Source organism: Schistocerca serialis, chromosome 1 (genome assembly GCF_023864345.2).
Source record: "Schistocerca serialis cubense isolate TAMUIC-IGC-003099 chromosome 1, iqSchSeri2.2, whole genome shotgun sequence".
NCBI lineage: Eukaryota > Metazoa > Arthropoda > Insecta > Orthoptera > Acrididae > Schistocerca > Schistocerca serialis.
The window spans coordinates 1,159,936,389-1,160,183,564 of NC_064638.1; the positions used below are offsets into that span (position 1 = coordinate 1,159,936,389).

The 247,176-nt window shown below is 41.2% G+C and overlaps 1 protein-coding gene across 1 annotated transcript; it reads left to right on the forward strand.

Annotated features, from left to right (window-relative positions):
* The first annotated feature begins 73,804 nt into the window (after window positions 1–73,804).
* Window positions 73,805–200,593, forward strand: LOC126456171 (uncharacterized). The gene is made up of 14 exons (XM_050091928.1): window positions 73,805–73,976; window positions 76,077–76,199; window positions 86,223–86,386; window positions 89,415–89,531; window positions 89,604–89,719; window positions 131,828–132,001; window positions 137,493–137,648; window positions 141,421–141,674; window positions 151,607–151,861; window positions 170,995–171,139; window positions 174,577–174,728; window positions 180,609–180,755; window positions 184,666–184,868; window positions 200,282–200,593. Exons 1-14 carry the CDS (start codon window positions 73,805–73,807, stop codon window positions 200,591–200,593), a joined length of 2,490 nt encoding a protein of 829 aa, XP_049947885.1.
* Window positions 200,594–247,176: the final 46,583 nt, after the last annotated feature.

Below are 247,176 nucleotides of genomic sequence, written 5' to 3' on the forward strand. Positions count from 1 at the left end.
TTCTGGAATATTTACTTCGTCTTCTTTGGTGAAGGAATTTCGGAAAACCGTATTTAGTATCTCCGCTTTAGTGCCACTGTCATCGGTAACATAACCTTTCTCTATCGTGCGGTAAAGGTCATTGATTTTGTCTTTCCACTCTACGGCCAGAAACTCTTTGGATTTTCTGCCAGATTTCGAGACAGACTTTTGTTGTGGAAACTATTAAAAGCATCTCGCATTGAGATTCGCGCTAAATTTCGAGCTTATGTAAAACATTGCCAGTCTTGAGGATTTTGCTTTATTTTAAATTTGCCATGGCTTTTCTGTCTTTCTGCATCATTGTCCTGACCTGCTATGTGCACCATGATGAATCAGTATCATCTCTTATTAGTTTATCTGATACAAATCTCTAAATCGCTATCGATACTATTTTTTTGAATTTAAGCCACATCTGGTCCGCTCTTTCATGGTTAGCTCGGAACGAATGGAGGCTGTCTCTTAGGCAGATGCCAAGTGAATTTTTATTTGCTTTCTTAAATAGATATATTTTGCGTTTATTTTTGGAAGGTTTTGTGTCACGGTATTCATTCTCGCTACAACCACCTTGTGGTCACTAATCCCCGTACTCATCATAATGCTCGTTGTTTGCTCGCGATTATTTGTTGCTAAGAGGTTGAGTATATTTTCGCACCCGTTTACACTTCGAGTGAGCTCCTGAGCTAAATCTTCAAAATAATTTTCGGAGAAACCATATAGTACGATTTCGGACGATTTTTTATGCCTACCAGCGACTTCAAACATATCTTAAGTGTGTGGATGAGGTACCTATTTGCAATGAAACTAAAATCTTCTTTGAACTGTTCAGCAACTGTTTCATCTGAGTCGGAAGGTTGGTAAAAAGAAACCAATTGTTAATTTATTCCGGTTTTCAGGTATAACTCTACTCATACGAACTCAACAGTAACAATCTACTACAATTACGTTACAAGTAAGTCGTAAACAATCCAATTGGGAGACTGACCTCATTTCCCTAGCATTCTACCAATGAACCGTAGTCTGCTACCTGTTTTACCTACGATTGAGCATCTGTAACCAATCCATTTCATATTCCCACAAAGTGTGTGTCCCTTTTATTTTGCACAACATTTTATTTGTTGATTTGAACGCCATATATAGAAGCTGCAGATGACAGAAATAACTTACTTTCTTGAGCAGCAGTGACGCTATTGCGACGAATAAGAAGTGCGTCCCTAATTCGGAACGCAGGCTTCGAAACTGGCCACGCCATATGGTACTGAAGTACGCCAGTAACATGGTCAACTATGGGAAAGTGGTGAGAGTTCTATCTTTACTACTTGGTTCTCTAATTATCTGTTCTAATTTATTTTCGATCAAGACTTTCAGAATAATGCCACACGGATCCCTGTCTTTGGTACCAGTTTCGATAGCATGATTTTCCCAAATTATACCTGAACAGGTGAAGTCACTCCCTGTAACCACGGCATGATCGGAATACTAACGATATTCTGAAAGCACTCCACCACTGCAGACCCTAACCCAGGCGCTCTTTAAGCATCCGGTTACCACTGCTGCCGTTCTTCGATGCTTAACTTTACCCAGATTAATTCACATTCGGAATCCGTGATAACGTCGCTAGATATTATCGAGTTCTTTATTGCAATAAATACGTCGCTACCATTGGCGACTAATCTATCTTTACGATACGTATTCCAATCTGAAGTAAGGATTTCGTTGCTATTCACTTCCGGTTCCAACAAACTTTCTGTTCCTCTGATCTTACGTTAAATAAGTAAGTGGCTCGAAACAGCATATCCAGACACTCCGGGATGATGATGGCATTGAAACAGAGGATGACACGCGTAAAGCTGAAGTACTAAACACCTTTTTCCGAAGCTGTTTCACAGAGGAAGACCGCACTGCAGTTCCTTCTCTAAATCCTCGCACAAACGAAAAAATGGCTGACATCGAAATAAGTGTCCAAGGAATAGAAATGCAACTGGAATCACTCAACAGAGGAAAGTCCACTGGACCTGACGGGATACCAATTCGATTCTACACAGAGTACGCGAAAGAACTTGCCCCCCTTCTAACAGCCGTGTACCGCAAGTCTCTAGAGGAACGGAAGGTTCCAAATGATTGGAAAAGAGCACAGGTAGTCCCAGTCTTCAAGAAGGGTCGTCGAGCAGATGCGCAAAACTATAGGCCTATATCTCTGACATCGATCTGTTGTAGAATTTTAGAAAATGTTTTTTGCTCGCGTATCATGTCATTTCTGGAAACCCAGAATCTATTCCGTAGGAATCAACATGGATTCCGGAAACAGCGATCGTGTGAGACCCAACTCGCTTTATTTGCTCATGAGACCCACAAAATATTAGAAACAAGCTCCCAGGTAGATTCCATTTTCCGTGACTTCCGGAAGGTGTTCGATACAGTTCCGCACTGTCGCCTGATAAACAAAGTAAGAGCCTACGGAATATCAGACCAGCTGTGTGGCTGGATTGAAGAGTTTTTAGCAAACAGAACACAGCATGTTGTTATCAATGGAGAGACGTCTACAGACGTTAAAGTAATCTCTGGCGTGCCAGAGGGGAGTGTTATGGGACCATTGCTTTTCACAATATATACAAATGACCTAGTTGATAGTGTCGGAAGCTCCATGCGGCTTTTCGCGGATGATGCTGCAGTATACAGAGAAGTTGCAGCATTAGAAAATTGTAGCGAAATGCAGGAAGATCTGCAGCGGATAGGCACTTGGTGCAGGGAGTGGAAACTGACCCTTAACATAGACAAATGTAATGTATTGCGAATACATAGAAAGAAGGATCCTTTATTGTATGATTATATGATAGCGGAACAAACACTGGTAGCAGTTACGTCTGTAAAATATCTGGGAATATGCGTGCGGAACGATTTGAAGTGGAATGATCATATAAAATTAATTGTTGGTAAGGTGGGCACCAGGTTGAGATTCATTGGGAGAGTCCTTAGAATATATAGTCCATCAACAAAGGAGGTGGCTTACAAAACACTCGTTCGACCTATACTTGAGTATTGCTCATCAGTGTGGGATCCGTACCAGATCGGGTTGACGGAGGAGATAGAGAAGATCCAAAGAAGAGCGTCGCGTTTCGTCACAGGGTTATCTGGTAACCGTGATAGCGTTACGGAGATGTTTAGCAAACTCAAGTGGCAGACTCTGCAAGAGAGGCGCTCTGCATCGCGGTGTAGCTTGCTGTCCAGGTTTCGAGAGGGTGCGTTTCTGGATGAGGTATCGAATACATTGCTTCCCCATACTTATTCCTTCCGAGGAGATCACGAATGTAAAATTAGAGAGATTCGAGCGCGCATGGAGGCTTTCAGACAGTCGTTCTTCCCGCGAACCATACGCGACTGGAACAAAAAAGGGAGGTAATGACAGTGGCACGTAAAGTGCCCTCCGCCACACACCGTTGGGTGGCTTGCTGAGTATAAATGTAGATGTAGATGTAGACATTATAAACTTCAATAAGCGGTAGTGACTTTGGGACCTTCCCTTGGATCTTCTGCATTTTATTAATATCATATTAGTCTTTTCTATGAGAACACTGTGGCTGATGTTAATTCGATTTTTTCAGGCAATTCGTCTCTCATTCCAAGGGGATGGAGTTCTCTAACCTAAAAAGAAACCATGTGCACGCCACATATCTGATAACATATTACCTCGGGAGTTTAAACGATTAAAAAACTTCAGCTGAAAACTCGTAGAAATTGGAAATTTGATGAAGAATCAAAGATTTTTCTGCACCACGAGGATTTGCTTTTGACAACGACTGAGTTTTTGCAAAGGGCTTGTTGTACTCCGCTCACGAAAACAGAACATTATGTGCAAAAAAGTTTAAGGGTAGTTAGTGCACAGCGACAAATTTCACAGATTTCAAATACTGTTGGTCCTGGCTTAAAATTGTTCGAAGATGTTAGTTCAACTTGTTCTGATGCCTCATTATTTAAGTTTCCGTAAGCGAGCCCACGCCGGCCGGTGTGGCCGAGCGGTTCTAGGTGCTTCAGTCTGGAGCCGCGCGACCGCTACGGTCGCAGATTCGAATCCTGCCTCAGGCATGGATGTATGTGATGTCCTTAGGTTAGTTAGGTGTAAGTTGTTCTAAGTTCTAGGGGACCGATGACCTTAGATGTTAAGTCCCATAATGCTCATCCCGCTCCCGGGTTCCCGAGTTCAATTCCCGGCGGGGTCAGGGATTTTCTCTGCCTCGTGATGACTGGGTGTTGTGTGATGTCCTTAGGTTAGTTAGGTTTAAGTAGTTCTAAGATCTAGGGGACTGATGACCATAGATGTTAAGTCCCATAGTGCTCAGAGCCATTTGATCCATTTTGCACCATAGTGCTCAGAGCCATTTGAACCATTTGAAGTGAGCCCACAAGACGTAAACATTGCCAGGTGAGCAGACATATTATAGTTGGTGGCTTAAATTCTCTTGAACAGCACAGCTGCCAAAACTGCTATGGTTTCACTGCTTTGCGGGACTGATAAAAGCAAAAGATGTGCATTTCAAATCATGCTCAAAAACGGCGACTTCACACTTTGATTCCACTTTATTGGCCTGTGATAAAGAAAGCATTTGAGTTTATTGTTTCAGATTGGTTGAAACTGCATGAACGCTAAAAAACGAAAAGGGCATACGGGCAATGTCAGACACCGTTCTTTCCTGAGGAATAAAAGGGCGAATCAATAGTATTTTTTAGGATGATAAATTCTGTTCACTTTGTCTTTGTATGAAGAATTGTGTATGTGTTAGAATTGGCGATTAAAAATTTAAAGGCAGAAGAAATTACTCTTGGCCAATTCAAAAGAAGTGTTTCTGATATTCCGTAACGAGCTTGCTGCAGAAAACTGATTTCCAAAATTTCGTAACTTAAAACCAAAACTGTGTGCTCTGCTGGAATGCATCCATCTGTGAGTGCATTGTTCATCAACATGTATAACTTTCTCTTTGTTAGCTCTGCTCAAGAAGTCTACAGGTAAAATTGCAGATCTTTCAATCTACAATGTCGTGTCAAAGCAACAAACTCAGTACCTAAGAGTGGTGCAAGAAAAACCCGAAACATGGAGAGACAGTGAGACTAGAGGATTTTGCAGAAATTATTTGTTTGTTGCTGTTCAGGTTTTCACTTGGAGAACAACTAGGTAACTGTTCATCCGGATATGTGAAAATCGCACCCAGTGAAAATCGCACCTATCCAGAAATCTGAGAAATTCGCACATAGTTTTGCTAGAAGCTACACAATGTGATCAAAAGTATCCGGACACTTGGCCGAAAATGACTTACAAGTTCGTGGCGTCCTCCATCGGTAATGCTTGAACTGAATATAATGTTGGCCCACCCTTAGCCTTGACGACAGCTTGCACTCTCGCAGGCATACGTTCAATCAGGAGCTGGAAGGTTTCTTGGGAAATGGCAGCCCATTCTTCACGGAGTGCTGCACTGGGAAGAGGTATCGATGTCAATCGATGAGGCCTGGCACGAAGTCGTCGTTCCAAAATATCCCAAAGCTGTTCTATAGGATTCAGGTCAGAACTCTGTGCAGGTCAGTCCATTACTGGGATGTTATTGTCGTGTAACAACTCCGCCACAGGCCTGCATTATGAACAGGTGCTCGATCGTGTTGAAAGATGCAATCGCCATCTCCGAATTGCTCTTCAACAGTGGAAAGCAAGAAGGTTCTTAAAACATCAATGTAGGCCTGTGCTGTGGTAGCGCCACGCAAAACAACACCATAACACCACTGCCTCTGAATTTTACTGTTGGCACTACACACGCTGACAGATGACGTTCACCGGGCATTCGCCATACCCACCCCTGCCATCGGATCGCCACATCGTGTACCGTGATTCGTCACTCCACACAAGGTTTTTCCACTGTTCAATCGTCCAATGTTTACGATCCTTACACCAAGCGAGGCGTGATGTGTGGCTTACGAGCAGCCGCTCGACCCTGAAATCCAAGTTTTCTCACCTCCCGCCTAACTGTCATAGTACTTGCAGTGCATCCTGATGCATTTTGCAATTCCTGTGTGATGGTCTGTATACATGTCTGCCTAATACACATTACGATCCATTTCAACTGGCGGCGGTCTCTGTCAGTCAACAGACGAGGTCGGGCTGTACGTTTTTGTGCTGTACGTGTCCGTTCACATTTCCACTTCACTATCACATCGGAAACAATGGACCTAGGGATGTTTAGGAGTTGGAAAATCTCCTGCACAGACGTATGACACAAGTGACACCCAATCATCTGACCACGTGCGTGAGTTCCGCGGAGCGCCCCATTCTGCTCTCTCACTATGTCTAATGACTACTGAGGTCGCTTATTTGGAGTACCTGGCAGTAGGTGGCAGCACAATGCATCGGAATATGAAAAACCTATGTTTTAGGGGGTGTCCGGATACTTTTGATCACATAGTGTACATGCTAAAGGGCAGAGCCTACCTACGCCCCCGGGAGTTGTCATTCACCGGAAACGATCCCTGTACGGCACGACCCACATGCAATCGGGAAAAAAAATGTTCAAATGTGTATGAACTCTTATGGGACACAACTGCTAAGGTCATCAGTCCCTAAGCTTATACACTACTTAACCTAAATTGTCCTAAGGACAAACACACACACACATGCCGCACAGTCCATGACTGCAGCGCCCTAGACCGCTCGCGCACTCGGCAAGTCCTCGTCCACTCAAGTGACTGACCGCTTGGCTAGCCACTGTCAGTGTGAGTCTACAGAGTATTCAGCTCGTTGGCCTTGTGTCTCTGCTTGCTTTTACGTTCGATGTGGAACTTTCAATCACCACCCACGGTAAACCATGTGCCCACTATGATGGTTACTCGTACATAGTAAAGAGAACCAAAGCTGATGGGACTGTGATATGGCGCTGTTCGAAACATAGGACAACATATTGCCTAGGAATGTATAAGACGAAAGACTGTATCGTGCTTAGTTCAAACGTGCATCAATGTGGGACACCGGATGACGCTCGCTTAGAAGTAAATAGGACGATGAACCAGGCGAAGAAGGGATCCCGAGAGGAAAAGACTTCGAATTCTAAAATATAAACCGAAACGTTAGGCGACTCGCACAGTTAAGGGTATGATTTTGTTACCGAAATGCCAGAACAGCAAGCAATGAAGAGGATATTATACATGCAGCGGGCCAAATCTCACGGCAATCAGAAAGAGCCAGAAACACAACAAGAAGTTGATCTTCAATCAGAGTTACTAACCACTAATGACGGCAGCAGTTTTCTCTTCGGTGATGATAGCTTTCGAGATAGGATATTAGTTTTTGGCGGAAAAACAGACTTCTGAAATTCCAAGTACGGAACAAGCATCTATACGTGGCTTTTGAATTTTTACCAAACACAAGAAAACAAACATATATATTATTATCTCGAGCAATTAAACAGAGAACCGACTCGTGCAGATAACATCTTGGACCTACTGATAACAAACAGACCCGAACTTTTCAACTCTGTAAGTGCAGAACAGGGAATCACTGATCATAAGGCCGTTGCAGCATCCCTGAATATGTAAGTAAATAGGAAAACAAAAAAAGGGAGGAAGTTTTATATGTTTAGCAAGAGTAATAGGAGGCAGATTTCAAACTACCTAACAGATCAAAACGAAAATTTCTGTTCCAACACTGACAATGTTGAGTGTTTATGGAAAAATTTCAAGGCAATGGTAAAATGCGTTTTAGACAGGTACGTGCCGAGTAAAACTGTGAGGGACGGGAAAAACCCACCGTGGTTCAACAACAAAGTTAGGAAACTACTGCAAAATCAAAGAGAGCTTCACTGCAAGTTCAAACGCAGCCAAAACCTCTGAGACAAGCAGAAGCTAAACGATGTCAAAGTTAGCGTAAGGAGGGCTATGCGTGAAGCGTTCAGTGAATTCGAAAGTAAAATCCAATGTACCGACTTCACAGAAAATCCTAGGAAGTTCTCCTCTTACGTTAAATCAGTAAGTGGATCGAAACAGCATACCCAGACACTCTGGGATGATGGTGGCATTGAAACAGAGGATGACACGCGTAAAGCTGAAATACTAAACACCTTTTTCCAAAGCTGTTTCACAGAGGAAGACCGCACTGCAGTTCCTTCTCTAAATCCTCGCACAAACGAAAAAATGGCTGACATCGAAATAAGTGTCCAAGGAATAGAAAAGCAACTGGAATCACTCAACAGAGGAAAGTCCACTGGACCTGACGGGATACCAATTCGATTCTACACAGAGTACGCGAAAGAACTTGCCCCCCTTCTAACAGCCGTGTACCGCAAGTCTCTTGAGGAACGGAAGGTTCCAAATGATTGGAAAAAAGCACAGGTAGTCCCAGTCTTCAATAAGGGTCGTCGAGCAGATGCGCAAAACTATAGGCCTATATCTCTGACATCGATCTGTTGTAGAATTTTAGAAAATGTTTTTTGCTCGGGTATCATGTCATTTCTGGAAACCCAGAATCTACTCTGTAGGAATCAACATGGATTCCGGAAACAGCGATCGTGTGAGACCCAACTCGCTTCATTTGTTCATGAGACCCAGAAAATATTAGATACAGACTCCCAGGTAGATGCAATTTTCCTTGACTTCCGGAAGGCGTTCGATACAGTTCCGCACTGTCGCCTGATAAACAAAGTAAGAGCCTACGGAATATCAGACCAGCTGTGTGGCTGGATTGAAGAGTTTTTAGCAAACAGAGCACAGCATGTTGTTATCAATGGAGAGACGTCTACAGACGTTAAAGTAACCTCTGGCGTGCCACAGGGGAGTGTTATGGGACCATTGCTTGTCAATATATATATAAATGACCTAGTAGATGGTGTCGGAAGTTCCATGCGGCCTTTCGCGGATGATGCTGTAGTATACAGAGAAGTTGCAGTATTAGAAAATTGCAACGAAATGCAGGAAGATCTGCAACGGATAGGCACTTGGTGCAGGGAGTGGCAACTGGCCCTTAACATAGACAAATGTAATGTATTGCGAATACATAGAAAGAAGGATCCTTTATTGTATGATTACATGACAGTGGAACAAACACTGGTAGCAGTTACTTCTGTAAAACATTTGGGAGTATGTGTACGGAAGGATTTGAAGTGGAAAGATCATATAAAATTAACTGTTGGTAAGGCGGGTGCCAGGTTGAGGTTCATTGGGAGAGTCCTTAGAAAATATAGTCCATCAACAAAGGAGGTGGCTTACAAAACTCTCGTTCGACCTATGCTTGAGTATTGCTCATCAGTGTGGGATCCGTACCAGATCGGGTTGACGGAGGAGATAGAGAAGATCCAAACAAGAGCGGCGCGTTTCGTCACAGGGTTATTTGGTAACCGTGGTAGCGTTACGGAGATGTTTAGCAAACTCAAGTGGCAGACTCTGCAAGAGAGGCGCTCTGCATCGCGGTGTAGCTTGCTGTCCAGGTTTCGAGAGGGTGCGTTTCTGGATGAGGTATCGAATATATTGCTTCCCCCTACTTATACCTCCCGAGGAGATCACAAATGTAAAATTAGAGAGATTCCAGCGCGCACGGAGGTTTTCCGGCAGTCGTTCTTCCCGCGAACCATACGCGAGTGGAACAGGAAAGGGAGGTAATGACAGTGGCACGTAAAGTGCCCTCCGCCACAGACAATTGGGTGGCTTGCAGAGTATAAATGTAGATGTAGATATATCCGTATTTTCCGCAGAGTTATGGATAATGTACCTGAGTGGAATCCTAATAATGTCACTGTTGATTTCGAATCAGCTGCAATTTCTTCGCTAACAGTTGTGAGCCCGTCGGTTCAGGTGCATGGCTGCCATTTCCATACGAAGAAATCTGTCTGGAGAAAGTGCAAGAGTTGGGACTTATTTGCGAATACAGAGAAAACGAAGAAGTAAGGCTGCAGATCCTCATTTGTGCTGCTCTGGCGTTTCGACCTGAAGATGTCTGCGATAGCTGGCTCGTAATAAATTAATAATCTTATCGGAAAACCGAATCCTAAAATCAGACACATGATCGAGTGTATGAATACAGAAGCAGAGAACTCGGTATGTGCATTAATGAGGTCAGAATTAAGTATGGAAGGTAAACGAAAGAAAACAACTTTTACGAAACTTGATGAAAGGTTGAAAAAAATGGTAGAGAAGTATGAAGAGGATGGTGACATCAGGGCTTGTTTGAAAGTAGAAGTGGTTATATCTTTAAATTCTGTGTTTGTAAATTGGTTTATCTGTTTTCAATTGTAGTTCAAATGGCTCTGAGCACTATGAGACTTAACTTCTGAGGTCATCAGTCCCCTAGAATTTAGAACTACTTAAACCTAACTAACCTAAGGACATCACACACATCCATGCCCGAGGCAGGATTCGAACCTGCGACCGTAGTGGTCGCGCGGTTCCAGACTGTAGCTCCTAGAACCACTCGGACACCCCGGCCGGCTTCAATTGTAGTCTCTGAAGATATAGTACTAAACAAAAATCATCTAATAGAAAAAAAGGATTACTTCTCATAATAAGAAATGTGGCATTACGAATCTTATTCGATCATCACTAGTCCTCTTCACCAGAACACCACGTAAAAGTACGTTTACGCAGACTGTGACAATTGGCTACTGCTGACAATATGGGCCGGCAGTGTTGTATGGAAATATCACGGCTACATGAATTACAGCCAAACATACAGCAACATTGCCGGTTACTGTTGCCCGGCAATGTTTGCGGCAAAACATTTCCGGGCTAAATGTGTTTACAAGAGCCACGTTATGGCCGCATAATTAACAAAAGCAAGATAGTGGATATGAGTGGAGCTCTGCTACATTTACATACCATTAGGAAAAATTAGCAAGAACAAAAGAAATAGGGCATCATGGATACCTTCTTTTTTTAAAGCAGGCGAACTGCTTCCAAAACTTTAGCCTGTTAACTGATACTGGGAACATACCTTTTCCGGAATGCTGAAATCTGATTTCGAATATATCATTTAAAAGTAATTCGTCCGAGAATTGGTAAAACCAATACCACTATTATCTACTACATACGGGTTGCAACCGTTCAGTTTTCGGCTAGTGGAAGTTGATACAAAGGTCTGATACTCCTCTTTCAAGAGCTGAAAAAAAAAACATTTTTTAAAAGTTTACACCAGAGCTGCTAGTTATTTAGTGTTGGCTGACAAGTTTCAGGCTTTGCCTATTTTCAGATGCCACCTGTTACAGAGAATAAAATTTATAATGAGTCGATGCGTCGAATGTGGATAATACAACTAGTTTATCAGCAATAGTGTGTTTCATATGGTAGCTACTTGCGTATTTTGTATTTAGGATGTGTTTGGTGTGGACAGTTCTATTTATGTCATAACACTTACATGTATCTAAGACCTGTGTCAAAATATGTCACAATTGTAGTTACACCTTACTGTATTATGTTAGTATATCTGCATAATATATATTTTCCTTAACAGTTGTGCCTTCGTTACCCAGCATGATGTGATTCACGAGACAACGACATTTCATATACAACGGAGAAGTTCCTCACTGAACTATACTGTGCATCACTCTGGCTTATTTATCGTAAATACTATCACAATTTTGACAGATGTTGGTGCAACGAATTTTATTATGTCTTATATAATCTTTGATGTATTCAGTCTACTTCGTTATTGTATTTAGATCAATGTCTATACCCAGTGTAAGACAGTGTCCCATCACATCACAGTTGTACAATTACTATTTCATTTCCTTTCAGCAAACTTATTGTTTAATTAGTATGTCAATTAAATCTACATACAATAGTATTCTGCTGTGATAATTCTCGCTGTATAGATTGCGATGCATATGCTGATTAAGGTATTCTTGAAGGTTTCTATGAATCGTCTGTAGTCGCGTATTTGATGATTAATGCATGATGGAGTGCCTTTCATGTGCTGATTGAGGTGCTATGGAAATTTTCTATGAATTTTCTGCTGCGTGATTCTGTTTGTTGATTTAACATTTGTTCTGGGAGCGTAGTGGTGGAATGTAGATTTGTACAGGTGTTTATCCTAGCATGTCCATCATTTGGCCTTCGAAGACATATGTAAAGTAGTGAAATTTCTCTCGATATTTTCAATGGAGTGTGTATTGTTCTCTGAGGTGCGTGCTGAGAATTGAAAAGTTATTTTCGCTTCTGTTAACCTATCCCGTATGTCTCTTTTTAAGGGCGCCTGGAGTTCAACGGGGTGCATATCTACGACTCTCTTTCATCGCGTGTTACTCTTGATCTAGATCTTGATCTAGAATGCGAAGGAAGCTGCGGTTTTGTACCAACACTGAATGACATTCACTAAAGCTGTACAAGGAAAGCTGTTTAATTATCTGTTATAAAGAAATACGATATTCTGTATAACGGACGGTTCACTCTGTCGGAATTTGGTGAACAAAGTCAAATCATTGTGAAAATTATGTACCTAATGTCCTGAAAATGTAGTTTCGAGAAAACGAGAAAAGATTGTTCTCAGTGTTTTCGACTCACCGTATGTGTCTTTACGATCATTCCAGCAGCATTATTCTTGCTGGCCAGCTGCTTCTTCATCCTCTGCAGACTTTTTCAGGAATCTTTTCCTTACTCTGACCGTTAGAGCTGACTTTCGCAATCTTTTCAGCTTCAACTACTTCCTGACAATCTGTGGCATCCAACACAACTAACATCATATTATTTACTGGCTGGATGCCTAATATGTCCATTAGTTTTGTCTTGCTAATTATACCGTCACTGAAACAGATGACAGCATCCATTGCACCTGAGTATTGTCAATCGAACAAACTCTGTTTTTGGTATTCTTTGCACACGCAGCTGTTGCAACTTTCATTAGGGTTTCGTGTATGGTCAAGCAGACATCTGCTAAGCAATTTTGTATCTGCGAGGTCCCTGTATATTGGCTTTATTGTTTCCATGACTGCGGCAGGCAAGAAATGTTTATGGTGATATTCCTTGCCTGTCGCATGAGCATAGCTGGTTCGCAGACATTTGCTCAAAGAGCGTTTAAGACGAAATCAACAACTGGAAAGTAGATAAAAAATATATTTTTTGAAACGAGAGAAAGTGGTGACAAAAACATCTTTCCGAAACTTTCAGTCATTTCACGTCCAGGTCTCCTTAAACGTCCGTCTGTCCAGCGTAGGCTTTATTACATTCGTTGAATTCCTTCTTTTAACTGCCACAATAGTTATATCGTCATGTTTTGGCTACTTTATAAATTATGTTGGTGTCGAGTGTGTTACTATCAAAACTGTGATAATACCTGCAATAAATAAGCCAGCGTAATCCAATGAGAACAAATTCTCCACTGTATATGAAATATCGTTGTCACGTGGATCACATCATGCTGGTTAATGAAGGTACCACAATTTATATATATGTGTATGTGTGTGTATGTGCGCGCAATATATATATATTGCACATACATTAACATAATACGGTACAGTAAGGTGTAGATACAATTGTGACATCTTCGAACGCAGGTCTGAGATACATTCAAGTTTGGTGGCATAAATACGAGCGTTGGAACTTTAATAGTGGCAACTATAAATACGTACTTCAAAGTTTTACTGACCTTCAAAGTAGTCACCAGCATTGTGTATAACCCGTTGCCAGCGATGTGGAAGTCGTAGGATACTCTTAGCAGTGCCAGTCGTGTTGAAAGTTCGAGTGCCGCGGTCTAGTGCCCGACGAATTTGTAGCAGTTATGAAGCAAATGCCGTGAAGTGTTTCCTTCAGTTTAGAAATCGAGTTGAACTTACGAGGGCTTAAGTCAGGGGAGTGCAGTAGGTGGTATAGTACTTAGCAGCCCCATCAGTCAAACAAATTAGTAACAGCTTGCACTGTACGTGGCTGAGCTTTGTCCTGTAAAATGATGGTCAGGTCCAGCAGAAAGAGTCATCACTTCTGTCTCTAAGCTGGTCGTAGGTTGTGTTCAAAAAAATGAATAGCATAGAGACAGAAGTGATGACACTTTCTGCAGGACCTGACCATCATTTTGCAGGACAATGCTCAAGCACGTAAGTGCAAGCTGTTATTGATTTGTTTGACTGATGGGTCTGCTAAGTGCTGCACCACCTACTGCACTCCCCTGACTTAAGCCCTCGTGAGTTCAACTCGATCTCTAAACTGAAGGAAACAATTCACGGCATTCGCTTCAGAACTGCTACAAATTCGTCGGGCAATAGACCGCGCCGCTCGAACTGTCAACACAACTGGCACTGCTGAGAGTATCCTACGACTTCCACATCGCTGGCAACGGGTTATTCACAATGCTGGTGACTACTTTGACGGTCAGTAAAACTTTGAAACACGTATCTATTTTGCACGAGCTGTAAATAAATAGTTGCCACTATTAAAGTTCCAATCCTCGTAGAACTGTCCACACCAAACACATCCTCAATTCAAAATACTTAAATAGTACCCACATAACCATATTATTTATGATACCTTTATTTTCTACAATCAACGCATCCACTCGTAACAGATTTTGTTCTGTGTAAGGAGTGGATGGCGAAAATGGGCGAAGTCCGAAACTAGTCAACCAGCACTAAATAATTAATTAGCAACTTTGTTGTAAATGTTTAAAAAGTATTTTCTTCCACATTTTTGAGCTGCCAGACGCGACACACTGAAAAATTTTACATCTTTAAAGTTCATTTCTCATCCATATGCTTCTTGGTACAAGGCATTTGCATTGCTTTTGTGGAAGGGCTCAAAGAATTTATTAAAGTAGTAGACCAGAATTATACGGCGTGAAAAGTAATGTATACAACTATCGCAATAAATTAATAACAGTTGGCAAATTGATGCCCATTTAAAACGAATGGTGAAGCTTCAGAAACGTTCAGGCGTCTTAATAACCGACGTAGAATAAAATTTCTGTTCAGTACTGCAGATCTAAAACGATAGCTGCGAGAACGAGCTCTTTCCGAATTCGCTGTTTGTGTACATTACTTCCTGTTTCTTTCTCTCTAGTTGTAGATGCATTTACCACGTTCATGGATTTCTCGTTGTTCGTCTCGTTTTCCCAATTTTACATACTTCTAGCTGCTTCTGTATTCTTGGAACAGTGGTTCGTGTAATTCATTAGACGAACCTAATCTCCAAGAACGAAATTATGCTGTTTCACGTGACTTGACACACCAACACTATCGGCTGAGGGAGAAGAATCGAGGCTAAGATTGAAAGGCAAACACATACAGACAAGAACTAAGACACTTCCTGGCAGATTAAAACTGTGTGCCCGACCGAGACTCGAACTCGGGACCTTTGCCTTTCGTGGGCAAGTGCTCTACACTCCGCTGCAGAGTGAAAATCTCATTCTGGAAACATCCCCCAGACTGTGGCTAAGCCATGTCTCCGCAGTATCCTTTCTTTCAGGAGTGCTAGTTCTGCAAGGTTTCGCAGGAGAGCTTCTGTAAAGTTTGGAAGGTAGGAGACGAGATACTGGCAGAAGTAAAGCTGTGAGGACCGGCCGTGAGTCGTGCTTCGGTAGCTCAGTTTCATATCATATCAGCGCACACTCCGCTGCAGAGTGAAAATCTCATTCTGAAGAACTAAGAAGGATGTGGCCTGGGCATTGAAGCGTTGCAGCAATGTTGCTGGAAACGCTATTGCGGCCACGCACTGCCGTAAAATAAGACCTTCGGCTATCCTAGTTGCCGAGCGGCGATTCTACGTGACGGGCGGAGATTGGATGGAGAGATTAGAGGACCTTTACTCGACATTTTCTGGTTGCGAATTTCAGGACACCGTTCATCCTGATACTTTGTCAAAAATGAACAGTTGCAGCGGAAAAACTTGTGCGTGGGTCTGCAGCCGAGTACAGGAATTTGAAGATTTTTTTTTAAAAAATTTGTGCTATCATTTTGAAGATTTTAGAATTCGAGCTGAATGGGTTTATTTTTTAACCAGCTACGGAAAATCACTTTTTAGTAGTTGTAGTGGCATAGCAGAGTGATTGGCTACTTGAGCAAGTTTGTAGCGACAAAAAGAGAATTGAATTATCACACCATTTGACCCGCACAACAAATTTTATGACGATATTTTGAGAGATATTAAATTCGTATTTGTTGAAAATTCTAAAATTGAGCGTTATTGACCTGCTCAAGAAGAACGGTTTGCATTCGCTTCCTCCGCTAATGGAACAAGGAAAAACCATCAGCTTATTCTTGTCGATTTACTCAGGAGTCATGTGTGTAGAATTCCAGACGTCTCGAGTGCATAAATTTTATGCATCCTTGTGGATAATCACGTTCTTTCCAATGTCCTTTGAGAATAGATTTATCCCGCATTCCTGACCAGGATCTTTTGGTAACTCTTGCTGCACCGGCTAGTATCTCTATGGGCCGTGAGACACTTTGGTCAAAATTTGGGCAGCAATTTAAATTTCTTGAGATGATAAGTAAGAGATGCATCAGAGGCTTGGAGGCCTTGGTTTAAAAACAAACTGCAAACTTCAGAGTCTCAGAAAAGTGCGCCACTCGTGACTATACTTATTGTAAGACGTCGTGGTCTCCTGACCTTCATTGCTTACATATTCCGCTCTCACAATCATATTCCGCACATCAAGACGCTTCATTCGAACCCAAACTCGATAAGATAAAGTCAATGTTGTATGAATTCATGTAAATGATACGCAAATAACAAGTGCGCACGGGGGTTGAGTTACTCGAGGCTGGCGTACACACACACACATTCAAGACACGACGGTCACAAGAGCTTTTAGTTCAGCAGAGGCGGACCACACGCTGGGAGGCCGGTCCCTTCGGAGGACGATTCAGCCTATCTACGTTGGACAGCGACCAGCCATGGAGCAGGCAGCGTTTGCCTGAGTGAAAGGGGAGAATGACCCCGTGTTCGGCTTAAAAGCAAATTCCGCTACATTGTGTGGGAGCGACCAGCCTACGCATTCTTTACAAACATAGCATGCAGTTTCAGAGGTTTTCACAGGGAGACAGCAAACGCCAAACGCCGATGTTACAGATTTCCGGATTGGTCGCCTTAAAAGAAACGTCATTCTCCAGTTTTAGAAGAGCAATGCTGATTGGCAGATGATATTCCTGACGCCTTGAGCTGAAGGAGTAATGGAAGAGACCGAAAGATATACCCCTCCACGTCTGGCGTGAAGAGGGGCCGTTCTGTTGTCCTCTTGGAGCGAGAACATGTAACGAGAGCGTGTGCGCTCGTAAGTGTACTCAAAGAGCGAGGAACAAGTCTCTCCTCAGTACTTCACTGGGAGAGCACCTATGTCGAGAGTGAATCAGAGTGCGACTCTATATTGAGTCCTTGCAATTAAGCATTGTTCACTGTGCTGGCCGCCACACTTATTGTGCGGTGTGAACAGACAGAGTTATAGTTAAACGCCTGCGAGCGAATTTTTGAGTGGCATCGCGGTGGACTGGTTATCTGACTGGTGTATCACGCCAATAGTTAGACTAGGGGCGAATAGGAGTCCTTGACTTCATCAAGGCGTAGGGAGAGTTTGTTTGGCAAAGGTCAGTCCAGATATAAGAAGAGTTATCTTATTTGTGAGCAGCGAGCAGCGAGCAGCGCAGACAGCAGTCATCGCAGCTTATGATATTGTGCGCTACAGCTCTTGCGAGCCCCATATTTCCTCCACAACAAAACACTTCACTGCATTTCACACGTGACAGCCTCGACCATACCTAGCAACATTCTAACGGATAATTATTCAAGTTGAGCAGGCGCAGCTCTCAGCCATTCTGCCAAGTCAATAACAATCTTAAACTTTGTATAGAAATTTCATTAGCGAATCCTATCCTTAAGAGGTAACTTCACATTCTGAAAAGAACCCAGAAATAACTTGTTCAGTTCATAACTAAAAGTGCCATTGTGATTTCTCAGAATTTTTGCAAAATAAATAATAATTTTTGTTAGTTTCATGTTTTTCTTATACTAACAGCACTACTCCAGTACTCAAGTATGCCACTAGTTATGTAAGAAATTTTGTGAATTTTTGTGTCATTTCCTCACAGCGGACGACACTAGAAGATATTTATTGCTGTCTGACTTCTGTAGTAGTGTGGGGGTGGAAATTGTATCTTGCAGGAGCCACAGGGTAAAGGGTACGTCTCAGATTAATCCGTTGCGCAGAATGACAGAATAGCACGCACACGCTCACATTACTTAGCTAACAAGCTTGGTGATGAGGAAGACAAGTTTCAAAACCTGATACTGACCATCGCAAGCTTATTTTCCATTCACAGAGCGAGTCCAATATCGAGCTCACGACAGCATTTTGGTAGTCATTACGTTTTGTCATTTCAAGGCTATTCCCCAATCGTCCTCAAAAAACAAATTATACATTCTTGTAGAAAAAATTAGCATAATGTTCTATCCATATTTACTTCAAATAAATATCAGTACAATGTTTCTCCAAAACTGAAATTTGAGAATAGATCAGATTAGATTCAGCTTTCGTTCCATAGAACCAATAAATGAGATGGTTCTCGTGGCTGTGAAACGTGTCAGAAAGTATAACATAAAAACATAAAAAATTTGAATATAATACTTACTACCCTGATAATTCATCAGGAGATTGTCGAAATAGGTGAATACAATGCGCTAAACTGGAACAACTAATATTTAAAGAATTAACACGCTGTCAGAATGAAACATTGTTATGCACTATTAATAAATTTATCATACACAAAATACCTAATCTTGACTGTTGTGATCAAGTGCTGTCAAAACTGAAATCTAACAGACATTTGTACTTATGCTGGCTTAACAGTCTCTGTTGAGATATTCATCTATACAGTCGAAGGAGTTGCATTGCCTATCAAAAAGTCTTTCATACTCTGTTTAAACCGCGCTTTATCTGAAACCAAGTTTTTAATGGTTACTGGCAATTTATTGAAAATGTGTGTTCCTGAATGTTGGACCGCTTTTTGGACCAAGGTAACCGCTTTTAGGTCTTTATGTAGATTGTTCTTATTTCTAGTATTGATACTATGTATTGAGCTATTGGTTAGAAATAGAGAAGTATTACTTGCAACAAATTTCTTTAAGGAATAAATATACTGAGAGGCAGTGATTAGGATACAAAGTTTGTTGAACAGGTTTCTACATGATGTTCTTGAATTTACATCACAAATGATTCTTATCAGTGCTTTTGCACCCAAAAAGTTTTGCTCAATTTGATGAGTTGCCCCAGAATATGATCCCATATGACATAATACATTCATGCTCATAAAGTAAGGATAACTGCAGAATGTGGTGCCACACAACGTGGCACTACACAAAACTGGCGCTAATAGCATAAGCACATAGGGAACACACACTACACAGATCTGCAAGTCCGCGGTGTTGGTGATAAGTTGAGAAAACAGTCTCGAAACACATGGGCTACAAAACGTCCTGTTTCCTGCACATTTGCCCCGACATCAATATGGCTGCACAACGGATTGGCATACTCTGGATCAGGTGGTCAAGCAGCTGCTGGGGTATAGCCTCCCATTCTTGCATCAGTGCCTGTCGGAGCTCCTTAAGTGTCGTAGGGGTTTGAAGACGTGCAGCGATGCGCCGACCGAGAATATCCCAGACGTGCTCGATGGGGTTTAGGTGTGAAGAACAGGCAAGCCACTCCATTCTCCTGATATCTTCTGTTTCAAGCAAATTTGTGGTATGCCCTTCCCAACTGAATTTATTATCGAGTTCTAACCCCAGAAATTTAACACTGTCAACCTCTTCGATCTGCAGGTCTTCTTATGTTATACACATGCTGGGAGGAAATCTCTTACAGGTTCTGAACGGCATATAGTGGGTCTTCTCAAAGTTTAATGACAGTGAATTAGTTTAAAACCACTTATTAATGTCAGTTAAAACTGATTAGCAGCTATTTCTAAATCTGTACTTGACTAGCCGCTTATTACAATGTTTGTATCATATGCAAACAAAACAAACTTAGCATCTGGCAACATAACAAGTGAGGGATCATTAATGTACACAAGAAAAAGCAATGGACCCAAGATGGAACCTAAAGGAACACCACATGTAATTAATTCCCAGTCAGATGAAGACTGACTGCTGCTTACTGCACATGTATTTCGCAACGACACACTTTGTTTCCTGTTAGATAAAACTCAGACCATTTTGCATCATTGCCAGTGACACCATAACCAAGAATCAAAGACGCGGGCTGCAAATGATATATATAGAACGCGCGATTCTGAATCGATCACGCGACTGTGTTGGCGGGCGTTATGATAGATTATTTGTGAGATGCTATGTAAGCCCAAACGACTTATGACGGTAGTGAGTGGGATGTCTGGTATTGGAGACGTTTCTTCGGCCTATTGCCTCACGTGGAAGAATCTAATTCCATGCTCATGCAATGTAGAAAATTGTTTGAATTTTTGCCGGAAATGTGACACTCCACACATATTTTTAAGTGACATCGGCAGAGTCTACCCTGGCTCTGGCAAAAAGAAAATGCTTCCCGTAGCACACACATCAAACGGACTTTCTCATGATGACAAGACGACGAGTGAGGTAAGACGTTTCCTTTGCAACTATTTTAGTAACGCTCTTCTTTGGTCGTTGCTGCAGTGATCTCTATAAATATGATCATAACGCCCGCCACCACAGTAGCGTGATCGATTTAGAATCGCACATTCGATATCTGTCGTTTGGAGCTCGCGGCTTCGATAGACAAACATTCTTGGAAAGAATAAGATATTAGTTTGAAATATTGTAACTGAATAAGGAGCCATAAATGTCAGCTAAAACTTAGAGAACTGAAGTAATTCGCAGGATGACAGCTTTTGATGTGTCTTCACAGTATCAATTTATCAGCGATTATCTCGAAAGGCAATCCACTGATGTAAATTTGTATGAAGCAGTAAAGAAAAATTTCCAAAGCGTAAAGCACTGATCACTTACGAAAACTGAGTACTGAGAGAAGTGCTACTTGTTATAAGTCTCAAAAACACATTGGCATCGAATAGAAATTAATAGAGCTATGAATGAACCATTATGTTCCAGGTAGTGGGTATGAGCTTACACAGGTTCACCGTCTGTATTGTATCAGGTCTATATCATTTTTCGCTATTCAGTAACTGTAAATGTAAACTTCTGTAACAATACTGAGCCAAGCGTTCTCTTACTGCTGATACTTACTTGCGGTATATGAGGCCACAAGAGTTGTCGTCCCAGGCCCACACACCCGCCGGGTTGATCGAAACCTTTTTGGAGCTTCTGGTGGACATCGTTGTAAGCAGAACTACGTTAAAAATGTAAATAACTACATAAAAAAACCAAGCCCTCTACGTATGGGGCTCAATAAACGGCAAACAACAAAATACTGTCGCCTACAAAAATATGATCTTTGATGCAGCGCATGTTTTCTCATTTATAACCAAAGACTAAATTAATGTGAAATAAATGTAAAAATAGCCAAATATTATTGATTCAGTGGCATAAACTACAACTTATTCATGAATAAGTACTTTCGAATATCTGTATGATTGCAACTTACTCTACTGAAAGCAAGAGAATATAAACAAATATTTCATACCTGAGCATCATATATTTCTGTTGTTGCCTGTTCCTTCACTGCAACGTAAAAAAATGTTATGGTGTCTAACAATTTGCCCATTCTTCCGGCTGACCTAACTTTCTAATACATGAATAATTTTGTAAATGAAATTGCTTTTGCCTCAGAAGCGAATATGTTGGAGATTCTTGCCGTTTGTGGTTCAGATTTAACAATTATCGTGGAATTGGTTTCTTTTGTGTTGGGAAACAGTTTTATTTCCTTCGACATTTTACTGTCGCGTCTGTGAGGTTTCTGATTCGGCTACACCTGTAGTGGCTTATATTGTACGTTAGTTAGTGGAGGTATTAAAATCCGTACAAGTTTCCTATGTTCCACGTTCACTAATTTGGTGAAAGCGTAGCGAACAAAACTTCGCGTTGTTGGGCACATATACGCCATCTTTTTGCAGAAGGCCAGGTCTTCTGGTGCTTGCTAACAAATTTTTGTTATGAAAGGAGAGTGACATTCTTCAGTAAATATCTGTACGTTACAAGAGAATCAGAACGTGACGTTTCGTACCTCCCAGGGTCCTTAAGAAACTTATGTGCTGTCATTTTTAGTTATTGTCGGTTTTTATTGCTCTACGTATTCTGCCTATTAAACTATGTTACAAATCAATATAAACCATAGTATTCTCACTAACGCGATACTGCGCGCAGAAGTGTCGCTCGCTAGCCGCTTAGCGCGTACCTGTCACAGCGGATAACAAAAAATAGTGTCGCGCCTCTTACATCACCTCACGGTGGCTTGCAGAGTGTAGATGTAGATGTGGATCTAGCTGTAAACTGTTATCTCAGACTGTGGTATTGTCCGGGCAGAACGGAAGTACGTACTGAAAACAAGTGGTGGCTCCTCTTACGGATATTTCCTGAACTAGTCACAGATGCTGTGTCTCTTGCGGAAAATAAATAACTAAATGAGATTTAGAATGAATTTTTCTCTCTGTAGCCGAGTATGTGCTGACAGGTAGGCTGACCAGACGTTCCGGTTTTGCCGGTACAGTCCCAGTTTTCACATAAATGTCCTGTTGTCCCGAGTAAATCATTTGGGACACTTAGCTGTCCTGGTTTTTAATCGAGAAATAAAATGCGTGCAATAATATTTTAACTTAAAACTAAATGTTTGTGAAAAATAAGTTTTCTTGAAGTAGAACGCTATAAAAATATATATATTCACACAATATAGGCCTGCCGCATTTGGTTAATTCGTCTTATGCATAAAGAACGAGTTAGAGATATTTGAAAAGCAAACTAGGTGTACCTATCCCCACCTCTAATTTGCAGACCTTCCACTTTATTGTGCTCTAGACAAGTGAAACCAAAACCAAAGGAGGTATAAAGGAGCGCTACTTAAATTATTTCTCCAAACGGGACTGCAGCCATGTGACAGTTAATTTGGTGACGAATGTGAGCGACGTGCTTTCGTAAGCAGTGCTTATTGAATATTGTTTGTCACGTATGCACGTTTGCCCTAACAGTCTGAAATCTTACATTTTAAAACGAAATATTTAATTTGTACCTTATTGCCTGATTAGTACTATTACATAGCTTTTGGGATTAACAAATTGTACCTAAGCACTTAGTGAGTGACGAAACATTGCAGAAAATATATGCAGGCGGTTCCAATAAAAAGTATCTAGATCAGTCTTTTTTATTTCTGATGGAAAGAATTTTATTTGTGTAACGTACTTACGTTTTCCTTTCCAATACACAAAATGAACATACATTCTTCCTGCTGGGTTTTTCAACTGCTGCTTATTATCGATTTCAAAATATACCACGATAGACGACAAGGAAGGTAAGAGTAAGTGTAGTAATGATTTGTTCGTGGATTTATTGGATATTATTTCGTAAAATATGCAATATTTTGAGTTGCAGTGATACGTTACTCTGTAACGTATATAATGAGTTTTTTTTTCTTCTCTGGGTTGTTGCCAATTAGCACATCTTAAATTGCCACGTGTGATACGAGGATCTCTGATACTTACAGCCATGAGTGTCACAAACATTTCGCAGTTCTTTGAAAATGTGTCGCAATTACCGAGGTAATGGCTAGGGTGGCATCTAAGTTTGCCGCTTCTTTCAGAATATTGCGATGTGGTGGTTAGGAGCACATCTTAAATTTATTTGCACATTTGGCGCTATCACGCCATACATATTTGTATTTCACTGCGCCGCCATGCGTCTTGCTAGTGGTGACGTCACAATAACGTATATGGTATACACAATTATTTTATTATTTGTCTAGATCGCAAATTCATACAGCGATGTGACCGGTTTCGATTGTAGTAGCAATTAACTTAAAACACAAAGTAGACAGAAAAATGTGTTCGTGAAAATAAGTATAATACAAAAATAAAAGAAATTGACAGAGAACATACCATAAGACTATCGTTATCGTAACTTATCACAAACTGTACAGTCAAGTACTGGGACATTAAAACTACTGTGTGGTCTGTAACGCCGCTGTTTGAGATGGAGGCAAACTTACATCTGCTAGAGAGCACCAATGTGAGCTCAATAAAAGAATAAAATTGATCATCTTAAATTAAAATTAATCAAAATACAATAGAAGAAAAATGTTGGCAGTAGGGTTGTTGATAAACTATCAATAAATCGATAAATCCGTCTTTCCCAGAAACATATCGATAGATATCGACAACATCTCTTTCACTGACATATTGATATCGAAGTAACAATATCGAGTGGCCATACTATGTTTTATATTATATTTTTTTCGGCATTTTCGTTAAATATTTGAAGTTGTTCTTTTGAAATTGCAGTAAAAAAAATTTTAATTTCACTGTGTGAAAGAGTCTTATTACTTTTTGAGTTTTCATCATGTCCAGTCTTTCTCTTTGACTGTGTGGAGCAAGTATAGATGGCACAAAGAAGAATTACTATAAGTCCGATCGCATGGGGAGGGGGGAGGGTGAATGGAATAACAAGAATTCTGATGTGAAGAAATAGCACACCAGATAGCACACCAGTTGCGTTAAAAAAACATTTTTTAACGAAACTTATGTGCTACGTCTTCCCATGAGCAGTCTTCAAAAACAGTTGCTGAAACTGGTGAACAAACATCTAACTGAGAAGATTGGTCTTTGCTGTGGGCGGAGATTTGTGAGGAAAAATGTTGACGGAATCGGCGCTCGTCGCTATCAAAAGAAACTTCAATGTTTAACTTCAACATGCAATTTTGACACTGCAGCTGCTAGGTCGCTGGCGTTTGCAGAAATGAAAAACCAGGAAATCAACATGAAGTGTTTCTGACAAATCCGATATGTGACGAAACCGAAATACGGACCGGTCTGACAACTTTTAATATGCGACTTAACCTGCAGTTACCATTGTTAGCTAGGTGGTTATCGCCAAGCGTGTACGTGAATCGTTTTTCTGTCAATTCTTGCTCTAAGAGGGATAAGCAGGCTGTCAGCTTGTTGATGTACGAAATATCTAATAATAAATCAATACTTAAATATGCAACTCCAAAAATGACAGTATATTTACAATGTGCAGCAAATTTTGTTTTGGCCGGTATGTCGATATTTTTCCGTCTGCATATCGATAATTTTTTCTATGCGTCGAGTGCCGATAGTGATACAGTTTTAAATATCGATATATCGGGTACCCGATTTCTTTAAAAATATATCAATGGTCCTAGCTGACAGAGTAACATGATAGTAAAAAGAGTTCAATTACTGAAAATAATAAAATGTGGGCAGAGTGCCTATATGCGAAGATGAAACATTATTATTATAATGAGCAGGCTGCTAAGTGATAATTGTAAGGCGCACGTCAGTAAATTACGAAGTTATTTAAAAAATGAAATGATAGGTGCAAAAAGACAAAAAAGAGATGTTGCACCATCGAATACGATATTTTAATTAAGTGATGGTGCATACAGTGATGCACTCTATCAAATGTATGTTTGTTCCTATCTTAAAAACCAGTATCATAGAACACACAACAGTTTTAATGACTCAGACTTGGCTTACACACGGCTAACGATAATTTTATGGTATGTTCTCTGTCACTTGCTTTTTTTTTTTTTTTTTTTTTTAGCTCAACGCAATCTGACTTTCAATAATCCCTACAGAAGAATGACCCTGACTAACCTATACCTTTCATGACTCACTCCCCTCACAAAAACCTTCGTTACTCGAACTACTGCAATACAGCTAGCGCCAATACTGTCAGCTAAATAAAAGATTCTAACTACTGAAGGCACTAACTACTGATAGGCATACTTAGCAAATGAAAGATTTTTAGCTTAATAATGTTCCAAAGTCATCATATATATATATCAGTTCATGATACCCAGTATTACAAATTTACTCTTTCTGATGGACACACGTCCAGATCGTCCGCTCTCAAAATTCTGCTATCTCTCTCGCCACATCCACCACTGCTGGCGGCTCACCTTCAACTGCGCAACGCTATAATAGCAAATATTCCAACAATGCAAACCAACCACAGACTGCACACAGCACAGTCAGTGATTTTCATACAGAGTACTATGTGGCGTTACCAACATAAAAACCTGAACAGCCTACTTACATAGTCCCCATGCTCCCCACAAAAAACTTTACAAATTGTTTTGGGCATTGGACAATACATATTTGTTAAAAAAATTTTATATTAACGCTAACAAATATATCAAATGCGCACACTTATCGATACAATGGTGGTCAAAAGCAAAAATTTTCTCACAGTCCATAAAGACAGTCCTAGTTTTACTACTGATTTATCTTTCTTGTTGCTGCAAATTGGCTCACATTAGTTGTCATGTTGAATTTGCTTTGCTAATTTAGATATACTGCTGCTTGCTTTGTCAATTTGCATTTTTTTGTCATTGCTGTTTGTGTTAATGCTTGTGTGCTGCTGCATTGCCTCGTCCCTTAGTATATATATCTGAGCTCAGTAGATTTAAGTTAGCTTAAGAGGGGGTAAGCTATATAAGAGAATGAGTTGTGATGAAGTGGAAGAAATGCATTGAGAAGTTATATGAAAAAGATTTGGGCCAAAATGAGTAATGTACAATGAGAAATAATTATTTTGAAAGAGGGTATGATCCAAACATTAGGGTTTGGGAAAAACAGGTATAGATAGAACTTTTTGGGAATAATGATGAACGAAGGGAGATCTCCAAGAAGTAAAGAGAGAAATGTCTGAGTACGTTCAGTTTTGCTCATCTGTTTGAAAATCAAATAACGTAAGAGGTTTATCAGCACAGTCATTTATAATTTTTCTAAAGGGACGTTTCAACTGCACTCCTATTAGGGAGCGCGACGGTTCAAATCCGCATCCGGCCATCCATATTTATGTTTCCCGTGATTTGCCAAAATCGCTCCAGGCCAATGCCGAGATTGTTCCTTTGACGTGGCACAGCCGATTTCCGTCCCCATCCTCGAAACAATCCGAGCTTCTGCTCTGCCTCTAATGACTTCGACGTCGTCGGAACGTTAAACCCTAAGCTTTCTTCCTTCTGTCTTCTGTCGAGAGCACTCCGGGCAGGGTGACCCTGTCGGTAGCTATGGCGCAGCTCTCGACTTCACCGAAGTGCTCAAACCCTCCGGCACCGAAGGTGCCTTCGATAAGGCAGTGACCCTGCGAGGGTTATATACTCCAAGAAGAAAAAATAATAATAAAATAAATACAACCGACGAAAACCGAAGGAGTTATCCGAATGGGACGGAAATCGGTGGATGTGATGCACGCGAACAGACAAACAAATAATTACATTTCAGAAAAATTGAATGATTTATTCAGGAGCAAGAGCTTTACAAATTGAGCGAGTCAGTAACATGCTGTTCCAGCTCTGCTTTTCATGCAAGCAGTTATTCGGCTCTGCATTTATTGATAGAGTTGTTGGATGTCCTCTTAATGGATATCGTACGAAGTTCCAATTCCAATTGGCGTAAGATCGTGAATGTCCCAAGCTGGTTGCAGAGTCCTGCCCATAGTGCTCCAAACGTTCTCAATTGAGAAGAGATCCGACGCCCTTGCTGGCCAAGATAGGATTTGGCACCCGCGGAGACAAGCAGTAGAAACTCTCTCCGTGTGCGGGCGGGGATTATCTCGCTGAACTGCAACCCAGGATGGCTTGCAATGAAGGGCAACGAAACGTGTCGTACAATATCTTCGATGTACCGTTGTGCTGTAAGGGTGCCGCAGATGAAAACAAAAAGGCTCCTGCTATGAAAAGACCATCGCTCCTAATTCTAGGTCTGTGTAGCTTGGTACCCCACCGCTATCCAGGGCGTCTCCAGACGCTTCACCGCTGGTCATCGGAGTTTAGTTCGAAGTGAGACTCATCACTGAAAGCGATATTGCTCCAGTCGATGAGATTCCAGGCCCAAGGCTTGTCTGGAACCTCCAGACAGCGGTGGGATACCAACCTGACTGTTGCCTGCCATACGGCCCAACGGCCAGTAGTGATGGTCTGGAGAGTCATTTCTTTTCATAGCTGGACCGTTTTCGTTGTCATCCGCGGCACACTTACAGCACAGTGGTAAGTCGGAGATATTCTGAGCCCCGCTTTGTTCTCCTTCATGGCAAGCTGGCCGGGGTGGCCGTGCGGTTCTAGGCGCAACAGTCTGGAACCGCATGACCGCTACGGTCGCAGGTTCGAATCCTGCCTCGGGCATGGATGTGTGTGGTGTCCTTAGGTTAGTTAGGTTTAAGTAGTTCTAAGTTCTAGGGGACTGATGACCTTAGAAGTTAAGTCCCATAGTGCTCAGAGCCATTTTGAACCATCCTTCATGGCAAGCCATACTGGGTTTACATTTCAGCAAGATAATGCCCGCCCGCCTATTGCGAGAGTTTCTGCTGTTTGTCGCCGTGCTTGACCAGCAAGGTCGCCTGATCTCTCCTCAATTGAGAACGTTTGGAGCACTATGGGTAGCGCCTTCCAACTATCTCGGAATTTTGACGATCCACCGCACCAATTGGACAGAATTTCGTATGACATGCCTCAGGAAGATATCCAAAAACTATCAAAAAATGTTCAAATGTGTGTGGAATCTTATGGGACTCAACTGCTTAGGTTATCAGTCCCTAAGCTTACACACCACTTAATCTAAATTATCCTAAGGACAAACACACACACCCATGCCCAAGGGAGGACTCGAACCTCCGCCAGGATTCTAAAAACTATCAATTAAGGCCAAGCCTAGTAACTGCTTGCATTAGGACCAGAGGTGCGCAAAAGCTTTACTGACTTGCTCGTTTTTTGAAGTTCTTTCCACAGATTTCCGTCACATTCGGATAATTCTTCTGTGGTGCGTAATTTTGTATTGAATATTAAGAACGATTTTCTACACGCTTGACTGTGTCAAGTGTGTATAAAAAGCGATTTATAGAACAGACTTCTGTCATTGGATCCGCCATCTCATGTAATCTTACATCTCTCGTTGTCAACCGCTATTCCGTAGTTCGTATATTTTCCTTAAAATATAATTTTCAGTGTGCAGTGAGACACACAATTTATGGTGTAGGCATACTGCTTGATTGGAACTTTAATAATGGCAACTATTTATTTACAGCTCGTACAAAATAGATATGGTTCAAATGGCTCTAAGCACTATGGGACTTAACATCTGAAGTCGTCAGTCCCCTACATTTAGAACTACTTTAACCTAACTAATCTAAGATCCATCACACACATGCATGCCCGAAGCAGGATTCGAACCTGCGACCGTAGCAGCAGCGCGGTGCCGGACTGAAGCGACTAGAAGCGCTCGGCCACTGCGGCCGGCCAAAATAGATACATGTTCAAAGTTTTACTGACCTTCAGAGTAGTCACCAGCATTGTGTATAACCCGTTGCGAGCGATATTGAAGTCGTAGGATTCTCTTAGCAGAGCCAGTTGTGTTGACAGTTCAAGCGGCGCGGTCTATTGCCCGACGATTTTATAGCAGTTCTGAAGCGAATGCCGTGAAGTGTTTCCTTCAGTTTAGAAATCGAGATGAACTCGAGAGGGTTTAAGGTAGGGGAGTTCAGTAGGTGCTATAGCACTTAGCAGCCCCATCAGTCAAACAAATCAGTAACAGCTTGCACTAAATGTAAATGTCGTGTGACTGGGGCCTCCCGTCGGGTAGACCGTTCGCCTGGTGCAGGTCTTTCTATTGGATGCCACTTCGGCGACTTGCGCGTCGATGGGGATGAAATGATGATGGTTAGGACAACACAACACCCAGTCCCTGAGGGGAGAAAATCTCCGACCCAGCAGGGAATCGAACCCAGGCCCTTAGGATTGACAATCTGCCGTGTTGACCATTCAGCTACCGGGGGAGGACACAGGTTGCACTGTAGTTGCTTGGGCATTGTCCTCAAAAATGATGGTCAGGTCCCACAGAAAGTGTCATCATTTATGTCTCTAAGCTGGTCGTAGGTTGTGTTCCAAAAATGAACAGCATAGAGTCAAAAGTGCTATACACAATGCTGGTGACTACTTTGAAGGTAAGTAAAACTTTGAAACACGTATCTAACATAATAATATTTTTGCAGTGATGCCATTAGCACAAACAGCGGAGTATAAAGAATAACTGGCAGCTGTATAATTGCGGCGAAAAGAAAAGTGTTATTATTTTCGTAAAACATTCTTGCATATAATTGTGAGCTGCGCAGCATCATGAAAACGAGATTGCAATTGTTCGATGCCACGTAGCGCGGTGATGTGCCTGAGCTGCCACTGGTCTTATGTTCTTTTCATCTTCCCATCGACACATCAGTTCAACAAGCTTATTATCTGTTTACTGCAGATAGTTTAATTGGCGTTGTGGAGGTCTGAAGCCCAAAGACTGGTCTGATGCAGCTCTCCACGCTACTCTATCCTGTGTGAGCCTCTTCATCTGCAAGTAACTACTGCAACCTACAATGGTTCAAATGGCTCTGAGCACTATGCGACTTAACTTCTGAGGTCATCAATCGCCTAGAACTTAGAACTAATTAAACCTAACTAACCTAAGAACATCACACATATCCATGCTTGAGGCAGGATTCGAACCTGCGACCGTAGCGGTCACGCGGTTCCAGACTGAAGCGCCTTTAGCCGCACGGCCACACCGGCCGGCCTGCAACCTACATCCTTCTGTATCTGTTTAGTGTATTCATCTCTTGGTCTCCCTCTACGGTCCCCCCCCCCCCCCCCCCCACACACACACTTCCCTTCCCTCCAGTACTAAACTGGTGATCCCTTGATGCCTCAGAATGTGTCTTACCAAGCAATCCCCTCTTTTTGTGAGGTTGTACCACAAATTTCTCTACTCCCCAGTTCTATTCAGTACCTTTGCCATTAGTTACGTGATATATCTAATCTTTAGCATTCTTCTGTAGCACTACATTTCGAAAACTTCTATTCTCTTCTTGTCTAAACTGTTATCGTCCTATTCCACATCCATATATCCATATATCGCTACACTCCATACAAATATACAAATATTTCAGAAAAGGCTTCGTGACCCTTAAATCAATTTTCGATGTTCACAAATTTCTGTACATCAGAAACGCTTTCCTTTCCATAGCCAGTCTACATTTTATATCCTTCCTACTTCGATCATTACCAGTTATTTTGCTTCCCAAACAGCAAAACTCATTTACTACTTTAAGTGTCTGATTTCCTAATCTAATTCCCTTATCATCACTTGATTTAATTTGACTACATTCCATTATCCTCCTTTTGCTTTTGTTTATGTTCATCTTATATAATCCTTTCAAGACACTGTCCATTCTGTTCAACTGCTCTTACTAGTCCTTTGCTGTCTGTGACAAAATCACAATGGAAACGGCAAACCTCAAACTTTTTATTTCTTCTCCCGTGACTTTAATTCCCACTCCAAATTTTTCATTGGTTTCCTTTACTACTTGCTCGATATACGACTTGAATAACATCGGGAATAGGCTATAACCCTGTCTCATTCTCTTCTCAGCCACTGCTTCCCTTTCGTGCCCCTCGTGTCTTATAGCTGCGATCCACTTTCTATACAAATTGTAAACAGCCTTTCGCTACTTGTATTTTATCCCTGCCACCTTTAGAATTTCAAAGAGAGTATTCCAGTCAACACTGTCAAAAGGATTCTATGAGCCTACAAATGCGAGAAACGAACTCTTACGGAAACTGGCGAAATGCCGTGACCAATGAGGGTAATGGGCAAGCGGCACTACATTAGTAGTCTGCAGGTAAGCTGAGAATTTGGCTCTGATGGGGGACGTGCGAGGGTAGTCCGTGCAGTCGCACTGACCACTGTGTCTGAATGGCTTAGTGGTCTGGAAACTGAATACGATCCATCATACTTCACCCAGCTGCTGGCAGCTCATCAAGACCACGTCGACGCCGTAGTGCATATCACTCTGCCCTGTCATGGAGGGTCCTCTGCGCGAAGCCTATTAGCCTACCCTCCGGAATGCCTTGGTTAGTTACGGAAGGAGGGTCGCGGCGAAGCGGCGATGAACCAGGCTAACTGCCTCACCATTCTCCGGGAATGTACTAACGTGCATTGTTTACCGGAGCATCACACGGTAGTGAATCATAAAAAATGTTCAAATGTGTGTGAAATCTTATGGGACTTAACTGCTATGGTCATCAGTCCCTAAGCTTACACACTACTTAACCTAAATTAGCCTAAGGACAAACACACACACCCGTACCCGAGGGACGTCTCGAACCTCCGCCGGGACCAGCCGCACAGTCCATGACTGCAGCGCCTAAGACCGCTCGGCTAATCCCGCGCGGCAGTGAATCATACCTAGGCGGCGTTCATGCCACTCTGTCGGTGTCACCTTGAAGGAGCTATGGTCAGGGTGCACACACACGACGGATTAACGCAGGAGGCCGGCTGCAGTGGTCTCGCGGTTCTAGGCGCGCAGTCCGGAACCGCGCGACTGCTACGGCCGCAGGTTCGAATCCTGCCTCGGGCATGGATGTGTGTGATGTCCTTAGGTTAGTTAGGTTTAAGTAGTTCTAAGTTCTAGGGGACTGATGACCACAGCTGTTAAGTCCCATAGTGCTCAGAGCCATTTGAACCATTTGATTAACGCAGGAACAACCTCCATGTATCTTGCCATACAAGAACAGCGCCAGCATCAAAGGACTTTGATTAACGTTCTTATGACTGAGGAGAGCGGTGCTTAGATACCCTATGCGATATTGACTCTGCCCTCCATTTACTCAACCAACACGGAGTGCTTTGCATTGGGGGCCATTGACACTGTACACGGTGGTAGCCAGTCAAGGAATATGTTAGGGAATTGATTTAAAATTTTTATTTCAAATGCCGAGTGAAATGTTTACAAGTTTTGCCCCAGAGCAACCTCCATTGTGCCTAGGTGACACAAGTTGCCTGCTTTTAGAACCGAGGTAGTTCTGTCCAGTTAAAGCTGCTGACAAGAGGCGCCTTGAGCACTCCGCTGAAACTGCTAGCAAACTCACGCCATTGGCTTTAGCCAATAGTGAGCGTGGGATACACGTCACGTGTGTAGACTCTGGAGGACTCTGCAGTGCCGAACGCAGTTGTTTCTCTCTTGTGATCTAGACCTCGAGCAGAACACATGTCGTTTTTGGAGGCAGATCCTCTGGCTCTGCGTTCCAGGACCGGCCACCGAAATCAGTTAACATGAATCGCCTCCCCATTCGTTGTACAATTATTTATTTGCTCGACCTCATAGACTGTCCTCAGCCTGGTGACTTCCGACCCGGATGCGCCCTTTGTATTCCGTACACTGAACAATATTCTCTTTATTTTACCTACTTTCCTGTCGTGTCACTTAACGGCAGCCCTGGACGCCCACTCGCAAGCTCCGACCGCTCGACTTCCTGTACATTGTCGTCGTAACCAGAATCCAACAACCTTTTCCCCCCTTCCCTGCCCATGTACAACAGCCATGAGACCATTTCTACAACAAGTTCCTCTGTGTCACTCACTTGCGATCGACTCTTTTATTCGCGCTACATGCTTACTTTAAAATTTGTGTTGACATTTCCTGTCACTTGGTCTACTCGCCTAGATGAAAAAACAAACGCCCTTACAAATCGTTTTAACCGCATTACTATGTGCACCAACACAGCATGTGTCCGGAGACGCCTGCGTAGCTCAACGACTCCCAGCGAGAGGCTTATCTGCATTTCAGACTACAACATGTTTGCTGATGCCGCACGAGAGATACAGCTCTGCCAACAGGACTCCAATAAATGTCATACCTTGCCAAATTTAATGAGCAAACAGTAATTCACCTTACAGGAGCGAAGAATTCCTGCTGCATATGAGAGATCCAAAGATATTACAGAGACTGATATCGTAAGTATAATATTATGTCCTAAATTCAAGAAAATACTATGAACATGCGTCATAAGACTGTTAAAATGTAAGTTTCGATTACTTAAAAATTCTTAACTCCAGTTTCTCATAATACTCCTACATAATCGACGATAAAATATTTCAGATTAACCAGTGGCAAGTTGAACAAATGAGTCGATGTTTTAGGCGTGATAACGTCATTCAATAAGGAGAACGTTGTTCGTGTTAGCTAACTGTCGTGGTTCGACACTCAGGCCGGTGCACACTTTGAGCTTGACACATCCGATTAATTCAGCGCATATCCGCTGGGAGGGAATTACCAAATAGGACTGACGAAGGACATCTAAAACGTCCGAACTAGGTTGGTTGATATGGGGGAGGGGGGGGGGGGGGGGGGGCGAGGGAACCAAACAGCGATGTCATCGGCCCTCGGTGTCGTCGGATTAGGGAAGGAAGTCGGCTCTGCCCTTTCAAAGGAACAATCTCGCTATCTGCCTGAAGCGATTAAAGGGAGATCACGGAAAACGAAAATCAGGATGGCCGGATGCGGTTTTGAACCGTGGTCCTCTCGAATGTGGGTCCAGAATGTTAATCACAGCGGCACCACGCTCCGTCGTCCAAACAAGGGCAGTTCGTTTTGTATTATAGCGGAACAGAGGAGAGAGTGCTCGGATATGATACGCAAGCTGAAGTGCCAGTCATTCAAGCAAGGAATTTTTCGTTGCGGCGAAGTCTTTTTACGAAATTTCATTCAACAACTTTCTCCTCTGAAAGAGAAGGTATTTCATTGTCGCCAGCCTACATAGGGAGAAATTATCATCGTAATAAAATAACGGAAACCTCATATCGTACAGAAAGATTTAAGTGTTGGTTTTTCCTGCCGGCCGCGGTGGTCTAGCGGTTCTAGGCGCTCAGTCCGGAACCGCGGGACTGCTACGGTCGCAGGTTCGAATCCTGCCTCCGGCATGGATGTGTGTGATGTCCTTAGGTTAGTTAGGTTTAAGTAGTTCTAAGTTCTAGGGGACTGATGACCTCAGATGTTAAGTCCCATAGTGCTCAGAGCCATTTGAACCATTTTTTTTTATTTTTCCCTCGCGCTGTTAGAGAGTGGAGCGGTAGAAAAATAGTCTGAAGGTGACTTGAAGAAGCCTGTGATAGTCACTTGAGTGTGAACAGCAGATTAGTCATGTAGATTGAAATGCAGTAATGATGATTAACAATTTTTACAAATTATTTAAAATAAAAAACTCTTATAACTTAAGAAAGAGTAAAGTGATAAACGTGAATTTAAAATTGTTCTCACCATCGCTATACCGCACAAAACCACCAAATACAAAACGGAAGCACTATAATCTGAGTGTGTTATCTGTACAGACTCCCACGACCAATTGAGTTTGGGGTCTCTGATGTGTTGGACAGAGAAAGAGCGTATGTGTGTGTGCGTGTGTGTGTGAGAGAGAGAGAGAGAGAGAGAGAGAGAGAGAGAGAGAGAGAGGGAGGGAGATAGATAGAGATAGACCAACACCGGCGCAACATATCACACGTGACTCAACTCGAAAAGAAGTTACGGAATTGATTTTTTTTTCCATTTTCTAGGAACCCGTCTGCGTTTACGGTACACAATGAAATCCCCGCGCCACAATACCCTACCACGGCGCTATAGAAGCCGCACGCAAAATGGCGCAGCACTTTGATAAAGAACGGTAATTTGTTTTCTGAATTTGAAGGGGAAGAGCACTGCAACATCCTATGCTCGTGGAAGCGTGTCCAGAGACACGGAGACTCACGGACACCGGAGATTGCGAACACGGAGGTTAGGTAACAATACGCAACGCGGTAGCAGCTTCTGGTGGTATTGTTTAAGCTTCACACATCAGTGATACGCGACGTCACTCCCGCATGATTAATATGGATACTGGAATTTACATGAAAATGCTGAGAGACAAAGCGGTCGTTTGGATGCACTTCAATAACCTTCTGATGTCTTGACTACATTTTTTATTATTTCCAAAATCGTCTTATCCACTTCGACGTTCCGTCATTTTCCAAGGCTACAAAATACAACACAATACTTATAAGAAAAGATGTGAAAATATTTTACATTTCACCAATGATTAGATACGTAGTATAACGAGTAGCATTTGGCCTTCTAGCTTACCAGTGCTATGTCAATCATATAAAGTTGTTGCTTAGAAACATTGTATCTCGTCAATATTCTCAGTACCGAGACAAGTGCACACTGCGCTCAAGGGACAAACTGGAAAACAAGTGGGTAAACCGCTAGGCGGTGCTGGATGCGTGGTACACGCTGCATTTGTTTTTTTACACTGTGTTTTCATCGTTACATTGTATAAAACAATTTCATCAGTAAACCATTCACGGAAATCACTTAACAGTCTTTTTCAAAAACATATTTCTTTACAAAACAATTTGTAAGAGATCTTTTGAGTGGTCGAAAATAATGCAGGGTGTATCAAAAAAAAAACATCCGATTTTAAAAAAAATAATCATAACTATTATGATATCTGAGATGTACGAGAACAACATACTCTTGGAAAGAACAACCCACAGTCTAACATAACAGTCGCGACACTCACTGCTGTAAAAGTTGTTGTCGTTTGACAGATGGAGCGACACTAGCGCTCCAAGCGGCGGGTAAGGTGAACGTCAGACGCGTCGTAAGCATAATGTTTGTTTGCATCCATTTCCTACGTAATTTCCGATTTATTCGAGCTATTTTCTTGCCTCCAAGAGTTTGTGTAGTATCAGAAGGCATATACGTTTCTAAAAATGATTCTAAAATATGCGGAAGTATGGACAAAAACCATGAATAGAATGGCAAGCTACAACACATTCGTGAAGAAACACTTGTAACATTGGACAGAATTGCAGCTTACCACGTTGATATCAAAAGAATATAAACACACAGATTCACATGTAAGAAGCACAGACACGTACCTCTACTTGCAAAAGCGATCGTCAGCTCGTTTATCGTTCTGTAAGCTTACTGTGTTTGTCATTGTCGCCTGTTGCCACAAGTATGACCTTCATCTTTATATTATTCTAAGTGGGACAAGCAACTGCCAAATAGTGGGAGACATATGCTGAAAACACTATAATGAGCTGATTACATTACATTTCACGAAAAACCAAATATTTGAATAATTTTCAAACAATCTCTCTGTAGGCACTTTCCTTGTCCCGTAATAGTTTCGCTTCTGCACATTCTGACACTTCACAAGCTTTTGTAAGACACGAACAGCTGCACTTAATTTAACCACTTCATCGTCAAAGCAGGTCTGTGTTGGTGATTCACACGAATCTGGCACTGATACATGGAGAGTCGAACTGGCTGCTTCTGTGTCATAGGACTGTTTTACAGCTTTAGATTGACTGTCGAATCTTTGTGGCAGTTTCTTCTTCATCGTCAGTTGAGGGGGTTTATTTGGAATGTCAAACAGTGTGGGTACTGCATTCCAAACGAGTTTGTTATTGTCTGCGTTCATGAACCGGTTTTGTTCGAAATGTAGCGAACAAAAGCTAATATTATTATACAGGTAAACTGGGTCTTTCTTCATAAGGTCTTCTCGTCTGCTATTAACTAGCCATTTTCTGCTCCTAAAACGAAACATTCATCATTTATACACATATAGTTTGCAAGTGAATCCTGACGATACAGTTTAGTAACATGATGGTATATACCTCCCAGGATCCTTAGGAAACCTAAAAAAAGACAGCTGTGGTGTCTTCTTCCTGTTGTTGCTGCAATTTATTGCGCTACAAACGCTCCCGATGGTAAAAACCATTGTATAAATCAAAATAAACAATCACTATTCGCTTTCACGATCGCGCCGAACTCACAGTTCAACCTACCGGCCGCTTGGGGCGCTGCTGGCGCTGTAGCAACAAAATAGAGGCGAAGTGTCGCGACTGTTATGTTAGACTGTGGAACAACCTCTCGAGTTTTACATGGTTCCCGCTAGGTAGCAGCAGTGTGCGCCCACTTCAGTTCTAGGAAAAATGGTGTCGGGACAACAGGAAGCGTTTTGTGTTCTACGTTTTGCGCAGTGCGGGTAAGTGATAACTGTTCAGCGTCACTTTCGTACTAGGTAGGGTGTGCATCCTCCTACAGCACAGAGTATTAGACGATGCCATGAAGAATTCCGAGAAACAGGTTGTTTGTGTAAGTGCAAATCGCCGGGCCATCCCCGAGTGTCTAACACACAGATGTCGAACGCATCTGCCATATTTTCACAAGGAGTCAGCAGAAATCCGTTAGCTGTGCAGCTCGACATGCTCGAGATGTCCGTCTGGCGTGTGTTGCGTCGACGTTTGCACATGAAACCGCACATAGTTCAGCTAGTGCAAGCCTTTCGTAGATGTGACAAGCAACAACATGAGGAGTTCTGTAATTTCGTTCTTGGCAAGATGGAGGATGACGGTTTTCTTCCACGCTTAGTGTTTAGTGAAGAGGCAACATTTCATTTAAATGGAAAGGTGAACTGTCATACTGTGAGAATATGGGGTATGGCACAACCTCATGAAGTTGTACAACATGAGAGGGGTTCCAAAAATTTAATGTGTTTTGTGCAGGTTCGTGGAAAAAGGTGTGTAATCCATTTTTCTTTGCCGAGAACACTGTTACACGAAGCACATATCTCGATATAGTTGACAACTTTCTTTTCCTACAGTTGGAGACCGATTCGAACGACTTTATTTTCCAACAGGATGGGACACCGCCACACTGGCCTCTGGAAGTGTGGGAATTTTTAAATCGAAGGATTACTGAACGATGGATCAGTCGCACTGGACCAAATGATTCAGCTTTACATTACTGCCCTCCAAGGTCACCACACTTGACTGTGTGTAGTTATTTCTTGTGGGTGTTTGTAAAAGACTCTGTTTATGTGCTTCTGTTACCGACAACAATGAATGAAATGAAACATCGCGTAACAGCAGCTGTGGAAGCTGTAACTCAAGGCATGCTCGCAGCAATGAGGGAACAATTTGAATACTGCATTGACATATACCGTGCATCTCAATGGAAGCATACTGAAAATCTATGGTCCGCAGCTCGTGGTCGTGTGGTAGCGTTGTCGCTTCCCGCGCCCGGGTTCGATTCCCGGCAGGGTCAGGGATTTTCTCTGCCTCGTGATGACTGGGTGTTGTGTGATGTCCTTAGGTTAGTTAGGTTTAAGTAGTTCTAAGTTCTAGGGGACTGATGACCTTGGATGTTAAGTCCCATAGTGCTCAGAGCCATTTGAACCATTTTTTAAAATCTATGAAAAGGTATGAAAAAAATGTTTTGAGTTTCCTGTTCATCAAAAAATAAAAATCGTTGCATATGTTTATTAGTTTCAGAAATATAGATGTGCCAAATCGAATGTTTCTTTTTGATACACCCTGTGCATTGGAGGAGTCCGCTGAGTGGCGCTAGCATACATGAGGCCAGTCATCTGTTTACAGTTTTTGACAATTTACAGCGTATAAATTACTAGTATCAGTAAAAGTTTATAAATACCAGTTTATACGAAGTTGCAAAGTCTAGAAATAGCAGTTGAGGCATGTAGCATTCACGAAGAACGGGTGGCGGCCATGTATTGCTATTTCTGCCCATGGGAGCAAATGCACATCTACAGGAATTTCAAACAATTGGATAAGGCGCGGTCTTGGAACCCAGTATATGACAACCATCCCAGGTTGCCTTATCTAATTGAAACTCCTTAACCCCCTAACATCAGTTTAACCACAGCACCATGCAAAATACAGTTGTACAAAAAGCAGTGCAACACCACTGCCAATGGTAGGCCTGTATTAGCAATTATGTAACCCCACAAAACCTGGTCTCCTCGTCTCTTATGTTATATGTTACAAATTTTTTCTAGGGATCAAATACCACTCTTACAGAAACAGCTCTAACTACATAACAAACCGTAAGCCGAAATTGTATGTATGGCAATTGAAAAATTAATTAAAAATTAAAAAGTTATAGATATTAATAGGGGGTGGGAAGGGAATAGATTTGAATTGGAAATAATAAAAAGTGTGGTCAGGACATCAGAAACTTATTAATATGATTGTTTTGTAAATCTTGCTGCAACTTAATTTATTTTTCCCAGGCGCGTTTCGCCTTTGTCTTCCTCTAAGGTATCTTCAGTGGGGTCTATAACGATACAGTTTCGTTATTTTTAGATTATCAAACAGTTCACTTCGCGTTTTTTATGTAAATAAGTGATTACAGTTTGTTGTGATTGCGTTTCCTCTGATCTGGTCTGAAGGTCGCACTACCACTTTATTTCCGACACATAACGACAATTTTGTATCCCGACGTTTTTCACACTGTTCACCATGTTTCTCCTTCTTTTTCGTGGTGTGTTATTATTCTTTTACCGCAATTTTTACCACTTTTTGTTCGAACACTGTGCTTTCAATAACGTAAATGTAGCTACATGATGTGTTTCCTCCTCTTTGGTTGTTTACCTACATGTCGCCAACCTAACTAAGTATATGTCCAAAACGAACCTCTTTTCATGATATTTATATCTGCATATGTGTGTGTGTGTGTGTGTGTGTGTGTGTGTGTGTGTGTGTTTATGACAGAGAGAGAGAGAGGGAGTGAGCTGAAGAGTATGTATACTTTTTTTGTAGTGCGTGTGTGTGTGTGAGGGGGGGGGGGGGGTGTTGGTTTGAGTTGTAGGGTGTTGAATATGAACGTAATAGCTGTAAGAGAATGGTTGAAAGCTTTGGTGACAGCTGATTTGGCTTTTGGTTTCAATGCCCTGTGGAGCGATTCACGGATAAGTGAGTGAAAAGGTGTTGAGTGGTATTATTATTAATATTATATTAAAACTGAAGTAAGTTCCTCTCGAACAGGCCATGAAGGCCGCCGCGTCATCCTCAACCCACAGGCGTCACTGGATGCGGATATGAGGGGCATGTGGTCAGCACACCGCTCTACCGACCGATTATTATTATATTGGCTGGTATTATTATCATTATATTAACCCTTTTGGGATCGTTATTCCATTATTTTATCTATTAGTGAAAACAATGAATTGTTTGGCATGTGTACTTGATCATTCAACAGGATTTTCTTTTCTACTTTGGTTTTCTGTATGTGGTAATTGTCTTACAGGGTTAGGAGTTTATTTTTATTGTTGCATCTAACTATTTTTATGTCTTCTTCTCTAGTGGTTGGTTTGTGGATATGTTTTCTTAGGTGTTCTGCAAATGTGGAGTGGTTTGTCCCATTAATTTGGATACGTCGGCGTGCACTGATCAAGTGTGCACATTTTACGATTAATATGTTACAGGTCTGGAGCGAACCTTGTGATGAGGTTTGTGAATGGGCCCGTCACAATCGGGCATGGTCACCATTGACAAGATGTTGGTAAATAAACTTTTTGTTTATTCTTTACTTAGCACCACAAGCTCCCCACAGATAAAATTAAGGAGATTCCAGTGCATACGGGGGCTTACAGGCGATCATTGTTCCCGCCAACCATTCACGACTGGAAAAGGAAGTGGTACTGGTACACAGTGCCATCCGTCACTTTTTGCAAGGTGGCTTGCGGAGTATAGATGTAGGTATAGGTACTTGAAACAATTAGACCATACCGTGTCATACGAACTTACAATTAACGCGAACTAAATGTTGCTGCGAGTGTCCAGTTCCGAGAGTCATTCGTGATAATTTCGTGAAACTGACGAACGTTTTGCAGACTGAGACTCAGTGTATATACACGGTGTACTGTTCGAAGTGGAAGCAGTTTTCAGCAGCTGCGATGTGGAATACTACTGTGATTTAATTCGAGAAGTTACAGCTGTGTCTTAAATCTTAAAATGAAACCAACGTATGAGAGAAACACGATATTACAGAACCTGTGTTGGTAAAAAGAACTATGTCATGTTCCTTCAGCCACGCATATCCGAAGGAATAGCCACTGCGGCGACTAGAACCGTTATGAATTACGTGAAATGTATTCACTGTTGTGAATACGAATAACCATCAGCTGTATAAGGGAACGATGACAATGAAAATTTGTTCGGGATCGGGACTCAAATCCGGATTTTCCGCTTCACGCGAGAGGTACTTAATAGCTTTGGACTCTCCATGGACGACTCAGGGCCACACCCAAACGTCCATACCTCGCCGTTCTTGCGTCATAACCCGTACTCGTACACAGATTTTATATTTCCCGTACATTGGAGTCATTTTAATTGAAAGTCGCTTCCTCGTAACGGCGCATAAATACGATATTGCAGTGCCTGTGTTGTTCCGAATTACGTTACAATATTCCTTCGGACATTCATGCATTCGAGTTCTAGTCCCGGTTAGGCACAAATTTTCATTGTAGTCTTTCCATTATACAGCTGATGGTTGTCCATATTTGCATCTGCGAATATATTTCATGCGTTTCATAACGACTGTACTCGCCGCAATGCCTGTTCCTTCTGACATGCTGAAACTTCTTTGCTTAGTAGTTTTTTACTTAAATTGCAATAATTGAGAAGGTGAAACTTCTACGTTATCTAATCCTAAAACTGCTGAGTGAAATTGAATACAAGTGTCACTTTGCTATTTTTTAATCATTTCACTGCTGACCTACAGAATTTGCCCTGACAAACACAACTCGAACTTCTCCTATTCATTAATTACCCACATTATTCAAGGATAACGTGATCTGACTGATTTAAAATTAACTCAAAAGAGTGGCCCTGAATTAGAAGAAATGCTAACAATAACCCATTCATTTCATAAATCACTTACCTCACAGAAAATCTTCATTACACAAACTACAGCGATACAGCAAGCACCAATACTGCCAGCTAAATAAAATATTCTAACTACTGTAGGCTCTAACAACTAATAGACATGAGGTTAGCAAAGGAAAGATTTTGTTGCAGAGCAAATAATGTATTTAGCAAATTTTATCTTAATAATGTGACATCCAGTTCAAAAAATATACATATAATCGCCCGTGGCATCCAGTTCTAAATATTATATAATCGTCAACAATATTGCATTTCCATGACGCTTGCGCTAACACTTCAGACCCCTAACCTCCATCACTGTTAACTATAAACTTCTAACCTCCATCACTGCCTGCTGTTCCCTTCTGAGTTCCATCACTGCTGTCTGTTAACTTCCAATTGCCTGTCCGACCAGCCAGAGAGTATGTTACAGAGAGCGCACAGCGCTGTCATAGATTTTAATATAGTCTATAGAGCTGCATAGCGCTGCCAACATACAAACACATAAACAGGCTACTTACAATGCATGCATGTCTGAAGGAACACTGCGTCGTAATTCTGAACAACACCGGCACTTGCAGTTCTTCCTCATGGTCAAACAATCATCTCCGAAATCTATTGTGAGACTCTCGGGAAACTGAAAAAACGATTACATCGTGTTCGTGGCCTCAAAAAATGGGAACGCACTGCTCATTCTCCACGATAAGGCAAGGGCACACACAAGTCAGTGTACAGAAGAGGAGATTACGAAATATCGGTGGACTCTTATTCCTCATCTGCCGGACAAACCAGATCATGCAGCTTCCGGGTTCCATGTCTTAAGCACACTGAAGGATGGACTCGGCGGGAAGCCTACAGCTGTCTACATCCACATCCACATAGATAATCCTGAAACTAATGTATGGTGTATGGCGGAGGCTACCATGTACTACTACTAGTCTTTCCTTTTCCACTCACAAACTGGAGGGAAAACGACGGTCTATATGCCTCTGTAAGAGCTATAATTTCTCTTCTCTTGTCTTCGCGGTCCTTACGAGAAATGTACGTTGTCGATCGTAGGATATTTCTGGAGTCAACTGCAAATGCCCGTTCTGTAAACTTTTGCTACAGTGTTTCCTGAAAAGAACGTCGTCTTCTGTCCAGGAATTCCCAGTTGAGATCACGAAGCATCTCTATAACACTTGCTTGTCGATCGAACCTGCCGGTAACAAATGTAGCAGCACACTTCTTGATTGCTTCCATGTCTTCCTGGTGGGGATCCCAAACACTCGAGCAGTAGTTATAAATGGGTTGCACGAGTGTTACACGTGTATTCTCCTTTGTAGAGTTTCCCAAAACTCTTTGAATAAACCGAAGTGACCATTCACCTACCGTACTACCGTGCTTACTACTAGATCCATTTCATATCGTTTTGCTGCCTTACGTCTAGATATTTAAATGACGTGACTCTGTCCAGTACTCTGCTAATGCTGCATTCGAACATTACGGGATTGTTTTCGCTACTCAACTATACAAACATAGATTTTTTTCTACATTTAGAGCAAGTTTTCATTCATCACACTAAATAGAAACTCTGTCTAAATCGTCCTGTATCCTTCTACGATAACTCAACGACGAAGTTCTCCCGTATACCAAAGCAATAGACCGCTGTTCACCCCACCCATCAAATCATTTACACAAATAATAATAATAACAATAATAACGGAAATGAGTGTTTGGCGTCATTGGCCGGGAGGCCCCTGACGGGGCAGGTCCGGCCGCCTTGGTGCAGGTCTTATTACATTCGACTCCACATTGGGCGACCTGCGCGCCGGATGGGGATGAAATGATGATGAAGACAGCACAACACCCAGTCCCTGACCGGAGAAAATCCCCGACCCAGAGTGGAATCGAACCCGGGTTCCTTAGGATGGCAGTCCGTCACGCTGACCATTCAGCAATCGGGGCGGACGCAATAATAATAATGACGCGCGACGATGAATTGGTCATAAATTGCTCTTCATACAGGTAGCGACAGAAAATGCAAAACTGTAAATTTCGGTGGCCGATGGATGAATGTATGCCGCTGCAGCCTAATTTCACCGCGCAGCTGACAAGGAGAGTAAACAGGGGACATATCGATACCAGGGCATTAAGTCTTTGCGAATTTCATTCCGGGTACACAGTTAGATAATAACAATCCCTTGCAGACAGTCCCGTGAACAATGCACGCAGACGTCAGCATTTGAGAGAGGACGTGTAGCTGGGCTCAAAGAAGCCGGTTGGAGTCATCGGAGAATCGCTTGATATTTGAATAGGAGCGATGCCGCTATTCGACGATGTTGCCAGGAATGGGTGAACCGTGGTCGAACAAACCGTCAAGGAGGAAGCAGTCGACCCGTGGAGACGACAGAACGTGAGTACCGAGCAATAGTCGGATAGCCACTCAGAGGCCCGGATTCATCATTATCATCTATCCGACGTGGAACTGGTGCTCCAGTAACCACAGGGACCGTTAATAGGCTACTCACAGAAAGGGGGCTGAGCTCACGGCGCTCCTTACGCCGACTACCATTGACCTCTCAACACCAACAAGCCCGTTTGCAATGGTGTGGGGCCCATTAGGCGTGTAATCTAGTTGGCTGGGGTAGAAGTGTATTCAGTGATGAGTCCCGCTTCGAACTGAGCCCCGATGGCTAGTGAAGGCGTGTGTGGAGACTACCTCGACAGCGGAGGGATACCAACCTGTTTGTCTTCTGCCATATGGCCAGACAGCCATGAATAATGGTCTGGGGTGCCATTTCATTTCATAGCAGGACCCGTTTGGTTATCATGCGCTGCATCCTTACAGCACAGCGTTACATCGATGATATTCTACGCCCCGTTTTGATGCCCTTCATGTCAAACCTTCCTTGGCTGATATTTCAGCAAGATAATGGCCGTCCTCATACGGCGAGAGTTTCTACTGCTTGTCTCCTTACCTTGGCCAGGAAGGTAGCTAGACCTCTTCGCAATTGAGGACGTTTGGAGCATTATGGGCAGGGACCGCTAACCACATCGTCATTTTGACGATGTACCTACGCGTCAACTGGACAGAACTGGGCACGACACCTCTCAGGAGGACATCCAACAACTCTGTCAATCAATGCCAAGCCAAATAACTCCTTGCATAAGAGCCAGAGGTGGTCCAACGCGTTATTGACTTTCTCAATAACTTGTAAGATGGCTATTTCTTGATGCTGTTATTGGATGTGTAATATTTGTAAAGGAAAATGATATATTTGAAGAATTGTGGTCAGAAAACAGTTGATAGGTAACAGTATACAAGGAACCATTTGCACTCGAGCACAGACGATATTTAATTTACTGAACTTAGATTATATGTGTCGATTTTTTAAGACAATAGAAAGCAAACCAAAGGAATTAACACCGCTCTCTTGTCGCAGTTAGTAGGCATCAGCTCTCTTATGTCATTCGTTGTCCTAGAAGGACGTAATATTTTGTGTGGCTCCACAGTTAGCCACATTGATACTTATTTGCAGAAAAGAGGCGCAGAATTAATAAGTCGCTCTCATTTGTGAATTATCTGCAATTATTTACCTAGAATTTTACGTAAGTGTCATTCATATCGTAATGTATATGTTGAAATGAATACACGTTTTATTTAATCGTATGCTTTTCTCTGTTTCAGTACTTTTAGTTGCCCCATTGTCATGATTGAAGCTGAGGTCAGATATCAGACTTTGTCTACAAAAATATATAATGAGCCCTGGCTACATTCCGTACATCTTCGGGCGTGCGAAGCTCGATAAATTCACGGCGCAAATTGCGCTTACTTTATTGCGTGACCTCAATGAACAATGCTACGTAAGATTTTATGAAATATTAAGAAATTCAGTTCCAATCTTAAAGGCGAAACAAACTTTAATCTCTCAATTACTTATTCATATAATTATTATTATTAAAATTTATTATTATTATAATATTATTATTTTATTTTATTTTTATTTGTTAAATGTAGAATCTTTGACAGTCAGTAGTCGGTGGCTGCGGTGTGCAGCAGGCGGATTTTTCGTTGAGTGTACAGTATAACGCATGGACGCATTTTTGGAACTATGTGAATTGCAGATTCATTACGTGGAGGTATGATGACTCAGAACAATGACCGGATAGCACGCGGACATAAAAAAGGTTTTGAAATGAAGGACAAGATATTATTTGATGAGGTAAAATGTTTATTTTTATTTTTGTAGACTTTTATTGTGGGTCCACTTCACCCTCGCCACACTCAATTTTTTGATAATTATTCCATAGGTTAATCTGACTTAATTTAATGTGCCATGGACGTTATTAAATTAAACGAATTTTCATATTAGACTCTATAATTGTCTTCTTTGATAAGTTCCTTCCTAACTGAAATTTATGAACTTAAAGGTCGAGTCATGTGTTTCATTGGCATTCTGTGTCAAGATTATGAACCCAGTTTCTCTTGACCAACAATAGTTAGTTTTTACCAGTGTTTTTTTAGTTGTTGCCGAGTCTTGCTGTTTCTGCCATTACTTAATTATGTGGGTGAGATTCATGATACGTGATTGTTTCGTTTCCTTTGCTCAATGTTGGTTCTCTCAGTTTCTCTATTTTACCAGGGCCGTAAGTCAGTGCAGAAAATTTCGTGTGTTTCTGGTTACGTTCTCATACAGGTCGACATTACAGCCCTTTTTTTAGTTTATTTTTTTATTTTTATTTTTATTTTTTGATACGGTTACTTTTGTTTCAAATAGTTCGCACAGACCAAGTCTACTGAGCGTGAAATTATTGGTTTGCTTATTTTTTGCTGATGAATGAGATCGTTTTTCACACACACTCAGCATTATTTTGAATTTCGGCTTTGAGCTCAGTAACACGTTTCGGTTGTCAGTTCACATTTCCAGGTTTGTATTTACGATAACGCACACAAAATTAAAGGCTTCTCACTTACAACTCTTTCTCTTCAACAAATCATCCGATTTTTCTGAAACAGTAATCATTTGCTTGTTTGTACTTGTGCATAACACCTGGCGATTTCCGTATCATTCGGATAATTCTTTCGTGGTGCGTCGTTTTTTCTCCTTTTTTTTCTTAGGGTGTATGTACCAGAGGCGGCCTGTCACACTTTCCTAGGGCAATCCTGGCGATGCCCTTGTCTTTGATTAGCACTCACCGTCGCGGACAAGGTACAGGGTTCTTTTACTTTGGATCTCTGGGAGCCACTAATAGATCTGGGAACCTATTCCGTAGGCCCGGCGCTTCGTTAAGAGTCTGCAGTGGAGCAGCGATTGGTTAGTTACTGATGCAGAAAGAAATTAATTGGGACGCAGACTAGTAGAGAGGTACCATGACGCCATACGGGCTCTCACATTAAGATGGCGTAAAGCCATAGCACTGAACGGAGATTACGATCAAAAATACGATTTTATAGCCAAAGAATTGGGAAACAATATGAAGTATTTAAATAACGAATAAAACCATTCTGTTTTGACAAAAATATGTGTTGAATTACTTATTGAACGGTCCTTGAAGTAATCCTCTGACGCTCAGGATTTTATTCACCGTGTAAGAAACGTTATGCCTAGAATCTCCGGCTCCTCTAAAGACGCGGATTCTTGGAGAAAATGCTCCTTAGTTGGGGAGGGGGGGGGGGGGGCGGTGAGATGGGGTGACGACGCGGGTTAGGGCAGGCCGCAAATCTTGCGTTGGTGTCTGATTTACGATTGTTTTTGTTTTCCCCACAGTGTTTCGCGGCAACCGCTGCTCTCTGCAGGATCAGAAGCGTCCCACTCGCCATACACATAGCTTGTTGGTCGTAGCTGCCACGGCGAATCGTACGACGAGGTGTCCACCACAGATCTGCTTGGTCGGAGCCATGTAGGTTACACGAGCGTGATACAGCGCTGTACTGAAGACCGTTTCATCTGTCGTCATCTACAAAACGAACAATTGAGAAGGGAAGGTATGTAGACTGAATAATTATTTCGCTTTGATCCTTGGTTCACATCAGCGACTGTTTCTAGAGTGAATAATGGTTTCAATTCGGAGGGAATATCATGTAATAAATTTGCCGTTGATTCATTAATTTAACCAACCTTATCTTCTTCACAGAATATGGAGGTACAACAAGAATAATACAATCATACAAAAGTTAATCCTTTTGTGACTAAAACTGAATTTGTACAGATTTTTGAGATGTTAAGACGATAATAGTTTCTGATTTTACTTTTATATGGAGCCACAATCATATAAAACTTTCTGAAAGATGTAACCGCCATTTAACTGTTTTATTTCATAATCTAGATTACCAAAAAGGTAATTACCAAAAAGGTACAAGTATCAGACAAAGTATCAGAAAAACAGCCCTGCCATTTTTCTGATACCTTGTTTGATGCTTGTAGTTTTATTGTGCTGTAGTTTGTTGCAGTTGTAACACTAGATAATGGCCTAAGCACGATATCTGTATTGTGAAATAAAACAATCAGAATAATAATAGTTTCCTTTAAATACAGTTATTAGACTTTCATACCGAGATATTTGTTTTTAATATCTCCATTTTTCTACACAGTTGGAAGTGAGACACATACAATGACTGAGAAAAGCCGGCCGCGGTAGCCGTGCGGTTCTAGGCGCTCCAGTCCGGAGCCGCGCTGCTGCTACGGTCGCAGGTTCGAATCCTGCCTCGGGCATGGGTGTGTGTGATGACTGGGTCTTGTGTGCTGTCCTTAGGTTAGTTAGGTTTAAGTAGTTCTAAGTCCTAGGGGACTGATGACCACAGCAGTTGAGTCCCATAGTGCTCAGAGCCATTTGAACCATTTGAACTGAGAAAAAAGGTGAAGCACTCAAAGGGAAGGAGGAAACCAAGTGAGACTCCGTGGGTTGAAGGGTGTTTGATGTTATCTCAATGACTACAAAATCGAGTTAATGTTGCAAAGAACTTGGTGGTATGGCCCACTTGTCAGCATGAAGTTGCACCCTCTGAGGACTTGAATCTGTGCACTGATCCCTTTGTGAAGTGCGTCATAAAGCCATTGTATCCTCTCCTGAGCCAAGCTGGCCCACGAGTGTTTTCATTCGTCGTTTATGTCCTGGACACTGGTGCTGGGACCGAGCGAGGTGGCGCAGTGGTTAGACACTGGACTCGCATTCGGAAGGACGACGGTTCAATCCCGGGTCCGGCCATCCTGATTTAGGTTTTCCATGATTTTCCTAAATCACTCCAGGCAAATGCCGGGATGGTACCTCTGAAAGGGCACGGCCGACTTCCTTCCCCATCCTTCCCTAATCCGATGAGACCGATGACCACGCTGTCTGGTCTCCTTCAAACCAACCAACCAACTGGTGCTGGGACAGAGTTGACATCCCAGCTGATTCCACATATGTTCTATCGGGAATAGATCTTGCTGGCCAAGGGAGTACCACAACATATATAGACAGTTCACAGAGACACGTGCCCAATGTCCTGTGCGAAAATGCCACCACTGCCGCATGAGACGTAGCGTACAAGGAAGTAGGATGTCCGTGTCATACATCTGTGCCATCCGAGTTCCCTCAATCATTACCAGCTGAAGACACACCCAGTACTTCCCCATAACATGACGCCTGGAGTAACACCACTGCGCGTCAGCGAACCATTGGAAAAACGGGGCCCTTTCTCCAGGACTCCGCCATACTCGCCGACGATAGTCACCCGGCGCAGCGCAGAACCGCGATTCGTGGCTAAAACACATTGCGACGCCATTCGACAGCAGTCCGTGTTTCACGGCATGAATTGAAACAGGGCCGTTTGTGCCGTGGTGGTATCGGTAGCCTACTCGTGGATGGTAATCCCCTATTAGTCCTTTCGTGTTCTAGTGGCAGCCTAACCATTAGAAGATAACTCACTACTCCAGCTGCCACTAGTCTCTGACCAATGGTGCGGGGTGACACAGAGTGATGCAGAGGTGTGGACACTTTTTCTCAGATGGCAGGCACAGATGAGCAGCGGTTACGATGTGCTTGGTGCACACACACTACAGTGATCCTTCGTGTCCCTCGGTTCACTGCGAAATCCGAACGCCCCACAAATCTGGATGTTACGCGATTCAGCCAGTCGGCCAAATGGAGACTCACATTGAGGGCCCTTTCAAACTCTGTTACGTGCTGATAACGCTGTCTCACACGAGTACGCGGCAACACCGTGTCCTTCACTGTGGTCAGTTAACATTTGAAGTCGCTCACTCTCCCTTGTATACCCAAGTAACAGGCCTGGAAACTACAATAAACACGAACAACGCTAACGCATTTGGTGGCTGTTCTACCTGTCACAGAAAATTGCAACTCTAATCAAACACAGGGTTATTACAAATGATTGAAGCAATTTCACAGCTCTACAATAACTTTATTATTTGAGATATTTTCACAATACTTTGCACACACATACAAAAACTCAAAAAGTTTTTTTAGGCATTCACAAATGTTCGATATGTGCCCCTTTAGTGATTCGGCAGACATCAAGCCGATAATCAAGTTCATCCCACACTCGGCGCAGCATGTCCCCATCAATGAGTTCGAAAGCATCGTTGATGTGACCTCGCAGTTCTGCCACGTTTCTTGGTAGAGGAGGTTTAAACACTGAATCTTTCACATAACCCCACAGAAAGAAATCGCATGGGGTTAAGTCGGGAGAGCGTGGAGGCCATGACATGAATTGCTGATCATGATCTCCACCACGACCGATCCATCGGTTTTCCAATCTCCTGTTTAAGAAATGCCGAACATCATGATGGAAGTGCGGTGGAGCACCATCCTGTTGAAAGATGAAGTCGGCGCTGTCGGTCTCCAGTTGTGGCATGAGCCGATTTTCCAGCATGTCCAGATACACGTGTCCTGTAACGTTTTTTTCGCAGAAGAAAAAGGGGCCGTAGACTTTAAACCGTGACATTGCACAAAACACGTTAACTTTTGGTGAACAGCGAATTTGCTGCACGAATGCGTGAGGATTCTCTACCGCCCAGATTCGCACATTGTGTCTGTTCACTTCACCATTAAGAAAAAATGTTGCTTCATCACTGAAAACAAGTTTCGCACTGAACGCATCCTCTTCCATGAGCTGTTGCAACCGCGCCGAAAATTCAAAGCGTTTGACTTTGTCATTGGGTGTCAGGACTTGTAGCAATTGTAAACGGTAAGGCTTCTGCTTTAGCCTTTTCTGTAAGATTTTCCGAACCGTTGGCTGTGGTACGTTTAGCTCCCTGCTTGTTTTATTCGTCGACTTCTGCGGGCTACGCGTGAAACTTGCCCGCACGCGTTCAACCGTTTCTTCGCTCATTGCAGGCCGACCCATTGATGTCCCCTTACAGAGGCATCCAGAAGCTTTAAACTGCGCATACCATCGCCGAATGGAGTTAGCAGTTGGTGGATCTTTGTTGGACTTCGTCCTGAAGTGTCGTTGCACTGTTATGACTGACTGATGTGAGTGCATTTCAAGCACGACATACGCTTCCTCGGCTCCTGTCGCCATTTTGCCTCACTGCGCTCTCGAGCGCTCTGGCGGCAGAAACCTGAAGTGCGGCTTCAGCCCAACAAAACTTCATGAGTTTTTCTACGTATCTGTAGTGTGTCGTGACCATATGTCAGTGAATGGAGCTACAGTGAATTTATGAAATCGCTTCAATCATTTGTAATAGCCCTGTACTTACATATCGATGATGTGTACGTGTATGAGGTTACAGCTGTTGGACAAAATATGTGAAAGCACAGAGAGAAATGCATGCTCGAACATAGCATAGAGCTAAGTGAATTCGAAAGAGGAGAAACTGCTGGTGCTCGTACAGTGGGTGCTTCCATATCCAAAGTAGCCGAAATGTTTGTTGTTTCAAGAGGCGGAGTATCGAGGATTTATATAGCATTCAAGGAAAGTGGAAAAATATCACCCGGTAAGTCGCAACTTGGACAAAAGTGTGTTCGGTGTTATCGTGACACACAGTTATTGAAGTGTATCGTAAGAAAAATACGAGGGATATTCAGAAAGAAGGGAACGTTTTGACAGTAAAAAACACTAAGTACGGTACAAGAAATACATTTTATTATATACATCTGAAAGAGCGAGCGACTGACATACTACTTTTCCACATAGTCACCAAACACACTGAGGCACTTATCATAGCGATGGACAAGCTTTGAAAGACCTTCGTCGTAAAATTCTGCCCCCTGAGACTTCAGCCAGTGAGTCACGACCGCCTGGAGTTACGCGTCGTCATCAAAGCGCTGCGTTGCAAGCCAGTTCTTCATCTTGGGAAACAAGTGGAAGTCGCTTGGTGCAAGATCTGGGCTGTAGGGCGGATGAGGGAAAATTTCCCATTTGAATGAATTAAGGAGTTCTTTAGAGCGATTTGCCGTGTGAGGTCGGGCATTGTCGCGCAAAAATCAGCTTTCCTCGGCGTTTGTTTTGAACTGCTCTTCTAAGGCTGTGCAAACGTTTGACAGTACCGAGCAGAATTTATGGTTGCTTCACATTCGAGAAAATCAATAAGAAGCACACCTTGCCTATTCCAAAACACTGTCGCCATCAACTTGCTTGCTGACAAGGTTTGAAAATAATTTCTTGGGTTTTGGGGGGACCTTGTGTGCCCCCACTCCATGGACTGTAATTTCATCTAGCAATTGACATGTTTCACCCATGTCTCGTCACCGGTTACGATTCGATCCAGTAATGAATCACCATTTTAGTGGTAGGCCTCCAGAAATGTCAACGTTGCCCCCATTCGCTGTTCTTTATGGTGCTCTGTAAGCATTTTGGGCATCCATCGTGCACAAAATTTGTGGTAGACTAGCTTTTGAGTGACAATTTCAAGCCGGCCGGTGTAGCCGAGCAGTTCTAGGCACTTCAGTCCGGAACCGCGCGACTGCTACGGTCGCAGGTTCGAATCCTGCCTCGGGCATGGATGTGTCTGATGTCCTTAGGTTAGTTAGGTTTAAGTAGTTCTATGTTCTAGTGGACTGATGACCTCAGATGTTAAGTCCCATAGTGCACAGAGCCATTTTGACAATTTTACACCACAAAGTCTGTGAAACTTGGAGAAAAGAAAGCGAAAGCTCCGTTATTGTGAAGCGATGGTTTACACGAATCGTTTCATCAACTTCAGTGACAATATCGTCAGTCACAATGCTCGCGCATCCACTCTTCTCTTCATCATGAACGCTGGTTCGGCCATTTTTAAACCGAATGCACCATTTCCGGACAGAACACTCACTCATTACGTTGTTTCCGTGCACTTGGCACAGTTCACGATAAATTTCTGTAGGTTTTAGGTTTTTTTGCCAACAAAAACCGTATCACAGATCACACCTCACAACTAGCGGGATTTTTGATTGCAACTCACATTTCAAATTCGAATATCGAAAAAACCAGGCGCGCAGAGACGTCCCTGCTGTAATGGACGGATGCCGACTGAGCTGCCGAGCACGCACATACCAAAATATACGCGATCGGAGCGCGCCTAGTGGCGTCAGACGGAAACGTTCTCAACTTTCTGAATAGCCCTCGTAAAAGGAAGACAGCTGCAAAAGTCACTTTGGAATTGAATGTCACACTCGAGAACTCCGTCATCACCAAAACAACGCGAAGGGAACTCCATAATCAGGGAATTGCAGGTCGAGGGGAAATTCCGAAACCACTCGTCAGTGACACAAATCCCTGTAACAGCAAAACGTGGCGCCGAAGCCATAAAAACTGGACTGTGGAGCAAAGGGGGAAAATCGTCTGGGTGGCTGAGTCTTGTATCACAAGATCTGACCAAACTTACTCTGTCGTAAGCCTACGATACAGATTTCTTTCTGCCCTGAATGAAACATTGAAAGGGGGGGGGGGGGGCGTTCGGTGACGATTTGGACAGCCATACTGTGGTATTCCATGTGCCCCATGGTTACTCTGAGAGGTCGTAATACTGCCAAGGATTATGTGGCAATTTTGGCTCATCAGGTTCATCACATGGCACAGTATTTGTTCATCGGTGGTGATGCTGTTTTTCAAGACGACAGGGTCCCTGTTTACACAGCTTGCATTATCCGGACTGCTTTTGTTAGCACATAGGTCAACTGTCGCATCTCCCCTGGCCACAACAGTCACCGGATCTCAATATTATTGAGTCTTTATGGTCTACTTTGGAGAGGAGGGCTGAACGTGGCATCAATTTGCAGGAAGAATGGTATAAGATTCATTTCAAAGTATACAGGACCTGTATTTATTCATTCAAAGTCGGCTGGAAGTTGTTTTGAATGCCAACGGTTTTCCAACACCATATTAGGCATAGTAATGTTTTGTGTTTCCATTACCTTGTTCGCCCTGTATACATGACATGCGACCATGACTTCTACGTGCTTCATATTTTTTGTGATGCGGTGTATGTCCGACACATCAACAAGGGATACCATTTTCTGTTGACTGAGAGATTTTATATTGCACTATTTTAGACGTAAACAGGCTTTGGTAGGAAATAACATAACTAAAGCATTGCATTTGCCTGTAACAGTTTATCTGAATATTGACAGTGCACAAAAATATATTTTTTATATTTTAAGTTTCAAGAAACGTTATGAGTTTATAAGTAACAGAGCCTTACATGCCATGAAACTTAGAAAAGCATGGTGTGCCACCAAGTAAATTACAAGCACAGCAAACAAATTTTGCAGTCTTATATTGTGTGCTGCAATATCTGAATCACTCCCAGAATTTCTGTGTTTTGAGGTATGTTTGCCTGCATTCGCCAACGTCCTTGCCGCAGTGGTAACACCAGTTCCCGTCAGATCATCGAAGTTAAGCGCTGTCGGGCTTGGCTAGCACTTGAATGGGTGACCGTCCGGGTCTGCAGAGTGCTGCTGGCAAAAGGAGTACACTCAGCCTTCGTGAGGCAAACTGAGGAGCTACTTGATTGAGAAGTAGCGGCAACGGTCACGAAAACCGACAACGGCTGGGAGAGTGGTATGCTGACCACGTACCCTTCCGTATCTGCTTCCGATGACACCTAAGGGCTGAGGATGACACGGCGGCCGGTCGGTACCGTTGGGCCTGTTCGGACAGTGATTTTTTTTCTTTTTCTGCATTCAGTATCATACAGTCGCTGAGAACTACGTTTGACTGTTTATTTCTACTGAAAAATAATTATTAATTTATTAATAAGAAGATTCACTTACTTCGCACATGTTTCAAAAGTGCAGAACGATGTAAATCAGCGTAGTACACGAAATAGTGAGGTTACGTAGTCATATGGTACGTGGCAGTCAACTTGAGCAATCAATGACCTACTGCCTGAGTAGTGCAGTCTAGATTGTTTCTCGGCTCAGTACAGTCATCCCCTGATTGTAACGCCATCCACACGTGGGTAACGTAACGTCCCGATGCTCCAATCGGTCTCAAAGTTAATGGTACATATGTGACCCATCAAGCACGAAAGGTTAACTCCAGGGAACCTCACAGCGCCGACCGTGTGTTAAGCGACCCTTTGTATGGTATCAGTAACCCCAGCCCCGATTCTGTAAGGAACTGAAATCCCATGTATAAAACACTTTGAAACGATTGATTACTTTACAAATCAGTTATTGTGTTACGCGAATTTTTCAGGCTGCCCAGTGTTTATGTCGTCATATCTCCTGGACTGTGTGTCGTACAATGATATAATTGTGCACTTACATTCAGCGGTATTGTCGATACAGTCTTCAAAATGAGTTATGAAGGGAGTCAGTAGTCATTAAGTGATAAATTAAAACGTCATGCCTGGTACTGAAGTTTTACTGCATGAGTAGCAAAAACACAGTAAAGCAATAAACTTGTTTCCTTTCATTCATCTTGTAGGGGGTGTCAGCGAGAAAAAAGTTTAAAATTATCTGTAGAGTTGTCGGAAGTTGCTAAGTACTCTCTCTCAAATACTGGAAGAATATTGCGCGCCGTGAATTACACTGCCTGAAGATGTCTAACAGTTTCTAACTTCAATACTTGTCTTCTTGTGTTAAACTTCTAACATACGATTATACCTCTTAATGGGTAGATGACGACACCATTTCAACTTTTTAAATTCTGTCAATAATCATGTGAAATACTGAAAAACAAATATTTCTTGCCCCTAGAAACCATTAGATAGGCAATCTGCAACTGCTATTTGGTGTGCATTTTAGCCGATAACTACAACGCACAGCGCCATTATAGGATCAATTTCTCTGACAGCCGATAATTGTCTCCCATTGCGACGCAGAAGTTTGAAATTTGGCTCACAGGTACCTACAACCTTCACCTGTAATGGCGTAAAGGCGTAGTGCATTGCGATGTCACCCTCAGGCTCAGCTATACTTCAAAAAAATGGTTTAAATGGCTCTAAGCATTATGTAGTTATCATCTGAGGTCATCAGTCCCCTAGACTTACAACTACTTAAACCTAACCAAACTAAGGACATCACACACATGCATGCCGAGGTAGGATTAGAACCCGCGACCGTAGCAGCAGCGCGGTTCCGGACAGAAGCGCCTAGAACCGCTCGGCCACAGCGGCCGGCATCGATGCTTCAAACAGCAAAGAGTTGACACGTGCGGAGAAAAGGCCAGAGCTCAGAAGTTCATGTGAGGTGGGTTAATGACATCACATTGACACCAAATTTCACTACAATCTGCCCAACGCCACCGTACACGCCTCACCCCTTTCCTACACACATTCAAACCCTTCTTCCGACGCCTCTGAGATGGAAGTCTGAACCGCGACGGCCAGCGTTCAGTTAACGCGGTTTTCTTAATGAATGACAGAGGTAAACATTTCAGACACAACGCAGCTCAGGATTGACACGAAAAGCCCTCACGAGTTGGCATAAAGGGCGTCAATGAAACCCATTGACATTTCGCAGTCGAACTAAGTTTGCAGTTCGATGAACAACAGAAGACGTTCTTGACTAACTGTCTTATTCAATCCTTCTGTGACAACATCGTGACCCTGCTACGCCATTGAAGGGATCGCACCGCTTTGGAATGCAGCGTGGCCACAGGATTTTGCTCCGATGTTCCGGTGTACAGCGTGGGACAATTTGGGACTGTTTAAAATTATTCGACGAAATTTTAACGTGATCCGAAGCAGCCAAGGGGGGGAAGGGGGGGGGGGAGTTTGCTTTGTAACTTTTAACTTTGGCACTTGCGTTACTGTAAAACGACTCAGGCTTCCTCTAAGATACCCAAGTTCAGGAACACCCTCGGTGCTATCCGCGCACCATTGTTGGGCACTTTAATGATATCCCTCTACAGAGGGAGACATTCACTCGTTACCAAGCGCCTTACTTACACTACTGGCCATTAAAATTGCTACACCAAGAAGAACTGCAGATGATAAACGGGTATTCATTGGACAAATTTGTTATACTAGAACTGACATGTGATTACATTTTCACGCAATTTGGGTGCATAGATCCTGAGAAATCAGTACGCAGAACAACCAGCTCTGGCCGTAATAACGGCCTTGATACGCCTGGGCATTGAGTCAAACAGAGCTTGGATGGCGTGTACAGGTACAGCTGCCCATGCAGCTTCAACACGATACCACAGATCATCAAGAGCAGTGACTGGCGTATTGTGACGAGCCAGTTGCTCGGCCACCATTGACCAGACGGTTTCAATTGGTGAGAGATCTGGAGAATGTGCAGGCCAGGGCAGCAGTTTACGTTTTCTGTATCCAGAAAGGCCCATACAGGACCTGCAACATGCGGTCATGCATTATCCTGTTGAAATGTAGGGTTTCGCAGGGATCGAATGAAGGGTAGAGCCACGGGTCGTAACACATCTGAATGTTCAAAGTGCCGTCAATGCGAACAAGAAGTGACCGACACGTGTAACCAATGGCACCCCGTACCAGTATGGCGATGACGAATAAAAGCTTCTAATGTGCGTTCACCGCGATTTCGCCAAACACGGATGCGACCATCATGATGCTGTAAACAGAACCTGGATTCATCCGAAAAAATGACGTTTTGCCATTCGTGCACGCAGGTTCGTCGTTGAGTTCACCATCGCAGGCTCTCCTGTCTGTGATGCAGCATCAAGGGTAACCGCAGCCATGGTCTCCGAACTGATAGTCCATGCTGCTGCAAATATCGTCGAACTGTTCGTGCAGATGGTTGTTGTCTTGCAGATGTCCCCATCTGTTCACTCAGGGATCGAGACGTGGCTGCACGATCCGTTACAGCCACGCGGATAAGATGCCTGTCATCTCGACTGCTAGTGATACGAGGCCGTTGGGATCCAGCACGGAGTTACGTATTACCCTCCTGAACCCACCGATTCCATATTCTGCTAACAGTCATTGGATCTCGACCAACGCCAGCAGCAATGTCGCGATACGATAAACCGCAATCGCGATAGGCTACAATCCGACCTTTATCAAAGTCGGAAACGTGATGGTTCGCAATTCTCCTCCTTACACGAGGCTTCACAACAACGTTTCACCAGGCAACGTCGGTCAACTGCTGTTTGAATATGAGAAATCGGTTGGAAACTTTGCTCATGTCAGCACGTTGTAGGTATCGCCACCGGCGCCAACCTTATGTGAATGCTCTGAAATGCTAATCATTTGCATATCACAGCATCTTCTTCCTGTCGGTTAAATTTCGCGTCTGTAGCACGTCATCTTTGTGGGGAAGCAATTTTAATGGCCAGTAGTGTAGATTCCACATGCTACAAACACGCGCTAGATAAGTGATATAACGCCACTCAGCTGAGGTGTGTAGAAATGGTTGCCTGCCTAGGAATCAGTGAATGGCTGTCTCGATGGTGTTGCCGAACTGCGGGTCTTAGGAGAACATTATGCCGTTTTATTTCCTCCTGAGTCAATGTTGCATGCACCCATGCATACGCCACAGGAGGTCGGGAAGCGGTAGGGCTGAAAGAGCATAAACACCCTTTGCTGCTTCGGAATACATTCAAATTTCGACGAATTGTTTTGAATGGCCCTAATGGCTCCAGCCCTGTACACCAAATTATGGCTATTGATAAAATTCGAAATATCGATGTACTTTCCAAAAAATGTCATATGTTGATACAGTTTCCAAAAGTGTCGATAAATACAGGCGGCATTACTTTTCGCGATACATCGATATATAGATTTCGAAACAGCAACAATGAGTGCCGATATTTTTATTTTATATCATATTTTTTTCGCAATTTTCGGAAAATATTTGACAATGTAACTTTTAATCCGTCTTGATTGCAAAATGTGATGCAGCATGTGAAAGTTGCTGTATTTGGACGGGTTACTCCTGTAACCGAAATATCAGATCTGAAGATGGTTCTAGAGGAACCAAAACCGGTCATATGAATAAACATTTTGAAACCAGGCTGATTAAAAGTTACATTGCAAAATCACTGATTGCTGCTATCCTATCAGACATTATGTCTGTTTTTGTAAATATTTGAAATTGTTCTTATGAAATTGTAGTAGAACATAATTACTTTCACTGTTTGAAGCAGTCTTACCACTTTATGAGCTTGCATCACGTGCAGTCTTTCTCTTCGACTGTTTGAAGCAAGTGTATGTGGCACAAAGAAGCAGCCGGATTGCACTGGGTGATGGCGGACTAAACGGAAGAACAAGATTTCCGATGTGAAGAAATAGCACAACAGATGCGTAAAAAAAAAAAAAAAAAAAAAAAAAAAAAAAAAAAAAAAAAAAAAAAAAAAAAACGAAACTAGTGTGCTAGACACCTTTTATTGTGCCACTCACACGCAGTCACCATTGTTAGAAAAGTAGTTATCGCCAGGCGTTAACGTGCATCATTTTCCTTTCAATCCTCGCTTTAAGGAGTATAAGCAGCCTGCTAGCTTGTTGGTGGATAGAATGCCTAATAATAAATCAATACCTAAATATACAGCTCTAAATCCGGCAGTGTATTTACGAGGCCTATTCGGAAAGTAAGGAACGATAGGTCGCGAATTGGAAACCACAGTGAAAATCAAAACTGTTTTATTTGCAACAGTTAGTTACAACTTACAGCTACATATCTCTATAGTCGCCATTCCGATTGAGACGTTTGCCGCTGCGTTGTACCAACTTTCCAATACCCTTGTTATAGAAGGCAGCCGCCAATGCTTTCCGCCAATTCTCTACGCTGGCCTACAGCTCGTCTGTGCCAAAATTTTGTCTTCCTATCAAATTCTGAAGGTGGCAGGGGTAAAATACAGGGAGCGAAAGGCTATTTACAATTTGTACAGAAACCAGATGGCAGTTATAAGAGTCGAGGGGCATGAAAGGGAAGCAGCGGTTGGGAAGGGAGTGAGACAGAGTTGTAGCCTGTCCCCGATGTAATTCAATCTGTATATTGAGCAAGCGGTAAAGGAAACAAAAGAAAAATTCGGAGTAGGTATTAAAATCCATGGAGAAGAAATAAAAACGTTGAGGTTCACCGATGACATTGTAATTCTGTCAAAGACACCAAAGGCCTTGGAAGAGCAGTTGAACGGAATGGACAGTGTCTTGCAAGGAGGATATAAGATGAACATCAACAAAAGCAAAACGAGGATAATGGAATGTAGTCGAATTAAGTCGGGTGATGCTGAGGGAGTTAGATTAGGGAATGAGACACTTAAAGTAGTAAAGGAGTTTTGCTATTTGGGGAGCAAAATAACTGATGATGGTCGAAGTAGAGAGGATATAAAATGTAGACTGGCAATGGCAAGGAAAGCGTTTCTGAAGAAGAGAAATTTGTTAACATCGAGTATAGACTTAAGTGTCAGGAAGTCGTTTCTGAAAGTATATGTATGGAGTGTAGCCATATATGGAAGTGAAACATGGACGATAACTAGTTTGGACAAGAAGAGAATAGAAGCTTTCGAAAAGTGGTGCTACAGAAGTATGCTGAAGATTAGATGGGTTGATCACATAACTAATGAGGAGGTAATGAATAGGATTGGGGAGAAGACGAGTTGGTGGCACAACTTGACTAGAAGAAGGGACTGGTTGGTAGGACATGTTCTGAGGCATCAAGGGATCACCAATTTAGTATTAGAGGGCAGCGTGGAGGGTAAAAATCGTAGAGGGAGACCAAGAGATGAATACACCAAGCAGATTCAGAGGGATGTAGGCTGCAGTACGTAGTGGGAGATGAAGGAGCTTGCGCAGGATAGAGTAGCATGGAGAGCTGCATCAAACCAGTCTCAGGACTGAAGACCACAACAACAACAGTCAGTGGTTAATGTGAGCAGAGATGAAACTCAGAGGGAGACGATTATGGGTGTATTGTGGGTAATCAAACATTTCCAATTGAAAACGATGCAGGAGCATCTTCATTGCCCGTGCAGAATGCGGCTGAGAATAATTGTCTTGAAGAAGAAAACGCACGACAGTTATGTGATGTTGGATGCATAGCTTCAGGCGAAATTTCTCACCAGACCCTCGTACTTGGCGGGAGACGCTATTGTTGTAGGTGTCTTTATGTGTTCCCTGTGTGCTCAGAAGGAAACTGTGGTTTCCATTTCTCGACCGACTGTTCCACTTTCTGAATAACCCTCGTATAATATGCAGCCAATATTTTTATAGGCCAGTACGCCAATATTTTATTTGTCTATATATAGACGACTGTTTTTGATCTATACAGTGCCGAGAATGATTTTTTTTAATATCGATATACTGGATTCCCAATATCTTTAAAAGTATCAACAGCCCTACCCAAATTAAAAACTGCAGTTGCATTACACTCCAAAGTGGTGCGATCACATTCAGTGGGGCCACAGGCCCATGATGCCCCTAGAAAATGGTTGAATCGTTTAATTAGTTCGAAGTGGGACTCATCACGGAAGCCAGTTCTACTCCAGTCAGTAATATCCAAGGCGGAAGACGTTTCTGGTGGCGCACTGGACCGCGGTGGAATACCAACCTCACTGTCGCCCGCCATAGAGTCCAAGAGTGATGGTCTGGGGAACCATTTCGTTTCACAGCAGCACCCCTTTGGTGCCATTCGCGGCACCCTTGCAGCACAGCGGTTACGTCGACGATATTCTACGCATTTTGTTGCCCTTCATGGCAAGCCTTCCTGGGCTTACATTTCAGCAAAATAACGCCCGCCTGCACACGGCGAGGGTTTCCACTGCTTGTTCCATACCTTCCAACTCCTGCCTTGGTCAGTAAGGTCACCGAATCTCTCTGCAATTAAAACCATTTGGAGAATTATGGGCAGGACCCTCCAGCCAGTATGGGATTTTGACGATCTAACGCGCCAGCTGGACAGAATTTGGCATGATATCCCTCAGGAGGACATACAACAACTCGACCAATCAATGCCAAGCCGAATAACTGCTTGCATAAGGACCACAGGTGGCCAGCACCTTACTGAACTGCACAAATTGTGAAGTTGTTTCTCCTGAATAAATCATCCAATTTTTGTCTTAGAGTGTATAAGCCTTTTACTTTCAAATCTTGAAATTCATCTTTTAAGATGTTCTCGCTGGTCTCTTTTTCTGCAGATAGGCATTCGCTTCTTAATATGCACATCAACTTATTCAGGTGGGCAAGAAAGTTGCCTTTCAGCTGTGATTCTGCTATTTGCAAATTTATAAGCTGTCGGCTCTTACTCCGTTCTGAATTCAAGCACAACCAGTTCGTATACTCGTCACATTTTCTGTCCATCGTGTAGCGACGATCATCCTTGAGAAGACACTCATTCCCTTTCGTTATTGTAATTATTTCCAGTGCTCACAGTGTACAGAACTCATGTGGTTTAGGCCTACGAGCCTATACGGCAATGAAGGCCTAACTGGCGGTGATAACACATCCCGCTGCTGGTGAACGTCTGGCGTAAATCATCAGTGGGTGAAGGGGGAAGAGGGTCCGGCTGGAAAACCTTGGGTGCAAAACTGCTTCTTCGGAAGCCCCACGGTACCTGCGACATTCACAAAAGGGTCGGAGACACCATGGTCAGAAAGCCCACGTAGCAGCTGCGGCCGCCTTTTACCCCCAGTATTCATGTGTTAGCCCGATGAATGAATCTGGAGCCGTCCTGCAGATGACACTGTCGTTCATCGACTAATAAAACCATCAGAAGATCAAAACAAACTGCAAAACGATTTAGAAAAGATATCTGAACGGTGCGAAAAGTGGCAGTTGACCCGAAATAACGAAAAGTGTGAGGTCATCCGCATGCGTGCTGAAAGGAATTCGTTAAACTTCGGTTACGCGATAAATCAATCTAATCTAAAAGCTGTAAATTCAAGTAAACACCTAGGTATTACAATTAAGAACAACTTAAATGGGAAGGAACACATAGAAAATGTTGTGGGAAAGGCTAACCAAAGACTGCGTTTTATTGGCAGGACACTTAGAAAATGTAACAGACCTACTAAGGAGACTGCCCACACTACGCTTGTCCGTCCTCTTTTAGGATACTGCTGCGCAGTGTGGGATCCTTACCAGATAGGACTGACGGAGTACAGCCAACAAGTTCAAAGAAAGGCAGCATGTTTTGTGTTATTGCGAAATATGGGAGAGAGAGTCACAGAAATGATACAGGATTTGGGCTGGAAATCATTAAAAGAAAGGTGTTTTTCGTTGCGACGGAATCTTCTCACGAAATTCCAGTCACCAGCTTTCTCCTCCGAATGCGAAAATATTTTGTTGACACCGACCTACATAGGGAGGAACGATCGCCACGATAAAATAAGGGAAATCAGAGCTCGTACGGAAAAGATATAGGTGTTCATTCTTTCCGCGCGCTGTACGAGATTGGAATAATAGAGAATTGTGAAGGTGATTCGATGAAGCCTCTGCCAGGCACTTAAATACGATTTGCAGAGTATCCATGTAGATGTAATTGTAGATGTCCTGGGGAGACTGGAACGAAGAAAATTCCCCGCCGCTATCTGGAGTTGAACTCGGGACTTCCACATTAGGAGCCTAGGCTCCAGCCACTAGACCTCTAAGGCCACAGTATGAGAAAAGACTGCGGTTAATATTTAATTTGATACGATGCTGTGAATATACATAGCTTTCTTGACGTTAGTTATTGATCGGCATTCTGTTGAAGTGTGAAATTACACCAGTAGAAATGAGATGGCATCCCATCTTTTAAATCAAAAAGCTTCGCGTTTATCATTTAAGATAAAAATAGCGATCCTCAGTCCCACTGTAGTCTTCACTGTTTATTTGTCAGCTAAGAATCTAAGAGCAATGGACGAGATAACCATGGGGCACATCTATAGAAGATACGAGGTAAGCAACGTAACCCTGTGGATGCAGCTTCATATACGGTGTTAGCGTGGCTTATAACACTTCTTCTTCTCCTTCTTTCGAATGGACCTACTTTGGACCACGCTTGTTCAACAGTTGGCTTTGATGTTTTCCCAGTACTGTCGCATTCTCTGCCGATGTAACTCCTTCCTTTCTTCTGTCCAGGGGGTACCTTTTCTTCGGGGCTTTTCCTGAAATACTCGGACTTCAGAGTCTGTCTCACAGACTGTTTGTTCTGGAGATCAGTTATTCCCAGTTCTTTAATGTCCTTTTCAGTTTCTGTCGCCAAAGTGGTGCGAACCTACTTGTTTTGCTAGGTTAACAGACGGTTGCTCTATCTGTTTGGAGGCAATTTTGCAGGATGGCTATAGGAAGCTACCCTTCTTTTTCTTGCACAGTCAGAGAGCCTCTCGATATGTTTGCAGAGCACCGAGTTATGTAGCCTTCTGAGTTCCCCATCTTCTTCTACCGGGCATAGGATCTTCCTGAGGATTCTCTCTTCTCGCTGACTTCCAGTTTCCCCATCTGATCCCTCCAATTCATGGAGAGACTTTCCGTGGCATACAGGGCTTCCGGTCGTTTGACTGATGTGTAGTGCTTGAGTTTCAGGTCGCGTGACAGGCATTTCTTTGTTGTAGGTGTTTATAGTCAGTCGACAGGCTAGTTCCAACTTGTTAACTCTCATGGATAATGACGTTTTTTTCTAATAAGTTGGGTTCAAGCCATTCGCAGAGATATTTAAACTTCTCAGTTCTTTCGATGTTTCCCTGGTCTAGTAACATCTCTCTGTTAGCTTCTTTGATGTTGGTAGGGAACTCTCTTTTCTCCAGCGACACTTGAACACCCACTTTGGCTGCCTGTTTTCTGAGGCACTTTACCTGCATTGTCGCAATTTCAAGAGAATCAGCAATCAGTGCCATGTCATCTGGAGAATCCAGGCAATCTACAATCAGCCGCTCGTTCTTACGGCTTATAGCACTATTACTCAACCAGTCATTTAATTTATAAAAAAATTTTACTTTTAAAGTTTGTTGTAATATAAGTGTGATATGCAAAGACTGTGGAAATTGTGGTATATGTGATGTTAAAGTGCTTTTCTAATGTACGTTTATAACGTATGTAAAGAAATATGTGAAATGTGTAATTTACTTAATAATATTTTGTTACGGATTAATGAGATGAAAACGTTCGTGTATGTAATTTTATCTATTTGTGCAAGTTGAAATTTGTATAAAATGCTACACGCTTAAGGGCAGTGTGTGGAATATGTGTTATTCAAAATATAGAGTACTTTTGTACTGTTCAGAAGTTACTGTGAGAAGTGTAAGAGATGGCTTGGGTTTTTGGCGCGCTACCTGAAGGAGCGAGCGGGAACGACAGAACACAGCAGCAGCAGTGCAAGAGGCAACTCTCGGACGGAACAGGGGATGCCTTGCCTGGAAGTTGCGGCACAAGAACCTCTGATGATGACTGCTGAATTATCACATCCTTGGTAAATGTTGTTGGGCTATGTTTAAGACGTTTAAACAACGCCAAGAAGAATTAATTAGTCCATACTTGAAGACACTTGTACGTCATACCATGGGCAGTGCAGTCGCCATTACTATCCGCCACACCTAACGCCTATGGCCAACAGGTTATGAACCGCATGATCAGAATTGTAGAAGCTTGAACCATTAATTCAAAATTACATCCAAAACCGCAAATGAGGTGTGCGCCAATGTTGATACTACACTACTAACCATTAAAATTGCTACACCAAGAAGAAATGCAGATGATAAAGGAGTATTCATTGACTTGAACTGACATGTGATTACATTTTCACGCAATTTGGGTGCATAGATCCTGAGAAATTGGTTCCCAGAACAACCATCTCTAGCCGTAATAACGGCCTTGATACGCCTGGAAATTGAGTGAAACAGAGCTTGGATGGCGTGTACAGGTACAGCTGCCCATGCAGCTTCAACACGATACCACAGTTCATCAAGAGTAGTGACTGGCGCATTGTGACGAGCCAGTTGCTCGGCCACCATTGCCCAGACGTTTTCAGTTGGTGAGAGATCTGGAGAATGTGCTGGCGAGGGTAGCAGTCGAACAATTTCTGTGTCCAGAAACGCCCGTACAACATGCAGTCGTGCATTATCCTGCTGAAAAGTAGGGTTTCGCAGGGATCGAATGAAGGGTAGAGTCACGGGTCGTAACACATCTGAAACGTAACGTCCACTGTTCAAAGTGGCGTCAGTGCGAACAAGAGGTGACCGAGACGTGTAACGAATGGCACCCCGTACCATCGCGCCGTGTGATACGCCAATGTGCCAATGTGCCTTCGGCGCGATGTCGCCAAACACGGATGCGACCATCATGATGCTGTAAACAGAACCTGGATTCATCCGAAAATATGACGTTTTCCCATTCGTGTACCCAGGTTCGTCATTGAGCACCCCATCGCAGGCGCTCCTGTCTGTGATACAACGTCAAGGGTAACCGCAGCCATGGTCTCCGAGCTGATAGTCCATGCTGGTGCAAACGTCTTCGAACTGTTCGTGCAGATGGTTGTCGTCTTGCAAATGTCCCCATCTGTTCACTCAGGGATCGAGACGTGGCTGCACTATCCGTTACAGCCATGCGGATAAGATGCCCGTCATCTCGACTGCTAGTGATACGAGACCGTTGGAATCCAGTACGGCGTTCCGCATTACCCTCCTGAACCCACCGATTCCATATTCTGCTAACAATCATTGGATCTTGACCAAAGCGAGCAGCAATGTCGATATACGATAAACCGCAATCGCGATAGGCTACAATCCGATCTTTATCAAAGTCGGAAACGTGATGGTACGAATTTCTCCTCCTTACACGAAGCATCACAACAACGTTTCACCAGGCAACGCCGGTCAACTGCTGTTTGTGTATGAGAAATCGGTTGGAAACTTTCCTCATGTCAGCACTTTGTAGTTGTCGCCACCGACGCAAACCTTGTGTGAATGCTCTGAAAAGCTAATCATTTGCATATCACAGCATCTTCTTCCTGTCGGTTAAATTTCGCATCTGTAGCACGTCATCTTCGTGGTGTAGCAATGTCAATGGCCAGTAGTGTAGATAGGAGTATGGGAATAGCTATTATGGACGCTATGGTAATAGTAAAATAGCCGCAGGTATTTTTGTGAACACCCTTTTTAATGACGAGTTTCGAAAATATCATCATCAGATTCAACTAAGGGAACAAACACCATACAACATACTGATTCAGTTTAAGCCGGCCGCGGTGGCCGTGCGGTTCTAGGAGCTGCAGTCCGGAACCGCGGGACTGCTACGGTCGCAGGTTCGAATCCTGCCTCCCGCATGGATGTGTATGATGTCCTTAGGTTAGTTCGGTTTAAGTTGTTCTATGTTCTAGGGGACTGATGACCTAAGATGTTAAGTCCCATAGTGCTCAGAGCCATTTGAACCATTTGATTCAACTTGAGTGTGCCATATGGAATAGGAACTAATAGTTTGATTTCCATATCCATTAGTCGTACATCACGGTTAAATCCTGTAAAAGGGGTAAAATTATACGACAGGTGTATAATATACACACAATACCCCGTATAATAGCGTTATACATGGCATATCCCGTAGCAGGGCTATTTGTTCTGTTGACGTATAGTGTTATAGGCTGACGCAGTAATGTGTCGTGTCCCAAACAAGCCTTTGTCGTTGACCTGAGGCCAGTGGGTTCTGTTGGATTTCCGACCTACAAGTTTCCGATCTTTTTGTAGGTACAGCAGTTAGAGCGGCACTTCCGACCACCCAGCTTTGCCCCGTGGTACTACCGAACAGTGCCTCCCCACTGTTGCGACTTAGTTTGATGTGACAACAGAGAGCTGTGCGTTTGCTCTCGGCAATTGCAACTGTGCCCTTAGATTCGTACCTAACAAAACTGTCGGAATTCCAGACAAATATTTTTGACCAGCAGGAACAGAAATCTCATTGCTGCTCGTTTGAGTCGCAGGAAATTGTGCTGTAGTCTTAGATTCCAGTCTAACCGCACCTTCGGAAATCGTGAATTAATAATAAAAAAAAGTGCCGCATTACAAATGTTATTTAGTTTCAGTGTAATTTTTCATTCGCTAATCAAACCATTTTTTTAAAAAAGTAAAAAGTAACACCTCTGTGCATACCCAGTATACAGCCTAGATAAAATGTGAAGTTATGTTCCTGTTACAAAACGGTCGGGAAAACCACGGCTAACACCAACCATTAGTTTTGCGCCGTGGTATCTTCGACCACAGTCTGCCACACTGTTGCGCCTTCCTTCAACGGTCGAAATTTTGGCTAAAATTTTGAGGTCGGAAACAGCCTGTTGACGTCACAGGCCGTAAAGCTCACAGTAGAAAAGTTCACGACAACAGCCAGTGATCTACGGCACCTGACGCTGCTCCAGTTTCGTTACATACGAGGCTTGGAACTTAAATAGTGCCAACTATTTATTCACAACCGATACAAAAGAGTTACGTGTTTGCACCTGTTACTGTCCTTCAAAGTAGTCACCAGCGTTGTGCAGAACCCGTTGCCAGCGATGTGGAAGGCGTAGTATACCGTTAGCAGAGCCTGTTCTGTTGATGGTGCGAGTGGAGCGGTCTACTGCCTGTCGAATCTCTGGAACAGTTCTGAAGCGAATGCCACGAAGTGGTTCCTTCATCTTCAAAAATAAATGGTTCAAATGGCTCTGAGCACTATGGGATTTGACATCTGTGGTCACCAGTCCCCTAGAACTTAGAACTACTTAAACCTAACTAACCTAAGGACATCACACACATCCATGCCAGAGGCAGGATTCGAACCTGCGACCGTAGCAGTCGCGCGGTTCCGGACTGAGCGCCTAGAACCGCTAGACCACCGCGGCCGGCGTTCCTTCATCTTCGAAATCAAATCAAATTCACAGGGACTTAAGTCCAGGGAGTATGGTGGATGGTACAGTACTTCCTAGTCCCGTCGACCGAACAGAGCAGCTACAGCTTGCGTTGTATACGCCTGTGCATTGTCGTGCAAAATGATGGGTGGGTTGAGCAGAAAGTGTCGCCGCTTCTTGCGTAAAACTGGTCACAGGTAACGCTCCAAAAAAGATCAGTAGTACTGTGCACTGACGGTCTGCCGTGGAGGAATATAATGCGTTAAGATAACGCCATCACAGTCGTACACGAGAATCACCATAACTTTTACCATACTGGGACTCTGACGCCTCACCTGCGACCAGCTTTGCGAAAGAAGCGGCGACACTTTCTGCGCAGCCCACCCATAATTTTGCACGAGAATGCGCGGGCGCATACAGCGCAAGCTGTGGCTGCTCTGTTCGGTCGATTGGACTGGGAAGCACTGTACCATCCACCATACTCCCCAAAGTCCTTGTGACTTTTATTTGTTTCCGAAGATGCAGGAACCACTTCGTGGTATTCGCTTCAGAACTGTTCCAGAGATCAGACAGCAGTAGACCGCTCCATTCGCGCCATGAACAGAACAGGCTCTGCTAAATGTATAGTACGCCTTCCACATCGCCGGAAACGGGTTCTACACAACACTGGTGTGTGTTTGTCCTTAGGATAATTTAGGTTAAGTAGTGTATAAGCTTAGGGACTGATGACCTTAACAGTTAAGTACCATAAGATCTCACACACATTTGAACATTTTTGACTACTTTGAAGGACAGTGACCTAACTAACCTAAGGACATCACACACACCCATGCCCGAGGCAGGATTCGAACCTGCGACCGTAGCAGTCCCGTGGTTCCGGACTGCAGCGCCAGAACCGCACGGCCACCGACATAGTTGGTAATGCTGCGTCTGGCGCCCCCACAATACCCCGAAGTGTGATAAAGAGTTTCCATACTCCTAGATTTACGCAAAGCGCTTAACACGGTGCCCCACTGCAAACTGTTGACGGAGGTCCAAGCATACAGCTTAGGTTCCCAGATATGTGAGTGCACTGCAGCCTTTTTAAATAATATGACCCAGTACGCTGCCCTCGACGGCGAGTGGTCATCAGAGACAAGAATATCATCAGGATTGGCCCAGGAAAGTGCGAAAGGACCGCTTTAATTCTCTATATCCATAAATGACCTGATAGACAGGGAGAGCAGCAATTTTTGTCTGTTTGTTGATGACGCTTTGGTGAATGGAAAGGTGTCGTCGTTGAGCGACTGCAGGAGGATGCAGATGATACAGAAAAAATTTCTAATTGTTGTGATGAATAGCAGCGTGCTGTAAATATTAAAAAAATTAAGTTAATGGGGATGAGTAGGAAAAACACTCTTTTAAGTTCGAATTCAGCATTAGTAGGGAGCAGATTGACACAGTCATATCGATTAAACATTTAGGCGTATCGCTGAAAAGTTGTGCGGTATAAAACGGAATGAGTATATTAGGTTGGTAGCAGGGAAGGGAAATGCTCAACTTTGTTTTGTTGGGAAAATTTAGCTCATCCATAAAGGAGATGGTGTAAGGAACGTTAGTGTGACCCATTCTTGAGTAGTGTTTGGGATCGGATAAAAGGAAGACATCGAAGCAACTCAGAGGCGTGCTGCTAGATTTGTCACCAGCAGGTTCGATCAGCACGCCAAGTATTACAGAGATGCTTTGTGAACGCAAAGGCGAATTTCTGTAAGGAAGACGACGTTCTTTTCGCATGACACTGTTGCGGAAATTTAGAGGACTGGCATTTGAGGCCGACGGCAGAACAATTCTACACCTTCTAACGTACAGTTCGCAGAAGGACCATAAAGATACGATGAGAAATTGGGGCTTGTAAGGAGGCACATACACACTCATTTTTCCCCTTGCTCTATTTGTGAGTAAAATACGAAAGGAAATGACTAGTAGTGGTAGAAAGTACCCTCCGCCATGCACCGTACTGTGGTTTGAAGAAATTTAAATCAGAGCCTGTGCAAGTGAACTATTGCATATTGCAACAGCTCGGCATGGCATGGACTCAAAAAGTCGTTGGAAGTCCCCTGCAGAAATACTGAGTCATGCTGTGCCTATAGCCGTCCATAATTGCGAACGTATTGCCGGTGCACGGTTTTGTGCACGAACTGACCACTTGATTGTGTCCCATAAATGTTCAATGGGATTCATGCCGGGCGGGCTGGGTCTAAGATCTAACGACTTCCGGGTTGTGGGCTTGGGTTGTTTGGGGGAGGAGACCAAACAGCGAGGTCACCGGTCTCATCGGATTAGGGGAAGATGGGAAGGGAAGTCGGCCGTGCCCTTTCATAGGAACCATCCCGGCATTCGCCTGGAGCGATTTAGGGAAATCATGGAAAAACTAAATCAGGACGGCCGGACGCGGGATTGAACCGTCGTCCTCAGGAATGCGAGTCTAGTGTGCTAACCAGTGCGCCACCTCGCTGGGTTAGGATTTCCGACTATGAATGTCCCATGCGCCTAGCTCCAACTGCCATGTCGGAAACCTGTCCACAGAAGCATCTGACTCCAAATGACAGCTCCGTGAATGCCCTGTCCTTTTCTACCCTGCGTACTCGATACTACCGCCATCTGTATTGGCTAAGTGCATATCGTCATTCCATGACTTTTGTCGCCACAGTGTATAGTTCAGAGCGGTAAATTTGGTAGATGGTTGTGAATTTGTGTCACGATTTTGATTATCCCCACAAAGTCGCCAACAAAAGCTTTTTTATGCCGATTCGAGTGAAATCACACGGTGATCACGTGAAAGGATTCGAATTCAAGGAAAACAGGTCTCTAATCTGTACTCAGCCGGCCTAAATTGGAACGAAATCTCACTCTCTACAACATATTTTTTTCCATGTCGTTTCGTCAACACTTACCGTAAATTCTATCGCAGAACACATCTAAGTATGTTCCCCTGTTGTCTGTTACTTTTCTGATTGTTTGAAACTTGTATAGGTGTTCACCAGCATCGTCAAAGCTTTTGCAGATAGAACAGCAGTTATCCACAATAATTAACAGCGTCGCAAATGGCTGGCTGCATGTGCTGTCTTGCTCGTCGGGGGTAATGCTTCTGTGGAAATGGAAATGTGTGACTAGGGCCTCCCGTCGGTTAGACCGTTCGCCTGGTGCAAGTCTTTCGAATTGCCGCCACTTTGGCGACTTGCGTGTCAATGTGGATGAAATGATGATGATAAGGACAACACAACACCCAGTCCCTGAGCGGAGAAAATCTCCGACCCACCCAGGAATCGAACCCGGGCCGTTACGTATGACACTCCATCGCGCTGACCACTCAGCTACCAGGGGCGGACAATACTACTATGTACTGACTTAGTTGTGTAACAACACTCCGACAGAATCATTCAGTGTAAATCAAATTGTTCTAAATTTGAATATGCTCTTACTCTGAACAGTTTTTTTTCTGTGCCGTTTTGTAAATACCTATCGTTTTCTGTCACAGAAGGCATGTAAGTGTATACTTTTTCGTATTTTCGTTACTTTTCTGATTTTTTGAAACTTGTGTAGGTATTCATTATAATCACCTGGATAGCAGTGCGCGTTAAAGTGTCATTTCCGGACAGGAAGGTGCGTCGACTCCAAATTGAATCCGGTCAGTATCTCAGCCAGCCTGCATGCGGATTTTAGGCGGTTTCCGACATCCCACTAGGTGAATAGGGGGCTGGTACCCAACTCCTGCCTCACTTACACGATCCACAAACATATAGAAAACTTTCGCTCGCTTTCACACGAGTAACACGACTCGCAGCCAGTTTGGGTACACATCTCCGAGCACCACTTAAATTAACGACGCCAATCCGTTTTATAACCATGCCAACCCTAGGCAGATAAGGGACAAAGGGGCAAGAAAAAGAAGTATAGTTATTCATCATGTCTCCGTCGTGATGTTAACCATGACCTCTGGGCTATACTTGTTGTGACTTATATGTCCGACAGTTTTCGACAGGCTTACCACGATGACGGTGGAAAATCTGCGAAGGAAGGCTGCAGAAGCAGAGAGAGGCAAGGACGACAATGACGCTGACGTCGACGACGACGACACGAGCGGCATAGCTGGCACACTCCGACGCTGGAACATCAACCCCAACCTGGTGATGCTCAAGATCACGCTGTTCGTCATGTACGGAGGTGAGTGCCTTCTACAGAAATGCCTGGTCTCTTGCTTAGTAACGGCAGTAATCTACTTAGAATCTATGATCGCCTGTTTGTCTTGTTTAAAACATCACAAAGTTTAATTGTACATATGAACATTAACTTTCAATATCTACGTATGCTGCTCAGGGTTATGTGGACCACAACTTTTGTTGGAGCAATTCTTGACAGTAATTTTGGCTGCTGCAGATCATGTCCTTCTGTTGGATTTCATGCCAAGGATCCCAAGTCAAGGACAGTCGGAATGTTCTCCAATGAATTTTTGCTATAGTAACTTATAAAAATGTGTTGGATACTTCGATGCAATTTCTGTACCATACTGATGGCATTAGCAGGTAAAGGAATGACCTTCATTCTCATTTACAGTACGGACGGTTAGGCGGTCTTACTTATAGCTGCCTCTCGTTCTTTTTTTTTTTTTTTTTTTTTTTTTTTTTATACAATCCATCAAGTCGATTCCGGCTCCTGGTGACATGACAAACGAAGTCCATCTATAAATGATGTCCCAGAAACGTTGCGACAAACTTCGAGTGTTTGTAGTGTCTCTCCAGGAACAAAACAGAGCATGGGAACCTGTGTTCGGGAAAGTGTCAATGACGCTACAGAGCCTCGAAGTTACAGGGCAGCGCCTCCCACTAGGCCATCCCTTCGGCAGAAAAACGTGACTTTGTTCGCTGATGGACGGTAGGCGGAAGGTCTCGTAATGTTGTTTGTTATTCGGTAATCGCGACTGTTTGCCACGATCACCAGCGGGGAAGATGGAGCTAGCTGCTGCGTAGACAGGCCTTGTCTCCTGTGAATGCTATGCTCTGTTGCCTTGCTGAACGACAGTTTCGGACACGTGTTTCCGAGATTTATTTTTTTCATATATACCGAAAAAATTGGAGGTTGTAGAGGGTACCAGGAAAAAAATAAACTGTGGATGGAAACCCGTATCTGAAAAAGCGTATATATACAGTGTATATATATAAGCTATACACGGCGAACTTCGTTCCCCCTCTGCAAATCTTTATATGTTATAGCTGACCCGGCAAACGTTGTTTTGCCATATAAATTATCTCTAGTCTATAAGAATAATGTATACGTTTAACACAACATATACCCGGCGAACTTGGATGTATACGTGCGACACAATAGCCGTTGTTGGCGGGAGCTCGTGACACAAACAATAATAATGGCCGAAAACTCTGTGGGGAGTGAGAAAAGGCTTAGGGGGAAGTCCGACAGCATCGGCCACTATTAGTTCTAGCGTTTCTACGGTAGATGGCGCGGATTTAACAACTGCAGCCGATACACGGCTCGGCTCGTCCACGAGCATACAAACATAGCGGCAATTTCGTGTCGAAACGTGTTCGACAGCATTATGAATAACGCCAAGCTCACACACATCGGTTTTTATCGTACGCAAAAATATTGTACGATTAAATTCTTTTAGAGGAACAAAGGAGAGGATAGGAACTTCTTTGTTACACTAAAAGAATTTGATCGTACGATGTATTTCCGTACGATAAAAATCGATGCGTGTGCGCTAGGCCTAAATGTCGGTTTGGCGAATGATGCGTGCTATCTGGTTAAACTTCTCGGTCTAGTTACGTCGATTCAAAGAGGGATATTCGAGTCGTTGCTTTTGGTACGTTATCGTCAATTTCCTATGTATCGAATAGTGAAAGACTATCACCGGTAGACACCTAGCGGGGATAACTGATCAAGTGATAATTGATCAATTATCGACTGGGGTTGAAAATTATTAAATTCCCAAAATCGCTATTAAAAATAGGGGTTGGTGGTAGAAGGGTGAAAATTTAGGGTTGTGTGTATTTTTTAATGCCACATCATAAAAAAAAATAAAAATAAAAAGTTCTGTCCAAAAACTAGGCATGCCTATACCAGTTTTTTTTAATGCTTCAGTGTATTATGTGCAGCAAAAAATACAACTCTTCTTCCACGTGATCCAGGTAAGCCAAAAGATTGGACAGCACTGCTCTAGTGGGTCGAATGAATGATGGATAAAAGGGCATAAGGGAGCAGACCATGTGCAGGAAGGAAGTAGTACAGACAGTTTGACATCTGTTGCAGCGACGGCGGCGCTGTTGCCATACCTGACGATCCACATGCAGAGCATCGGGCTAACCGTGGAGGAGATCGCCTTCGTCTACCTAGCGCTGCCATTCACCACATTCCTCAGCCCGCCCGTCACTGGTGAGTCAAGTCTCCGGAGGCTGCCATCTCCACGTCTGTAAAGCTGCCACACGCAATAAAAGTCGCGCCACGTCTTTGCCACTCAAGTAACATCACTGAAGTTGCCCATGAAAACACTCAAATTCCTCTGGCGCCACTAGAGTGACGCCACTTTTAGCCATGCCCCAAAAGTTGAAGCCTATATAACTTTGTGACGCCACCTCCTTTCCCCCACCACCAATTAGCATCAGAAGTAAATCAAGCAGGGACCATCACGATTCCAGTGCTTCCAAAACTAATATCCGTATTTAGTGGTTTTCCTCTCTATAATTCCATATTACGAACGTATGTAGTTTCAGTGTCACGCCACAGTAAAGATCTCTCGAAAATACGCCGTTTTTAGCACAGTCTGCTGTGCTACATTGGCGGGAAGTGCGACATTGTATATAAAACCTTTGTGAGCACATAATGGTTAATTTATGTGGTAAAAAGTACTATTATGTTTGTCTTATACAAGGTGTATGAAAAAGAATCATCCGATTTCTGAAACTAATAAACGTATACAATGGAATTTTTTTCATGAACAGTAAAGTCAAAGAGTTTTTTTCATGCCTTTTCATAGGTCTTCAATATGCCCCGCCCCCTTGAGATGCATGGCATATTCAATGTGGTATTCAAATTGTTCCCACACTGCAGCAAGCATATCTTGAGTTACAGCTTCCACAGCTGCCGTTCTGCGATGTCGCAGTTAATCAGTTCATTCGTTATTGTTGGTAACAGTGGCCCATAAACAGAGTCTTTTATAAACCCCCCACAAGAAATAATCACATACAGTCACCTTGGAGGCCAGTAATGTGAGGCTGAATCATTTGGACCAGTGCGACCGATCCATTGTTCAATAATCCTTTGATTTAAAAATTCCCACACTTCCAGATGCTAGTGTCGTGGTGTCCCATGTAAAACTTGAGAGTTTGCTCTTTCCAACAGTACGCTGTTCACGTATGTATCTCAAATAACATAATAGTTATGATTGTTTAAATTCGGATGATTCTATCTGATACACCTTGTATAATGCATGGACAAAATTTGTGTGTGAATAAGCAAATATTATTGAGTAATTAGTGGAACCTGATTTTTAGTTTCACAGCAACTCACTTAATTCTGCAAATAGGAAAATTAATGCAACGCTGTCAGTACATTAGGATTCAAGTACTGGCAACTTCAATTCTCTGAAACTTTTGCTCAGTGGATTTGAGAAAGGAAGCAACAATGTTTCTGGTGGTAGCATAATTTCGAATTGAATATAGCTTTTAATACAGGAAATCACAACGATATAGTATCTTTTAGTGTAACTGCAGGAAGCATAGTTACAAAATTCAGTATGGAACAACTTTAATATTTGTGGGGTGCAAGAGTCAAAATATTTGCTTTCAAATAAGTCTTCTGGGCATTGTAAGTAGCATCCTAAACATCACACAAGACCATTCAAATTGTAGTGGTGAGGACATGGTATAAATATTGGATAAAAGATAGGTAATCGCCAGACATCAAATAAGAAAGTGCCTCTTACAGTTTCACTCAAGCAAGTACTGTAGCTTAAATGTATCGGATTCTTTTTTTAACAGATGTCGATAAGTAGCTCAACAATTACTCGAAATTTACTTTTGCTGTCCGAAATTGGTTCAAGAACAGATTTTCGTTTATATGTGTTTTAATGCCCCTGTGTTACTTCTGCACAAAACCCACTTCCATTATGCTTCCTCTTCTTATTGGATCCTTGGCTCAATTCTAATGCCGTAACCTGAATGAGAACACCCGTTTCTATCCCAATAGTCTCAGCTGAGGCCATATTGAAAACCGAGATGATGTGGAAACAGCAGCATATGCCACCACTGCAGTATCAGCTGTCATGTTTTTTTTTCTTTTGTACTGAGGCGCCACTTTAGTTGCTTCTGGGAACCTTGCTTAAAGGTTGGAGCAAGCGACACATGTCGCTTTGTTAAAGTCCCTTTTACACGACTTTCTTGTTTCAATTGAGTGCTCTTGACAAGAGAGACTACTCCCCTGAACTGAGTCTCGCTTGTCACGAGTGATCATTTTCGTTTACACGTCAGCGACAAAAAATGCGCATGTTGTGTGAGCAGTTTGCCGTCCAATTTGGTACCTGGACGATGAAAGTGACGCTGTGAGGGACTATTCTGTACGATCAAGCAACGATAAAAGACTTAATAATCAAAGCAAAATCCATATTAGATGTTCTTAACAAAGCTCGTTTGGTAAACTGAAAGAACAGGAAACATGTCATCCAAACATTTAAAAATATCTATATTCATCTGCTCGAGAAAATCTGTAATTACAATCATGTAAAGGAAAATTTATAAAGCAATAAACAATGCCTTTTTACTTTACCCTTTGTGTGTTATATCCTTTGTAAATGCCAAATAACAGAAATTTATTTTTCTCGCTAAGCCGCTCTAACTTCTTCACTGTGTTCTAACTTCTTCACCGTTGAAACTATTTTCATTAAAAAACAAACGTTTATCTAAACACGTTGTTATTTATACTTTTTTTCTTCAGCTACCGGTATCGTAAAACGTACATTCTGGTAGCTATTTGCTTTAAAATAATTCATTGCTCTTGTGGAACACGCTAATAGGCAAAATACCAGACCTCGGTGCAACCTTTGCAGCGTGTCACGAAAACAAAACGAACAACAAAATAAGGTTAAGAAGACACAAAAGCACAAAATCCGTTACTGTAACAGGTATGAGTTCGGCGAGGTTAACTCTACTTCCGAGGTTAGGTTGCGGTCATAGTGGCAATAAGGTCGGTGGGTTCCGCGACGACCGACGTCGCACGAAGATGGCCGATCTTTTCAAATCAGTATGCATGTATGTGCGCAGTCATAATGCAGCCGCTCTAATTGCTGGAATTACAGACTTAGGACGACAATCGGTGATATTCAAATCAGTTTGTTTTCGCATACACGAAATGTGGACTATGAAAAATTCATAAAAAAGGAGTTTCTCATCCTGAGGATGGAAAATATAATCGTGATATTGGTGTTGTTGTAGTCTTCAGTCTGAAGACTGGTTTGATGCAGCTCTCTATGCAACCGTTCTGTCCTGTGCAAAGTTCTTCATCTCTGAATAACTGCTGAGAGCTATATTCTTTTGAATTTGCTTATCGTATTCATCTCTTGGTCTCCCTCTATGATTTTTATCCTGCAATACTAAATTGGTAATCCCTTGCTGTCTCAAAATGTGTCCTATAAACCGATCTCTTCCTCTGGTCATATTATAGGCTACAAAATTTCTTTTCTCCCCAGTTCTTTTCAGAGCCTCCTCATTAGTTACACGATCTACCCACTCAATCATCATCATTCTTCCATAGCGCCACATTTCAAAAGCCTCTGTTCTGTTCATGTCTAAACTGTTAATCGTCCATGTTTCACTTTCATATGTGGCCACACTCCGTACAAATACTTTCAGAAAAGACTTCCTAACACTTAAATCTATAATCGACGTTAACAAATTTCTCTTCTCCACAAACGCTTTTCATCCCATTGCCAGTCTACATTTTCTATCTCTCTACATCGATCATCAACAATTATTTTGCTGCTCAAATAGCAATACTCATATACTACTTTAAGTCTAGTTCCCTAATCTAATTCCCTCAGCATCACCTGATTTACTTCTACTACATTTCATTAACCTTACTTTGCTTTTGTTGGTGTTCGTCTCATATCCTCCCTCCAATAGACTGTTCATTCTGTTCAGCTGCTCTTCCAAGTCCTTTGCTATCTCTGACGGAATTACAACGTCACTGGTAAACCTCAAAGTTTTTTTTTCCTTTCCCCTGGACTTTAATTCCAGTTCCAAATTTTTCTTTGGTTTCTTTTATTGCTTGCTCAACATAAAGACCATGTCACACTACCTTCTCAACCGCTGCTTTTCCTTCTTGCTCCTCGACTCTTATAGCTGCCGTCTGGTTTCTGTACAACTCACCTCCATGGATTCCCACTTGAGTTGCTGAAGCATATCCATACCATGTGCACGCTGATCGTACACTGCTAACAAATCTAGCATCTCGTCTTTCTTTTCAATCCTACCTGGTGCGGATCCCTCGACTTCCCTACCACAGTCTTCACATGCTCATTCCATTTCATATCGCTTCGCAGCGTTACACTCTCGCTCCAAGAGGTCCTCCACTGGCACTGAGCGATGCGGTCGTACATCTTCAGCCATAAAAATGAAGTCAGGGCTCAATGTACCCCACAAAAGACGCACATGGGGAATGAGTATAGCACTAATGTTGACCAGTGAGCGTACCATGTTGAAAGATTTGAAGGATGGAACATTGTACCTCCCCAAACCGTAACACCTGGACCAGCAAGCGATCATGTTCGACGATTTTCTGAGGTGCATTATGTTCAGGATGACAATAATTGAACTGTATGAAAAAAAAACGTAAATTACGAGGGTCACTCCAAAAGAAATGCACACTATTTTTTTTTAATCCATCTTTTATTCTACATGTTTGAAAGTTTTACAGTGTGTAGATACATCCTTTAGGAACAATATTTTGATTTCCCCACATAATTTCCATCCTTCTCAACTGCCTTACGCCATCTTGGAACCAGCGCCTGTATACCCGCACGGTAGAGTTCTGGACCAACCTGCTGGAGCCACTGTTTGGCAGCGTGCACAAGGGAGTCATCATCTTCGAACCCTGTTCAACGAAGAGAGTCTTTCAGTTTCCCAAAGAGATGATAGTCACATGGAGCCAGGTCAGGACTGTAAGGCGGGTGTTTCAGTGTTGTCCATCCGAGTTTTGTGATCGCTTCCATGGTTTTTTGACTGACATGTGGCCATGCATTGTCGTGCAACAGCAAAACATCCTGCTTTTGCCGATGTGGTCGAACAAGACTCAGTCGAGCTTGAAGTTTCTTCAGTGTCGTCACATATGCATCACAATTTATGGTGGTTCCACTTGACAAGATGTCCACAAGCAAGAGTCCTTCAGAATCGAAAAACACCGTAGCCATTACTTTTCCAGCAGAAGGTGTGGTTTTGGATTATTTTTCGTGGGTGAATTTGCATGGTGCCACTCCATTGATTGCCTCTTCGTCTCTGGTGAAAAATGATGGAGCCATGTTTCATCATCTGTCACAATTCTTCCAAGAAATTCACCTCCACCATTCTCGTACTGTTCCAAAAGTTCGCTGCATACTGTTTTTCTTGTTTCTTTGTGAGCCACTGTCAGCATCCTGGTAACCCACCTGGCACAAACCTTTTTTAACGCCAACACTTTCAATATTCTGCAAACCAACGTAGCGTGACAGTTTGTTCACCGTGATGCGTCTGTCAGCAGTAACCAATTTGTTAACACTCTGCACATTGTCTGGAGTGTGTGCAGTACGAGGCCTGCCGCTGCGAGGACAATCCTCAATATTGCCGTGCCCGTTTTCATCACGTAACTTGCTTGCCCACTGACTAACTGTAATGCGATCAACAGCAGCATCTCCATACAACTTTTTCAAGCTCTTGTAGATGTTTCCCACTGTTTCGTTTTCACAGCACAGGAATTCTATGACAGCACTTTGCTTGTGACAAACGTCAAGTGTAGCAGCCATCTTGAAGACATGCTGTGAAGGCACCACTCACGGGAACAGGTTAAACTAAGTTTTAAAACAAGCGGGAAGTATGTATCTACACACTGTAAAACTTTCAGACATGCATAATGAAAACTGTATTATTACAAAAATAGTGTGCATTTCTTTTGGAGTGACCCTCTTAGTAACAAACTATGGCGTACACACACTTTATTCAACATGTAAACGTCACTACAGATATTCGGATTTAGGTTATGACATGTTCGATGTGCCTGCCATCCTTGGCGATGATGTGGCGCAGACGAATAGCGAAATTCTGCATGACCCGCTGAAGTGTCGGAACATCGATGCTGCCGATGACCTCCTGGATGGATGTTTTCAGCTCAGCAATGGTTTTGGTGTATTTGCTGTACGCCTTGTCTTTAATATAGCCCCACAAAAAGGAGCCGCACGTTTTCAGATCTGGAGAATATGGCGGCCAATCGAGGCGTATGCCAGTGGCCTCTTGGTAACCCAGAGCCGGAATGCGATCCCCAAAAGGCTCCTCCAGGATATCAGACACTCTCCTGCTTCTGTGGGGTCGAGCTTCGCCTTGCATGAGGCACATCTTATGGAAACCAGGGTGACTTTGGATAATAGGGATGAAATCGTTGGTTCAAATGGCTCTGAGCACTATGGGACTTAACATCTGTGGTCATCAGTCCCCTAGAACTTATAACTACTTAAACCTAACTAACCTAAGGACATCACACACATCCATGCCCGAGGCAGGATTCGAACCTGCGACCGTAGCGGTCACGCGGTTCCAGACTGAAGCGCCTATAACCGCACGGCCACACCGGCCGGCTGATGAAATCGTCTTCCAAAACCTTCAGGTACCGTTCGGTACTCACCATCTCATCAAGGAATATCGCACCGATTATTTCGTGACTGGACGCTGCACACCGCACAGTCAACCGTTGAGGGTGAAGAGACATCTCAATCGCGGAATGCAGAGTCTCAGTCCCCCCAAAGCGCCAATTTTGTTTATTGACGAGCCCATCCAAATGAAAGTGGGCTTGTTTCCAGGGCTCTCGGGTGTCCAGCCGGATGCGATCGTTGAAGTCCCACGATATTTCGGCGAATAACCTTTCCGCCATCATCAGGTGGTTCTGATGAACTGGTCTGTCTGTCTGTCTGCTGCTGCTGCTCTCATCTTTTACTTTCCCCTCTTTGGGGAAGTGTGAGGGGGAGTTTGTAGCCTTTCGGCTTTTACTCCCCTGTGTACGTGTGTGTGTGTGATTATTTCTGTATTTTTTTGGTGTCTGTGATATGTGATGATTGTTCTATTTGTGTCTGGTACTTGCCTGAGGTTGTCGAGATGATTGGTGTTATGTAAATCTACATCTACATTTATACTCCGCAAGCCACCCAACGGTGTGTGGCGGAGGGCACTTTACGTGCCACTGTCATTACCTCCCTTTCCGGTTCCAGTCGCGTATGGTTCGCGGGAAGAACGACTACCGGAAAGCCTCCGTGCGCGCTCGAATCTCTCTAATTTTACATTCGTGATCTCCTCGGGAGGTATAAGTAGGGGGAAGCAATATATTCGATACCTCATCCAGAAACGCACACCGCGATGCAGAGCGCCTCTCTTGCAGAGTCTGCCACTTGAGTTTGCTAAACATATCCGTAACGCTATCACGCTTACCAAATAACCCTGTGACGAAACGCGCCGCTCTTCTTTGGATCTTCTCTATCTCCTCCGTCAACCCGACCTGGTGCGGATCCCACACTGATGAGCAATAACTCAAGTATAGGTCGGACGAGTGTTTTGTAAGCAACCTCCTTTGTTGATGGACTACATTTTCTAAGGACTCTCCCAATGAATCTCAGCCTGGTACCCGCCATACCAACAATTAACTTCATATGATAATTCCAATTCAAATCGTTCCGCTCGCATACTCCCAGATATTTTACAGAAGTAACTGCTACCAGTGCTTGTTCCGCTATCATATAATCATACAATAAAGGATCCTTCTTTCTATGTATTCGCAATACGTTACATTTGTCTATGTTAAGGGTCAGTTGCCACTCCCTGCACCAAGTGCCTATCCGCTGCAGATCTTCCTGCATTTCGCTACAATTTTCTAATGCTGCAACTTCTCTGTATACTACAGCATCATCCGCGAAAAGCCGCTTTGAACTTCCGACACTATCTACTAGGTCATTTATATATATTGTGAAAAGCAATGGTCCGATAACACTCGCCTGTGGCACGCCAGAGGTTACTTTAACGTCTTTAGGCGTCTCTCCATTGAGAACAACATGCTTTGTTCTGTTTGCTAAAAACTCTTCAATCCAGCCACACAACTGGTCTGATATTCCGTAGGCTCTTACTTTGTTTATCAGGCGACAGTGCGGAACTGTATCGAACGCCTTCTGGAAGTCAAGGAAAAGAGCATCTACCTGGGAGCCTGTATCGAATATTTTCTGGGTCTCATGAACAAATAAAGCGACTTGGGAAGGAACAGGATTAAGGGATTGGGTATTGGGATTTTATCTTCGACTTAATCATCGAAGATCGTCATGGGGCGCTTGTGCTTGTCGCGGGACATGTCATACCGACCTAGGGAGTGGATGAGGGCGTTTCCTGATATGGAAGAACCTTCATAGCAGGCCCTTGCCAGATCTTGGAAACTCTCTCTCTCAGGAGTGGGATTTCAGCTGCGGCGTGATCATCTATGTTGAATCCAAGAGGTAAATGCTATGCCCTCCTGAGGTCGCGGTCCTGCAGCCTCTGGAGTTTGTCCAGGTGCTGCTACGCCGCGTATCCCCAGACAGGGCACGCATGTTCCATGACTGGCTGGATCAGGGCCTGGTAAACGTTTACTGCTTCTGGGCAGGGAAGGGAGCTGGTTGAGTTCAGGATTGGGTATAGGATGGACATTCTGCCGCAGACCTTCTTGTACACCTCGTCTATGTGGCGTTTCCACGTAAGAAGAGAGTCCAAGGTACGCCAAGGTACTTGGCGGTTCTGCTCATTGTCAGTGTTATTTATGTCCGTCAGTCGGGCTTCGATTCCCTGCGCCGACGCTTCGATTGCGGCCGCCGACAATCCGTTTGCCGACGCCGACCAAGGTCCGCGCCCACCCCGGTGTCGCGCCGAGTGGTGGAAGATGCAGAATCCTGTGATGTCCTCTGCGGCCGTCGTAGAAGGGTCTTGTGTCCGCTTGTGGCGTGACTCCTTGATGGAGTTAAGTAATGGTTGCTATGCCTCGCTTAGTTGAAAACCTATGTCTCGGTTTATGAGATTGTCCGTTACGCGAATTTCAATGGCCTCCTTGAAGATGCTGTCCCAGTAGAAACTGGTAGGGGCCAGAATCTTGGTCTCTTCGTATTTCGCGTTGTGTCCAATTTCCAAGCAGTGTTCTGCCAGTACCGATTTGGTGGGCTGGCCTAGGCGCGTGTGGCGTTTGTGCTCTTTGCAGCGGTCTTCGACTGTTCGGATTGTTTGACCGATGTAGGATTTGCCGCAACCACATGGAATATTATATACGCCCGCTTTCTTGAGGCCAAATCCGTATTTCACTGTCCCCAGTAGGGCCCGTATCTCGGATGGTGGTCGGAAGACAGTGTTAATTTTGGGTTGTTTTAGCAGTCTCCCAGTGTTTGATATCGCTCTGCCTGCATACGATAGAAAGGCAAGGCTTGTTTCCTCATCTTTAGACTGTTCTGTATCTGGGTCTCTGCAGTGTTTCCGTCGTCTGAGGGCTGTCTGAATCTGTCGTATGCTGTATCCGTTCTTGTGAAACACATTTTCTAGGTGTTTGAGTTCTTTGTCCAGACTTCGATCATCCGATATCGAGTATGCCCTAAGAACCAGTGTGTTGAGCATCCCGTTGAGTTGTGCAGGATGGTGGCGCTAAACCAAAACATAGAGCGCGAACTAATTCCAAACATGCCCCGCGGCCAACCGTGCAGTTTGAACGTCCTAACGCTAACCGTTCAGAAGTTATGACGATTTTATTTCATGTAGTTCAATAATTGTCACTCTGAAACATCGCGTGGTGAGAGGTGGGATAGAATCGAACAGGCAAACACATCAACAAGCGGTAACAGAGACCTCAGCAATTTTGTAAAACTCAGCATTCAACACTGGCATATATCGTACTGGAGCATTGCTCAGTAGCAAGAGTTGGTAGCAACAGGAGAAAATAAAATTTTACCTACCTAAACTTACACTGACTGGACAGGAAAGAGGGGTGAGCTATCAAGGAAAAGTGTGCACTGTGCACAAGACAGCTCGTGGCTACTGGGAGACAGAAGAATGTCTAGTGTGCCGCGCTGTCCTAGTCTACAGTCCAGTGGAGCCAAATGATTATCTGTGGACAGTAGGTTTTCGGAGTCGGCGCGCACGCCTGTGACGGCGTGGCCGGCGGCTGTTGCAGGCTACCTGGTGGACAAGTTCGGCAGGTACAAGCCGGTGGTGATCATCGCTCTGGTGCTCAACGCCGCCTTCCACCACTCGCTAATGCTCATCCCGCACATGGAGACGCCGGGGGACACGCCCTCCGCCTACGTCATGAGGCACCCGGATACGGGGAAGGTGGAGGTAAGTAGGCAGGCGATCTGCCGGGATGGGATGGTCATTTAGTGACGTTAAAGAATGAAAGCTGCGTATTAATGCACAATAGTTATTTACACTACTGACCATTAAAATTGCTACACCACGAAGATGACGTGCTACAGACGCGAGATTTAACCGACACGAAGAAGATGCTGTGATATGCAAAAGATTAGCTTTCCAGAGCATTCACACAAGGCTGGCGACGGTGGCGACACCTACAATGTGCTGACATGAGGAAAGTTTCCAACCGATTTCTTATACACATACAGCAGTTGACCGGCGTTGCCTGCTGAAATGTTGTTGTGATGCCTCGTGTAAGGAGGAGAAATGCGTACTATCACGTTTCCGACTTTGATAAAGGTCGGATTGCAGCGTATCGCGATTGCGGTTCACCGTATCGCGACATTGGTGCTCGCGTTGGTCGAGATCCAATGACTGTTAGCAGAATATGGAATCGGTGGGTTCAGGAGGGTAATACGGAACGCCGTGCTGGATCCCAACGGCCTCGTATCACTAGCAGTCGAGATGACAGGCATCTTATCCGCATGGCTGTAACGGATTGTGCAGCCACGTCTCGATCCCTGAGTCAACACACGGGGACGTTTGCAAGACAACAACCATCTGCACGAACAGATCGACGACGTTTGCAGCAACATGGACTATCAGCTCGGAGACCATTGCTGCGGTTACCCTTGACGCTGAATCACAGACGGGAGCGCCTACGATGGTGTACTCAACGACGAACCTGGGTGTACGAATGGCAAAACGTCATTTTTTCGGATGAATCCAGATTCTGTTTACAGCATCATGATGGTCGCATCCGTGTTGGGTGACATCGCGGTGAACGCACATTGGAAGCGTGTATTCGTCGTCGCCATACTCGCGGATCACCCGGCGTGATGGTATGGGGTGCCATTGGTTACATGTCTCGGTCACCTCTTGTTCGCATTGACGGCACTTTGAACAGTGGACGTTACATTTCAGATGTGTTACGACCTGTGGCTCTACCCTTCATTCGATCCCTGCGAAACCCCCACATTTCAGCAGGATAATGCACGACCGCATGTTGCAGGTCCTGTACGGGCCTTTCTGGATACAGAAAATGTTCGACTGCTGCCCTGGCCAGCACATTCTCCAGATCTCTTACCAACCGAAAACGTCTAGTCAATGGTGGCCGAGCAACTGGCTCATCACAATACGCCAGTCACTACTCTTGATGAACTGTGGTATCGTGTTGAAGCTGTATGGGCAGCTGTACCTGTACACGCCAACCAAGCTCTGTTTGACTCAATGCCCAGGCGTATCAAGGCCGTTATTACCGCCAGAGGTGGTTGTTCTGGGCACTGGTTTCTCAGGATCTATGCATCCAGATTGCTTGAAAATGTAATCACATCTCAGTTCTAGTATAATGTATTTGTCCAATAAATACCCGTTTATCATCTGCATTTCTTCTTGGTGTAGCAATTTTAATGTCCAGTAGTGTAGTTTGAAAGGTAATCATCATCATCATTAGGTTGTTTGCCTTGCGGCAGGTTTTGACTGTATAGCCCCCCATGCTTCTCTGTCGTCTCCGTTCCAAAAATGGTTCAAATGGTTCTGAGCACTATGGGACTTAACTTCTAAGGTCATCAGTTCCCTAGAACTTAGAACTACTTAAACCTAACTAACCTAAGGACATCACACACATCCATGCCCGACGCAGGATTCGAACGTGCGGTCGTAGCGGTCGCGCGGTGCCAGACTGTAGTGCCTAGAACCGCTCGGCCACTTCGGCCGGCGTCTCCGTTCCTCTTCATTCTTTGGTAACCTCCTTGTGGCCTGCTGACATCATCCAGCAGTTGGAACCTTGTTCTGTCCGTCCCTCTCTTTCCCGGGGCGAAACCTTCAATTGCCTCCACTAGAACGCAATCTCATCTTAGATTTTATCCTAACCAGTTTAGTTTCCTGTTCTTCACCGTCAGCAGCATCCTCCGTTCTTCTCCAACTCTCCACAGTACTCCTTCATTCCTGACTTTATCAGCCCGGCTGATCTTCTCCATTCTACGCCATATCCACATTTCACAAGCTTCAATTCTCTTCTCATCCTGCTTTCTCAAAGTCCACGTTTCTGCTCTATACAAGGCCACGTCCCATATTAAACACTTAACCAGTCGCTTCCTTAGCTTCTTGTTTAAACAACTAGTTAGCAGTTCACGCTGAAATTAATTTCCTTGACAGGTTAAAAAACAGTGTCAAACGATGGAAAATCCAGGATGGAATGCAATAGTATTATGAAAAGGATAGTCATAGGTTTGTTTATAAATAATTGTCGCGCGGGATTAGCTGAGTGGTCTGGGGCGCTACAGTCATGGACTGTGCAGCTGGTCCCGGAGGTTCGAGTCCTCCCTCGGGCATGGGTGTGTGTGTGTTTGTCCTTAGGGTAATTTAGGTTAAGTAGTGGTAAGCTTAGGGACTGATGACCATAGCAGTTAAGTCCCATAAGATTTCACACATATTTGAACTGGTTTTTTTTTATAAATAATTCTTCTGCTCCCAGTCACGATTTTCTTTATTTACTTTTCACATTACGCGTTTTGGGAAATGATTCGCATTTTCAAGTGCGTCTTTTGTATGTATTAAGCTACTTCTATGAGATGTTGTCGATGTGTGAGAGTCTACTTCATTTCGTTGACTTTACTGCAATGTATAAGAAACACACGATATTTTTTAGTTGGTTATCGATCTTTCTGTAAAGCAAGTGGCGAAATTTAGAAGGAGGGGACCAAACAGCGAGCTCATCAGTCCCATCGGATTAGGGAAGGATGCGGGAAGGAACTCGGCCAAACCCTGTCAATGGAACAATTCCGGCATTTACCTGAAGCGATTTAGGGAAATCACGGAAAACGTAAATGAGGATGGCCGGAGGCAGGTTTGAACCGTCGTCCTCCTGTATGCATTTCCGTAAGGATTAACTACTTTTGGTGCGGTACTGGCGACTGGTCTGTTCCCTCCAGCGTTCCTCCCGTCTGCGCAGGTGTGGTGGAGCCCCTGCCCGAGCCGCGAGTGTCCCGAAGAGGAGGAGCTGGACATGATCCTGGCGTCGTGCACGGACCACTGCCTGCTCAAGGAGGCGCAGCCGGACCTGGCGACGGCCGCGCCGCCCCCGCAGCTGCGCCGCCCCCCGCAGCTGCGGCCCAACCCGCCGCCCCCTGCGTCGCCCCAGCTGTCGGTGCCCAAGGGCTGCCCCACACTTGACGAGCTGATGGCAGCCGCCGGCATGGCCGTCACGCCCAAGCCGCTGCACTTCCTCATGGGCTGGGACAAGCGCAAGAACCGGCGGTAAGAGCTCTTTTCTACATCTGATACGTAATCAGCATGGTTTCAGAAAACATCGTTCTTGTGCAAGGCAGCTAGCTCTTTATTCGCACGAAGCAATGGCCGCTATCGACACGGGATCTCAAGTTGATTCCGTATTTCTAGATTTCCGGAAAGCTTTCGACACCGTGCCTCACAAGCGACTTCTGATCAAGCTGCGGGCCTATGGGGTATCGTCTCAGTTGTGCGACTGGATTCGTGATTTCCTGTCAGGAAGGTCGCAGTTCGTAATAGTAGACGGCAAATCATCGAGTAAAACTAAAGTGATATCAGGTCTTCCCCAGGGAAGCGTCCTGGGACCTCTGCTGTTCCTGATCTATATAAATGACCTGGGTGACAATCTGAGCAGTTCTCTTAGGTTGTTCGCAGATGATGCTGTAATATACCGTCTAGTAAGGTCATCCGAAGACCAGTATCAGTTGCAAAGCGATTTAGAAAAGATTGCTGTATGGTGTGGCAGGTGGCAATTGACGCTAAATAACGAAAAGTGTGAGGTGATCCACATGAGTTCCAAAAGAAATCCGTTGTAATTCGATTACTCGATAAATAGTACAATTCTCAAGGCTGTCAATTCAACTAAGTACCTGGGTTAAAAATCACGAACAACTTCAGTTGGAAAGACCACATAGATAATATTGTGGGGAAAGCGAGCCAAAGGTTGCGTTTCATTGGCAGGACACTTAGAAGATGCAACAAGTCCACTAAAGAGACAGCTTACACTACACTCGTTCGTCCTCTGTTAGAATATTGCTGCGCGGTGTGAGATCCTTACCAGGTGGGATTGACGGAGGACATCGAAAGGGTGCAAAAAAGGGCAGCTCGTTTTGTATTATCACCTAATAGGGGAGAGAGTGTGGCAGATATGATACGCGAGTTGGGATGGAATTCATTAAAACAAAGACGTTTTTCGTCGCGGCGAGATCTATTTACGAAATTTCAGTCACCAACTTTCTCTTCCGAATGCGAAAATATTTTGTTGAGCCCAACCTACATAGGTAGGAATGATCGTCAAAATAAAATAAGAGAAATCAGAGCTCGAACAGAAAGGTTTAGGTGTTCGTTTTTCCCGCGCGTTGTTCGGGAGTGGAATGGTAGGGAGATAGTATGATTGTGGTTCGATGAACCCTCCGCCCAGCACTTAAATGTGAATTGCAGAGTAATCATGTAGATGTAGATGTAGATCTGCATCTATATCTACGTGATTACTCTGCTATTCACAATAAAGTGCCTCGCAGAGGGTTCAGTTGATGTCAACAACTACCGCCCAATCTCTCTTCTGACTGCCTTATCCAAAATTCTTGAAAAAGTAATGTATTGTAGAGTAGCTTCACACCTTTGTAAAAATAAAGTTTTAACAATATGTCAGTTTGGTTTCCAGAAGGGTTCCTCAGCGGAAAATGCTATATATACTTTCACTAATGAAATATTAAGTGCTCTGAGTAACCGGAAGTCACCCGTTGGGATTTTTTGTGATCTATCAAAGGATTTTGATTGTGTAAATCATGGAACACCTCTAGATAAGCTCAAATATTGTGGTATGAATGGGACAGTGCTCAAATGGTTTAAATCTTATCTAACTGGAAGAGTGCAGGAAGTTGAAATAAGCAGTTCCCATAATACAGGGTGTTACAAAAAAGTACGGCCAAACTTTCAGGAAGCATTCCTCACACACAAATAAAGAAAAGATGTTATGTGGGCATGTATCCGGAAACGCTTAATTTCCATGTTACAGCTCATTTTAGTTTCGTCAATATGTACTGTACTTACCTCGATTCACCGCCAGTTGGCCCAATTGAAGGAAGGTAATGTTGACTTCGGTGCTTGTGTTGAGATGCGACTCATTGCTCTACAGTACTAGCATCAAGCACATCAGTACGTAGCAACAACAGATTAGTGTTCATCACGAACGTGGTTTTGCAGTCAGTGCAATGTTTACAAATGCGAAGTTGGCAGAAAATGGTTCAAATGGTCTGAGCACTATGCGACTTAAATTCTGAGGTCATTAGTCGCCTAGAACTTAGAACTAATTAAACCTAACTAACCTAAGGACATCACACACATCCATGCCCGAGGCAGGATTCGAACCTGCCACCGTAGCGGTCGCTCGGCTCCAGACTGTAGCGCCTAGAACCGCACGGCCACTCCGGCCGGCTGAAGTTGGCAGATGCCCAATTGATGTATGGATTAGCACGGGGCAATAGCCGTTGCGCGGTACGTTTATATCGAGGCAGATTTCCAGAACGAAGGTGTCCCGACAGGAAGACGTTCGAAGCAATTGATCGGCGTCTTAGGGAGCACGGAACATTCCAGCCTATGACTCGCGACTGGGGAAGACCTGGAACGACGAAGACACCTGCAATGGACGAGGCAATTCTTCGTGCAGTTGACGATAACCCTAATGTCAGCGTCAGAGAAGTTGCTGCTGTACAAGGTAACGTTGACCACGTCACTGTATGGAGAGTGCTACGGGAGAACCAGTTTTTCCGTACCATGTACAGCGTGTGCAGGCACTATCAGCAGCTGATTGGCCTCCACGGGCACACTTCTGCGAATGGTTCATCCAACAATGTGTCAATCCTCATTACAGTGCAAATGTTCTCTTTACGGATGAGGCTTCATTCCAACGTGATCAAATTGTAAATTTTCACAATCAACATGAGTGGGCTGACGAGAAGCCGCACGCAATTGTGCAATCACGTCATCAACACAGATTTTCTGTGAACGTTTGGGCAGGCATTGTTGATGATGTCTTGATTGGGCCCCATGTTCTTCCACCTACGCTCAATGGAGCACGTTATCGTGATTTCATACGGGATTCTCTACCTGTGCTGCTAGAACATGTGCCTTTACAAGTACGACACAACATGTGGTTCATGCACGATGGAGCTCCTGCACATTTCAGTCGAAGTGTTCGTACGCTTCTCAACAACAGATTCGGTGACCGATGGATTGGTAGAGGCGGACCAATTCCATGGCCTCCACGCTCTCCTGACCTCAACCTTCTTGACTTTCATTTATGGGGGCATATTAAAGTTCTTGTCTACGCAACCCCGGTACCAAATGTAGAGACTCTTCGTGCTCGTATTGTGGACGGCTGTGATACAGTACGCCATTCTCCAGGGCTGCATCAGCGCATCAGGAATTCCATGTGACGGAGGGTTGATGCATGTATCCTCGCTAACGGAGGACAATTTGAACATTTCCTGTAACAAAGTGTTTGAAGTCACGCTGGTACGTTCTGTTGCCGTGTGTTTCCATTCCATGATTAATGTGATTTGAAGAAAAGTAATAAAATGAGCTCTAACATGGAAAGTAAGCGTTCCTGGACACATGTCCACATAACATATTTTCTTTCTTTGTGTGTGAGGAATGTTTGCTGAAAGTTTGGCCGTACCTTTTTGTAACACCCTGTATGCCAAAAACCAGTGATTTCTCAAACTGGGGAACAATCAAGAATAGCGTGCCGCAAGGTTCGGTCTTGGGTCCTTTGCTGTTCTTAATATATATTAATGACTTGCCATTCTATATTCACCAAGATGCAAAGCCGGTACTTTTTGCCGATGATACAAGTATAGCTATCACACCCGACAGACAAAAGAATTAACTGGTGAAATTGTAAACGATGTTTTTCAGAAAATCATTAAGTGGTTCTCTGCAAATGGGTTCTTATTAAACTTTGACAAAACACAGTATATACAGTTCCACACAGTAAATGGAATGACCCCATTAACAAATATAGACTTCGATCAGAAATCGGTAGCTAAGGTAGAATATTCAAAGTTTCTAGGTGTATGCATTGATGAGGGGTTGAACTGGAAAAAACACACTAAGGATCTGCTTAAACATTTGAGTTCAGCTACTTATGCTATTAGGGTCATTGCAAATTTTGGCGATATACATCTCATTAAATTAGCTTACCACGCCTATTTTCATTCTCTGCTTTCGTATGGCATCATATTCTGGGGTAACTCATCAATGAGTAAAAGAGTGTTCATTCCACAAAAGCGTGTAATCGGAATAATTGCTGGAGCTCATCCAAGATCATCCTGCAGACACTTATATAAAGAGCTAGAAATCTTCACTGTAGCCTCACAATATATATAATCACTTATGAAATTTGTTATTAACAATCCGAACGAATTCAAAAGTAATTGCAGTGTACATGGTTACAACACTAGGAGAAAGGATGATCTTTTCTACTCCAGGTTAAATCTAACTTTGGCTCGGAAGGGGGTAAATTATGCTACCACAAAAGTCTGTAGCCACTTACCTAATAGCATCAAAAGTCTGACAGATAGCCATAAAGCATATAAAAGGAAATTAAAAGAATTTCTTAATGGCAACTCCTTCTACTCATTAGATGAATTCTTGGATATAGTCAGTGGGTAATTTCCCAACCTCCACAAAAAAGTAAATAAATAAATAAATAAATATAAATAAAATAAAATTAAATTAAATTAAAAATATTGAGTGTCATGTAATATTTTGTCTAATGTAATATCTTGTATAGACACCTTTTATTAACCTGACACGTTCCACATCATTACGAAGTGTCGTATTCATGATTTATGGAACAAGTACTAATCTAATCTAATCTAACCTTCATGCTGTCTCTCTACTGTTCCACTCTCGAACGGCACGCGGGAAAAACGAGCACTTTAATTTTTCCATGCGAGCCCTGATTTCTCTTATTTTATCGTGATGATCGTTTCTCCCTATGTAGGTGGGTGCCAACAGAATGTTTTCGTAATCGGAGGAGAAAACTAGTGATTGAAATTTCATGAGATGATCCCGTCGCTACGAAAAACGCCTTTGTTTTAATGATTGCCACTCCAATTCACGTGTCTCGTCTGTGACACTATCTCCCCTATTTCGCGATAATACAAGAGTACTTTTTCGATGTCATCCGTCAGTCCCACCTGATGCGGATCCCACACCGCACAGTAGTACTCGAGAACAGAGCGGACAAGCGTAGTGTAAGCAGTCTCTTTGGTAGACCTTTTGCACCTTTTAAGTGTTCCGCCAATGAATCGCAGTCTTTGGTTTGCTCTACCCACAATATTATCTATGAGATCGTTCCAATTTAGGTTATTTGTAATTGTAATCCCTAAGTATTTAGTTGAATTTACAGCCCTCAGATTTCTGTGACGTATCGCGTAATCGAAATTTAGCTGATTTCTTTTAGTGCTCATGTGAATAACATCGCTCTTTTCTTTATTCAGGGTCAATTGCCACTTTTCGCAACATACAGATATCTTATCTAAATCATTTTGCAAGTCGTTTTGATCATCTGATGACTACTCAGATTGTCTGGACCGGAGGCCTTGCCTTTATTAAGTGATTTAAGCTGCTTTGTTACACCGAGGATATCTACTTCTATGTTTCTCATCTTGGCAATTGTTCTTGTTTGGAATTCAGGAATAATTACTTCGTCTTCTTTGGTGAAGGAGTTTCGGAAAACCATGTTTAATAACTCTGCTTTAGTGGTACTGTCATCAGTGACTTCACCGTTGTTATCGCGCAGTGAAGGTATTGATTGTGTCTTGCCACTGGTGTTCCTTATGTATGACCAGAATCTCTTTGGGTTTTCTGCCAGATTTCGAGACAGAATTTCGTTGTGGAAATTATTAAAAGTATCTCGCATTTAAGTACGCACCTTATTTCGAACATCTGTAAAACTTTGCCAATCTTGGGGATTTTGCGTTATTTTAAATTTGGAATGCTTTTTTCGTTGCTTAAGCAACAACGATCTGACACGTTTTGTGTACCATGGGGGATTATGTGGTATATGTCTCTCAATTGCTGTTGATACTATCTCTTTGAAAACATTCCACAACTTTTCTACACTTACATGTTCAGATCGGAAGGAGTAGACGCGCTGTCTAGGGCGTCTTGTCACGTTCCTTGCGGCTCCCCCCATCGGAGGTTCGAGTCTTCCCTCCGGCATGGGTGTGTTGTACTTAGCATAAGTTAGATTAAGTAGTGAGTAAGCTTAGGGACCGATGACCTCAGCAGTTTGGTCCGGTAACACCTTACCACAAACTAAAAAAAAAAAAAAAACTCTTTTCAACAACCGTGCTTGAGCTTGAGTAGTAGGTAAACTTTTCACAGAACCACTGTCAGACAACACTATCTGATCAAAAGTAACCAGAGAGCTATTTGTTCGCATCAAACTCAGTGTGTCCACCATTGCTTCAACTCTGCTGGGGATAGTTCCAATGAGTGTCTGAATATCTGGGCAGGGTGGGCAGGGGTGGTAGCCCATTCTTTCTCCAGAGCCAAAATCAGAGCAGGTTGTTCAAGTGCGAAAATTCGGGCTCTTAATTTGATCACGAAGGAAAGCGACGAAGGTCTAGACAATGGGGATTTAGTGCAGTTCATTCACTGGTACAGCATACAAATTTATTTAAAACAAAGAGAATTACATTAATTCAATAAAATATTTAATTACACAACAATAAATTTTAATAGTGAACAATAATCAGTGATGGCAGAAAATGCCAGTTATAACTCGCATGCAGTCACTGTTTGTCAGACCATAAGATAAAAGACTAATGATACGAAGTTCAAGCCAAATACACTGAAGCGCCAAAGAAACTGGTATAGGCAAGTTTATTAAAATATAGAGATATGTAAACAGGCAGAATACGACGCTGCAATCAGCAACGCCTATACAAGACAACAAGTGTCTGCTGCAGTTCTCAGATCGGTTACTGCTGTTACAATGGCGGGTTATCCAAGATTTAACTGAGTTTGAACGTGGTATTATAGTCGGCGCACGAGCGATGGGATGCAGCAGCTCCGAGATAGCTATGAAGTGAGGATTTTCCCGTACGACCATTTCAAGAGTGTACCGAGAGTGTATCGTGAATATCAGGAATCCGGGAAAACATCAAACTACGACATTGCTGCGGCTGGGAAAAAATTCTGCAAGACAGGGACCAACAACGACTGAAGAGAATCGTTCAACGTGACAGAAGTGTAACCCTTCCGCAAATCGCTGCAGATTTAAACGATGGGCCATCAATAAGTATCAGTGTGCGAACCATTCAACGAAACATCATCGATGTGGGCTTTAGGAACCGAAGGTCCACTCATGTACCCTCGATTTCACGACACAAAACTTTACGCCTCGCCTGGGCCCGTCAACACCGACATTGGACTGTTGATGAGTGGTAACATGTTGCCAGGTCGGACGAGTCTCGTTTCAAATTGTATCGAGCGGATGGACGTGTATTGGACAACCTCATGAATCCATGGACCCTGCATGTCAGCAGCGGACTGTTCAAGCTGGCGGAGGTCTCTAATGGTGTGCATCGTGTGCAGTTGGAATGATATGGTACCCTTGGTACGTCTAAATACGACTCTGACACGTGACACGTACTTAAGCGTCCTGTCTGATTACCTGCATCCATTCATGTCCATTGCGCATTCCGACAGACTACGGAAATTCCAGCATGACAATGCGACACACCACACGCCCCGAATTGCTACTGAGTGGCTCCAGGAACACTCTTATGAGTTTAAACACTTCGGATGGCCACCAAACTCTCCAGACATGAACATCATTGAGCATATCTGGGATGCCTCTCAGCGTGCTGTTCAGAAGAGATCTCCACCCCCTAATACTCTTACCGATTTATGAACAGCCCTGCCGGTTTCATGGTATCAATTCCCTCCAGCTGTAAGGTGGTGGTATAATTTTGGCCCTTAACATACTAGTTACCAGAAGATTTTAGACACCACTTAGAGTTCGCTTAAGGACATTTCAGAATTCAATATTTATACTAAATTCTGCTGGAACAAATGATTAAACCAATCCCATGGCAACTGTCTGAAATTCTACGGTTCCTGGTCACGTACACATTCGAGGCCAAGATCAGAACGGGCAATGTGTTCTAAAACAAACTAAAATTTTTATACAAGCCACTTAAACTAAATAAACACACGATATACATGACCTGAAGCAGAATAAGCAGTACATTAGCCTCAATGAATAAGACACTATGGGGCGAAGTCCAGAAAGACGATTTATGTTCCTCCAAATGACGACTACAAATTTAGCTCAGCATTTACGCATAATGTTCAATTTAAACGGAAGTCACACGGTTCTTAACGCTAACCCTGATAACATTCGCGCATCACGGAAGTCCACTTTCACACCAGGAACAGATAATCTGTGATAATATTAAACATCGACCAATACCGTGCATCAGAACTAATATCAGCTGATAGTTATTTGCCTCAAGGAAGCTAGAAGCATTTAAAGACGCAAATACTAAACTGACAATGGACTTCACAACAACCTTTCTTGTAGGTGCGGACACTAACATTAACCCAATTTAAAGGCGCCACGGACACTTAAAAATCACAGATCAAACTTCCAATAAGATGCAATATACATTAAAATATTCAACAGACCTTTTTAACACATAAATTTTTTTCTCATACAATTCAGCCTCAAATTCTATGGAGGCGCAGACTTCAGTACCAATAAACAAAACCGGAACATCCAGAAATTCCGGTAAACACGTCTCTGACAGCCCGTAGGGTTCTTAATAATCCACTCCTGAGGTTCTTCGCCACTGCAAGCCAAACGCAGACCAGCATGACCCTTGCATATCCTTCCCAGCTGACACCAACTGAGAGACAGGTGGGTGACGGCAACAGGCCTCCATTCCGCCTGCTCCATTGATACTCCCCCCATCCTATTGACCACACCTCCCTTGCAGGCCCCAGGAAGCCGGACCTCCAGGAGATGCCAGAGGGAGCTGGACAACTTTTCTTTTATCTAGGTTCTCTGACTCATCTCAAAAGTGTTCCATTAAGTTCTTGTGGGGACTCTGGGCCGACCAGTGCGTGTCAGGAATGTTATTGTCCACAAACCATTGCCTCACAGGTACAGCTTTATGACAGGGTGCAACGTCATTGTGAAACAGTCATAGCCTCGATCTGTTCCTCTACTGTGTGCTGTACACACTGCTTTAAAATGTGTTCATAACCTTCCTCATTAGCGTTTGCTTAACTGCAGTATACTGAGTTGACAAAAGTCACGGGATAGCTATATGCATACAGGTAGTGGTAGTATCGTGTACACAAGGTAGTAAAGGCAGTGTGTTGGTTCACCTGTCATTTGTACTCAGATGATTCATGCGAAAAGGTTTCTGACGTGATTAAGGCCGTACCACGCGAATTAACAGAGTTTGAACGTGGAATGGTAGTTGGAGCTAGACGCATGATACACTGCATTTCAGAAAACGGTAGGGAATTGAATATTTTGCAATCCACTGTGTCAAGAATGTCCCGAGAATACCATATTTCAGGCATTACCTCTCACCACGGATATCGCAGTGGCCAACGACCTTTATTTAACCTCCGAAGGCAGTAGCGTTCTCGTAGAGTTGTCAGTGCTAACAGACAAGCAACACTGAGAGAAATACCGTTCCTCACAAGCGACTATTAATAAAATTACGTGCATATGGAGTATCGTCTCCGTTGTGTGACTGGATTCGTGGTTTCCTCTCAGAGAGGTCACAGTTCGTAGTGACAGACGGTAAATCATCGAGTAGAACAGAAGTGATATCTGTCATAGGCCCTTTGCTGTTTCTGATTTATATAAATGATCTAGGTGATAATCTGAGCAGCCCCCTTAGATTGTTTGCAGATGACGCTATAATTTACCGTCTAGTAAAATCATCAGATGATCAATTCCAATTACAAAATGATCTAGAGAGAATTTCTGCATTGGGCGAAAAGCGGCAATTAGCACTAAACAAAGAAAAGTGCGAGGTCATCCACATGGGCACTAAAAGAAATCCGATAAATTTTGGGTATACGATAAATCGCACTAATCTAAGGGCTGTCAATTGCACTAAATACCTACGAATTACAATTACGAGCAACTTAAATTGGAAAGACCACATATATAATATTGTGGGGAAGGCGAAACAAAGACTGCGCGTTGCTGACAGAACACTTAGAAGATGCGACAAAGTCACTAAAAAGACAGCCTGCATTACACTTGTCCGTCCTCTGCTGGAATATGCTGCGCGGTATGGGATCCTTACCAGGTGAGACTGATAGAAGAGATAGAGAATATCCAACGAAGAGCTGCGCGTTTCGTCACGGGACCGTTTAGCCGGCGGGAGAGCGTTACGGAGATGATCAACAAACTCCATTGGCAGACGTTACAAGAGAGGCGTTGTGCATCGCGGAGTAGTTTACCGTTGAAATTTCGAGAGAGCACATTCCGGGGAGAGTGGGAGAACATATTACTTTCCCCCACATACTAAGACGACATTCGACGGGCATACAATTTAATTAGAAGCCCCTTGTGGAGAGCAGTGTCAAAAGCCTTATGGTGATGATTTGGGAGATAATCTGAGCAGCCGTCTTAGGTTGTTTGCGGATGATGCTGTCGTTTATCGTCTAGTAAAGCCGTCAGAAGATCAAAACAAATTGCAAAACGATTTAGAAACGAGATTTATATGGTGCGCAAATTGGCAACTGACCCTAAAGAATGAAAAGTGTGAGTCATCCACACGAGTGCCAGAAGGAATCCGTTAAACTTCGGTTGCACGATAAATCAGTCAAATCTAAAGGCCGTTAATTCAACTAAATACCTAGGAACTGCAATTACGAACAACTTAAGTTGGAAAGAACATACAGAAAATGTGGGGAAGACGAACCAAAGACTGCGTTTTATTGACAGCACACTCAGAAGATGCAACAGATCTACTAAAGACGCTGCCTACACTGCCCTTGTCCATCCTCTTTTGGAGTACTGCTGCGCGGTGTGGGGTCGTTATCATATAGGGTTAACTAACTACATTGAGAAAGTTCAAAGAAGAGCAGAACGTTTAGTATTATCGAGAAATGGGGGAGAGAGGGTCACTGACATAATAAATGATTTGATGTGGACATCACCCGACGGCGTTTTTCGTTACGGCAAAATCTTTTCACGAAATTTCAATCACCAACTTTTTCCTCCGAATGCGAAAATATTTTGTTAACACTGACCTACATATGGAGAAACGATCTTCATAATAAAATAAGGGAAATCAGGGCTCGCACGGAGGCATAGCGAGGTTCGTTTTCTCCGCGCGCTATTCGAGATTGGAATAATAGTTATTGTGAAGGCGGGTCGATGAGCCCTCTGCCAGACACTTAAGGGTGATTTGAAGTGTATCCATGTAGATGTAGATCTAGAAGTATACATTCTTCAGCATATGCGACCTGACGGCGTGTTGAGTTTCCTGAAGAAGGTACCTCCCTTATCTAGAGATTGCTATTCAGTTCTTTCTCAACACAATGGAGTGAAGATTGCATGTTGCACCCAATGGCACACCAGACCAATACATCTGGCGCTTGTCTGCTATGTTGCTTGTCATTAACCGCTGACCAGACTGCGAATGACATAATCACTGTAGGAAGTATGAAGCGGGAACCATCGGGAAACAATACATTTTGCCACTCAGCGCCCCGGCAATCCCTATTGTCCAGCACCTGACCATCATCGTGTACGGCTCTTCTATCCTTTGAGTCTAATCAGGCATCACTATCGTGGAAGCCGTCCCTTTACGAGTGGAAACCTTACAATACATAGTGATTTAAAAAGAAAGAACAGATTTCAGTTGCTTATCACAGACAAACTGTAAAATATAGAAGCATAAAGCGCGTGTCACTGGATAGAGGAAGGTTCAAAGTTTTGACACAGCTGCACTGTTGTTGGACTACAGCACAAGAGAAATCTTTTTGTTGTTGGAGTTAGCGCGAAGTTAACTCGTTGTTGAATTGCTAAGTGCACTCCGCCGTCGATTCAGCAAGAACCTGTCTCTACACAAGCAGATTTGTGACAGGAATACAAAAGTTCTTGGGAGCTGGTTGTATATGAAAAGGGAAGAGCACTGGTCGTCCACGCATGTCAGATGAAAATGTCGAGCGTATCCGAGATGCTATCTCATGGAACCCTCGGAAGTCCTCAAGATGGGCACTTCCTCAACAACAGTGTGGTGTGTGCTTGGACTATGCCTGAGTATGAAGCCTTACGAGTTGCAGTTACTGCAGGAATTGCGTCCCGTCGACCGTAACAGAAGGTATCAATTTTGCATTTAAATTCTCCAGAATATGGTACAGGACATTTTTTCCGAACGACTCTACTTTGCGGGCGAATCGACGTTTCATCTATCGGGTAAAGTAAACCGCCATAATGTAAGAATTTGGGCGTCACAAATTCCTGGTGTTCTGTACCGTTTCTTTTCGCGAAGCTTATGGACCGTTCTTTTTTCCTAGGGGAAACTGTGACAGGAATGTCGTACCTTGACATGCTGCAAAATTGGTTGTTTCCTCAATTTCACGAAGATTTCAACAATTTCATTTTTGTGCAGGAGAGTACCCCGTCTCTCTTTCATCTTGAAATGTGGCGTTATCTTAGGACTGGAAAAAGTGAACAAGATCTTGTTCATTGTTATTAGCCTCCAAGGTCACCAGACGTAACACATTGCGATTTTTTTCTGTGGATGTACATAAAAGGACAGTCTTTATCCCATCTATGGCAGCTACCGTTCAAGAACCGAGAAACTGGAGAATTCGGATTGTTGAAGCTGTCGATTCAAGAGAGGAATGAAATGAACTATCGTTTCGATACTTCTCGAGCAACGGTTGATGCTCATGTTGAGTATAATATGGCTCTGTGCGATCATAAAACTAGAACTTTCCTCTATCCAGTGAAATGTGCAATGTGTTTCTTTCTTTCACAGTTTGTTTGTATTAAACAAATGAAATCTATTCTTTCGTTTTGGATCACCCTGTACGGCAGAATAATTTTCAGGGGTGGACTGGTTTGCCCCATTTTGACTCTCTTACACGCTAGTACTTCACACAATCAGTTCAACAATGAATTTTGCCATTTCACCTACATCTGAAGGCTCTTTGTTGACTGAGACTGATATAACATCTTTCTGGCCATGTGAGGGAGGGCACTGATACACATGCGCATAAGTCGCCTTAGTAGCAGCCGTAGTCCCTTAATGCTGGTACACTGCTGTAAACGGTATGCGTTTATTTATGCCGTTCCTTCCACGTGTTACAATTTTCGAAAATTTAGCGCCTTTTACTACCGATAATTACGGCTCTTCTGAACAAATTAAATACTGAATTATAGTCTGCCCAAGTGGAATATGTAGGGTGGCACCATGCTGTCCATGGGAGTAAGTCAAGTTTTGCCGCATGTGTACTCAGGACAACTAAAAATAAGGCTCTGTATTGGGTTTTTCACTATTACATGATAAGCCACCACAAACAGATTTCTTGGTGCACTTAAATCTGGAAAAGTCTTCTGAAATATGTTTAAAGTTACTCTGAAAGATCTACATTTTGGCCGAAAGTACTTTAAAACTGACATTTCGGTAGGTGCAAGCGGTCGTTGGGGGGGGGGGGGGGGGGCAGTCTTCAACTACTCGATGTAAGTGCAAAGATGAAACTGGCATCAATGTATTCTGGAAGAGTAGCACTTTCTTTTGATTCTGTTTTCATTTATACAACTGTTTATTTTTAAGATTTACGGACAATTTAGGAAAATACATTTGCTGATAATGTTAGAGAATTTTCGACATGCGGCGAAACTCTTTTGCTATTGACATTGTGCATATTACGCCAGCGAAATCTTAAGAATGTATCAAACTTTCCTGTGCACCAAACCAGAACAGTGTCTGTGGTTCGTAACGATAATTACTGTGAGTTTAATGTGATCCATTATGCTTTGCTTACGCCTCAAGTGCTAAGTGGTTGTCCGTTGGGTGTCTGTGGTTCGTGACGATAATTACTGTGAGTTTAATGTGACCCATTATGCTTTGCTTACGCCTCAAGTGTTAAGTGGTAGTCCGTTGGGTTCAAACACAAACAAGGCACTGAGAGCGTCAGAGAAGATGAGAAACTTTTTGCTGACATGGCATCTTACCTACTCCAGTCCCTTCAGTATACCATGGATCCTGACATTGCAATTTGCCTCATGAGACGAACTGTGAAGACACTTTCAGGGAAGACAGCTAAAAACTGTATCTACATATAACCTGATCGAGAAAATAACGCCCCCTGGTGGAAACCAGAGGGCTAATATAGCTAGACAGACAGAGTAGCTACAGGTGAAGTCAGAAACGGACGGTTGCTTATGATTTTATTTTGACTGATGTAATGTGATTCAGTTTTAACTTCTGCGCTTTATATGGAAAACAAATGTTTCAACATCAAACATGTACTCTAAAATCTTATTAGCACAATGATTTGTTCGGTGAACAAGTTTCAACACGGAAATATGTGTCTAAGTACACTGACAGAAAAAAGGATCACAACGCCAAGAAGGAGTTGTGCAACATAAACGAAAATTGCTAGGCGTGTTTCTACATCTGAAAGATGATGTCTATTCAGATTTCACGCCAGTCGCATAAGAGTGGCGCTTGTAGCGCCACTATGAGGATACAAATCAGATTTGCTTTAAAGACACGTTGTTATGGTCGTGAATGTTAGTTACCTTTAAGATGTACATGGTGAGTTGATGCTAGACAGGAGTGCCTTCAAGGCGACAAAGACGCCATTATTAACAGCTCACTGGTTGTGAACTAGATCGCGTAATTGGGCTTCGAGAAGTTGGCTGTTCCTTCTGTGATAGTGCAGAACGGCTTTGGAAGAATGTAATCACTGTAAATGACTGCTAGCAGCGATGGTCACGATAATGTACGGCCGCAAGAAGACCGGGCTCCAGACGGCCACGTGGCACTGCCGAGAGGGAAGACCATCGTGCATCTGCAACAGCAATTTGAGCAGCAGTTGGCAGCACAGTGAGAAAACGAACTGTTGCAAAGGACGGCTCCGAGCCAAACGCCGCTTAGCGTGCATTCCACCGTCCCTAAACCATCACCATTTGCGACTTCAGTGGGGCCAAGCGAGAGCTCATTGGAGGGCAGGGTGGAGGTCTGTTATTATTTCCGATGAAAGTTGGTTCTGTTCTGCCCCGGTGCCAGTGATGGGTGTGTGTTGGTTAGAAGGTGGCCAGCTGAGGGCCTGCTGCTAACCTCTCTGCGTGGTACTCACACTGAACCCACACCTGGAGTTATGAGCTGGGATGCGATTTCATATGACAGCAGGAGAACTCCCTCGCAAACTGACTGCAAATTTGTACGTCAGTCTGGTGATTCGACCTGTTGTATTGCCATTCATGAACAGCATTCCATGGGGTGTTTTCCAACAAGATAACGATGTCCACATTCCGCTCTACAGAGTGTCTCCATTCGAGCACTTACGAGATATCATCGGACAGCAGCTTCAGTGCTATCCACAACCAGCATTAACCAAAACTCTACTGACCGACAAGGTGCAATAGGCATGGAAATGCAGCCCACAAACTGACACGCGACACCTGTGCAATACAGTGCATGCACGTCTGCATGCTTGCATTCGACATTTCAGCGGTTTTGCCGCTAATTAATGTACCAGCATTTCACATTTGCGATAGCTTATCTCGCCCCTGTGATCTTGCAATATTAATCACTTAACGTAATTCATCAGCAAACAACGTAAAAACTTTGAAATCTATTTATTGGACCACAAACAACACGATAATTTTTTTCTCTTTCCTTCTGGACTATCACAGAAAATTTCAGTAAATAACGGTAATTGTTAAAATTCGGTAGTATTGGTCTCCAAGGTCGCCTGATCCAGTCGTTCATGATTATTTTTGTGTACATACCTTAACGACTAAAGTGAATGCAAGACGTGTTGTCAAAAGTCTGGCCCGATTTTGAGTATCGCCGGGTTCTTTGTCGTACACATTTTTAATTTGTAAAAGGTGAATGAAAACTATGATCCTAAAAGTAGTAAAGGTTGGAAAAGATATATCGTTATAAAATCGGATTTTTTAAATAAAAACTTTATAATCCTATTTATAATGTAATATTAACAACAACTTTCTATCTTCATTCATATAGGAGATATACTCTAGTCGAATGGATGAGTCTTTTTGTAGCACCAAATCCATTGGATCTCCTGACGGCCTTGGGAGACCCAGTCCTGACAAAACTCTACTATCTGGTGAGCAAGATGTATGAGACAGGCGAAATACCCTCAGACTTCAAGAAGAATATAATAATTCCAATCCCAAAGAACGCAGGCGTTGACAGATGTGAAAATTACTGAACTACCAGTTTAATAAGTCACAGCTGCAAAATACTAATACGAATTCTTTACAGACGAATGGAAAAACTGGTCCAAGCCGACCTTGAGGAAGATCAGTTTGGACTCCGTAGAAACATTGGAACACGTGAAGCAATACTGACCCCATGACTTATCTTAGAAAAAGGAAAGGCAAACCTACGTTTCTAGCATTTGTAGACTTAGAGAAAGCTTTTGACAATTTTTACTGGAATACTCTCTTTCAAATTCTGAAGGCAGGGGTAAAATACAGGGAGCGAAAGCCTATTTACAATTTGTACAGAAACCAGATGGCAGTTATAAGAGTCGAGGGGCACGAAAGGGAAGCAGTGGTTGGGAAGGGAGTGAGACATGGTTGTAGCGTCTCCCCGATGTTATTCAATCTGTATATTGAGCAAGCAGTAAAGGAAACAAAAGAAAAATTCGGAGTAGGTATTAAAATCCATGGAGAAGAAATAAAAACTTTGAGGTTCGCTGATGACATTGTAGTTCTGTCAGAGACAGCAAAGGACTTGGAAGAGCAGTTGAACGGACTGGACAGTGTCTTGAAAGGAGGATATAAGATGAACATCAACAAAAGCAAAACGAGGATAATGGAATGTAGTCGAATTAAGTCGGGTAATGCTGAGGGAATTAGACTAGGAAACGAGACACTGAAAGTAGTAAAGGAGTTTTGCTATTTGGGGAGCAAAATAACTGATGATGGTCGAAGTAGAGAGGATATAAACGTAGAATAACAATGGCATGGAAAGTGTTTCTGAAGAAGAGAAATTTGTTAACATCAAGTATAGATTTAAGTGTCAGGAAGTCGTTTCTGAAAGTATCTGTACGGAGTGTAGCCATGTATGGTAGTGAAACATGGACGATAAATAGTTCAGACAAGAAGAGAATAGAAGCTTTCGAAATGTGGTGCTACAGAAGAATGCTGAAGATTAGGTGGGTAGATCACATAACTAATGAGGAGGTATTGAATATAATTGTGGAGAAGAGGAGTTTGTGGCACAACTTGACAAGAAGAAGGGACCGGTTGGTAGGACATGTTCTCAGACATCGAGGGATCACCAATTTAGTATCGGAGGGCAGTGTGGAGGGTAAAAATCGTAGAGGGAGACCAAGAGATGAATACACTAAGCAGATTCAGAAGGATGTAGGTTGCAGTAAGTACTGGGAGATGGAGAAGCTTGCACAGGATAGAGTAGCACGGAGACCACAACAACAACAACATGTATTTTATGCGGAAAACGAATACATGGCAGCCTCTACGTTTGTCTCGGAAATATAACTGAACGTGCTTCACATTTTGATTCAATACTACAAATGATTTCTTGTTAATTGATAATAGTGTGAGGTTGAGAAAGAAACGAGTAAGACTTATAATACTGTCGCTGTATCTACTTTATTTCTAACACAAGTTGTAGGCTCACTATTACTGCATCTCGATCGATAGGAGATGTAGCACAGGCTCTGAGAGGTGCGATAAAGTGCTTTAAAATATCTCTGGGCCCAACAATGCGTTTTATATTGGCTGTGTACGCCAGCGCAGCGGTAGTTGTGGAGCCTTGAGATGTGGTCGGTCGCGAGCCTCGGATACATGTTAGCAACATGTGCTCGAAGTGGCAGTCACCAATCAATGACACACGTCCGATGCACTACAGTTCATTTCGCTTCGCCATAAATGAAGTGTGTATCTGTCTGCTCTTCTCAGCTCCAGTCCACGGTACACTTACTGAAGAACATTCACTGTGCCAAGAGAAGCATCGCCGCAACTTGAAGTTTTTTGCTCCCCCAAACAACAGCCTGTTAAATTCTCACAAAAAAAATTGTCACTTCTGTGTTACCGGTGAGGATTAGCGCTTATTACAGAGACAATTATTTTTATTACTTTCAGAATACTTCTTCCCAACAGCTGTATAATTTCGTATCCAGCCTCCCAAAGTTGCAATCACTGCCGGAGAGTTAATCCCCGAAGGGGCACAGTCTTCGCAACACCGTTTAGTGTAGTAAAGCCTAGTTTACATTGGTGTTAACACTAGCGAACCAACATCAGTCATCAAGAGGCCCCTATGTTGTTAAAAGCAGGCAAGCGCGAGCGAATTCCATTCTGTCATTTTCTGTTTGCTTTCGCAAGTGTTTGCTCATGTTCTATTGGTTGTCCATCAGAGGAAGTTCGCGGCCTCTACACTTCGACACTAGCAGTACAGAAAGCCATCGACTGCTATCTTGTCTACTTTTGTAGTTGAAATTTATTTCTATTTGCTGAAGACACTAGCTTGGTAATAAATGATGATGTGTATAACGTTGGCACTGTTTCAAATAATACTCTTGAAGATATAATTTTATGGCTTGTAGAACGCGAAATCACTGTATGTCTCAGTTCTTGAAGAGGCAAAGTTAGTTCTCTTTGCTGATGATGCAAGTGTAGTAGTCACACCTGACAAACAAGAATTAACTGATGAAATTGTCAATAAAGTCTTTCAGAAAATTACTAAGTGGTTCCTTGTAAACCGACTCTCACTGAATTTTGATAAGACACAGTACATACAGTTCCTTACAGTAAATGGTATGTCGCCATTAATAAAAATAAACCTTAATCAGAAGCATATAGCTAAGGTAGAATATTCAAAATTTTTAGGTGTGTCCATTGATGAGAGATTAAATTGGAAGAAACACGTTGATGATCTGCTGAAACGTTTGAGTTCAGCTACTTATGCAATAAGGGTCATTGCAAATTTTGGTGATAAACATCTTAGTAAATTAGCTTACTACGCCTATTTTCACTCATTGCTTGCATATGGCATCATATTTTGGGGTAATTCATCACTGAGGAATAAAGTGTTTATTGCACAAAAGCATGTAATCAGAATAATAACTGGAGTCCACACAAGATCACCCTGCAGACATTTATTTAAGGATCTATGGATATTCACAGTAGCTCCTCAGTATATATACTATCTTATGAAATTTGTTATTAACAACCAAACCCAATTCAAAAGTAATAGCAGTGGGCATAACTACAATACCAGGAGAAAGGATGATCTTCACTATTCAAGATTAAATCTAACTTTGGCACAGAAAGGTGTGAATTATACTGCCACTAAAGTCTTTGGTCACTTACCAAATAGTATCAAAAGTCTGACAGATAACCAACAAGTATTTAAGAAGAAATTAAAAGAATTTCTGAATGACAACTCCTTCTACTCCATAGAGGAATTTTTAGATATAAATTAAGAAAAAAAAGGAAAAAACCAAACAAAAAATTATAAAAAATTAATAAATAAAAAAGTTGTTATATTAACTTAAGTATGTTGTTAAATTAACTTAATTATGTCGTGTATTGCAAAATTTGACTCGTTCCACATCATTACGAAATATCGTATTCATGATCCATGGAACTAGTATTAATCTAATCTTACAGTTTGCAACACACAGTTCAACAAAAACTGACGTTCTAATTGCACAGATTGCGCATATGATTAGTGAGACTGAACATTTCAAATTTCTAGGTGTTCGAATAGACAGTAAAGTGTCTTGGAATGCCCATGTTCACGATCTTGTTCAAAGATTTAATGCTACCATTTTTATGATTAAAACAGCATCTCAAGTAAGTGCTTATTTTCACTCGCTTATGACATATGGTATTATATTTTGGGGTAACTCTTCTCATTCTCGAAGGATATTAGAAATGGGTGATTCAGGCAGTGAGTGGTGTAAGTTTGCGAAATTGTTGACAACCCCCATTCATTAGTCTGGTTATTCTGACATTGGCCTCTCAATATATATGTTCTTTAATGTCGTTTCTTGTTAACAGTATCAGCGTATTCCCAAGAAATAGCAGCTTTCACTCAGTATTAGGCAGAAATCCAATATGCATTTGGATTGCACCTCCTTGACTTGTGTGCAGAAAGGCGTGCAGTATTCTGCTGCATGCATTTTCAACAAGCTACCACACGAATTCAAATCTAAACTGAAGATATCGCTCGTGGGTCTCTCCTTCAATTCAGTTGAGGAATTCCTTGAAAAAGAAAGCTAATTTCTTTGTTTTACTGTTGATTGTGTTTATATAACCTTAAAACTTGTCGTCTTTTTAGGATTTACATACATTTTATTTTGTCTATTAGTAAGTGTGTTGTAATTTCATGTACTGACACATTCCCTGACCTCCATTTTGTCCTATAGAGCTAGACGTGTAAAATGTAATAAATTGCTGCCAGCAGAAAGTCGTATACTCCTAGCTCACTCATTTGTTACATAGTTTAATTCTTAATTTCTTTGCGTGTTTTTGGTACTTGCATTGTTTAATTCATAAATTTCGGGCGTATTATAGTATTTGAGAGTTGTTGCATCGCGTTTTAGTACCTGAATAGTGTAAAATCGCGTAGTCTCCTTCCACCGCCGAGCAGTGTGTCAGCAGTGCACAAGTAGCAGCATTACTGCATTTACTAGGCAATCATGTATTTTAATAACCGTTTAAATTTTGTGTTGGTTTGTTTGTGCTCTCTGTAGATTAATTCAGACGTTCTTTGCACAACAGTTTTTAGCATGGATAGGGACTGCAACTGCTGTGTTCGGATGCAGGCTGAGTTGGCATCCCTTCGCTCCCAGTTTCAGGCAGTGTTGGCTTCGGTCACACAGCTTGAGGCTGTTGCCAATGGGCATCACTGTGAGGGTCCGGATGGGGGTTTGTCGGGGACATCCAGCTCGTCCCACGCATCCCCCTATCGGACTACGACTGGGGTTGCCCGAGAAACTGCCCACACTGAGGCTGATCCCTCACCTGTGGTAGAGTGGGAGGTCGTCTCGAGGTGTGGCAGGGGGCAAAAGACATTCCGGAGGGCTGAACGGAAGGCCTCTCCAGTTTGTCTGATGAACCAGTTTCAGGCTCTGTCTCCAGCTGATACTGATCTTCGGCCGGAGATGGCTGCTTGTCCTGTTCCAGAGGTTGCCCCTCAGTCTGCAAGATCCGGGCGGTCGCAGAGGGTGGGCTTACTGGTAGTTGGGAGCTCCAACGTCAGGCGCGTAATGGGGCCCCTTAGGGATATGGCAGCAAGACGGGGGGAAGAAAACCAATGTGCACTCTGTGTGCATACCGGGGAGAGTAATTCCAGATGTGGAAAGGGTCCTTCCGGATGCCATGAAGGGTACAGGGTGCACCAATCTGCAGGTGGTCGCCCCTGTCGGCACCAATGATGTGTGTCGCTATGGATGAGAGGAAATCCTCTCTGGCTTCCGGTGGCTATCTGATATGGTGAAGACTGCCAGTCTCGCTAGTGGGATGAAAGCAGCATCATCGACAGGACTGACTGCGGACCTTTGGTACAGAGCCGAATGTTGGGTCTGAATCAGAGTCTGAGACGGTTCTGCGACCGTGTGGGTTGCAAATTCCTTGACTTGCCATAGGGTGGTGGGGTTTCGGGTTCTGCTGGATAGGTCAGGAGTCCACTACATGCAGCAAGCGGCTGCATGGGTAGCAGGGGTTGGGTGGCGTGGACTGGGCGGTTTTTTAGGTTAGATGGCCTCGGGCAAGTACAGAAAGGGCAACAGCCTCAAAGGGTGTGGGGCAAAGTCAGGACATGCGGGGACCAAGCAGCAATCGCTACTGTAATTGTAAACTGCCGAAGCTCCATTGGTAAAGTACCGGAAATTCAAGCACTGATAGAAAGCACCGAAGCTGAAATCGTTATAGGTACAGAAAGCTGGCTGAAGCCAGAGATAAATTCAGCTGAAATTTTTACAAAGGCACAGACGGTGTTTAGAAAGGATAGGTTGCATGCAACCAGTGGTGGCGTGTTTGTCGCTGTTAGTAGTAGTTTATCCTGTAGTGAAGTAGAAGTGGATAGTTCCTGTGAAATATTATGGGTGGATGTTACACTCAACAACCGAGCTAGGTTAATAATTGGTTCCTTTTACCGACCTCCCAACTCAGCAGCATTAGTGGCAGAACAACTGAGAGAAAATTTGGAATACATTTCACATAAATTTTCTCAGCATATTTAGTCTTAGGTGGAGATTTCAATTTACCAGATATAGACTGGGACACTCAGATGTTTGGGATGGGTGGTAGGGACAGAGCATCGAGTGACATTATACTGAGTGCACTATCCGAAAATTACCTTGAGCAATTAAACAGAGAACCGACTCGTGGAGATAACATCTTGGACCTACTGATAACAAACAGACCCGAAATTTTCGACTCTGTAAGTGCAGAACAGGGAATCACTGATCATAAGGCCATTGCAGCATCCCTGAATATGGAAGTTAATAGGAATATAAAAAAAGGGAGGAAGGTTTATCTGTTTAGCAAGAGTAATAGATTTCAGACTACCTAAGAGATCAAAATGAAAATTTCTGTTCCGACACTGACAATGTTGAGTGTTTATGGAAAAAGTTTAAGGCAATTGTAAAATGCGTTTTAGACTGGTACGTGCCGAGTAAAACTGTGAGGGACTGGAAAAACCCACCGTGGTTCAACAACAAAGTTAGGAAACTACTGCGAAAGCAAAGAGAGCTTACCTCCAAGTTTAAATGCAGCCAAAACCTCTGAGACAAACAGAAGCTAAACGATGTCAAAGTTAGCGTAAGGAGGGCTATGCGTGAAGCATTCAGTGAATTCAAAAGTAAAATTCTATGTACCGACTTGACAGAAAATCCTAGGAAGTTCTGTTCTTACGTTAAATCAGTAAGTGGCTCGAAACAGCATATCCAGACACTCCGGGATGACGATGGCATTGAAACAGAGGATGACACGCGTAAAGATGAAATACTAAACACCTTTTTCCAAAGCTGTTTCACAGAGGAAGACCGCACTGCAGTTCCTTCTCTAAATCCTCGCACAAATGAAAAAATGGCTGACATCAAAATACGTGTCCAAGGAATAGAAAAGCAACTGGAATCACTCAACAGAGGAAAGTCCACTGGACCTGACGGGATACCAATTCGATTCTACACAGAGTACGCGAACGAACTTGCCCCCCTTCTAACAGCCGTGTACCGCAAGTCTCTAGAGGAATGGAAGGTTCCAAATGTTTGAAAAAGAGCACAGTTAGTCCCAGTCTTCAAGAAGGGTCATCGAGCAAATGCGCAAAACTATAGACCTATATCTCTGATGTTGATTTGTTGTAGAATTTTAGAACATGTTTTTTGCACACGTATCATGTCGTTTTTGGAAACCCAGAATCTACTCTGTAGGAATCAACATGGATTCTGGAAACAGTGATCGTGTGAGACCCAACTCGCTTTATTTGTTCATGAGACCCAGAAAATATTAGATAGAGGGTCCCAGGTAGATGCTATTTTCCTTGACTTCCGGAAGGACTTCGATACAGTTCCGCACTGTCGCCTGATAAACAAAGTAAGAGCCTACGGAAGACCTGCTGTGTGGCTGGATTGAAGAGTTTTTAGCAAACAGAACACAGCATGTTGTTATCAATGGAGAGACGTCTACAGACGTTAAAGTAACATCTGGGGTGCCACAGGGGAGTGTTATGGGACCATTCCTTTTCACAATGTATATAAATGACCTAGTAGATAGTGTCGGAAGTTCCATGTGGCTTTTCACGGATGATGCTGTAGTATACAGAGAAGTTGCAGCATTAGAAAATTGTAGCAAAATGCAGGAAGATCTGCAGCGGATAGGCACTTGGTGCAGGGAGTGGCAACTGACTCTTAACATAGACAAATGTAATGTATTGTGAATACATAGAAAGAAGGATCCTTTATTGTATGATTATATGGTAGCGGAACAAACACTGGTAGCAGTTACTTCTGTAAAATATCTGGGAGTATGCGTGCGGAACAATTTGAAGTGGAATGAGCATATAAAATTAATTGTTGGTAAGGTGGGTACCAGGTTGAGATTCATTGGGAGAGTCCTTAGAAAATGTAGTCCATCAAGAAAGGAGGTGGCTTACAAAACACTCGTTCGACCTATACTTGAGTATTGCTCATCAGTGTGGGATTCATACCAGATCGGGTTGACGACGGAGGAGATAGAGAAGATCCAAAGAAGAGCGGCGTGTTTCATCACAGGATTATTTGGTAACCGTGATAGCGTTATGGAGATGTTTAGCAAACTGAAGTGGCAGACTCTGCAAGAGAGGTGCTCTGCATCGCGGTGTAGCTTGCTCGCCAGGTTTCGAGAGGGTGCGTTTCTGGATGAGGTATCGAATACATTGCTTCCCCCTACTTATACCTCCCGAGGAGATCACGAATGTAAAATTAAAGAGATTCGAGCATGCACGGAGGCTTTCAGACAGTCGTACTTCCCGCGAACCATACGCGACTGGAACAGAAAAGGGAGGTAATGACAGTGGCACGTAAAGTGCCCTCTGCCACACACCGTTGGGTGGCTTACGGAGTATAAATGTAGATGTAGATGTAGATGTAGAAATAAAAATTTGGGTTACATAAGCGATGGAGTGTTCTGAGGAGAAGGAATGGAGTTTATTGTTATATTTACTAAGATGGTATCTATTCGGACATGTCCAAAAGAACAGATACCATCGTTGACCAAGCAGCTCGTTCGAGTCCCGGTCGGGGCACACATTTCATCTGTCCCCGTTGACATATGTCAACGCATGTAAGCAGCTAAGGGTGTTCATTTCATTGTAATTTCATGGAGTTTATCGACCTTCGAACATTTTACGTGTTATTGGTGTAAAATTTACACATGAGGTACATAAAATTTCATGATACTTACATCAGTGACACATTGTTACATATAATGTGAAAGTTATGTATGCAGGAACCTTTTAACCAGTGATTTATTAAAATTTGTATGACAGTAATAAGTCAGAACTTTATGTCACTTAAGACTGATTCTCCATACTCTTGTGTGGAGCAGTATGCTCTTAGGTCAAGATGAATACTCGACACAAGTCTTCAGCATTAGTCAGTGATGTAATGTTAATGACTGCTGTCAAATCACCTTTTTGTGGATATGTTCACAGTTTTGTTGTAATTTGGTGAAGCTAACAAATGTGATAGTGGAAAACCTGTTTGTAGTGACAGACTGATCTGTATTTTAGACCATTTGACAAAATCTCCAGTATTTTCATTTCTTTTATCATCTTCCTGTAAGTGATTTATGTGACGTAGGAATTGTTACAAGTGTAATTAACATGCAAAGTACATGTAATACAAAAATGGTTCAAATGGCTCTGAGCACTATGGGACTTAACTTCTGAGGTCATCAGTCCCCTAGAACTTAGGACTACTTAAACCTAACTAACCTAAGGACATCACACACATCCTTGCCCGAGGCAGGATTCGAACCTGCAACCATAACGACATGTAATACACACATAATAACAGAATATAACTTAAATAGCTATTTTCAATGCATTTTTGAGAGTACAGCATTTGCCATGAACATGTACATAAAAGTTAAGACAATAATTTTACACAGATTCAAAGTACTCATCTAAAACTTTTGCTTAAAAGGAAATCTTAAATTTTACTTCATCTGTTATTTCCCTCATGTATACTGGCAGATCGTTGTTAAGTTTTATTCTGAAATAGCTTACATTCTTTTGGGTTTGTGTTATCCTTACTCTTTCTACATGTCAATTTTTACAGTTGCAAGCGTTATAATTGTGGCAGTCTTCTTGGTACATAAATGCTTCAGGTGTGCTCTTGTATATAGAATGCTTTTAAATATATACAGTGATGGTATTGTGAGTATTTGTAATTGTTTGGAGAGGGGTCTACTGTGAGTTCTTGGAGAACTGTATGCTGTAATTCGAATAGTTCTTTTCTGTAGTTTGAAGGTATTTATTAAGTGTGATTTAGTTTTATCCAAGAGTACTCTACCATAAGACACAATACTCTGAAAGTAAGCAAAATACACTAATCTAGGACACTCTACGCTGCATACTCTAGATATTATCCTCAATGCGAAACATGCCAAATTGAGCCTGTGGGTTAAATACTTGATATGGGCTTTCCAGCTTAAGTTTTGATTGATGTGCATGCCCAGAAACTTTGTAGATTGCGCATTCTCTGTCTCTCTGTCACTCGGTTTTAACTGGAGGTCATTTCCTTGGGTGCTTTGCCGTGCTGTATATAGTTTGTTTTACTTGAGTTAACTCTTTCATACACAGGGGTATGAAACAAATTTCGACCCTTATTGCACAAGACTGTTATTTGTTGAACAAATTTATAAAAATTTGGTTAAAAGTTATATAATTACATTGGAATAAAAACATTAATAGACATTATGAGGTATTTCAAAAGAGTCTTTCGAAAACAATGGTGGTACATTGTGTGTACCACCGCTCTTCAAGTTACATCGCAGTATTGGATGTAGGTTCTGTTCTTGCAGGAATAGAGGAACCTGCCACTCATAACACTTCAAGCGGCATGGTAGTCTTGGAAGCAAGACTTATTTTTTCCTAAGCAGAGAGGTACCTGGCACATGCAACACATCCATTCGGTTCTTATCTGCTTTCCCTCGGTGCTGCAATTTGCACATCTTTATTGTGTAGTTATTTGTGGCTGGTGAGCTGAACTTTCTGTTCTCACTCTTTTGAGCAAATCAGGTTTCTTTTTGCTATTCTCTGCTGGATTGCTCAGGCACCTGCCTCCCTTCCTTGAAGCAACCAGGGCGTTGCTCACAAGGCTTCTGGGCATTTTCCTCTGAAAGTTCTTCATCATCATTATTTCAAGCTTCAGTTCCTTGTGAAGCACAAAGGCATTCATGGTACTTGCATCAATAAATCTCCAGAAGATACGAGGCCACCATTTCATACTCTTCCTGTCAGTTTCAAATGTTGATTTCCTTTGGTCAAATTTATTCACACAGTTCATATTTTCATTGTAATAAACTACCAGTAGAGGGCATTTCCCTACATGTTGTGTGTTTACAAGGTTTTCCATTTTACTGGTACTCCTGTTCAGCATAAAGATCAGTCTGCATAACAATGTACTGAATTACATCATCAGATATGAACAATTTGACCAAATTATAAGGAGTGGAATCCTCTAAGTCTCTCACATGCTCAGCAGGACCAGTTACTGACGAAAATGGTGGAGGTTGTTGGTGTTTTTCTGTTTTCTCCCACTGGGGAGGCTGTTTGCGTGATGTTACATCTGTTGGGAGTTGCATTTTCGTCACCTGCATTATGTACTGGTACTTGCTCTGTATCAGCAATTGAACTCGATACAGCTACACCATAACAGTAACATGACAAGTCCATTGTTTGTGTGTATTTTCTCACATGAATCACTTTCGACTGAAGAGCCTGTTTCAGAAATAACAATTCCTGAATGTGGTGAACAGTAATCTGGGTCATCACCACTAAAATCTGCATCTTCAGCTGACAGACACTGACCTGAAGGTATTTCAACATGGAGTATAGCCATTATCTCATCATCTTTCAGTACTTCCCTAGAGCGATTCATTGTAAACTGAAATGGAAGATAATGCCTCAAATTACATATATGAACTTCATTTACACTCCCATGCAACTTTATTGCACAAACAATGCACAAAATGTGCAACACTTCTTCGTATGCAAAGCAGTATCTCACTGTGTATGAACGTTGATGCATGGTGGCATATATTTTGGATTCTGAATTATTCATGAAATACTCATCTTCTGTAGAATATATCTAAGAACCATGAATTCTTGAGTGATTCTGCATGTATTACAATTATCTTACCTGTAATAAACAGCTGAATCAACAGTGTATCACGTAAAGGCGGAAGCAACTGCTCCCCCAATCGCACTGGGCAAAAACCAGCAACACTGCGCACACCGCAGGAAACAACAATCGCCACAGACGGGCTGTATGTAGCAACACTACTTCTGACCTCTCTCTGTCATAGTGAGATCTACCAAATTACGTATGGTGTGTGATTCTGAAAACATGCCATCATACTGGACGAATCAGGACTTCACAATTAAGTAGCACATTTTTTGTACCACCATGCATTGAAGCAAGGATGAATACTGGTACACACATTATACCATCTACCCTGAAAGAGTTAAGTGTTAACTCATTGGCATTAAACCACTGTTGTATATATTTCAGGAGTATGTCAGTTGTAGTGGATAGTGATTTTTTATCATTACTTCAAAAAATGGCTCTGAGCATTATGGGACTTAACTTCTGACGTCATCAGTCCCCTAGAACTTAGAACTACTTAAGCCTAACTAATCTAAAGACATCATACACATCCATGCCCAAGGCAGGATTCGAACCTGCGACCGTAGCGGTCGCGCGGCTCCCCACTGTAGCGCCTAGAACCGCTCGGCCACCCCGGTCAACTATCATTACTTATTATTATACACATGATAATCGCCATATTATTTACAATATTTGTTGCATGTTTGCTATGTCTCTGGTCAAAGCTGACAACTCATATTGGACATTCCTCTGTACCCATGTCTTCTTCTAAAAACACTCTGTTAAAAAAATTTTAAATGTTGTAGATCTGACCTGAATTCTGGTAGAGGTGTGCGACCATAATAAAAGTATCTATGAAAGTCACTTTAAAAATGCTGCATAAATATCACAGATCCAGATACTATTGAATCCTTTATTGTGCTCGTGACGCAGTTTGGGCGTAGGCCACCATCAGTTGATTTGGTGACAAATAATAAAGACAAGTGCAAGTGATGGTGTCATACAATACAGAGTAATCAAAGAAAACTGAGATGAAATCAATTGTATATATTTTGAATAGCATAAATACATACTTTTTCAGATCATTTCAAGCATTGACAAGGACGTTAAATAATGTCAGTACACAGGTCAAGCAAGACGTGTTATCATGTAGAAAGAGTAGACCTAGGCAGTAGCTGATTACAGTTAGAGCCATATCGTAAATATTGCTAGAGGGCAGCACTTTTGAACGTGTAAAATAGAAATATTAATATAAAATAATAAATGTTCAATCAGCACGAATGTGTACGAAGTTCAGTTGTAAAATACAGTATAACAGCACAAGACATTCCGTTTACAACATAATATAGAACCACATGATCTGATTTGATATAATTTCAGTAGAGGGCATCAACAGTTAAATTCAGTGCAACAGTACATATTTCTTAGAAAAAATGTACTGCTGCATGCCATCTTTACATTTGGAGTAAAATTTATGAAACACAGTTTACTAATAAATTACTTGTAATCATTAAAAATTCCATAAATCATAGTGAAAGTTACACAAAAGATGTCGCACGGGGACTCAATATTAGAGAGAGGGGTGGGAGAGGAGATGGGTAGAGGAGCGAGAGGAATTTGAGATCAAAAGTGGAAAGATGAGATGGACAGAGAGAGGGGGTAGGAGGAGATAGGGTGAGAGGGGGACGAGATGATGGACAGAGGAAGGGGGAGGAGGTGATGGGCAGAGAGAAAAGGAACAGAAGGAGATGCAGAGAGAGTGGGGAGGAGAAGATGGAAGAGATAAGGGGAAGGAGGGGGAGGTAGACAAAGAGAGGGGAAGAAGGAAATGGGCAGGGAGAGGGAGAAGAAGGAGATTAGGATGTAGATCCAATTCCCACTCATATTAGAAATGGGTGATTTCTCTCTTTTTTACTTTTCCATTCAAACAAACTGGGCCACTACAGTGCATTGCTGGGAAATTAAATGCTAAGCACCATGAGCAATATCGTGCTGGAATATATCTCAGATGAGGTGAAAGAAGCCCAGGATTTTGCACTACTGGTTGACAAGTCAAAAGTTTGTTCAAAAACAGAGCAGCTACCAGTTGTTAGTTGATACCACTTAGATGAACCTGCAAAAAAACTTATGCTTATTCTTTGTTAGTCTGCCTTAAAAATTGTAGCAAACTAGAGTTTAATTTACTATGTTGGACATATGTATGATGGAACTGAGGTTATAAGTTGTTTTTGTGAAGTTATTCAAGCTCTTTTAAGCAGGGCTGTACCACAAGCCATCTACACTCTGTATCAACCATAAGTTGGATCTCGTTACAGAAGCAACATGTAGAGGACTTGCGTTTGCTAAAGATTTTTTTTATGACACTGCAGGGACTCTTTTTTTGTGAGTGAGTTGGCAGCACATCAAAAGTTTAATGATGTTGTTGTTGTTGTAGCCTTCAGTCCAGAGACTGGTTTGATGCAGCTCTCCATACTACTCTATCCTGTGCAAGCTTCTTCATCTCCCAGTACCTACTGCAACCTGCATCCTTCTGAATCTGTTTAGTGTTTTCATCTCATGGTCTCCCTCTATGATTTTTACCCTCCACGTTGCCCTGCAATACTAAATTGGTGATCTGTTGATGCCTCAGGACATGTCCTACCAAACAATCACTCCTTCTAGTCAAGTTGTGCCACAAATTTCTCTTCTCCCCAATTCTATTCAGTACCTCCTCATTAGTTATGTGCTCTACCCATCTAATCTTCAGCACTCTTCTGTAGCACCACATTTCAAAAGCTTCTATTTTCTTCTTGTCCAAACTATTTATCGTCCACGTTTCACTTCCATACATGGCTACACTCCATACAAATACTTTCAGAAATGACTTTCTGACACTTACATCTATACTCGATGTTAACAAATTTCTCTTCTTCAGAAACACTTTCCTTGCCATTGCCAGTCTACGTTTTATATCCTATGTACTTCGACCATCATGAGTTATTTTGCTCCCCAAATAGCAAAACTCATTTACTACTTTAAGCATCTCATTTCCTAACCTAATTCCCGCAGCACCACCCAATTTAATTCGACTACATTCCATTATCCTCATTTTGCTTTTGTTGATGTTCATCTTACATCCTCCTTTCAAGAAACTGTCCATTCCATTCAGCTGCTCTTCCAGGTCCTTTGCTGTCTCTGACAGAATTACAATGTCATCGGTGAACTGCAAAGTTTTTATTTCTTCTCCATGGATTTTAATTCCTACTCCAAATTTTGCTTTTGTTTCCTTTACTGCTTAGTCAATATACAGATTGAATAACACCGGGAATAGGCTACAACCCCTGTCTCACTCCCTTCCCAACCACCGCTTCCCGTTTATGCCTCTCAACTCTTATAACTGCCATCTGGTTTCTGTACAAATTGTAAATAGCCTTTCGCTCCCTGTTTTACCCCTCCCACCTTCACAATTTGAAAGAGAATATTCCAAACAACATTGTCAAAAGCTTTCTCTAAGTCTACAGTGCTAGAAACGTATGCTTGCCTTTCCTTAATCTACTGTCTAAGATAAGTCGTAGGGCCGGTATTGCCTCACGTGTTCCAACATTTCTACAGAATCCAAACTGATCTTCCCTGAGGTCGGCTTCTACCAGTTTTTCCATTCGTCTGTAAAGAATTCGTGTTAGTATTTTGCAGCCTTGGCTTATTAAATTGATAGTTCGGTAATTTTCACATCTGTCAACACCTGCTTTCTTTGGGACTGGAATTATTATATTCTTCTTGAAGTCTGAGGGTATTTCGCCTGTCTTATACATCTTGCTCACCAGATGGTTGTTAGGACTGGCTCTCTCAAGGCTATCAGTAGTTCTAATGGAATGTTGTCTACTCCCGGGACCTGGTTTCGACTTACATCTTTCAGTGCTCTGTTAAACTCTTCACGCAGTATCATATCTCCCATTTCATCTTCATCTACATCCTCTTCCATTTCCATAATATTGTCCTCAAGTAGACTGCCCTTGTATAGACCCTCTATATACTCCTTCCACCTTTCTCCTTTCCCTCCTTTGCTTAGAACTGGGTTTCCATCAAAACTCTTGATATTCATGCAAGCGGTTCTCCTTTCTCCAAAGGTCTCTTTAATTTTCCTGTAGGCAGTATCTATCTTACCCCTAGTGAGATAAGCCTATACATCCTTACATTTGTCCTCTAGCCATCCCTGCTTAGCCAGTTTGCACTTTCTGTCGATCTCATTTTTGAGATGTTTGTATTCCTTTTTGCCTGCTTCATTTACTGCATTTTTATATTTTCTCCTTTCATCAATTAAATTCAATATTTCTTCTGTCACCCAAGGATTTCTACTAGTCCTCGTCTTTTTACCTACATGATCCTCTGCTGTCTTCACTACTTTATCTCTCAAATCTACCCATTCTTCTTCTACTGTATTTCTTTCCCCCATTCTTGTCAATTGTTCCCTTATGCTCTCCCTGAAACTCTGTACAACCTCTGGTTTATTCAGTTTATCCAGGTCCCATCTCCTTAAATTGCCACAGTCTTTTTGCAGTTTCTTCAGTTTTAATCTACAGTTCATAACCAATAGATTGTGGTCAGAGTCCACATCTGCCCCTAGAAATGTCTTACAATTTAAAACCTAGTTCCTAAATCTCTGTCTTACCATTATATAATCTATGTGATACCTTCTAGTATCTCCAGGGTTCTTCCATGTATACAACCTTCTTTCATGATTCTTGAACCAAGTGTTATCTATGATTAAGTTATGCTCTGCGCAAAATTCTACCAGGTGGCTTCCTCTTTCATTTCTTAGCCTCAATCCATATTCACCTACTATGTTTCCTTCTCTCCCTTTTCCTACTCTCGAATTTCAGTCACCCATGACTATTAAATTTTCATCTCCCTTCACTACCTGAATAATTTCTTTTATCTCATCACACATTTCATCAACTTCTTCATCATCTGCAGAGCTAGTTGGCATATACACTTTTACTACTGTAGTAGGCGTGGGCTTCGTGTCTACCTTGGACACAATAATGCGTTCACTATGCTGTTTGTAGTAGCTTACCCATACTCCCATCTGACACCTTCCAGTATCTCCAGGCTTCTTCCATGTATACAACCTTTATTTATGATTCTTGAATCAAGTGTTAATTATGATTAAGTTGTGCTCTGTGCAAAATTCTACCATGCGGCTTCCTCTTTCGTTCCTTAACCCCATTCCATATTCACCTAGTATGTTTCTGTCTCTTCCTTTTCCTACTATCAAATTCCAGTCACCCGTAACTATTTAATTTTCATCTCCCTTCACTATCTGAATAATTTCTTTTATCTCAGCATACATTTCATCAATCTCTTAGTCATCTGCAGAGTTAGTTGGGATATGAACTTGTACTACTGTGATAGGCATGGGCTTCATATCTATCTTGACCACAATAATGCGTTCACTATACTGTTTCTAATAGCTTACCCACACTCCTATTTTTTTATTCATTATTAAACCTACTTCTGCATTACCCCTATTTGATTTTGTATTTATAACCCTGTATTCACCTGACCAGAAGTCTTGTTCCTCCTGCCACCGAACTTCACTAATTTCCACTACTGGTATATCTAACTTTAACCTGTCCATTTCCCTTTTAAATTTTCTAACCTACCTGCCTGATTAAGGGATCTGACATTCCACGCTCCGATCTGTAGAACACCAGTTTTGTTTCTCCTGATAACAACGTCCTCCTGAGTAGTCACCGCCCAGAGATCCGAATGAGGGACTATTTCGCCTGCAGAATATTTTACCCAAGAAGACGCCATCATCATTTAACCATACAGTAAACTTGCATGTCCTCGGGAAAAATTACGGCTGTAGTTTCCCCTTGCTTTCAGCCGTTCGCAGTACCAGAACAGCAAGACCGTTTTGGTTAGTGTTACAATGCCAGATCAGTCAATCGTCCAGACTGTTGCCCCTGAAACTACTGAAAAGGGTGCTGCCCCTCTTCAGGACCCACACATTTTTCTGGCCTCTCAACAGATTCCCCCCCATCATGGTTGCACCTACGGTACGGCTATCTGTATCGCTGAGGCACGCAAGCCTCCCCATCAACGGCAAGGTCCATGATTTATTGATATATGTGTAAAAATAAAGATTGGCGAAGTGGAATTTAAAAATTTAAGTGACACCAGTTGAGCCTGTTAATACGCTTCATTTTGGGTGTGAAGAGGATAATTGCAGTTATTACAAACATTGATGCAGAAAATTTAGAACAAGCTGCAGAAGCATCAGGATTTAGTTCAAAGTTAAACTTTCCTTTTATTTTTTGTTAATGCCTGTTCACATGTTTGCTAGAAAAGTGCAAGTTGGTATCTAATGTCCTTCAAGGCAAACATTTTGATTTCGTTACTGCAATCAACTTAGTTGAAGGTACAAGGAATCATTTCAGTCAGATGTATGGATCAAATTCAGGTTTCACCTATATATGGAAAGGAAGTGTAGATCTGGCAACAGAAATAAGGTGCTGATATTCCCGCAGATTCCTCTTATTTCAGTAGAATTCAAAGGTTGCTAAAACATCTTGGGGAATGTGTTTGCAATTTGCCAAAGAAAGACAGTATGGAAGCTGCACAGCAAATTGTTTTCAAATGTTTAGTATGTGTTATTGTTTTAAATACACTGCTGGAAGAAAAAATTAGTACACCTGGGAAGATGACACCAATTTTGATCCGATGAGAGCATATGCCACCTGAGGCATTCGATACAGTTCCCCACAGTCGTTTAATGAACAAAGTAAGAGCATATGGACTATCACACCAATTGTGTGATTGGCGTGAAGAGTTCGTAGATAACAGAACACAGCATGTCATTCTCAATGGAGAGAAGTCTTCTGAAGTAAGAGTGATTTCAGGTGTACTGCAGGGGAGTGCCATAGGACCATTGCTATTCACAATATATATAAATGACCTTGTGGATGACATCGAAAGTTCACTGAGGCTTTTTGCAGATGATGCTGTGGTGTATCGAGAGGTTGTAACAATGGAAAATTGTACTGAAATGCAGGAGGATCTGCAGCAAAAATATTCGCATGGTGCAGGGAATGACAATTGAATCTTAATGTAGACAAGTGTAATGTGCTGCGAATACATAGAAAGATAGATCCCTTATCATTTAGCTACAAAATAGCAGGTCAGCAACTGGAAGCAGTTAATTCCATAAATTATCTGGGAGTACGCATTAGGAGTGATTTAAAATGGAATGATCATATAAAGTTGATCGTCGGTAAAGCAGATGCCAGACTGAGATTCATTGGAAGAATCCTAAGGAAATGCAATCCGAAAACAAAGGAAGTAGGTTACAGTATGCTTGTTCGCCCACTGCTTGAATACTGCTCAGCAGTGTGGGATCCATACCAGATAGGGTTGATAGAAGAGATAGAGAAGATCCAACGGAGAGCAGCGCGCTTTGTTACAGGATCATTTAGTAATCACGAAAGCATTACGGAGATGATAGATAAACTCCAGTGGAAGACTCTGCAGGAGAGACGCTCAGTAGCTCGGTACGGGCATTTGTTAAAGTTTCGAGAACATACCTTCACCGAAGAGTCAAGCAGTATATTGCTCCCTCCTACGTATATCTTGCGAAGAGACCATGAGGATAAAATCAGAGAGATTAGAGCCCACACAGAAGCATACCGACAATCCTTCTTTCCACGGACAATACGAGACTGGAACAGAAGGGAGAACCAATAGAGGTACACAGGGTACCATCTGCCACACACCATCAGGTGGCTTGCGGAGTATGGATATAGATGTAGATGTAGGGATAGATGATATACTGAAAATGCTCTCCTTATCATCTGTCAACAGAGAGCTTAGTGGCATAGCTACTAGAGCACCATATGCTTCTACCCTTTAACAGGGAATGCTCACAGCCAGAAGGCTCAGTGTGATGTAAACATGTGAAGCAAGCAATTAACCATACCACAGAGACACACTCATGCTTCCTATAGCCAGCTGAGCAAGTTTGGAAGGGGTCAATGGTCCTTTCATAGAATTGCCACATGTTTGACATGCCGCATCAGTTGTGCAACGATGCTGGTATCAGTGATCACATTAACATTCTCACACCCATAGACAAGGTTCTGGACATCCACACAGCACATACCAGGATTGTCATGTTGTAAGGGCAGCATTGGCAGAACACAGATAAGAGGGCTTGTGAGTCGAGACATGTCAACATGAATTGCTGCAAGCTGGTTATTAGCAATGGGACATGGGCATGCACTCCTCTATCCCATCTTCCACTCATGCCCAACACTGATGTGCGAGGCTCAACTGGTGTTGTCAGAGGATCACTTGATAAATGGAATGGCGCACCGTGGTCTTCAGCAATGAAAGCAGATTCTGACTGCACAGAAGTGATAGTTATTTGCCCATATGCCACAGACCTGGTGAGTGCTGTCACACAGAGTGAATTCACCAAGACACACTGATCCCACCTCAGTCCTTATGGTCTGGGGTGCAATAAGCTACAACTCTCGTTCAACTTTGGTATTTCTGAAGGAGATGCTAACCAGTGCTCGGTATGTGCAGTATGTTGTTAGCATTCTTTTACCGTTCTTGCATCAAGGGGGTGATTTGTTCCAACAGGATAATGCTCCCCATGCAAACTGCCTGTGAAACTCAATGTGCTCTGCAAGACATGCAGCAACTTCCCTGCCCAGCAAAATCTCTGGACTTGTCTCCAGTTGTGAAATATGATGGAACGAGAAGTGACTTGTGTGACACATCAACCAACAACTCTTGCATAACTGCATGGGAAGGTCAAGCAGGTGTGGAATAACGTATCCCAGGACAGTGTTTGCCATCTGTATGATTGACTGGATCCCAGAGTCAGCATCTGCTGCCCATGGAGGCTACACCATGTACTAATAAGAGAGACTCGGCATGGGTCGTTACCAAGTACCCCAGTACTGCTTGTGCTAATGATTCATAAATGTAATCATTTCATGTGTGCCATATACACTGTTACAACAATAAATCTTGAGTGGATTTGAAACCTTTAAAAGGGTGCACTACTTTTTTTATTTGTCTTTATTTATTTATTTTTGGCAGTGAACTTGAGTCACATTTTATTTCAAACCCTGGAATAATTCAAGGAGTTACACGACTAAACCCAAAAAGTGAAACTTTTAAGAATAAACAAATGTTACTATCACTGGCACAAAATTGTTCACACAATAGGCATACTGAATCATTGGAGACAGAAATTAAGGTAATAAAACAATTTATCACATAACATGAACAAGAAGAGTACTGACAGTTTACTTGCATTGCTCAAGTTGTTAGAACAATATAAGCTTCTGTTACATGACTTGTACAAATTAAGTCAAGCAGCAGTGTCTAATCCAGCTTCCTGCAATAAATGAAAGAACATTTGCATTTATGCAACTTGTAAAAAGTTATTTGAGGGATTCAATGTCTGATGAACGTTTATGTTATAAGTATTTGTCTGTTCTTACAAGAGAAAAGACTGTGACAAAACCACTGACTTGAAAAGAGTACTTGATGATTTTGCCATCAGTCACTACAACAAAAGATGTAATCTATTTTAAAAGTAAGTAAATGCCTGTTTGTTAGTTTGCATTTCACAGTTTTTCGCTTTCTACTCAGTGGTATCAATTTTACTTTTTTCCAGGTAACCTAAAATAAGTGTACTCTTAAAAATGCCTGTTTTGCAGCATAATTTGTTTTTGTTGCATGCTATTCATGTTGGTATGTTATCTTTCAAGATTTTGTTCTTAATAGTGTACACGTGGACCAAAAAAGATAGCTTATGTATGTAGGTGTAATTTAGTTTCCAATACAAATTGGACATTTTTTTCAATTTTTTTGCAGTTACTAGGGAGTGCATATAATGGAAAATATAGTTTATGGGTATATGGGATAGATAAAAACCTACTCATGGCAGCAGAACACACACATAAAAGAAGGTTACAATTAGGCATGCTTTCGAAGCCAGTGGCTCCTTCTTCTGGCAACAGGATTGAATGGGAAGGAAGAGGAGCAAAGGAAAAGGACTGGAGAGGTCTGGGGAAAGCGATTGATTTTGGAAAAGTCCCCCAGAACCGTGGGCCAGGGGAGACTTATCAGACAGGATGGGCTTCTCATCCCGTCCATTAAGTCTCCCCTGACCCATGGTTCTGGGAGACTTTTCCTAGGTCTCTCCAGTCCTTTTCCTTCACCCTTCTTCCTTCCCCCTCAATCCTTCGTCATGTAGGAGGAACCACTGGCTCCAAAAGTTTGGCTAATTGTTACCTTCTTTTAAGTGTATGTTCTGCCACCACTTGGTTAGTAAATTGTTGTCAATCCCATTACTTTATGTTGTCAAAAATTGATTGGTTTAAAGTTTATGTATATAGATATACTGGAGTTTCCGATACAGGAATGAAAATGTTTTTCAGTATTTCACTATCAGTAGGGAATGCATGTATCAAAAATATAGATGTGTGTGCAGGTGTGTTGTGGATTCAGATACAGAGTTTGTTTATTGTTCATTATATTTTATTGTTTATGTTGTCCTCTTCAAAAGTCCCCATAAGTACTGCTCTCCTGATGGTTTATTTGGAATGGAAAGAAAAATGAGACTATGTAGATTTAAGGGAGGGTGGCATAGTAACTATGCTAATGAGATAGCAAAAGAGTCCCTTGTATTTATGACCACAGCAATAAATGGAAATTGGAAATGCTGTAGAAATGATACATTAATCAATTATTTTATTGTCTCTTGAATCACAATTATTATTATGAAATCAATTATTTTATTATTATTATTATTAAGTTACTTACGTGATTTAATTGTCACACATAATGTTTTAAAGATATTCTCCTCCAAGGTGTAATGGTTTTTGAGTCTGTTACTGTATACTTAAAATACCAATAAATTATCTTTATATAACTACAATGCATTTCGATGGTTACTCCATAATCTTGAGGTGATATGTGCTCAAATTACATTGATTTACATTCTGTTTGCTAGCAACATGAGAAACCATCATGATGTTTTGAATCTTTTCCAAATTTGTCAGCACTGAAAAGGTTATACATATTTTTACTAAAACTTCACCTACTGCTGCTACTGTATGTATAAATCAACACTGTTCACCTTTTCTTGAGAAAAATGCCAGTGGGCATGACAAACCACATGATGTCCTAGACTAAAAAAAGAAAAGATTGGGGGAGGGGGGGGGGGGGGGTGACAGTTATTCAATTTACTGCAAGTATTGTGGGTTTATAGCCACTCTACGAAATTTTACCTCGTTGATGCAGATTCATAAATGCATACAATAAGTACACTGACATAAATTTAGTCAACATTACAAACCAAATTTGGAGCTTTATGATGAATTTATTGCCATAGTTGTGTAAGGCCAATAAATTAGTATTTTCTCCTTCATATTTATCCATGCAAACTCGAGTTTAGGCCCACCCACTTTATAATCTGGCCCACCCATAAGTGACACATGCTAGAGCTGCCAATGGATTTATTAAACAAACGGAATGAATGAATGAAGGAATGAATGAAAGAAATCACCTAAAACTTCATACTTCTCTGAACAACAGAATGTTTCACTGATTTAAAAGATACTTGATTAAACGGCATGTTTTTACTCTGAAGATTTGAATCAATTAGTGCGTCATCTCAGTCTTTGTAGTCAGTTATATTGGAAGATATAACCTTCTGAAGTGGATTTAATATATGCTACTGGTAAAATATACAGGGTCAAATAGTTTTAATTTGAAATTAATTAGCTGACATTACACCTACATATAGCGAATGTCACCTAATGCAAACCAGGTATAGAAGTATGAAACTGGAATTTGGTTGCAGTAGTTACACATCTGTTGTTTGAAACTGATAAACAGTATTTTATTCAAAATAATCTCCATTGCTATTTATACATTTCTCCCACCTCTCTGGCGGGCTATGAATGCCATGCCAAAAAAAAACAGTTCTTCTTTTGAAGCGAACCAGTCAGTGATCCATTTTCGTACATTTTCATACTAATTGAAGCGTTGTTCAGTGAGAGTGTGACCTAGTGATGCAAATAGATGATGACTGGACAGAGCCAAGACCAGAGACTAAGCCACATGCTGTAGCATTTCCCAACTGAATGCCTTGATAATTTCCTTGACCGATTGTGCTGCTGTGATGGGGCATTATCATGGAGCAATATGACTTTGTGTTGCTTTTTCCAGATTCCAGTCATTTTTCACGTAATGCTCGATTTAAATCGATCATTTGCTGTTGGTAGTGATCATTATTAGTCGTTTCACCATGTTTTAGCAACTCATAATAGATGACACCCTTCTGATCCCACCAAACACAGAGCATTGTCTTCTTTCCAAAGCGATTTGGTCTTGCAGTGGATGTTAATGGTATGCCTGGATTCGGCCATGATCTACAATTCTTAAGATTCTCAAAATATATCCACTTTTCATGACCTGTCACTATTTGATGGAGAAACAACTTTCTTTTGTATCTGGCGTGCAGCATTTCACAAATGGTCTTTTGTGTTGCTTGATGTCTTTCATTCAGTTCATGCAGAACCCATTTTCCCACTTTTTGCATCTTTTCCATAGCTTTCAACCAAAGACAAACGGCTTTTTGCATCACACTCAATTGTTTTACGAGTTCCTGTTGAGTTTGAGTATAGTCTTCATCCAATAAGGATTGGAATTCATTGTCTTCAAACTTTTTTCAGTGGTTTCTCGCACTCGTCGTTTCTCTCATCAAAATTACCACTTTTTAATTTTCTGAACAACTTGAAACACTATGTTTTCCAAAGAGCATGTTCACTGAAATCTTCAACAAGCATTCAATGCAATTCTACATCAGTTTTCTTCAAATGGTAACAGACAACCAATGCTGTCTGGAAATCATAGTTTGTAGACACAAAACTTGACATGTTAGATACCGATGTATGGAACTTGGGTTACTGTGTGTTGACATTTGTCATCAACCACTACAGGAAGCAGATGGCACTGCATACATGGTCTCCCAGGCCCTACACTGACAACCAGCACCACCTATAAGGTGGTAGAACTCACTGAGAGTACCATTCAGGAATCAAAATACTGCACAGTTAAATAAAGTCACAAAAATATGCTAATCATTATTTCATGAATTCATTGAGACTATCTGTCAAGTGAAAATGAATTATGAATATCTTTAGTATGAAAAGGAAATGGATCTAAAGTGGAAGAGGTAACACAGTCTGTATATACTGTTTGAAGAAACAGTGCTGTCTGAAACCCCAGAGGCTGTCTTTCTGAAGTTCCCTCGCTCTCTATTCATCTGGAGGACATGGAGACTGATCAAAATGGTGCAGAATCTCCATGTCTCTAAGAACCAATTCATTACCACCTATACTTGTCTGTGCAATTATTGGCCTCCAGCTAGTTTTCTGTGCTCATCCAACATTTGCTGTCAGTGCCTTATGGTTTCTTATACAAAACTGTGTGGAGGAACATAACGTTGAGCTCTGATCTTGCTTTGTGTTTACAATGTCAACAAGAAATTAACTGCTGACCTTACTTTTTGGAAAATTGTAAGCAACACAGAGTTCTCTACCTGTTCTGGGAGTGTTACCACATCTTACAGGCATATTAATGTTTAACAACTGCATTTGTGTTTCCATATTGGTTTCTTAAAGCTGATAGATTCGCCACCAGATACTTCATAAATGGTTCTAGTGTCCAATACAGAGCTTTTGGCAAACAACAGCATTCAAATAGATGAGTAATTTGCTGGTAACACATGTATCATTTTTATATTCTGGGGCCCAGCCTCAAACTTCATATAGACAACTATTAAAAGCTAGGTAAATTAAGAAAAGTCTCTCATTTTATTTACTCTCATATAAAGTATGTTGTGGAGAACAGATCAAAAATTTGAAAACAATGACAGCAGTCATAATTATAATTCTAGGAACAAAAATAACTATCCACAGTGAACAGTATTCTTGCATGGAAAGTATCAAAGTGTGCCCTCATGAAATTTTTAAACACCTCTCCTGTCTATTTTATAAATTTAACCTGTTGTAAATGGTATGATAATGGACATAGATCAATAAATGACAGTGAACCATGTCGTGTGTTACAAATAAACAGCTTACGAACCCTTCTCAAGCTCTCATTTGAGAAACAAACCTACTAACTATTGAAAGGCATATCAGAATATTATTTTCAAACTTTTGTTTATTTCAGGAAAAATAAAAAGGCCCCATCATTTGCCACTGGACTGGAAGAGCCTGACAAACCTGCCAACAGCACTGCATTCATTCTTCTTGGAATGCATCCTGACCTGGGTAAACCGATGGAGCAGCTTGGCTTGCAGTTGGAGCCGTATGATGATGAATCAACTACACAATTTCTACAGAAGTAAGAATATTTAATAGTTGCATTGCTATTTTTGGAATCATAAATTCAAAAGAAGTATTTACATTGTGGTGGTTCACATCTTCAAAAGTGAACTACACACAGAATCTCAGTATGTTTGTAAAATAATTTCATCTAGCATTTCTTCATAATGTAATATCATTTGAGGGGCCACTGAGAGAGAAACATTTAGAATAGTACTTTTGTGTCCCTAAACTATCCAGCTGAGTTCATGTGAAATCAGATATCTTGAACTGTCATTGTTTGATTCAGATCAAATGATGTCCTTCAAAAATAAGACTAAGGTGTTCTTCATTATGGTGTTTCACTGTGAACTAGTTTCTCTCTTGGGCCATGACTTCCTGTTATGAAATGATGTTGAAACTACACCAGAAGTCCTTTCCCGAATAACAGATTCCTATCATGCACCCAGCATTCTGAATAACTTGCTAGGCCACATTACCCCACAACTATTCTTCCTTACTATATAGCCTCTACTCACATTACTGAATTGTTGAGATATTCTATGTTTTGTACCCATTTGGCACCAGTAACAGACCAAAATCTTACAAATCATACATAATCAAGGAGAGTTTGAACTGTTCTTTCAACTGACCTGCAAGTTTTGTCCTCCTTTTTATGTTGGTACTGATCACAACGTAGATATGAGCAAAAAACTGGCCACAGACAAATTGTCTATGCCGGTAACAGACAGTATCCTTTTGGTGAACACATCTGGGTACCAGATAACCGGGACCTGGATGATTCTGTTTGTATTTTTGTGGTTATCTTGTTGGGAATATTACTGTAAATAATTATCTAATGTTGGGAATTAAAAATTCTAAAGCAGGCAACATAAAAATTGCCACTTACAATGATTCTCTGGTTATTTATACAACATCAAGTTATTACTCTTCTCAAGCAGCCTAACACATGTTCTGCTAGTGTTCGCTAGACAGGTGGAGCTTACAGCTTATGTGTTGTCACATCTAAAATAACGATGATGATAATAATAATAATAATAATCCTATTAAATACCTCATCATTACTTACATGATCTACCCACCTAATCTTCAACATTCTTCTGTAGCACCACATTTCGAAAGCTTCTATTCTCTTTTTGTCCAAACTATTTATTGGCCATGTTTCACTTCCATACATGGCTACACTCCATACAAATACTTTCAGAAACGACCTCCTGACACTTCAATCTATACTTGATGTTAACAAATTTCTCTTCTTCAGAAACGCTTTCCTTGCCATTGCCAGTCTACATTTTATATCCTCTGTACTTCGACCATCATCAGTTATTTTGCTCCCCAAATAGCAAAACTCCTTTACTACTTTAAGTGTCTCATTTCCTAATCTAATTCCCTCAGCATCACCCGACTTAATTCGACTACATTCCAGTAACCTCGTTTAGCTTTTGTTGATGTTCATCTTATATCCTCCTTTCAAGACACTGTCCATTCCATTCAACTGCTGAAAATATCATTGATTAACAAAATGATTAAAAATTCATTGATTAACAAAATGATTAAATGACAAATAAAATGGTGCTTAACACTATTTACATATCTTTTGAAGCACTTCTTATTCTGGATGTAAGTATGCTATTCTTCTGATGTGTAAAATGGATTTTGTAATAGGAATTTCTTTAGCTGAAATTTATGCCTTATTGTGGGTAGGGGCGGTGCATTGGCTAACTTTTAACTTGCATATTGTGGACCCTTTTCATAGAGTGCTGTTCTGTGGCTGTTGATGTAAATTTTTTTTTTATTTCTGGTATTGGACTGATACAAATTAGAACAAATGTTGGGTTGCAGTCTTTTAACAAGTAATATGGCTTTCAGCTCCCCCCCCCCCTCCCCCCCCCCCCCCCCATGAACCATGGACCTCGCCGTTGGTGGGGAGGCTTGCGTGCCTCAATGATACAGACAACCGTACTGTAGATGCAACCACAACGGAGAGGTATCTGTTGAGAGGCCAGACAAACGTGTGGCTCCTGAAGAGGGGCAGCAGCCTTTTCAGTAGTTGCAGGGGCAACAGTCTGGATGATTGACTGATCTGGCCTTGTAACACTAACCAAAATGGCCTTGCTGTTCTGGTACTGCGAATGGCTGAAAGCAAGGGGAAACTACAGCCGTAATTTTTCCCAAGGGCATGCAGCTTTACTGTATGATTAAATGATGATGGCGTCCTCTTGGGTAAAATATTCCGGAGGTAAAATAGTCCCCCATTCGGATCTCCGGGCAGGGACAACTCAAGAGGACGTCGTTATCAGGAGAAAGAAAACTGGCGTTCTACGGATCGGAGCCTGGAATGTCAGATCCCTTAATTGGGCAGGTAGGTTAGAACATTTAAAAAGGGAAATGGATAGGTTTTAAGTTAGATATAGGAGGAATTAGTGAAGTTCGGTGGCAGGAGGAACAAGACTTTTTGTCAGGTGAATACAGGGTTTTAAATACAAAATCAAATAGGGGTAATGCAGAAGTAGGTTTAATAATGAATAAAAAAAGTGAGAGTAGGAAAAGGGAGAGAAGGAAACATAGTAGGTGAATATGGATTGAGGCTAAGAAATGAAAGAGGAAGCCACCTGGTAGAATTTTGCGCAGAGCATAACTTAATCATAGATAACACTTGGTTCAAGAATCATGAAAGAAGGTTGTATACATGGAAGAACCCTGGAGATACTAGAAGGTATCACATAGATTATATAATGGTAAGACAGAGATTTAGGAACCAGGTTTTAAATTGCAATACATTTCCAGGGGCAGATGTGGACTCTGACCACAATCTATTGGTTATTACCTGTAGATTAAAACTGAAGAAACTGCAAAAAGACTGTGGCAATTTAAGGAGATGGGACCTGGATAAACTGAATAAACCAGAGGTTGTACAGAGTTTCAGGGAGAGCATAAGGGAACAATTGACAAGAATGGGGTAAAGAATTACAGTAGAAGAAGAATGGGTAGATTTGAGAGATGAAGTAGTGAAGACAGCAGAGGATCATGTAGGTAAAAAGACGAGGGCTAGTAGAAATCCTTGGGTGACAGAAGAAATATTGAATTTAATTGATGAAAGGAGAAAATACAAAAATGCAGTAAATGAAGCAGGCAAAAAGGAATACAAACATCTCAAAAATGAGATCGACAGAAAGTGCAAAATGGCTAAGCAGGGATGGCTAGAGGATAAATGTAAGGATGTAGAGGCTTATCTCACTAGGGGTAAGATAGATACTGCCTACAGGAAAATTAAAGAGACCTTTGGAGAAAGGAGAACCACTTGCATGAATATCAAGAGCTTTGATGGAAACCCAGTTCTAAGCAAAGGAGGGAAAGGAGAAAGGTGGAAGGAGTATATAGAGGGTCTATACAAGGGCAGTCTACTTGAGGACAATATTATGGAAATGGAAGAGGATGTAGATGAAGATGAAATGGGAGATATGATACTGCGTGAAGAGTTTGACAGAGCACAGAAAGACCTGAGTCGAAACAAGGCCCCCGGAGTATAACCCTGAGCTTCCAATATTGAACAATGTATTCCCTGTAGAGTGAAAAAGATTAAGATCAAGACATCCCATTCTTATCACAGTCGCAATTCTTACTGAAAATAAATTCAGTTCCATCGATGAATGGAAATGCTGTTGGCAACTAAACTGTCCTCTACAATGCCTGAAGTTGCTCTGCATCAAGAAGTAACCCTCTTGGTTTGACTAGCTTCAGACAATTTGGACTACACTGAATCACATCTGAACAAGCCTTCGAAAATGTGCAGACAACCTCCACAAGTGGGGCAAATTGTCATCATCATCATGTGACTGTGGTGTGGAATGACAGACAGTTGCTCATGTTGTATCTACATGTCCCACATGTGCATTCAAGGCCTCTTTCAAATATTTCCTGATAGTGACGAGTGATGAGATAAACTGTATAGAAGACTTCAATATTCACCTGTAGCTATTGTCATTTATGTTATATTATACCGGATTGCTGTGTTGAAATATTGATATGTAGTATTTAGTAATCTTTGTACATGTCTAGATAAAAAAACTATTCACCAAGTGGTGGCAGAACACACACATAAAAGACTGTTGTGATTGGCAAGCTTTCGGAGCCAGTGGCTCCTTCTTCAGGTAGAAGGATTGAAGGGGAAGGACGAAGGGTGAAGGCAAAGGACTGGAGAGGTCTAGGAAAAGGGGTAGATTTCAGGGAAGTCACCCAGATCAGGAGAAACTCTCTGTACAGGATGAGAAGGAAAGACTGATTGTTGGGGACTGCATCAGACGAGATTTGAAAAACTGAGAGATTAAAGGTGGAAGACAGGGTAACATGCAAGACAGAGATTACTGCTAAAACATCATGCATGAGTTAATAAGAGTGAAAAGCTAAGTGCATTGTATGTAAGAGAGGGGAGTGGTGAAAAATAGATGGGAAAGGCAATGAAAGATGTAGCAAACTAAAATGGAGTGAAGCAAAGAGTAGTTACAGTGAATAAAAGCTGAGACGGAAGAAATCAACGTAAATTAAGGCCAGGTGGGTGGCGACAACCAAGGACATGTTGTAGTGCTAGTTGCCACCTGCAGAGTTCTGAGAGACTGGTGGTGTCTGGGGGAAGAATCCAGATGGCGCATGTGGTAAAACAGTACTCCACAGGTGGGAGCTAGCACTACAACATGTCCTTGGTTCTCAGCACCCACTTGGTTTGAATTTACATTAATTTCTTCTGTCTCAGCTTTCCTTCACTGTAACTACTCTCTGTTTCACTCCATTTTAGTTTTCTATATCTTTCATTGTCTTCACAATCTGTTTTTCACCACCACATCTGTTGCGTACAATGCACTTAGCTTTTCACTCTTATTAACTCATGCACGATGTTTTGATAGTAATCTCTGTCTTGCATATTACCATGTCTTCCACCTTTAGGCTCTCAGGTTTTCAAATCAAATCCGATGCAGTCTTTCCTTCTCATCCTGTTCGGTAAGTCTCCCAGACCTGCGGTTCTGGAAGACTTTCCCAAAATCTACCCCTTTTCCTAGACCTCTCTAGTCCTTTTCCTTCACCCTTCTTCCTTCCCCTTCAACCCTTCTGCCTGAAGAAGGAGCCACTGGCTCTGAAAGCTTACCAATCACAACAGTCTTTCAAGTGTTTGTTCTGATGCTGCATGGTGAGTTGATTTTTTATCTGGCCAATTAAATAATTTTATCAATAATTGCCTGTTTTCATTGTATATGTATAACTATTCTTGTAATTCAGAAACTCTTATTTATGTCATAGAATAAATAAATAAACAGTTGATAATACAGGAATAAATGAACTTGTTTTTCCAGATGTTTGTATTGCCATGTACTTGTCAGTCTCTTGAATTTAAATTTGTGCTTAATGTCCATGAGAATCCTTCTGCTTCACAATAAGTGAAAGTAAAGGATGTTTATAAAAATAATCAAAATCTTGCAATAGCAAAGATCTGAAAGGAACTTTCCTTGTTGTTTTAGCTTTGGGGAAAAGGTGTTTCACGATGCAAAAGTTAACCTGACTGCTCTGCTGCAAGAAGATTTACGCTGTGGTGGATTGGTGCTTGCAACAAACCTCACCTTGAACACCCTTATTGAATTAACTGCTGACTGCATGTTACAGAAATGTAGTTTTCGGTAAGCTATGTCTCATTAAAACAGTTTCTTCTTCTGAACACTACTGTACCTTTCTAAGCAATATCCTTGTTCATCCCTGCTCCACCCTTGATCCCAAGGCACCCAACCCCTTGCCTCATGGCTCATATCCCTGTAGCAGACCTAGGTGCAAGACCTTTCCCACACATCCTCCCACCACCACCTACTCCAGTCCAGTCCAGTCCCTCTGAAAGCAGTCATGTGATCTACAAACTGAGCTACAACCACTATGCTGTGTTCTACATCTGCTTGACAACCATTAAGCTGAAGGGCTTCACTTCAGTGACTGCTTCACAGCCTGTGCCGTCCGGATCCTACCTGCCAATACCCACTTTTCTGAACTGCACAGATGGGAACTCTCCGTGTAACATATCCAATGTTCCAATAACCCCCCTGGACTCAACCTTCTCTAGTCCCTGTTCTTCACCTACCTGTCCCCTTCCCTGTTCGAACTGTAGCAATACACATCCTTCTATTCCACCAACACTACCACTACTCTCCTTTTTTCCCCTCCTCTACTTTGCTTCTTTTCTGCTCTCCTCCCCAGCCCCCTCCCCCCACCTCTCCTCAAACCTTCTGACTGCACCTAGCAGCCCTACCCTGTCCCAGTCACGTTCCTGCATGCAATACACCCTCCCACTCCCCACCCTAATCTGCTGCTTAGCCCCACCTTCCAGAGGCAGTGATTTTTTGTGTGTGTGTGTGTGTGTGTGTGTGTGTGTGTGTGTGTGTGAGTGAGAGAGGGAGAGAGAGAGAGAGAGAGAGAGAGAGAGAGAGAGAGAGAGAGAGAGAGAGAGAGAGAGGGAGAGGGAGAGGGAGAGGGAGAGAGAGAGAGATAGAGAGTGTGCTTGCATAAATGTTTTTTACATTAGAAGGCCTCTTGGCCAGAAGATCACTTACATAGCACTCTTTTTGTTGTGTCTGTCTGTGATTCCACATCTGCTCTGTATGATGAGTAACAATCTGTCCTTTTCATTATGCTATCATTATTATATCCTGGATTTTCCATTGTTTGAGTGATTATTTGAGTTTTTGAATGGCTTTAGCAATTCCTGTCACCTGGTGGAGGTCGAACTATAACTTCGGTTACAAAACATAAGCACATTTTCAGGTTATGAACTTTTCTTTTCTTCACATTTTTTACATTCCTTGCGCTAATTGCTGTGGAGCACTCCTTCACTAGCTGTAGACATTTTACCAAGAACTACGATTTAAAGTCGTAACTAACTATCAGAGAGAGAGAGGTCACAACTTTTGGTACTAGGCTACAGTGCGCAGTTTGTCAAGGAACAGCAACTCTTTATGTATCCAAAAATAGTTATTTTGCTGAAATCATTGAATTTTATTAAGTGACTAAGGTCAGATATCAATCCTGTTGTGGCGCGTTCAACATTGTAGTGGCCTATGATGGACATGTCTTGTGTGTCCATTCCCAAAGATGACATGCTGCCTATACAGATGTTGGTATTTAATGTGCTTCAAGATGTCTGAGGATTCTTCTCTGCAAAACAGGGTTGATATAATGTCTCTACAACCTTTTTGTTGTAACCTTCACTGAGAAACTGAACTCTGTTCACACTGAGCTGGCCGGAGTGGCCGTGCGGTTCTAGGTGCTTCAGTCTGGAACTGCGCGACCGCTGCGGTTGCAGGTTCGAATCCTGCCTCGGGCATGGATGTGTGTGATGTCCTTAGGTTAGTTAGGTTTAAGTAGTTCTAAGTTCTAGGGGACTGATGACCTCAGATGTTAAGTCCCATAGAGCTCAGAGCCATTTGAACCGTTCTGTTCACACTGACAGTGCAGACAGGACTGAGTTACTGGTTGTGTATAAAGTGTTGATTCTTACTTTCTTCAAATTATAAGTCTAGTTACAGGAGAGAGGACTTCTTTCCTATACAGATATCACAATTCAGGTGTGTGGGGGAATATCGATTCAATCACTCTTTGACTCTAATCAGATTGCAAATAGTGTGTACAATCGGATCTTTGCTACTAAAAATAAATTTTTTCCTTGTGGAAGAGCCTCTCCTAGTGAAGGCCAAAGAACAGTATCATCCTCTTCTATATCAAAGCTGAAGGATTCTTAAACCTATTACACAATAATTTGTAAGTTGTCAAATCATCGTTGTCTTTTACAATTTCCAGCTCTTATCCAGGTCTGTTTGAAAGATAAGTCTCTCCATTGTCTACTGTTTTTGTACCATCTCTCCTTCTCCTCTCTTCCACATGCAATACTTCACTTCTTTCAGCTACCTGTCTCTTGTTCATCCTCTTTGTCTTTTTCCCTTCCTGCTCACCTCATCTATCTTCCTGGGTATCCCCTTCTCCTCCAGCCACTTAACATATCTCTACCATATTAGTCACAATTCTTCAGTCCTGTCCTGTAATGATTCCTCCTTCACTAATTCCCTGATCCTCTCATTCCTGCCCAGCATTGCCACTTCAGTATTATTTCTCGAGAATTTCACCTCACTAGCTTATATTTTGCTTCTCTCTCTTCCTTTTATTGCCTAGGTCTCCAAAGCTCATTTCAGGATACAATCTTTTCGTTGTTTATAGGGACACCCTTGTTCCATATCAGCCTTCTAATACTTTTTCTGAATGCTTCTCCTGGTTTCGCTCACCCATTTATTTATCTTTTGTTAAGCTTCTCAGATACTTGAAGCTCTCTACCTTCTTTCTCAGTTGTTCCCTACCAATTGTTGTCCCAGTTTAAAAGATTACAACCTGATTTCTGCAATTTCTTCTCTGTCTGCCTTCTCGGTAGCACAATAGTTGGTAGTTGTGAAACTGATAATCCTAAAGGATACTGGATGGCGTTGATACTGGATGTATGATGATGTACAACACCACAGTTTTGGTTTCACTTTTCTAGGCATTTATTATCCATGATGTTCTGTTGCTGGGACAATGACCGGTTTCTTAACTTTGTAAGATGAATAGTGTACAAACCAAGCTGGATCTCACAAACAAGCAAGAATGCTGTGGCACAATCCATCAAATAAATTATAGCATTAATGAAGCACAGTTTTTGTAGAGATGCTGTCCAAGAATCAACAATAGTCTTAACAAGTCTCCAAAACAAAATGATTAAGTGTGGCACAGAACAATTGCTCATTCCAATAATAATGATGATCATACCCTCATCCCAACCACTATACAATTCAGTGAAAATATTCACAAACTTGAATTAAAGAACTTACTTTTACATTCTTAGACACTGACATTACTGAGTTTCCACAGATGTTGGTACAAGTATTTTGGTGGACAGGTTTCACATAGGTGTTTCTCGTTAATTTAGTCAGTCAGGGGCTGACTATTTTCACTAACATCCAACTATTTAAAGACTGTCATAAGCACAATTTGTTATTTTGGAAACTACATAATCATTTGTAAAACAGCTAGGTTAAAATTTGCTGCTCAAAATGTACTTTTAAGTTTTAACTATATATTTGGTTATGAAATATGCGGTAATGTAGCTGTTTTGACTGGAAGTAGTGGTCATGTGTACATGAGGTGTGCTTGCTTGCAAGAATGTTTGTATATTTCTCATTTACTTTCTGAAGAAGGCTTTGACTTAAATCTCAGTGTGTAACAGCCTATTTGTTGTGCCTTTCTGCAATTCAAAGAGTCACCTTTACAAGGAATAGCACACCATCCTTTACACAATAGTGTTGAGTATCATTAATCCTATTTTTCTGTTTACATAGTCAATATTTTATAATATTAAAAAATCTCCAACACCTTTTCTTGTAGGGAAGGTGGACCAGAGGTGTGCCCACCAGACTATAAGGAAAGTGATGACCGAATCTTTTGGATATACTTCTTTCTGCGCTTTTTAGGAACTACAGCACTAACTGCAGGGGTCACTATGCTTGATCCTATTGCACTTACAATGATTCGAAAATATGGTGGACATTTTGGTAGAGAGCGGCTGTTTTCTACTCTTGGAATGGCCTTTTTTGCACCTCTTGTTGGTCTCTTCATAGATCAGAACAGCCAGTACCTGAGTAAGTAAGTCTGTGTTTTCATCTTTTTAAATTTATTGCTCTATTGGCTTTTCTTTGCTAGAAGTTTTAATGTGAAACAAAGGAATAAAAAACTTGTTTCCACAATAAAGAAAGATTTTGGTGTATCTTGTCCAACACACAAATGTGAACACTTGAAATGATCACTAAACTAATTTTAATCTAGACATAATCTTAAGTAGTATTAGAGGAACCAATTCTCTTTTCCATAATTCTCTAATCTGTGAAATATACATTGTCCAAAAAAAAAAAAAAAACAAAAAAACAAAAACACACACACACACACACACACACACACACACACACACAGTACGGAGAGGGGTGGGGGTTGTATGTAAATTATTAGAGTCGCAATTTTCTGTGAAGGTAAAATAGCCAGTAGAGCCCATTAGTGGTGTTCATGTTGGTGTTGTTAGCAGGACTCAAAGAGCATATAAGGAACATGAAAGTATCTGATGTTGAGTGATTACTATGAATATAGAGATGCCATGTACTTTTGTGATAACAGCATTATTAGCAGTTGAGAGAGTTTGAAAGGGACCTCATCTATGCCTTTGTAAATAAAGTTCTAGAGTCTCTAGATGATAAAATGCTGACAACATGATTACTTTGTGATTTATCACAAGCTTTTGATACTGTAAACCAATAACTAGTATTACAGAAAGCTAACATTATAGGAATAAATGATGTATCAGATAATGGTTACAGTCATACCTCGCAGATAGGAAGCAGGAAGTAGTATTAGACTGTACAGATGATTTTAGTAGTGGTGTGGCTTCACCAGAATAGAGAAGCATCAAATGTGGAGTGCCACAGGGATCCATTATTGGTTCTTTATTGTTCCTGATATTTATAAATGGATTACCACAATGTATAAAATTACAGTGCAATTTTACCATTTTTGCAGATGAAACCAACATTATGACTCATGGTTGTACATATGGAAATGTTTTGTAGAGTAAACTGGTCTCATCGCATAATAACCATTCACAAGAGCCTCAGCACATCAATATTTGCCATTGTCTCCTGGAGTGGGAACTTAAACAACATGAAAGCAGCATACTGTATGCACTTCTCTAGTGACATGTTGAAGTATTTTATGGGGAAACCAATCCCTAGCATAGAAAATTTTCTTGGCCCAAAAATGTGTTGTAAGAATAATGAGTTGTGTAGGCTGTAGATACAGTTGTAGAAACCTTCTCAATTTATACTTTCACTTATGTGTTTCATCAGCAAAACTACTGAGTTGTATAAAAGAAATGGTGGGTATCATGTTTGCAATGCAAGGAGAAGGCATGATTCATACAGTGATTTTAAAAATTTTATGATGGTTCTGAAAGATGTGTGGTAAACTGGCATAAAAGCTTATATGCTCTCCCACCTGTATGTAAGTTTGAGAACAAGGCCATGTTTAGGGAGCCTCTGAGGCAATTTCTTCTCAAAACGTTATTTTGCAGCTGATTTCTTAGTCCCAATGAAAAACCCTCATGGAACTATGAACTATATGTGTGATGTAATATAATGTAAGATTGAGCAGTTATACAGATACTCACTTTTTTTGTTTTAACTTGCCATATCTAATTTTTGTATGATGCAAATGTGATCTAGTATTGCTCTTGCATTTCCTATAACATTACTACCCATGTATTGAGTTGTTCAGAAAGATCACATCTAAAATAATTGGTGCACTCTATATCCATGTGAGCTTATCTCAGATGTATTGATGGAGTGAGAATCAAATAAATAAATGAAATTATTGTTCTCTATATGGGCAGCTGGTCAAATTGTGCAGTATCCAGATTTGTGGGGTTTTTGGATATGACTGCATAGAAATGTTAGGGCAGGCAAACTCATAATCAAGGATGAAATTTTCACTCTGCAGTGTAGCGTGCACTGATATGAAACTTCCTGGTGGATTAAAACTGTGTGCCGGACTGAGACTCGAACTCGGGACATTTGCCTTTTGCTCTGCCATCTGAGCTACCCAAGCACAACTCACGACTCGTCCTCACAGCTCCAAATTCCACCAGTACCTCATCTCCTACCTTTCAAACTTCACAGAAGCTCTTCTGCGAACCTAGCACACAGTTTTAATCTGCCAGTATCAGCGAAAGCTCCACTGCAGAGTGAAAATTTCATTCTGGAAACATCCACCTATGGCTAAGACATGTCTCTGCAATAACCTTTCTTCCATGTGTGCTAGTTGTGCAAGGTTCACAGAAGAGCTTCTGTGAAGTTTGGAAGGTAGGAGACAAGGTACTGGCAGAATTTGGAGCTGTAAGAACAGATCATGAGTGGTACTTGGTTAGCTCAGACAGTAGAGCACTTGCCCGTGAAACGCAAAGGTCATGAGTTAGAGTCTCAGTCCAGCACACAGCTTGAATCTGTCAGGAAGTTTCATAATCGAGGTTTTGCTCAACCCTATCTCATCACAAGAGAGGATCACTGTATGATTAACCAAGCACATTGTAACTCCTACATGTTCTCTTGCCAACTGAGAACAAGTAATGGACTACCTGTAGCCTTCTGTGTCATCTTACACCGTTCTTCAAAGGTTTGCAGGTCTAGGGAATTACCACTCAATCCCTGAGGCTGCTGTTAACACCATGACATGAATGGGTGTATTTATAATGGTACCGTGACATGGAAGCATGGACCACTGATGAATGGTGTCACATTGTGTTGAGCAATGAATTGCAGTTCTGCACTACTCTGGATGACCAACGTTGCCAAGTATGGTGGTGTCCTAGGGAGACATCCCATTCCCCAGTGTTTTGGAGAGGCACAATGGTGTTACTCCTGGTGTCATGGTGTGTGGGCCCATTGGGAATAACACTGGGAACTTTGATGGCACAACAGAAGATCAAGGACATCCCAGATCCTCGTGTGTTACCTCTCAGGTGACGTTATCGTGGTTCCATTGCCATTTTTCACAGTGCTCATCCACACATGATACATGTCTTTATGAACTGTCTACGTAATGTTGACAAGGGAAACTCCTCATTGCACCCGCCTCAGATTTAATGATGAGAGGGTCCAGTGGACAGCCTGTCAAAAACTGAACACAGATTATGTATAAAAACAGGAAGAAGGTGTTCTGGACTGCCAAAAAAAAAAAAAAATAAATAAATAAATAAATAAAATAAAATAAAGTAGGAAAAAAAACTGTTCGCTTTATTCAAATTTGTGTCTGTCATGGTAGAATATCTGTTTGCAACAGCGAGGTGTAAGGTAGGGCCCTATAACGACAGTTGATTCTGCACTACTCTATTAGCAGCCGAAAGAAAGTGGCTTTTGAATGGAAACCACAAATGTTTGATGACCAGGCAACAAGTCAACTGAATCCTCCACCAGAAAATACCTCTGGTGTATCATACACAGCAGTGGTGACAGGATGTGTGTCATATGATAGAAATCTCTTATTGACACACCTAATTTGTATATCTGGAAAGTGAGTGATATGCCTCCTTGTCCAATATAGGTGGTTGTATGAATGTGAATGTGATCACTCCCAAGGAAATGATGGGAACATAATGTTTGTCGCATAAACTGCTACAAATGAAGGCAGCAGTTTCTAACGATGTGGACGATAAGAAGCGGTGTGAAGCTGGATTGCAAAATTCCCACCTCTCTCCCATAGGTTGACTTACTTGGTATGTACAGCTGATCTTCTCTTGATTTCCAGCTACCTCGATCTCCAAAAACTTCTTCCCCGAAGAGTACTGCTTGTTAACAGGAATTTGTAAGACTCTCTCTCTCTCTACTTTTGAAACAATTTAGTATTCGAAAAATACTTTTAGTTCAGTCCTGGTATATTTCAACTTCCATAAACAACATATTCACCATTTCTCACATCAATATTCGAATGTCTACAAGTCAACTGATTTGTCTCGCATTAAACTCAATAAAATACATCTGCAATAAAGTTGGTTTAACAACCACATAATTCATTAACCCGTCTTGCCTCTGGCGAGTATAATACATGAAGTACTTAAGTCTATACTCAATTGTTCATTGTTCTTCAACAATAATCACAGTCACTAAAACAGCAAAGAATACTACATAATTACTTCTTGTTCTTCCAATATGGCTACAAGTTTCACAACCAGACAGTTTCTCTATGCTCTGTGAAAACATATGTTCTTAACGGTTTTGAAATTGCCTTCCATTTAGGAAGTCTTGACTTTTGAATTCCTTTGTTGTAACATAGTTCACATCTGTTTATTTGTTGTTTTCATTTCTGTGAGATGTCTATGTGGTATCTCACCTGCTCTCACTATTCATCACAGTTACTTGCAAAAGTAACATATTCTTACCACACAACTCAAATACTATAATCAGTGTACAGTATGATAATTTCCAAGACTACAGAAAGAGAACAAACATTTCAATGACTGAATGGTCAGTTCATAATGTTGTGAAAATAAATAAAATAAAATAAATAACAGAAGGGAGTTTTGAACACAGCTCACCCATGTGGCAGTTCAACACCATGACCACTTATCCCTGACACTGCTGCTGCTTATGGCTGCTCTTTATTGGACTACTTTTCGTGAACTGTTCACTGTATTCTCTCTCTTTTTTTTATTTTTTTCAGTGTACCTTCTTCCTGTTTTCAGCCTTGATCTGTGTTCAGTTTTTGATGGGCTATCCATTGGGCCATCTTACCATTAAATCGGGGGGGGGGGGGGGGGGGGGGGTGATGGAATTTCCCTTGTGAGGTATTCCCATGACCAGCAAGATCCCCAGATGTGTCCCAATGGACAGTGTGAAACAGCTATAGTATCAACTCCATCCCACAACTAGTATCCAGGATAATGAGTTGGGAAGAGAAACAGATTTTTGGAAGTGGGAAGTATTGGATGATTACCGTTTGTCAAAGAAATACTTTAAACACTTTATTAGCAACTAGCAGACCAAGGTAAATACAACATTGCTGAACCGTTACACTGTGATCTCCTACTTCACTGTTAGTGCTCATAAGTCCTAATGAAATTTAATTTGATGTATTACAAAATGCTATAATACTTGACCATGAAGACTGCATGAGAAACTAATAAAGCTAACTTGAAGCTGTGTGTCCACAAATGCAGTGACATTAAACTAACAAAATTCAAAAACGTAAAATGCGTTTCATAATAAAAAATGTATTAAAATGATTTATCTGCCATTTAAAAAAAATCCTAGGTGAAATTTTCTTTCAACACATGTGCTTAAAACAAAAAAATTACTTTTCAATAAGAACTTTAGTTATTAAGAGACTTATGCTCAATGACAGTTTTCATATACATATACATTCTGCCTGCAGTGTTAACCTATACAATAAAAAAATTAAGCTTACGTGTTAATATCTATGCTCCCGTTTTGACTGGTCAGGTTCCCAACTGTCCTTTTATTGCCTCTCTGTTGTCTTAACATTCACGAGATGTTTTAGTTAACAAGATCCAAAGCTCAGGACATTCATCTCACTACCAGTTTTAATTATAATAATTATTATTGGAGCAAGTGCACTAATTCTGAGGCAGATAGGTCACACTTGAACAGAAACATGACCAAAATACAATTCAGTTATGTTCTTGAATATAAGTACTTTCTATTTCTGTGACATAACATTAATACCCTAGCTTTAAATTTTCACACCACCTTATGAAGATTCTGAAGATTAAAGTATCGTATGCTTATGCAACATAGTCAGTCACCAGGTCCAATGTTCATCATTTATGGTGGATGAAATACTGGCTGTCTTGATTCCAGTCACAGAATTCACGCTGCCCTTTGCACCAAGGGATGGCTAATCTTGTAGCGGCATGCTCTCTGTTGGTGACTGCAATTAGTACCAGCAGAACTTCACTTCTTACTGACTACCCATCTCTCTGTCTCACTCTGTAACTTCTCCACCCTACCTTTCATCTCTTTTTGATAACAGCTGAATGATAGCTTGGTCATAACGTAGTGTAATCAACAATGTGACATGGCTCAGATATAGACAACCAGTTACAACAGTTGTGGGTCAGTTTTCCTCAGGAGAGGGTACAACTGCTTTGTGATACCCTTCCCAATCAAATCAGATCATGTATCTAGGCCAGAAGAGGTGCAACTTCAGACTGATAAGTGGGCACATACTGCCAAGCTTTTTCTAGCCCAGTAAGTCAACCATAGCCCAGCATTGTATCTCCACAGGACATTCTGTGGATTACTCTGCCATGAAAATCTTGGCCTCAGTGAGATCCTTCTGGGGTTCACTTACAAGGGTAAGTCAATTATTATCTGAAGTTTAGTTATATTTTTGTTTATTTTGGTAGCACTGTTGTTTTATGTTGATGACACATGTTTTGTTTATTTGTTGTTATATCTTTGCAATTTTCAAGCTGCTCGGTTAGTTTCGTTATTGCTACCGTGCTGTTAATCAAGGGTGCTCCACTGTATTTGCACCAAAGAAAAGCAACTTTCAGTGATCCGTTTTTTGTGGTCAGAAGGCATATCAGGGGCCAAAGTTCATCAAAGACTTTAGGTACAACGCGGGAACAGTATTTTGCCACTACAGAGTGTCTATGAGTGGATTGAAAAATTCCAAAATGGTCACACAAGTGTTACGCACAATGAAGGAGCCGGACAACCGTTTACTGCCACAAATGAAGAAACCATAAAGAAACCATTGAGTTTCACGTTATGTGATTCTCTTAGACAGACGATTAACTATTGATGAAGTGGCACATCGTCTCCAAATTAGTCACAGTTCTGCCTGCGAAATCATCCACAACAGACTTGGGTTTCACAAAGTTTGTGCAAGATGGGTTTCAAAATAACTCACACAGTTACATAAAGAAACACACTTGGACATCTGCAAAAAACATTTGGACCGCTATGGTAATGAAGGGGACAACTTCTTAGACAGAATCATTACTGGTGTCAAAACATGGATCCATCATTATGAGCCGGAGAGTAAAAGGCAGGGGATGGAATGGAAACATCCAAATTCACCATGCAAAAAAAAGTTTAAGACCCAACCGTCTACTGGAAAACTGATGCTTATGGGATGCACAAAGTCCAGTACTGAAACGTTATGGGGAAGGGGGCACAACTATAAACAGTGTATGTTACAGTGAGATGCTTACTGCCGGGCTAAAGCCTGCAATTCAAAACAAACACCGATGATTGCTGTCAAAAGGTGTTGTGTTGTTGCACGACAATGCCCGTCTGCATACTGCCGCCCACACTGCTGAAGTGCTCCAGAAACTCAAATTTGAAGTACTGGATCATCCTCCATATAGTCCAGATCTTGCCCCTTCCGATTATCACTTGTTTGGTCTGCTCATACAGGCATTAAGGGGCCGTCAGTTTGCCTCAGATGATGCAGTGAAAGAAGCGGTGCATTCCTGGCTCGTAGCTGAACCGAGGACCTTGTTTTATGAGGGCATCAGGAAGCTTGTACAACAATGGACCAAGTGTGTTGAAATGCAAGGAGACTGTGTTGAAAAGTGGTGTTCATGTAAGTTTCCTATTTGATTACAATAAAATTTTATAACTACTTTGCAGATAATAATTGACTTACCATTGTATTAAGGAGTGGAAACACATTTAGAGCAAGACCTTATTAATCATGATGGTGCCTTTCAACAGGATAAGGTGAGGGATCCAGTGTTACCTTTAATGTCTTCATAAAGAAAACATTTTATGATCAATGACACGTGTAGTGACATGTAATTTTATTCATTTTCACATCTGCATTTTAACTCCGTGAGTGCTCATTCTCTAAAGAGAGCATGCATGTGGTATCTCATTATGCATGTGCTTGTGCACCATAGCTGGAGCAATATTCAAAGAGGGTGCACAACTTGGCAGAGATCGCTAATGTAGCTGTTGCCTTTACACATGCATCTTCGTGGCATATTTTTGTACAAAGGTAGCAATGTGAATTAGCAATCTCCAATGCAAAACAATCATCTGAAGATGGTTGAATGGTTGTCAGCTGAAATATTGTGGCAAGAAGTCAGCATTATCCGGCTCCAATCCTGACACTTGATGGAAGTTCTTTCTAGTCTGGTAGGGTCCAGTAAAGTGATTAATTTAGTGGCTGTACTGAGAGATTTTCATGGAGAACTAGAAAGAAGAAGAAAGATTACTGTTTAACATTCAGTTGGTGATGAGAACATTAGAGGTGAAACACAAACTTGGACTTGATAAAGATAGGAAATGAAATCAACCATATCCTTTTAAAAGGGTCATCTCAGCATCTTCCTTAAGTGATTTATTGAACTCACGCATAATCTAAACCCAGATGGGTGAGTCCAGTATCTTACCACTACACCACCTTGCTTGGTAGGAGAGCTAGAGTTTCCAGTTAAGTGTTTTCTAAAAGTATCATTTATTTGTAAATAAACAGTTAAAGGACACCCATAAGTATTAACAAAATGAGTTCTTTTATTTGTAAAGAAAACAGAAGCAAGTTCGAGAATAAGAGCCCATCAGATAACAATACAAAAGGGTGAAGTTATACTCATGAGAGCTTAGTGATATACACTACTTGCTTAGGGTGCCTAAGATCCTACAGCCACCTCTGAGAACAAGACGGAGATATGGTCAAGCATTCAGTAATAACATTAAATACCCTCCTGTGCCACTTCATAGCTGATTTTTTAATCTAACAAATATTTTAATAAAAAGGTAAATTGCTAATCATCACATGGGGGAGATGTTGGGTGGCACACAGAAACAGTGAAAAAATGACTGCTAGATGTTATTAGCTATGGGGATAAGTCCTTCATCAGACAAAGACAAAACAAAATACACACACACACACACACACACACACTTGCCACAGAACAGTGAAAAAATGACTGCTAGATGTTATTAGCTATGGGGATGAGTCCTTCATCAGACAAAGACAAAACAAAATACACACACACACACACACATACACACACACACACACACACACACACACACACTTGTCCACTGTTGTTTCTGGGCACTAGTGCCAGATTGTGACTGCATCGGAGGTCAGCAGCAGCCGTTGGTGGGGTGGGTAGTCTGAATACAAATCAGAGGTATGGTAAAGGTCTATTTTTTTTGGGGGGGGGGGGGGGGGAGGAGGATGGATAGCAGGATAAAGGTGGAGGAAGGTGCTTGTGCTATGTGTGGGAATGTGCAAGGATATGGTGGGAATAGGATAGTTGGCTGCTAGGTGCAGTAATGGGAAGCTGCACTGAGGGAAAGAGGGGTGAGTGAGAGGGGGATGGGGTGATGGAGAGAGGGGAGAAGTAGAGAAGGAATAGGAAACTGCAGGTGTGGGAGAGGGGGGAAAAGGAGAGATGAGAGAAGTAGAGAAGAGAAAGGATAATGCAGATGTGCTGGTGAGATACAAGGGATATGTGAGGCTGGAATAGTAAGAAGGAAGGGAACAGGAAATTGGAGGACAAGGACTAGTGAAGGTTGAGGCAGTTGTTTGAGGTACTTTATTATTAAATTCTTTTGATCTATATTCTTTCCCCTTTCACAAAATGAGATACCTATAGGTCAACAAAATTCCTTCACCTTTTTTGTCTAGCTATTGATCTGACAGTAATATTTATTTGTATTTTTAGTTTCTTTATGCTACCAATTCACTTGAAAACTTATCTAGTTGCATTGTGTGTGTGTGTGTGTGTGTGTGTGTGTGTGAGAGAGAGAGAGAGAGAGAGAGAGAGAGAGAGGAAAGGTTACAAAAATTAAAAGCTTATCTCCACTCATTTGAAAATGTGTTTTCTTTTCAGTTTTTATTAGGTGCACTATTATCTTTTTTAATTTTAAATGTGTTCTTTTTCTTGTGGGCATTGTAAAATAAGTATTAGTAGCCACACAGCTGAATGCATTGCCAAATGCTGTGTATGAAACTATGCACAGCATCTAGATTTTTGTTCTTTCATGCCACACAGGTTACACAGACTACTCTGCTGCATTCTACACGTATGATATACTACTTGCCATATCTGCAGTGGCCATTGCTCTGTTGCCACTTGGTGTGCAGCTGCCGGCAGACAACATCATGCGGGATTTAATGCACATTGTGCGGTTACCCCATGTTATAATATTCATATTTTTCCTTTTTTTCCTTGGGAACTTTTGGGGTTTCATTGAGTCATTTCTTTTCCTCTACCTCAAGGAACTTGGTGCATCAAATTATCTTCTCGGTAAGTAGTTTCTGTCATCATCATCATTACTACTTTTATCAATATTATAATTATTCTTCTTGTTGTTGGTATAATAATTAATTACAGTTGCATTTGTTTTATTATTTATTGCTTTTGAGTATCATCTAACACTCTGCTGTGCCTTATGGTATGAAGAGAGTCAACACAATTATAGAAGATGTGATGACTATTTACGTGTTTCATTGTGACCAACAGAATAAAGTACATAAAGTTTTATTTTGCAAAAACAAGCACTAATATTATGATGATCTTCCAGCCTTTCGTGGCAGGTTGAACCAGTATAAGATTCTCATGTTTCAAGTTGGCTTAATTTGTCGAAATGAAGCAATGATTGTCACTCCCACCATCTTATGATGAACTGCTTTATCTGAAAACTACCTTGAGCAGTTAAACAGAGGACCGACTCGTGGTGATAACATATTAGACCTTCTGGTGACAAACAGACCCGCGCTATTTGAAACAGTTAACGCAGAACAGGGAATCAGCGATCATAAAGCGGTTACGGCATCGATGATTTCAGCCGTAAATAGAAATATTAAAAAAGGTAGGAAGATTTTTCTGTTTAGCAAAAGTGACAAAAAGCAGATTATAGAGTACCTGATGGCTCAACACAAAAGTTTTGTCTCAAGTACAGATAGTGTTGAGGATCAGTGGAGGAAGTTCAAAACTATCATCCAATATGCGTTAGATGATTATGTGCAAAGCAAGATCGTAAGAGATGGAAAAGAGCCACCGTGGTACAACAACCGAGTTAGAAAACTGCTGCGGAAGCAAAGGGAACTTCACAGCAAACATAAACATAGCCAAAGCCTTGCGGACAAACAAAAATTACGCGAAGCGAAATGTAGTGTGAGGAGGGCTATGCGAGAGGCGTTCAATGAATTCAAAAGTAAAGTTGTATGTACTGACTTGGCAGAAAATCCTAAGAAATTTTGGTCTTATGTCAAAGCGGTAGGTGGATCAAAACAAAATGTCCAGACACTCTGTGAGCAAAATGGTACTGAAACAGAGGATGACAGACTAAAGGCCGAAATACTAAATGTCTTTTTCCAAAGCTGTTTCACAAGGAAGACTGCACTGTAGTTCCTTCTCTAGATTGTCGCACAGATGACAAAATGGTAGATATCGAAATAGACGACAGAGGGATAGAGAAACAATTAAAATCGCTCAAAAGAGGAAAGGCCGCTGGACCTGACGGGATACCAGTTCGATTTTACACAGAGTATGTGAAGGAACTTGCCCCTCTTCTTGCAGCAGTGTACCGTAGGTCTCTAGAAGAGCGTAGCATTCCAAAGGATTGGAAAAGGGAACAGGTCATCCCCGTTTTCAAGAAGGGACGTCGAACAGATGTGCAGAACTATAGACCTATATCTCTAACGTCGACCAGTTGTAGAATTTTGGAACACATATTATGTTCGAGTATAATGACTTTTCTGGAGACTAGAAATGTACTCTGTAGGAGTCAGCATGGGTTTCGAAAAAGACGGTCATGTGAAACCCAGCTCGCGCTATTCGTCCACAAGACTCAGAGCGCCATAGACACAGTTTCACAGGTAGATGCCGTGTTCTTGACTTCCGCAAGGCATTCGATACAGTTCCCCACAGTCGTTTAATGAACAAAGTAAGAGCATATGGACTATCAGACCAATTGTGTGATTGGATTGAAGAGTTCCTAGATAACAGAATGCAGCATGTCATTCTCAATGGAGAGAAGTCTCCCGAAGTAAGAGTCCTTTCAGGTGTGCCACAGGGGAGTGTCATAGGACCGTTGCTATTCACAATATACATAAATGACCTTGTGGATGACATCGGTAGTTCACTGAGGCTTTTTGCAAATGATGCTGTGGTGTATCAAGAGGTTGTAACAATGGAAAATTGTACTGAAATGCTGGAGGATCTGCAGCGAATTGACGCATGGTGCAGGGAATGGCAATTGAATCTCAATGTAGACAAGTGTAATGTGCTGCGAATACATAGAAAGATAGATCCCTTATCATTTAGCTACAAAATAGCAGGTCAGCAACTGGAAGCAGTTAATTCCATAAATTATCTGGGAGTACGCATTAGGAGTGATTTAAAATGAATGATAATATAAAGTTGATCGTCGGTAAAGCAGATGCCAGACTGAGATTCATTGGAAGAATCCTAAGGAAATGCAATCTGAAAACAAAGGAAGTAGGTTACAGTATGCTTGTTCGCCCACTGCTTGAATACTGCTCAGCAGTGTGGGATCCGTACCAGATAGGGTTGATAGAAGAGATAGAGAAGATCCAATGGAGAGCAGCGCGCTTCGTTACAGGATCATTTAGTAATCGCGAAAGCGTTACGGAGATGATAGATAAACTCCAGTGGAAGACTCTGCAGGAGAGATGCTCAGTACCTCGGTATGGGCGTTTGTTAAAGTTTCGAGAACATACCTTCACCGAAGAGTCAAGCAGTATATTGCTCCCTCCTACATATATCTCGCGAAGAGACCATGAGGATAAAATCAGAGAGATTAGAGCCCACACAGAAGCATACCGACAATCCTTCTTTCCACGTACAATACGAGACTGGAATAGAAGGGAGAACCGACAGAGGTACTCAGGGTACCCTCCGCCACACACCGTCAGGTGGCTTGCGGAGTATGGATGCAGATGTAGATGTAGAAGTGTCAAAACAGTGTCTCGTTAACCTTTGTATGTGTTATAATGTGGGTTAGTCTGCCTCCTCCCAGTGCAGGATGGTGGGTTGGAGTGGAAATGGGGTCTGCTCAAGTTCCAATGCAGTCAGGCTGCACCTCACATGCTATTTGAATGTCTCTCAGCTGGGAGCACTCACAGTGTATTGTGACCAGTGATGCATTCCATACAGAGCTCATTTCATGGCTACTATATCTGTTTATGAAACCAGTGTTTGTCCTAGTTTTGATGACTTATTTTGTTGTGCTGTCCCAAGTACCTGTAAAAAATTCATTAGCATTGGTGGAGCAAGAATTAGGTTATAGACAAAGAGCCTTTTCCAACACTCACTACCAATTAATCCCAGTGCAAAGAGCATTATACATGCAGTTGGGCTCTCCCTTACCACCAAGAGCAGCTGGTATGTACATGGAGCATTTTTGAGAAAATTGCTGTTAAGACTATATTCCTCAAAATCAAAGCATTTCTATAAGTATGTAGGTAACATCTATGTTGTATTGCCAAACAGCAACAGGTTTCTGGATGAATTTCTTGGATCCATCAATCATCAGGAGAGTCCCAGGAAAGTGTGATAGGACTGCTCTTATTCTCGATGTAAATAAATGATTTGACGGACAGGGTGGGCAGCAGTTTAAAGCTGTTTGTTGATGATACTGTGGCGTACAGGAAGGTGTTGCCACTAAGTGACAATAGGAGTATGCAAGACGACTTTAGACAGATTTTCTAATTGGTGTGATGACTAGCAGCTTGCTCTAAATGCAGAAAAATTTAAGTTATAATGTAGATGAGTAGGAAAAACAATCCTGTAACATTTGCATACAGCATTAATATGGTGCTGTTTGGCACAGTCATTGCAATTAAATATCTAGGTGTAATGTTGCAAAGCAATATGAAATGGAATGAGGACGTCAAGTTAGTAGCAGGGAAGGCAAATGCTCGACTTTTTTTATTGGGAGAATTTTGGGTAAGTGTAGCTCATTCATAAAGGAGAAGGCATTTGAAACACTAGTGTAACTCATCCTTGAGTACTCTTTGAGTGTTTGGGATCCCCACCAGGTTGGATTAAAGGAAGATGTCAAAGGAGGCGGCTAAATTTCATACCGGTAGGTTCCATCAGTAATCAAGCATTATGGAGATGCTAAGTGAACTAAAATGGGAATCCCTTGAGGGACATGTCATGCTTTTTGCAAGGGACTATTGCAGAAATTTCAGGAACTGGCATTTGAGGCTGACTGCAGAATTATTCTACTGCCGCCAGCATATATTTCGAGTAAAGACTATGAAGACAAGATGCAGGAAATTAGGGCCCCCACAGAGGCTTTTAGACAGTTGTTTTTCCCTCACTCTATTTTTGGATGGAACAAGAAAAAGAAATGACTAGTGATAGCATGTAGTATCCCCTGCCATGTACTGTACTGTGGCTTGCAGAGTATATGTGTAATGTAAATGTATAGATAAAAACTCTACTCACCAAGTGGCAACAAGAGAACACACACACACAAAAAGGCTTAATTTTTACAAGCTTTTGGAGTCATTGGCTCTTTCCTCTGGCAGTAGTGTTGAAGGGAAAGGTTGCAGGGTGAAGGAAAAGGACTGGAGATAAGGGGTACAGTTCAGAACAGTCACCGAGAACCACGGGTCAGGGGAGATTTACTGGACAGGTTAGTCCCCCCTGACCCAGGGTTCTGGGTGACTTTTCTGACCTGTACCCATTTCCCTAAACCTGTCCAGACCATTTCCTTCACCCCTCTTCCTTCCCCTTCAACTCTTCTGCCAGAAGAAGAAGCCACTTGCTGCGAAAGATTGTAAAAGTTAAACTATTTTGTGTGTGTTCTCTTGCCACCGCCTGGTGAGTAGATTTCGTTTCTATCCATTTACATTAAATTGTCAATAACTGATTAGTTTCAGAATATATATGTAGATGTAGATGGATAGTTATATCCAAGTAGAGGAAGATGGCATTTCTTGATATTTTGGTATGGAAGAGTCTTTCTACTGTGGTTGTAATAAACCCATGTTCTTGTTTACCTGTGTCATATTTTTTATCAAACATCTCCTCATGAGAGATATAGCAGTGGCAACACCCTTTAGTGACCTGCTCCTAGGTGCAGAACTAAAATGCATGATCAAATTTTAAACAATGGAATATCCAGGATGGAATGTAACAATATAATGAAAAGGACAGTTGCTCCTCACCATATAGCGGAGATGCTGAGTCACAGAAAGGCACAACAAAAAGACTGTTGGAAAGTTAGCGTTTGGTCAACAAGACCTTTGTCAAAAATAGGCAACATACACACAAACACACACACACTCACAAATGCAACTCTCACACACGACTGCAATCTTTGGCAGTTAGAGCCAAAACAAATTTTAAAATCTTCAGCTCATTTTATGTATACTGTAGAAACCAATCACATACAGTGCAAAAAAGCCCCTAATTTCCTAATTTATTATTCGAAATATTAACGGCAGAAATTTACTAAAAAAGTAGCTGTAGGTGGCTGATATGAGTTGTTAAGTAATGTGAGAGTTTATGTCTTCAACTGAAATATTTATCAGAAATACACATGTAAATATTTGTGTGAAGTTGTTGATATGAGTCAGTAATTCTAACTGCAGCCAACAAATGAGAGCCTTACTGTTAACCCACTATGTATAAAGTTAACAGATTTTGGTTGAGTCATCAGTTTCTATCATTGCACAAGCTGGCATATTTAAGTCCCAGCTTAACAGCAAATGCAAAATATTATAAAATCCCATGACCTTGAGAATAAGTGACTATATGCTACCCAAAAGTAAAAGCTAAACAGGCAATCTAACACTTCTAAACCTATCAATTTTTGACATCTTTTTTTTTGTGTGTGCTGGCCATGGTGGTCTAGCGGTTCTAGGCGCTCAGTCCGGAACCGCGCGGCTGCTACGGTTGCAGGTTCGAATCCTGCCTCGGGCATGGGTGTGTGTGATGTCCTTAGGTTAGTTAGGTTTAAGTAGTTCTAAGTTCTAGGGGACTGATGACCACAGATGTTAAGTCCCATAGTGCTCAGAGCCATTTTTTTGTGTGTGTTCTGATGCCACTTGGTGAGTACATTTTTAGTAACCAATTATATTATATTGTCAATCTTACATTTCTGCCATTTATCACAAGCCTGCTCTATCCTCTGCAGCTACCTCACTTCTCATTGATTGCAGCTATAGTTACTCCTCTCTCAGCCATGCAGTCATTAATGACACAAGTCACTATGCAATGCCAAACCTACAATTCTTAAGTCAACTGGCCAATTTAAGGAAACAGAATGTTATTGGATGTACACTAGGATGTAAAGATTCATTCCATATTAAACAAGATCTAGTGTGTCCTGTGTTGTTATTGTTGTTTGGAGCACTACTGTTGCCAGGCCTCTCTGTTGCCATTTCAAGGGAAGATGCAAAAATTGTTGCTGTGCTACATCTGTGGTGTTCTAGACATCATCACACTGTCCATGTGGACAATGCTGCAAACAAGCCTATTTCCTCACTGAAGGTTTGTGACATGGCTGTATGATCCTACATGACTCAGCAAACAATGTGTCTGTACTAACAGACACTTGTCATGTGGAGACGCTAAGAACATGCGGAGTTTTGCCGCCCGAAACCCATTAAATTCATGTCTGCATGAAAGTCATAGGATCCTGCCCTGAGGAAGGAGCAATATAATGGAATGATAAATTTCAGTCTCAATTGGCCACAATCCCGCAGTTACCAAATTTTGACACATGGTACACCCACGACACATAGACAGAGCTCGTGGCTTGGTGGGAGGCAGCAGGTATGCAGGTTAGGAATGTGGGAGGAAGAGGCAGCAGGTGCATGATGTAGGAATGCAACACACAGGCATCTGAGCTGGTGTGTTGGCTCAGTGCACGATGACAATGACACGAAGACATGGGGTGGGAGGGGTTAACAGGACAGAGGAAGGAGAGACCATTGGTCTGAATTTGTGGATGCAGTGAGTTCATAGAGACAGAGATCAGGAAAGTTATAGGAGCAAAGAATGTTTTGCAAGGATAATTCCCATCTATGTAGATCAGAAAAGCTGGTCCTGGAGGGAAGGATCCGGATGGCACAGGTTGTGAAGTAGCCATTGAACTCAAGTAATTGTGTTCAGCAGCATGTTCCACCACTAGGCGGTCAACTCTGATCTCGACCACAGTTAGGCGGTGGCCATTCATTCTACTGGGCAGCAGGTTGGTGGGCATAAACACATAAACTACAATGCAGAAACTGCATCAGAGCTTTTTTGTGGGTGGCCTTGCCTCTGATGGGATAAGATAAGCCTGTGTTGGCAGTAGAGTAGGATGTGCTGGATGGATGAATCAGGCATCTCTTGCACCTGCATCTTCCATAGGGATCAGACCCCCACTGGTGATGGGTTGGATGTGGAAGTGTCAGAGAAACAGACCATGATGTTGTGTAGTTTAGGTGGTATTTGGAATATCAATTTAGCGGGGGTGGGAAGGAATGTGGATAGGTTGTTTCTTATTTACAGGCTTAATGATAGATTGTCAAAGATCTCGCCAAGGACAAGATTCAGCTGGCGCTTGCAGACTAGGTTTGGAGGGAAGGGGATAGTGAGACTTTCAGCATACTGGACAAGGGAACTGTCTTTACTGCAGACACACCAATCACAGGCGGCCAAGCTAAATGGGACTAATTTTTTGGTGTCAAAGAGATGACAAATGTCAAAATGCAGATACAGTTGAAGGTTAGTGTGCTTGGTATGCACAGAGGTACGGATGAGATGAAAGTCAGTGTTCAGGAAGTTAGCATGTAAGGCTGAAGGGGACCAGATGAAGCAGATGCGAGAGAAGGTGTTGAGGTTGTGGATTAATGAAGAATGTGGTATGTTGCACTGATGAAGACCAGGTGAAGTGGATGGGAAAGAAGGTGTTGTGGTTGTGGAGGAATGGAGATAGGGTGTCTTGACCTAGGGTCCATATCATGAAGATATTGGTAAAAAACCTGAACCTACAAGGGGGTTTGCGGTTTTGGGGGGCATGGAAAGTTTCCTCTCTATGGCCTACAAACAGATTGGAATAGGAGTAATCCATGTGGATGCCCATGGCTGTGCTGTAGATTTGTTTATGTATCTTCCTCTCACAGGAGAATTAGGTGTGTGAGAGCATGTAATTGAGAAGGTGTATAAGGAAAGAGGGAAGTGGTTTTGATCGTAATGATGTTGTCTTAGGTAGTGTTTGATAATAAGGCCATGGGCATGAGGGATATTGGTATGTGGGGAGGTGGTACCAACTGTGATGAGTAGGGATCCTGGGATGTGGATGGTTAGTCTGTGGAAAATTATTTAGAGGTGTTGGTTGAACAAAACTGGAGATTCTTTCACTTGGAGCACAGTAAATAGCTACAGTGGGGCATCAAGGATTGTTGGATTTATGGATTGTGAGAAGCATGTAGGATATGGGTGTGCAGGGAAGTGTTGGGGTAGGAAGAGAGATGGATTCAGGGGAGAGATTCTGGGATGGGGCTAAGGATTTGAGTAGGGTTTTGAGGTTATGTTGGACGTATGAGATGAGGTCACTATAGCAGAGTTTTGTAGATGAAGGCAGAAAGACTAATTGAAGATCTGTCTTGAGGTTACAAATGACTGTTCTTTCTTCTGATGAGAGATTTCTGCTCTTGGGAAGGGACTTGGGGAAGGAGAGTGACAATAAACTAAGTTCAATATTGGGATTAAGTTGGTTTTGATTAGAGGTAGCAAAGAAGGTTTCCACTGTAGGGCTCATGAGAAGCAGAGCAGCCCTTTGAAATATCCAGCATGGTTGAACTTTGGCATGGGACTTAAGGTGAGGTCTTTGGATAGGCCAGAAATTTCTGTAGGAGTCAAGATTTTTGGTGGATAGGTTGACAACACTGTTTTAAAGTTTTTTAGGTTCTGGATTTCACAGAATGTTGGGATAGAGTTTTGGAGGCTGTGGTAAATGGAAAAGATCAGCAAGGGGTCGAAAAGGGTGTTCAGAGGGGTGTAGGATAGGTGTCAATGTTAATAGTGCTCTGAGGCAGGAGTAAAATGCCAATAATAATATAATTTATGGACTTAGTGTCTGAAGTGCTCTTCCAGATGTTGGAGTGCAAGGGTTTCAATTTGGGAGTTGTGATGTAGGTAACTGGAATTGCACAGTAGTAGTAACTTATGGAGAATTTTCTCAATAGCATTTATCAAAAAGAATGATGTCTTCCCTCCAGGGATTCCCATTTGAGTTCCTGAAGCATTTCTGTAATATTTGCATATTGTTCAAACCTACTGGTAAGAAATCTAGCAAAAAAATGTTCAAATGTGTGTGAAATCTTATGGGACTTAACTGCTAAGGTCATCAGTCCCTAAGCTTACACACTACTTAACCTAAATTATCCTAAGGACAAACACACACACGCATGCCCGAGAGAGGACTCGAACCTCTGCCGGGACCAGCCGCACAGTCCATTACTGCAGCACCTTAGACCGCTCGGCTAATCCCGAGCGGCCAAATCTAGCAGCCCACCTCTGAATTGTTTCAGTGTCTTCCTCTAATTCAGCCTTGTGCAGATTCCAAACACCCAAGCAGTACTCAAGAATTAGCATCCGATATGCAGTCTCCCTTACTGCTGAACAACATTTTCCTAAAATTCTCCCAATATACCAAAGTTTACCATTTGCCTTCCCTACCACAATCCTCACATGCTTGTTCCATTTCATATCACTTTGGAGTGTTGCAGCCAGATTTTTAAACAATGTGACTGAGTCAAACAGGACATGATTAATGCTTTATTCAAACATTACATGTTTGTTTTTCCTACTCATCCACATTAACTTACATTTTTCTACATTTAGAGTCAGCTGCCATTCATCACACTGACTAGAAATTTTGTCTAAGTCATCTTGTGTCATACTACAGTCACTCATCTTTGACACCATCCTGTACATCACAGCATCATCAGCAAACAACTACAGAATACTGCCAGATCATTCACATATATAGAAAATAACGGTGGTCCTATCACACTTCCCTGGGGCACTCCTGATAATACTCTTTATCTGTGATGAACACTGCCACTGAGGACCGCACACTTGGTTCAATTACTTAAAAAGTCTTCGAGCCACTCACATATCTGGGAACCTGTTCCATATGCTCATATCTTTGTTAACAGACTGTAGTGAGGTAATGTGTTAAATCGTTTTCTGAAATCTAGAAGTATGGAATCTGCCTGTTGCCCTTTGCCCATTGTTTGCAGTTATCATGTGAGAAAAAGGAAAGCTGGGTTCCACATGAGCTGTGCTTTCTAAAGCTGTGCTGGTTTGGGGACATAATCTTTTTGGGCTGTAGGAAATTTATCATATTCGAACTCTGCATATATCCAAGAATTCTGCAGCAAACCAATGTTAAGGATACTGGTCTGTAATTTTGCAGGCTGTGATGAAGCAATCTGGGATAATTTTAGTTCCCCTCTTGCTTTGCCATCTGCCTCCTTAAAATTAATTTTTTCATTTTTGAACAAATTACCATTAACATATGTGAGTATAATCTACATTTTCATATAAGAGGAAGGTTGGCCATCAGTTTTAAAGAATATAACACCAGATCTAATTTTGTGCTTAGTTTTATGTATATAATTGATTTTCTAATTTATTTTGACTATTCCTTGTCAGTATCTTTAATTATAGGGCAAAATCAGTAATTGTTTTGTAACTTAAATTCTATTGTTGACATATAAACAAACATAAATTCTGTGATAATTGTAAACATTTAGAAGAAGAAATACTAGTAATCTTAAAGTATCTATTTGGCACTATTCGAAAATGTGTTAGCAAAGCCAGCCCTTAATTTATTCGAAAGTAATTAACAGTTTTGTCAAAAGTATTGTTTGCATAATGATATTTGATAATTTCATGATTTAAACAAATAATTCACCCTAACTCTTGTAGCAGAAGAAACTGTTAAAAAGACAGAATTTTTTGATGTATTCAGTTAATTTAATGAGTTAAGTTTTAAATGTTATTTCTGGAAATTAAACTTTGAACAATGTGTAGTTTCAGCACCTATTATTGTGAGGATATATAAGGGCCTAGTTTTTGGTCACCACACCATCAGCCCATGGCCGAGTTTCAGATGAGGAACCTGTGTTGGTTAGAATGACAACAACGCACAGTTAGGCCGTGTGTTAAGACAGTGACAGTGTCTGCTCCATACATACCTTTCTATTCTTCAAGAACTCTGAAATTTGTGGTTAGGCTTTCACTGCTTGTAGATGTTCAACAGGAAACTATTGTAGCAGTATGTGGATGTTCGCCTACAACCTATTAATGGGGCTTACCGCGCGGGATTAGCCGAGCGGTCTAAGGCACTGCGGTCATGGACAGTGTGGCTGATCCCGGCGGAGGTTTGAGTCCTCCCTCAGCCATGGGTGTGTGTGTTTGTTCTTAGGCTAATTTAGGTTAAGTAGTGTGTAAGCTTAGGGACTGGTGACTTAGCAGTTAAGTTCCATAAGATTTCACACACACACAATGAGGCTTATCGAAGGTTAAACAATAGTGCACTGGCCATATCACTGTGTATTATTGGGGGATTGTGAACAGCAAAAGTAAAATACTGTGAAACGTAACTGTGCATCTGTGGGCTTAGCATAGTCAGTGTTCAGAACACAAACCCCATTTTTAAGCCAGTGTAGCAATGCAGTATGTCGACACTGAGGACAACAAACAAAGAAACAAAGTAGGTGAACTGTTACAAGGTCCCTCTTTTATCCTTTTTATATACAGTAGTCACCTGCATTGTTTTCCAGTTGCTTGGGACTTTGCTCTAGGTGAGAGAATAATGATAAATGCAAGCTAATTATGAAAAATGCAAGCTAAGTAAGGGGCCGATGCATAGTATAATCTTTGTAAACCCAAATTGGGATTCCAACCAGACCTAGCAACTTATTTTTTTCCAACTCTTTCTGTTGTTTCTTTATTGCTGAGATGCTTATTACTATGTTATCCACACAAGATTCTATGCAACGGTCAAATAATGGCATGTTTGTATAATTCTCATGTGTAAACAATGTTTTAAATGTGTAATTTGCAGCTTTGGCTTTCATTTTGGCATCTTAAACTGCCACACCAGCTGGTCAATGAGTGACCAGCTGGAAGCCTTTGACATGCTTAATGTTTTTACATGGGACCAGAAGTTTTTCAGATTCTTCGGCAGATCTTTTGCTAAGGTATGATGGTGCTAGTTGTTGTATGCTTTGCTCATAGATCTTATCACAGACACATGAATCTCTACTAACCGTTTCCTGCCATCATGTCCATGTTCCCTTTTGAACCAAGAGTGCAATGGCTTTCGCTTTCTCAACATTTTCCGAATTTTATTGATACACCACAGTGTGCCTCTCCCATCTTACTGGGCACATATTTACTGAGAGCATGATTTACAATCTGTGTAAACTTTTCCCATAATTCCTAAAGGTACATCATACTGCAACTAAATGACTGCACTTCATTGTCTGTGTGAGATGCTAACAAGTGCTTAACTGCTCTTTCTAGCAGAAACACTCTCCTAGCGGCCTTCACTGATTCATTAACCTTTGAAACATCAGTCACTATGATGACATCATGATCACTAATCCCCATCTCTATACTGATTCCATCAATAAGGTCCAGCCTGTTTGTAGCTACAAGGTCTAAGATATTTCCATTGTATGTGGGCTGTTGCTCAAGACAGTTTTTGGAAAATGTGTTCAGAAGACTGTCTGCACCCCCTGTAATGAATCCATAGGCATCCCAGTATATACTCTGTATCATGCTCAATTTCAGCACATCTTCCTCCTCACCCCAGTGACCTCCTGCACATCCAGCTGGTTACTGTGCTCCAAGTGAAAGAATCTCCAGATTTGTTTAGCAACACCACCAACCAATTGCCCATAGCCTAGCCTCTCATATCAAAGATAGAAATCACAGAGCTCCTGACCATCCCCACCCCATTACCACTTGGATCCCTTCTAATCACTGTTGAGTCCACTTCCATATACATCAACATCCCTCAATCCCAATACCTTCCTGATGTCAAACATTACCTCTTTCAACTTCATTTCAACTTCAGAATTGCTATCTGATTTCTTATACACCTTGCCAGTTGTACCAAACAATGGAAAATCCAGGGTGGAATGTAACAATATTATGAAAAGGAAAGTTGCCACTCACCATATAGCATAGATGCTGAGTCACAGATAGGCGCAACAAAAAGACTGCCACAAATAAAGTTTTCAGCCCATGAGGCCTTTGTCAAAAATAGGGGGCAGACAGACAGAATGACACACACACACACACACACACACACACACACACACACACACACACACACACATTACTGCAGTCTCAGGCAACTGCAGCCACACTGCGGGCAGCAGCACCAGTGCAAGATGGGAGTGGTGACTTGGGTGGGGGTAAGGAGGAGGCCGGAGCAGGGAGGGGGAGGAACCTATCCTCCTGTATTAAAGATACCAACAATTTCCTTCACTGACTCTCCACAGTTCCTGTCCCTCTCTAGCACACAGTGCCCTGCTCGTCACTATTGATGCCACCTCACTTTACACTAACATCCCTAATGCCCATGGCTTTACCACTATTGAACACTAACTTTCCCAGCACCCGATGGATTCCAAACCAACAACCTCCTCCAAAGCACCATCACCAACTATATCCTCACATACAATTACTTCTCCATTGAAGGCTTTACCTACAAACAAATCCAGGGTATGGCTATGGGCACCCACATGACACCATCCTATGCCAGCCTATTCATGGACCATCTAGAGAAATCCTTCCTGTACACCCAGAATCCTAAACCCCTCACTTGGTTCAGATCCATTGATAACATCTTTGTGTTCTGGATCAAGGGTGGGGACAAACTATCCACATTCCTCCAAACCTTCAACAATGTCTCCCCCATTTGCTTCACCTGGTCCTACTCAATCCAACAAGCCACCTTCTGAGATGTTGACCTCCACCTCAAAGATGGGTACATCAGTACCTCTGTCCATATCAAACCTACTAGCCACCAGCAATACCTCCAGCTGCCACCAGTTCCAAACCAAGAAGTCCCTTCCATACAGCCTAACTACTCGGGGTCGTCGCATCTGCAGTAATGAGCAGTCCCTCTCGAAATACAGGGTGTCCCAGCTATCTTGTCCACCCAAAATATCTCTGGAACAATAACAGCTATTGGAAAACGACTTTCACTGGTATCAATGTAGGACTGGGGTCCATGAATGTACATATTTGGAAACATTCTAAAACGAAAGAATATGTGTTTTTTAACACAAACTTATGTTTTTTAAAATTGACCTCCTATATTTTTTCTTCAGCAATCCATAGCATGACAAAGCACATACACAATGGCGTTGATTGCATCGAAATATTCCCATTACATCCCAAGATATTGAGACACGAAGTTGACACTTGAAACACCCAACATGCGCTGCTAGCGCACCTCCTGAGGCTCAGGCGTGAACCCCATGCTGCTCATAGTCGCGATGTGATTGACATGTGTAATCACACCTCCAAGACCTCGACATCGTCCTAGAACACGCACAGATGAACGTGCTGAAGTTGCTGTGCTCACTACCATAGCTGTGAATCCTCAAATCAGCACACGTCAAATTGAACGTGAAGTTGGTGTGTCAAAATCAAGTGCACAGCGTATTCTTAAACGTCATAAATTTCATCCTTACTATGTTCATTTACACCAGGATGTTCATGGAAATGACTTCCGCAATAGGGTAACATTTTGTCGGTAGGCTCAGCAAAAACTTCTGACTAATCCAAATTTTGTTGCAGATGTTCTCTTTACCGACGAGGCATCATTTTCCAACAAAGGAATTGTCAATTTGAGGAATATGCATTATTGGTCCATAGACAATCCAAAATGGCTCCGTCAGGTAGAGCATCAACGTCCGTGGAAAGTTAACGTTTGGTGTGGGATTATTGGCGATACCATTATCGGACCTTTCTTTATAAATGGCACCCAAAATGGCAGACAATACTCCAGATTTATATGAAACAATCTTCCTGTTCTCTTGGACACCATACCTCTGAATCGGAGAATGGTCATGTGGTGTCAGCATGACAGATGCCCTGCACATAACGCCTTACGAGCACGACGACTTCTGAACCGGAAGTTCCCTGGTAGGTGGATTGAACGAGGTGGCCCAGTTAGGTGGCCTGCCTGATCTCCAGACCTTACACCGCTGGATTATTTTCTTTGGGGAGCAGTGAAGGATGCTGTTTACCAACATGAACCAACAACACCAGAGGACATGAAGCAACGCATTATTGATGCTTGTACAGCCATCAAAGAGGAAACAGTAGCACGAAGTAGGGCATCCTTCATCCGCAGAGTGACCCTATGTATGCAAGCCAATGGGCATCACTTTGAGCATGAGATGTGAACGCTACGTTTAGTATGTAGTGCTGGTATCACAGTGGAAGTTTCTACAAAGGGCCATTTTACCCAGTGATGTTAAGAAACATTTGTTTGCAACAATTTGTCATTTAACACATTAGATAAACATAATATTGATAATTATGTGATAATAAAACTAATTGGTTAAACATGTTTACATTCATCTTCTATGTCCTACCTGAAATCAAAACATTTTTACCTAAACAATGGTAAAACTTTTAGTCCACTTGCTTGTTTCACTAAAACCATCAACATGAATTTTACTATTACGAGTGAATGATGAATTGTCACTTGCGCTATATCAACAGTAAAGTAAAGTTTTAACGTTGAACGGCATTACCTTTTAAGTAATGGATTAATGATAAGCGAAGTTAACTTTGTGACTCATGTTGCAGTACACAGATATGTTACAGAACCGCGTCACTCTAGCCTGTGGGATAAATACCTGCTGGAATGTACGACATTAATGCAGGATGGCAGCAGACCGTATTATTCGTTTCGGACCTCTTGATAAGTATGGAGGTGTGATTACACATGTCAATCACATCGCGACTATGAGCAGCATGGGGTTCACGCCTGAGCCTCAGGAGGTGCGCTAGCAGCGCATGTCAGGTGTTTCAAGTGTGAACTTCGTGTCTCAATATCTCGGGATGTAATGGGAATATTGCGATGCAATCAATGCCATTGTGTATGTGCTTTGTCATGCTATGGATTGCTAAAGAAAAAATATAGGAGGTCGATTTAAAAAAACGTAAGTTTGTGTTAAAAAACACATATGCTTTCGTTTTAGAATGTTTCCAAATATGTACATTCATGGGCCCCAGCACTACATTGATACCGGTGAAAGTCGTTTTCCAATAGCTGTTATTGTCCCAGAGATATTTTGGGTGGACAAGATAGCTGGGACACCCTGTATACCGAGGGTCTCACTGAAGCCTTCACAGACCATGATTACCTCGCAACTTAGTACAACAACAAATCTCTCGTGACTTATCTTTTCAGTCTCCCACTACCTCCCAAAGTCCCACCATCTTGCCACAGAGGAACAACGCAGTACCTCAGTAACTCAACGCCACCCAGAACTGGAGCAACTGAATTGCATTCTCTGCCAGGGTTTCGACTACCTCTCATTATTCCCTGAAATGAGAAATGTCCTGCCGACTATCCTTCTCACCCCTCACACAGAGGTATTCCGCCATCCACCGAACCTACACAATATACATATAGACAGCCCCGCTCCCAAACGCTTACCTCATGGCTCATACCCCTGTAATAGACCTAGGTGCAAGACCTGTCCCATACATCCTCCCACTTCCACCTCCTACTCCGGTCCTGCCACGAACATCTCCTATCCCATCAAAGGCAGGGCCACCTGTGAAAACAGTCACATGATCTGCAAGCTAAGCTGCAACCACTGTGCTGCATTCTAAGTGGGCACGACAACTAATAAGCTGTCCACATGAATGGCCACCAACAAACTGAGGCCAAGAAACAAACGGACCACCTAGTTGCTGCCAAACATGACATCCTTCATTTCAATGATACTAGTTCACAGCCTGTGCCACATGGGTCCTTACCACTATTACCAGATTTTCTGAATTCTGCAGGTGGGTACTTTCCCTGCAATATATCGTATGTTCCCCTAACCCGCGTGGCCTCAATCCTCTCTAGTCCCTGTCCTTCACCTACCTATCTCCCCCCCCCCACCCCCCCCACCTTTTCCCTGCACTCTGTCTAACCTCCTGACTGCACATAGCTGTCTTACTCTCTTTCCAACTTGTCCCTGCGCACTCCCCGGCAGCACTGCACTGTCTGCTACCCCTACCTTACTATCCCTCCCCCTCCATGCCCCAGCCTCCTCCTTACCCCCACCCACTCACCATTCCCATCGTGCACTGGTGCTGCTACTTACAGTGTGGCTACGTGTGCCTGAGACTGCAGTCATGTGTGTGTGAGTTGTCTTTTTGCACAAGCACGCAGGCACTAAGAAGACGAACACTAATTACCTTATCTCTCTGCTATTGTGCTCCTTCAGTCATTTAGTCATACTGTTCTCAGACTTAACACAGCTTCTTATCACTTGCAAGAAAATTTTAAGCAGTTTTGTATATAATACACAGGTATCAAATGCCATCCAGTATGATCTTCATGTTATTTGTAACTCCTAAACCAAATATTAGTATTGCAACCCTAATGACAAATGTAGCAATATAATTAGTCTATCTAAAAAGAAAGATGATGAAACTTACCAAACAAAAGCGCTGGCAGGTCGATAGACACACAAACAAACACAAACATACACACAAAATTCTAGCTTTCGCAACCAATGGTTGCCTCGTCAGGAAAGAGGGAAGGAGAAGGAAAGACAAAAGGATATGGGTTTTAGGGAGAGGGTAAGGAGTCATTCCAATCCCGGGAGCGGAAAGACTTACCTTAGGGGGAAAAAAGGACAGGTATACACTCGCACACACACACATATCCATCCACACATACACAGACACAAGCAGACATTTGTAAAGGCAAAGAGTTTGGGCATTTTTTGGGCAGAGATGTCAGTCGGGGCGGATGTACAGAGGCAAAGATAAAGTTGAAAGACAGGTGAGGTATGAGCGGCGGCAAATTGAAATTAGCGGAGATTGAGGCCTGGCGGATAGCGAGAAGAAAGGATATGCTGAAGGGCAAGTTCCCATCTCCGGAGTTCTGACAGGTTGGTGTTAGTGGGAAGTATCCAGATAACCCGGACGGTGTAACACTGTGCCAAGATGTGCTGGCCGTGCACCAAGGCATGTTTAGCCACAGGGTGATCCTCATTACCAACAAACACTGTCTGCCTGTGTCCATTCATGCGAATGGACAGTTTGTTGCTGGTCATTCCCACATAGAACGCTTCACAGTGTAGGCAGGTCAGTTGGTAAATCACGTGGGTGCTTTCACACGTGGCTCTGCCTTTGATCGTGTACACCTTCCGGGTTACAGGACTGGAATAGGTGGTGGTGGGAGGGTGCATGGGACAGGTTTTACACCGGGGGCGGTTACAGGGGTAGGAGCCAGAGGGTAGGGAAGGTGGTTTGGGGATTTCATAGGGATGAACTAAGAGGTTGCGAAGGTTAGGTGGACGGCGGAAAGACACTCTTGGTGGAGTGGGGAGGATTTCATGAAGGATGGATCTCATTTCAGGGCAGGATTTGAGGAAGTCGTATCCCTGCTGGAGAGCCACATTCAGAATCTGATCCAGTCCCGGAAAGTATCCTGTCACAAGTGGGGCACTTTTGGGGTTCTTCTGTGGAAGGTTCCGGGTTTGAGGAGATGAGGATGTGGCTCTGCCTTCCCTCTTTCCTGACGAGGCAACCATTGGTTGCGAAAGCTAGAATTTTGTGTGTATGTTTGTGTTTGTTTGTGTGTCTATCGACCTGCCAGCGCTTTTGTTTGGTAAGTTTCATCATCTTTCTTTTTAGATATATTTTTCCCACGTGGAATGTTTCCCTCTATTATATTCATAATATAATTAGTCTCAGATATGGTGTTCCTTTTCTCTGCAACTTTACTGAAATGCCCACAGACCAACACATTTCACTGCAGAATACAGTCCCTTAATTTTTGAATTTGCATTTGCACACATTTTATAGGAGCAATGGCAATGATGTGTTTTATTATTATTATTATTATTATTATTTTAAAGCCACTTTCATGAAACAGATTCTCATTTATTCCAAGTGTCCTTAAGCACTGTTCTCTGGCTGGTCTCCAAACAGTGTTGAAACTCAGAAATAGAAATGAAAATATCTAAGACTAGAGTACAGTTCATTATACATAATGTGAACCTTTAAAAATGTGCTCCTTCATACAATAAAAAGCAGTAAATTTGTTTTCAGAATAATAAAGCCTTTAGACTAATTTTGATCAATAGATTTTGTATTGCATATATTCAGTTCACATTTTTTATGTCTTTATGTAGGTTTCACAGTATCCATTGGAACCATAAGCAGTGTGCCATTTCTTTATGGAGCAGGTGATATCATTAAGAAACTGGGCAATGTGAACATTATTATTCTTGCATTTTTCTCCCATGCAGCAAGGCTTATGGGCTATTCAATGATCGAGTAAGTAAATTTATATTTCAATTACATTTTGAAACAGAATTTGGCAATATCCACATTAATTATATAGATATGCCAGATAAATGAATCTATCACATTTTTACTTGTGGTAACAGAAATGTTTATTCTGCATCGGCATTTGCTGTGTATCATACTTAGTAACAAAGTACATATAAAAATATGTGAACCATCAGAACATATCAGTGAACTTGAAGAATTCACTTAAACATCTTGGTCCATAGATATCAGTATGAAGGAGAACTTTCTGGAATGTGGTATCCGTCAAGAAACTAGCATCCATAAACAGATTTTGTACACATGTACCATTAAAATAATAATAAACAGTCCCATAATCAGTGACTGTTATTCAAGACTCTTAATCACAGCTTTGTTGGAGGTGCCTCTATGTTGAGTTAGTAGCTTTCACAATGAGCAAGAAAAAAAATGTTGTGTATGTGTTGTTGCACAATGTGCAGTAAAATAACTTCTTGCAATTGAAACTGTTGGACCACAGAAAAAAATTCAATTTCCTCATAAAAATTCTTTAAAAGTATAGAACTTATGCAGAAAAAGTAAGAAGTTATTTGTTTTGTAGTTGTGTAGTAAACACAAATAATGTTTTTGTTTGAAATGACTTTTTTTTCTGCAAACAATAAATGATTAAATAAAAAGCCAAAGAAATTTACTTATTTATTTATTTAGTCCTTCTAATCCAACATGTATAGAATATATACAAGGATATTGGACATGGTTAATCCATTACAACATAAAATAAAATTTGCATTGCATTCCTAAGGGCTAGATATTTAATTAATTTAGCAAAGAATCGTATATACAACAAACATTAGAGACAACATGCAACATAGAATATTCATAATGCATATTTATTTTTGTCATTTGGTTTCTAGGTACTCTGTCAGACTGTAAAAGCAATGATCAATTAAACACGCCTTTAGTTCAGCCTTAAAACTTCTGAGTTTACTTACTGATTTAATATGGTTAGGCAGATTATTGTAACTTTTTATCCCAACATGTAGAGTGCCTTTTTTGCACAAAGTTGTTCTCAGCTGTTTCGTATGAAGATCAGATTTTTGTCTTGTATTGTATGCATGTATATCTTCATTTTTAATAATATATCTGGGTGTCTATCAATATATTGTTTTATGAAAACTGACATTTCATAGATAAAAATGCAAGGAAGAGGAAGAAATGCCTTTTTTTAGTATGAATCTGCATGATTTCCTATTGTTTACCCCTTCAGTGATTCTTAATATTCTCTTTTGTATCTTGAAAAGTTTAATATTTGCTGTTGCATTGCCCCAGAAGATTGTGCCATTTTTAATTACAGAATGCACATAGGAGTTGCGTTCATTTGACAGGTTGGCTTTGCTGCAACAATTTTTTTAAAATCCTTATCATGTAGCAGGTTTTGCTTAGTTTCCTTTGCAGATACTCAATATGAACCTCCGATTTTGCATTTTGTGTTGTTCTGGAGCCTGAATCCCAGAAATTTTGTGCTGTCAACACTTTCAAGAACTCTGTCTCTTAATTCTATTTGTATGTTTGGGTGGTGCTTCCCTTTTAGATTGTAGAAGTTCATTGATACTGTCTTTTCTTTGTTTATAATTAGCTTGTTATAGCTGAACCACTTTGTACACTGTTCATTGTGTGGATAACAGAGTCTTTTAGTTCTTCTTCTGTTTTCCCACTTATAAGGAAACTTATACCATCTGCAAATTGGAGAGTAGTTTGGCAATCCTTGTTGTATATAAGATCATTGACATAGAGGAGAAACAGAATGGGTCGTCATACTGATCCTTGAGGGACGCCATATTTCACATTTTCATATCCTGAACAGTAGTAGATAATTTTGTTATGGTCAGTATATTGCACTTCAACCATCTGTTCGCGGCCACATAGGTATGTCCTGAGCCACTCATTGGATATACCTCTAATTCCTAATTGGTCAAGCTTCTGCAGTAGGGCATTATGGTCAGTGATGTCGAAAGCCTTGGATAAATCAAGACATATGGCTGTCACAAATTCACTCGCATCTAGTTTAGCGTAGATTTCATTAAGAAATTCAGATATTGCGCTCTCAGTTGAATAGCCTTTCCTGAAACCATGCTGTGAGGAAGAGAGAATTTTATGTTTATTTAGGAAATCAGACAATCTCTTATTAAAAAAAAATTCAAAAATTTTTGAAAATACAGGCAGTGGGGCTATTGGCCTGTAATTTGAAATGTCTTCTGTGGATTTCCTTTTTTGAGCAGTGGTTTCAGTTTTGCAGTTTTTAAGCATGAAGGGAAAGTTCCTGATGCCAGTGAGCTGTTGCACAAGTGTGTCAAGGGTTCAGCTAAGGCAAGAGAGCATTTTTTAATAATCACATCTAGTATTCCATCAGTTCCACATGAGTACCCTTTTTTCAAGGTTTTTATAACTGATAAAATTTCTTCTGTATTTGTGGGTGAAAGGTTCAATAATGAGATATATTTCTTATGCTATTGGATGATGGAGGTGATATTTTGTTATGTTCTTCCAGTCCACTCACCAACTGTTCACTTAGGTTTGCAAAATATTTGTTGAAAGTTTCTGCAATTTTTGTTGGGTAGGAAATCATTTGTCCTTAATTTGTCCTCCCCTGGCAATAAATTGTTAATGAGTTTCTGAGCAGAAGACACAAGTGAATCCAAGAATGGAAAGTCCAGAATTGAATTAAAACAAGGAAAGGATAGATTGCTGCTTACCACACAGAGGAGGCATTGAATCACAGACAGGCACAATAAAAAAGACTGCTAAAATATTAAGTTTTCAGACAAAGTCCTTCATCTGCAGCCAGTCCAGTACTACCCATGCCTTCTATCCCACCAACGCACCTCCTACTCTTTTCCCCTTGTTTACTTCTCTTCTATACCCTCTCCCTTCCTTCTCCTCCCCCCCCCCCCCTCCTCTTTCCCAACAGCCTCCTGACACTGCACCTAACAGCCTTATATCATCCCCACCACATCCTTACAGACACCCACAGGCAGTACAGCATCTTCCCCGACCCCTACTCTGCTTTTGCTCCCCATCCCACCTCGTGCCTTATCTTTCCTCCACAACCAAGTCCTGCAGATCGCTGCTCATGTCAGCTGCAGTCACTTTTGAGCCCCAACACCCAGAGACAATGGCCATGGGTATGTGAGTTAAGCCTGTGAGAGTGTGCGTATTTTCTATTTTGGAAAAAGAACTTTGTCTGAAACATTCATATTTTAGTAGTTTTTTTTCATTGTGCCTATCTGTGATTCAAAGCCTCTCCTATGTTGTGAGTAGCAATGTATCTGAACCCATGATACTCACGAAGAGAACAATATCTTTATTTTATATATGAGAAGAGTAATTTTAACTACTTATTTTTTTTTTTTTTTTTAATAAAGTTCTATTCTATTGATTTTTTTCAGGAGTCCATGGTGGGCTTTTCCCTTTGAAATAATTGAAGCAACAGCAGTGCATCTTATGTGGACAGCAGCTGCAACATACTGCACAATTCTGGCTCCCAGGTGGTTGCTAGCAACACTTATTGGTGTTCTTGGAATGTCACATTTCAGTTTAGGTAAGTTTTGTAAAATTCGTAACAATCCCTCTCTCCCTCTCTTCTTTAATTTTATGTTTCCCATTATTCTTCTCATCAGCTATTTTTAATTTAGTATTTATTTAATTCTTATTCAGTTGTTTCTCTGCATGAATGAGATCAAGGTCATAAAATACAACATTAGATATTCAATCTACTCACCAAGTGATGGCAGAATATACACATAAAAGGAGGTTATAATTAGGCAAGCATTTGGAGCCAGTTGCTCCTTCTTCAGGCAGAAGGGTTGAAGGTGACGGAAGATGGGTGAAGGAAAAGGACTGGAGAGGTCTACGAAAAGGGGTAGATTTTGAGAAAGTTGTCCAGAACCATGGGTCAGGGGAGACTTAGCAGACAAGAAAAGACTGGTTGATGGTAAGTCTTCCCTGACCTGTTGTTCTGGATGACTTTCCCAAAATCTACCCCTTTTACTAGACTTCTCCAATCCTTTTGCTTTACCCATCTTCCTTCCCCTTCAACCCTTCTACCTGAAGAAGGAGCACTGTCTCTGAAAGCTTGCCTTATTATAACCTCCTTTTATGTGTGTGTTCTGATGCCACTTGGTGAGTAGATTTTTTATCTGCCCAATTACATTATTTTGTCACAATTTGATTGTTTTAATTGTTAAATCATCACATATTCAAAACTTATTATCGAAAGGAAAATCACAACAAAACATTGAACTATGAACTCCAGGAATGAAAGACACCAATTAAAACAACAGCTTAAGCAACAACAAACACTATGGCAACAACAGCAATAAAGCGTTTTCTACATTTTATAAATCCCAGTTATGACAAGAATTGGAAAACGGACAGCCATGGCCAGATATTTGCTTGGAATCATGAAAAACTCAACTCAGGCTGCTTGTAACAGGTAGATAACCCGTGTCTTCCTTACATAAACATTTTTCTGGCGGATGTGAAGTACTCATATAGAAACCATATAATCTATTATTCGATTAATTTCATTGAATTACATTTCCATAATACAAGTAAACCTTAAATATTCCTGCAGTGAATATGAGTTTGGCAGGACAAATTCCTTCAGATTGCAACTAAAAACCTGTCTGTCAGTTAGTCTCCAACTCTTGTGGAGGTTTGTGGTTTCATTAGAATCATTTTTGTGAATAATATATGTCAGAAAGACTACATTCACACATGCAGTTTTATGCAGTTCTCTGCACTAGTCTATCCCATTCAAGATTTTTCATTTCTGTGTAATTACCTGTAGCTTACACCCACTTGAAGTTGTTTACTGCAGTGAAGCCTTGGTTTCACTCTACCATTTTTGGTCCCTCCCACATTCCACATTTCACTCCCTTAGCAAATCAAGTATTCCTTGATACCTTAGGATATTTTCCTGTCAATCTGTCCCTTCTCTTAGAGGAACTGTATAGCTGTATTAATAAGCTCGTTTCTCCACAGTGCAGCCCAATACTTCTTAATTAATTGTTCAGTCCATGCAGGAGAATTCGGCCTCATGCAAGACACTATTTTATAGTTTTACCCACACAAGTTTCAGCACTTTAAGTGCTATATTCACTGGGCTTTTTTGTTTATTTTCTTTCTCGTATGACATTATTTGAGTATGGTGGTAGTTCTATACCATTCATTCTGCAGCTTGTCATGATTTTTTGATGTTGGGGTGTTGTATGACTTTCTCGTGTTGTGTTAAAATATTTATTTCTTTTGATTTTGCCATCTTTGCTTTTACACACACACACACACACACACACACACACACACACACACATTTTTTATGATTTATCAGTCAAACACAAAGTTTCGGATGCCATTTCACTGCTAATCTTGAGCATTCGTCTGTAGCAGCACGTTCCAGTAGCTCTGTTCTCTTCTTGCCTGTACTGTTTATCATCCATGTTTTGCTTCCACATAAAGCCATATCCCAGACAAGTGATTTCGAAAAAGGTTTCCTAACACTCCATTTTATACTTGAAGTCAACATATTTCTCTTTTTCAGTAAAGCTTTTTATGCTATTGCCAGTCTCCATTTTATTTCCTCCTAGTTATTTTGCTGCCCAAGTAGCAAAATAGCTCTTCTCCTTTTAGTGCCTTGTTTCCTAATCTAGTTACTTCCGCACCACCAAGGGTAATTCAACTGCTATTTTTCTCTGCACTGTATTAGTCTTAATTACACTTTTGAATTGGTTAAGAACCATTTCATAATGTGCAGTTTCTTTACTGCTTGACATGAATCAGTTTCAGTTTAGTTCTGTTTGTCCTTTGACAAATCCATTTTCAAAATTTTTCTTAAAGAATGCATCAATGACAAACATGTTTCCACTTGCAAATTTTACTACTGTAGGACCTCTTGTAATTTCTAGTACCATACCCAAAGTGTCCCCCTCAAGAATATTGCTCAAGTGCATGGGACCCATAATAACCAAGACTAACATGGGATATTGAATATATACAAATATGGGGAATAAAAATGATCACAGTTTTGTCTGAGTCACGGGTATCACAGAAATGCTGAAGAACCTAAAGTGGCAAATATTTTAAGATAGACCCCAGCTATCCAATGAAAGCTTACTTACAAAGTTTTAAGGCTGTGTATTAAGTTATTAATTTAGGAATACTGACCTACACACTGCTTCCACAGGCACCACCAACACAGGCATTTAAATAGTCACTCTTAGGAAGTTATGAAAGGAATGAAGCAGAAGAACAATAAAGACATTAAAGATTTGTATTTGTAGATGAAATAATTTGGGGATAATATATAAAAGACATGGATGCATTTTAAGTAATAACAGGATACAGCACAAGGTCAATAACCAGACCAAAAAAATCAGCTCACTTCTACCTGGTATCTACTGTGGAATGAAATGTCCCATTAAGATCAAATCAGACTCTCCTTTATTCCCATAATAACATATGGCCTAAAAATCTGGACAACAACCAAACAGATAAACAACAAACAGCAAGCCGCAGTAATGAAGTTTGTACACTATACAGCCCAGCAAACTAGAAAAGGATAGGGTAAGTAATAAAAACATAAGGAAAGAACCTGAAGAGTACACATTCTCACTGGGTGGGGGAGAGAAGAAGTGCCAGGGGCCTGTTTCAAATGGTATGGGCTTGTCCAGCTAATTGATATTGTATAGCAAAACAATGGCTACATGCAAATGTAATTGGGAAGAAACCATTAGGATGACCAAGGAAGAGATAGTTGGACCAAGTGAAAGAGAATAAAGAAGAAGAGGAGTCATCTGGGATACAGCCCTGAGAGAAGAATGATTCACAGGCAGACACAATTAGAGAGCTCTCACAGACCACATTTGGGCAACTGAAGTGGGAAACCAATGTTTATTTTTGCTCTCCATGCATGAATGTAATGGGAGAAACCCTAATATGTGACACAATGGGAAGTAACTTTTGCTATTCACTTCAATGTTGTTTGAAGAGTATGGACTTAGAAGTAGATAGACATAAGCCCAATATGATATTACCCTAAAGAACCACTTTGTCCTCTCCAGGGCAGGAGCACCACAGATCCACTAAACAGTTTTGTTAAGAAAATAAGAACATCATTAGACAAGAACAATAAGTCTGCAAAAATGTGTGATCTCACAAAGGCTTTTGAGTCTGTAAATCACATCTTGCCTATTTACAAAATAACAGTTAAGTATGGCATTAGAGGCAATGCTCTACAGTGGCTTAAACCCTGCTTACTGTAAATAGGGCAAATTATTATTTAGCCAGGAAAACCAGATCTTAGGGCTTTCCACAAAGCTCCTTATCAAGCCAGATTTATTTCTTTTCCATGGGATTGATTTACCATTAAATATCAGTCCCCACCAGTTTCATTTGAGTTGTTATGTGTTAGTTGAAAATCAGGACTCTCAGTAGTTTAGAAACTTAGTTTCAGCTAAACGGATTGAATCTGAAAATCTTTTACACTCATATTATGCAGTTAAAGACCACACAGTCACAAAGTGACCAGATTAAGATTATTTACAACAATCAAGATATATTTAGGCAAAAATTTGAGCTCACACACACACATACACACGCACAGTACCAAACAAATTAAGTATCTTTGCATATGTGAAGTGAATATTATTACCTGCAACTGGTACGGATATGCAAAAAGTTGTACACAGAAATTATTTTAAATCTATAATTAGACAGATATTAAGTTTTGAGAACATTTGGCTAACAGAGCAGGCACACATATAGATACACAGAAAGTCATTCTTAATATTTCACCATACATCAGAAAGAACCAAGTCACTCATTCCAGAATGAGATTTTAACTCTGCAGTGGAGTGTGCGCTGATATGAAACTTCCTGGCAGATTAAAACTGTGTGCCCAACCGAGACTCGAACTCGGGACCTTTGCCTTTTGCGGGCAAGTGCTCTACCATCTGAGATACCGAAGCATGACTCATGCCCGGTACTCACAGCTTTACTTCTGCCAGTATCTCGTCTCCTACCTTCCAAACTTTACAGAAGCTCTCCTGCGAACCTTCAGGAGAGCTTCTGTAAAGTTTGGAAGGTAGGAGATGAGATACTGGCAGAAGTAAAGTTGTTAGTACCGGGCGTGAGTCGTGCTTCGGTAGCTCAGATGGTAGAGCACTTGCCCGCGAAAGGCAAAGGTCCCGAGTTCGAGTCTCGGTCGGGCACACAGTTTTAATCTACCAGGAAGTTTCAAGTCACTCATTATTTAAAAGAACTACAACTTAACTCTCCCATCCCTACATATTTATAAAATTGTTGTAAGATATGTAACAGGCAGCAATAAGTCAGGAAAAATTATTTTGTTCATACATAACCACAAAAGAGAGAGAAAATTTTCTACTTCCCACCATCCAACTCAGGTGGTATGCCTGAGCTCATCAACATATGAGAATGAAGATTTATATTAAATTAAAATGGGAAAAGTTATTGCAGGAGAAGTTAAGTCCACTAAAAAAGAAAGCTGTGCAAGCCAATGAAATAGAAATACTATTACCTACTGGATGAATTCATGAAGGATGAACTGGCAATTTGTAGACAAGTACAACAGGGTGAGTCCAGTCATAGCAGTCAGAGAAATTGGTCATGTGTGTGTGAGTTGTGCTTGCGTCTGTTTGTGTGTGTGTGTTTTGTCTACTTTAGAAGGAGGTCTTTTGGCTGAAAGCTCACTTGTTTAGCAGTCTTTCTGTTGTGCCTATCTGCAACTGAGCATCTCCACTATGTGGTGAGTAATAATCTAACCTTTTCATAATATTGTCATTATTCCGTCCTGGATTTCCATTGCTTGAATTGGTAATTTGAGTTGAATAAAATTTGTTGCTTATCCCACTAAATATACATAGCTGTTGATTCATAAAATATCATTTCATAGTTATATCATTTCTTATTAATGTAAAAATTACTCTAACAACAGTGTGAATTTGTGCCATATATGTTATTTAGGCATGGATGTCATGAGACAAATAAACCACAATTCAGAAATATAACTACTTTTGAAAAAGAACAAAATTAAAAATGACAGGTAATAGGCTACGTATAAATGACAAATTGTGCTTCAACAAGTTGCCAAATTGTTTAAAAATTTTTTAAGAGAAATGTCTTCATAAATTGAAAAAAGTGATTGTAATCATTCAAGGAATTTTTATGTGACAGATTTGGCAATTTATTGTTATTATATGACACTACTTATGTTATGAAGCAGATTATGTAAACTAGCATTCTAAGAGTACCTTAATCCTTGATGTAGCATGCAGTAACTTTTAGAAATATATTTAAGAAATATAATTATTGTGATATTCTTATTTGAGACTTCTACAACAGACATGTGCAGCTTTCTTTATGCATCATCAAAATTTTACTCTAATTTTATCAATTTCAGGACGTGGCAGTGGAAGTTTCTTTGGGGGCATATTAATTGGTAAAATTGGAACTCGTGAGTCCTTTAGAGCCATGGGAATCATAGCTATAGCAGGAGGTGTTGCTTACTGGTTACTACATCGATACTGGTTGCGAGAAGTTGAAATACGTAACAGACAGAGGGCAGTTGAAGTGGAAGGTTAGTTTATATTTAATAGAACAATGATGTCAATGTTATTGTTAGAAATGTTATGTCTAAGGTTCTTTTACTATTACAGTAACCACAAGTTAAAAAATATAAATATGGTTCTATCCCCAAACAACTGAATTCATACAAGTTGATTGTGAGAAAACAAAGGAGCAGCTTGATTTCAGGATTGACCAGGGTGCGTGCCCTAAACAAGAGAAAAGAAATATGTTACTAAAAGACTTTAAAATGTTTTGCAATAGATACAGTTGCATAAGCATCTCTCATAAATGAAAGTAAGATTCCCACTGAACACAGATTGGAAAATCCCCCAACTAATGGAAAGTGTGTGTGCTGGTGCAAGAAGTATGAGAAAGTCCTTAAAACTAACCCATGTCACTGGAAGAGACGGTCTAATGTACCAACAATAAGTGAAAACTATTAAGGGAAGAAAAGAGAAAGGTTCATAAGAGTACAGAAAGAAGGCACTTGTAAACAGTTTTGAAATTTACAAAAGTGAGAAATTTACAGAACCCTCAAAGCTGAATAGTAATGGTGTCAGCCACTGAATTCGAGTGCAGTAAAAGAAGTAGAAAACACTTGCGACAACAGAAAATCACTGTCAACATATTTGAGCTATGAATAAACCACTTGTCAGCAATAGGTGACACATTGGGAACTGATGGTGTAGCAGGTAGACCAGACCTTGAGACTGATAACAGGAGAGAAATAATCTATAAAATGATCACTGCAACAATGATGCTCAGTGGATTGTATAAAACCGTATGTGGAAAATCTCTGGAAAAAATGGCATAGGTTACAAATTAAATTTGACACTCTTTTAATGCTTTTTGACAGCTTGAGCTCCATAACAATATCATATTTTGTTTCTTCTTCCCCACTCACTGCCACTCACACACACATTGAGCTCCATAAAGCCTATTATGAAGGAGAGCCTACAGGAATGTGGAACAAGTCAAATTATTCATTAACAGGAAGAGGCATCCACTGTAGGCAATGTATGCAAAGTAAGACTCTTCAAGCTTTCCTGGCGGATTTGTTGTAAATAGTCTTCATGGGTTTGCTGCTGGATTATGTTGTGCAAATTCCACAATATTTCCTCAGAGCAGCCGTCTGACATCTTCAGGTGGTTCAGCTTTGCTAGTGGCTAGGTACGACAAATTAAAAATCTGTTTAGAACGATTGTTAGTGAACTAAAGTTCTGTTTTACTTTGCGTTTGAGTATCTGGAAGTTTCCAATCTCCTGTCCGATGTCTATCAGAGACATGTGATAGACTTTTGCACTCAGAAAATAAAACTACATTTTGAATTCTAGAAAGGGATGTGGTAGTCTATATGGCAATTATTCTTATTTCTAGTGTTGTGCTTGTCAGTTTCACATTTCATCCTAATTCATTTGTTAACCACAAATACCACAAGAAAGTAGCTGTACTGAAATGTGAGTATAAAAATTCCAAGATCTCTGTATTGGATTTTGCAGGCTGTTTGACTTTTGCAAGATGTTTTGTTATCTACTTTACATAATATTCTTACTGCATATTTATGTAGAATAAATACTTTCAGACCTTTGTTGTACAGTGCCACACATTTGTGGTATAGGACAGTATCGAGTTAAGTATGCTAGCAATCATTTCTTTAGGGCAGTGCAATGAGAGAAATTTCTAAGAGCATAGCATCAAAAGTCGGCTGGTTTGGTTAATTTACCAACAGCATCAATTTATTATCTGTCTGGATACTTAGCAACATCACATATGCAGTCTCATCCAGTGATAGCCCTTTAATCTCTGCTTCTGGTACCTGTAAGTAATTTTTATTTCTTTGAAACTGCGTAATATTGTAGGACTTGGTAAGATTAAGAGTTAAGCTGTTTGCTGTGAGCCATTTGTAAGCCTGTTACATTATTTCTCAGACTGTGTGTGATATGGATGTCCTTTGGCTCTTTATCCATATACTTGTGCCATTAGAAAAGATTACAGTTTTGAAGAGTCCTCCAATGTCCAATCATTTAAGCAGGTCATAAACAGAAGTGGATGAAGTACCAAACATTGTGCACATCACCATATCTTATCCTCACTCTGAATTTATTTATTCCTGTCATATTATTTGTTAATGTGAGCCTCTACATTCTGTTGTAAAGATATGACTTCATTGATGCAATGAGTATGCATTTAATATTGTAAAATTTTACTTTTCCTAATAGAATTTCGTGATCTGTACAACCAAAGGCCTTGACTAAAATCACAGTAAATGCCAACAGGGTCATTTTTCTTGTTTAGTTTTCTCAGGACATAGTTTGTGATACCATACAGTGCTTTATCTTTTGTGAAGTCTTTACAAAAGCCAAACCGAGCTTTTATTTAAAGGGTATTGTCAGAAAGGATATTCTGTTACAAGCTTAACTTTCAAACATTTTTGTTAATACATGAAGGAGAGAGATAAGCCTATAATTAAAGGTAACTTGCTAATCATGTCTTTTAAAAATCAATGTAAATACTGTATATTTCAGTCTTTAGTGAAATATATGTCAGCTCACTGATTACAGGGTAAGAAAGGAGGGGGGGGGGGGGGGGGAGCAAGCTTTTGGATATAATAACATTATAACCAGAAGGGTTGCTAATTCTCAGTGTTCTAATGATTTTTGTGATCTGTTTGGTGGTTGATGTTGCAAAACTGATGTCTGCTGGTGGAGTATGTAGTTCCTGTCTAAATGAATTTAACATTTCAATTTTCTGCAGGGCACTTTCTCTCCCTGTGTTTCCAGCTGTTGTTAAAAAGAATTCATTGGAATTAGTGGCCAATTATTTGAGGTTAACATCATCTGTCTCGCTGCTTTGTCATTAAAGGCCTGAGAAAAGAGATGCTTTGATGCATTTTGCATGTCTGGTACACTAATATAGACTGCTTAATAACACCAAAATTCTGTGTGGCCTTAATGATGCTCCATTCACTGAAGTACAGCAACTAGAAATACTTACAATAGGATTTTTGACTATGAAACCATTCCTTGAATACCCTGCTTATGTTTCTTTTCCAAACGCACTGAAGACTTCAGTCATTCCAACTAGCTTCTTTAACATCCAAGATAGTGAAATGAATTAATAGTGGAGAACCAGCCTTTTAAATAATGAAATAATGTGTGTACAGAGTGTGCAATTATTTTTGCAATATTTTAGGGTTTTTGTAATTAATGTGATAGCTGCACAAATGACACAGATGTGGTTGTTTTTGTGGTCTTCAGTCCAAAGATTGGACATAGTTCTCCACGCTAGTCTATGCTGTGCAGTTCTCTTCATTTCAGCATAACTGTTGCAACCCACATCTGCTCGAGCATGCTTACAGTAGTTGAAATTTGGTCTTACTTTACAATTTTTAACTCCTCTCCATTCACATTTCCTTCCATTAGCAATAAATTTGTCTGTTCCTTAATGCTTCACTTTGTGTCCCATTAACAGCTCCCTTCCTTTAGTCAAGTTAAGAACACTAATATGATGATGATGATGATGATGATGATGATGATGATGATGAAATCCCATACTCCATAACAGAGCATAGGGGACAATGCGGGAGACCTAGACCGCTGTACTAGGCAAGGTCCTAGTGGAGGTTGTTTGCCTTTGCCTTCCTTCAACAATAATGGGGTTGAATGATGATGAAGATGATGATGATGAAGATGACACAACAACACTCAGTTATCTCGAGGCAGGTGAAAATCCCTGACCCCGCCGGGAATCAAACCCTGGACCCCATACTCGGCAAGCGAGAACGCTACCGCGAGACCACAAGCTGCGGACAACACTAATCTAATATAAAACACACTAATATAAGACATTGAAACAAATTTAAAGCTATGCCCATACTTTTCTTTCATCAGAGGCTGATGAAGCTGCTGCAGCTACACTACAGGACAAAGAAGGCAACGCAGCAGACCGTGACCCTCAGAAGGAGGTGTCTATTAGCATGGAACGACTCAGCCTGGTTATAGAGCTTAACCACAGGGGCAGCCTTACTTCACTTGATCTCGGCTCACAGCTCCCTGGCTATCGCAGTCGACGTGGCTCTTGTGCCAACACAAAGGTGAGACTCTTACTTTGTTTAATGAAATTTTCAGTTTCTGTACTGTTCAGTTTCTGTAGATTGTAACTCATGGTCTGGAGAACTGTGTGTTTGGTAAATGGATTAAGGATGAAAAAGATCCACCATGGTTTAACAATGAATGAGCAAATGATGAAAGACAAAGGTTAGCACAGATTTGTGCGTCTGTGATAAGATGTATGCGGGAAGCATACAACAACCACCGCTGTCATAACTTAGTAAAAGATATGGCTGAGACCCTGAGAAAATTCTGGTCCTATGTAAAACTGCTAAGCGGGTCTAAGGATTCCGTGCAGGTACTCATTGACCACTCTGGTGTGGCAGTTGAAGACAGCAAAATGAAAGTCTAAATTTTAAGTTTTGCTTTTAAGAAATCATTCGCACAATTGTACAAACATACCATCATTTGACCATCAAACAGATTTTGTACAGACAACGTAGTAATTAGCATCCCTGGTGTAGAGAAACAACTGAAGGAGTAGAAAACAAATAAGTCACCAGGTCCGGATGGAATTCCAATTCAGTTTTATGAAGAGTATTTCATAGCATTGGCCCCTTACTTAGCTTGTATTTATCATGAATCTCAAAATCTCAGTTTGGTTTTACAAAGAGGGCTCTATGGCATTGGCTCTTTACTTAGCTTGCATTTATCAAGAATCTCTCAACCAACACAAAGTACCAAGAGACTGAAAAAGGTGCAGCTGATTCCTGTACATAAGAAGGGTAAAAGAATGGATCCACAAAATGACAGACTAATACACTTAATATCAGTTTGCTGCAGAATTCTTGAATATATTCTCAGTTTGAATATAATAAATTTTGATGACACCGAGGATCTTATGTCCACGAATCAGCACAGTTTTAGAAAGCGTCACTCTTGTGAAACTCAGCTTGCCCTTTTCTCACAGAATATACTGCAAATTACAGACAAAGGGCAAGAGGCAGAATCCACACTTCTAGATTTCCAGAAAACATTTGACATGGTGGCCCTCTGCAGACTGTTAATGGATATGTCAGTGGCTCCAAGGCTTTTTAAGTAATCACACCCAGTATGTTGTCTTCGACAGTGAGTGCTCATCAGAGACAAGGTATCGTCAGGAGAGCCCCAGGTAAGTGTGATAGGACCGCTATTATTTTCTGTATACGTAAATGATCTAACAAGCAGGGTGAGCAGCAATCTGTGACTGTTTACTGATGATGCTGTGGCACATGGAAAGGTGTCGTCATTTTGTGGTTGTAGGAGAATGCAAGGTGACTTAGACAAAATTTCTACTTTGTGGATGAGTGGCAGCTGGCTCTAAATGAAGAAAAATGTAAGTTAATGAGGATGAGTAGGAAAAGCAAACCCATTATGTTTGGACACAGCATTAGTGCTGTCCCCCTTGTCACAATCATGTCATTTAAATGTCTGGGTGTAACATTGCAAAACTGTGTGAAATGGAACAAGCATGTGAAGATTGTGGTAGGGAAGGTGCATGGTTAATATCATCATTTTATTGGGAGAATTTCAGAAAGTGTGGTTCATATGTAAAGAAGACCACATATAGGATGCTGCTGTTACCAATTCTTGAGCACTGCTTGAGTGTTTGGGATCTGCACCAGGTCGGATTAAAGGAAGACAGTGAAGCAGATAAGAGGTGGGTGCTAGATTTGTTACTGGTATGTTCGAAGAGCATGCAAGCTTTACAGAAATGCTTTGGCAACTCAAATGGGAATCCCTGGAGGGAAGGCAGCTTTCTTTTTGAGGAACACTATTGAGAAAATTTAGAGAACCGGCATTTGACGCTATCACTGATTGATTAACTTGCATAAAACAAACCAGACATCTGGTTTCCATGATGAGCTATTGTAATAGAACTAAACCTCCTTTCAACATAAAATATATACTTGCATACAGCACTTTTCTTACCATTTCACTTGATATAAAATGTTACAAATGATAGTTATGTGATGGCCAATCGAGATACTTGCAAATTTTAATTTTCTGTCAACTCACCATTACCTGTGGTGTGACTAGTGGTCAGGCCAGACTTATTGCACCAAAAAACCTGATCCCTCAAAAATAAACAAGGACAGCAGGAGCACAACTGAAAGAAAAGTTTTTCCTGATGCAGATACTAAATCCAGATGGGAAACACCTTATAAATGTCTTAAGGACAAAGGGTACTTTTTCGCCTCAATATGATGTAAAAATCAACACCTATTTCTTTCAGGCACTGTTTATAATGTATGTGTTTTACAGATTTTTTTGTTGATATCAGGTAATGCAGCATACTTTCTAAACAAATTAGAAGTATTTTGAATATTTTTGAACGTGCTTAGGGTTATTAAAAAATTACAAAGAAATTGCAGTTTTCTTTCCAAAATGCTTTTTCAAATTGAGGTACCATTTAATCCAATGTCATACATTTGAAGGATGCCAAATTTTTACCAGATATGCATGACATGATGGATGTGGTACTAGATCTATTTAATTCCACCTATCATATATAGTACAAGGACAAAAAAATATCATATCTTACATTTTAATTTTTCTGATTTTTTTCATAATAAAAATGTTATTTTTCTACAATTTAGTTGATTCTTTAATAAAGCTTAGGCCTACTACGTAAGTATGGACTATTGTAAGTTACAAGAAAAAATTAGAGCAATACTTTATAAACTTTAGAAGATATTTGTACCTGAATTCTGAAAAATACAACTTGCAGGAAATCGCGAATGAAGGTATGAGTCCAATTAAACTGTTCCTCAGAACATTCCTGAAGCACAGTCTTCATCCTGCATCATTTCTTCATCTTCAAGCTTCCTCTTGCCATTCCTTTTAGCACTTCTTGGTTCTTTGGTAACTTGAAGAGTGAATCTTTCAGCTTCATGCATCCATTGTCTGTCACACACAAGCAATTTATCTTCCATATTAGAGCCAAATTTTATGCCTAAATTTCTCAGGACTTCCAACCTTCCTACCGCTCCATCATTGAAACATATCACTGCATCTAGTACAGCAACTTTTAATGTATTTAGTCCTACAAAAACATTCTTGGGTAATCTTTCCCGCATGCAATGGTTGAGACTTTCATTTGTATTCTGAGTGCCCTCATGAAGACATTTACAAAGCAAAACAGGGTCACTCAGGTCTCCAAAAACAGGTTTTATTTCATTCATAACAGGCTGATTGAAGAGAATGCTTATGAAGCTATATTTGACCGCTTTCTTTTGCTTTTTGGTAACCACACCAAGAATCTGCTCCTTTAGGGCAAAGTCTGTGAACAGGGTGGTCATCTGTGGGCAACTTAAGAAAGTAGGTGGCCCATACAACTTTTCTCATTGCTGTAATGTCATTCATAGGTGCAGTTCGTCTAATGGTCAGTCCATAATAGAGGGTCTATTTCAGTTTCTGTCAATCTGCCTCTTCCAGACAGAGATTTTCCATCAGATAGCAACTTTCCTTTCATTTATCTTCATAGCTTCCTCAATCTAGCACCCATCCTCTTTTGCACATGTCCACAACACTCCAGTTTTGTTACCAAGGTCTCACCATAAACATTGAACTCATTAATTTTATTGAAAGCTTTAGAGTCCCCATTGCACAGGTACTTCGTATATCTAACGTTATAAACGAGCACCGACCTCTGAAATATTTTTAGATCTCCATCATACTGCATATCTCCACTGTAACCATCACAATTCTTAGAACACTGATGTTCAATATGTCCTTCAGTGTTACAATGGCAGGTGTGGCAGTACTTGGATAAGCACTCAACATCAACAACTTTTCTCCAGAGAAGAAGCACTTACAACACCGTTCAAGGAATGATGTCCTCGACGTTGCCATGTCCCATCAAGTGCAACAGCAGTGTCTGTCATTCCACTAATATTTACAGTTTCTTCTACTGCCCATTTCATAGATGCTTTAGACACAGCCATCAAGGCACCTAAAAGTATTTTCATGTACTTGCTGAACCTACTGGGAAGAGGAGAAAGGTCCATCAAACCATTATGCACAATGTTCAAAGTCATTTACGAGTTAGATTTATTGCAGGATCTACAAAGAACAACTAATTTTGACACTAAACCCTTCCTGCTACTTTGTTGTTCAGTTATTTCCACACAGCTCACACCATCACATTGTTTACATTTTGCCACTTCCTTTATCAAAGAAGATAAAATGCCCACATCAGCAACAACAAATCCACTACAAACAGCACCATTTTTAACAAAAAAATTTGAATCACCAGGAGGTGTGTTATGTGGGAGTTTCTTCCCTGAAGAACTGATACATAGGTTACTTTCAACAGTGTGGATTGCTTTGTTTGTGAACTGGTTACTACGGAATTTCCTTTTATTGAATTTCTTGATGCGTGGCATCGTTTGTATTTATTGCACGCTAAAGGATATGTACTTCCACAAATACATGTAGCACTTGGGCAACAAATATTCAGTAACACATGAACAAACTGCTTCAGTGAAACAAAAGTAAATACTAGCAAAGTTAATCATTTACAGTCACTAGAAACCTGGACCATTGCCAACATATAAAATGTATCATAAGTATAATGTTCACAGTTCTTTTTGAAATAATACTGGTTTCTGTAACAGAAATAAAGGGGGCATGACGACATACATGACCATAACTTTAAAATTTGGTATATATAGGTCAATTTTCATTTGAAACCCTATAATGTATATATCAATGCAATCAGGAAAGACTATAGAATTTAATAAAGTCTTTAAAAAAATTACAATTTTTCCATCATTTATAAGTACCTCGTATCCTTAGGAATGTTATGCCTGAAATATAAATTACACTGGGGTGACAAAAGTAGTGGGATAGCAATATGCACATATACAGGTAATGGTAGCATTGCATAAACAAGGCATAAAAGGGCAGTACATCAGCGGATCTGTCATTTGTACTCAGGTGATTCATGTGAAAAGGCTTCCACCATGATTATGCCACATGACAGAAATTAACAGACTTTGAAGGTAGAATCATAGTTGGGGCTACATGCATGTTCAGGGTGTATACGACCCGGGACAACCGGGAGATCCGGGAAAAACCCGGGAATTTTTTCATCCGGGAGAAAACCGGGAAAAACCAGGGAATTGTTTAGAATTTCGGGAATTTTTCATTGTTTTTACCTTTCAGTTAAATTTTTGTGATTCTGACTGGTAAGAACCAATACTCTAACAAAGGATATTACTATATCCCACTACTGCAGAATAATACTGCAGCAACAAAACATGAATGAGAGAAAAAAGAAAACGAAAATAAAACTTAAGTTGCAAAGGAAATGCACCGTATACAACAACAAAACAGTGTTCATACAAGCATCTGCCAACAGCAAAGTGTGTCAAAGGCTTTAGGAAGACTATGCAATACTTTATAACGACAAACTGCCTCCGATGAACGTGACATGACGTGACAACTGTTTAAATTAGATTCGTAGAGCTGTTGCGGGCGAGCTCTTGAGCATGCGCAGTTGAGTCGCGTACGAGTTGTACCTTCTCCAGCTTCTGGTTACAGAAGTGTGGCTGGATGCCACTGCTTAATATTGCCTCGGTTCGGAAATATAGTAAATCTGGGGCTGATGCACAGAGCAGTCTGAGTTGTGGTGGGGAGGTGGGCAGCGTCCACGTGACCTGTGTTTAAGTTCAGTGATTTTGTTGTTTCCTCTTCATTTATTGCTCTCACTTAAATGATAACAAAATGGATTTTTTGTGGCCAGGATCTATCAAATGAATTAAAATACGTTCGCATAATTGCGGAAGGCTAAAATATGTTATTAGTTTCAGATTTTATTTCCACCTTCCTGACAGAACAATGAAGTTATTTTTGCTGGTTTGGTAAAGAGATTTGGCTTAAAGTTAATCTTTTCTGCTGAGAAAGTCAGTTTATTTGAAACAAAGTGTTTAATTTCACACTATTGGCTAGCTTCAACTGTTCGCTGCATTTCAAGTGCACGTATGGCTTTATGCCATAATAAAGAACCAAACATGAGATAATCAGTACTGATACTCCAAGAAAATTTACGTACGAATGTGCATTTTAAGCCGAATTATGCGTTTTAGGATGGTTCATGAAATTTCGATGCTGTTGAAGTATCATCTGATGTATTGTTTCTTTTATGCCATACGTGAGATCTTTTAATGCTTTATATGTACGAACATATGGGCTTCCTGCATCATCGTAGCTGAGCAAGCGCGGTGACACCTGTTATTTGGCGTTCTCTTCAACTGCTGAAACGAACCTAATTCTAACAGGTCACGGGAAAATATTGCGAATGGTGGTTTGAAAAGCATTACATTCAAAGCAGATTTCATTTTTACGCAAGATAAACTATGTGCGAGAATGTACGATGAATTTCTTAAATCACAAAGCGTTTGATTCTTATTTAAAAATCAACTCTTTGAGGACGACCATTTAGAAGAATTTCGAGCCCAAAAGATCAGATATTTACGTCATTTTACTGGCACATTTGTGTGATGTATCTTAAAGTGTAACACGCACAAAAAAGATCAACATTATACGTGGAAGCTTAGCTTCTTTTCCAGCTTATTAATCTTCGAGACCAATATTATATGTGAATGCTGTGTATATTAATTTAAACCATTAACTTTTCTTATTTGTGTGTTCGTGCTACTTAAGAGTGATCTTGCTATTGGCTCACTACATCATGTGTCCTATGCTGCCGTCAGCTGATGAGATCAGGTGACAGGAGCTATGACGTCTCACAAAAGTGCATCGTAATCTCGATTTCAATGTTTCGGAAAGTGACATGCGGTGTTTGGTGGAATTCAAATTTATACCTTTGTAATACGAAAATATGCAGCGCACATGTTGCTGCACATCAAAGGTCTTTCAAAACGTGTTTTCCTCCCTCTTGAGTTTCGTTTTCTAAAGTGCCGGGAAATTCCACTCTTGGATATAAAACCATAGGCCTGATGAGTTTTACAGTGCCTAGGAGGAGTATACTGACACTTAACACGGAAAAAGTGTATTTTCATCGGGGAGAAAGTGTATTTTTAACTGGGAAATCCGGGAAAAATCCGGGAATTTTTTTTCCTTGTCCACGTATACACCCTGATGTTACATTCCATTTTGGAAACTGTTAGGGAATTCAATACTTCATGCTCCACAGTGTCAAGAGTGTGCTGAGAATACCAAATTTCAAACTTTACCTGTCACCACAGAGAACACAGTGGCTGAAGTCCTTCACTTAATGACCAAGAGCAGTGGCATTTGCACAGAATTGTCATTGCTGACAGACAAGCAATGCTGTGTGGAATAACTACAGACATCAATGTGGGACATATGACGAACATATTGGTTAGGACAGTGCAGCAAAATTTGGCATTAATGGCAGCAGACAACCAATGCAAGTGCCTTTGCTAACAGCAGAAAATTGCCTGCAGAGCCTCTCCTGGACCTTAGATGACTAGAAAACCATGTCCTGGTCAGACGAGTCCCAATTTCAGTTGGTAAGAGCTTACAGTAGAGTTTGAGTGTGGTACAGACCCCACGAATCCTTGGACCCAAGTTGCCAACAAGGCACTGTGCAAGCTGGTAGTGGCTCTGTAATAGTGTAAGCCATGTTTACATGGAATGGGATGAGTCCTCTGGTCCAACAGAACTGATCAGTGACTGAAAATGGTTATGTTTGACTACTTATAGACCATTTGCAGCCATTCATGGAATTCATGTTCCCCAACATATCAGTGGGCCACAGTTGTTCGCAAACTGGTCTGCAGAACATTCTGAACAGTTTGAGCAAATGATATGGCCGCCCACATCACCTTACCATAAATCTCATTAAACATTTATGAGACATAATAGAGAGATCAGTTTGGGCACACGAGGCCTATACGAGCAATACCATCACAGCTATATGGACAACTATAGAAGCAGCATGGCTCAATATTTGTGCAGTGGAATTACGGTGACTTGTTGAGTCCATGCCACATCCAGTTGCTGCATTATACTGAACCGAAAGAGGTCCGACATGATATTAGGAGGAATCTCATGACTTTTGTCACTTCAATGTATATGCGAACAGATTTTCTACACTTTTTCATACTTTCTCTTTTGTTTCTTTACAAGCTGTAACTGTAAACTGCTATTTACACCAATGAATCAAAACATTAGGACTATATCCGCTATAAGACTGAATGCCACTTGATGGCACTGTGGGCATATGGCACAGTAAGATAAGTGTATAAGTGGACAGGGATGAGAGGGGAATCATTCTAACAATTATCTTCCTCCCCATGATGATCTTTCCTTCTCATCCCGTGCTGTAAGTCTTCCCTGATGCATGGTTCTTGTAGTAGCCACCAGAAAGATCGCGGGAGGCGCACATTGGCACGGCGCGTCACGGATGGTAGTTGACGCAAGTAGAGTCCCGTCCACCAGAGGGCACGCGAGAATTCGGACGCGACCTCTGCTGGCATGACAACAACAACAATAACTCCGGCAGCACGGGCCGTGTCCAGTCAGTTAACATCGGGCATGCCTAGGACGCAGTCCCGGTCTACGCTAAGTGAAGTGCGACGTAAACGTGAACTGTGTTACTACATAATTGGCGACAAGTAGGGTCGTTCTTTCGTGTGTTGCGTCGTTGTTCCGGTTTCGCAGCTTCTCCACGGCATGGAGGATTTGGTGCGAGTTTTGGTTGCACAGCAGACGGAACTCATGGCCACCATGAAACAATTGCTTCCGGCATTGCTCTCCACGCCGTCTGCTCTGGCGCCGTTCCCTCCTCCCTTTCCCCCGTATGACGAGATGGCGGAGGATTGGGATGCATATGAACATCGCCTTCGGCAGCATTTCCAGGCGTTTCATGTTGCCGATGCGGAGGTATGTCGTGCTCTCTTCTTGTCTTGGATATCTCCCTCGCCGTATCAAGTTTTGCGGCAGCTATCGCCGTGGCAGGAACCCTCGTCCTTGTCTTTTGACGCATTGTGTTCATTGCTGTCTTCATATTATCGCCGCCGCACGCATGTTGTGGCGGCTAGGGTAGAGTTCTATCAATGCAAGAAACAGCCCCATCAGTCTTACCGGGCGTGGGCCGCTACCCTGCACGGTCTTAGTCGCAAGTGTCATTTTGTCACGGAGCAGTCGCGAGGGTCGTACGCCCATGTTATGGTATGCGACATCATTGTTCGTTCGGCCCCTGATAGGGAGGTCCGGCAAAGGGCCCTGCAGTTAGAAAACCCTTCCCTCGAGGAAGTCCTGACCATTGCTCAATCGTATGAAGTCTCTCACGCAGCAGGTCAACAGCTGGAAGCGTGGTGCGACGTCGCGGAGGTTCAGGGCGGCGCGGCCGCGTCCACTGTGTCAGGGGTGGACGACGTGCGAGCGGTACAATCCGGCCGTTACGGCCGCTCCCGCACGGTGCGTAAACAGAATTCTGGCCGCCGGCCCCTGTTGCCGTCCTGTGCGTCGTGCTATATACATCATGATTGGTCAGAGTGCCCCCAGCGTTGGGCCGTTTGTCGCAAATGTAATAGAAAAGGTCACATTGCTAAAGTTTGCTGCTCACCCTCAAAAGAATCGAAGGAAGCAGGTACAGAGGACATGGATGTTGACATTCAGGAAGTTTCATCGGGCCAGGCTCCCGACGCATCGGCACGCAAACTCTTTATCGAGGTGTCGGTTCGGTCGTGCCGGTTACAACTGCAAGTCGATACGGGCGCGGCAGTTTCGTAGTTGAATGCACAAACTTATTCCGACCTTGAATCGCCCCCGTTGGCGCCAGTTTACCGGCGTCTACGTGGTTATGGTAAACAGTTCATTCCCCTACTGGGTCAATTCACTACCGACGTGACTTACAAATCAGTCACTCGGCCTATTACTTTTATTGTTGTCAGTGATGCGAGCTCAGCTAACCTTTTTGGCCTGGATGCTTTTCAAGCTTTTGGTTTTTCTATCGCTTACACCATACAGTTGGTCTCCAAAGACGTTCCCTATCAATCATTGGAATCTTTGATCTCCGACTTTCCAGATATTTTTGAGGAGGGCCTGGGGCGTGTTTCAGATTTTGAAGCTCACTTAACGTTGAAGGCGTCGGCTCGCCCGCGTTTTCTCCGCATGAGGCAGATCCCCTTGGCTCTCCGCCCTCAGGTAAAGGAAGAGCTAGACCGGCTGACAGCCCTAGGGGTCGTTCTTCCCATTTCTTCCAGAGAGTGGGCTTCGCCCCTCGTTATTGTAAGGAGGCCCTCGGGAACATTACGTCTTTGTGGCGATTTCAAGGCCACCATTAATTCCCAATTGGTGGTGGACACCTATCCTTTGCCTCGTGCTGATGAATTGTTCTCCTCCGTGGCGGGAGGCCAATATTTTTCGAAAATCGATCTGTCAGAGGCTTACCATCAGATACCACTTGATGAGGACTCCAAACGGTTGGCGGTCGTCAACACCCCGTTTGGGCTTTACCAATACCAGCGGTTGGCCTTTGGAATATCCAGTGCCCTGGCGATATTCCAGCGTTATCTTGAGCATGTCACATCGACAATTCCTCATTGTATTAATTACCTGGATGACATAATTGTCACAGGCCGCAGCATGAAGGAACACCTGCACAACCTTCGCACCCTCTTTCTCAAATTCAGGTCTGTGGGCTTGTGTTGCAACCTGCATAAGTCATCCTTCTTTCAACCATCCATTGAGTATGTGGGCTACACCATCTCTCGGCACGGTATCCAGCCACTAGGAAGTTTGGTCCAAGGTATTGTCAACCTTCCTCGGCCCGCTTCGCTGAAAGAGTTACAAGCTTTTTTAGGCAAGATAGCCTATCATCACCGGTTCATTCCCAGGGCTTCCACTATAGCCCACCCCCCGTACTGCCTTCTGCACAAGGGTGTTCCTTTTGATTGGTCGCCTGCATGCGAGCGAGTGTTCACCTCATTGAAGGGCCTCCTCACGTCAGCCCCTTGTTTGGCTACTTTTGATCTCCATAAGCCGTTGGTCCTGGTTACTGATGCTTCGCAGTATGGGGTGGGGGCGGTCCTGGCCCATCGCAACACAGATGGTTCCAAGCAACCACTGGCGTTTGCGTCTAAAACGTTTAGTCCCGCGCAGGCCCATTACTCCCAGGTGGAAAAAGAGGCTTTGGCCATTGTCTATGCTGTTACCAAGTTTCACCCTTTCTTGTATGGCATGAAGTTTCAGTTAATCACTGACCATAAGCCGTTAATATCGTTATTTGGCCCCGCCTCTCAGATTCCGGATAGGGCGGCCCACAGACTACAGCGCTGGGCCTTGTTCCTCTCTAAGTACCATTATGACATTCATTTTCGCCCTACAGGACAGCATGCCAACGCCGACGCTCTTTCCCGTCTTCCAGTGGGCCCGGATCCTACGTTTGATCGAGAGGAGATTATGTGTTTTCATTTGGATGTGGCGTCCCACCAAGCGGTTGATGGGTTCCTGATCACTAGTTCTCGAGTCGCCAGGGAAACGGCAGCTGACCCGGTTCTCCGGCAAGTAGTTCGCCTCATTCAGCAGAGGTGGTCATCCCGCCCTCCGGGCCGGGCCTTGGACCCTCTTCGTAATTATTTTCTTCTACGGGACCGCCTCTCAGTCTTGGAAGGCGTTCTCCTTCTGGCTACCGATGATACAGCTCCTCGCGTGGTTGTTCCAGCAAGTTTACGACGGGGAGGTCCTCACGTTATTACATGCGGGGCACTAGGGTGTTTCCCGTACTAAAACCTTGGCTCGCAGACATGTGTACTGGCCCGGTATTGACAGAGAAATTGAGCAATTGGTGGCCGCCTGTTCCCAGTGTGCGAGCCAACAAGCATCTCCCAGGGCAGCGTTCTCTTCATGGCCGCCGGCAACCCAAGCATGGGAACGTGTTCACATCGCTTTTGCGGGCCCGTTTCTCAACGGTTTTTGGCTCATTGTCATTGATGCTTATTCCCAATTCCCATATGTGGTTCGCTGCTCCTCAACCACTTCAGAAGTTGCAATCCAGGCACTAGCAAAAATCTTTTCTGTGGAAGGTCTGCCAATCACCCTGGTCTCGGACAATGGACCACAGTTTATTTCGCAGACCTTCCACGATTTTTGTAGGCGCTTCGGTATTCGGCACGTTTGCTCTCCCCCCTTCCATCCACAATCGAATGGGGAAGCCGAGTGCATGGTGCGCACATTTAAGATGCAGATAAAAGAGTATGTGCACGAATTTCCTGCGGAGGAAGCATTGACGTTTTTCTTGACGGCATACCGGACCACACCAATGGGAGAACGCAGCTCCGCAGAGCTCCTCCATGGGCGTCAACCTAGGACTCTGCTGCACCTCCTCCAGCCTGGTCCTTTCCACTGGGTATGTCGGTCTGGGCTCGTGGGTTTGGTCGCAATCCACGTTGGATACCAGCGGTGGTCCTGCGCCGAAATGGCCGCCGGCTCTATACCTTGCCGGCAGGGGACCGGGTGGTACGTCGTCACCAAAATCAGCTACGTCCACGTTTGGGCACCCACCCTCCACCCTCTCGGACACCGGCTTCCCCATTGCCGGTACCTGTGTTGGTTTCACAGGGGACGTTGCCTCCTCTCCCTGCTGTGCCTCTGCCACACTGCGATGGTTCTCAGCCTTGGCAGCCTCCAGTAGCTCCAGCACCGGCATCGCCATCGTTCGAGATGCCCCAGTGAGAGCCAGCCCCCCTAGCAGGCCCGGTTTCTCAGGAGGTTGGTTCACCTGTGGTCGTCCCTTCCCCTTCGTCCCCGCCACTGGATCTTGCCCCTCCCGGGGTGGAAAAGGATCCGGAGTTCGACAGCTTGTCGCCCATTCTGTCCCGGGCTCTGGTTGTGGGATGACGGGGGCCTCTTCGTGTGGGTCATTTCCAGCCGTATTCGAAGGTTCCGGCTCCAGGGTTGGCAGATCCCCTCAACTCCGGCCATCCAATGGATGTGGAGGTCATCGCTCCTGCCTGACGCTCCACCTTCAGACGCAGTGGATCACAGTGGCTTCACCCCCCAAAGGAGGAAGAGTGTAGTAGCCACCAGAAAGATCGCGGGAGGCGCACATTGGCATGGCGCGTCACGGACGGTAGTTGCCGCAAGTAGAGTCCCGTCCACCAGAGGGCACGCGAGAATTCGGACGCGACCTCTGCTGGCATAACAACAACAACAACTCCGGCAGCACGGGCCGTGCCCAGTCAGTTAACATCGGGCATGCCTAGGACACAGTCCCGGTCTACGCTAAGTGAAGTGCGACGTAAACGTGAACAGTGTTACTACAGTTCTGGGTGACTTTACCAAAATATATCCCTTTTTGTAGACCTCTCCAGTCCATTTACATCACCCCTCTTCCTTCCCCTTCAAACCTTCTGCTTGTAGAAAGAGCCACTGGCTCCAAAAGCTTGCCTAATTATAACCTTCTTTCATGTATGTGTTCTGCTGCCGCTTGGTGTGTAGCTTTCTGTCTATCCAATTAAATTACTTTAACTCTGATGTGGGCCACAAAATGGGAAGAGACTTTGGGAAATGGCAGATTGTTATGACCTGGTACCTGGGAACGAGCATCTCAGAAACAGTGAAGCTGGTTGGCTGTTCACGTGCTACTGTTGTGCAAGTCTCACAGTAGGGCTTCTGTGAAGTGTGGAAAGGAGGAGATGAGATGCTGGCAGAAGTAAAGCTGGGAGGACAGGTTGTGAGTCGTGCTTGGGTAGCTCTGATCATAGAGCACTTGCCCATGAAAGGCGAAGATCACAAGTTTGAATCTTGGTCTGACACACAATTTTAATGTACCAGGAAGCTATGTGAGAAGGTTGTCTGCTGTGGAGCCCTTTTTCAACAATATGCACTGACTGGTGTGCTCTGAAACACTTGTACCTGTAGCAGCATCATATTCTATTTCATATATGCTACAGATCTGCACCTATCGAGCTTTGCACAGTGGGAAAGCCTCTGATCTCCAAGTACTGTGATGAAGCATGGGTGTCAAACAGCTTATGTCTACTCACATTTTATCTGTGCTCCAGTCACTTAGCACTTGTGGAAGAAAGGATATTGCAAATACATGGCTTAGCCACAGTCTGGGAGATGTTTCCAGAATGAAATTTTCATTCTGCAGTGGCGTGTATGCTGATGTGAAACTTCCTGGCAGATTAAAACTGTGCGAGACCGAGACTTGAATTGGGGACCTTTGCTATTTGTGGGTAGGTGCTCTACGACTAAGTTACTCAAGCATAAATCGCAGCCTGTCCTCATAGCTTTACTTTTGCTACTTCCTCATCTCCACCTTCCAAACATCACAGAAGCTCTCCTGCAAAACTTACCAGACTGATCCTCCTGGAAGAAAGGATATTGCGGAGATATGGCTTTGCCACAATCTTGGGGATGTTTACAGGATTAAATTTTCACTCTACAGTGGAGTGTAGCAATTTCCTTTCTTCCATAAATGCTAGTCCTTTCACAGGAGACCTTCTGTGAAGTTTTGGAGGTAGAAAATGAGGTGCATGTGGAAGCAAAGCTACGCAGACAGGTCGTGAAGCAAGCTCAGTCAGTAGAGCACTTGCCCAAGAAAGGCAAGGGCCCCAAGTTCGAGTCTTGATCCAGCACACTGTTTTAATCTGCCAGGAAGTTTCATATCAGTGCGCTCATCACTGCAGAATGAAAATTTCATTCTGGACCTCTTCATGTTCTTATGTTGACCCAGTGAAATCATCAGTCAGAATTGCAGTGGGCTTGGGATCATCAAGATTAGACCGTGGATCAATAGAAATGTGTCTCTTGGTCAGATGAATCATGTTTCTTGTTATGTCAGATCAGTGGTTGTGTCCAGATATATCCTCATCAAGACAAACAGCTGCTCGAAGCTTACACTACACCAAGGGTTCAGGGTGGTGCAGATAGTATTATGTTACAGGTGGGCATTCGCCTGTGCTTCCACTGGACTTGTGGTAGTAATCAAAGGCACCATGTCAGCCGTGGGGCTACATGAAGATCACCTGCATCCCTTCATGCTTGATGTTATCCCTTACAGCAACGGCATCTTCCAGTGGGACAACTGTCCATATTGCAAGACTAAAATGATGCTACAGATGTTTGAGGGGCATGACAGCGAACTCACAGTGACATCTTGATCAACAAATTCACCTGATCTTAACCCAGTGGAATACATCTCAGATGCTAACATGCACCAGCTCTGCACTCACAAACTACCAGCTTATAATTTATGGGAATTGATTGACCAATTTGTAGACTTCTGGTGCCACATACCCCAGGAAACCTGGCAAGGTCTTGTCAAATCCATGCTACAGCATAACAGCTGAAATTGAGTTCCAAAGGTGGGCCAACACACTACTTAGCAGGTGGTCACAACTCGTGTAGTTTTCTCACTTTAATGCAGTTTTGTTGCCAACATTAAAACTGTGATTCTGTTTGTGTTTGACAGGCAGAAGCACTGAACCAGCTCCAGGCATCACCAGCAGCAGTAAGACCTCTTTACCGCAAGAATTCTCTTGGGGCTCCAGTAACATCAAAGCTTTTGGCCAGGAAAAACCCACCCAGTGCAACGGTTGCTGCCCTTCTAGTTGATGGATTATGCACAAGAAGGTACTCAATCCCAGAAGAAGATGAAGTTGATGATCTGTCTTCACGTACTATTGCAGTTCCACACTCAAGAACAGTACGGGATGAAAATAACTCAATTCTGAAGGAAGTGCTTGTGAAGAAAGCTTTGAAGGCTACAGAGAACAACATTTAATTGAACAGCTAGCACCTCAAGCTATTATGCAGCATTTTGACCAGAAATACTGCTTAGAAAATATGTATAAATTTATTAATTTGAGATTATTGTTAGTGGACAGTGATATACAAAATGGTCTTATCAAAAAGGTGCTTTTGTAGGAATTTTAACATCAGCAGTCCACTATAAATAGTTACTCACAGAGTAGCATAAGAAAATATTTAAATGTGGAGACTTTGTTATAACACATTCCACTTATAGACAGCAAAGAAGAAGTGTTCCCATCTGAACTTTTTGGCAACCCAAAATGTTGATGAACACTCTGCAAAGCTTGGAAATCTATAATCTCTCCCAGGTCAATGCTTTATAATACGCAGTGCAGACTGAACACTTTTTCAAAGCAGTCCCTGACAAGCACACAACCTCTCACTCTTATTGGTCTGATGTAAGTGAGTTTAATGAACTTTGTACATTCCACTTATGCATAAAGGAAGCTAAATCAGTAGGAGAAGACTTCTTGGTCATTACTTATGTGGAAGATTTCATACCAAATTAGGTTACAAAACCGTATTCAAATTACAAAAACTGGCAAGAAATGCAAAGATGTTACACTCACTATAAGCTCCACTTAAAAATTGACAGCAGTTCCATAAAGCTTACGCAGGATATAAGGGGCTGGGAAACGGGGTATGCAGTGGAAAATGACAGACGGCATTAAAATAATTGGTAAGGAAAGGGAGGATGCTATGTTCCAACTAAGTGAGCACTTGAAACTCAGGGATACTAACCAAAAGCTGACAGAGGACATAGGCAATAATGAGATAGAATATTCAGTGTTAAGAGATAGAAAATGATTACACACACACACACACACACACACACACACACACACACACACACAAAAAGCAAGCAAACACAATCCACTGCCTCTGGCCACTGAGGCCGGACTGTGAGCAAGTGCGCTTGGCGGGAAAAGGTTTTTTGGGGATGGTGAAGTGCTGCTTGTGGGAGCATGCAGGGTCATAGTGGGGACAGGGTAGGGAAGCTAGGTGCAATCAGGATGTAGTCGAGGGAAAAGGCCAGTGGAAAAGATTTGACCAAGCCATCCACCTGATTTCCTTTTGACCAACACATCTAGGAAAAGTAACTCCCGTCCTTCTCCACTTCCACTGTAAATGTTAGGATGTAGACCATTCAAATGATCAACAAACTGCTGTAGTGCCTTGCTGCCCATTGACTTATCCAAAGAGGCAGAGTGGGTGGAATGAGGCACTGTTCAATGCTCGTTTTTCAAAATCCTCTACAAGAAAGTTAGCTATGGCTGGTGACTGTGGCGAACCCATGGCTGTTCTGTCAGTCATTTCATAATAATTTCCACCATACAAAAGTAAGTGGTTATCAAAGTGTGCTGAAATAATTCCAGAATTTTGGGGGAGAAATGACTGACCAGCAATTTTAATGTGTCTTCCACTGGTACCTCAGTATAAAGGGAGACCATGTAAAAGTTGACCATGACTTCACTCGGGCACATCCTCATCTGCTTTATAATATCAAAATACCAACAAACATTTTTGAGTTCTTAATATGATGTCTTTCAGTGACTGACTATAGTTGCCAATAATGTAGTTAAGAACCCTTTTTTTCTATTGGAAATTATTATGGAATGACTGATCAAACAGCCATGAGTTCACTACTGTCACACATCATAGCTGAGTTTTTCATGGAGGATTTTGAAGAACGAGCACTAAACAGTGCTCCCTTCTGTTCATCCTGCTTCTCCAGGTATGTGTTGATGATACATTTTTAATCTGGCCGCATGGCAGTGAGATGTTTGTTATCTGAATGCTATACACCCTCACATTTTTGTAGTGGGGATGTAGAAAGATCGGGAGTTCCTTTCCTAGATGTGTTGCTCAAACGGGAAATGAGATGGATGACTTGGCCAATGCATACAGATCTGTATCTCAATGGGCATAGCTTCCACAATAGAGCTCAAAGACAGTGATGCCGAACACCTCAGTACACAGTGCCAGGGTTATTTGAGAGAACCGTGAACCATCTGTTCAAAAGGAACAGGTGTTCTGTTCGTGATATTAGATCAATGTTGTTGAGGAAACGAAGACACTACACCATTTAAAGGGCCAGGAATTTACAGTATTTCTTGCGAGTGTGGCAAAAGTTATATGGGCCAGTCTGTATGGACTTTTGCTGATCATGTGTCGAGAATCAGTATCACCTTAATTACAGGTATTTGGTAAAATCAGTGGCAGCTGAGCACAGCATGTTAAACAAACAACAGATTTTGTTTGAAAAAATGAGAATTGTTGCTCATGCATCAAACTACTGGGACTCTGTGACCAGGACAGCAGTTGAAATTAGACTATGTGAAAACAACTTCAACAGAGATACCATTTATGCACTTAGCAATGCTTGGAAGCATCGGCTTTATAAAGAAAGAGAACACAGAAGAAGAACTATTATAGTTTACCACCTGATGTGAGGAATGGCCCGGCAAGCAATGCTGGACAGTGTGCGCAAACAAAACCTTTGGATATAGAGGGTGCCACCTCAGTATGCACCATTTCCATGTTGTCACAATGACTTAATGCAGCCAATCTGGGCATAGAAGTGGGAGCCTTGCAAGTTTCACAAAAGTCAGATTTAGCTCCTGGCAGTATTGATAGAGGCAATCATCAAAAGCTTGGGATTTTAACTGGATTTGACATGACAAGTAAACCAAGAAGTTTTTGGTACAGTTATTTGTCACTATTATTATTATATTTACTTCCATTATGATGTAAATAAGAGTTATTTTGTATAATCTTATTGTAGATAAGTTTTTTAAATATAGCATTTTTAACTATGGCCCTTTAATGTAATTTTTTCGACTGTTGCTTACAGTACTGTGTTAATGAACTTCATGTTTTTATGCAAAACTGCCTTTTTCAACATGGTTAGAATAAATGCTTGCCTTTTTTAAACATGAAATAAAATTTATAATGAACTGACAATGAATAACCTTAAAAAGTGCAAGTTGTCTTTCACACGACTGATGTTTTCCAAATTCTTACTCATTAGGATGGAGGAGCTACTTCTATCTGAAATACTTCATTATCTTTGAGCTCAGAGCATGTCAAGATTCTACAACAGATAAATGACAAAGATTTTGCTCATTAGTATTGTGGATCAGTATTGCTATCCTTTTTGTGAATGGGTGTGACCTGAGCTTTCTTCCAACTACTAGACACAGTTTTTTGTTTAAGTGATATATGGTGCTTATGTAGAGAACCTGATGGGGTTCCTCTGAACTCTGGGAGCCTTGTTCATTCTCAGTGATTTTAGCTGTTATACAGTTCGAGCTGGAATGCTGGAGTTGGTGGTCATGTGTGCATGTTTGTGTATGTGAATGGTGTGTGTGTGTGTGTGTGTGTGTGTGTGTGTGTGTGTGTGTGTCTTTTACTGAAGAATGCTGTGGCCCAAAGCTTTATGTAAGTGTCTTTTAATTGTGCCTGTCTGCAGCTTGCACAGAATGCTGTGGCCCAAAGCTTTATGTAAGTGTCTTTTAATTGTGCCTGTCTGCAGCTTGACGTATCTTCTTTATGGTAAGTAGCAATCTGTCTTTTCCTACATTGTTGATATTCCTACTTGGAGTTTCTATTGTTTGAATGTGGAATTCAGAATTTCTATGTTTGCCTCCTACATCTGTTTTCAGCAGTCTCTGTTTCTTAAATAGTGGCAAACTTCAGCTCCCACTTGCGCTTGGTACATTTCGCCATGTCAGATCTGCCACTCACCTTTTTATTATTTTTAGTTATTTATGAATTGTTCTGGTGGTCCAGCTACTCTTTCCCACTACTGTGTATGAACCCTCTCTTTTTCTGGACTTCGATCCTTTCAAGATGATGCTGAAATATGAGATTATGAAGACTAGTTAGAGTTACAAAATAAATTTCGAACTCTTAAGTTTCACTTCTCTATATCTTAAATGCTTCCTGTCTCATGGTAACAGATCCCCTTAATTACAACTCAAAATAGTCTAAACCTTCAACACAGTATTATACTTGTGACCTGTAGGCCGTACATCACAGTTCCATCTTTTTACATCAAAAAGTGGTTCATTTGTTTCAGATCCCCATTGACATTGTTCGTGGCCCTTTTGCTCCAAGTCATCCATGACACTGCCAACTCGGAGTGCCGAAGCATATCTGTATCTTCGTGCAGTAAGTCAGAGGCGCTCATCCCCTGACAACTCGCTGCTGCTCTCATTGTTACTGCTCATGCACCCTCTGTACTAACACAGACCAGGCTGCACAGTATCTGCTTTTCTTTTTTTCTGCAATACTTTACATATATCAGCCACCAACATCATCTTTAGCTGGTACCAACATTAACAGTGGAGCAGAGTATTTGATAAAACACCCTGTTACACTACATTGTATATACAGGGTGAATCAGGAGGAAAGGTACATGCTTTGAGGGGTGATAGTATCAGTGGTTTTGAACAAAAAACTTCATATGGACGTCTGCCCTATTTCAAATGTTTCTCTTGAATAACTTGAAAACTGCACCCTCCAGCAAAAATGTGTCGCAGTACAAAATTAAACTGTATTAAATTTCCTACAAGAAAGGTCCTATTCATTTTTTTCTCTAGAACTCATGGTTTGTGCGAAGGGAGCATGAGAATGTTGAAAAACTCACTTGATATGCATGCGCTGTAGCTTACGTAGTTTTTGCAGGTCAGTTTGAGATTTACAATGTACGACAGTAGTGTAGATCAAGTTGAGATGAACAGTTTGATACGGGACACTTGTGGTCTATCAAGTCGGGAAACTACCTCAAACTCTACAAAAACTACGTAAGCTACAGCACATGCAAGCCGAGCAAGTTTTTCAACATTCTCATACTCTCTTCACATAAACCATTAGTTCTAGAGAAAAAAATGAATAGGACCATTCTTGTAGGAAATTTAATATAGTTTAATTTTGTACTGTGACACATTTTTGCTGGAGGGTGCAGTTTTCAAGTTATTCAAGAGAATACCACCCAAGTAGGAAAATCAATAACTGATGTCAAATTGAAAGAACCAAGTAATACTTCAAGGTCAAGCTTTCTATCGGATTCTTTCAGAAACTCTATGTTGAAATCTCCACAAACAATAATTTGCTTTCCTTTGTCTGACAGGTAGCACAACAAAGAATCCAAGTTTTTCAAAAATAGTTGAAAATTTCCCAATGGGAACCTATACACGGCTACAATTATAAAAGCGCCATTATTTAGTTTAAGCTCACGTGCACATGCTTCTATATGTTGCTCTCCGCAAAAATTTTTATTTTCCAAATTTTTCATACTATGACTGATTTTAACATATATGGCAACTCCTCCTCTCTCCATAGTATCTCTACTTACACGTGCTGAAAGCTTATATCCACCTACATTTACCATTTCTGTACGTGTGACTATATGATGTGCAGACAGGCATAGTACATCTATTCCATCCTCAGTTTTTAAATCTTCTAAACAAACAAGAAGCTCATCTACTTCGTTTTTTAATCCACTGATATTCTGATGCAATATATTAACATTATTTTTCACTGTGCTTTTATGTGAATCTTGTGACATACTAACATTATTTTCACTGTACTGTTATGAGAATCTTGTGATATTTTCACATATCTAGTACCTGCCTGTCTGAACTATTCATTAACCTTAATTTCAATCAATGTAGGATGACTGGACACTGATCTTAGCCTAAAAAAGTACTCCCATGAGCTTCAGTGCGCCCCCCCCCCCCCCTCCCCCATTAAAGATTTTGTTATCATCTGAGTTTACGTTTCCCTTTCCTATTGAGACACAGGCCATGTCTTGTGAAGCCCCACTTACCAATCTACCAACACCATCATCAGGAACCAAACCTATGCCTGACAAAGTAGCCGCCCGAAGCAGCTGATCTAGCTCTATATTGACCCTCCTGACAGAGCTGTTCAATTGGGTCCAGTCATATGTTATGTGATTTATTCATCTCATTATGTACAATTTTCAAATCATTTGATTGAATGACAGGAAAGCAGGAACCAAGCCAACATTTGTACGGTTTGTTGCAGATGCTATTTTTACCAGGTCACACTCAATATTGTAGCCCTGATCCCTATCAATACTGTTTCCCACTCCACCCATGATATGTTTGGTGGAAATACACATCTTAGTCTAGTCAGTCACAAAAACAGGGGGAAGTGGACAGGAATGGAAACTATTTCCTAAGTGAAGGCAAATATAATGTGCTCCCATGTAAGCAAAAAAACCAGAGATAGTTTTGTGAGCAAATTATCTGGCTCTTGTACCTGAGCATGTTTTTATCCCTGGAGAGAGAGAGAGAGAGAGAGAGAGAGAGAGAGAGAGAGAGAGAGAGAGTGAGAGAGAGAGCATTAATGAAGTGTTTAACAGATGAGGAATAGAAGTAATATAATTCTCTCTTAAAAGAGAGTGCTGGTGAATAAATGACCTGAAAATTCAATAAAAAGGCTACAGTTATTAATATATTACACCTCTTAATGTCAAGAGATGACTATTTCAGCAGTTGATCATTAGGATTTTATCTGTAGGAGCAATTAATTTCTTTGAATTTTAATTAATACTTCAGGGTCTCTTACAACTACAAATATTCTGGATTGGATGGAGAGTTGTCTAACCTAAAAAATACTTGTGTCCACACCACACATGGGTAACAACAGCCTCTGATGTGCAGTGCACCCTAACCCATTTACAGGGACACTACAATTCACAACACACTGGCTGAAGTCCAGGAAGTCACAGCCCGACTGACCACTGAGCTTTCCAAGTCTCTGGTTCAAATCCTCAGGCCTTCTACTCAGTTCTGAACTAGACAGCCCCAGACATTTACAGAGAAAATGCCAGACTGTGAGCATCACTGAAACTCCATGAGCAATGTCATTCTCAACCTTCCCTCTGCTCACTGGAATGATCCAAGCACAGCCGTAGATACCAGACACCGTTCAGTCCAGCGGATACCACAGTCTGGTGTTGGTTGCACATTGTTCCCTCAATGGCTGCCAGAACGGCCTCTTCAACAGGCTGAATGAGGCCTCCAAGCATGCACTAGGTGAGCCTTCCTGTCGCTTGCTGCCATTTCCACTTAGGGGTACCATTATTAGCTGTATGTATTAACAACTGATGATACACAGAACCCTATCCTGTGTGAGGTAGTATCACTGTTTTAGTCTGAGCTTGAAGACAACACCTCAAATTGTCTATTCATTTTTTTCTTCTCATTCTTTCCATTCACTTGGTTTCTTACCCCACAAATTGGGTTTTGGAGGATGGCAGTGTGAAATTCACTACCAAAGTGTTAGAATGGCAGTAAGCCAATCATTATGCCTGCATTTGACATCTGAGACTTCAGTTTTAACTTTCTTGTAGCTGTTGTATAAATAAAGTGGTTAACTTTTAGGAATATCACCCCCCCCCCCCCCCCCCCACACACACACACAAAGAGAGAGAGAAACAGACAGACAGAAAGAAAGTTGTGCATTATAGAAGCATTTTATTCAAAAAATACATATGAATTGTTTCACAGAAACTGTTACACTGACTTTTAATGGAGCAGTGATCACACTTGTTGATTTTCAATAGACAATTTCATCTTTATTGGGTGGCACAGTAGTAGTACAACAAACATAAAAAACTTCAAATTGAGGCAGTCTCCACGGTCACAAATTGACTTGATGATTCCTTGATGCCTCGTGATGTGTCCTATCAGTCAGTACCATCCTTTAGTCAAGTTGTACCATTAATTTATCTTCTTACCAACTTCATTAGTACCACCTATTTTTTTATCTGGTATACCCATATAATCTTCAGCATTCTTCACTAACACTATATTTCAGAAGCTGTTTTATTACACAAATGAATCTTCAGGTTGTGTAAACATATACTTTATCTCCCTACATGAACTATAACATAACATGATTGAATAGACAGTTTGTTGTGATGACTGATCCGTCGTGTAGCCCGAGGTCTAGGTTAGGTTGGAAGGTAACAGTTCGGTTGTGTGTGGACAAGCTGAATGTGGCAGCAGAGAGTTAAGAGTAAAATTAATTGTCCCATATCAGTGCAGATAGTATTGTATTGGTGGGTATGGTGGAAGTGGTGGGTGTTTCGTTGTGTGTGAGCACTACCTGGCAGAACTTCTAAGCTACAGTTAGCAAGTCTGCAAAAGATCATATGGGCAGCTCATCCCAGTATGACTAATAATACAGTTGACCGGAGTACCAAATAAGAAAGTCACTGCATTAACAACTAATATTACTGCTGATAGTGGATGAAACATACTGCTTAATAGATGACTGCAGACTGAGGTGGTCATTCCTTCGGAACAAAAAGGTAGACACACTGGGCTGAGAACAAGACTGTGAATCTGTGTGTGTGCCAAGTTATTTCGAGCTACATGTAACATATTGATTTGTTGAGCAGCATGATTTCTATGTTCGTGCCATATTTGGTGCAGTTTTTGTTACAAAAACGAACTGCAAGGTAAATTCAGAAAACATATACAGGATAATAAACAAGCACTTCATAGGTGCATAACATATGTTGTATGTAAACTACAAAAAATGCAATGGGGGAAGGGAACACTGTCTTTTAACCACATACATATTTCATGATAAATAGTTGAAAACATCTAACTGGGATTATTACAGGACTTCAGTATATCACTGTTTGTTTACATTCTATGCAATGACTGAAATTTAAGTATCACGTTATTTGGTCATCTTTTCATATTTACTGTTACTGCTACAAATGCATAGATAAATTCATAAAAAAGGAAACAATTATATTTCTTTCATGGGACAATATTACAAACATTTAATTATATCATTAAGAAGTCGCAATAAAGTTGGATGAAAACAAAGAAGTCATTGTATGAAAGTCTGCCTGAACAAGAAAGGAACAGAAAATTTTTCTCTGGCTGGTTCTGAGTAAATCAATTTGTTGGGAGCAATGCAGTCAAGGAGCTAGCACCTGCTGTGTGTACGCAATCTCCTTATAACAGAAAACTATAAAAAGTGAGGACAGTGATGTACTGCTGCCTAAGAATCCACCTTTACCCTCTTTGGTGATGACTCATAATTATTCTTATATATAAATTTTTGTCAGGTCATTAAAAAATAAAATTGGTAATCTTAGCACTCTGTTAGGTGTAAACAAGAGGACTACAGTACGAGTTAATAAACACTGGCTCAGTGAAGATGAGCTACAACTGTGTGTATCACCTGGATTTCAGCTGTAGTATTTCGCATACCATAGCAAAATTGGGAGATGGGGCCTCTGATATATGTCAGTCCTGGCATGATGTGACAGATCAAGCTGGCATTCTCCATTTGCCCTAATTACACCCCAACTACTACCAATAATTTTTTTCTCTCTTTTTCCATCTCTGGGTGTCCTTGGTTCTGATTTCCAGTAAAATTCATATGTGATGTAGGCAAAAATCTGCCCATTTGTTATTTAGGTCAGATTTCATTGATGTAATTGTAGTCTCCATATCTGACAGCAGAAACACAGTTAGTTTTGTTTAAAACCATGTTAATCAAAAGTTATGTCTGATTAAAAATTTACTATAGTAAATAATAGCACTGAAAGTATTTTGAGCTGGTAGATAGATTTAGTAAGCATGATACCACTCATTGTAAAGACCAGCATTCCAACATTTCATTAACATAGTTAAAATTTTGTGGAAATAATTAACTTACAAGATAATTATAATTAAAGTTCAGAAGAAGCCATATTTTACATTGCAAATTTTGACTCTGTGCTTATTAGATTTCAACTTTGACTGGTATACTTCTGTCATGCCAATTTTTATGCACAAGATGGTGTACTTCATTAACTGATTGAACCATTAGTTCTGAATTTTGTATAATATACTGATATGTTCAATATTGTGCTTGTATCTGTAAACAGGCTAGTACCAATGCAGATGCATAACATGAGTCCATACACTTCTGTCAGTAGGTGGGATTATACTAGGCATGGCCTTCACCTCAACAGGAAGGGGAAGGGTAAATTGGCTGGGGAAATAGCAGGAAAGTTAAAGGGGGGAGGCACTGTCATGAGTGGTAAAATACCAGTGGTTATAGGATTCAGAAAAGACCCTTTTTTAGGGTAGGGAGGACAGAAAGAAAACAAATTTTAAGAGAGGTTAGAACTGAGACAAACCTTCAGTTTGAGAAAGAAATCAAAAAACATAATTCCAGCTTATTACATCAACATAAACAGCCATTGGTTAAGAATTTTCAACTGTCAGCAGATATTTTAACTCCATCCAATTTTAAGTCAGTCAATGTGAAATGTCAGCTATCTTTATTGCATCAAAATATTCGAGGACTGAGAAATAAAATTAATGAATTAACTATCTGCATAGATGAATTAGAGTCTTCAAACCCAGCTGACATAATCTGCCTCTCTGAACATCATGTGACCACTGGTATAGAACTTTTAAGTGTTACAGGGTTTAGGTTAGCATCTCACTATTGTAGATCAGAAATGGAGAAAGGAGGAGTTGCCACATTCATCAGGAACTGTCATAAATTTAAGAACATAGACATTCATAAATTTTGCCTAGAACAGCATATGGAAGCATGTGCAACAGAATTAGATTTTCACAAAAAATCTTTCATAATATTAAGTGTATATCGAGCACCTGCAGGTAACTTTAATCTGTTTGTAAACCACCTTGAAGCTGTACTGGCCCATTTAACAACCAAAAACAAAGAAATAGTGGTTGCTGGTGATTTCAATGTAGATTTCCTTAAAGACTCTCCCAATAAGAACCTATTTGAGTTAGTAACACTATCATTCAACTTAATTCCCACAGTAAAGTTCCCCACTAGGATAACCACTTGCTCACAAACAGCCATTGATAATATCTTTATAGAAAAGTCAAATGAACAAAATTATATTACAAAACCAATAGTCAATGGCCTCTCAGACCATGACATGCAGTTCCTTCTGTTAAATGTTAATACTGAACAGGATATAAAATCTGTTAAATCTGAGCTCAAGAGGGTAATCAGTAAGCCAAAAATTGATTATTTTAGGACACTCCTCAGAGACATTCACTGGACTGATGTTTACAGTGCTCATGGCATGAATGAAAAATATAACATTTTTGCTAATAAAGTGCTTACCTTATTTGAACACTGCTTTCCCCCAAAACTTACCAAGGTTAGAGCAAAGTCTACAAAGAAGCCATGGATTACTCGAGGAATAGGGGTATCTTGTAAAACAAAAAGAAAACTGTATCTGTCAATCCGAAACATTTCCAATGTTGATGCTATAGCACATTATAAGAAATACTGCAAAATATTAAAGACTGTAATACGGATGTCAAAGCAAATATATTACAAGGAAAAGATAGTCATATCAGATAACAAAATAAAGACAATATGGGATATAGTGAAGGAGGAGACCGGTAGAACCAGACATGAAGAGGAACAAATAGCATTAAGAGTAAATGATGCATTGGTGACAGATGTGTATAGTGTTGCAGAACTTTTTAACAAACATTTTATAACTGTTACTGAAAAGATGGGGTTGTCAGGTTCGGTAGATGCTGCTATGGATTACCTTAGACCAGACATTTCAAGTAACTTCCATAATATGAATTTGACCCTCACTACCCCAACAGAAATAATGTCCATCATAAAATCTTTAAAATCAAAAACATCTAGTGGGTATGATGAAATATCAACAAAGTTAATTAAAGAATGTGATTCTGAGCTAAGTAACATATTAAGCTATCTGTGTAACCAGTCGTTTATCAGTGGAATATTTCCCGAATGGCTGAAATATGCTGAAGTTAAGCCACTGTTTAAGAAGGGAGATAAAGAAATAGCATCAAATTTCCGTCCAATTTCACTGTTGCCAGCATTCTCAAAAATTTTCGAAAAAGTAATGTACAGTCGTCTTTATAACCATCTTATCTCAAATAACATACTGTCAAAGTCACAGTTTGGATTTCTAAAAGGTTCTGATATTGAGAAGGCTATCTACACTTACAGTGAAAATGTACTTAATTCATTAGACAAAAAATTGCAGGCAACTGGTATATTTTGTGATCTGTCAAAGGCATTTGACTGTGTAAATCACAATATCCTTTTAAGTAAACTAGAATATTATAGTGTAACAGGAAATGCTGCAAAATGGTTCAAATCTTATATCTCTGGCAGGAAACAAAGGGTGTTATTAGGAAAGAGACATGTATCAAGCTATCAGGCATCATCCAACTGGGAACTAATTACATGTGGGGTCCCACAAGGTTCCATTTTGGGGCCCTTACTTTTTCTTGTGTATATCAATGACCTTTCATCAGTAACATTACCAGATGCCAAGTTTGTTTTGTTTGCTGATGATACAAACATTGCAATAAATAGCAAATCAAGTGTAGTCTTAGAAAGATCAGCCAATAAAATATTTGTAGACATTAATCACTGGTTCCTAGCCAATTCTTTGTCACTAAACTTTGAAAAAACACACTACATGCAGTTCAGAACTTGTAAGGGGTGTCCCAAGAGTATATGTCTAACATATGATGACAAGAAGATAGAAGAAGTGGACGGTGTTAAATTCTTGGGATTACAGCTTGATAATAAATTCAACTGGGAGGAGCACACCACAGAACTGCTGAAGCGTCTTAACAAATCTCTGTTTGCAATGCGAATTTTGTCAGACATAGGGGATATAAAAATGAAAAAGCTGGCATACTATGCTTACTTTCATTCCATAATGTCATATGGGATTATTTTCTGGGGTAATTCATCAAGCCAAGCTAAAGTTTTCCGGGCACAAAAACGTGCAGTAAGAATTATATGTGGTGTGAACTCAAGAACATCCTGCAGCAGCCTGTTTAGGGAACTAGGGATACTAACTACAGCTTCCCAATATATTTATTCCTTAATGAAATTTGTCATTAAAAATATATCACTTTTTCAAACCAACAGCTCAATTCATGGAATCAATACTAGAAATAAGAATAATCTTCACAAGGATTTAAAGTCACTTAGTCTTGTACAAAAAGGTGTGCATTATTCAGGAACACACATTTTCAATAACTTGCCAGCAGCCATAAAAAGCTTAACAACCAATGAAATTCAGTTTAAGAGAAGCCTAAAGGATTTATTGGTGGCCAACTCCTTCTACTCCATTGATGAATTTCTGAGGAAAACCAACTGATTTGTATATAAGTACAACATAACTTCTGCACAATTTCAGTGCAGTAATGTGTTCACTGAAAATTTGTGTGTGTGTGTGTGTGTGTAAGTATAATCTAACTTCTGCACCATTTCAGTGCAGTAATGTGTTCATTGTAAATAAGTATTACAGTAGTTGTATTACATGTTTCTTACCTTATAAATAAATATAAAACTTTTTTATTTTAAATTCAGTGCAATAGTATTTGTAAAATGACTCTTAGTGTTCATTAAAAAATGACGATCATTCCACTTGGGACCTGTGGAATGGTACATTAGCTTATTTGTTTTAGTTTAAATATTTGTCATGTATTGTTGTTTTTCTGACATGTTCCACATCCTGGAGGACCTCCTCACTACGGATCAATTGGAATGAAAGTAAATCTAATCTAATCTAATCTAACTTTTCCAAAGTCCTAGATCACAGCACTTTTTACAGGCCAAATTATTATTAATAATTATAGTCTATCCTCAGTAGCAATTTTTTTACTATGAAGTTAATAAATTGGTCATCATCCAACAGTAGGATCTTGAAGACAATATGTGAAAAAGTGAAACAAAAATTGTGTGGGCATGTACATTTTTGAGCAAATGCCATCCTGTACTAATTAAGATTTTCAGTTTTATGGCTTCAGACCGATGTGCTTCTGAACAGGCATCATAGAAGAGACTACATATATGAGGTTAGTACTCGTGTAATACAGTGTTCTGAGTGTGGGTGACAGAAGCATAGAAAATGCAATGGAAACAGCTGCACTGTTACAGCCCACATTAAAAATCGTAACTATATTCTTGTACTGTATACCTGACACCAATATTGAATTGTCCTTGCAGAAAATTGACTTATTTTTTGCGAAATGGTCTAAGGACAGGATATATATTCTAGGAGACGTAAGTACTGATTTAAGATGAAGGCAACCACACAATTTAGTTTTCCTAAAATGCTAAGACTGGATAGCTTATATTGCATTAATGATAGATCATAACAATTTTCCTGTCAACATCAATATTCATTAATGATATGTCAAGAGAATGGCAGAGTTTCGACTACCTCTCATCATGTCCAGAAATGAATGAAAAATATCCCCCCCCCCCACACACACACACCCTCACAACAGCTGTTCTGCTGCCTACCCAATTTAGGCAATATCATTTTTTGCCCCTATTTTGTAATTTATTTACACGAAACATGTAATTACATGCATAGCAATTGGTAGTACAATACAACGGTATACAAGCAAATTTTACTTTATAATAGGAACTTAAGAATGCAGTCCAAATTATGTGACATAATAATACTTTAGATTTTAGTTTCTACAGTAGACTATAGAAGCACTCATCAATGAGCCACGATTTTAGATGTTTTTTGAATGTCTCTCCAGTTATTACCTTCAGTTCATTTGGCAGTGCATTGAAGTATTTTGCTCCATTAATATATGGACTGTTTGCAGTTTTTTAAAGTCTTATGTCTATCCTATGGTAATTTTGTACTTGTCTAGTACTGTGATCATGAATTTCTGCATTATGACAGGTATATTTCTTTATCTTCTGCAGTTAATACTATTGTTTCAAACATATACATTGAATAGATAGTCAAAATTTTAAATTCTATAGACAATCCCTTAGATGATGTTCTAGCATCTTTTTTGCCTAATATTCTCAAGGCTCTTTTCTGAAGTTTAAATACTCAGTCTACATGAATTTTGGAAGCCCCACCCCACAATGCAAGACCATATGCTAGAAATGGATGTATTAAACCAAAATACATCATCCACATTGTTTAGGTATTGACATATTGAGCTATTCTTCTTAAAACATATGTTGTTGTTGTTGTGGTCTTCAGTCCTGAGACTGGTTTGATGCAGCTCTCCATGCTACTCTATCCTGTGCAAGCCTCTTCATCTCCCAGTACCTACTGCAGCCTACATCCTTCTGAATCTGCTTAGTGTATTCATCTCTTGGTCTCCCTCTACGATTTTTACCCTCCATGCTGCCCTCCAATACTAAATTGGTGATCCCTCGATGTCTCAGAACATGTCCTACCAACCGATCCCTTCTTCTAGTCAAGTTGTGCCACAAGCTCCTCTTCTCCCCAATTCTATTCAATACCTCCTCATTAGTTATGTGGTCTACCCATCTAATCTTCAGCATTCTTCTGTAGCACCACATTTTGAAAGCTTCTATTCTCTTCTTGTCTAAACTATTTATCGTCCATGTTTCACTTCCATACATGGCTACATTCCATATAAATACTTTCAGAAACGACTTCCTGACACCTAAATCTACACTCGATGTGAACAGATTTTTCTTCTTCAGAAACGCTTTCCTTCCCATTGCCAGTCTACATTTTATATCCTCTCTACTTCGACCATCATCAGTTATTTTGCTTCCCAAATAGCAAAACACCTTTACTACTTTGAGTGTCTCATTTCCTAATCTAATTCCCTCAGCATCAACCGACTTAATTCCACTACATTCCATTATCCTAGTTTTGCTTTTGTTAATCTTCATCTTATATCTTCCTTTCAAGATACTGTCCATTCCGTTCAACTGCTCTTTCAAGTCCTTTGCTGTCTCTGACAGAATTACAATGTCATCAGCGAACCTCAAAGTTTTTATTTCTTCTCCATGAATTTTAATTCCTACTCCGAACTTTTCTTTTGTTTCCATTATTGCTTGCTCAATATACAGATTGAATAACATCGGGGATAGGCAACAACCCTGTCTCACTCCCTTCCCAACCACTGCTTCCCTTTCATACCCCTAGACTCTTATAACTGCCATCAGGTTTCTGTATAAATTGTAAATAGCCTTTCGCTCCCTGTATTTTACGCCTGCCACCTTCAGAATTTGAAAGAGAGTATTTCAATCAACATTGTCAGAAGCTTTCACTAAGTCTACAAATGCTAGAAACGTAGGTTTGCCTTTCCTTAATCTTTCTTCTAAGATAAGTTGTAGGGTCAGTATTGCCTCACGTGTTCCTACATTTGTACGGAATCCAAACTGATCTTCCCCAAGGTCGGCTTCTACTAGTTTTTCCATTCGTCTGTAAGGAATTCGCATTAGTATTTTGCAGCTGTGACTTATTAAACTGACAGTTCGGTAATTTTCACATCTGTCAACAGCTGCTTTCTTTGGGATTCGAATTATTATATTCTTCTTGAAGTCTGAGGGTATTTCACCTGTCTCATACATCTTGCTCACCGGATGGTAGAGTTTTGTCAGGACTGGCTGTCCCAAGGCTGTCAATAGTTCTAATGGAATGTTGCCTACTCCGGGGGCTTGTTTCGACTCAGGTCTTTCAGTGCTCTGTCAAACTCTTCACGCGGTATCATATCTCCCATTTCATCTTCATCTACATCCTCTTCCATTTCCATAATATTGTCCTCACGTACATCGCCCTTGTATTGACCCTCTATATACTCCATCCACCTTTCTGCTTTCCCTTCTTTGCTTAGAACTGGGTTTCCATCAAAGCTCTTGATATTCATGCAAGTGGTTCTCTTTTCTCCAAAGGTCTCTTTAATTTAATTTTCCTATACGCAGTATCTATCTTACCCCTAGTGAGATAAGCCTCTACATCCTTACATTTGTCCTCTAGCTTAGCCATTTTGCACTTCCTGTCGATCTCATTTTTGAGACGTTTGTATTCCTTTTTGCCTGCTTCATTTACTGCATTTTTATATTTTTCCTTTCATCAATTAAATTCAATATTTCTTCTGTTACCCAAGGGTTTCTACTAGCCCTCGTCTTTTTACCTATTTGGTCCTCTGCTGCCTTCACTATTTCATCTCTCAAAGTTACCCATTCTTCTTCTACCGTATTTCTTTCCCCCATTCCTGTCAGTTGTTCCCTTATGCTCTCCCTGAAACTATGTATGTACAACCTCTGGTTCTTTCAGTTTATCCAGGTCCCATCTCCTTAAATTCCCACCTTTTTGCAGTTTCTTCAGTTTTAATCTACAGGTCATAACCAATAGATTGTGGTCAGAGTCCACATCTGTCCCTGGAAATGTCTTACAATTTAAAACCTGGTTCCTAAATCTCTGTATTACCATTATATAATCTATCTGATACCTTTTAGTATCTCCAGGGTTCTTCCATGTATACAACCTTCTTTCATGATTATTAAACCAAGTGTTAGCTACGATTAAGTTATGCTCTGTGCAAAATTCTACCAGACGGCTTCCTCTTTCATTTCTTAGCCCCAATCCATATTCACCTTCTATGTTCCCTTCTCTCCCTTTTCCTACGCTTGAATTCCAGTCACCCATCACTATTAAATTTTCGTCTCCCTTCACTATTTGAATAATTTCTTTTATCTCCTCATACATTTCATCAATTTCTTCATCATCTGCAGAGCTAGTTGGCATATAAACTTGTATTACTGTAGTAGGCTTGGGCTTCGTGTCTATCTTAGCCACAATAATGCGTTCACTATGCTGTTTGTAGTAGCTTACCCGTACTCCTATTTTTTTATTCATTATTAAACCTACTGCTGCATTACCCCTATTTGATTTTGTATTTATAACCCTGTATTCACCTGACCAAAAGTCTTGTTCCTCCTGCCACCGAACTTCACTAATTCCCACTATATCTAACTTTAACCTATCCATTTCCCTTTTTAAACCTACCTGCCCGATTAAGGGATCTGACATTCCATGCTCCGATCCGTAGAACGCCAGTTTTCTTTCTCCTGATAACAACGTCCTCCTGAGTAGTCCCCGCCCGGAGATCTGAATGGGGGACTATTTTACCTCCGGAATATTTTACCCAAGAGGACGCCATCTTCATTTAATCATACAGTAAAGCTGCATGCCCTCGGGAAAAATTACGGCTGTAGTTTCCCCTTGCTTTCAGCCGTTCGCAGCACCAGAACAGCAAGACTATTTTGGTTAGTGTTACAAGGCCAGATCAGTGAATCATTCAGACTGTTGCCCCTGCAACTACTGAAAAGGCTGCTGCCCCTCTTCAGGAACCACACATTTGTCTGGCCTCTCAACAGATACTCCTCCATTGTGGTTGGACGTACGGTACGGCGATCTGTATCGTTGAGGCACGCAAGCCTCCCCACCAACGCCAAGGTCCGTGGTTCATGGGGGGGCTTAAAACATATAGGCTAGCTAGATGATAGCCTTGCACATACATTGTCAATTTTTTGTGTCCACAGTAGTTTGCTATCTCTGCATATACCTAGGAATTTATACTCACTTTAGATTTTCCCTGAAATATTACTATCTTGAGAATCAGTACAAGTTTGCAAATCACCAACATTGAAGGGGATTATATTTGTTTTTTGTACGTTGACTTTTAGATTGTCATTTTCAAACTTTTCCTTTGCAATATCTATAATTTTTTTTACCTCTATGCTGAGATTAAGAATACCATTTCCCCAACAAAGGCCTGAACTGTCATCTGCATACATTGTAATGAAGGTATCATTTTTTACTATCTTTGGTAAGTCATTGACGTCACATATAAAAGGAAAGGACTAATTATCAATCCCTGAGGCACACCAAATTTAATATTCCTGACCCTTGATGTGTAACTTTTTAATGTTTCTCCTTTATTGTGTGAGATTGAGGTACACTGTCTTCTGTTTTTTAAATATGATGTGATGAGGTGCAATAGTTTTCCACTTATGCCATCTCTGGCCAGTTTTGACAGAAGTACCTCATGATCAACCCTATAAAAAGCCTTTGATAGGTCTAGGAAAACTCCAGCTACTTACATGCCTTCATCAATTTTGTCAAGAGCTTTCAGCATAAATTGAAGTGTTGCACTCATGGTGCTACGACTACTTCTGAAACCATGCTGAAAATCTCCCAGGATGTTATGTTTATTATAATGCTCTAACATATATTTCAGAATTATTTTTTCAATTAACTTGCTAAAAATGGAGGTTAAAGCGAGTGGTCTGTAATTTTCTACTAGTTGTTTATCACCTTTTTTGTAGAGAGGTTTAACAATGGCTAATCTTAGTATGTCAGGGAACACTCCTTCTTTTAAGACACTATTTATTAGATGCACCAAATGATATTCTAGATTGTTTTCACACTAAGTAAAAATGGAGAAATTTCATCCCAGCCAAGCGATTTTTTATTTTTACATTTTCTGATAAGCTGCAAAATATCCTTGATTTCAAGCTCATGGAGTTGATTAGTTTCAGAAAAGTCCTCAGCAAGACTTCCAACAATACTTTATCTGTGGTACTCTATATCATCTATGAAATAGTCATTAAAATGTTACTGATCTCTTGAGGATTGGTGACATCAATATTGTTATTAGATATCTGTATGTTGATATTACCTTTTAGTTTTGTTTTATTGTCTCTTATTTCGTTTACTATTGACCAGCAGGTCTTGGAGATACAATTTGAATTTTGTATTTTCGAGTTAATCTTTTCAGCCTTCAATCTTTTGACTTTCTTGCAAAACAGGTACTTGTATTGTTTGTGCTCATTGTTTTTGGTCTCTCTTTGTATCATATACATTTTTTCCATTTTTTCTTTCAGTTCTTTAGTAGAATTATCAGATTCCACAGGTCTTGACTGTCTTGCCTTATTCTTATTAATATTTATCTTTCTGATGGGAACAGTATTATTTAGATGATAAGATAATGTATCCAGAAAGGCATCCCTGCTCCAAACCAATTGCCCCATGGGGCTTATCCTGCAATAGATGTAAAACCTAACCCATACTACAACGTGCTTTGGTCCTTTCCCAGGGATCTCCCAGTCCATCAAAGGCAGGGCAAAATGAGAAAGCAGTCATGTGATCTACCAAGTTATCTGCAATCAGTTTGTGGCATTCTACATGGTCGTGACCTCCAATAAGTTGTGTGTCAGCATGAATGACCATGGCCAAACTAGCCAAGAGACAGCTGGAGCACCCAGTTGTTGAGTATGCCATCCAACATGATATGCTTGAATTCAATGACTGCTTCACTGACTGGATTCCTACCACCCACACCACCCCCGACCTCAACCTTCCCTGCTGCCACACCAGCCCTATGCAATTTCTACCCCAACAGTGTACTGGCAGAATCCTTTTCCCTTCTCTACTTTTCTCCACTCCTCCACAGCCCCAGCAGCACCTCCCAATGCTGCAGCTCACTATCCTGTCTTCTATGTCCTCACATGCTCCCACAGGCAGTACTAGCAACTACTGCCAACCCTACAATGCTATCCTTCTCGCTTCCACATCATACCTCTGTTCTGTGCCCTCACTAACTGCTCTCTCTCCCGCCCTCCCCCCCCTCTCTCTCTCTCTCTCTCCTGCTCAGTTTTCTTCTTCCATTTTCTATATTTACCAATGACCCTAAAATATTGTTGACATTTCACAAGTGGAATTTCAAAATGTTTACACAAACAATTTTTATCAGTTCTACGTGAGTACCTAAAATGCACATAATTTGTTTTTCATTGCAAGTGTCAATCACTCAGAGTGATATTTGAAACTGAAATCTTAACTTAATGTATAGTTTACTGCAACAGGTGTGCAACTGTTGCCATTTGTAGGACTGTAAGATTCAGTTTTCAGATTCTGTTCTCTCTCTCAATTGTAAAACCACAGTTCTTTTATTTTGGACTGTCCCATACAGTACTGAGAAGTTCGTAATCCATGTTCCTTGTTCACCACCTGTATGTTGTAACTTTACTTAAAACAAATTTCCATTACTGCTCTTAAAATATTTTGGCAGGCTGTTGTTCCACTTATCCCTATTCATAAATTTCTGTTTGTTTAAGTAGTGGTATTGTGATCACATATCTCATTAAACATATTTGATTAATCTTGGTATACAGAAAATAAAAAGTAACTATCAAAGTAAATATCTTTTTTTATGTTCTCTTGTATCATGTCCAGGTCCTTCCTACGTAAGATTATACCTAGTTAACCCAGAGTTCTTTTTTGTAGCTGTTTGTCTAAGGTACACATTGTGAAATATTTACGCTGGATAGTATCTGCGTGGATGTAGATCTGGCAAAAGTGTTTTGCTCTCTTTTACAACAGTGTCTGTTACTGTTTCTGGATGTAATCCTAATCTACACCCTGCTCTTTTACAGTTTCAAATACAGCAATCTCATGCTCTTTCCCAGCCAATCTATGACCGATATGCTTCATCGGCCAATTTCCAATCTATCAGACTTCTCTCCTCCTACAAAATCTGCAATTATCTTACCCTCAAGTTTCCTTGAATGGTATTATCTGCCAAGCCAACTTCAAGCTGCAACAACATGTCAGACTTTGCCTAAAAAGCTATCCCAGCTTCTCCTAAACTACCTGAACAGTGGTGTTTCCTTCCTGTCCCTGTGCAATTCCCTAAACAGCCACACCATCATCCACAACTCCTCTCCTACAAACCGAGTTTGGCCAACCTCCTTAACATCCCACAGCCTTCGCCACTGTCTCCCAGATCAAGAATAACCCATAATCCCAAGAACCAGTCACTACAGTACACTGTCCTTAACCTCTCATCCAAAGCACTCTCGCCTCCTGAATTATCTGTATTATCTAAGGGCCTCAATTCCAGCCCTAAACCTGCATTTGATCATGCTGCTTTGGTGAAGGACCTCCCTTCCTTCACATGTAATATCCATTGGAAATGTTACTCTGCAACCCAACCCCAAAACCTTTCCAACAGCAAACCTGACATTGAACCCTGCCTTGAACAGTTCAGACCATGATCCCAACTCGATCCACCACCACTACCTCAAAATCATCCCCTAAAGACTTCCAAGAATTCCTCACATCCAGCATTGCTTCACAACCCTTCCTTAGGTCCCTACATTACCCTAATCTGTGCTCTGCAGAACTTCAGAACTTCAGACCCTACGTCCCCTAAAAGCTGATGACTCCATCATTGTCTTCCCAGCAGACAAAGGATCTACCACTGTAGTAACTGACCAAAGGGAATATGTTAGTGAAGGTCTGCACTAGCTGTCTGACACCTCTAAATACAGCGTCTGCCACAAGATCTGATCCCTGTCATTCAAACTGACCTGCAGTCCCTCACAAGGACTAATACCTCAATCTATTGAACTTCTCACCCCATCCAAACCATGCACCCCCACCTTTTACCTTCTTCCTAAGATCGACAAATACAGTCATCCTAGCTGGTTTCAAAGCACCAACCGAACATACACTATGTGATCAAAAGTGTCTGGACACCTGGCTGAAAATGACTTACAAGTTAGTGGCACCCTCCATCAGTAATGCTGGAATTCAATATGGTGTTGGCCCACCATTAGCCTTGATGACAGCTTCCACTCTCACAGGGATATGTACAATCAGGTGCTGGAAGGTTTCTTGGGGAATGGCAGCCCGTTCATGGATTGCTGCACTGAGAAGAGGTATCGATGTCGGTCGGTGAGGCTTGGCATGAAGTCGGTGTACCAAAACATCCCAAAGGTGTTTTATAGGATTCAGGTCAGGCCTCTGTGGAGGCCAGTCCATTACAGGCATGTTATTGTCATGTAACCACTCCACCACTGCCCGTGCATTATGAACAGGTGCTTGATTGTGTTGAAAGATGCAAATCGCCATCCCTGCATTTCTCTTCAACAGTGGGAAGCAAGAAGGTGCTTAAAACATCAGTGTAGGCCTGTGCTGTGATAGTGCCATACAAAACAAGAGGTCCCAGCCCCCTCCATAAAAATGTGATCACACCATAACACCACCACCTCCGAATTTTTCTGTTGGCACTACACATACTGGCAGATGACTTTCACTGGGCATTCACCATACCCACACCCTACCATCGGATCACTACTTTGTGTACCGTGATTCGTCATTCCACACAATGTTTTACCACTGTTCAATTGTCCAATGTTTATGCTCCTTACACCAAGCAAGGTGTTGTTTGGCATTTACTGGTGTGAAGTGTGGCTTATGAGCAGCTGCTTGACCATGAAATCCAGGTTTTCTCGCCTCTGGCCTAACTGTTGCAGTACTTGCAGTGGATCCTGATGCAATTTGGAATTCCTGTGTGATAGTCTGGATAGATGTCTGCCTACTACACATTATGAGCCTCTTCAACTGTCGGTGGTCTCTGTCAGTCAACAGATGTGGGTGGCCTGTACGCTTTTGTGCTGTATGTGTCCCTTCATGTTTCCACTTCACTGTGAAGTTGGAAACAGTGGAGCTAGGGATGTTTAGGAGTGTGGAAATCTCGTGTACATGTGTACGACACAAGTGTCACCCAATCACCTGACCATATTCGAAGTCCTTGAGTTCTGTGGCGCGCCCCATTGTGCTCTCTCGATGTCTAATGACTACTGAGGTTGCAATATGGAGTACCTGCCAGTACGTGGTAGCACATTGGACCTAATATGAAAAAGTGTATTTTTTGGGGGTGTCCTGATACTTTTATCACATACTGTATATCTGCCTTAGTTGACCAACACCTGCAACCCATAATACAAAGACTCCGCACCTACATAAAAGATACCAACCATTTCCTAGACCATCTGCAATCCGTACCTGTCCTACTCCCACTACATACCTTGCTTGTCACCATTGATGCCACCTTCCTATTTGCCAACATCCCCCATGTTCAAGGTCTGTCTGCTGCTGAACATTTCCTCAGTCAGTGCCCACCTGATTCAAACCTATGACATCCTTCCTACTCACCTTAATCAATTTGATACTTACTAAAAACTACTTCACCTTTGAGGGGCAGATATACAAACAGGTCAGGGGTACGGCCATGGGAACCAGGATGGCTCCTTCCTGTGCCAACCTTTTCATGGGTTGCTTGGAGGGCACTTTCTTGGGATCTATGTGTCTTCAGCCCCTAGTTTGGTTTCACTACATTGATTTATCATATGGACTCTGGTGAAGCAAACATGCTAAAATTCCTGGAATCTCTGAATACCTTCTCCCAACTACATCTCACTGTCCTATTTTGAATCCCATGCCACTTTCCTTGATGTTGACCTCGTCCTCACCAAAGGCCAGCTACACTCTTTCGTCCACATTAAACCTACCAACAAACAACAGTACTTACATTTTGACAGTTGCCATCCTTTCCACATCAAACGTTCCCTCCCATACAGCCTTGGCATCTGAGGTAAATGTATTTGTTCAGATGCAGACTCTTTACAGCAATACACCCGTCTTCACTGCACGTAATTACCCTACCAGCCTAGTTAAAAATCAGTTCCCGGATCATCACATCCAGTCCTGGTACTGCTGATCCCTCCAAAAAACAACTTTGGAACACACCACTGGTGACTCAGTATTATCCTGGTCTGGAATGTGTTAACCAGCTACTTCGACAGGGCCATGACTTCCTAAAATCATGCCCTGAAACGAGATCTATTCTGTCTGAAATTTTGCCCATCACACCTAGAATAGCTTTCTGTCACCCTCCCAATGTCCGCAGTATTCTTGGCAGATCTTGTGCTCCTTCTGCACCCATCTCCCTACCCTCTGGCTCCTACCCCTGTAACAATCCCTGTTGCAAGGCTTGCCCTATGCACCCTCCTACCACCACCTATAGCAGCCCTGTAGTTGGCAAAACATATACTATCAAAGTGAGGGCCACCTGTGAAATGACATGTGATATACCACTGTTGGTCTCCTACATCGACAAGAGTACCACAAAATTATCAATTAGGATGAATGGACATGGGCAGAGGGTGTATACTGGTGACTCTCACTAATATGTTGCAGACCATGTTCTACAAAATGACAATCGTGACCTTGACGCGTGTTTCACCATACAAGCCATCTGGATTCTTCCCCCAGACATCGGTTTCTGAGAACTCCGCAGGTGGGAACTAGCATTACAACATATCCTTGGTTCTTGCCACCCACCTGGCCTTAATTTACATTAATTTCTTCTGTCTCAGCATTTCTTAAGAGTAACTACTCTTTGCTTCACTCCATTTTAGGTTTCTACATCTTTCATGGTCTTATCCACCTATTTTTCACCACTCCCTCTCACCTCTGTTACATAAAATGCACTTATCTTTTCACTCTTATTGACTCATTTATGACATTTAAGCAGTAATCTCTGTCTGCATATTACCATGTCTTCCACCTTTAAGCTCTCAGGTTCCCAAATCTTGTCCCTTGCTGTTCCCAACAGTGTCTTCCCTTCTCGTCCTGTGTGGTAAGTCTCCTCTGACACATGGTTCTGGGTTTCCACCTGCTGTGAAGGCCCACTTATGCTTTGGTGTTGCAGCTTGGTGGTACGGGAGTTCCAAAGAAAAAGATGTGGACGAGACTGTTGATGTCCAAAGAAATGAAGGAGATTTCAGAACTTTCATTCGGACTCACATGTCAAAGAATTATACACACATGTTCCAATCTATTGTTAGCCATAAGTTCTGAGCAATTTGCATTGCCAGCAACTGTAAAAGTAAATGTAGAATGGAAACATTGCTGTTATAACACAGAAGAATTATCATAAACCTGATTATGTAACATCAGTAGCTTCAATAGATCAGAGCTCTCTCTGAGCACCTGCTCCAACTGCGAAAGAAGAAGAAGTCACATGGCATGGCTTAGTGGCACTGCATAAAGTTGGCACACACGTGCAACCAGCTGATCGATTGTACATGGAGTGCAACCAACAACACTAGTTACACCACCCACAACATGCAAGGCAGTTTATCAGAAATATTAGGAAAGTTAGAAGAGTTGGCAAATAGTATTGCAATCCAAGAAAAGGAATTAAAAAAGTTAAATACAAATTTCTCAAATTTAAAAACATAGGGAAAGTCTGCAAAAGTAGATAAAATTTCTAATGTGGAAACAATAATATTAAATTTGACTAAAAAGTTATAGACTGAATTAAATAATTTGTGTAACTCAGTAAGAAACTAGGTGAATGAGCAGTTTAAAGAGGTACACAATGAACCTAAGATGTTAAATGATCAAATCTCAGATATGCGAAAATGAGCAGAAATTTTAGAACAAAATAAAGAATTTTCTGAAGTAATTTGTGCCCCAAACACTTTGACTAGTTTGGAGGAATGCGTACAGGAACTAGCTGAACATGAAGCACAAAAAAAGTTGAATCCAACAATGCTACACTAATTTTGTGGGCAATGTAGCAGAAAACCTACTGAGTATATTAAAGTACACAATGTTCTTATGCCTGATTATGAAAATTATTTAAGATATAAAGAATATGATGAAGATGGTTTGAGCTTTAAAAGCAGTGTATCTGGAGGCTATTAAGTGCTTGTAGTGACACTAAGGTGTATTTGTGGCGTAAGACTTATGGTAATAAGTATGTTTGCCTTACAGATTACCTGAGAGAAGTCTTACATTATAACAACTTAGTACATAAGCTATTATGTCAAGTGATGTTTCTGGATTAATTGACTTTGAAGGTAGGGGGCTGTGCATCATGTCACCCCTAATATGATATGCAGATGTGATGAGCTCTTTGGTGAAAAGAATATTATTTTACAGACATGTGTGTGTGTGTGGGGGGGGATTTACAATCCATCTTCATTCCCGATCCAGGAGGAGAATGTAATTTCCACCTTCCACAACGATGATGCAAAGAAAAACATCAGAAAATGGAGTCATATGATCACAGAGTCATTCCACCAAGTATGGAGATCACGAAAGCAAAAAGAGCTGCCGTTTGAGAACTATGGAATGATCCTGAAGTAGTCACTCTAACTGCAGACAAATGAAATGCCACTGTACTACTTCCACTGTTAGAGTATAAACAAAGCATGTACAACCTACTCGAAGATTCAGCACACAGAAAATTGAAGAGCAATCTGACCAATAACATGGACAAGACCATTGAGTTCTACGCCAGTCTCTGCTTTGCCCATGTGCTGCTGCACCATCAAGCCTCTATGGCTTACCAAAGGTTCACAAATAAGATGTTTCTCTACATTCAATTGTGAGTAACATACGCACACCTATCCCCCAGTTGGGCAAACATCTAAAGGCAGTATTAAGCTCCGAAGCCGTTAAATGTCAGCACCACATCAGGAACTCTGTATGTTTCATTCAATAGCTGCAAGAACTATGCCTTTGTAACCAGGACCGTACCGTGAGCTTTGATGCGGTCTCCCTATTCACCAGAATGCCACTTGCTCATTCCCCACGTTGGTCAGGGAGAAATGCCTCCAATAGTGACTAATCTGTTCGAATTTGTCCTCACATCAACATCCCTTCACGTCAGAGGCGACTGTTACAAACAAACGGATAGCATTGAAATGGCGCCCTGTATCACTGGTTGTGGCAAACTTGTTTATGGAGGATTCCAAAAAGAAAGCTCTGGGAACAGCTGCACTGAAACCTACATGTTTTCTCAGATATGTTGATGACACATTTGTGATGTGGTCACATGGGAGCTAATAACTTCAGGAGTCCAACATCTTAGCTATCAGCACTGCAATATCAAATTTATGGCTCAAAGACTTCTTACGACTGCAAGAGACAGATTATCTCCGACTCGTGATATAAACACACTGTGGATAGAATGTGGAATGTTACATGTATGATGGACTTACTTTGGATTAAGAGTTGCGGCAAGTAGGATCGCAGTGGAATTGTGATTAGTGGCATTGTTGTAACCTCCCATTTTGAATAGTGATTGTAATTTGATGAATAATGATAACATTTCATCTCATACAAGAGAAACTGGAATGGAGCTAGGAAAATCATTTATGGAAAATTACAAATTCATGAATGGAAAAGGTACCATCAGTTCTCTGGTTATTTTAACTTCTCCCTTACCTGTGGCTCGGAACATTATTTGGTATGTCGTAGCTCATAGGGAACTTTGTATCCTGGAAAATCAGAAGAGCCTGCACCATGATTGTTTATGCTCTACTTTAAGAGATTAAATTCTGGACTTTATTAAATTGATACACAACTTGGACAGTGATTCTCAAGCTGCAGAATGAGTACGTCACAGTACCCAAGATGGCTTCCCCATGGTGTACAACTGTGCCTCCGATTATTTTAAGACTTTTCAGAGTCGACAATCACCAGAATTCTGAAGAGCCACAAAGATTTTATTCTAGGTGGAGTAGTTAATTTTATACCTGGAAGAGTGGGAGATAATAGTGTGAAAATATTGTTGAAGCAATGTCTCTTGCCCAAAAGTTTCCATTCAAGTAAGTAGATATTATTCAGTCATATTAATTTAATTCTAAATTTCACAGGGGAAGGGAAGTTAAAACTGAACTTATGCAACCAACAAAATCTGCACTTGCAGAATACTGCTTGGCTACAGGAGACTCAATAAAGTGTGAAGAAACACGTGTATTAAGACAGATGTCGTCATTTTGGGACTGTGTTCTGAAAGAGGCTATTGCAATTCGAGTGGCCGACAGGCTGATAGACAGTGGCTACATCATAATCAAAGATTTGGACCCAGTGCTCACCCAACTAAAATTGCAGTGTCAGCCGAGAGCCATTTCCATACCCGACAGGAGCTGCAGAGGCACTGATGAACTGTGGTTCGCACCCAGCCTTCAAGTGATTCTGTCTTTGGGGCTCTATCATCTTCTTTCTTTGATCCTAGCAAATTCATTCTTAACTTTCACTTTTCTTACTTCTCCAACAGGAGTATTTATTCTACTGTCCCTCCTTCCATATTCATATGTTTCTATTACTGTAACACTTCTTTTCTGCAGACAACATATAGGTAATTACATCGCACTAATGTAGGATAGCATGGGACAGTAATACATGTGAACACGACAAAACAAATATGCAGCCGATATGTTTGGTAGAAATTCACATCTTAGTCACATCACAAGAACAGGGCAAGTGAACAGGAATGGAAACCATTCCCTAAGTGAAGGCAAGTATGATGTGCTAATGTGTAAGCAAAAAAACAGAGATAGTTTTGTGAGCAAATTATCTGGCTGTTGTTTTTTATCCCTGGAGAGAGAGCAGTAATGAAGTGTTTAACAGATGAGAAGAAAAGTAATATAGAAGGCTCAAGTTATCAGTTAAGAGAGAGCACAAGAGAAAAAATTATTTGAAAAAGGCTACAGTTGTTACTATATTAAACCTCTTAATGTCAAGAGATGTGTAGTCCAGCAGTTGATCATAAGGATTTTATCATTTCATCTGTGGAGTCATTAATTTCTTTGGATTTTAATTAATACTTCAGGGTCTCTTACAGCATAAATACCTGGATTAGATGGAAAGTTGTCTGAGCTAAAACATACTTGTCCCCTACCACACATGGGCAACAACAGCCTCTGGCTTAAGCCCAGGAAGTCACAGCTTGGCTTGTCACTGAGCTTTCCAAGTACCTGGCTCAAACCCTCAGGCCTTTTACTCAGTTCAGAACTAGAAACCCCCTAATCACTTACAGAGACAACACTTCAGATTGAGTGTACCGCTGAAGCTCTGTGAGCAATGTCATTCTCAACCTTCCCCCCAGTCACTGGAATGATCCAAGCACGACCTTAGATGCCAGACACCATTCAGTCCAGTGTGTACCACAGTCTGGTATTGGTTGCACCTTGTTCCCTCAACGGCTGCCAGAACAGCCCTTTAACACTGGTTCGGTCTGGGCTGGAAGACCACACCTCACACATTGTCTAGTCATTTTTTTTCTTCTTATTCTTTCCATTCACTTGGTTTCTTGCCACCTGAATTGGAATTTCGGCGATGGCAGTGTGAAATTCAATATCAGAATATTGGAATGGCAGTAAGCTAATCGTTATGACTGCATTCAACATTTGAGCCTTCAGTTCTAACTTTCTTGTGGCTGTTGTATAAATAAAGTGGGTAATCCAGAATAAGATATTCACTATGCAGCGGAATGTGCACTGATGAAACTTCCTGGCAGATTAAAACTGTGTGCCGGACCGAGACTCGAACTCGGGACCTTTGCCTTTCGCAGGCAAGTGCTCTACCATCTCAGCTACCCAAGCAGGAGTGATAGTTCTGCAAGGTTTGCAGGAGAGTTTCTGTGAAGTTTGGAAAGCAGGAGACAAGGTACTGGCGGAAGTAAAGCTGTGAGGATGGGGTGTTAGTCGTGCTTGGGTAGCTCAGATGGTAGAGCGCTTGCCCGCGAAAGGCAAAGGTCCCGAGTTTGAGTCTCGGTCTGGCACACAGTTTTAATCTGCCAAGAAGTTTCAAAGTGGGTAATGTTTGCAAAAATATCACACATACGCGCAAAGACATACAGACAGAAAGAAAGTTGTGTAGTGTAGAAACATTTTATTCAAAAAATACATCTGAATTGTTTCAAAGAAACTGTTACACTGACTTTTAATGGAACACTGATCACACTTGTTTATTTTCAATAGACAATTTACTCTTTCTTGGGTAGCACAGTAGTAGTATAACAAACATAAAAAACTATCAATTTATTCTGTACTGAGGATATTGAGAGATAGTACAGTGTATCTTACAGCACAGAAACTAATATAGAAATAAATTCAATATACAAAATGATAAATTAGCTGTCGAGTGTAGATCCTCCTTGTCCTCTTTTACCTTAACAGATGAAATATGAAAATGCAGTCTACTTGCAGTAGCAGAGTACTATCACATGAGAAATGCATAGACTAGATACAACAACACAGAAATAACCACAGACTGTATTGACAAACTGAATGCCAATCCAAAATGAACTTAAGAGAATGAAAGAAAAGCGCAAAGCAATTATAGCTGGAGCCACGAACGATGGCGGTAGAGTTTTGGCTCGTTCTGCGCACCTGAATCATGGATGCATTGACAGCCAATGAGCACATTCAGTAGCGTTCTCAAGCGTCGTACTTAATGCCATAGCCAATGCGTGCATTAAATGTGATCATAGTGAGTTGTTTAGCGCATTTATATTTCATTTGTTGCGAATTGTCATTGCTGATGGTGGTGGTAAGTGATGAATTCTGCATAAGGAAGCGAGAGACCCAGACGTATGCTTCCTTCAAGTGGAAAGAACGTACATGCGCATACCATCATCGTTCGAGGATCAGACTATATAATTAATTTGTTATTGTAAATCAATCAAAAACTGGCAGTGTAATTCCTTTAAAAATGTACGTTGTATATTTCACAATCGGATCATGGAGATTATTTTATGTGCTATTTTACACAGCAATCAGACAGTGAAGAAAAAAAAAGCTATGTTAACAAGTAGTATAACAGTAAATTTCATTCTGTATTTTGAATAACTGATAAAATAAAAATTTAAAAAAATTAGATTTTAATGTTCTGTCAATGACAATGGAGCACATACTTGGGCTGGACAAGGATAGTCAGGGATTTTAACTGGCTTTCATCACACGCACTACAGTATCCGCCTCATGAATCCTAAATCTGGATGGCCAAGTGAGGTGTGAATGCTGCTCCTCCTGAATGTGAGTTCATTCGATTAACTGCTGTGTCACCATGCTCGATAACAATACTAAAGATCCAATAAAAAGTAACTTGAGGGAAGAAATCTGGATTGTACACTGCTTCCTCATTACAAATTTGTTAGAATTATGTCACAGAAACTAATTAACACAGAATGATTCAGGTTTCATATAAAAAGAAATATAAAGAATAGCATGCAAGGAAATGTGGGGGGGGCGGGGATTGGAAAATAAATTTTATAAAGCTACTACCGAATTGACATAAGCTAAAAGTGTGAAAAAAGTTGCACAGAAAGATTCACTATAATCTTATACTGAAAGTATTGTATACAAATGAAAATTTGAATTCAGAAATGTATTAAATTCACAAGGAAAAAAATTGGCTGCTCAGTACTTACCAGGAGGAGCTACTTCCAGTTGAGCTCACACACACACACACACACACACACACACACACACACACAGATAAAGATAGTGGTGCAGCTTTGGGAGCCAGGAGTTCGTTCTTCAGGGCAGAAAGGAGTATATGACATCTTTGTCTTTTGCCTCTGTGAGAGATGTTGGCTCCACCTTAACATGTACTTTAAGTGACCTCCTTCCTATCCCCTCATCTAGAGGAGGAGATTAGTGTTTAACGTCCTGTCGACAATGACGTCATTTCAGACTTAGCACAAGCTTGGATTAGGGAAGGAAATCAGCTGTGCCCTTTCAAAGGAACCATCCTGGCATTTTCCTGAAGCGATTTAGGGAAATCACTGAAAACCTAAATCAGGATGGGTGGACAGGGGTTTGAATCGTTCTCCTTCTCTAATCTTCCCAATTATTTCCTCTCTTCTGTCCTAAAGAAGAAACCTATGGTTCTGGAAGCTAAGAGTGTTGTCTTTATTTACTTTTGTTTGTGTTTACTCACTGTACTAGGAGGTGTGCAAGTACTGACCAGTGAATCTATCACAAAGAATTTACTCCCCAAATGGAGGCAGAACACACACATGAAAGCACAGTATAATTAGGCAAGCTTTTGGAGCCAATGGCCCCTTCTTCAGGCAGAAGGGTTGAAGTGAAAGAAAGGGGGTGAAGGAAAGGACTGGAGAGGTCTAGGAAATGGGGAGAATAACCAACAATCAGTCTTTGCTTCTCATCCTGTCTGGTAAGTCTCCCCTGACCCTTGGTTCTGGGTGACTGTCCTGAAATCTACCTCTTTTCCTAGACCTCTTCAGTCTTTTTCCTTCACCCCTCTTCCTTCCACTTCAGCCCTTTTGCCTGAAGGAGGAGTCATTGGCTCCAAAATCTTGCCTAATTATAACTTTGTTCCATGTGTGTGCTCTGCCGCTGCTTGATGAGTAGGTTTTTTATCTATCCAATTGAATTATTTTGTAAAAATTGTTTTCATTGTTATACAAAGAATTTACTGTGACTTAATTTTTGAAGTGTAAATTAAATGGAAAAAGATGGTAGGCTAAAGCAGGTTGCATAAAACATGATAAGCTCTAGCTTTATCAATTGACATTCCTCACTGCCACTGTTATAATTTTATACAAAAAACAATCCACTGCTTGCAGAATAATTTCATGTAAATCTGTTGTCATTCACATAACTAGTGTGCTTTTCATGTACTGCAAGTGTATTTATTGCTTCCTATGATTGTAACTTTTATACACATTATAATAACAGTATTTCCCTTAAAATAATAATGACCTCACAAGGAGGAAATAAAGAGCAACAACATATCTGTAGCTGCAACTTTACAGCACAAGTTAATATTGACAGTGTTATGTGTAGGGGCACAGGTGTGTGTGTGTGTGTGTGTGTGTGTGTGTGTGTGAGTGAGTGTGCACGCGCGCCTGTTTGACAATTTCACCTTTTGAGAATATTTTATAACACTATATTCTGAGAAACCATAGGTCTGTAAATACTATATTTGCTTTCCTGTCAACTGAAATAAGCATAGAAAAATATCACAATGTATTGAATATGAGAGAATGATTCATTAATGTCTTTCGCTCGATTACACAATAACATCTTACTCAGTGTTATCCATTCATACTATATGCTGATTTGCTTTCTCATTTAAGATATTATCTTTCAGTTGTATTTTATTGCAGTAATTAGGCAGGGAGAAAAATTGAACCCCTTTTTAGTGTAGCAACATGAATCAAATCAGATGTGTCGAGAAAAATTATAATATATTCTTATATACATGTGACACCACATCTAAACTACTTTTTTTTACATACTACATAAAATAAACAAGTTACAATTACTGGTCTTCCATGTCTGGATGTGTCTCAAATTTGAACAATGGCTTTATTATTTTATAAGTTTTGTTCATTGATTCACACTATAGCAAGACTATTGAAGCACAAGTTTACTCAACAGCAAATTTATTCAAGTTTACTCAACAGCAAATTTGTTCTCATGACAATTATTTCACAATAAAGCGAAAACTCTTAAAATAAAGACAAAGTATTCTGTACACCAGTTTGTTAGGTTTTGAGATTCATGAACTTACAGACTAGTGTTGTATGATCTGACTCAGAAAAAAATCTAGTTCTCCTACATAACAAGGCAGACAAAAATACTGCTTCTTCTCAAGAGACACACCTTAAGAAACAATATTACTGTAAAATATGTTGTTTGGCACTATGTAACTATCTGTAATAGGAACTTCTAATATGAGGAAATGTGGAGCAAGCAGGGACAAGGAGAATGTGAATAACAATGCAACTGCTATTCACTGATATGACAGGTTGTCACATGGCCAATATGTGTATCAGTGAACATGCGTGTCACCTTATTGCAAAACAGCTGTTCATAGATAAAACTTAGATTGCATATTTAAATTAATGCAAACAGACACTAGCCCATAGAGTTGCTTGATGTAATGTTTAAAGCTTTCCCGGCGTACTGATTGTTCCATAAAAACACGGGAGAACTGTCAGTAACGTTCTGCCACGATATTTCAGCGCAGAGTTATCAAGAGACTGAAACCAAACAGTTCAGTTCCACCTAGGCTATATGGACTGCCTAAGATCTACAAGGAAAATGTGCCATTACGTCCAATTGTGAGTAACACTGGAGCAGCCACCTACGACCTAGCAAAATTCTTGGCATCTTTACTCAAACCAATGATAGGCAAGTGTGCACATCACATAAAGAATTCTGGTGATTTCATCAGTCGACTTCAGTCTCTACAACTGCAAGATGGCCAGAAGACTCTGCGCTGATGTGGTTTCACTGTTCACAAAGGTGCCTCTGGTGGACTCACTACACCTCATTGGCAATATGTTTGGTGCAGACATTACAGCGTTGTTTGAGCACACTCTCTCCTCTACATATTTTATATTTAACAACGAATTTTACGAACAATCTGATGGTGTCGCCATGGGGAGTCCTTTGTCTCCCCTGGTGGCCAATCTTTTTATGGAGGATTTTGAGGAGAGAGCACTCGACTCTGCCACTTTTAAACCGACAGTATTTTGGCGGTACGTTGACGACACTTTTATAGTGTGGCCTCATGGTCTGGACCGTCTCCAAGAATTTTTACGTCACATGAACTCCATACATGAAAACATAAAGTTTACCATGGAGATAGAGAAAGATGGTTGTCTGCCATTTTTAGACGTCTTGGTGCACACTTGGTCACTCGGTGTACAGAAAGCCCACTCATACAGACCTATATCTACAAGCTACTAGTTGCCACCATCCAGCACAAACAATGGGCATTCTCAAAACCTTGGTCCACCGTGCCCATACTATCTCTGACGCCAACAGTCTTCAAGCAGAACTGGAACACCTGCAAAAAGTATTTTTGAAGAATGGCTTTTCCCCTAGGCAAGTGAACAGAGTGATGAAGACCTACAAACGACGGAACAAGGAAGAGGAAGAGGCTTTCAGGTCGACTGTTTATCTACCATTTATTGGGAATATTTCTTCACAGATAGGCAGAATATTGAGAAAGTATCAAGTGAGAGTCATCTTTCGTCCTCCTTCCAAAATTTCATCACTGGTGGGATCCGTTAAAGACGACCTGGGCCTGCATAAACCAGGTGTTTACAAAATTCCGTGTGAATGCGGCAAATCATATATAGGGCAAACGACACGAACTGTGCAGGAACGCATTGTGGAACACCAACGGCATACTCGCCTTCTCCAACCCACCAAGTCCGCAATCGCTGAACATTGTATTTCCACAGACCATTCCATGAATTACGACGACACAAAAATTTTGGCCCATACATCAAACTTTTGGAGCTCGATTATCAATGAATCTGTGGAAATAAGATTGTCTGACAACGAGACTCTCATCAATCGAGATAGCGGTTATCAGCTAAACTCTGCTTGGAATCCTGTTATAGAGAAACTGCGTAGTCGACGTAGTTATCTGCAAAAAGATGGAAATCGACCTGATACCGATACGCCAGGCTTTCACAGTGGAGGGCGCAAGGCGCAGCGCATGGAGCCGTTATGAACGCGCACGCTGAGCAGCGCATGCGCAATGTCACCTCAGAAGGCTTTAAATAGCGGAGCTCAGCGCGTACTCGCCAGTACTACTACAGTGGCATTCACCTGAAGATGGCCAGAAGACTCTGCGCTGAAATATCGTGGCAGAACGTTACTGATATCTGGCAGTTCTCCCGTGTTTTTATGGAACAGACACTAGCCCATCTATAGTTCACAGCCTGGGGAAGGAAGAGAGAACAGGAAAAAAGGGTAGTGGAGCAGAAACCATCTACTTATTGATCTTTAACAACCAAAGATCACTAATGAAGTAAACAGAGAAAGTGGAAATATCACCACAGTTTCTGTGGTGAAATCTCTGTGATAAGCTGCTGAGGTATGTTACTGATGAGTTATCTGGCCAAATTTGTCCCCAGTGCATTTATAATGTCTTCACAATGTTTTTATTGGGTGATGTTAAGAAGAATTCAGCCGACAGCTGATGAAATTGTTGTTTTATTGATACACAACTGGTTTCACATCTTAAATCAGTATCATCAGGGGGGACCTACGCATTAAAGATTACTATACAGTGTCTCAATTTTGTGGATATGAATGTTAATAAAGGTAATCTAAAATATACTCACAATATTAAAAGTTCATAGGTGTACCCATTGCTCCTAGTCAAGCTATATTATACATTGAATACTGTCTACATTAAACTGGTGAATGATGAGTGACACAAGATGTAATCAATCAATTTTATAAAAGTTGCTAGTGGGTGGATTATGTAGTTATATACTGTAGCTTTATTTTAAAATTTGCCTAAAGAAGAAAAAATATGTAAGTGGTGCCCCTTGTTAGCAAAGCTCAAATGGCTGAGTATGAGGTCATGCAATATATATGTGTCAAAACGGTTATGATCTACAATTTATTAATGCAATCAACAGAAGTATATCAAAAAAGAAAAATGTTCTTTCCAACTGCGGATCAGAGCCAGATCTTATAACTGTTAGACCAGCTGATCAGACAAAGGAATACTCAAGTTTTAGAAGAATACTGCATATGGGTGCAGTGCCCAAACTAAACGGGCAGATGTAATAAACCTAAAAGCAGCACTCCAACATATTTTACTTCTTCAGATATAGGCAGTTAACTCAGGCATAAGGAAAAAACTGTGGTAAATAAATACAATGAAGTGGGTGTATACTGCATTACATGCAAATATTGCCCTAAGAAATATATGAGGAAAACTGGTAGGTCATTTCAAAAAAGACTTCAAGAACACTTTAACTTAAATGATCACCAATCTGCTTTAACAATGTGCTTACGGAAAGTGGGGCAGAGCATTACAAACCCTCCTAAAAATTTAAAAGTACTTCATAAAAAAAGCCATATTTTGAATATATGAGAAGAAGCAGAAATTTTTAGACATACAAAAGAAAGTGCAAAGTTCATACTGAATAATCAGTTAGAATTATAGAACTGTATTGTTCTGGCTAGTTTTGGTTGTTTATACAATTAACTATAAGTTTACAACAAAATTCAGTGTCATTCTCTCTTGTAAAGGGAGTGACCCTGTGCTCAACGTCATGTGTACATAATGCATTACTGTCCACAAGACAGTCTCTGTTTTACCAGCCTGTTTGTCTGTCTTAGTTGCTTATGCAGGCAACTCCTATGCTTCCCAACACTGGGTTGCCTTGGCATCACACAGGTAAGAAAGTGCCACCTTATACCATTCCACACACTAATTTGCATGGTGCCTTGACTAATCACATTAGTAGTGACTATTTTTTTGTGGCCAATCTGACTTAAAAACAACAACAACAACAACAACTTTTAGTGTCCTCTCACAGTAAAATGTTTTAGATGTGGGCAAATTTTAACATAAGGGTTTATAACTACATAACCTACCCACAAGAAATTTGTATGAAATTAATAGATCATATCTTTGTCATCGTTCGTTTGCCAATGTAATGGAGACAATATTCACTGAAGAATATATCTTGACCAGGAGAGATGGGTACACCTACAACTTTTTAACACTGTGATAATGAGAATAAATACATATATATCAATTTTAACATCCACAAAATTGAGACACTGTGTAGTAGTCTACACCATGTAGGTTGCACCTGATGATGTGGCTTTAGGCAGTGAAACTGGTTGTGTATTAATAAAACAATTTTACCAGCTCTCGTCGAAATTCTTCTTAACATCACGCCTTTCAATGGGTGTGGGTGCTCAAAATATAATTTTTTTTGTTTATACCTTTTCCCTCCACAGAACAAATCTGTTGTTCTTCAGATGTCATATGGGCTTTGTCCATGAGCTTTTTTATTTCTGTCACCACAGAAACAAATATTTATCACCATCAGCTCTAAGTGAGGATAGCCAGTCTTACACATAAGTACTTTTCATGACTTAAAATCAGATGTAGCTAAAAGTTTATGGTCATTCTCTAAAAGTTGGGCCACTTAATGTTAAGTCATTGTTCCAAAATGCACCTGCATCACACATTTGTTTACAACAGTGAAGTGCAAAATATTCTGCTTTATCACACAGAGAAATTTTCAGGGGCCAATTTGTTCTACAATTTTCTAGTAGACTTTAAGATATAGCAATGCATTTCCCTTATCTTAAAACTAATTTTTTGTAATAACCTCAGTAACGAAAGTTATACTGCGCATGTTCCCGTACTGCATTGTAACAGAGCTAAGTCACGCGATTCGGGAACATTTTCATTTGTCACTCTTCTTACATATAAGACCATTCAAATTCTACAAATGTTAGCACTAACTGTGGATTTATTAACTGTGTATACCTTGAAGCTCAGTATCAATGGAGAGTTATTTATTCTGGATCAGTATTTCTGACCTGCTAAACACCTAATTTTCCTAACATGTTTTAGTACAGTGCAGTGACACTGAAATGCAACTCACTGATGAAGTGCCAGACCAAAAGATATGTTGAATGAGCACCGAATGACATATATTATTTAATCTAGCACAAAGAACTCCATTAACTGACTCTCCACAAGATAAACCTATAACTAAAGAAGTAACATTTAACATCATATATGAGGTTTTTCTCATGGCAAGAATAGTTTACCTAATATGAGTCTTCCAGTCTGACATTTCAGATGGAGTAATATTTTCAGAGAATGAACTACAAGTACTATAAATTTGTACTTCAATTCAGAAATTCACACTAGCAGTAGTAATAACTGCGTGTGGCTCGATGGCCAGGTGCCAGTCTTTTAATTGGACGCCACTTCGGTGTTTTGCATGTTCCTAATGTATCCTAGTTATCCAAACAGGGAAAGGGGACCTACAGTTTAATGTGGAATCAGAACCAGGTGTAGTTCTTGGCATCTCCTCGCATTGCTGGGAGATGAAGGCTAGGTTAAAGGCAGACTGCAAATTTCCATGGTCCAGCTGGGATTCAATCCCCTGACTTCTCTGTTACCAGGCAGGTTTTTAACCACCAGATCACAATGCAATCAGCAATCAATAGTTGAAAATTTGCACTAGGAATTACATAGTTAGATATGTAATATATCTATCTAAGCAGTGAACTGCACACACTAAGTAAATGCAACAGATGAGACCAGAAACACTTTCTATGAGAGAGCAGGTACAGAATACAGACTGAGCACAGTATCATATACTTGGATGTTGACTTATAAAAAAGTCAATGAAGAGGAAAAAAGTATTTCAATCTACAAAATTAATATTGATGTATATCAGAAGAAATGTGAATTCTTAAGACAGCATCTGACTGCAGTTAATAAATAAATAAATAAGGATGAGAGCAGAAGAGTGCAGAGCAATAATAAATTAGAAAGTCTTCAAACCTCTCAGAAAACTTTAAATCCATATAACAAACACATACTTCGGAATTACAAGAAACAGTACCTACAAAGGAAAGGGAGCATCAGAAAATGTCAAACACACCAAATACACGACTGTTATAAGTATGCAAATCTGATTCAGTAAATCTACATTACAAAGCACGCCATATTGATCAGTCAATTGCATCTCGAAAGATGATAATAAGAATGAAAATAATATTTGTACCAAAGGAAAATTAAATTGAGAAAACTAGTAAATTATGAGACAGACTTGCTGGCCAGTACTTACATCTGGGGAACAAAATGTGTAGCACTGGTGATAAATGCATATAACAGTAAAAGTGACACATTACCTATGTTTCAGGACAAATAGTTCCTTCCTTGCAGAAGAAGGAACTATTAGTTTCAAAAGCTACATAGTGCATCACTTTCACAATTATATCGGCAGTGCCACACATTTCGCTTACTACATGTAAGTACTGGACAGCAATTCTGTCTCATAATTGAAAAGAATATTTGAATGATAAGCTGAGATCGTGAAGAGATAAAATCAAAGCATGTAACAGCAAGAACTGTTAAATAAGACTATACAAAAAAACATATTGTTGCTCATAAGGGTTACTGTCACAGCTCATTCAAGAAAAAAAAGGCTGTAAAAAAATCATAAATGAAAATAAAATATAATAGGACAAATAAAAAAATCTACTCACCAAGTGGTGATAGGGAACACACACACACACACACACACACACACACACACACAAAGATTTAACTTTCACAAGCTTTTGGAACCAACGGCTCCCTCTTCTGGCAGAAGAGTTGAAGGGGAAGAAAGAGAGGTGATGGAAAAGGACTTACCATCTGGCAAGTCTCCTTGACCCAGGGTTCTGGGTGACTTTTCTAAACTGTACCCCTTTCCCTAAATCTCTCCAATCCTTTTCCTTCACCCCTCTTCCTTCCCCTATTTCTTAGTTCAGCTTCTGGTAAACATATGCACATAACTTTTAAAATGTTGTGCGCTTTTGTATTTTGGATATATATTATTTACTGACTGCCTGACAAGAGTCTTCAGGATTGATGTGCTTTATGAAAATGTTACTAATTCAAACTGTGAACACTATCATAATCACTGAATGTGATCGCAATAAATGGAAACTTTTCTTTTGAATCCCTTACTCTGTGAAGCTGGAATATAGCAACAGGAAGACACCTATAATTATAGTTATAAATTTCAGTCAACTATTTGCGGCATGATTTTTGCAAATAACTTCAAATCAGGAATGTAATTCTGTGACATCACCCAGACCAACCAATGTAATATCCCCTTTTTTAAGAAATCTATCGTTCTGGTTACCTGGGACACCAGAAAAATATTCCAATGTCTATCAATTTATGATCACTTATTTCTTCCACGAGGTTTTTAAACAACCCGTGAAACAGTTTAGATGATAAAAATTCAATCCCTATAACATAGTAGTTTAAGTAGCTGTCCTGTCTAACCTATTCACAGCACAATATTTTCATTATTAGGTAAATGTTGCTCCACACACACACACACACACACACACACACACACAGAGGCGTGCAGCTGCGTACACTATGATAATTAAAAGCAGTCTTATACTGACAACAGAACATGATTACATTTCATAATATTGAAGTACAGGGCAATGATTAATTTAAAAGATTTTGGAAAGGATGATGCAATGAATATTACCAGCAAAACTATAGGATCTGTAAAAGGTAGTATCTGCAAGACAAAAAAAAAAAAAAGACAGGCTTATCCAATATGTAGAATTCAGATACAAAGTTATACATTTCATCCCAGGCTCAGACCATTGCGCAAAAAAAATGGTGTATTGTCAGAGGAGAGCACATGTTTCATGCAGACACAGTTCTGCTGTGGTATGGATAACTGGTGCATCACTGTACATGACTGAAATACCGTATTTACTCGAATCTAAGCTGCACTTTTTTTCCGGTTTTTGTAATCCAAAAAACCGCCTGCTCCTTAGAATCGAGTGCAAAGTAATTGGAAATTCTGAAAAATGTTGGTAGGTGCCGCCACAACTAACTTCAGCCGTCGAATATATGTAGCGCTACACAGGCATGCTCTGCAGGCACAAAGATAAATACTGGCGCCAAAACCTCTGCGTCCGTAAATAAATTAAAAGAAAAGGTGGAAGACGAGCTTTTTTCTCCGCCCTAAGTTTCGACCACTGCATTTTCATACATTATCCAATGAAGTAAATACAAATTCCATATTGTTCAACTTCGAATGTAGCAGCATTTCAATGTACTACGAAAATCCGACTGGCAACACTGTTTGCGATGTTTGTCAATATGGCCAACTCTACATTCTGAATTTTTTCCTACCTGTGGGAAGAGATGGTTGCTAATAGAAACTTTTATGAATTGTGAATCACATGCAGTATTCTCTTCACCATAAAAATAATACGAATATAAACATTTAGCCATGTATTCTTTCATGTTTGCTGCTATCTCATTTACATCCTGTCTGCCTAATAAACTATGAAACTAGTGTGAGACAACAGCAAACACGGAAGAATACACATATCATGTCATGTTTATATATCGTATTATTCTTATGCCTAATAGTGATACAGTCAGAAATGAAGCACGGCAATTGACTAGATTTTTAAATCTAAGATGACTCTAATTTCTGTGCAGAATGTAATGTACAAAAGAGGCGTCTGCAAAGATTTTCAAACGGAGAAAAATTTTAGCTAAACTCTCATTCAGAACATCTTCTATCATGCACAGTCTATTATTTGGTTCTTGTTGATCATTATCAAAGAAAGCAGCAGTGTAAGTAACAACAAATAGCAGTCTCTCGCCATTGTTTCGCTAATGAGACAATTCCTCTCTTTTTTTTTTAATTGTAAGCAGCGGCAGCACGCACAAAAGCAAGCCATGCCGCGAGCGGCGACAGGTCGTAAACACACATTATCAGAATGGGACAAACAATGCACGACACAGTACAACAATGCATTTTCAGCTTACAGTGGCGTTAACACCTATAACAAAGAGAACGGCACTTATCAGATCAAAGAAAAATAAGCAATCGATTCAAACCAGACGAAGTACGGGAAAAAGGAAGGGTACCCGTATAAATACGGACGGAGCGTCTGATGCATAGCAATGGCTACGTGGTAAAGCTTAACTGCTAAGCTTATGACTCGAACCAAACTACTGTAGCTGTATCGTCATTTATTCGACCTAAATTGTGTCTCATATTGCAATGGACCACCTTTGTTTCGATTTGGAGGTGCGGCCTAAAACTTTTCTCTTCCTTTGAATTTCGAGTCTCAAATTTCAGGTGCGGCTTAGGTTCGGGAAATTTTTTTCCCTTGATTTTAAGTCTCTTTTTCAGGTGCGGCTAAGATTCGAGGAAATACGGTAGCGTTGCAACTGGAAATGCACTCCAAAATTGAAGGACGAGGTGTGATCAAAAAGTAACGGGAATTTTTTAATTTTGTGGGCTTTACGTGTATGCCATTTGACTGTTTTTTTTTTTTTTGGTTTAATTAAGTACAACACAGATTTCAACCTTTATGCCATTTTCAGGTGTTTTTTTAATGTCATTAGCATATATTGTAAGACACTTAACATGTTGTCAAGCTCAAAGTTGATCACAAAATAAGAAAAATATTGGTTCCCCACAAAATGCCAGATGTAAACTCACCATCTTATCACAGATCAGTAAATATCATGGGAGCACATCATATTTAGTAAAAACAAGCTTACATTGGTAAATAAATGTTAAAGACATAAATCAAATACTTGAAAATGGAATAAAAGGCCAAAACCTGGATTGTAGTTAAATAAAGAATAAAACCGTCGTATGGCAGTGTGTTTCTTTAAAAAATATTGTATGACCGTTGCTCAGCAATGTCAAAAACTGTTTATACATCCAATTTTCAATTTTTTTAAAAATCTTGTTGGACAACATATTTCTTATGTATGTTTGCATTTTCAGTTGTTTTGAATATTTATTTAATTGTTATTGCTGGCAGTTGAAAAGTGCTCAGTGCACTTTTACTTTCGAAAAAGATGGATAAAAGAATCTGCATTAAATTTTGCTTGAAAAATGGAATAAAGTGCAGCGCTGCATTCAAAATATTGACTGCGGCTTTTAGTGAACCTACTATGACAGGAGTTGACGAGCGATATAAATGTTTCGAAGTGGGTTGAGAAGATGTCGAAGATGACAACCGCTCTGTACGCCCTAACACATCAATTACTGATGACAATGTGGAAGAAGTAAAGAAAATGTTACTGAAAAGTTGTCGAACCACTATCACAGAGGTTGCTGATGATGTCAGCATATTCTCTGGCTCTTGCTAAGCAATTTTTCGGACATTTTGGGCATGAAATGTTTAGCAACAAGATTGATTCCGAAATTGCTGAATTTCGACCAAAAATGATGTCACGTAGACATGGCTGAGGCATTGATGAATGAAGTTGACAACGATTCGGAACTTCTAAAGAAGGCTATAACAGGTGATGAAACATGGTATGATGTCAAAATCAAGGCCCAATCGTCCCAATGGAAACTGTCTGAAGAGCTGAGGCCGAAAAGAATCTGACAAGTTTAATCCCATGTGAAGAGTCTTTTCCGTGTTTTCTTCAATTAAAATCGAATAGTGCATCGCGAGTTCCTGTCTTATGTTTGTACACACAATAAGGAGTACAACCTCGAAGTTATGCGCCATTTGAGTGAAGCAATCCAAAGAAAACAACCAGAACTGTGGCGAAATCACTCATGAAAATTACATCATGATAATGCTCCCACTCATACCTCAATGCTTGTTTATGAGTTTTTGGCAAAAAACAAAACTATTATGTTGCCTCAGCTATCGTATCTGCCACACTTGGCCCCCCTGCTGCCTTGTTTCTATTCAGAGCCTGAAGAGAAACATGAAATGATGGTGTTTTGCTACCACTGATGAGATAAAAAACAGAATTCTTGAAGGAGCTTAACATCATAACAAAACTGAGTCCCAGAAGTGCTTCCAAGATTGGAAAAAATGCTGGCACAAGTGCATTACATCTGAGGGGGATTACTTTGAAGGGGACAAAATTGATGTTGTTGATGGTGATGAACAAATAAATACTCTTTAAGAAAACAAAAATTCCCATTACTTTTTTATCACGTCTCATAGATGGCATAGTACAATTTTTGGGTCGCAAAAGGCCTAAACTGCACACAGATACACTGGATAATTTTGTCGGTATAAGGATCATATGCAGTGTCATGTCCAGATGTTATGCAATGGAGGCAACAATCAGACCAAGGTAGTATAGACATAGGTGACGCTGAATGGGAACTCTAACAATGGAAAATCCAGGATGGAATGTAACTATATTATGAGAAGGAAAGTTGCTACTCACACACACAGATGTTACTCACACACACGACTGCAGTCTCAGGCAACTGAAACCACACTTGGTGTTTCAGTTGCCTGAGACTGCAGTCGTGTGTGTGAGGTGTGAGTTGCGTTTGCGTGAGTGAGTGAGTAAGAGTAAGTGTGTGTGTGTGTGTGTGTGTGTGTGTGTGTGTGTGTGTGTGTGTGTGTGTATTGTTGACAAAGGCCATAATGGCCAAAAGCTATAATTGTGAGAGTCTATTTGTTGTGGCTATCTGTGACTCAGTATCTCCACTATATGGTGAGTAGCAGCTTTCCTTCTCATAATACTGAATGGGAACTCTATCTCATGCACGATGCAATTTTAATCTTTTCAGTAAACTGAAAGAAGAACTGGGATAGAGAGATTCTCCAACGGTGACAACATTCAAAGAACTGTTCTTGCATGGCTCTGTGGTATGCCACTGGCAAACACTATTCCATTTTTTTATTTATTTTTTATTCAGGGGGGGGGGGGGGGGGAGGGGAAAAAAGAAAACAAATGGATGCAAGATAGAAAAGTTTTTAAAATAAGAAATAATTTAAGCATTTTATCTCATAGTAAAATGAAGAAAAAGTAAGAGACCCTGCGATAATGAGTCTTCAAGATACATAAGAAAATATGAGTGGCAAAATATGCAAACCTTCTCCGGAAAATATGATAGCAGGGGGATTGCCTTAAGAGGGGGTATGGGACACCGTTGAGCAAATTCACTCTCAGTAATGAGTAAATAACTGTTAAGCAGAAAACAGGTACAATTATTACAGAAACAGCACTTTCCTGTTTATCATTTCTCTACTCATTTCATAAAAATAATAAGATTCAGTAGCAGGAATGAAGAACTGACAGATGTGTATGTGCATATGGAAGAAATGTCTCAACTTATCAATACTAAATACTAATCTCACAGCTTTAAGGGTGGGACAAGACACATTTTAGGTTGCAATTAATTACTGTAGCAGGACTTGTACACGTGTTTTACAAGAGGCGATAATCTTATATGAATAAAACACTGTAATAATTTGTCAACTAAAACTTGAAAGGCCAGAGAAGTTCTTTTTACTCTCTTTTCTGATTTTTAAGGAAGTGGTACACAATGCAGTCGCTGGAAGTCCGCATGAAACTACCATATTTAATGCAGATTAGTATGCTAAAAAAAGAAAAGGTTAAAAATATTTGTATTAATATCAGACTTTTGGTGGTGTTAATATCATTAAATATTTGTACCATTACATTACTGCAGGTAAGTGTAACCCTACAATGTAATATATTGACTGGGTAACATTCAGTACACGGTACCATTA

Bases quoted from the DNA above. Each gene is read 5' to 3' on its own strand.
- LOC126456171 (XM_050091928.1), top strand. From the start codon at position 73,805: ATGACGGTGGAAAATCTGCGAAGGAAGGCTGCAGAAGCAGAGAGAGGC. The intron at 76,200-86,222 runs GTGAGTCAAGTC...CGGCTGTTGCAG, and splicing joins CCTCAGCCCGCCCGTCACTG to GCTACCTGGTGGACAAGTTC. The intron at 184,869-200,281 runs GTGAGACTCTTA...TGTGTTTGACAG, and splicing joins GCTCTTGTGCCAACACAAAG to GCAGAAGCACTGAACCAGCT.